This window comes from Anopheles gambiae, chromosome 3 (genome assembly GCF_943734735.2).
Source record: "Anopheles gambiae chromosome 3, idAnoGambNW_F1_1, whole genome shotgun sequence".
Lineage (NCBI taxonomy): Eukaryota > Metazoa > Arthropoda > Insecta > Diptera > Culicidae > Anopheles > Anopheles gambiae.
Window position 1 is genome coordinate 45,802,525 of NC_064602.1, and position 271,301 is coordinate 46,073,825.

The 271,301-nt window shown below is 40.4% G+C and overlaps 5 protein-coding genes and 2 long non-coding RNA genes across 14 annotated transcripts; 4 read left to right on the forward strand and 3 right to left on the reverse strand.

Annotated features, from left to right (window-relative positions):
- Positions 1 to 1,240: 1,240 nt before the first annotated feature.
- LOC1279372 (ankyrin repeat domain-containing protein 13C) lies at positions 1,241 to 7,733 on the forward strand. 6 transcript variants are annotated; one of them, XM_061660489.1, is made up of 7 exons: positions 1,241 to 1,334; positions 1,443 to 1,562; positions 2,149 to 2,190; positions 4,511 to 4,615; positions 4,692 to 5,494; positions 5,573 to 5,820; positions 6,221 to 7,733. In XM_061660489.1, exons 2-7 carry the CDS (start codon positions 1,460 to 1,462, stop codon positions 6,276 to 6,278), a joined length of 1,359 nt encoding a protein of 452 aa, XP_061516473.1. In that variant the 5' UTR covers positions 1,241 to 1,334; positions 1,443 to 1,459; the 3' UTR covers positions 6,279 to 7,733. The 6 variants fall into 6 exon arrangements, with proteins under 6 accessions (XP_061516473.1, XP_061516476.1, XP_061516474.1 ...); XM_061660492.1 differs by having other exon boundaries at positions 1,243 to 1,334; positions 6,241 to 7,733; XM_061660490.1 differs by having other exon boundaries at positions 1,256 to 1,348.
- Positions 7,734 to 8,234: 501 nt separating this feature from the next.
- On the reverse strand, positions 8,235 to 10,342 carry LOC133390948 (protein catecholamines up). The gene is made up of 3 exons (XM_061653647.1): positions 10,336 to 10,342; positions 10,070 to 10,166; positions 8,235 to 8,848 (listed from the first exon to the last, which is right to left on the reverse strand). Exons 1-3 carry the CDS (start codon positions 10,340 to 10,342, stop codon positions 8,443 to 8,445), a joined length of 510 nt encoding a protein of 169 aa, XP_061509631.1. The 3' UTR covers positions 8,235 to 8,442.
- LOC3292100 (uncharacterized) lies at positions 10,077 to 30,342 on the reverse strand. Its single transcript, XM_553846.3, has 2 exons — positions 29,275 to 30,342; positions 10,077 to 10,143 (listed from the first exon to the last, which is right to left on the reverse strand). The coding sequence occupies exon 1, from the start codon at positions 30,149 to 30,151 to the stop codon at positions 29,294 to 29,296; it is 858 nt and encodes a 285-aa protein (XP_553846.2). The 5' UTR covers positions 30,152 to 30,342; the 3' UTR covers positions 10,077 to 10,143; positions 29,275 to 29,293.
- A 568-nt stretch (positions 30,343 to 30,910) lies between these two features.
- On the reverse strand, positions 30,911 to 155,775 carry LOC1279373 (calcium-independent phospholipase A2-gamma). Of its 3 annotated transcripts, none has more exons than XM_061660488.1 (5): positions 155,524 to 155,775; positions 155,314 to 155,462; positions 32,339 to 32,750; positions 32,057 to 32,277; positions 30,911 to 31,966 (listed from the first exon to the last, which is right to left on the reverse strand). In XM_061660488.1, the coding sequence occupies exons 2-5, from the start codon at positions 155,314 to 155,316 to the stop codon at positions 31,298 to 31,300; spliced, it is 1,305 nt and encodes a 434-aa protein (XP_061516472.1). In that variant the 5' UTR covers positions 155,317 to 155,462; positions 155,524 to 155,775; the 3' UTR covers positions 30,911 to 31,297. The 3 variants fall into 3 exon arrangements, with proteins under 3 accessions (XP_061516472.1, XP_061516471.1, XP_319089.5); XM_061660487.1 differs by lacking the exons at positions 155,314 to 155,462; positions 155,524 to 155,775 and adding exons at positions 32,841 to 32,923; positions 32,989 to 33,609; XM_319089.5 differs by lacking the exons at positions 155,314 to 155,462; positions 155,524 to 155,775 and adding an exon at positions 32,928 to 33,062.
- Positions 120,408 to 121,636, forward strand: LOC133393662 (uncharacterized). Its single transcript, XR_009766314.1, has 2 exons — positions 120,408 to 120,491; positions 120,554 to 121,636. It is a non-coding gene; the product is annotated as an uncharacterized LOC133393662 (long non-coding RNA).
- A 226-nt stretch (positions 155,776 to 156,001) lies between the features above and the next one.
- LOC133393827 (transcription factor SOX-3-like) lies at positions 156,002 to 171,159 on the forward strand. Its single transcript, XM_061660495.1, has 3 exons — positions 156,002 to 156,153; positions 156,991 to 157,325; positions 166,155 to 171,159. The coding sequence occupies exons 2-3, from the start codon at positions 157,153 to 157,155 to the stop codon at positions 168,013 to 168,015; spliced, it is 2,034 nt and encodes a 677-aa protein (XP_061516479.1). The 5' UTR covers positions 156,002 to 156,153; positions 156,991 to 157,152; the 3' UTR covers positions 168,016 to 171,159.
- A 30,915-nt stretch (positions 171,160 to 202,074) lies between these two features.
- LOC133393828 (uncharacterized) lies at positions 202,075 to 203,281 on the forward strand. The gene is made up of 3 exons (XR_009766416.1): positions 202,075 to 202,716; positions 202,845 to 202,940; positions 203,010 to 203,281. It is a non-coding gene; the product is annotated as an uncharacterized LOC133393828 (long non-coding RNA).
- The last annotated feature ends 68,020 nt before the right edge of the window (positions 203,282 to 271,301 follow it).

Below are 271,301 nucleotides of genomic sequence, written 5' to 3' on the forward strand. Positions count from 1 at the left end.
CTGGCAGAAGCGCAAGTAAGGCAAGGCAGGGTGAGGGAGGGAGAAGAAGCGGACGAAAAAATGGGCGCCAATTTTTTGAAAATTTTTTGACCGTTTTTTTTGCTCCGCCGCCATAAATAGTTCGTCCATTTCGCCAGAAGATGGCGCTAAACTTGCTCGACCCAGCGCAGAAATCGCTGAAGAACAGCGCGGGAGACCAGGCCAAATCTGCGCTGGCCAGCGCAGATTTTGGTGCATTTTCTGCGCTGGAAACTGCTCGAATTTGCGCAGCGGGTTTCTTTTCGTCTCGAAAATGAAGCATTTTCATAGTTTAAATGAATATCCACCTACAGGGGGAAGATTCAACTCATAATTTACTAGTTATTCACATCTATAATAACATAGAAATCATTCAAATTTAATATTGAAAAATGTAAACAAACGTCCATGCCAAAACACATACAGTGCATACACATGGATTATGTACACACAATAGTTTAATACGTTTCAATCCTTTATATTTGATGTTATAATTGATTGAAAAGTTTAACAATAATTATTGATAGCTATTTTAAATATTTTGCACGCAATTTTAAGAAGAAAAAGAGACAAACTACGTAAACAAACTTAAAAATGTCCCAAATTGAATTCTATCTACTGTAGCTGTGAAGCGTTTGACAGCCAAGGTACTCACAGCACAGGTGGGTATCGAACATCACAGACAGAATCAACTGACATGTTCGACTCGACGTTTGTCTTGTTTGTTTGTTTGTGTCTGACAGTGCACCTCCATATGATTATATGGGTTTGTTCGTGTCGGATGTCGTGTTCGATTGCTGCTAGAGCGCCGGCTTATATGGGATTTAACAGATAACGTCGAAGGTGCGAATTCGTCGTCCGACGTTATCTGTCAAATCCTATATAAAAAATTACTAGTGCGTTCGGTATCATCGCATCTCATGAAGTACAGACACGGGCCTTTGTTGTCTCTATTGAACTTCTGGTTTTGGTTGCTAGTGATTTCCAAATAGATTTTAATACATTAAGTGATTTGGGAAATGGTTTTATGACTTTTTGGTCAGCATTACGAAACAAATTTGTGATTTTTGGTAGGATAAATGAAAAATCGGTAGTTTTAGGAGGCTCATCTGCGAGTCAGTAGGCATATCAAAAATCGGTTGGAATACAGATTAACGGGGTTTTCTGGTCACTCTGGTTATTTATGCCCTATAATTAGTGTAGATTTTGCACCGGGACTGCTGAACGACGGGGGAATGACAGCTCGCGGCAAACCCCCCGAAGTTTGACATTAGGTCAAAACAAATTCCGAAAGGTGAAAAATGCTGTTCGTGGAGGTAGGTGGCACTCGGTAGGGCAACAACGGAAGAAGTCGAGAAAAAATCGACTGCTGCGCGTCGCGAATAGTGCGTGTGGCTTAGTAAAATGTTTTCTCTCAATTGCAGCACAAGTCGGCGAAATAATGACGGACTCGTTTCCGCTGCATGAGTGCGTCTTTAACGGTGATACCCGTAAGCTATCGCTGCTGCTCCGGACTCACGAAATAGCCGAAAAGGACAAACATGGTAAGTGAAAACTGTACCAATTGCTTCACGTGGATCGGAACGAATCGCAAATTGCTTGTTCCGATGTGCTAGCGGAAGGCGACAAACGGGACGTGATAATCGTATTCATGCATCGATAAGTTTCCTCGCTGAGGGTATCCACGCAACCGCGAAATGGTGCGAGGCAGTGTTACCTGGATTTTATTTTCCTTTCATGTTCCTTTCCTTTGAGGCTACACTCGGGCTGTACACTTGGGGATGATTGAGCATTAGTCAAACCAAAGTGACTGACTTAATCAGTTAATGGAATTCAAGATTGTGCGTCAATTCGTCAATATAGAAACGAATAGCGTTAGTGTACATTTGCGGTAGACTTTAGTGTAGCTTTGCGCTGTAGCATGAGTGAGATAAAACATATTTCGGAAGGAAAATCCACTCACATCAAAAGAGGAAGAGTGAGAGAGTGAGAGAGAGAGAACGAAATCGCGACTCTCGAAATAGTTTTGTTTGTAAATAGTTTACCATGTAAACAGTGGTGCTCCTTTTGAACAATGTATGGTTATCTTACTCGAATGAATCATTCAATTTACTTTTCTTTTCATTTTAGGAAACACTCCACTCCATTTGGCTGTTATGCTGGGAAAGAAAGGTAATTATATCAGCAGGAGCATGTCGTCAACAAATCAGGCACCTCGCTAGTCAGCTCAAATGGCCACTCACATTCATTCGATTGCTTCTAATTTGGTCATTTTTGTGCATCGAAGCTTCCGATAAATTCAATATTACGAAATCAATGTTTAATGACTACAGTGTGTGTGTGTGTGTCTTATGAGGTCTCCAAATTTTGCACCGTTTGTTTAGAAAGTGTGGTGTATTCGAAAGGAGAGTTTACCGAAAGACATTATGCAAGCTACATAACGGCGAACTGCGGTGTAACGAGATGATCTGCACAGTGACACGCTTCAGTGCATTTTCTGCGTGCAGATGAGTGATAACAGTGTCATGTGTATGTGTGTGTGTGGTGTGTGTGTTTGCCCGCACGTTTAAACCGTGCATGGGAGCGACCTTAACAAACTTGATGGAACCATGTTGATCTGCGGCAGGTTTATTGCCAGTGTCTGTTACCGATGAAGCACACCTCATTGATAGTTATTTATCTTTAGTACAATGGCACATACATTCCCTCGAGTTCCTCAGCCTTGCCGGTGCTGATAAAACCATAAGTTTTACCAATACACTCCACCTCTCATCTCGTCTGACGCTTATCAGCCGAGTGTCGCATTCGGTGTCCACTTGAACAGGTGGCTGCTCTTTGCCAGTGGACGAAATCGAAAGAGAAAAACTTTATACTACTCTTTTGGAGAGTAATTTCATTGGAATCGGTTTCTAATTGACTTCCCCCCAGTCCCAGTTAGATAATCAACAATGGTGACAAAGTAATAGAGTAGAAGCACATCGGTTAGCAGAAGTTCGCATCAAACGTTGAGATAAGAAAAATTGGTTTGCCAATACCTACGAACTCCATGAGCCTATATGTTACTCATCCGGAAATTGCAACAAAATGATAGAAAGCCAATCCGTTTTGGGCAAAAGAATTAATTGTAATAGCTTTGAAATCTACTCACGGTGACTGTCGACTTATTTTATAGATATAGATAAAATAGAATCATGATTAAAACGTTTATTTTAATTCCCTCTGATTGTATTCAGATAAGTAATGCATTGAGCTTTTTTCAACATTTCAAACTAATGATTCATCTTTGCCGTAGGCAATTTGATTAGAAATAGAAATTTCTATCATTATTTCTGCACTTGCTATTATCCTAGACGTTCTCATTCCCGGTACACCGGATGACCTCAATGAACATTATTAGTTAGAAGGAAACGACACGAATACCGCCGTTTAATAGTAACCTTGATTTAGCCCTGTTACCTTCCTCGCCTTGCCCTCGGAATTATTGCCGAGTCGCGATACACTGCACTACGGCCGATGGAAAAGATACGGTGAAATAAATGGACGTGGAAGAAAGCCGAGGATTCTTGATTTCCGTTTTTCGCGGCAAACCTTCTTTTTACCCAATCTTTCCTCTTCACTCTAGCATCTTTATTGATTGCGCTCTCGCTGACCTCCATGGCTAGCGGCGGTTCGATGGCTCGTGTTGGTGTGGTCTTTTGAACCAAAGCTTCGCTGTGCGCTGTGGTGTCTTTCATTTGTTTATTTATAGTCACGCAACTGACTACATTCCTGGCTCGAAAGGAAGCAGTCCCTGTCCCTGTGCGGGTTGCGAAAGAAGCTTTCATTTTTGAAGCGACCTTTTTTTCACACTTTTTTCCAATATCGCTACCCAAGCGCATCCTTTTTTAATGTGTTTTTTCTCCCTTCACTGTAGCAGCGATCGTGTAGTAAAATTCGTGCGAAAATATTTATTTTTAAAATATTGATGAGCAGCATAACGAGAAAAGCATAATACTGAAATTCCTCTTATCCGTCTTTTAGACTGAAATACTTTTACGAAAAAAATGAAATGCTGAAAACGCATAATACTGAAATTACTCTTATCCCTCTATTCGATTGAAATGCTTTTTAAGCCGCAAATGGTAATAAAACAACGTTTCTATCGATTCTGGTAAAGTTCATAATAGATGTACATTGTTAAAATCAAATCAGATGAAAAAAATAATTTTATTTATTTTCTTCTTAGTCTTTTACCTTCTGTTTAAACATTTTTACTTTTTACTAGAACAATATATTGTTATCGCGTTTATCTTAGACCACTTTTCTTTTGGTCCTCTTATCATATTTCATTGTACTCGGATTACGCAAAAGAGCAATGAAATTTGGCATGAGAAATCATTGCCCGGCTTAGTTTTAGATAGTTTAACATTGTTTTATTAATTAGTTTTAGTGTATTTATCTACTTTGTTTGCTTATAATTATTAATGTTTTTATTTTATTGTACATCTTTCAGAATGTATCTTCTTATTGCTTGCACATGGCGCACCGGTTAAAGTGAAAAATTCTCAAGGATGGTCACCCCTAGCGGAAGCGATCTCATACGGAGATCGTCAAATAAGTACGTCGTGATTTGAACAGCCCCCCTCGTCTCGGCTTTATCAAAGTTGATGTTTTTAATTTTTTCCGCTTTTCAGTAAGTTCACTGTTGCGCAAATTGAAGCAACAGGCACGCGAACAAATGGAACAACGTCGCCCGAACCTGGTGAAAGCCCTAAAGCAGATGGGTGACTTCTACATGGAGCTCAAGTGGGACTTTCATTCCTGGGTGCCACTTATCTCCCGTATCCTTCCCTCTGACGTGTGCAAAATTCACAAATCCGGCTGTTCGATCCGGCTGGATACGACGCTGGTTGACTTTTCCGATATGCGCTGGGAGCGTGGCGACATCTCGTTCATTTTCAAAGGCGATAACCCTCCAAAGGACTCGTTGACGGCGCTCGACAACGAGTGTCGTTGTTACCAGCACGTGCGACACGAAGAGACCGAGATGGAGATTGAGGATGAGGTCGATATCTTGATGTCGAGCGACATCCTTGCGGCGCAGATGTCAACGAAGGGTATCAGTTTCACGAAAGCACAATCCGGCTGGATCTTTCGCGAGGATCGGCGGGAAACGGTGGCCGGACAGTACGACAGTGATCTCTACACAATAAACGGGCTGACGCTGGAGCAGCGTAAGCGCCGCGAACACTTATCTCGAGACGATCTGCAGAAAAACAAAGCGCTGATGGAGTCACTGACGAAGGGCGGCCAGGGTCAGCAGGGCGGCATCGATCAGAATGGCGAGATCTATCGAAGGGAATCGCTCCAGCCACCGCCGAACTGTGAAGTCACCTGGCAGGATTACGTTTCGGCTGAGCCAGGACAGTATCCAAACTTGGGTCGTGAATTAGTTTATAAGGAATCGAGTAAAAATTTTAAAGCAACAGTAGCTATGGTGAGTAAAACCGTCGGACACCGCTAGATACAGCATGAACGTGTTTTTTATGCGTCCGTATGTTTCTCCCCTTCGTAGAGCAAAGACTTCCCGCTGAGTGTCGACATGCTGCTAAACGTACTGGAAGTAATAGCACCGTTCAAGCACTTCAGCAAGCTGCGGGAATTTGTGACGCTGAAACTGCCCAGCGGCTTCCCGGTGAAGATCGACATCCCCATCCTACCGACGGTGTCGGCCAAGATCACATTTCAAAAGTTCGAGTTCCGGGACGACATTTCGCCCGATCTGTTCGTCATTCCGGAGGACTACAAAGAGGACACGATGAGGTAAACCCGCCAATATCCTTTCCCGCGTTCCATCTAATGCGTTGCTCTCGTTTGTTTTTTCTCTTTCTCGTTCTTCTTCTCGCTCTTTTTCTTGTTTTCTGTGTTTCGTTTTCTGTGTAATCTGTTGTATCACTCCGACTGTCGTCCCTTGCTGAATATTTGCTCTATTTCGATCCTATTTTGTTTTCCGTCCGCGTCCCGATTTTATTTCGCACCAACCTACATCAACGCACGATACACTTGATTTGTCACACACACCTGTGTCTCTCAAAATGCACAACAAACGTACGCCACCAACATTCAACTAAACGATTCACGCCTATATTCATGCCTTCTTGCTGCGAGAGCACACCGTCCACCTGGTAACGGCACCCATGATAACGATAATTAACGCGGCTAGGTTTCTTATTTACTTCATAGATTTCCTGATTTATGACCTTTCGATATCGACCGACTAAATGCGTGCTCGTTGCTGCTAGCTGCCAGCCAACCTGGACAAACCGTACCGCAGCCGCTGGCTCCGCTGCTGTCTGCCTTTGCAGCCGGTCGCGGTGTCCGGGGTGCGAACTATTCGTGTTCAACTCCTCCGCAGCCATTGGGCTCGTGCTTGTCGACGACGATAGGAATGTTGTTCATCACAGCAATGTAGACTCGCCAGGACGGATTGACATGTTGTTCTCTTTACTCTCTAAGCCGCCGGTTTCTGGGTATAATCTACGAATTGGTTTTGAATGATTTGTACCACTGAAGAGAGCAGAGGTTGTCTCCAATCAGGAAAACACTATACTGTGGTGAGGTTGTAAACGTGAAAAGATCGCGGAAAGCGTTCATAGCGTTATAAGAGGACAGTAGAGGAAACGGTATTAAAATTGTTAGAATAGTATTTTATTATCCTACACATGCTGTATTAAAGCGGCGATATGTAGACGTGTGAAGGGGGTACGGTCGTTTGAATGGAAGTTTGTCTTCTAGTAACATTTTCTACCTTTCAAGCCGCTGTTGGATCTCTTTTTATTTGTTAGAAGGAAAAAAAACAATGTAAAAGTCAACAAGACATAAGTAACGTACACATACAGGGCAAAGTTTCACAGGTTTTTTTATATTATGTTTATCTAAATAAATTCCAGCTGACCGATATCTGCAATAGCGAAAAGAGAAGAGATACTAACGATATCATTTGTTGGCAAATGCAGCGAAAACAGAGCAATCGATAAATACTATACTGGAGGATCATTTTGGATTGTTTGCCTACCAACAAGGCGTAAATTGGACGGAAGCAATTAAGAAACAGAAAAGAAGACAATTTTTTGGTGTACGTAGTGGGTAACGAATTTATAATAGCATTTGGCAAACATATAAACTAAACAAACTATACAGAAATGGAATGCAGAACCGCATCGCCCGAACGATACAAACACATTTTACCAAATTTCACTAAATCCAAATACCAATGTCGAAGGAAGGAAAGCAGATGTTTGATAATCGCAAACTTTTGCCGTGTATGGAATCTACCTGGCTCTACCAATCCCATCCATTTGTCTATTATATTATTTAATTCCTGCTAGTATGCGACTTGATGCTGCATGATGCTGCACTGTGTTCACTATTTGGACGCATGTGTGTGTATATGAGTCGGCCAGGATAATGTCGTTCAACCCCATTAGAAAGAGTGTAGATGTAAAACTCTGGTTCGTGGAAGTGTCGTGCATGTTCAATGGTCAAAGGAAACGAGGGAGGGTCGAGAAGGAGTCGAGAATACAAATCATGAACACTTGCTACCAAACGGATATACATACATATGATGTCTCTAAACCAAAATCGGCAATTTGTAAGATGTTTCTTAGATGGACAAACTGTGCGTCGAGTAAAGAAATGGAAAACATGAGGAAGAAGAAAACAAATATGACAAAGAACATTCATTTAAACCATGTTTGTATTGAAGTTGAAAGAAAAAAAAAGAAAATTAATCCCAATCAACCTAATAATCTTCTTTAACGCCATCTTTTTAGCTTTACAACTACGTAGCGATGTAGCGTAGTAGCGATGAACTAAGACGCAGTGCAATTTTTGCAATACGCCACCAAAGGATTGGATTTGCAAAGGCAACAAAGTGCCGGTTAATTAATCATCCTATAGAACGTACTGCTGCTGTACCCTTTTCCACATCTTTCCCAAAATCTTTCCTTCCATCGAGAACCTCTTCATTCGAGGCGAGGCATTAGCGCATACTGCTTGTAGAATTTATCTCATTACGGATCTTAATAGTTTCGGGATTGGTTTTGTTGGCACGGTTGCCAAGTAATGTTTCGCGCTCGAATGGAATGCAAGCAAACAAGTACCTGGCACCGGCAGCTCCGAGTATATGTGTTTGTCTAGGAATAAATTAGATCCATGGACCGAGGGACTCAATCTGCTGGTATGGAAATAGTTTCACGATGAAATCGATTTTTTTTAATTGTTTTTAATATCAAGCTTTTTCACAAATTATTGTACTTTACACAACAGTGAAATGGTGAATTTATTGTTTTACATCTAACCATACAGCAATGATTGACTTAGGAATAACGTTCGTGTATAGAACTACGGTATGCATTAACAGTACTATTTACGCCTTAGTGCTTTTCAGTGATGTTTGGTCCAGCCCGGCGGTGGTTTCGGAATTGGCACCCATTCAGTTACCTGCACCGGTCCCCAGACGCGCTTCCAGACACCGACGTACACCTTCTTCTCCTGCCAGCTCTTCACCCAGCGTGGCTTCCAGATAAACTTCTTCTTCCAGAATCCGGTCGGCTGCGGCGTAGCAGTCACGACGACATGATCATGGTGCACATGATGCACATCATGGTGGTGCACATCGTGATGCAGATCGTGGTGAAGGTCGTGATGCAGATCATGGTGCACGTCGTGATGTAAGAGCGAATGGTCAGCTTGTGCCGCCAGGCTGTGCAGCAGCGCCTCCGGATGATGGTGCACTAACTCATGGTCAGCATGAGCATGATGGTGGGCGAGTGCTTCGCTGGCAGCATAGCTAGATCCCGCGTAACCGGGTGAGAGAGAAAAAGGAAAATGAATCCAAAAGAACAGAACAAAATTAAATCTTATGTGGCCAGCACGGTAAAAGCATCGCTTTCCGCTTCTATAATATATCTTTCAAGCGCATTTAATCATGCGCAACGTCAAGCCTGCCACTTCATTAATGGAACAAATGGAAATGGATCGAAACTTGTAAGACCACGGCGGCCACGGTCCCGTCCATTGGTTGCTCCCATAATTCAGTCTCATTTGTGGCAAATTAAATGGGCAAAATCAATCTTCACTGGTCGACTCTCGTAAGATTAAATCGCAATAATTGGAAACTCTGGCCACTGCAAACATGGGCACGTTGCCAATTTCGATCCCACTCCCCACCACCCTAGAAGATCCCCCCACCACACAGGTATCTTCTAACGTGTCCATTAACGCCCGGGGCTAAAAAGTTCGTACGCGCTTGAGGTAAATTATGGCACATATATTCTATTTATTTTCTCCCTATCTTGCGTACCTTCTCGTTCTCTCTATTTTTGCTCTCTACAATTCTTTCTTTCATCATTTCAACCCACCAGAGATTTCATACGGCTCGTCGTAACGTATTTGTTCTTTGCCCGTTTGGTTGGTTTTCTTCGCCAGACCAATTTACAACCTAATTGCACACTAATCGATTTCCCCATACCACAGCAACTGTTTACTTAATTCACTGTGTGGTGTCTAAGGGGGTAAAACTCGGCGGCGGCCGCTTCGTACCCGCTGGGTTGGAGTTCGTATTGGTTTTCCACTTTGTTTTGGCAGATGGTTAACGTTTTGCACAGCTTTCCCATTCCGGCATGTTTTCCCATCGCGGCAGGGTTAAAGGTCGAACTTTGTTTAAAGACAAGAAAGAAGGTGGTAGCACTATGCAAGGCATTTTTTTATCGATACGAGGGTACTCGTTTTCGTATTAAGGGTTTTAGCACGTATCATGCTGCTCATGATGTTGCGTGTGTGTGGATGTATTTAACAGCCGCGAAAAAGAAAAAGCCAGGAACACTGAGGTATATTTATCGGTTGTATCGAGGTTACCACAAGAGCATACGAGTAGTAATCAAAACATGAAAGTATCAGATGACTGTCTAAAATTATGCGTACAGTAGAACCAGTTGTGTTATAAACATGCTTTTTATTACTGCTCATATCGCTTATATGTTGAAGTTTCTTTTTGTACGGTATAACTTACCTTTCTAAATCACTAGCCAGGGAGTACGGCAGAATCGATAATATGAGCGTCAATGATGCTGCAAGTAATACTGGCTGTAACGAACACAGAAAAGAACCTATAATTAGAGAACTGTGAAGTTTGTTTGCTCACACTAGGTCGTCAAGTCCAAATTTCGTTATGGTGGAGGCGCCTGGTCTGTATAATTACAGCATTTTTAAAGGATCAGATATTCTGTTCAAAAAATGTTTAAATGCAAAAGTTCTTGCGATCTTGGTTAAATTTACATCCCATATTATAGTATATTTACTGTACATCAACCTAAATCTCACACATCTGAGTTGATCTTTTCAGTATGTTACGTAAGTTTTTTTTACACAAAATTTCATTCAACTTTGAATAACATTTTTACAAACAAGGATAGAGCTGGCAAGATGGCAGAACACCAGACAAAGACGCGAGACCGTGAGATACTTCGGACACTGCTGCAGCATACCATGGCCACAAAGCGGTTATAGCACTAGATAGGTAAGTACGTATAAATCATTTCCTACTAGTATTGTTTGAACACTCTTAAACAATAGTTTCATAAACCATCACCTCGATTGACTCGGGATTTTTACTCACTTTCTTCGACATGTTTCCTTAACACTTCCCACACTTTATCTATACTAACTGATTACTCAAACTTCGATGATGTACCTCGTATTGGCGCCACACGACTGACCACTTCTTCCCATAAACGAACGGGTTTTAAACAATACGACACTTTACCACTGTTTGCGTTCCATACGAAATGGTCAATGCACCTGTATGTTAGACACACGGTGGGGAGGGTCATTGGTAAAAGACAGTTACTGTTCAAAATGGCAATTTGAGCGTTTCCCACTCCAAATCGCCAAATGATAAGGATGGCGGCGGAAGTAAACATAACACATGCGGTGCATTGGGCAGCACGCTTACAGTGAGGTGCATGGTGTTAGGTGAATTTGCTCACTTATGTTTTAAAATTGTTTCAAGAATAAGAATAATTAAAATGAACATAATTACATAGTTTAAACATGTATAAACATAAATAAACTAACAAAAAATCAATTTTAAATTTTACAGTGCTTATAACTGTAATGTGCTGAAAAAACAAAACATGTTAAATGGTTCAGCATATTAATATTTTTCTAAGCCTTTGAGCTAAATGTAGAACGAGTTGTCTATTTTCGAGAAATTGTGAAAAATCATAGTAAATTATTTTACTAAAAGATATCATTTTTTTATCAAAAGCTTATTTAATATTTGTTAACCATTGTACCTTTAAATGAATGCAAGACAAAACTTCGGTTTCACGTCTTATGGTTATAAAATAACCAAATAATTTCCGTATAACAGTGTGTATAACGACCCCTCCGAATAAATGAATTATTAAATATATAAAAAAGCAACAAAGAGTTATTTTACTCATAATTTTATAAAATTCAAAACAACTTGGTGTCCATGTTACCAATTTGGATAAGATCAAATGAGATTTTTTCGTGCTTCTAGTACAAGCGAATGGAAGGCCACCAGTTTAGCTTCGTATTCTTTTGGTATTTTCTGGGCTTTAGATTTTAACCTCATGATTAAGTGGTTCCTTTTTATACATTTGAATCACTAATTTAAAGAACTATTGAGTTGAATTGTTTCCTCAGTTTCCAAATCGTTTTCTTTTTCCCTAAGCATTTCCTTGGAAATATTCCTTCCCTTTTCTAGTTTTTTTTTGTGGATACCCATGTACCAGACTACCTTTCTATGGGGTCGAGTGTAATGTCTCAGGGGTATTCGAAAAGTTACTACCCTTGCATAACGACCCTTTTATCAGATTTTGGTCTCTTTCTACATAAAAAAGGGGGTCGTTATACACGCTTAAATACGGTACTTCTCAACATAATAAAATCATACTTAAACCTACCGCTTCAACTGTTTCCGAAGCTTATACGATGTGATAGTTGATGTGATAATGCTCGCCGTGTCTCTCCGTAGCTACCGAAATTGTCATCCACAATCACACTCCCGCATACTTCCAACCACCTCAAATCAACTGAAAGATCAGCACCACCAACACGCACCACCACCACCACGCGCTACATAATTCGCGTTCTATTTTGTATGCAACTCGGCTACACACTGCACACTGCACAATGGGCATTTGCCGGGATGAAATTCAAAAAATCAACTTTGTAATAGCGCAATTCCAAACAATAGGTTTTAATACTAAGGGTTAAACTAAGAAAAATACCAAATATGAGCTCTTTATCTGTTCTGGTTCTCTAGAAAAGACCTCTCAAAGTCGAGATTTGTTAAAAAAACGCAGAAAAATCTTCACTTTTTTGGAAAATTTTGAACCTTTGTAACTTTTTCAAATATGAACCGATTTTGATAAGTTTAGACATTTTATAAAGGATATTTAGTCAGCTTTATAAACACATGAAAAATTTTGAGTTTAGTTAATTTTATGCAAAAATATACGATAATAACTGAAAAAACTTCCTTAAAATTTTCATCATTTCGATTTTTGACATAATGTCATTATAAAAGTGGCGTAGAGTGGCGTTGTCTCATATATGTCACATAATAGTGTAATATATATACTATGAATCTGTGAAGAAATATTCTGCGAAAGTTTGCGAACGCGAATTTTATTGAAGTTTTTTCACATCAACTTTTTCTAAAAACAGACACATGCGTAACTAGGCGGCTCCATAGGTGCCTAGTGTAGCGTATTTCGTGTATTCTACAAAAATATATTCTACTAAAAATAAAAATGAAAATGCATTCAGAAGGACATTTTCTATAATGAGCTGTATTCCTCTGATTCGTTAACCAGTTCAATATCAGTAGGTACACGCACTAAAACAAAGACAGCGGTCAACTTTACAAATGAAGTAAATACTTAGTTTGTAACTATCGTTGAATTCTGATTTTTTTGGATAATTGTAAAACCAAGAACATCGGATTTTTAGTTTTATTACCCCTTCTGAAGGCAGTACAGGACTTGGAAAAGTATTGGATGAATATTCAAAGACAAACAAAATGCGCTGCTTTTCATTACGAATTTGGGAACTACTTTATTTCAATGTACCTGCTCTATCTAAATATTTAAATGCCTTTATTCATGTCTTTAGAAATGTGAACTAGACGTCAGGAGCTTGTAATAGCATCCACCTAAGTTGTGTATGTAAATTTTTAATATTTGTACTACCTGTGAGTAAAAGTGACGAGAATTAGCTACAATTGTCCTATACAAAGCAGAAATAATTATCTTATTCAAAATTATATTATATTATATTTTATTATAATTATTATTCATTAAATCTTCATTATGGAACATTACAGTATATTTTAAAATGATTTATACTATTAGCAACAAATAATACAAGAAAAAAAACACACAAAATTGATAAAACTAAGCAAAGATCCCTTAAAACACTATTTTATGTAGCGCCACCTGGTGGTATGGATGCGAACTTCAAATAAAATGTTATTTACTTTCATAATACTTTACTACAAACGATAAAAACTAACAATTTCTGCAAAAATAATTTTATCCCGCAATTTGTTCTAAACTGCCCATTGTGCACTGGCCACACTGTCATGCTCGGGCACGATCGTAACCAGTCGCGTAAAGCGTAAAACGACATAAACTGAATTTTTAACTTCCTCTTTCCCACACGCAACACCCCCTTTCTTCGCCCTTAGTGACACAATGCACCAAATTGTTGAGTGGGGAATAGTGGATGGGACTTGTATTTCACACGACGATCAATCGAAAGTGGAATTATAATAGTGGGGAGGAACTTTTTCCCGTATATTACAATATCGAGTGAGATTTTTTTCTTCGATTACACACACATCGGTGTGTAGGAAGTGGAACATGCATGAGGGCAGTTATTCCAATTGCAAATGGTTTTATTTTGAATGAGGTAAAGCTATCGCTTTCAAACCATAACGATCGGTAAATCCATCACCCGGCAGGTGGACGACGCATACCAAATCTGGTATTAAATCTATAGATTATGTCATTGATCGTAATGCGGCGATGTAGCGTAAAGCTAAAGATGGCCACGACGCGTGCAATAATAACCTAGTAAGTGTTCCCATTTTGTACTGGTGGTGCCGACCTACTGGCTCGAAATTAGGTGAGCGATATTGTAATTTTGCTCTAGTTAATAGGTATCTTTGGTAGAACCCGTTTTTTGTGAAGTTGTGAACAAAATACTTAGTATTTGATGAAGAAAATAGTGCACGCTCTACAGCCTTATAGAAGCATTAAAAAATCTAATAAACGTTCACAAAATTAACTATAATTCGTAAAATCATTCAATCTTTTTACTCTATCCCAAAAACGTGGATCATAGGTTTCAATCATTTACAAAAAAAGGAGCACGAGCAACAAAAACCATGCTAAAAACAAAACACGTTTAACGATGTGCCAAAAACTACACCTAAAAGCATCGATCCAAACACGTATCCCGACGAATTTCACCCGCGGGCCAATGTACTGTCATGCGACGACGAAAGTGGTGGGAAAAGAGCAAAACACAACCTCCTAACGTCGTCTTCGATGGCACGCTACGCGAATGTGGCTAAACGATTGGAAATGCGTCTCTCCGGACTATAAATAAAGCGTTTGGTCAGTCCTAACCACTGTGGGCAATGAGGGCTGGTGCAAGAGGTGAAGTAAAAACGAACAAATCAAATTAAACTGTAGCATCAAATCCCTGTTGGCAACTGCGCGGCACAAGCCAAACCCTTTAGTTGGTGTGCATTGCGGAGAGGCATAACATTATGGGCCACAATTTCCCGTGCCGAGATGTTGCTGGATATTTTTTTCCTATTTTTTTGGTGTGAATTGCGTACTCTAGAAAGGAGGCCAAGATCAATGGTACTTTTTTAAAGACAAATAATGGTGGTTTTCGTCCAAAACACCACAACCAGGAGATCAGTGTGGAATAAAGAAAACAAAACGTTTCCTGGAACACTGGATCTTATTTCCTTCCTTCTCGCCTTAATCCTCCTAGAAAGTGTTTATTTTACTTAGAAACACAGAAACACGCGGTGCAAGGTTAGGATGTTTCGACCTGCGCCATGATGGACGATTATGCTGTGCACGTTAACATCCGATCTCGTTCAACACTCCTGTTTGGGGCTGATGAAGTACGCAGCCGATCAGTTGGTTTGCACAGTTTATTTATCTTTACTTTACGGAGAGCATAGCTTTTTGCTGTGGTGCCAAAAAATGTTGTTTAAGTCGGTGCAGCTGTTCAAAGAAAGTAGTTTGAAACGTTATGAAGCCAAGTAATCGATTGGGGAAAGGTTGTAGTTCATTATTTTAAATGAAGGAAATTTGTATTACATATCATTTTAAACTCTCAATGTTAAATGTTAAATACTTTAGTTTCAGCATATACCAACGGTCTTTATTCGTTGTAGTCTTCTTTTTTGTAAGATTGTATTTCATAATCCGTTACCAGCGTGTAACTGTTGTAGTGTTGGGAGATTCAGGATTCGGAAGGTTCGAAGATTCAATCCCTAGAAAGATTCGATTGGATCGGATCCCGTTTGTATGATTTGAATCCCTAAAAGATTTCTTTGCGATTGGGATTTGATTACGAATCGATTGGGATTGGGATTCGTTTGGGAGTCGATTGAGATTCCGATTGGGATTGGGATTCGATTGGAATTCTGATTGGGATTACGAATGGAATTCTGATTGCGATTTCGTTTGGAATTGGGATTGTGATTGAAATTAGAGGCTGTACCCGAGATACGCTATTAATAGGGGTGGAGAGAAACCACGTATCTCTAATTTCGTAAGTCGAATCACGCTGTTTTCAGTCAAAATGTAGCAAATGTTCGTGTAAAATAGCATTTAATGAGAAGTTATAGTCACTTAATAAATTATTTGATTTGATATTGAATAAAGGTGCATGTCGGGGACCTGTACTAATTATGATGTAAGTACTGCAAAGTTAAATAATTTGGAGTAAAACAGAATGACCTCTTATTCAAGCTTCAACTAATTAATCCTCCCCCCCCCCCCCCCCCCCCCGTGTTGCAAACTAGAATAACACGCTATACCACATTGGAATTGGGATTGGTATTCAAAGATTCGAATCTCATACAGGATTGGGATTCGAAGATTAAAATCCCTTCTGAGATTCATTTTTCCCATCACTAATCTGTTGACTGTCGGAATCCATCCATTACCATGTTTGACAAAAAAGTTTTTAATTTTAGCCCTTCTGTGATGTTGTTAGCTATGAATCGTTTAATTTGTTTACGTGTCTCCACGTTTTGGTTTTCTTTCGTATCTTGCTGTGAAATTATGATTTATGGAATTAACAAACATGAATTAAGTACACATTTACATGTGCAGACTGATCAACATTCGCGTCACGGTTTGATACTCCGTATGGACTGCATATTATGATTGGAAATATTTCCGAAATAGAGTCTAGGGTAGACTTGTCAAACATACGGCCCGCGAAAAACTGAGGCAGTTATTTGAATGAAGCAGTAATCATATATGTTGCAGATTAAGACAATAACAACGGGTGTGCTAATTTTGATCCGCTTTGGAATAATGTTTCAACATTCAGTCTTTGCAGTTCGTTTAACTAAGAGTGGACTCTTGGAAGAGTGGAAGAGTGGAGTGGAATTTACTAATTTTGGTTTCTTTAACCGCAAATGAGGGATGTACCATGTGTTTTAGTAGTTGTTTAGTGGTGGCACTCTCTGAGGCCGTTTTTGATAGTTACGAAACCACGTATACCTCTTCTTCACTTTTTTCTCTTCATTGATGAGCGTATTATTTAGCTATTTCGCATTAGCTTTTGCAAAAAATCACGCCATTATCTTAATAAATCTTGGAAAACCAACACTTAAAAAAGGCGACAGGTTGGATAGTCTCTTTTCCTCAAGAAAATTACTACATGGCTAGCTAATTAACACCGATGTAGTGTTTGAATTATTAATTATCGTTATTATTCATTATCGTTATCAAAAGGCGTACTTCGTGTGCCTATAACCTATGATCTATGTCTATAACACTAGTTCCGAAAATTAAAATAATTATTATGCTTGGTTTTCCATGAGTAGTTTTAGTTACTGGTCTTATTTTTTGCACTTGCAAAGCAGAAGAGAACCTTCATCGATGTGTAAAGACGATATCCGAGGTTTAAAGAACTGGTCAGCAAGCCTCAATGTCTGCACCTGTCTCGAGTAATGCATAAGAATGTTTAAATGCCGTGAGTCAATATCATGAATTGCTTTGCTTTACTTACTTACTTACTATTACTTACTACTTATTTTAATAATATTATTTTATATTTTGATATAATATTATTTTTATACTCTTTTATTTCTACATAATTAATAATGTATAGTGAAGACTTTGATATGAATAGATTTGTTGGAGGCAACAAAACAATGTAGATTAGATTACATGTCCAAAGATAAGTTCTTAATTATTTGGTGAAGGAGATACCAACAATTGACCAAAAATGGATATTCTATGCTATTTAGAATATATTATTGATTAATGATATTTTAAATGCAAACACAAAAAAATAAAGAATCACCTTGCAGTAAAGTCTCGGATAAAATAGTCTCGTGTACTACCACCTGCCGGGATAGAAATATTAACAGATCTTTTTATTTTATTTAGCCTAACAACTATTGTCGGTCGCGGCCTGTACCATTAGTGGGCTTAGGTTTCAGTGACTTATTTCATTTCATTTCATTTAATTTCATTTCATTTATTAATACAAAATCCGCCTTACTTACTTACTTATCCGGCGCTACAACCGCTTTGCGGTCTTGGCCTGCCTCAGGAGTGTCTGAAACCGCTCACGGTCTCGCGCCTTGCTCTGTAATGGGATGGGATCCGAAGCCCTCCGAGGGATAACATAGGCTCTCCCATCCAACTCCTATTCCGACACGTCCTCGTCGTGCAGAGTGGTAACATGTGCCTCCATATATCCTAGCTTGGGTACACGGGCTAGATCCAACCCATTGGGCGGATGGTGGCATATGGCGAACCAGGAGGGGGGTGGGTATCCCGGGAAACTGGGTGCCTGAACGTCGGGGGGGCAACCCGACGCAAAATAAAACGGCCACGTGGGCGCAGGGCCAGGCACCCAGTCTCACGTAACAACTGACTACAGAAAGCATCAGAAGGATACGAAACGGACTTAACGATACCGACCCAACGCAATGCCCCCGGACAACGATAAAAATGGGCTCATGGAACGTACGCACTCTTAGCAAAGCCGGAGCCTTGAAACAACTTGATGACGCTCTAGCCACACAATATCCGCCATCAAGGCTAAATACAGGGTTTACCAGCATAATAAACAACTGTCCACTTGTTTATAACAATAGTCGTTTTGAATAGACACCGCTGTCTACCACTTGCTCACACGTCAGATGGTGTAAGCTACTCTGTCCAATTCAATAACACAATTTTCGCCTTCGATTAGCAACTGTCAGATTCGGCATTGTTTGTTTTGTTGGGACAAATTTTGCAAAAACAAAACATTTTCAAATACGTTTCTTTTATTCAAGCAATATGCAGTATAAACCATAAATTTCAATAAATCAAAACATTAATTTTGTTAATTATACAACAACCACAAGAAACCGTGCCGAATCCGACCGTTGTGCAATCGAAGGCGAAAATTGTGTTATTGAATTGGACAGAGTAGCTTACACCATCTGACGTGTGAGCAAGTGGTAGACAGCGGTGTATATTCAAAACGACTATTGTTATAAACAAGTGGACAGTTGTTTATTATGGTGGTAAACCCTATAAGGCAGACTTAAAACTAAATAAACCCTAACAAATAAACAAAGGGATGCCGTAGCATGGTCTCTAATTATCGTGGGATAACTCAAACATGTGCCACAGCCAAAACTTTTGAGCTATGTATCTTTCCAACCATACTTCATAGTTGTAGTTCCGCTATTAGCCCTAAACAGCATGGGTTTATGCCTGGTAGGTCTACTTCTACTAATCTCATGTCTTTTGTTACCAATATTTTCAGATCTTTTGAGGCAGGTACCCAACTTGATGCAATATACACTGACTTTCATGCTGCATTTGATAGTTTGCCCCACTCTTTACTATTAGCTAAACTATCTAAACTTGGTTTTGGTGATGGCATTATTAGCTGGCTGTCCTCATACTTAAGTAATCGATCTTGCAGGGTTAAAACCGGGTCGTACTTATCTGAGAAGTTTTTTTGTAAGTCAGGTGTCCCTCAGGGTTGTGTGCTAAGTCCACTTCTGTTTTCTTTGTTCATCAATGATGTCTGTAATGTTTTACCTCCTGATGGTCATCTCCTTTATGCGGATGATATCAAAATCTTTTTACCTGTGTCCTCTTCTTCTGATTGTATGAGTCTTCAGCATTACCTTAATGCATTTGTTCATTGGTGTTCATCCAACTTACTTCGCTTGTGCCCTGATAAATGTTCTGTTATTTCTTTCTCTCACTCTCTTTCTCCTATTTCATTTAACTATACTCTCTCTAACTCGTCTCTCTCTCGTGTTTTGTCCATCCGTGACCTTGGTATTATACTCGACAGTCGTCTTAACTTTAAACTGCAGCTTGATGAGGTTCTACTAAAAGCTAATCGAACTCTTGGGTTTATTTTACGTTTTACCTCTATTTTTAGAGATCAAAGCTTCTTAAGAAACCTTTATTGTGCTCTGGTAAGGCCTCTTCTTGAATATGCTAGCATCATCTGGAATCCTCCTACTATTGATGGCTGTTCGAGAATTGAAAGCATTCAGCGCCTTTTTACCAGGGTTGCTTTTCGTCGTTTGTTCGGTGCTGCCTCACTACCTCCCTATGAAACGCGATTGCAGTTATTCAATCTTCACTCTTTAAGCTTCCGCCGCCAAGTGTCTCAGGCATGTTTTATTGGTGGCTTATTACTTTCTGATACTGATGCTCCTGATTTACTCTCGTCCATCTCGTTGTATGTTCCCTCTCGTTCCCTTCGTCCTCGTGATCCTCTGTCAATTGAAACACGTCATACTCTTTATACTTTCAATGATCCTATTCTATCCTGTTTCAGGTTGTTTAACCACTTTTACTGTCTCTTTGATTTCGACTCCTCTCTCAACTCTTTCCGTAACCGTATTTTTTCTTCTAATTCTCTTTAATTATTCTTCTAAGTTTCATTAAGTTTTGATAGTCTTTACGCTCTACCTATGTTTTTTTCTTTAATTTTTTTGCTAGGTCTAGACTAGTTTAGTTAGGCTTAGTTTTTCATCAATTGTTTTGTTTATTTGTTAGGGTTTATTTAGTTTTAAGTCTGCCTTATTTAGCCTTGATGGCGGATATTGTATTAATAAATGAAATGAAATGAAATGAAATGAAATGAAATGAAAAAATAATTCATGAAAAACTAAGCCTAACTAAACTAGTCTAGACCTAGCAAAAAAATTAAAGAAAAAAAAACATAGGTAGAGCGTAAAGACTATCAAAACTTAATGAAACTTAGAAGAATAATTAAAGAGAATTAGAGGAAAAAATACGGTTACGGAAAGAGTTGAGAGAGGAGTCGAAATCAAAGAGATAGTAAAAGTGGTTAAACAACCTGAAACAGGATAGAATAGGATCATTGAAAGTATAAAGAGTATGACGTGTTTCAATTGACAGAGGATCACGAGGACGAAGGGAACGAGAGGGAACATACAACAAGATGGTCGAGAGTAAATCAGGAGCATCAGTATCAGAAAGTAATAAGCTGTAGAGACCGTGAACGGTTTGCGAGATTTAGAGACAGGGAACGGTTCTGGAACTTTCCTGAGGAACAAGGATGAGAACATTTCTTCTCTTTCACGCGAGGGTCAAGGAGGATATAAAAAGCCGCGATCGGCCGGAGCAGAGCAGAAGGTTCTGGCTCGGCTTACTGTGTGTATCGTCGCGGAATTGAAAGTGAAATAAAGGCTCACAGTTGTGTTACACTTTAAAGCCACCAATAAAACATGCCTGAGACACTTGGCGGCGGAAGCTTAAAGAGTGAAGATTGAATAACTATATTCTATATTCTATATTGGTTACTCTATGCAGGATAGTCAGGTTTACGCATCTTGAACCCAAGACGGGCATGCTGTTAAGTCGTACGAGTTGACGACTGTACCACGAAACCGAAAAAGCAGACCATATGACCAATGTTTTATCTATCACACCAAAGAACCATTGAAACAGTAGGGATCATTAGATTTGAATTGAATTTTACCCAATAGATTTAAGGAAATTTGATGAATCAATTCCTTTTCTTGTGCATGATTTGTAATTTATCGTTACATTACTTACAATTTACGGTTTTATTTGAATGAAAATGTTTTTTTCCTTACAGCTAAACAACTAAATCTTTAAATCACCAATATTATTATTTGGTGATTTAGGGATTACGTACTGAATAAAATTGTAATTTAAAAAAACACAAAAACCCGTTTGCAACATCGTTGCAGACCACATCAACGAGGACCCACATTCTATTTTTTTGGTGTTAAAAGCTTAAAATATATGAAACCAATTTGCATTTTTGTCCCGGACAGTTCACATGAGAAAAGATAAAGGACGGCATACCCTAATTTGTTAACCAAAGCATAGGTGAAACGGCTGTCCCATTCATTACCACGCCTAACGGCACGAGAGAAACATAAATTAGAACAAACGAACAGTGCCCGTGTCGTAAAAATATCTACCTGTCAGTATGACCGAACGCATTTTCTCTCAGTTTTTTTTACCATTTTTTTATATCGATTTGCATTTTTTCTTCCATATTTTCTATCTCTCTCAATTTCACGCATTCTGTTTTACTTTTTACGAACTCAAGAAAATCAACGCATGGGACCAGATTTTATGTTCAAGTATTTCCTTCCCATCAGTTTTCCGTCACGCTTAGTAAAAAATACGTACCCATGGGCTGAACGATCATTAGAACTTGGGAGTTAATGCACGCTCAAAACATTTTAAAACAACCACACGCAAACAAAATGACACCAACGAGAAACATTCAATAACAACGACCAAAAACGAATCGAAAAATGAGCGAGCCTCTTCTGCTTCGGACGGGTAAGCGATTAACATACAAAACGACGTAAATCGGCAGCGGGTGTAGGCAGATGAAAACACATAGAACGAACGAAAAAGCGGGAATAAATGGGAGCAGTAATGAAGGAGGAAAAAGAAGGAACCACTTTCTACAGCGCCGGCAGCGTGTAAGTCAATTTATCACCCCCGGAAAAGCGACAACTGTCACGCACGCTAGAGCTAGGACGACGACGCCTCACGCCGGTCGTGGTGTTAGCTGTTTGCGTTGCGTATTTGGGTTGAATGGTATTTATTCTGATGCTGTATGTTTTGGTGTTGTTGTTTACATTAACAAACAGTGCGTAGTGTTACTCGAGCGACACGAACAAAATCACTACCGATCGAGAGACATTTGATTCCGATTCATCAATTTCTCTGGCCATGGCTATGGTGTGCCTTTAGTTCTGTACAAACGACAAGCCGCCTCCATCACATCTGACTTTTTTTTGTAATGACGGTTGATTGCTATTCATTCAAACTGTCTATATTTTGACAGACAACCGTCAAAACACAGGCACATTTTAACTAAATCCTCAAGAACAAAAACAACGGCCTCTGGTGGGAGATGAAAAAAAAAAATTGGCAGAAAAAATAGGTTTGACGGTTGGGGTGTGTAGTATGTAAAAACGTCATTTGACCGGACACTAAACCGTATATAAATACAAACACCACATACATACATACATACAAACACACACACACGCATGTGAGATCATTCTCGCGACGAAGCAACCGGTAGTAGATCATATTTACCAAGTAGATCACCATCGATCACCACCACCACCACCATTTCATTTTAAGAGGGGAAAACTACATTTTGCTTTGGCTTCGTCGCATGAGACAGCAGCGGATCAAGACCGATGATTTGTTTGTCTAACGATCCGCAAGCAAAACTGAAGCTGACAGGTTGAGGTTGTTGTTTTTCCATCGTTGGTGGGGATTTGTTTGTGTTTGGCCCGTGCGGCGAACCGAACCGAAAACCCCGAAACGCCCAACGATTTGCGCCATTTGCGCGCGAAGCCGCTTGGTGTAATGGAACGGACGGAAAGTGTTTGCACCATTAGCTAACGATAGGGGATGCTATGGTGGTGATGACGGAAATATTTTTCGTCGGTGGAAATGAGCGGCGATCTGCAAATTGATGGAGTGGAAATGGAAGGGAGTAGAAACGTTGCCAGAAATGTTGCGTGATTGTCAGAATATAAGTTTCACATTACCTTAAATTAAAGTTTTGTAATACACTACTAGCCAAAAAAAATGTATCAACATAATACGATTTGTTTGCTTAAACGCTATCCCAGAATTTACTTATTACTTCATTCTAATCATGCTCAAAAATGTCCGTTTGTGTGAATACACAATATAGAACAGCAGTAAAAGGGATGTCGAAAGCGAGTCCCAGTTTCACAATCTTGACAAGCTCTGTCCCTAGATTTGTATTTCCCGACAACTTACATTGATGTATGGGGCACGCTTTCACCATTACATATTTCCACCCAGTACAGTATGCTTGCGAGAAATGCGGTTAACAATTTCCGGATAGTAACATTTTTTTTTTTATTCGTGAGGGAAGGCTTTGCTCGGTATTGCTTAAAATTAGTGAAGGCAAAATTAGACTTTGTAACAATTTACAAATGTTACATGTGCTTGTAAATCTGTAATGTCCAACTATCACAAAAGAAAAGAAAAAGAAGCTTACTTTTTCGATCAATTCTCGATGGAAGAGTGAAAAAACTGACACCAAACATAATGAACATTATTGTGAAGCCGTCAAAAACGCTTCGGAATAGGTAGATGCACAGTACCTACAATCGATAGAAGATAGAATGCCAATATAGACAGTCGAAAACGAGAGACCGTGAGCGGTTTCGGACACTCCTGAGGCAGGCCAAGACCGCAAAGCGGTTGTAGTGCCGGATAAGTAAGTAAGTGATACCGCCAAAAATCTTAAAATCCAAAGGGATGTATACTTACTTACTTATCCGGCGCTACAACCGCTTTACGGTCTTGGCCTGCCTCAGGAGTGTCCAAAACTGTTCACGGTCTCGTAGTACAGTCGTCAACTCGTACGACTTAACAACATGCCCGTCATGGGTTCGATCGCCAAACCGACCGTGCCGCCATACGTGTAGGACTGACTATCCTGCTATGGGGGGGAATCAATTAGTCACTGAAAGCCAAGCCCACAAGTGGGTACAGGCAGGCCTTGACCGACATCGGTTGTTGAGCCAAAGAAGAAGAAGAAGAAGAAAGTGTCAGGAAGGTAAATTTATGAATATTTTAACAGAAAGCAATGGGAATATGTTTTATCTTCGCAATCACAAGCATTTTAACCATCAAACACAACAAATTTACGAAAAATGTATATTTTTGTGACTGCTTCGTTGTACCTATAATGGTGGTATGGTTCCTATAGTCGTCGTATTGTGTTCCTATAGTGATGGTAAACAAAGATACCTCCAAAACAGTGTATAATATCAATGAAAATTAGTTTGAAGCTGTTTTCAAATGAATAGTAAGAATCACATCCATAATATTGTTTTCTTACATAATTTGATCGTAAAAATGTATTAAGTGTGATTAGTGATTGAAATATTAACTAAAAAACTTTATAACTGTAGTCTTTAAAAACCAGTAAGAGTAAGCTTGATTCGAAGTCGGTTATTCACTCAGTTGAAAATATGGTCAAAAGGCAATAAATATTAGTAAATCAATAACATTTCACTAAAGTTGTGTTAAAAAATAATAATTGCATTGTTATGTGGTCATTTAAAACGTTAGCAAAAATATGAGTTTTGAAATCCTAAGGATTTTGGAAGAATGTTGACCCATTTCACAAAATATGTTGTGTTTCTATCACTGCAATGGAATGGCCCAATTTAACTTTTATAGCCTTTTTTTAAAAGAACAGAGAACATTAAACAATGAAATAAATAAGTTAATTGTTCTTAATAATCTTATTATCACATTTTAGAGCCATACTACCACTATTGTTACTACACCACTATAGGTACGTTTACCCTATAGGGTCAAGATATTTTTCAGATCCGGTATGGGAATGGGATCAACTTCCCGACCGGAATGGATCAGGATCAGTAAAAAGGATCAGTAAGGGGTTAGGATCAGTAAGGGGTTAGGATCAGTTCCACGATCAGGTTCATGACTAATTATAATACCTATACGGGAATGGAATCAGTTCCAGCACCAGAATAAGTTCTATAAAATTTCAGGATTACATGGGTTCGGGATTAATGCATCACTTGGAATTAAAAACCACATGGAATTTGCGTTGTATTTTAAGAAATCCGTTGCCTGCAGGTTATTATATACCCCGAGAAATTATCTTGCATAACCCTGTAACCGGGCCAAATTAACTAGTATTTATAAATTTTATGAAATTAATTTTATTTTTTTACGTTATATTATGATCTGATAGCGATTTTTTTTTCAAAACTCCTGCTACGCAAAACATGCCATCTTTGTATTGAGTTGTTATTTCTGAACAGTGGGATATATGGACAATCGGAAAAGGTAACCTCATTAACGATCATCGGGCAGTCGGAAGTCAAAAAAATATGTATATCTTGGATTAAAAAATGTGTACAATTTACAAAGCTAAATAGTCAGTTACGAAAAATCTGTAATATTATAACTATCATTTCAACTTCAGAAGTTATGACTGGTCAAAGTTGAAAAATCTTTCCAAACTACGTTTTTTCAACTTTTGTCCTATTTTCACAGGATGAGTTTACTTGTGATTATTTGTAGTAGGTTGATGAATAATATATATTTGGAAAGGAAATTTTATTTTCTTTTTTAATGAAAAATAAAACAAAAAAATTCCTTTCTTGTTCTAGCACCTTTTTCTATTACAAACTGAAAAAATCGCACAAAAAACTACATTTTCCAATCACTTTTATTTTGCTTGTCACTGTGGTTGTAAAACTGGATTGAGCATTTTTTATTAACTACATGCTACATGGCTACAGCAGCGTTTAAGCTTCTCTTTCATTACAATAAAGGGTTTTAATAAGAATTGTTTTTGCCATGTGTAATTAACGAATAGGTAAAATGCACTATGCAAAGATATATTTTATCAAAATACTTGATGGCACAATATTAAAGAAAGTGTCCCATATTCCCACCGAGCAAGGTGGTGAGAATTCTTGCTGTAAAGAGATGAGGGCTCCCCGTGGCTCTAAAGCTCCTTACACAACAATAACTTTAATTGATGATGGATAACACTATTACTCAAGCAACAATCAAACCCGAAATGTTATCCAGCTGAGCCTGATTTGTTTCGAAACTCAATTAAATGATTCGCGATCATCCTCAATTCAGAAATGTTGTTAATGAAATTGAATGCTTATTTATTGTTCTATCAGCACCTTTCCAGTTCTAGTTTGATGTCATCCAAAGGACAATTTTCTAGAATTTTAATCTATGTTAACGCCTCTAGTTTCGAATCGTAGTTGTTAGTCCATGGGCAGTACACTCCGGCTCATGTAAAACCAGACAAATCAGTTAAATTCCCATTCGAGCTGTTACTCAGTTGTTTCGTTCTCTTGCACTTGCTTTGTACCTGCCAACTGCATTCGTCTTCAATGTGCTCGAATGTGTTCAAGTTTTAATTCATATATCTCTGAGGCTTCCTGGTAGTTTCTCAAACGAAGGGTTTTCTCGTATCAAACAGTTACTAAGCCGAGAGAATGGTTTTTAATAAATCTCGGGGAAGCTCACATAGGATGGTATGCCGGTCCTCTTATTTGGCACAACAACCGTTGCCTGTGAAGGCCTGCCTGTACCACTAGAGCGCTTGGTATTCAGCGACCCATTGATAATCCATAGCAGGATAGTCGGGGCTTCGTGGGTTATTTATTTATTATTATAAAGTATCGAGCCTCCATGGCCTACATACACAATTAAAACTAATGTCTTATAAACTATGTGTTTCTAAAATTAGACATAATGCATTCTCGTATGACACTAGAACATTTTGGTATACTAAAGGACAGGTCTATAACATTTGAAAATAAATTAAAATTCTTGGACATCAATAGCAACGGATCCCTAGCACAGAAAAGACGATAACGAAAATCAGTTATTAAAAATTGTCGAGTTCTTAAAGGTCTAGTAGGGACATAAAAATTTACTTGACTTAGCAATAGAGGTGCATCGATTCTTCCAGTTAATAGTTTAAAAATAAAAATTCCTTGGGCAACCATTCTTCTCTTTTCCAAAGTTTCAAGCCCTAACAACTGACACCTCATATGATAAGCTGGTAGTACGTCGTTATGTCTCCACGGAAGCCGCTTATTAGCTACCCGGGTAAATTTTCGCTGGATCCTCTCAAGCCTCTCAATTCTAGTAACTTGCTCCGGAAACCAAGCAACTGAAGCGTACTCAATCAAAGGACGAACAAGGCAACAGTAAAGTGATTTTAAACAGAGAGGGTCATGAAACATTTTGCTACTTCTAATTATTTGTCCAAGAGTCCTGTTGGCCCTAGCAATTACGTCGTCAAATTGTTTGTCTAAATAAAGTTTAGTGTCTAATATAATGCCTAAGTCCCTAACAGTTTCAGATCGAGGCAATGAAGTGTCAGAAAGAACATAATTAAAACATAAAGGAGCTCTCGCACGAGTAAACGAAATAACCGAGCACTTTGTGACGTTGAGTGACAAACAGTTTAAGGAACACCAATTATTAAAAATAGAAAGAAAGCCTTGCAATCGGAGACAGTCATTAGAACTACGCACAGGAAAGTACATTTTAAGGTCATCTGCGTATAGTAGAACCGGGCAGTCAGGTATAGCGTAGACAATGTCGTTAATAAAGAGATTAAATAATAGAGGCCCTAAAATGCTGCCTTGAGGAACACCAGATACCCTGCTAAATTCACTAGAGATGCAATCCCCAATCTTAACACGTACTGAACGACACGATAGGTAGGAATTCAGCCACTTAACTATACTGATATGAAAACCAAGCTTTAAAAGTTTGCTAGTCAAAGTATGGATATTGACGCTATCGAAAGCAGAGTGAAAATCAGTATAAACAGAATCTACTTGGAACCCTTTGTCTAGCTGCTTGTAAGTAAAATGCAAGAACTGCACTAAGTTTGTGACGGTGGAGCGTCCAGGTAGGAAGCCATGTTGCAAAGGAGTAAATACGTTAATAGCGCCATGCATTATATGTTTATGAACCAATAATTCGAACAGTTTACTGGGGGCACATAGCATGGAAATAGCTCGATAATTTGAGATAGACGTTCTGTCGCCTTTTTTGTAAACAGGAAATATCCATGACTTTTTTCATATTGATGTTGGGAGATTCGTGATTCGGACGATTCGAAAATTCAATATCTACAAAGATTCGATTTGATCGGTTCCCGTTTGTACGTTTTGAATACGGTTAAGATTCCATTGGGAATCGATAGCGATTACATGGGGATACGGTTGCAATTCCAATTGGGATAGTAATCTAATAAATATAATATAATATAAATTGACTCCCAATAGGATTATTGAGAAACGCCCAATTCGTAGAATCGCTAATGAAAACTAACGTTTTTGATAAAAAAAATTTATGGAGTAAAACGTGAATAATTTAAGAGAAATGAGGCTTTATGAGAAAGTTTAAGCAATCAATAAAAATCACATGGAACAAAAACGGCATAGTCATGCATTTATCGCAACCCAAAATGGGATTGGTATTGGGATTCGGAGATTCGAATCCCAAGTATTTCCCAAAACTACTATGCCTCCCAGAATCGGCGTTTCTCGAGCACATACTGTACCTTCGTGTAGGTGTCGCTTGGCCTTGTTTGATGTACTGTTTAGTCTTCCGGTCAAAACAGTTTACCATTTCGGCGGTATACCGCTGAAATTAATTTTGCTATTCCTGTGAAACGATCCAGACAATCTGATCAAGCATTGACGGCCGTGGGGCGTTGCTGATAGTTTGTTTATGCCAATACCTCTCCCATCAATAAACGCCTCATAATAATATTTAGAACATTCCGCATATATAGATCCACCCGTTGGCTTGTACAACTGTCCAAATGAATTCTGTTATTTACCTTTCGTTGCCCGGTTCCCTCAGACAAACGTGGAGTCTACGTCGTCATGCTGGCCAAGATGGCTGAGCCGAACTTGCAATTCTCGCAGTTTGCCACACTGCTCATCGTACCGCTGCTCCAGCTGTTCATACAGTGTGGTTTGGGCCGTCGACAACCGTTGCACCATTTCCACCTGTTTGGCTTCACTCTTAGCTAGCTTGCGCTGCAGCTCAACCACAAGATCGGTCAGATCCTGCAGCTTGCGCGTAAAATCTCGCTCGAGAGCATTCAGCCGTACCTCATAATCTACCGACGAACTGCCGCCCGTCTGCTCTAGCTGACCTACTTTCTGCTCCAGAGCACTTAACCGGTCAGTGTGCCCGGTTGTCAGCTGATCGATCTGTACCTCCGCGGCAATGATGCGACTTTCCAGACTCAAGGTCATGGCGTTACTGCCGGCTGGCGGTGGGTTGCCGTGCGAAGGCTTGCCACTACCTCCAAACACACCCTTTTTCTTGCTCTGCTCGCCAACCGACACCTTCAGGGCGGCGATCTGCTTGGACAGCTCATTCCGGCAGCTCGCAAGATCGCTCTTGAGACTTTTGATTTCATCGGCCTGTTCCTTCAGCCGCTTGTCGGTCGATTTCGAGCCTTTGCTGCCTGCCGCCCGTTGCTCGTACTCGTCCACCAAGCGCTGCTGCTCCTGGAGACTCTTGAGTGCCTTCAGCTCACTGCTCAGCTCGCCGTACGCGTACTGGGTGGCGGTCAGGTTCTTGCGCACATTGTTCAGCTCGTTGCTGATCTTGTGAATATCGGACGCAGTGTAGGTCGTCTTGTGCCGGCTAAAGTACGACAGCCAGCCCGTATTCTCGTACTCTTCTGGTTGCATATTGCTCATCCTGCCCTTTGTTCCTCTCGATTCACTTACCGTCGTTACAAAAATCGTATAAATTCTCGCTTATTTATCACGCACCAAGCTCACATTCACCCTACATTCCGTAAAGTCGTACACACATGCATATGCTTTCCTCCCTTGGGATCGAGATAATAAATTCACTACAAATTAACTTCGTCGAAAACTGTATCGAGGCCATGTAATTAGAAAAAATTCTAATTACAAAATTCTAATACTCTACCTTTCCGGTAGAGACACATTTTTTCCAAGCCGTTCCTGTTTATTTTTTCTTCTCGATTTCCCTACACAAAATCTCGAAAACGGTGGTTAACTTGTTTGACGAACTGCTCAGTCGAGCAAAGTGCTGGTGTGCAGTGCGTCACGAACAGTGCACGACTACGGAAGATCGTGACCGATCGGGATGAGTTCGTCGGTCGGTTTGCTTAAAAATAAAACCTGTCCTCTTTTGCCTGCGCGGGTCAATTTCGTACTGGCGCCAACCAGCAACCGAACCATACGGTCGTGAGGAAATCTCCCCGTTCTCTCATTTTCTCTCTCACATCAACAACGGACAGGTATCATCGCTTAAGCGTAGCAAGTGAGTTTGGAAATGGGAAGTTTTTCCAGCTCGTTTTCGTTCGTTTCTTTTGGGATTATTTGGATTTTTGGCCATTCTATCGAGTCGCATTGCTGTGATATTGGTGTGTGGACATATGCTGTGATCTTTGGATCGATCATCAGCTTATTGAATATGCATCAATATGTTGTGAATCATTCTAATTACGTTTAAGATCACTCTTACACGTCACAGAACTTTATTTGCAATTTACAAACATAAACCAAACATTTACACACAATCGCAAAACAAAATATATCCATGGACAGTCGTTATACGGGGATCCAAACAAGCTTAGCAATACTAAAATACTAAAAAGATGTAATACCGAAATAAAACCTGAATTGTTCACCTTCACTGAGAGGTATGTCAGTAGTGACTGTAGTACAGCAACTAAAAGATTCATACAAGCAAACGAGAAACACAAAATCTGTTGTTATCATGTTATAACAACATTCACCTTCTGCCCTGACGCTACCAATACTAGCAGAATCTCTTTGGCAATTAGCAGCAAAAACACTTTTCAAGAAACACTAGCGATAGAAAACGTAGCGTGCCACATCGTACGCTTTGCGTGCGATCGATCGCTTGCGCAGCAGCAGGTCAGCAACCTGCTCGAACTTGTCCTCATTGCGCGCATAGTACATTGCCGTATCCTTCTCCAGCTGGGCAATCTTTTCCGGCCGCACCTCAACCATCGACAGGAACTCGGTAAGGTACGGATTGAAACGGAAATAGTGACCGGCCGGTAGCAGATCGCTCAGCACCGTGTGCGCCGCTTCCGTGTCGGTGGCCGAATCGAGAATACGCAGGAACTTTGTCTTCCACGAGCTGGACAACGAAGCTTGGTCGAGTATTTTACGGCTTATAATTTTTTGACCATCGTTCGATTTGCCGCGCGTTCGTCCCGTACCGAACGACACCACACACTGGATGCGATCGTTCGGCCACAGACATTTGGCTTCGTGGATGGCCACGGCGGTAGGATTGTTGTACAGTATGCCACCGTCCTGATGCAGCTGACCGTTCAGCGGGAAGTCACCAAAGTACGCCGGAGCGGCGGATGACGCTCGCACTACCTCCCACAGTCGTGCGGTGTGTGACCCGGCGTACACCGACTGCACGTTCTGAGGGAATGTGTAGTTGCGGAATACATGCGCATCGATGTACTCGTCGCAAACGGTAGTCGATATACAGCAGAACTACGGAATAGAAGGAAGCGACAGCATTTCCTTAGTCGAGAACCGTTTGAACAATGGAGGTTTCGTTTTACCCATGCGTCTTTATCCCACCTTCGGCACATTTGGAAGCATCACCGTGTCGATTATGCGACGGTGGCCCACATGACGTTTCAGTAGCGATTCCCACAGCTCGATATCGTAGTAAGCGTGCGACGAAAACAGGCGCGACGCTCCGGAAAGTTTATCCAGCGTCGTCGGGCGATGGAAGACTTTGTAGGCTATCTTTTTGTAGAGGTGAATGCCTTCGGCAAGGGTTAACCCTTTCTCGGAGGCTAAAAGCAGACGACACAAAGGGGTTAGGCGCAAATCAATCTAAATCCCACACCAACTTACCCAACGCACAAACCAATATAGCTCCAGTCGAGACGCCGCATACTAGATCGAACAGATCGAATATTCTTCGATTCGTGAGTCGTTCCAGTTTGCGTAGCAGTTCCATCACGATTATACCGCGGATGCCTCCCCCGTCAATGCTCAGGATGCGTATCCCCTCGCTTGACAACGGTGGGACGTACCCGAGCAGCGCCAAACCGAGCTTCGCATGCTGCCTTATGGCAGGATCGGTGGAGTGTTCCAGCTCCTTCAGCAGCTCGATTGCGCCTTCCTCTATCGCGAACGCTTTCTCTTGTGGTAGCTTTTCAAACTTTTCCACCAGCTCGTACAGTACCTGCCGCTGCCGATCAACTGGTATTGCCTTGCGGCGCAAATCCAGCAGAGCATGTCGAGTTTGTGACTGATTTTGACGCTGCAATCGAAGGTAAGGTAAGAAAAATCCCTATGATTAGCTGTTGCCACCCTTGCTTTGCCAACCACACGAGAACGGGGATTTGGTTACATTTTGTTGGCGATTGTGATGCCATTGTTGTTGTGGTACGCATCGCGATACCTTTCCGCTGGCAAGTATTGGCGAGCAGATACCTACGGGCATAAACACGTTAGTTTTTATTTTCTTTGAACCGCAGTCCTATTCACGGATTATTTACCAACAGTCCTCCAGCTGGACATTACTTTTACTAAAATTGTTAAAAATTACGACACATTTTCCCAAAACAAATCCCAAACAATTGTTTACAACCAGAGTGACCAGAAATACCGATTTATCTGTCAGTCTGCTCTCGAGTTACGCGGTTCTCGACTTAGGGCTTGGTACTTGTTTCGACGCAGCGTATCGCAACGCATTGCGTGACGCACGCTGGTATCTGTTCGCTGCGTTCTGCATGGATATGTCAACACATTTTACAAAGAAAAACATCAACAAACAGCAATAATGCCTCTTATTTATAGGTTCTGATGTGATTATAATGTTAAATTACAACTGTAAAATCATTTCCAGTTCTGCTCAAAACAGTGCAAAGCATGTTTTCGCTTTATTATTGCACATTGCATACTGACCCGCACACACCTGTTTTGCAGCAATTACGAAATTACTTTCTCTACATTTATTTTGTTTTGTTAATAAAATTATTTAGTAGTCCAATTACACGTCCAATTGCGCTCGAAACAATTTAACGTGAAAAAATATCGATTTTCACCCGATATGATTGAACCATTTTGACAGACGCATCACGACGTGCGTCGAAATAGAAATTTTTCTACTTTGACGCTGCGTCGTGCGTCGTTAACGCATGCGTCTGTCAAATCCCATACATTTTGGTAAAATCGCAACGCATTGCGTCGGAACAAGTACCACTCTCTTACGCGGATTCGGAGATACGCGGTTATGTCAATTTGACAGATCAAATATCAAAACAGTACATTTTGCTTCAAGAAGAAATTTGCTTAAGCAGTCGATTTTGGTATGCTAAAGATCGCTGTTTGAATTCTCCTTTTGCAGTAGATAAATAGCATCAAAGTTGCAGGTGGTCCTACTAAATAGCGCCTTAGCAGCTTCCTTATGCCAGGGTGCTGGGGATTATTTTTCTTTATTTTCAAGCAAGCGTCATCGATGCAATAAACAAAATAATTTGTTTTGTTTGTGTTCATGTGTATATTTTAAAATCTTCAATATTCATAAATTACATGGAATGTATAACAATTTACTGTACAACCACAATCACTTCACTCAAAATTCCTTCTTCAAAGAACTGATCTAACTTATGCAGGAGCAATTAGATGATTGACGGCGTCAGTCTTTGACACTTTGACAAGAACCATCATGTAACGATGTTATGCATTAAAAAAAGCTATAAAGTTCCACCAAGTTCGGTGCGTTTTCTTAACAAGTCTTCAAATTCCATCATGAACCATACACATCAGGCTAACCAGCCACAAGGTTGCAAAGAATATCGAGTGCTTGTTAAAAAGCACGATACTTCCGCAAAGCACTTTTTATCTCTTAACCAGTCACAAAGTGCGACATCAGAACGATTTTTCGTTAAACAGCCTCAAATCAGCTATAGAGTTTGAGCTGGCTATTTGGGCATGGTTTCGCATTGGAGTTATGCATCGCTAGAATTAGAACGGCGATACGATTGTTTAAATACTAAACTCCAATGTTAACCACCAGCACTGAAGCAAGTGAGATTTGAGTAATGGTCGACCTACGTATCTGACCACACGACCATTCATATGGATTTTAGCTCCAAAAGTTAGAAGTATATAGGTCAAGATTAGATGAAACTTTTCGAAACACATTGCAAGAAAAGAACAGCAATGCAATGATGAGTTGTAATACGCCATCTATTGAGCAAACCAATGAAGCTATGGAGCTTTCGTTTCTTTTATTATATGGATATTAGATTTTCCAGTGGTTTAAGCTTAATCTGTGGCACTTATCATTATTGAAACGTATTTTTTATCATTATTTTCAACTTACCAATTTATCAAAATAATCTCAATATCAATCGAAGCACTCGAGTTAGCACTGCCACTGCGACTGGTCCTAAGCGGCTGTGTGGAACCTCGAGAAAAGGGAATCGCCACCACTGAGAAGAAAATGTGCATCTTAGTCCTCCCTTGGCTTAGAATACCTAGTACAATTTTCAGATCGTTACTTCAGAAAGGCCTCATTTGTGTGACCGCTATGAACCAAATCCGATGCATCTTCTTTTAATCTCGAATCTCGAATTTCCGCGTAAGTCAAGTCACGCAAATTTTCAGTCAACAAATTTTCAGTGGTTTTAGCTACTAAATTAATGATTCGATATGATTATGAATGGAGATTACAAATTTACACATTTTGCAATGAATTTTAAAATTCGACCAAAAGAGTCATGTTTTGCTTTTGACCATTTGCTTAAAGAACTGTTAAATTTAGCAAACAGCGTATCTCAGAATCCGCGTATAAGAGGGACTGCGTATCTCGGGGACTACCTGTACAGGTAAAATATTAGTGCTCCTACCGAAATCAGCCAAAATAATCTGGACACACTGACCCTCAGCAACCCTCGCTCAAAACGTCAAAAACCGTCACAATTAATTGTGACGGTTTTTGACGTTTCTAGCGTTGGTTTGGGGATGAACTTTTTTAGAACAAATGTACTAAAATTGCATAATTTCAGGAGACAAATTGTATACGCCACGGTAGCGCCATCTTTATGTGAGTTTTTGAATCTAAAGAAACTGTAGCGCCGTTTTGTATGCAATTTTTAGATAGTTGTTCAGTTTAAATAACGGTACATAATGGACAAAAAAGAAAACATTTAATTTAAGCTGATCTGGAATCATTTTGATTAGTTTTTAAATTAAAGCCTTATTTGTGGAATAAATGATGATTATGGTTGCAATTATTGTTTCAAGTGTAACGTAGTGTCATTAATATTATGTTGAATAGCGCATGCAATATCGCTCAGAAGGCAATGGAAACAGTTAAATTTCAATTTGTTCAAAATCCTGATTGCTAGTTGTAGTTTTTTTTTAATAGAATTTATTGGATTAAGATTCATCTATGTAAACCTATTCAGTAAATTAAAATTATTTTTAATTATTTACCTGTTCGAAACATAACTTATTTACAGGGTTTCCCACGATTTATTGGTTGGTTCCAATCAATTTTTGGTGGGTTCCCACATTTTTTTGGTGCGTTCCCACGATTTTTTAGTCATTTCCCAGAAGTTTTTGGTCCATTTGTATTGATATCCAATCGGAAAATAACAATAAATTATGGGAACGAAGCAAAAATCTATGGGATACGACCAAAAAATCGTGGGAACGCACCAAAAAATCGTGGGAACTGACCAATAAATCGTGCGAAACCCTGTAATTTTCTCAAACAAAGATAACATTATCTTGAAATTGCGCAACTTCAGTCTTATTCAAAGAAAATTTTGCGCCAAAATAACTACATAACACTAAAAGAGCATTACGAAAAATATTGATTTTGTTACATACGATTGCTACACTAGTATCATTAGCGTTGGGATTATCATTTAAATCTATCGACTCAACATCATAAGTATGTACGACCTTCACTTAAAGCCACTGCAATACTCTATCAAAAGTTTTGTTTCGAGTGCTAATATGAATTTAATTCGATTTTCCGTGGTCATCACGAGGGTATGATGGTATACCGAATGCACCGCCGGACACGCTTGGTGAAAATATGTCGCTTTTCTCACATAAATTTTATCCACTAACGATTAATGTTAAATGGACTCACCCCAGTGTGATTAAAGCGATGGTTTCGGTGCAGGGAAGGAAGCAAACGGGTGCCTACCCATCCATACCGGTCAGTGTGGGAGAAAGCGTGCAGTGTAGGTGCTAAGCACACCTCACACCCAGCAGCACGCCCCATGTCGTGAGTCCTTTCTAACGCAAGAACCATTTTCCTGGTTAGGGTATAGGTGAGCGCGTAATGATTGATGTAAATCAAAAGCAGATTATTTTCCGATTGGATCGTTTGACGAGATTAAAGAAGATTGATACACACACACATTCACAATCCGGGTCCGGCAGGACCGATGGTAGGGCAATGGGGCAGCAAACAGGAATTACGGATTGTAGTAAACTGCATCGCACCCAAGGACGATAACAATGCGGATTGTAATGGAATTTAATTTTAACAGTTCTATGTTGTTATGTTGATTGTAAGTTCTAAAACATATTTGTTTAAAATAGCAATTCTATCAGCCAAAGTATCCATTGTGTGTGATTTTCCTTTGTATGTTGTAATTATGATGTGCTACCCTAGAAATGCAATATGCTCACAGCTGTTTTATTAATTTTTTTTTCAGTTTGTTGAATTTCAATTTTGTAAAAAAGACTATTACGACATTTTGATTTTAAGGAGCAGTAGAACTACAATTATCCAGAAACGGATGAATCGGCGGACAGCTTAAACGTTCGCATGAATTTGACAGCTGTTTAATCGTGGCAAACATTAGCAGCGTTGGTCAGGTTGGTATAAAAAACAGTGTCTAATGATACTTTCGAACTTATTTTTTATTGATTAAGATAATTAAATAATCATTGGCATCAATAAACGTGTAGTTATTGATTGCATACTTATTCTACTAATGATGTATCGGTTGGTATCAACACTGATTTGATAATATGGAAAATTGTTAATATAACCAGTGATAGCCTTATTAGACGATGGAAAGTACTGTCATCCTTTGACACAAAAAATCCTGTGTGTGTAATAAGACATGATCATTTTTCTCAAATTTTTCGTCAAATTTATTGTGTTCCTGAGCTTTATCACAAGCAATCAAGAATTGTTTATCTTTCACGTAGATTTTATCAAACACCAACAATAAATTCAAATACTTATATCGACTTCGATTTAAAAATCCTCTTCGGAGCAAATTGGAATTGAGCACGTCGAATTCCGGTTCATAGACCAATAGTTATCTGTCAAATGCTCTCTCTCTCTCTCTTTCTCTCTCTCTCTCTCTCTCTCTCTCTCTCTCTCTCTCTCTCTCTCTCTCTCTCTCTTGTTGACATGCTCACAAAAGAGCACGTCAATGTGACATGGCCCGGTCAACAACAATTCCCTAGGATGCTCGAACCCTGGCTGCAGCCTCCCATCCATGCAGACACCCGATGTCCGTCAGGTCTCGCTTCACCTGGTCCAGCCATCGAGTTTGCTGTGCTCCCCTGCGACTTATGCCGAACTGGAGAACGCTGTCGAACTCCTTCTTGGTGGGTCCTCATGACATGCCCCAGCCATCGTATCCTGCCAGCCTTCGGCACCGTCAGGATGCTCGGTTCGCCGTGCGTTCGTGGTTCATCCTTCTCTTTCACGCTCCATGCTCGAACACACCGCCAAAGACGGTCCCGAGGATGTGTCGCTCAAAGCAGGATGCCTCGCCCAGAGCGTTGACATCCTCCGCTCAGATGGTCCAAGACTCGTGTCCATAGAGGATCAACGGTCAAATCAATGTACGATATATCTCACATTTTGTGAGGTCTCGAAGTCTTCTGGATCTCAACAGTTGGTTAAGCCCATAGTATGCATGATTTTCTTGCAAAATGCGTCTCCGGATTTTGCTGCTGATGACGTTGTCCAAAATAACGACAGCCTCGAGATTGTCGCCGTCATCTAATACACTGCTTCCTAGATGGTCTAAGTCACCGGTAAGCAGGTACTTCGTCTTCGTCGCATTGATTCTCAATCCAATTCTTGCTGCTTCGCGTTTGAGTTGGGTGTACGCCTCACACATCTTTGCTGTTGTCCTGCCAATGATGTCGATATCGATGGTAGAGGATCGTGCCACCGACGTCGTTGTCTAGCCCCGCGCTTCGAATGACATCTTCCAGGACGATTTTGAAGAGCAGACAGGAGAGTCCGTCACCTTTCCTCAGGCCCCTGTGATATTCGAACGATTGATGACCTCTAACAGTCGGATAAACTTCTCAGGGAAGTGGTACCGCTGCATGATGCTCCATAGCTCATTCCGGTCTATGGTGTCGTAGGCCACCTTGAAGTCGATGAACAGGTGGTGCGAAGAGAACTGGCGCTCTCGGCACTTCTGGAGGATCTGCAACAGAGTGAAAATTTGGTCGGTGGTGTTCGAGCAATCCAACCTGTCGCTCTTTTTGTAGACTGGGTGAATAACACCCAGCTTCCACTCCTCCGGTAGTTCCTCTCAGACTTTCGCGATCGCGCTCTCCGGCCCCATCTAGAAGAACTCGGCCGCCAGTCCATCGCTGCCGGCAGACTTATTGCTCTTAAGCTGCTTGATGGCGCTGGCAATCTCATCCAGAGATGCGGGGGGCATCTCGTCGGCCGCGCCGTGCCTCTTTCAAGCTCCTGTAGAACAAGCGGGTGTCCCCTGACTGGGCAAGCTGCTCCAACAGCTGTTCATCTGACCCTTTAACACGGCGCTGCTTGGCCAGGAAGAGCAGGGTTTGCTGTTTCCTCAGGCGTTTCTTCACTATTTCTCCTCGGATAGTGCTCGTCTGCATTCTTCGTCGAACCATTCCGTTTTCTCTCTACGTGGTATGCGGCCGATCTTGTGTTCGGCTGCAGTGCCGATGGCTCGTTCCACTATACGCCAGTGAACTGTGAGGGGCATCGCGGCGATGTTGTTGTCGGCCGGAAGCGCTTTCCTGAGCGCCCCCTCCGCCACATCAGCACACTTCAACCGGTCCAGGTTGAGCCTTAGGATGGGCTAACTCCGTTGGTTGTTAACCATGGAGAGTTCCTGGCGCAGCTTTACCATGACCAGGAAATGGTGCGAGTCGACGTTTGCACCTCTATACGTTTTAACGTCGATAATATCCGAGAAGTACCTGGTCGTGGTCATTTGGGTCAGAACGTGGTCGATTTGGGACTTTGAATCACCCCTCAGGTGTCTACAGGTGTAACTAAGGCGGTGTGCATGCTGGAAGAAGTTGCTGCGGATGCTCATGTGCTTGGAGGAGGTAAAGTTTATCAGCCTGAGGCCGTTGTCGTTTGTCAGCTGGTGGACGTTGAAACGCAATTGCTAAATGACAGAAAAATACCAAACCAAGGTGACAGTACTTTCCATCGTCTAATAAGCCTATGACTATTATCTGTAGAAATCGATTAGCTGGCAACGTTCCGGACCGGAGCACCCCGGATAATCGACGCTCTTTTGTATATGCTTATTCATTACGCTTTTCTTGAATGATTTGTTTGAATTAAATCGCGTTTCACTATTTGTAGGAGTCGGTTATTTGTAGGAGTTTCAAAAGCTAGGCTTTTTATAGCTATACAGTAGAACCTCTCATAACGAGCCAATCTAAATACTAAAAAATACCTCATTCGTTTTCTATAAACATTTTTGGGAGGTAATCTGACATCTAGATCACGATCACGAACATTGAGCCTTTATTTAATTTTGATTATCGCTTAGGCAAATAAGTTTCGATACTAAGAATCGATTAATATACAACTATTTCCTGGAGAAGAAGTACCGTATAATTGTGCACAAGTGTGTAGTATATTGACGAGTGTTTTTTGCGTTTGATTCTAAACTTTGATCAACGCATGATGTAAGGTAAAGCGGGGCAAAATGGGCATGTGGGGCAAAATGGGCAACTTCTATTTAAGCATTATTTCACTAAAAAGATACATTCCAATGCTCGAAAGTTTTATAGCCCTTTAATATCAAATAACTAAGAAAAATGCAAAATAAGATATAGTAGAATATTGAAGTCATTTTTGTCACTTCGAAAATAAGCTTAAACCAGTGTCACAGGGATGCGTGGAAGGTTTACAAGGTTTATTTTTGAAGGAATGACATTTCTATAGAATTTGTCTGAAGAAAGCAAGGAGATTGAATGCGTATTTTGTATGTATTGAATGCGTAGGAGATTGAATGACTAATATAACAAAAAATACAAAAATGCTTTACGTGGGGTAAAATGGGCAGTTACGCTTGGAGCAAAATGGGCAGATGCTTATGACATATGGCGCTTGGTGAAGGTATGGTGTTGTATTTGTCCCCACAATAATGGTAACAGGCACAGCTTCAAAAGATTCGATTTTGCAGTTTGAAACGTGTAAAAACTGTTTTAATATTGATAACATATTTTTGGAAGATTTTTAAGGGCTTTCCTGAACAGCGAAACAAAAGATAGGACGAGAATACATTTCAGCGAAACGTGCGCAAATGCATAGACCATTGCCTAAGCGCAGTTGTTGCACATATTGTTTACATATGCCATATTTGCCCCAGGGTTATGCCTATTTTGTCCCACATAGCTTCTCGTAAAACATAAACTTTTATTTCAAACTTTGTTCATGTGTTTAAGTTATTTTCAGGATATGTGGCAATTTTATGTTGCCTATGTGTAGGCATGTAATAATGTAAGAATAATTTGTGTTTTGTGACTTATTCAAAGGAATATTCAGTAAACTGCTTAACATGCCCATTTTGTCGCGATTTCCCCTACCAATGGCTATTATTATGAAGGGACCGGTTTGGTGATACATTCGTCAACTCGTATACAACTTAACAACATGCCCGTCGTGGGTTCAAGCCGCGAATGGACCGTGCTCCCTTACGTAAGACTATCCTGCTATGTGTACTCAGTAAGTAACTGAAAGCCACACTCACTAGTAGTACAGACAGGCCTTGACCGACAACGGTTGTGTTGTACCAAAGAAGAAGAATAAGACGTATTATGAAGACATTTTTCATATTTTTAGCTTCCTATATGCACTTTCTACCAGCATATTTTTGATTCTGGAATCAATTATTTTATTTCTACTTTACTTTTATTAATAGAAATTATATGGGCATGAAATAATTATTATAAGAGCAAAAGTCTCTCGCATAACGAGCATTTCGCATAACGAGTGAATCGCTGGAACGGATGAAACTCGTTATTCACTGTAAATTTACAATAAATAAAACCAAATATTAGTAAAACTACAACAACATGTAAACTAGAAACAAACACAAATAAAGAAAACTAACCAGTAATATAAAAACGATACAACTGTTGCAATGTAATCCATCTAAACCTGTGTCTGTTTCTCAACCTTTTCGTTCGTCAGCGACATCACTTAGCAATTATAAAGAATGTTGTTTTTTTATATACAAATACACGTGGAAAATCTATTCTCATATGTTGCATTTGTTCAAAACATCACATCAGTAGAGCCACCTTCTGTCGTTTCAGCTCAGTGATTTTCATTTAGCACTTTGTAAATAAAAGGGAAGCTAATTAGTTCGCGCATACAAGCGCACCCTAAGGCCTGCACCGTTGCATACGTCGTTGGTTAATTAGGATGCAATGCGTACGGGTTGCATGGTGTTTTTACAGGCACCTGTGGTTTCAATTAGCACATTATGCTGGTGGTTCAGATGGAAAGAAAATTGTTCTTGTTTGGAAGCATGGAGCATAAGATTCATCTCTGGCGCAAAAGTTGTATGTGTAATGTGTCACCGTGCAACCAGATACATCGAGACAATTTCACGCCGTGAAGCGTGAAAAGGGTAGCCAAAATCAACATGGCTGAAATATTTCACGCCTAAATGTATGTTCCCAGCTGTCATTCTGTATGGTGCGTTGACTTTCGATGAAATGCCAAAATTTGCACGCGCCCATACAATATCAAAATATTCACCGTGAAACTGATTGTTTTTGTGTGGACTTCTCATCAAATATATGTCATCAATTTTGGGTTCAGGCGTCACGGCGCGACACCATTTGGCGGAATGTCTAGTTGCACGGTAACAGAGAAAAAATATTTTAAAGATCCTAATGCGCACGTGTGCAGCAGTGCAGTGGAATGCAATGACAAATCCCAAGAAATTTCGTTCGCCCTATCTTCCACCTACCTTCAGTGCATTTCGATACTGTCCTATGATATTTATGCAACCTCATTTACTTATGGCGAGTAGCACGTTCTGCACGTTACTTTTAATATTAGCTCAAGGTGCATCCGCGCAGCAATTCGTAGTGGCATTTTCCTTTTGCCGTAAAAGAGGATAATGCATGTATGTTTGGGTTTATCATTGAACTAATGCGATAACGGAAAAAAACAAACAACACGACTATAGAAATGTATGCAGTGTAATGAAGTGCAGACTTGATCGATCAGCTGTAAATAACTGTTGTGATTATTAACGATTTCTTTCACATTTCATGACATTTTAGAAATGCAATGGATACACGGGAGAGTAGTACCCGTAGTACAGTCGTAAGCTCGAATGGCTAAACAATATGCCCGTCATTGATTCATGTCTAGAATGGATTATTTCTCCAGCAAGAAGCAAGGATTGACTATCCGGCTGTGTGGTACTGATTAAGTTTCGAAAGCCTGCAGCGACTGGCATGTCCGCATAGGACGTTACGCCAAAACGAAGAATCGATACGTTTACCAAATAATTGATTTAGTTGAAAGAAAAACATTACAATTCACGAGCATCAAAAATACAGGGTTTTCCAAGTCAGTTTCGAATGTAGACGTTGTTATTCACCGCGTGCGTGTTAATCCACATCAATCGGATATTTCATTTCCATAATCGTTTTTTTTCATCAGCATGATTTTCAACACATAACAAAGAACTGTAAAACCCTGTATTTCCCCCTAAAACTTACTGTTACCGATCATGCGAAGATAGCTTGTGCAGCTTGTGCCTGGAAACAATACCACCTATTTAATTTTCAATTACCTTTACAGGGTTTTCTAAGTCAATTTCTAATGTGCACATAATTGTTCACAACATTCAAGATGTTTTTCAACATCTCAAATGATGTATTTGCTTCATAATGAAAACTCAGTTTCAACACATGATTTTCAACACATAACAAAGAACTTTCAAACACAATCCAGCTTAAGTCGTGTTGAAAATCATTCTGAAGAAATTTAAAAATTATTATGACGGAAATGAAACATCAACCTGAATGTAGATTAACATCTTACACGCGATGAACACCAATGTTTACATTTGTAAGTGACTTGGAAAATCCTGTTAAAAATGGGAGGATTACAAAAATGCACCTCACGTTTGTGGTAATTAGCCAAAAACCACTTGAAATATACTAACATTGTAATGTATCTTTTATTCATTATGTTTTAATTGTAGACAATTTTTTTTCTTTTTTTTTTTTTTTTTTTTGGCTCAACAACCGATGTCGGTCAAGGCCTGCCTGTACCCACTAGTGGTCTTGGCTTTCAGTGACTAATTGATTCCCCCCCATAGCAGGATAGTCAGTCCTACGTATGGCGGCGCGGTCTATTTGGGGATTGAACCCATGACGGGCATGTTTTTAAGTCGTACGAGTTGACGACTGTACTACGAGACCGGCTAGTCGACGAGAGTAGACAAATAGGCACTTATAAAGAAGATAGCAAAACATTCATAATTTTTTCAATAATAGTATTTATAAGAGAGATGTGAGAGCATTGGCACGATCTCTTTGCCGTTATCGAGTCTGACTCTGTGAACGTTCACCATTCTGCTAGCATCCAGAAAAAATAATCGATGGTTCGCACGCCTTTGTACGGAAAATGGAGTAGAAAAAATCATATACATATTAAATGGTCTGTTATGCAAATATTGCGAGTTACTTCGTTTGAAATATGTTTGAATTAAATAGTTGAGACTCAATAATATTTATTAATAATATCACAATAATGTAAATTAAAATAGGCGAAGCAGAGAGACTTCATCAAAGCTGTGGTTCATGGAACACGGTTATAACATTACAATAATATAATGAAGTAAAATGAACCCGCTGGGATTGAGTGATATCTGAAGCCATCATGTGCTCGTACACACATTTTTTCCACATAAAAATTAATGTCACCGGATATAGCTTTTGCAGCCTGGAAACAATACAACCAATTCAATGTTCCATTACCTTTAAGCTAAACTACTTGCTATATCAGTAACAACGCTTTAATAGGGTTTGATTCAGACCCAATCCTTCGACTAGAGAATTCTTCTACCGAGGCTAAAAATGTGTTAATCTTTAATGTCGATAGAAATGTGATACAAATAATGTGTTATCACATATTTCCTACGTTTGAAACCTAATTCCAGCAAAAGAAAATATATAAAATGATGTCAATTGATATTAAAACAACCGTCGCGAACATCGCTGGGCAACACTTTTGCATTTCAATAATTCACTCCAAATTAAACCCCCGCATAGATGAAAAATTGTTCATAAAAACTCTAATCTGCTAACTCTAATCGGCTGAGATATGAAAACTTGTCTGAATTTAATTATTTTTCACTAGCCGAACAGTACGAATAATTAGGTTAGAGTATTGAAATTGAGCATACATCTAACAGATTGGGAAGTATGATACACATTTAATAATTTTTCATTTTTACGTACAGAACTGCTAACCCCTTTTTGATGTTAGAAGTTTTCCAATAATCAAATGTTTATTCTATAAATATTTTTTTTTAAATTGTCTCCTCATCTACGGTTTTTTTCTTCTATCAACGCTATAGCCGATCAATGTTATTGCGAGAAAGTTAGATAAAGCTCGCGATCCGCACTCGATATACGAGCCGAACTTTGCCAACCCCTGACTTAAAGCGATCGACGAATGGTGTCTACATCTATTTATTTTTCTGAATGTGTACATAGTGAAAGAAATATCGGAGCATTCCATCAACATTGGTCAAATTCTTCATCTTTGGCCGTGTAGAAATCGTTCAACAAACAAACCGTTTTCAGCGATCGTTATCACCATCTTACCACGTCTTCATTCGTAGAAGACGCGTTTTTTGTTGCTGTTGTAGATCGTACAATAATTGAATGATGAAGGTTACCCTAAGCCGCCCGTAACCATCTCCGATCCATATCTAAATTGATCGTTTGAGAGCTAAGCATTCCAGCTGAATCTGATTTTGATTACGTTCGTTTTTTCCTTCTGCTCTATCTTCAGGTAAGTAAAAACCAGCAACCATTGTAGCACGCGCACGACACACTAAGTGCGACATCTATTATCCTTGCGTTTTGGGCAATTGTTCATGATTTTTTTGTGATCATAGCTTGAGCAAATAGGCGCAAACTATGAAACATTTAATTTCAGCCATTTTTGAACACATTTTGTTTAATGCATCTACGTAACATTACATTAACAAACAAGACATAGAGCGGTACACATGGATCATCTTCTTTTTTATCAACATTAAAACTTGAGTAGCTTCTAAACAAGCACGTGCTTGCCTCATTTCTTTTCTTTCTTACCGCTTCGTGTCCTTTGCGTGGGTTCTTAAGATCTTTTTGAATCCTGCCGGGCGTTCATCGGCTACTTGCACAACGGATGGTCGACGATTAATGGGCCAGGTGCTACCGGTTGCCTACGCTGCCGCCACCCTGCTGACAAGCTAACAACAAAAGAACACCCCAAAGGATCGGGGCGAGGTTTAGATTGAACCGTACCGTTTGGTCGACGAAGCGTGCGCATACGCTACGGCCCAACACGTGAACGCTCTGCTGGTCCGATGTGGGAGGTAATAAAATCAATTGATTTATGCTGCTGAGCAGATGCTACTTCTAATATTAATGATGTTTTCGATTTGAGACGTGAAATGTTTGTCTGGGTTTGATTTAAATCAAATCGCACTAATAAACGATACAATAATTCGAGTGTAGTCAATTTTAAAAATCCGTTTTTTTAAATGAGCGTTAGCGTTAGAGTAAAATATTACAATATTACATCTAACGCTAACTTAAAGTTTTATTATTGCAATCATTATAATTTCTTCGAAAGCCTATTTTTTAAGTCAAGACCATGAAAGGACCCATGAAAAGTCAAAAATCGATTATTTTTAATTTATTAACTAACATTCATTCCTAACATTCACTATTTCCTACACTTTTCAAATTGTTACATTCAATTACACTTCTCCCGGTATCATTTCTGCAATACATAATTAAATAATAGCCAAAAAAAGTGTAAACAAAAGGTGTTTGGCTGCCACTGCACAGTGGGTAATTTGAACAAATGCCGGAATAAAACTGTAAGACACGAGTACTTGTTGCATGAAATATGAAACCGCGTAAACTAGTGATGAATGTTAACATTCAACATATTTGATTGGTATTATTGTTATATCGAAGAGATAGTGCTGCTGCTATTTATGTTTAAATATTGGACTAGACAGTATTTTTTAAAATAATTTTTAAGAAAAAAAAAACAATATTCCATAACTTTTGTGGCGAGCTCCGTCGCAGCGATTTATTTCGCCAAATGACAGTCAATGGTGTAGATTACAATATGTAGAACATATAACCTTGGGAGCTCTTGAGACTTATTTTGTTAGGTAGAGCATATGACAGAATTTCCATAATTGACATTGAATTATGCATATTAATATTAATTTATTAATATTAAAGATGTCAAACTTTGATGATTTTTAACTTCTATCCTTAGGTATCGAAACCGGTTTCATCCCAGCAAATGTCCGCTGTGTACTGAAATAAAAACAAGAACGATCTGGCACTCAAATGATAAGTACTTTCAATCGCTCAATTGATTTTTTCGTCGTAGCTTTTAAACAATCTTAAAATGCACAAAGCGCATGCGGTTTCGGCAGTAATTTCAGTACTCAACCGGAACATGTTTTAGATATAATAACTAGATATGAAAATAACCATTTGTATCAGAATGACCACTTCATCTTCTTTATGTACGCATTGAGATACTCCCAGTTTATTGGCCAATAAGTTGTTAATAGAATGCTTAACCTTACATAGAAAAGCCAAACGATGAAATAAACATCTGGTGCTGGTTCTCTCTTTGTTGGTAACCCTATCCTGTTCGATAAAAAAAATGCAAAAGTGTTGTCCATGGAGCAGCCAAGACATGCGAAAAGATTGACACATTGTTATCCTGAAGGAAGTCATAAGCTAACTATGCAGGAACTCCGGACTTACACAGGCCTCATAAAAAAATTCCGCGAAATTAGAGTCTTTTCTTTTCTAAACAGATTGGACAGTACGAATGGCGAACACCTGTTTTGCATTTTACATTGTAACAAACGTTCTTTTATTATTTGCAACTCTATGATAAAAAGTTGCGTAAGTTTATAGTAGCAGTTTTTATAGTTGCGTTACTATAGCCTAAGTTACCCCTCAAAATAGGCAAAAGTTAATAAATTATCCCGTGGGGGCGGTCCCGTGGCACAGTCGTCAACTCGTACGACTCAATAACATGCCCGTCATGGGTTCAAGCCCAGAATAGACCGTCCCCCCGTAGCAAGGATTCACTATCCGGCTGCATGGTAATGAATTAAGCCTTGAAAGCCTGTATAGACCGACATGTCCGCCGCGTAGGACGTTACGCCAAATAGAAAAGATAGAAGTAATAAATTATTTGATTTAAAAAATTAAGTACAAGACATTTAACAAAAGTGTACACAACTTTCAAATTAAGCAACAACAACAACAAAAAATAGACAACGTAAAACAACGCACTTTAAATGATTTCAAAGGGCTTCCCTAAATATTACCGCTTGGGGAGCCTCCTTGGCATATGTTCCGCACGTGACTGCAAGCAACACGGATCAACATGCACGGACCGCGATGACTACTTTGTCTAGAAAAAATGCTACTGCTAAATGAAACACAAACTATGGACTGTTTTGGTCGGAATATCTAAATACATTGTAAGTGTGTGCCATATTGTACCTATCTCAAGTTTTTTTGAACGATTTAATGTTCACGCTGGATTACAAATGTTTCAAGTTCAAACGATTTTTCAACTGACTTATACGTGTGCTCTGCTGTCCAGGAACAGTATGCGTTCTGAAGTGTATGTGGCTTAAATACTTCCTATACATACACACTCGCAAAGTCCGTACTTGCACTTCATTTGAAGTATTTGGGATAGAGAAAGCGCAACTCTTAACCCACCCACGATTACTTCCAGGATCCAAAATCCTTACCAAGGTGTGATTCTGCACATACTTTACCATTACGATAAACATCCGCCAAAACTCAACCTTTCGCTCACCCCCCTTTATCATATCCGGCATGAAAAAGTCAAAGCTAAAGTTCCCCAAGTTCACGCACACGAGCTTTTGTGTAGTGTATTGTGGTAGCGAAAGGAAAGCATTTTCATATTTACCGCTTCCTGTTCCTGTACTTACATTCCACAACTGGAATTGAGAAGGAAAAGGTAAAGCAAACCCGCCCCAGCCGCCAACTGCAATGAAGGTGCGAAAGAACGTATCCGTTTTATTTCGGTCGATTAAGGTGCGGAATGGCTGAGAATAAGGAGCTGAGGTTTGGAGGCAAGAAATACCTTGTGGACCCTTTAGCTATACATGTATCCCGTCCCGCCCAATCCCCATTCACCTTCCTATAGAAGCGTACACAACCGCAAGTAGTTCAAAAAGCGACCATTATTATCAACGCCTCGTTGCGATGGCCTCCAGTACGGATGCCGGTTGAGGTGATGAGGTCTGACTACTTTATTGCTGTTCTGGCTGTTAGCATGAGCGTGTGTTATGTGTGTGTGTACTGGTACCGGTGCTTTGATGGAAAGGGGGGGAAGTCGGGTCCATTTCTTGTGGAAGAGTGTGTGATGATAATATTTGACTCGGGAAGGAAAGTACGTAAATGTCGATTTTCCGCTCAAACCCAGGACCAGCGAAGTTCGGCTTCTTACCATTCGTCGTGTGCAAGCTAATATTCAAATATTTAGTTACAGTTGCGTATGCATCGTTGAAGTTTTAAATGAATTAGTAGACGGTCTTTCAGAAATGGTTGCTGCCATCCAATGATCAGTGGTTTCCCTATGCACTCTCACGTTCAGTGGATTAGACAAGCTTTTTTTGCATTTCATCTATTCCTTCAAAGTGATGATATGTGATAAAAATAGACACCAGGAATGGACATGCAGTTGACATATGTGATGATGTAAAGGTAATTAGGGATGAAATAGTATCCGGAAATGAAACGGTAACGAAGTAAACGGTAAGTATATCGTAAGCAATGATTTGCAAAATTGACTTGCAACAAACAACAAGTAGGAAATTGTGTTTTGGATATTGGCGCATGTCTGCACAGTTTTACCAAGAAAGGTTTTGAGTAGATTTACTAGGCAAATGGACACATTTCAAGCATAGTGTAATGAATAAAACTAGTTAAAATTGATTTAAAAAAAACACCAGTACCGTTTCTAACCTTCATTCTTGGTCAAATAATATTTCTAAATCAATGTATCGATAAATAAAAAATGCTCATAATATGATTTTAACCGTCGAGGTTAAGCGTCCGTGAGACATTAGTATTTGGAGAGCATTTAGCGAGAGAACCAAAATCCAAATACAGCTGGGTTTCAAGATACATGATAGTAATGCTTAGTAGTGATACATGTTTTATAAAAAGTTTTCGTCGGGAAAAATATTTATACTCAGGTTTGAGACAAAGTAGCTAAACATCAGAGTTGATTTTTGTTATGCAATGAAATTCTGAAAATAGCCTTTAACATGACTTCTTTACCCCATGTCCCTTTAAACACGGACTTCATTGGAAAAAAACGAAATCTAAAACGAGAATCAAATCGGTGGAATAATGAAGTCAAAATAAAAACGTGTCTGAATCGGGTTAAGATTGTGTTTTCTCGCTATTCTAATGAGAAATCCGTAGTTTTCGAACGAGATAATTGTCGCACTGTCACGCACTGCACCAGCTACATACTAGTGATGGGTAAATTCAGCAAAAATCTGGAATCGCTTCCGAATGACTCCGCCAAAATCGGAAATGGTTCCGGAAGGTAGGTGCAAAATTCCGATCTCAGAGTCGTCCAGAGCCTTCCGGAGCCGCTAGTCGGTAGCCGGTGCCGGTCGGAGCAGTCGGAACCGTTGGAACCGTTGGAGCAGTCGGAACCGTTGGAGCCGTCAGAGCCGGTTGGAGCCGACGAAGCCGGTTGGAACCGTCCGGAGCCACTAGTAGTCGTAGCCGACGGAGTCGGTTGGAGCCGTAGGAGTCGTTCAGGCTTGTAACGACTTCAGGCTGTTACAACGACTCCGACGGCTCCAACCGGCTTCGTCGGCTCCAACCGGCTTCGTCGGCTCCAACCGGCTCCGTCGGCTCCAACGGCTCCAACGGTTCCGACTGCTCCGACCGGCTCTGGACGGTTCCGACTGCTCCGACCGACTCTGGACAGGTCCGGACGTCACCGATGGCTCCGGACGGCTTTGACGGCTCCAGACGGCTCCGACGGCTCCGGACGGCTCTGACGGCACCGGATGGCTCCGAACGGCTCCGACGGCTCCAGGTGGAATCGACGGTTTGAATTTGTCGGAATCGGAGCCGGAGTAGTAATGCTCGGAAATGATTCCGAGCCGTGGGTGCGATTCCGATGACCCATCACTACTACACACCGTTCAAAATGACTGAGTGTATGCAAATGATTAGGATCACCATTTCTAAATCCAATATCAACATTCCTCGGTAGAAAATTGCAACATCAGGGGAAGTTTTGGAGTCAGTACTCTACTGTAAAAAATGCACCAGGCTAATTGTTTTGCATTAAAAACAGTTCCGCATGATTAATAACTGTTACAGTATGGTCACTTTAGATATAGCTCCTTACAATCGTTTTCCTGATCATATCATTGTACTTCTGCTTGCGACAAGAAACGATGTTCTTTGCTGGCTGTGTTGAAAGGCCGCATCGGTCACATAGTTGGCATACATTAAGGATATTTGTTTAGCTGTCTTATGTAGAGTATTTACGACTAAAAGCTATAGACATATTGCGCAAAAGAAGTTCAAAACGATTCAATTCGTGTTTTACTTGTTTACTTGTTTTACTCGACCACTTGCCAAAGGACAGACAGCTTTTAAGCTCACCCTAATAACGTTAAATCTCGAAAATAATAACACGATTACCGTTTAGCACGTATGCACATGTTGTGCATGTAGAGAGAGAGCATCAATGCCTGGCTTAAAAGCATTCGCTCAGAGTGTTCATTTACGCCGGCGTTCCTTTTATGTCAATTGCTGTGAAAGCATCTTGAATCCATTAGACAGTATAGAGTATTTCCTCGTTCTAAAGGTTTGGCTTTATTGCTTCGGCTGTTTGTATGAGTGTGTGCACGTTCTTTTTTTCTTCTCCTGTTTATCATATTAACAAATTCGTACAGCTCGCAAACGATCAAGATGGAATGTTGCCAATGTGTATGCATCGAGGTAGAACTAAACCGATTTCCCCCACACAGAAGCCGGTCGATGTTGCGATTCCGATAGACACAGCTTAGGCAGAGGCTGCTTTAGCCACATACTGGCCCTTAAGCATTTTCAGCTGCAATTTCGTACGATGAAACAGGTCCATCTATGGGTAAACAAATGGCAAAAAGTACGGTATGACCCTTTTCAAAAGGTACAATTACGCTCTTTCTAACCTAAATCACACCAATGTACGTACGGTTCTCTATGGCCCTTGTTCCCATCGAAAACATTGCATGAAAGTGCCTGAAGCATATGTGTTTTTCAGGCACAGTGGTGGTGTTTGCTTTCGTTCTAATCGTACCACTCGCAAGCTGCACCCTCTTGTTGTGCTACGGAAGCTGCATTTTGGAAGTGAAAGAAGAAAGGCGAAGGAGGGTACGCTTGTTTTCCAATAACCGAGGGGTCTCGGGGTACATAAATTCCACGGCTAGCTAGTGGATATAGATTTCATGTTGGTTTGCCTTTCGGCCATTAGAATTGTATCAAATCGAGCCATGGAGTTCTAAGTATTATACGATCAAATGTAAGTATCTGTGGGAATGTGATCGTGTAATTGTTTATGGCAAGGTGCCATTTTCGAATGGCAAAATTGGAAAAAAACCCTGTATGTTTGAAGATGTGATGTGTATTTTAAGTGCAATTTTTAAATTATGTACTGTTTAAAATAAGATACTTATATTCTTGTTACAAAATAAACGAATTCGATCGCTTGTCACATATCATGTTTGATTCAACATATCCATCAATTCAAAATTAATTACCGGACTTTCCCTAGGCTATGAAAACAAAGGATTAAGGGAACGTTTCATATAAAATCAAATGTATAATATGTATTCAGACTCTGTAAATTTTTTACCGTATATGACAAAACATCAGCATTGTAAAGCTTCGAGAAACTCCATCAAATTTTGGATGACATTTTGTACTTTAAATTTTTTTTCAGCTGGAATTCATTGTTTTGTGGTGATATTGTAGATTCATATTTAACAAAAAATAATATTTTGCTATTTTTGTTGAAATTTAATTCCACCTACGTCAATAAAATCTTTACAACAAGCATAAACCAACAAACTTTTACGAGTGATCTGTTGTTAAACCACGAACCAGTTACAAATAGTTCGATAGAAAATTGATAGCAGACAAGATTTACTGAACTGACAAACTAGTGGTACAGCGACCGATTATTTTTAGAACTTAATCTCTATTGTGCAATTTAATTACGAATATTCCAAAAGATACTTAGAAAAAACCTTTTTTTATTTTAACATGCTACTTATCGAAAGAGCAAAGTTTTCAATAATTATACTACAAAATGGGAGTTTCTTAATAAAAAAGCCCAGACATATATGTTTAGTACGGATTAAAATAATTAAATCCATAGTGATTCAATCTTTTGAAGGATTTGATTGAATTGAGTGAGAGAAGACTCAAGTTCGTGAACTGAAAAGGAGTTAAGGAGGAGGAGAGGTTAGATAAGGTCTGTCGAGAGGGCTCATGAACTTTGCCCTATCATACAGTACAACAGTCCGAGAACAGTCTAGCTCTTTTGTTTACTAAAATTTATCGTACGTTTGCCTAACCAACAATTACTTACAATTGACAATTGACAAACAGGTTTTTACATATTTCCATAGTTTTGTTTTTACAAGTCCAAGTTATTTCCAAGTTATGTAAATTCTTCATTCTACAACTTTCTTTACAAACAGACTTTTATAAGGTCTAGAATACCATATGTGAAGGTTGGGCTTGAATATTTTCCAAGAGTATTTTGATACTAGGAACTGTAGTTGATGTATGTGCCCATCGCAGGATGTCCAATATGTTGTGGTTCGAAGACATCAAGACAAACGGTTTCCAATAGTCACCCGTTTTATTCCAGCCAATAAGCAGAAATTTCAGCCCGTCAGTGGAACAATTAACATAATTAGGGTAACAATTTGACAGTTAAGGTTCGTTACATTGGATTTTAGCAATTGTGTACAAAAAATATTCATTTCAAACTCCTTTTATTCTCTTTTATTTCTCTTTGAAATGAGTTAAAGTACTTTTATTTAAAGTCGTTTTTTGAACCTGAAACAAGTCGATCAAAACGATTTTTAACCTTTCTTGACACGATATTTATCCTTCATAAAATAAATATCAATCCTCGAGGAGCTAACCTAATTACGACTGCGGCGAATCAGCGTTTGTTTAGATATTTTTCAGGCTGAAATACTGAGGCTAGTTTTGCCTGTGGTTTTGTGTGGAGTTTTGACATAATTTCAGTCACCAAGCTTCAAATTCCATACAATACAACTGGCTAGTACAGTAAAAGCCCCCATTTTGAAAATTCAAACTCACATAAAATGGAGGATGTGAATGGTAGTAAAGTTTGTAAAACCATTCTCGTTACATTGAGCAACGAATCGTTGATAGTCACGCGTTTTCTTCTATAAGCGTTTTGTTTTTCATAAGCAGTAGTTTTTTCGGAGCTTTTTATCTGCTATTTTCAGTTTCAAATGAAATTTGACCAAAAATCTTATTTTTGACTTTCGTTTTTTTTAATTCTTAAAATTTAATTATTGAACGAAGCATTATTCAATTTAAAAATTTAAAAACATATTTAAGAATCGTTTTGACGTATAGTGTTTTTTTTTAAAATTTATAACTATTTTTTAACTAAGTTGGAATTCGTTAGTGGTTGTAATTCGCTGTTCTAGAAAATCAAATTACTTTCTTCGCTTGTTTTGAAATGGCATCGTCATCAATTTTACCAATGATCAGCGCCATAACCATAGCGCGTAATGATGAACAATAATGTTTTTAATACGAGAATATAAACTAAATCCTTAATCTGATGTGTAAAAATTGCTAAAAAAAAAGATGATTTAAAGGTGTATTCAATTTTCTCCAATTTAAGTATTAATAATTATTCAAAAAACTCTTCGCCGTTCCAAACTGCAAAGGCAAGAAAACAACAATAATTAAAAAAAGAAACAATTTTCGTAAAAACGTAAAAACCCGGAAAGCTTAAAAAGGCACAAAAAACAAAAGTATAATCAAAAGCATTGGAGCGCAGTACGCAGGGTAAAATCCCGGATTCTCTACTTGGCATCGTACAACGCACGGTACAAGTGCACTCGTTCTTCTTTGAATGCGACTAGAAACAACAACCATATTTCTAGATTAAACACGAAAACGAAAAAAAAATCCTCTTTGTGGTTATATGCTTGATATTACACTGTTTGTTTTATAGAGCAGCCGGTGGAGGCCACGGATAGATTAACTTAAAACCAAAGATAATGGCACACTGAGATATGGTGTCTTGCATTTGGAACAAACCTGGCAGGTGACAGACCAGAACGTTACAGAAAACGGTTTAATTGAGTTTATGCTGGTTACGCCATCTTTGCCATGCCGACCGCGCAATTGGCCCGCCACCTGTGGGGGTGTGTGCCTCTGGTGCCTACCACCATATGCTGTGACATGGTCTATCTGGAGACCTCCCCCATTGATTATGCCTCGTGTAACATAGTCCATGCCTTTCATCTTCGCCTTCAAGTGCGTCAAGTGTGTGCGGAGGTGAGTAGGAGATGGATCCTGGCCTGGGTTTTGGTTCTGTTTCGCAGCGCACCCTGAAAGGCTCTCACCTATGTGCTTTGCGCGTTGCAGAGGCTCGTGCCAATTTGCAAACACAAATTATGAAGGAAAAGACCAGATGGGAAAAGTGCACATAATTAATGCTATTACATTCCCGCAAATTAGTGGTATCGGGCTCTGAACACACGACGAAGGCTCTAGTGCCAACGAATAGACGAGCAAAACAAAAAACGTTCCAGTGAAAGAACCTGTCTGAATCAGCTGGCCACGCGACAAACACACCTTTCCCTAGAGCGAATAATAAAGGCAGAGTACAACATACAAAGCGAAGTAAAAGAAACTCCACCACTCCCAGCTTCTGGTACACATTAATCGCCCAGCTACGCAGTACTCGTCGTGGCCTAGCTGCAATCGGAGTGTTTTAGGCGTTGAAGGGTCCAATTAGTAGTTCTACCTTAAGCCCGCGGGCTCTTGAAACTTCAAGTAGAACAACGCGCGCTGAGGAAAGCCGCATACGCTCCGGGACCGCCTTTGACCATCAACAGTAAAACAAGACCCGTTGAGAGCACCCGGGACGTGTCATATTAGTGCTAATATGACTAACTAGTGCTACTCGTACCGCATGGCATTAAGCATGGCCAGGTCAGTTGGTGCTGCATGTTTATATAATTACAAAATTGACATGAATAGCATCAAACGAGAAACGAGACTGAGTGCGCACAGGATTGGTTTACTTTGGGATAAAAGATTTCAAACAGTGATGATCGTCATCAAGTGAAGAACGTTGCTACGGTCGCGCAATGGGTTGCCACACAACATACTTGAGAGATTCGTTGCCTTATTGCTACGAGACAAGATTGCTACGCTTTAGTTCGTCTGCAAAAAAGAGGCAGTATAGAAAAGAAACACTTAAACACCTCCATATGTTGCATTTTGCTAATCTTGTTTTGTTGGTGGAGTTTTGTGCAGTCTCAATAATGATAAAAAGAAAAAGGATAGCAATGTCGCTAATTAGACACATGTAGCCTAATTATATGCCTAACGATAGTTTGAGTACTGCTTAAGAAAGAAAGTCGGATGCGCCAAAACCGACACACCAGGGGTTCAACAAGATTGTGGAGAACAACCTGAAGCTGGATGTGACAGAGGTGATTATGCTTCAGATATATAAGGTAGAACCAACGATGTACGTTAATACAAGCAGCCAACAAGTGAAGTGCTTTTTTTGTTTTCTTTATATTTATTGAGACTTTGAATCTCTTGGCCTCTTTCGCCTCTTTGAATTGGTAAATTAAATAGAATTTTAAAATCTAATATTCTTCTTTGTAAGCCATTTGTTCCTTGCAAATACTCTATCCCGAGTAGTCTCGGCAAATGTAATGATATTAGTTGATTTCATTATAAGTGGTTCGATTTAGTTTTAAAGGTTAGACATACGGAGAAATTTTTAAACTTTAAACGCTGGTATGTAATCGCTGTCTGGTGACGATGCTGGGGTCCAAACGTACATATCATAAGTGCATATGCACATCGATTACTGTGTATACTCCACGAAAGGGAGTTTCCTTTTATTCTCACAGACAAATTATTTTTTGCAATTGACCTTACAACAATTGACACCAATTGACCTTACCATGGTATCGGAAGACATCATGATCAAGAGTAAACGCAACGTATTAGATCATCACATGGATGGCCACTAACCATAGAACTATCGTAACTGAAATTCAATTACAAAACAAAGCGAAACAACAAACAACTGATGATCGACATAAATCAGTTCATACCAAAAAGAAGAGAGAAATTAAACTATGTCGTGACGGCGGCGATTCATAAAAGAAAAATAAACATTTTCTTGGAAAGACAATACTTCCACGAGTACAAAACATCACTTACTAAAATATATAAGCAGCGAAACAGTTTCTCGACACGAATTTTATGAAAACATAAAGAGGCAACAAAAGCCCTATCAAGACAAATAAATCTTATGAACACAAGTGAAAGGCATGGAAAATTATGAAAAATAAAAATAATACAGCACCCGGTAACGACAAAACATCTTATGAAATTTGAAAAGGTTTGAACAATGGAGTAGCCGAAAAATTCATAAAAGAAATAAATGACACGTAGAAAATTATAAAGGTAAAAAAACGCTACAAGCACCTCAAAATAATAGCGATTCTGAAGCATTTCAAGTTATAACTCATTAAAACGTGTTTTTCAAAAGCCGATTTAAATCTCATAACCATTTTACATCTATTTCCTCACTTATAAATGAGTTTCGCTTGAAAAAAGTGTAAACAAAACAGTTTTTGAAGCGTTTTAAAAAGGGTCCAAAAAGACGTTGTTTTTTGGGCTATGGGGCAAGAGTGCCACTCGTATGGGGCAAGACGGCCACCTGATTAAAATAACCGTATTTCTTAGATAATTGGAAATTATTACGTTTATACCACTAGTGTATGTATTCCTACATGTCTTGAGTCACCAATGAACACCTTTTCATCACAAACTGTATCGCAATATGGGTTGTTGCAGGTCTGTTTTTCCGGAGTAGAATCCGCTCGTAAAAGCGCACCATACCGCTGAACGCTACAACAATGTTTACATTTTTGACAGCTCGCGCCTATGAAAGATGGTGGCACACTTGACCCAAATAGAGATGGCTCTTTTGCCCCAAAAGTTGTAACTTTTTTGAAATTGAATTTTTCAGTGACAAAAAGAAAGTTTTTTTCAACTAACCCCACAAAAAATTTCACGTTTTCTCAGCTATACGGTGGTGTAAATATTTTCTCGGTTGATTGTTCGCATAATTTTTGAGAACTTATTTGGTTGGATTTAAAAATTATAATATTCTGCTCAATTTTGAAACTCAATATAAATAAGTTCAAAACAATGTGAAATATCGATTGATCTATATGAAATTCGGCTCATTGGAAAGCAACCAACTGTATACACAATTGATCATTAAGCTAAAGTTTTTAAGGAAAAATGCTAGGTGGCACTCTTGCCCCGTATGGCACACTTGCCCCAAATTCCGCTATAATAAAAGTAGCAAATTCTGCGACACTACAAAAACTAGATAAACAAAACGCTGATAAATATATTATTCCTGGAGCTTTCTTTGGGAAGCACCTTTAAGAAAAACTAGCCGCTAATGGATGTTTAAACTATAAAAAGTGATAAACGAGTGTAAAAAAGTGATCGTATTTATGGACCTTATAAATACGTAAAATAACGTCAAAACGGACTAGCTGATCCAAAATTTAGAAGAAACCAAAATAAGTATAACATAGATCCGATCGTATAACATAGATCTATCACAAGAAGATGTTTTATCTCCAACCCTATTTAACATTCATACACGGGCTTATCACAAGAACAGAAAAATAAAAGATGTAGAAATCATACAATATTCCGACGACATCCCTGTAGTGCAATCTGGTAGCTCACCTAGAGACTAAGAAAAAAAACTACAAGAAATATTGATTTCCTTCACAAAAATTGCAAACAAAACTAAATCGGCCTATAAACACACAAAAAACTAAAGCGTGGGTAATCAAATTCGATCAGAAACTATCAAAAAAGAACTCTAATGGCCTTAATACTCAACCAAAATTTAATCGGTTAAAAAACCCTTACAAAATAGTCTTGACAGGCGGCAGCAAAACTATTGTCGCAGCTGGCAAATAGGAATATTTGTTGCATCTCAGGACAGGAACTACGTATACAAATACCAATTAGAAAACGCTACATTCATAATATCGATGGAAATAACAGGAATAGAAAAAGCTGTCTAAATAACGAAAACAAATAAAATTAAAACCCAATCATACACACAACCAGTCAGGCAACAAATCATCAATAAAGCGCAAAAAGAGACACACACATTGAAAAGCCATTCGACAACATATTGAAAAAAATGTAGACAAATCAAAGCGGAAATTGGTGAGATCAAGAGGCTAGCAACGCGGAAATCCAAATTCAAAATAAATTAGGGCTAGACAACGCATTAATACTAGTAAAACATAAAATGATAGAAAGAGTATAAAAGGGGTTGTTGTTTATCAACAGCGGCTCTAAGTTAACAGATACTTAGTAAAAACGGGCGAAATAGTTAGAGTAGGAAAGATTCATCCCGACAGATCGTCGCGTGCACAGATGAACCTGCGAAATTTAAGTGGAATGATGGCAATCGGGTTTGCGCGAGGTATTAAAACGGAGACGGAGACTGAAATCGACCTATTTCTGCCATCACGACAAGAATAACCCAGTTCAGTGATTTTTTTTAATGCAAAGAAAGTTAAGCACAAATAAAGAGCTTTGTTACTGGATGCAACAGTGGCACAGCGACTAATATCAAAAGAAAGGCAAACCCATAAAGAAAGAGGAGTATTTTCTCCAAGTTTTTGAAACTAAGCCAAGGGAACAGAAAGACTGTTAGCAAGTGAAATCAGAATAATTAATCGAACATTAGCGGGACACGACCCAACACTAAAATACTGGCAGTATACAATGAAAATTGCGAATAACATTGTAGACAATGTGAACTAGCAGATAAAACAAGCCATATGCTATTTTAATGTAGCTAATACGATCCACCCCTTAGACTAGTCAAAGAGAATCTAAAAATACGTTTAGCAAGTAGTAAGTAAGTAAGTAAACCTCTGATTATGAGAGATAGTCACCATCTGTCTGGTGATGGTGATGGGAAAAAAGAAGAAGAAGAAGAAGAACGAGAAGAAGAAGAAGAAGAAGAAGAAGAAGAAGAAGAAGAAGAAGAAGAAGAAGAAGAAGGAGAAGAAGAAGAAGGGATGAAGTAGAGCCTAATATTTTAATAGCTTCTGAAAGATAATTAAAACTGTTATATGCTACAGACGTTTTGCAACGCTGGAGAGGATTGGGCCATGCGAGTTTTTCGACTGTATCATGAGACCAGCTGCATAGCTTCGGATATAACGGAGCTATAATTATAAAGTCATCGCGGGTCGTATTACAGGCTCTCGATGACCGAAGTCTAATACGTTAGAGAGCAAAGGTGTAGAAATATACAGCACAAGACGATTAAAATGTATGCCAACAATACAATGTCTTTTCTATGGATCGACTCGGCTCATTCGAAACGAATTACAAGTGATCAACGTTTGGCCATCTCGAAATTGGTGCATTTCTTGCCTGGGAAGCATATCACTATTTTCATAACCAGGCGCCTCCATGAATAAGCTACTGCTAAATGGAAGGCTTCAACAGACATGTTAAGCCGGTTAAGCCTGCTAAAAACAATAGATGCCATATAAATCTGCTGTCTTGATTCGTTTGCGCCAGTATGTTTTTTATACATGGTGGGTCTGACCTGGTGATAATTTGTTGACTTCATCTCCTTGGGATCATCACCTTACACTGAATCTTAGGTTCATCTCCTCACACTGAATGGTTAAACACATATCAACCAGAAAATTTAAAGCAAAACGATTTCTAGCTGTATAATACGATGATACATCTGAAAATTGGGTATGAAAAATATAACTCGGATTTAGGCCTCTTCTATAATTTAAATCAGAAAGCTGAAATTTCAACCAATCAGTAGAGCAATTTTCATGACAGGGTTTTCGATGATATTATTGACATGTTCAGCGAGTTGTTGATACGTTCGGGCATATAATTGACTCTTATTGAATTGTTCGGTAACAGGCGTTGACATATTCGGCGATACTATTGAGCTCTCGTTTGTTTTGTTTACATCCTGTGCCGAAGCGTGTAATTTTTCAATCTTAGATGTCCTAAAATTATCAAATAGCCATTCCCCAAGCTTTTAATATATATATAGTTATGGATAAAGCGATAGCAATTTTTATTGTTGTAATGATCCGAACACAAGTACCTCTGATTTGCAACTGACTCGCCGTTAGTGTATTAGGATCAGCCGCGCACGCATCTAATGATGTTCACATCCACTATCACAATCCTAATGTGTCACTCGACGAGGATGGTAACTGTGACTGTGCGGATAGCGTACATGTATGCGTGCAATCTTACAGTGCACCGACGTGAAGAACGTAGGCAATTCCCTAGCCAAGGGCAGGTGTGCCTCATTTACATATTTATATAAGTTAAAAACAGCATATTTTTTCGAAAACCGTTTGTTTACCTTCTGATGGGAAAGATCCAAGCTGCAGTCCAAGGGGTACGAAAGTGACAGCTCTATAATATCGCCGAACATGTCAACGCCTGCTTCCGAACAATTCAATAATTCGCTAAAAGAGTCAATTATATGCTCGAACGAATCAACAACTCGCTGAACATGTCAATAATATCATTGAAAACCCTGTATCTTGGTTGTGTCCATAGTTATAGTTGAGTTCCGCCATAATCCGCCGTTTTGTATACAAAAAGAATCATTTTAAAATCGGTTTGTTTTGTTATAATCTTTCATTCTTGTTTGAAGTGGGTTATGATATTTAAACAAAAAAATTAAATATTGAACCAAACAGTTTTCAACATTTCATGACAAAATATTTCTGCTTCAACCGAAAAAAAAATCAATCATTCATCCTGCTTGATCCTGCGACGAATCGGCGTTTCTTACACATGTTTTAGGTTGAAATAATCTAGGCTGAAAATCTGAGGCGTAGTTAGGCGTGTGGTTTTGTATGGACATGATTTCAGTCGCCAAGCGGCCAAATTCATATAAAAAAGCTGACTAGAACTAAAACCCCTCATGGACAGGTTGGATTCTAACTATTTAACTTAGAAAAGGACCACAGATATACTGTACATTGATTAAATCAAATAGGTGCATGGAATATAAATCAAAAGAAATTCCATAAGAAAGCTGTTAATGTATGTGACTTTAGAGATAACATACAGTCGTTGTCATCAAATTTTGGCTGTAAGGCATCAATTCTGTTCCTAGAATCGGACTCTTGTAGGAGTTATGATAATTTTACAAGGTATTTGAGCAATTTTTTACAATTTTAAATTAACATCACATAGACAATACAAAAACTATGCAATTTGATTGTTTGTTGAGAATAAATAAATAAATTTTATAAATTCTAAAGCCATTGTTTACACCTGAAAAACATGCCAATTTATTTCATTCCATTAAAACATTAAAACATTGCTAAAACAATTGTTTTATTTTAAATTCTATCAATGACATTATTTAATAATAAACTTAATTTCAATTATTTCAGAATACACAGTTTCAGAAGTTACGTTAAATTTTGTAAATAAAGCGATTGACTCACAAAATTGATGCCTTTGAGACAAAAATGTATGCGCACTGTTAAAAATTGATGCCTTCCAGGCAAAAATTGGCAACACGCTAACAAAAATTGGTGCCTTTGAGACAAACATAGGTCAGTCAGAGTTAACATTTAGCTGCAACGACTGTAATGCAAAAGATGCAGGATTATGTTAGGTTTATTTTCTTTTATTCTTACGATAATTTTGTGAAGCTGGCAATGAGCATGTAGTATGAAAAAAACATCAAACGGGTGTTCTGTTATGTCAATTCTATCTGATGAATTAGTTTAAAGTCAATTTATATTTTTTTATTTGATTTGATATTTGATTTGAGTGATTTGATATTTTATATTTTTTTATTAAATTCAACGGACCTTTTGTGGCCCTCTGGAAGCGGGGTTACAAATAAGGTATATAAAACTATAAACATGAACTTAAACGCCGTAAAAATAAATTAACACAGAGTAGCATTTCCAAATATATTTCTATAAATTATACAACATAGGTATGGAAACAGAACATTTTTACACCCATCCTAAACATCCTACTTAGCTTGCCTCATGTTCTGGAATCGTTTGGAAGGGTTTTGGTACAGACATTTGTTTAGCAGCACTCTTGAAGTTTTGTTGGCTTTGCAAACACCGAAAGAGGGTGCTCACGTTAGCGAATGTCGGTTTTGGTTCGTACGTAGCTGCGTGCACCGTACAGAAAAGCGCGTTCATTCGGTTCTCTTGATGGTTTTGCCGTTCCCGATTTTGCCGGGGTTTCACAGGCGGGATGTTTACTTTTCGCGTGCAAAACTAACATAAAAGCAATTTAGCAATTCGGCAAACGATGCCGATGCAGTGGAAAAGCCAGCAACGCCGTACATAAATTAGTGCGATGCCTACCAACGGTATTCGGAGGCCCGGGCAGGATAGCTGTCGCGGTGGCTGGGAGAGGTTGGCTCACAAGTCACCCAGCGAGAACCTTCGAACAATGTTGCTCATGTGTTATTACTAACGCTTGCGGGCAAAGTTGGAACACCGTTTCCAGAGCGAGAATAATGGTAACAACAGCATCAGCAGCCGGCAGCGCTGGCATTGGCTCTTGTAGTGTGCTTTTCGCCGTGCAACTTACAGGCCAAGTGCACCTTTCGCGTGCAGTTGCAATTGAGCGACGATCGTATTAATTTATTACATCGACCCGCGACCGAACCACGGCGGCATACAAATGGCCGTCGATTGGTGTAAACTGGATTCTTCCCCGAAACTGAAACAAGGAGGAGATCGTTTTGCGTTCTTAGTCTGCAGTATCCGTTCCAAGGCTGTACCAACACGATTGCGTTTGTAAGTGTGAGAGTGTGCGCAAACACACTCGTTCATGGCGTCCGACCAGCGAAAGAACATTTGACCAGAAGCATAGTGTGCACGGACATAATTGAGGCAATAAATTGTGTCGCATGCCATCGCCTATTCGGGCGCTCTGTTGCGATGGTTAATTTATGTATACAGTCTAAAGTGAATCATTGATTGGAGCGTAAGCCAGCCATCGTTATCGTGTTGGATGGGGAGCGCTTGGATATGTAGCGATACAGTATGAAGGGTACAATATGGTTGTGGGGAGTATGCGTGGGGATACTTTCTGAAGCGATTGAGGGCTTCTTTCTTATGCGTGCGGAAAAATGGCAAACATCGCTGTGAAAGTTCCAATCTCCAAGCATCCAATTAAATGTAAGAGCTTCCGTTAATTTATAGTTCTGTGCACTACACATCACTAGTAAAATGGAGATTTTATGTTTGAAACCGATTTGGTACCGATCGATCGTAGTAAAGGAATATACTATCAGAAGTTCTTTCCTTCGTATTAATAAATTTGTTATAGTCAAATATATAGTTACAAATTCACCTGCTGTTATACCTTTGATTGTTAATATTTAAATTCAATAATCATCAGACTTCATGATTTCCAACAGTATTCGTTTATAAACACAGTCATAAGTTAAAAGCGTGTGATGAAAATAATTAAATAAATTATTATTATTATTAACTTTTATTATCAATAACATAACAAATAACGTAACAAATAAATAAAATAAATAAAATAAAAGTAACATAAAAGAAATAAATGTAGTATAGCTAGTTAAGGTTCATTTGTATATTGTTTAATTTCAAATAATAACCAATTAACTTAATTGTACCATCTAGTCCTATAGTGTTAGTTTGTTCAGATAACGAAAAATAGAATAAATCAGACATAATAAATCATCTTTGAAGTAAGGATAATAATAAGGTTACAAAAGTATTCCAATAACATATCAAAAGCCAGATATCGTAATGCTTTGTGAGGAAAATAATCTTTTTAATTTCACTCAATAAGAACATAGAACCTCCCTAAACCATTAATGGGTTTGCTTATCTGTGACGTATTGGTTTACCCATAGGAGAGGATGCGTTTCTAATCATACCTTAGAATCCAAACAGTACTATCAAATCATACCAAACAGTACTAGAATCCATGACAGATTTAATAGACCAACATGACTATGTTTTTACGTACAAAAACCAGATGAACATGATAAATATAATTGAACTATAATTAAAGTGTTACGAAATACAAAAAATGTGAAACCTCAGACGAATATGTGTAACTTTCTGTCATATATGACTCAACTAGTTTACATTATACATTCAAAGAACGCACCTTGTGCACAGGTGAGTTATCTTATGAGCTAATAGGAAACCAACAAATCAAACAATGTATGTTACACAAACTGAAAATACTCTTAAGATGGATCTATTTGCTAAAAGGATGGTATCCAATGCAGCAATTATTTTGACAGAAAGACTTGTTTGTCTAAGATTTATGAAGTTAAATGTGTTTGATAATGGCGTTTAGAATGTTACAAAAATGTTCCTAACAATTCATATCCAAGACTTACCCCTTTTAGTATAAAGTATGAAAAAGTAAGCATCCCAACCCATCGCCAGATTGTTGGCCAGCGTACATAAAAACTCACATTGTCCCGTACGATACTGCGTACCACACACACGCAAGCACACGGCAAGCAATCTTCAGCTCAGCCTCGAAATGATGGCTCTTTTCCCTGGGTACCGCTTACGGTGATATCAGCTTTCCTTCCGTTTTCGGCAAGCTGTCCACGAAATATGACTGTCAATAAAGATAAGTTCAACAAATAAAGCCACACACAGACACACATACATTGGCGTGAAGCCCTTTCGCCAGTACCGCGCACTGTAAACTACAGACGGTGGTGGAAAATGGATTTCCAAGTTCGCCGCATTTTAAACTCCGTCTTCTCCGTCCGTCAGAAGCCAACACTCTCAACATTGCGGTACGGTCCATCGGAGCTGCTGCCGCTGCTGCTTGTGTGTGTGTGTGTGTGTTTATCCTTCCGTTTTCCCGACTGCCGCCTAACTATGGCACCCTTGGGAAATTGGCTAGGGACGACATTTCAAGGAAAATCACAGTCGTCCATACCTCCGGAGAGCCGCCACACGCGCGCGCGCTCGACTGGCGAAGCGGTGAAGAAGAAACATTTTAAAGTATTAGATAACAGCAAAGAGGTAAATATAAATCAGATTTAGACACAGCAGCTCCTACTCCCCCGGTGGTAGTGGTGGTAGCGAGGGCTCGCATTTGCACAGCGCGGTACATCGGATCCATTTGCTAACCCACCGTGGCCACCGGGGCGTTGTACCGTTTTGCGAGCGATCGTCTTTCCAATTTTTAACTGTCCAATTTTGACCGAGGGCTCCGGAAGTCCTATGCTGGCACGAGCTACGGCTAGGGTTTCGTGTGAACTGTAGATTGGTTTGATTGAGTGGGCAAATATTTAGATAAACGGAAACACGAGCAGCGAATTTAGCCAGCCAGTTTGGTTCAACGAAACCTTGTGTTACAAGGCATTGGCGTTTTGCCAGATTCCGAACTGGTGATATATTCTTCTTCTTCTTTATAAATACGGTGGGATGCAGTGGAATGGGTAAAATTCAATATGGATAGGTCGATGAATGTGTCACCAGTTTAAAGTTCTATTTCCGACTCGATTTTTTAAACACCATTATTTTGCACATAAGTAGTTCGAAAAGTAATAAATTTGGCTTGGATATGATCCATGTCGATAGTAATGCAATATAGCAGTCCATTCTAAAATGGCTTTAGAAATACACAATCCAATGTAGTTAAGAAATACACTTTAAGAAAAAAAATTTACCTAACAAACGGCAAGTATTATGTGTATTGGAAGGAAGGGCCTAACAAGACAATGGCAAGAAAGGACTCAGATATTGAGTTTGTTTAGTAAAACAATTTTTAGTGATAGGAGAATTAAGAATTGCTAACAATGGGGCCCTTCACGATTCTAGTCAACTTTTTTATATAAAGTTTGACAGTTGGAGGCTGAAATCATGGAAACACTCCAACCAAAACCACACATAAAACTAGCCTGCATTTTTCAGCCTAGATTATTCTAGCCTCAAAGCTATAATTAGATTCGAGTACCTCCTCGAAAACATGGCCAAACAAGGTGGTGTTTTCATTTATCAGAAGGTGCATAAAAGAAATCAGGTGATGGAATCTAGAATCAAAGTGTATGTAGTCCAGGTGGTATCATAGCATGCTTTTATTATCAAATTTGAATATCACTTTTTGATAGGACGGGCGATAACTTTAGCTCAAACTGGATTTCTGGTAACTTGACGATTACACAAAACACTCTTAAAATCTTCATTCAGAAACAGAAGGTATAAAAATCAGCCCTCTAAATACATACACCTTGGGATAAGCCCACCTGTATATTGTACCCATTTTGAAAGCTGCTCGAAAACTGCTACACAATGCAAACAGCTGACAGGCGGAAATTTCAGCCTACGAACTTAAAACGGAAAGGGCCTCAATAAACTAAAACTGAATGCCGTTCAACCATGATATTGGTTTTCTTTAACCAGTAAACTTTTATTTACTTAGACAAAGATCTCAACCGTAATGTTTGCAACATAAGGCCACATATTCTCCTTTTAACGAATTTCACTGCATACATCCTTTTAAACTATTAAACTGTAAGAGAAAAGCCTGGATAAGGCCTGTGTTTGGAGGTCCCTTGGGATTTATTTTAATACTTGTATTCGTATTTGTTTTACATTAGATTTTACACTAGATTTGTACGTTTTTGATAGTTGCAATATATGTAGTCAAACAAAATTTTATGCTTTACACACGTAGTTTGAGTTGTTCGAATAGGTTAAAAGAATCAACATTAAACAACTATTTAAAACTAATTTGATTCGATTTCAGATTTCTTTTGTTTCAATTGTTATTAATAACATCGGAGACGCTCCCGTGTTACAATCGTTAATATCAACTTAAAACATCCCCGTCGTGGGTTCAAGCCTCTTATGAACCAAACCAAACCTTGCTACCTCATTGTAAATCTCAAAAGTCTGTAGGCGTAGTTTGACCCCGTTAGTTACATACGCAAATAAGAAGGAAAATAGCATAAAAGTTAAGACTTTATTTTACATCCATATATACAAAACGCTAAAGCAAAGTAGGTTTCACCTTTAGCCAATCATTTCGTGACCATCGTGGTAGCAATATATTCTAAAATTTTCTACAATAAAACTCCTCCACCCCCAAAAGCTCTCATCAGCCCCTGCTGATGCCAACAGCAGTAGCAGCAGTGATAATTAATTATAACTTTTGCCATAACTATTTCCGGCCCGGTTTCCAGAAGCGCATGGCCAAACTTTGCCCATAATTTCAGCATGCTGCGGTTAGTTCGCACAATCGGTGCATCGGTGGTGAGAAGAAGTTTTGGTTGTTTCCTAATGATTGTTATTTACTTCTAATTATGGCTGATTTGCACAGCTTGCTCGCTTCCGGAGCGTGAAACGCTTCTGGGCCCAACATCATTTCTTGGGCTTTCTCGTGCATTTCAAAGAAAGAGGGTGTATTTCGGGAGATGTTCTTAGTACACATGCTTCGCCTATCCTGGCGTGCTGCGCATCGATTCACCGGTCCGAAAATCCGCTGCTCGTGCGTGCAAACCGTTCGTTCCCGTGCTTAAACCGTACTATGCTGATGTTCTTGGGCCTAATCTCTTTTTCCGGCCGATGGCAACCACCGTCGGTTAGGCCCCCTATTTGCTAAGCTCGTGCCCGTAAATCCTACCGTTTCAGATCGGAGCAGAAGCAGGGGTGGGTGTGTCGGCGCCAGTGGTTACAGTGGTGATGGTAAATTGAATTTCCACCAAACCCCTTTGCAGGGAAGATCCTGTCCTGCAGTAAAATCTCCCGAGCACGAGTCTCGAAGCGTGGAAAGGGGCCACCAAAAATCGACGTAGCAACAATCCAAGCATACCGGAAGGGAAGACATACACACACACGCACTCCCTTCGATCAATGTTCGGCTCGGTATGATGTCGTCGTAGGTGGCTTTTCCGGTGCTGTGCACTGGCGGTGTCGAAGCATAACACCTCGTCCTCCGATCGAGCAAACATATGCTCGCAACATGCCCGAGAACAACATAATAATGTAATAATATCTAATAAAGATTGTCGCTCGCTTGCTGCGCTACTAGCGATGTGGTGATGTGTTTTACGGCTCGGGCCACAGCGCCCTTCGCTTATTGACGGCTTTTCCGGAGCGGCTGATGGGAGCGTAGGCTGCGAAGGACAGAGAGAGACCTAGAGCCAGAGAAGTGAGGCTTATCGTGTGCAGGGATGCATGAATAAATTATTGCGAATTATGACGGTCGTTACCGGAGCGCCCTGTCCGGAGCCGTGGTATTAGGGGCTAATCAATCAAAAAACACACCGTACGCATTTGCCTACTCGCAGTAGCAGCCTTTGGTAGGTGGAGAGGAAGGAGGACTACCGTCACGTCACGGGTATCATAACACGGACGCGAGGCACGGGGGAGGAAGTCTTAGCACTAGATTTACGCGTGAACGGGAGAGTTATTTTTCTCCATTCAGTCCCATACACGGTTGTAGGGGAGGGTGAAATGCGAAGGATGGCGGAAAAATTAAATCACCTCCAAATTGATTTTAATGAGCTGATAAACCGCATCAAATTGTTGCCCCAGGTGCGTTAGTTAAAGGATGTGAAACGGCTCAATACTGCAAATTGTGTGTTTGGGTGTATTTTTTAGGTTTCCCTGTGAGGAGACCATTCGTGGGAAAAAAATTATAGGTAATGGGTCTGTGAATGTTGTAGGTTGAAAGAAGATAGCTTAACGGGTCAATACATTTCAGAAGCAGATAATGATATAATTCCGTAGTATTGAGCACCTATCGGGAGTGTTGTTTTTCTTACACAATGTAAATAAAAGACTAAGAGTAAATAAAGACGCGAAGACAAAAGAAAACAAGTAGAAATACTGTAAAATACAACAGACGTATTGTTAAAAAATTGTTTATTTTAATAACTTTTAAAAAATAGTTCTACTCAAAAAAATCACATCTACTAGAGTCAGCACGTATTCACGTCCCTCTTTTCCACACAATCATTAAAAAATTAAACCACACAATAATTTTTTAACAACACAATTGCTCAATAAGCTATTGGTACAGCTGCATAGACTTTTAATATTAAGATAACTTGTACTATCTTTAAAATTTAATTTGTTTTCCCGGTCATGTTCTTTTTGTGACAGTTATATCGTAATTGCTTTTTTAATAGATTTAATAATTCATTCAATTAACAATTTAAGTATTAATTTTGCTGTATTTTAATACAATAATTACATAACAAGTGATAATGCAGAATATTAGATTAAAATAATAAAAAAATAAATATATAAAATACAATGAATAAAATAAATAAAATAAATAAAATGAATAAAATAAATAAAATAAATAAAATGAATAAAATAAATAAAATAAATAAAATAAATAAAATAAATAAAATAAATAAAATAAATAAAATAAATAAAATAAATAAAATAAATAAAATAAATAAAATAAATAAAATAAATAAAATAAATAAAATAAATAAAATAAATAAAATAAATAAAATAAATAAAATAAATAAAATAAATAAAATAAATAAAATAAATAAAATAAATAAAATAAATAAAATAAATAAAATAAATAAAATAAATAAAATAAATAAAATAAATAAAATAAATAAAATATAAAAATCTCGTGTCACGGTGTTTGTCGCGAGCAAACTCCGAAACGGCTGGATCATTTTCAACGAAACTTTGCACACACCTTATGGTGGTATGAGAATAGGTTTTAAGACTCACATCATTTTCAGAAGTTGCACTAAACTTAATTTATTAGCAATTTTCTAACTCCCATACAAAGGACATCATTGTTGTTGTTGTATACAGCACTTTGACAGTCGGTGTGAAGCGCGGTTTACACTCGGTGTAAGGTGCGGTTTACACTCGCTGTGAAATGCCTAGCGGTTTACGATGCTGTCACAAATATCCAAAATGACAAAACAGAGATGGAGTACTTTAGTTTGGGAATAATGAATTAAAAAATACATGCTATTTCGCTTTGTCCTGTTTGCTGTTTAATGTTCCAAAACGAACAAATATGCTTGCTTTAATAATTGTAACATAAACATGTTTGGTTACTGATGTTAAACTCGCAAGTGTAAACAACATTTTTCGTTATGGTGTTTTTTTTCGGTCTGCCCGGCTGCGGTCTTACCCGAGGTCAAACGATGTCTGTTTGCGGTTTGGACTTACGAACATCGTGTTTTTCGCATGGACAATTATATGTGGCATGTTCTCGCGTGGGTAAACCTTCCAATCTATACATACTAGCTAAAGACAGATTAACCAAAAATATCGTCCATTCATTAGCGCTTCGAGATTTGCATTAGAGATTCATAGTAGTTATATGTGTGTGACAAGTATGTAATTATTTGCATGTAAATAAATCAATCTACGTAATTCTACACTGTTTTACTGTTCCAAATTATGTTCTTAAACATATTATTTGAGTAATTAACGACAATGACATCAATGAAAACAAATAAAATGAATAAAAAATTAAATGTGAATTTAAACACCTATATTTGCAACTTAACGGACTGGCAGACGAAGGCGCGAGACCGTGAGCGGTTTCGGACACTCCTGAGGCAGGCCAAGACCGCAAAGCGGTTGTAGTGCCGGATAAGTAATTTGCAACTTCAAATACTTAATCGGCAACTAATAAAATGTGGGGTAAAACTAGGTTTACCGGGCCAGCTAGTAAATAAATAAAATAATGATATGCTCAACAAAATGGTGTAATCCACAAATTGCTTAATCATGTATTTGATATATTGTTTGGCTTCAATTCATGGCGTTTTTTTTTTTAATTTTGACCAAAATTATTACAAATTATCTTCCAAATTACAAACTTAATTGATGCTCAAAAAAGTCTATCGAATGGCATAAATTTCGGTCTTGCTTAAAAACTGTTCAACATATTGGCAAATGATTGCTAAAAAGTTGAGTGTTCCATCAATTTGTTGAGCAACTGTATAAATGCGATATTGTTAGGCACACTGAAGGCATAAATTGCAATCAAATTTAAAAAGTAAGTTGAACAAAAGTTTGATGAGCACTATGTTTTTAACACAGAAATGTAATAAAAGTATTCAAATTGTTAAAATGAACATCTGTTTGGGTTTTGATAATTTAAAATAAGATAACCGCTTGCCGATAAAGTTTGTTATCGTTTCGAGGTTAATTTACATGGATTTATTAACCTTTGTTCGATAAGATTGTATGATCGACTTGAATTGGTGAACAAAACATTTTTTATAATGTTTTTTGATGGCCAGTGCTTGTAACGTAGGAACGAACGCAGAATTGTACTTATAATTTTATGTCATTAAATATAACAGAGATCGGAAATGTAAAACATCATGTTATGCTATAATAAGGGATAGTAGCACTAGTAGTAAGGATAGGATACCATACACATTATCAAATATTTAGCAACTAATGAATGCAATAAATAACTGTAAATAAATACTATTTTTATCACAAAAAGAAGTAACATTGTTTGTACAATTTTCCATTCAAACCATGCGCCCAGTCTTTCATCGGGTTGAAAGCGTTCATCTATCCATCGTGATTCGTATGTCAGTCCAGCCATACAAAGCAGTATTACGAGAATGTTATACCAATACCACTGGTGTCGGGTTTTTGTCATCGCGATCTAATGATGATGGCACAACCGTTCGTCATACCATGCCGGTCATTCGTCAAGGATTTGCACGAATGTGACTACTGCTACTACCTACACAGCCCGTACGCTCTGGGTCCCTTTTTTGGGGATTGGGCACCCTTGGAAACATGATCCGCACGATGCTGATGTGCAAAATGTGTAATGAGACGGAACATGGCGATAGTGTAATAACGATGACGGAAAATCGACGACCAGAAGACGCGGCTGACGAGATTTTCATGTCATTTTGGAATGGTTTTTGTGCTTCGTTCGTTTCCTGGCGTAAGCTTATGGCTAGTGGCAAACGTCCCTTTATGCAACCTTTCTGTGTTTTTTGTGTGTGCCGTCTTGTTTAGCACAGTATTTTATGTTCGCTCTTTTGGGTTAATTTCGTCATGTATGTGTTTTTTTTTTAATTCCTGCCAATTAGCAATCACTCGTAGTATTACAAATATTATAAAAAGCAGAAGATAAATTGATCGAGATTAAATAAAACATCAAAATATTTCCTATCTATTTCTATCAACAAGTTGTTAAAAATGCTGCTCACCTTGAATCAAGTTACTACTGTAAAGTAAGATCTCCAGCCAAGCCAAACCTTGAAAATGAAAAGACCATCCAAATAATTATCGTTGAGCTAAGTGGTTTACCTACGAGGACACCCTACGGGCCATTACATGCCATGGTCATTATCTACTGAAAAAAAACCATCAAAATGGTAATCATTTCCACCGACTAACAGAGATCCAGTCGTTCCGGTTCTCTCCCGTTTGGGTAAAGATCATACATCATTTTGCATGAACAAAACCGGAATGCGAAGCAGCAAAACACCGTACAGCAAAATAAAAACACCAGCAAAATCCTACTCCATCCGAACGCTCCCAAAAAACAGACTAGAGCGTATAAATAGGTTGTTGAAAAATTATGTTCTCATTTATCATGCTTTCTAGCCTTTTCCACCGGTAAGGATACCGTGTCAATGGTTCGTATGCTTCCCAACTGTATCGTCGATAGGTGAAATTTGCGGTTGTACCGCAGTAGGGGAGGAAGTGCTCAGCATCCAGCACTGACCAGGTTGGTGGGTGTGGTTGGTCCGGCAACGGTTTTCCCATTTCTATGCTACGACAACTCGACAGCCGCCACCGCCACTTGATTCAGCTGCATTACACGCTGGATGGTAATTTGAAAAGGGCTCCAAAAACTCCCCAGAGTATGCTGAGTGTTGGTGGTTCAGTTCGTTTGCGCACCGTACCGCACCCCTCGGCCGTTTGTGGAACGAACTTCTTGCACGGGGTGTGGGGGATCTCTAGCTACTACCTCTAGCGCGCTTCACTGGTCATTATGTAATTGAGTTTAAAGTTTTGAAGAGTCGTACTATGGTCATTCGACACGGACGCGGTCTGTGTGTTTTTGCCATTTTTTGCATTTTCATTCGGCAGAGCTACGGGAAACTTATGCTCGTCTGATTACGGCTAAAGGTTCACTTATAAAGTGTGCACGTTAAGGAAGCTGTAATGTGAAGGATGCGATCTTCGCTTCGAACGAAATATTTTCCAAGTGGCATGATGAAGTGCGCCGTTAGTAATTCGGTAAAAAAAAATTGCTTCTTACCATAACCTTACTACATTGTACCTGTACAAAAGTAACACTTATTTTCTTAAAGTTAAAATAAATGTGTTCATTAATAAACAGCCCAAGCGATATTGCTAATTTAATAACCACCAATCTCTCTGTTAAAGCTACCAGCTTCAATAGGCTTAATAAAATCCGATTGCAAAACGCTTCTCCACATCAAGAGCGGCGAGGCAAATGCATCTATAGACGATATTGAAACCGCCCCAGGTCCTAATTAATTTATTGCATTCATTAACCGCTTATCGACAGTTCATTTGCTAAAACCAACAATGAGCGCAAAACAGCTGGTGGTGCTGTGCTTCTCGTTCGGTCCACCTCGAATGCCCTCGGCTACGAGGAGTGTGGCATGAATGCGAGCGACAATTGAATGACGTTTCGATTCGACGTATTTCCAGTGACTTACGCTCACTAACGAGCGAAGGTAGACAATTGCACTGAGGGGTTGGGAGCAACAGGAAACGGAAACGGAATCCAGGAGAGATCGGATTCGGTTCGAGAATTCGAGCTCAAGGTTCGGGGATGATAATTTCAGACGCTCAGGTCGCTTGGCAACACCGGTAACAGACTGTAAGCAACGTAGTCAGCCAACCCAGCCAGCCTGCTACTAGTAAGCATCCTCAAGGGCGTTTAGCACCTCTGTATGTGTGTGTGTGCATGTGTTTGGGTGCAACCATGCGTTGCAACTGCACCATTCACCTCATCCGCGCTGATGACGCTGATGATTGCGCGTACGTCAAAGTAGCTCCCAGCGTTATGAAGGAAAAGAACATCAGTATTACACACACACACACTGACGAGTCTTGCGCAGGGAGATGGGATGGATCCAGAGCGGGTAAGAGAAGGGAAGAGATGTAAAATTTTCGCCACAATCCTGTCACGTGCCTGACGCACTTCAACGGTAACGCCCCGATGGTTAGGCGACGACGGTCCGTAGAACAAGGCCTCCGATAGACTTCATCGACTTCATCATCGCCGGCACACGTTCCCGAGGCCGAGCATATCTCGAAGCTGACGCAAAAACTGGGGAAAACTGACGGTGACGGATGGATGTGAACCCTGGTGATGCTGATTTCGGCACAACCCTTGGAACCCATGTCGGGGGAGGGAGAGGAAGCGGGCGGGCGCAAAATTGAATTTCATTATCCGCACATTTATCAGCCGGAGTCGCCAGGATGATGACGATGGTTTAGGGAGGTAAGGTGGCGTGGTGAGTGAAATCGGAGTGATTCTCGCTCCGAACCGGATGTCGGAGGAAGCACCAGAATGATGGTGACCGGTTTTCCGCGTCCGCTCTCCTTGCCGGAGCTCGTGATAGTCGTCCCAAGCCGCGCATTCGGACGGCGTTCGATGGCTTCCTAATGGTGATTATCATGCGCCCCCGGCCTCGTCACTTCTTGCGCACTCAGCGCTCGTCCGGAATCACACATCAATCTGACTACCGTGTTCGATGAGGGTTCTATAAGAGGAGCTTTCCTACTGTCACCGGGAGCAGCCCAGACCGTATTCGTCACTGCGATTGACGTTGCCGGACGTTTAATGTCGAACCGCACCAAACGAACGACCTTCGTTGCGTGTTCGCGTGTGTGTGCGTGTGGCTATCTGGCAGATGATAATGATAAGTAGCCACGCGATGCAGCAAAACATGTGTTATAGAAGATATTGGGGCTGTGTGAAGACGAAGGAAAAGTACGTTCGATTAAAGTTACCTTACAGTTTTGATAAATGAACCCAACATCGGTCGATTAGTGCAGGGAATTAATAGCCTAACAAACATTAATTCATACCACAGTCTCCTGCATATGAAAACTCTTTCTGGGCAGTTTGAACTGTGGCAGTTGTATTCTCATATTAAAGCAATAATGTTTTAACAGAAAAGCATCAAATAAATTCTACCAAAACCTACAGGAAACTGCAAACCATTAGACTCATCTCTTTCTTTTGCCCTCAAGGCTACTTCAAGTGTAACTCGATATTCATTGGGCTAATGTGCGTAAGCATTCTCGGCAGGACATCAGCTTTCCACACACCGACACAGGTGATGCCGAGCAAATAATCCTTCCCTCTGCTTGCTCTTACATCTCGTGTAATGAAATCGATAATCGTTGTAGTTAATAAGACACACGGGGCCCGAAGTTAATTCTAGTCGACCGTGCTTGGGCGGATTAGTTACCGTTCACGTTCGTGTGCACGGCTGTGGCTAGGCGAGTGACCCGGCGTGATGATGTGACGTGACAGAGGGGACACGCACAGAGCACGAGAAGTGCGATTTTGCGGCTGTCAGTTCACTCAATCAATAGCGAGAAAAGCCCCTAAAGGCCCAAAGTCCACCCTCGTGTTCTGTATTTGCCGCTCTGCCAGCCAAGTCAGAGGCGGAGAGGAAGACCGCCGTGTGCGGTGTGGCGTACGGTCGGCCACGTGACATTAATTTATTTAACCAAATGAAGCACTTTTTGCATTTTCGATATCGTTTTAAATCTGTTGTGACACATTTTGATTGACGTTGCACGCAGCTCGAAGCTCTTCGATGACGACCGTCGAATGTAACGTGGCCAAGGCGAAAGACACGGAAACCATAGGAAGAATCCCTGCCATCCTAATGATGATGATGATGATGATGATGTGGGTTCGCCCTGCAGAACACGCTTGCACCGGATGCTGTGAGGATTCTTACATGCTGAACACGCTTGCTGGAAAAGGATACGCAGACGCTCCTGGTCTAAGTGTCCTTGTATCGATTGTTCGACCGAACTCTGTCGTGGCGTTGTTACATGCGGCACTGCACACAGGAAATGGAAATTCAATTAACAGATAATCTTATATGAGGATTATTATAATTAAATTTGGTCCATCCGGCACAAACGCAGGTAGGGAAAGTTATGATGGTTATGGGTTGTAGAAAAAAACGAAGGTTTGATTGGTTTTTCTATACAGACACATGATAAACATTATCTTTTTGTGTTAGAACATCTTTGATGTCACAGAATATTAATTAAAAATCAAATAAAAAAAAAAGAATGTGATTGTTCACATGTCAGAAGGTATGAAAATGAGAAAAATTATGTAATTATATTACAGATTAAAAATGTGGCACAATTCATAGTACAGTGGTTACAGTCACCAAATCTGCTCAAATGCCATGAAAAATCATTATGATTCCTACAAAATTATGTGCAACTGTCAACATTTGATTCATTAGAACCAAAATTTGGCGGCAACGATTGTGAAGTGAATTAGCAATAGATTCAGACCGTATTCTACTTGATGAAGCTGAAATTCGTCGAGAAATAAATAGTTAATATCTGATAGCTATTCGTTGCGCGGTTCTTTTTATAGTGTCTTCTTCTTCATTTTCCTGACTCATGTTAGGGTCTGCACTTTTACAGCTTGCAGCATCCCAACAGGGGAGGGAGAGAGAATGGCAAGTAGAGTCGTGATGAAAATATCCAACAATTATCACCAATGTTACGTCATGCTAGAACACATTTTAGAGAGAAGGTACGTTTGTTTTTCATGTAAAGTAAAGTAAATCCTGTAATATATTGTAGGGAGGACTCCTCGACTACACATTACTAGAATTCTTAAATAAAAAATCATCAAATGATTAACAATGGCTTACTTCAAATCACATCACCGTTTGACAAATATAAGAGAAAAAGTGAAACTGTTCTGATTTGACATGATACATTGTTCAAAGCAGGTGTTTTCAACTCTTAACTCTGGCGTATTTTCTAGAATAGCTGTGCAGCATAAGTTGTCGAGTTGTGAACAACCAAAACATAGTGGTGGGCATAGGTCTGGCATCCTCATAATATGTCATCGTATCTTGGCACCCTTCGCCAACGTCAGGATGCTTGGTTCGCCGTACAGCTCAGCAAGCTCGTGGTTCATCCTTCTCCTCCACGCTTCATTCTCGAACACATCGCCAAGGCAAAGATGGTCCGGAGGATGCGTCGCTTAAACACGCCCAGACCGTTTGCATCTCCCGCTCGTATGGTCCAAGACTTGTGTTCATATAGGACCACCGGGCATATCATTGTGCGTTATATCTCACATTTCGTGCGGGATTGAAGTCTTCTGGATCTCAGCATGAGTCCCAAGATAGCAGAACTCCTTTATCACCTCGAGATTGTAACTGTTACGAACCGAGCTTCTCCGGCAGGCCACGCGAAGGTTTGGCCCTCAGCAAGTGTTGCAGGGTTGTAACGGAGGAGAAACGAACAGCAGCAGAGTGGACAGAGTATTTGATACTTCGCCTACTAACCAGTCCTTCCCGCTAGTTGCTTCTGATCCAAGGTTGGGAAGCCTATGCAGACGGAAGGGGGTGTTTGGCTCGGAAATCCAGGGGCTCTGTCCTATTTCGGATATTTAGAATTAAACCTCTTTACTCCAAGAGCTTCTGCGTTTGAATCCTGCTTTATTCAAAATATGGCCTACTTTTATACTAAAATTATCCTCCCAAGTTTACCCGAATATCCGTTCGGACGGGATAATTCGTGTTTCCAGAAACATCTTATTTTGACTTGGAAGGATAAACAATGGTTACTACGATTAGATTGGTAAAAAAAAGAAATTTAGAATCGCGTGCGTAACAGTAACCGTCAACTAAAACACTGCTTCTCAGTTGGTATGAACCTCCAGGCAAGCAGATACTTTGTCTTCGTCGCTGTGATTCACAATTCAATTTTTGCTGTTTCGTGTTTGAGTCGGGCCCAACCAAGAAATCGAAGAGACTGGTAGAATAACGTGCCACGAATTTCGTTGCCTATCCCGTCGGAAGTTGAGTCAAATTGGAAGTCAAGGCATTCAGCGATATATTTCCTAATGCATTCGCTATCCGCCTCTCGTTGGTGATATCCGGAAGGAAGGAGGTCGTAAAGCATGAGGCAAAAATATCGTAAACTGGGATAATCATAGGATTTCTATATATTGTTGGTTAAGCTCCAAATGATGCGACCGTGGCAGTGCAGAAGAATGTGCGATAGTGCCATAGTAAGCTAAACCTGTTACAGCGCCGATTAAGAGTGCGCTGCGTTTTAATTGCGTCGGGTCACCTTAGCCTTGCCTGTGTTAAGCCTATGTAGGTTCCTGTCACCCCAGGGGTCTCGACTGGGATGTCTCACTGCGTGCATGCACTCGCTAAGGGCTTGTGGTATGAATCGTGCAAAGTGATTCACAGTGATGTGAAGAGAGGCGTTACTAGAACATTTGAAAACAGCAGTGAATGCAGAAATCACCAGTGCGATCCTGTTAAAGCCCATCTGCGCGTAGTCAATTCAAGGTGCTAGTGCAGGAAAAGTTGAATCCACTCGCTGTACCGGGAGGGTCAACTTAAATGCAGGGTGTATTAGACTACTAGCAAAGACCAGGCGGAAGCAATAGCAATACACGCGAATTCAAGACCATTCCTCAGAACTGGACATCAGGACTCCAACGAACTTATAGTGGCTTTAAGGCGGAGTTGGTCTGACCGCTAGCGTATCTGATTGAGTAAGGATCAAAACAAGTTACATTTGTCAAAGATTCCCTCATTCTGAATAAAAAGTGACATCTCTGAGAGAAAGATAAAAAAAAACTCAATTAGAATTAAAAAGAATAATCATACCTCAATATTAGCATAAAGAATACAAATCTGATAAATTTTGGCATTATATTTTATATAATATTTATTGTTGTTTCTTTTTAGGAAACTTCTATCATTATTATTACACAAACATATACTAAGCAGTAGCCTAAAACGTGTAATACAGCAATAATTTATTAACTTATCGTAGCTATCATGTCCATCTTAATGATTATTCACTGTTGGCATAGTTCTATTGGCTCACTAACTATGCACTAATTCGCTGGCTATTTACTCAAATTGCTATCCATTCTATGGAAACGCATTACAGAATGCAATACCTAATCTCCAGCCCGTTGGACAACTGCAACTTGCGCTATTGACTTCCGCCTGATATTCTTTGATGATAAAAATCCATCCCGAGAATACCCGAGCCTGCATGCGTTGAGCACCCTCCACAGCACTTCAAGTGACTCACGTGATGTGTCCCTTGGCGAGTCATTTTTTTAATGGTCACTACTTTGCCCGTAGTTGTGGATATTTGTTTTTTATCGAGGTCTATCAGTACGGTATTAAACCAGATGGCAGCATATTTGGAAAACGAACTAACCGGTTTCACTTCGACTCAACTCATCGCCCCAAAAGGACCGTCGAGGGAAAAAAGGGAGAAAACTCAGACTGAATATACACAACCCTCTAGGTTTTCTTAAGCCAATGCGAATCGGAAGCCTCGTAGGAGCGATAAAAATCTAATCCTTCTGTTTCTCGCAATCATCGCAGCTTAGCGCACTGCTAATCCGGGTTCGTTTGCAGACGAGTTTGGACCGGTAACTGGGATGATATGGGTGCGACCGTAACTCGTCCTTGATATTTGTCTCATGGGGGAACATTGCGGCGAAAGAAATCAATAAAACTGTGAATCTCTAGGTTATTTGTGAAGTTCTAATTTTTAATGAAACTAAAGATTGTTACGCATAAAGTAGGATAGCATTTCTTTAGACGGATTTTTTTACCATGGGCCTGTTAATGTGTGCCATTTCCCTTGTGCCTCTGTTCGTATGCATGTTGGGTTTTTTTTCTTTCTCCATTGCCATTTTTTCCATTGCATTTGCCAATCCTCCATTTTTTCTTTCTCATGCTTCATGCCGCACTCGATGAATTTCTTTTCGGCACATTCCTACTGAAGGACCGTACCGTTCCTCGCCGTCCGGGGGCAAAGAACTTCACCGAGCGAGAAGTCGAGCGAACTTTCATCTCCACTCGAGCGTTGATGATCACTCCAGGGTATACACTTGCGAAGGACCGTCTTACGCTCAGCGCGCGGGACGCACTGTTTTTATCTCAGTACTTGCATTTTTCCTTCCCGTAGCAGACCATGTACCCTGCCGTTCGCAAATCAGCATTTGCTTGGGTGAGTGCGAGTATGTGTTCGAGTGTGCTTTACGCCGAAATAATACAGAAAACCACAAGTAGCCGAGGGTGCGGATTCTGGAGTGCGAACGTTATACTACGCCAAGGTATCGACCGTCCTCCCAGTCGACGATTGACAACCGGTGTAAATACGTGAGGGACAGACATCATGCACCCTACTGCCGCCTACCAAATATTTCCGGTCGGTTTCAAAAAAAAAAAAATCCTCATGCAAATACATACTACAGGGTCGTAAAGACAAAAATATAGACACACACACATACAAGCATCAACCCAAGAGGGATTTGGGGGTTGAGAAGCGCTTAAACCAGGAGGCTGCCAGTTCCAAAAAACCGCAATTCCATAAGTCCAACAACCGTTGTACATGTGCTTGTGTGCATGAGATGTTATGTGGGTGGTGATTGCTGCGCCTGGTGTGTGTGTGTGTGTGTGTGTGTGTGTGTGTGTATGTGTGTGTCCGAGCGCCCTTGATTCTTGCGTTATTCAGAAAATCACCACTCGCGCACTCAATCACGTAGCGGTCGAAAGTGATCCGTGATTCTTGCGGGCTGAAACATTGCTATAGGGTGCTGCAAACGGGCTTCCCGGATAGCAAAATCCCTCCCCGATTCCAAAGGATAATCGTCGGTGCAAATGATGATATTTGGGAGAGTATGTACCGTCGTGGGCCGAATGACTTCTTCCGCACACTGGCAAGGATCACATTGTTTGTCAGGGGGCTTGCTTTTTTGATTGAAGCAAGACCCATGTTTTTTACCCTAGTCTGCCGTTTCCAAGTCTTTCATCAGGTGAGGAGGGTTTGGCAGTGCTTCTCACTGTGAAGCACTACCGTTAAGCATCAATTGTGGTTTGGGTTATGCATCGCGCATCTTTTCACTGCTTGTTGAGAGGTTAGGCGGAGAAGAACAGAAGAAAACAACATTTGACACAGGGGAAAACATTTTTGCCATTACCTGTACCCTGAGAAGGATCCCACTGAAGTTGAATTTGTTTTAACAGCGTGAATCGAGGTGAGAAGAGGACATGTTTTACATCTTGAACAGGTGTTTTTTTTATGTTGCGTGTTTTATGGCTATATCATGCGCATTTCAGTAACAGTGGTACATTAATTATGCAAATTTAAGCTTAATATGTCGCGTGGCAACATTAACGACAGCCGACAGATAGGGAACACATAAGTGGCATTTTCAACCAATCCTAAACAGCTACATGAAGTAAAGTAAACCAGGTAATGAAGTGAGTAAGAAGTACTTTTGACGAGTAAATGAATTAACATATTAGTATGGTAAAATAATGCAAAATAAAGCATTGATTTATTCATTTATTCTTAATGGATCAAAACAATGCATATATGCAACAATGCAGTCGAATTTAAGACATACTTCAAATGGAATTTTCACTTGAAGAAATGTGATTGCTATTTTTACAAACGTAAATCCATCAGTTTAGCAAAGTAATGAATTCAATTAATGGCACGCAAAGTGTATTTATTGAAAAGTAAAATATCGTTAATTTCTTCTCCCACAATATTTTCTTTTCGTATTTTTTTCTTTGTACCTTTTATGACAAGTTTAATCTGTTTTAGCGAGTTGGTATGAAATGTAATATTATTGAATCCAAAAAATGCCAGCATTACTTTCCAACAAATTTTGCATCAATCTTAAAAAGTAAAACAAAAATACATACATTGTAAAAGAAAACACCTGAAGTAAAAAATGTATCACTTAAATTATGAATAATATGTCATATGTTATGGGAAACGACGGACATTGAGGGAGAGATGGACAATTTTCACTATTCAAGATGCATCATCAATTGGAATTTGATTACGTTGTCTATGCTCTGCGTTTCCATTGCATGTATTTCCAACGGATTTTCTATGTCAATCCATGATCCATGAGCTATGATCCTGGCACAAAAGTGGGACAGATGGACACTCTGTCTTGGAGAAAAATAGATACGGAAATATATGTGTTCTATCAACAAGAAGAAGAGATGACTTTGCTTTTGGTATGAAAAATGACCTGCAAAATATTTACTATTAACAGGCCTACCAAAAATTGTTTATGTTTAATGGTAGGTTCCTAAATTGCTATGCTGCTCGAGCGACTCTCCTCCAAACTCCAAATTTAAGGCAAGTCTTTATTGCAGATGGCCATTACATTGTTAATCAATGTACTAGGACAACACGTATTCCTTGACCGTCATGATTTATGTACTTCCAATTAGTTTAAATTTCTCTTAAGGCATCTGTATTTACTTATCTTCTCTTTCATAAATTCCTAGTTCAGAACATTCTATTCGTACCTCAATATGGCAGCAGCTATGGGTTAATCTAAGTTTCTCACTGCAACTTGTACCATTGCCGGTGAGGTGCAAGCATAGATGCATCAATTTGATTGTGATTCAACAAGTTTGTAACATGTAAACAAATTGTTCTAGGTTGACAAATCCAGCCGTGGATCGATACTCTCTTGTGTGCAAGCAGTAAAAATTCCGTTCCAATTTATAAAAGGCTTATTATTTTGAATATAAACAATTGCAAGATATTCCTGCACTTTATTGCGAATAATTACAACAATATAACATACAATATGCAAATGAGAAAAGATGCAGGCAGAAATGTTTTAATATTCCATCCATTTCAACTTATTGCTTTTGCAAGCATACATTTGAATAGTGTTTCTATATGTTTCACCATAATTGAATTTGTTCTTACCCGCATGAGGGTAACGTGACATTTTTAGATAAAGACCAATAAAAAAAGTTTATTCAAGAAAGGTTATAAAAAATAAAAGCACAACATATATTAATCAATTACAAATAAAAAAACCATCACCAAAATCAATAACAACTAAACACAGAAGAACCACCAAACATCGGCACATTATGTATATTGTCCGTACATCGACATACCGTGACATTCGATGATAGAGACCAACGCTACCTACCTACGAAGGTTAGCAAAAAGGAGGGAAAAAACAGCGATGGATATTATAAAAATTATGCTCACGTGACAATCAAGGCAGCTGCAACATTTTCTATGCTTAATCATCGTTCCACTCATCTCTCGGTGCCGTTGCGAATGGTGCTGAGGAATTAAGCGGGATGGTCTGATCATACCGATTGGAGAGAAAAAAAGGTATGGTCCCACCACCATCTTACTGTTAAAACGGGGAACCATCCTTGAATTGGATTTTGCACGCAAGAAGTATGAAATGAAACGAAAAAATATGGATTATCACTGCCTCAGAGTGCCCGCAGCATCGTACCAAGCATCGTTCGGGAGATTCAAAGTAGCAAGTAAGAATTCATTAGTAAAAAAAGAATATAAGTTTAAAATGTGGCAACACTTTTTTATAATTTAATAAAACAAAACATGCAATTTCCAAGCATTTGTCCTAAATGAATGCGGAAAATTAAATAACTGTTTTACCTATCTATCCAGCTCAGCTACAGGAAGCTTATCGTGACATGACTTGCATTGCTTTGCATTTGCTTCATTGGCGCAAATTTAGCTAAAATAATAGTATTAACAATGATACCAACAACAAACCATGACGAAATACCCCGACCCAGATTTGATGGACGGAATAATTTCAATGCGTTTTTTGTGCGATGTCATTGTGCGTGTATACGTTGTGTTCGATCGTCAAGGCCTAACAGAGAGCAAAGCTTATACGCACAACGTGGCATTACGCATGGTAAAGTAGGATGGAAAACACGCTTAAAACACGCAACCGAGACTAGTAGACGCCTGTAATGTACGTGCGAGAGGGGTTGGAAGAGAATCATTTTTTATCGGTTTTCCCCCTTCGAACGAGAGGACACTTGGTGTTGCAATTCCGACCCGATCGGGATGTGTGGAATGCGCTTCCGAGGTGTAGGGTAGTGAGCGAGTTCGAGAGCGAAGGGCTAGTTTAGGTGGATGAAGTATTGCTGGCAATCAAACCAACGGCAAAAAAACAGGACGCGTAACTAAACCGGCGACATGGTGCACTCTTCAATTTCTCAGCCACCCGTCCCTGAGTCCCTGAACCTGCGTCAACTCCGTCCATCCCCTGCTGTACGATGATTTCGGGCCGAACTCGGAGTAGTTTGATTTCGCAGTTCGGTTTCATGTGCTGGGTAATAAGTTCCACGCAGCGCAAGAGGGAAATATTGTTCGGTAATTGTAACGGATTCTAATCGGATGGGCTTGCCGTCTGTGGTTGAAATATGGCGGTGGTGGTAGTGATGGTGGTTGCGGGGTGCCATATTCAAGTGCCCGCTGAAGGACCGCATCGAAAGGCCTACGCAATACTATTCGAAGGGATCGGAACGCCTGTTGGAGGGCGCGCGGAAGTGATTAACGATCGTGGATGAACGAGTTTTTTTGTGTTCTGTGCCCTGTCTTTCCTATTTTTTACCAGAGATTCTCTGTTTTTTTCGAGGCAATAATCATGAGGTGGTGGTGGTGTTACCATTACTGAGTACACGACGAGGACGAGCGTTTTTGATGAGGATGCAGGACTTCGGCGGGTATGTCGTATACCCCATGTGAATATTTTTGATACGATACGCGACGTAAACGGTAATATGAAAATGAATGTCTAAACGATTGAGGAGGAACAAATTTGGGTGTTTTTGTGTGGTTAACCACAAGTTGCTGGTTTGCATGTTTAGTGTGTAGTGAAGTGTTTTTGTTTATGTTGATACGGTTGTGCAAATAACAATTTAAATGACACAAACACAGACACTATTTGAAAAAGTAATTGCGTTTGTTGAATTTAAAATATAAGACAAATACAGTTGTATGTGAATACTAGTAATTTCTATAAGCGGAAAACGAGTTATGACAGAATATTATCTAGGAGCGAAACATAAATGTGAGTGAGAGTACTGAATTAGAAAGAACTTAAAACAAATAAGTCATGTTTTTGAGAAGCATTTTTTTCTTTCACATTCTTTACATATAAAGTATAAACTATGTTTGAAAACTAAAAATGCATTTTTTGTAACTATGATAGCCAATTACTTCGATTTTAGATGGTTTGAAGCTGATATTATCTTCCACATTTATTGAAAAAAAAATTTAAATTAATTCAAGTTCAGTTCAATTTATTTCATTAATTCAATTAAATAATGCAAACTAGTGATGGGAAAAATTAAGATTTCGTCGGAATCGATTCCGGTTAGGTCTAAAGATTTCTGGAATCGGTATGCCCGGAATCAATTTCCGAAATCGATTCCAGAATCGGCTCTGAAATCGATTCCAGAATCGGTTCCGAAATCGGTTCCAGAATCGAAATTGGCTCCGAAATTGGCTTCGAAATCAGAATCGGCTGCGAAACGAAGTCGATTTAAGCATTTCTATTAGAATAGCCGTTTTGGTGCAATGATGTTAAGTACTGATATCTGCAAAGAATCAAAATTTACTTGTAAACGATCCATTCTCATGGAGAATCCCGGACTGAATTCGCTACCGATTTTTTTAATTTCAATTCAAGAACTGATTCTCGCTTCGGAGCTAATTCCATTTTTGGAGTCAATCCTGATTCCGTTACGGGTGTAAATTGCAATTCCCAGGTCGATTCTGATTCCGTAGCCAATTCCGATCCGGGAATCGATTCCAGAGCTGAATTCGGAATCGGCTTCGGAATCAACTCCGGAATTGGCTCCGAAATTGACTCCGCAATTGGCTCCGGAATGGATTCTGGATTCGGAATCGATTCCAGCATCGGAACTCGCTTCGGAATGTATCCGCAAACTAAAAGAATTTTCATATATTCATTAATTTATTTTAGGAACAGAGGGAAACCTCGATTTTTCTCTACCTAAATTTAATATGTTATGCAGTTACGTGACTAAACTTCCAAATATATTTAAAAAAAAAAGTCTTTTTGATCAACCCCAATAATTGTATTTAGTATAAATCAAGACTTTCATTACCATTCTTAATACTGCAAGTTTTTATGATATTTCAATTGCTTTGCTATTCCATGATAGCTTCATGCTCAATATCCTATTGTGGGTTGTCCACGGCCTTCGAAACATTGGCAAAGTACTATATCATCAGAACTTTTTTTGTGTGCCTTCACTGCTAGTGACTACACAAAGCGTGTGCGCGCGTGAGCAAATTCCTCCCTATGCCAAATTCCTACACACGCTATTTCGCAGCATGAAAACGGCACATTGATCCACGCGGGGTGGCCATCATTTCCGGTGACAGCATGATTAAAGTCCTTTATTGGATGAAATTATGCAATGTTTGTGCTCTAATGCTAATGGTGTCGATGAGTTCCGTGCAGATTCGGCTGACATTCTTCTCGCATCACAGCATCAATAGTCCCGATCCCGACGAGGTAGGAGCAGTACGGTTTGGTCAGCTGCAAGGTTGTGACACGTGGGGAGATAAATTCCTTGAGATGTGTGGGCAATTCGGACAGCACGGTCGCATAATTTGCATTCCCAATCTAGGAATGTTGCGTAGAACGCGTGGTATTCGCCACAAGCTGATCGATCGAGAAAAGGGTGAAACAACGAAGGTACGAATTCTAGCTTTGCAATATATTAATACTAACAAAGCATTCAAAGAAAGATAGGATAGTCGCGAAAGTGCTTTAATACGGCAAAGGACTAGAAACTTTAAGGTTCCCGTACTTGCAACCAATCGTTGAGTGTGTTGCCATCTAAATGTCTATGCCAAATACACTCAAATGGCGCGATGTTCCATCTTAAACCAAACCTACAGCTACGTATCTAATTTCCTTTTTCCCTACAGTGCGTAAGCGCTGAGGGCTCCTGACGGGGCGATGAATGACAGCTACTACTGTGCTATTCATCTTGTTCAGCACCTCAAGCTCGATTCGTCTACCCATCTGAAATCATACCCACAAAAACACAAGCATCCAAAAACCTTAAGAAGGGATGGCCATCCCTTGCCGACGATAAACCCTTCCCCAAGCATCGGCGATCCTTTTGATCCAAAGAACACTGCGGGTGTTCGAACTAGGTCGCCTTCGGTTTGCCCTTCCCTTGTTTCTAACCCTTGTTGATCCCTCCTTTCCCCTTCGCCCCAGCCGGGCAAAAGTTTCTTCAGGAGCAGTTCTCGCCCAAGACAAGTCCTGATTCCGGCACCAACTGGCGGCCGCGGCATTGTTAAAGCAGGAAAACTAATCACGCTAGACAACGGTGGGCCACCGCTGTTTGCTGCTGTACGTTTGGTTTTGTCAGTGGCCATCACGAGACGCGAGCACTCCTAGAACTCCCGCTGCGTACGGAAGCACGATTACGATGTGAGTGTATGGTGGGTATGTTTCCCGCGCGTGTGCAACGCTATTGTACTGATGTGCTAGCCTTCAAGCTGACGTTTGATGCGCACAGGGATGGTACGTGTTTTTCGCCCAACGCAAACGTTAGCAGCAAACGTGGGAGAGTGTTGTCTTCGATGCAAGAGACAAACCAGATGCTCACGATGATTAGCTGTATGATGAATGTTTATTTCTTGATGCCGTGCTGGATCTAATGGCGTATGCACGTGATAGCTTTTCTTTGGCAGTTCAAAATCAAAAAGCGACAGCAAATTGATATGGAAGCGAGTAAAGTTTTTTATGACAACTGAGTTTTTTAGAATTTTATATGAAAAGCAATGCATTGGAGGAGATAGCGACTGTGATTTTCCGAAAATTGTGTTTATAAAACATTAGTTTATTATCGTGAAATGAACAAATCTAGCTCTTGGGTTTAATTTTCTTACATTACTAATAATACTGTCATTGTTTGTACCAAAGAGAACCTCTTTACCAGACCGATGTTAAATTATCGTTAAGTAAATTCAACCCGAAAATTGCAGGATTCATCAGAAAGCATAAATTTCATAGGAAAACATATGCTCTTGCAAACTTGCACATAGCATAAGCTACCAGCTCTCAATCTGATTCAACCATTCAGCGCCGTGTTCCTGCTATGTACGGGTACAAAATATGAAGAAAATTTAAATTTATCGATTACTGGCATGAAAGTTTATCGCCCAACAAAAGGGCACTTGCTACGTGCGCACGGCCATGTCCTGCTATTATATTGTACTGAGGCAAAACGAATGAAAAAGGAAACGATTGCGAAAATTTGCAACAATCGTGCGCCCGTTTATCAGCCTTTTTTATCGCTTTCCATAAGCACCACTCTTTGCACCTCACGTCTCATCCTATCCCACTCTCCAGCGTTCCCCTCTCCACCAACTTCCTGTCCCATTCCATTCGACATCGATTTCATCCTGGACATGCTGTAGATGATGAAGGTGGCAGCAGCAGCAGCAGTAGTAGTAGTAGTGATGGTGGAGGTGCCAGTGATGCTTTGCAACTTTTCAGTTGAAAACTTTCACTTATGCCAGAGAGCACTTTGTCCAGTTGAAAGCCAGAGCAGCCAGCCGCATTCGGTCGGTCAGGCGGCCATTATTGTTGTTCCGATCCGTTCCGTCGGCACCCAGACACCCTCCCTTACTCTACGCCCCTTTCGATCCACCACCCCCCCCCACCCTCCCCCCCCTAATTGCCCACCATTTTGCCCGCCTTTTCGTTCAATGAACTCCGGCGTGTACGGTGGCCGGTGGTGGAACGGCAGCCGAAAGGATCCGACGCGTTGGTGGGTCAATAAACTGGCACTCGTCCTTGGCATCAATAGCGGAATGATGCAACAATGGAATTAGCGTCGATAAACCGCACCAACCCTCCTCCCGCACCCTTTCCGCTCTAGTGTGCGCATTGTTACCAGTCGTGTTGGGGGGGGGGCGGATTCTAGTGATAAGGACAGGACCGAAGGGCGGCGTAGTGGACGGGTTTGTTTTCCTCTTTCAAATGCAGCCACCATCACTGGCAGTGTGGTGGTGTGCATGTGTTTGAGTGAGACTCTTTCCTTGATTTTCGTTGTTGAGTCCCAATGTGCTTTTTTTCTTCTCTTCTCTTCGTGATGTACACACTGTGTGTGTGTGTTTGTGTTGGAATGTGCGGAGCAGCATGTTTCGTGCTCCCATTTCACGTCACTTAGGATAATTCACGTGCTTTTGCATCATTGCGCCCACTGTCTGGGCGAATGCGTAAATGTGTGAGTGTGTTTGAGGGTGTGGATCAAAACAATCCCCGAGAAGGAAGCGAAACAGCGCGAGAGCGTCGAGTGAGTAGGGCAGCGGCACCCAGCGCGCCGGCACCAAGCAATGTGGAAAAGGGGGCAGCAGTAATGAATAGTGTTTAAACTGAATTGCTGCTGCCAACGAGCCACTTAGCAGGACAATAAAAGCTTTGACTTTAAAACAACTTTCCATGCAGGGCTTAATGGCTGGTCGGTACCTCGGTCACCCGCGTCGCCTCGTCCGTTCGTGCCGATTTCAGGCGGCGTCAGACGACGATGCAGGATTACCCCGGGTTTGCCATTGTTCAATGCTCGTCTGGTGGCGCTGGTGACCTTGCCACACGAAAGCATAACACATTTTACGAGCGAATTGAAACTGAATTGGAGCAATGAAACATGAGCGCACACCATCACAGTAACAGGTTTTTATGTGTTTGTTTTCGTATGTACTTGAAAACGGTCTTGTGGTGCAATTATTAAACATTGTTTTTTTTAAGGAAAGACAGATTGCATACGGTGCATCAAGAAATGATAATTTAGATATATTTATCAAAAAACATATAATTTCAATAGCAGATGATCCCAAAAAATACTATTGATTGCCCTATGCATGTTAAAAGGCAAATCGAAGTAAAATATAACGAGTTTAAAGTCTTCACTCCTGTAAACCATTGATAAACAGAATAGTAAAATTTAAATGGAACAATGGCGCATAAAACTAAGGTACTCTACTACTGAAGCTGACGTTTACTACCAACCAACGGTAGAGAATTCCTCCCAACGGCAATGGCAGACATTACGTCACTCAGAAAGTAGAACCAAAGCAACGGTAACGTAATAAAGGAACGAATCCCTTCCAATTACGCACTTTTCGACGCAGTTCTCCCTCCGCAGGCTCGACGTGCAAAACCCCACTCCCCGTGCAAACCACTGCGAAGCAAGGGAAAAAGGTCGAAGGGTAAAATTATGGCAACTGAACTGCGCAATCGCTAAATTCCTCTGCTACCAGAGCTTCACTGGTTTTGCTTATTGGCACGATGCTACCTACCGAACGAAAAGAGAGAACAGCATCAACCTCATTTGCCTCACAGCCCAGAAGCAGGACAAAAGTGTATCGGAGTTTTTGCTAACAGGTTGGCTTCTGCGTGGAAAACCTTTCTGTCCCTTTCGATGCGCCCGAACATGCCCGAACGGTCGTGTCTACAGACAAACTCACACACACTGTCAAAGAAGTCTTCCCAAGGGAGGACTTGTCCAAAATGTCTCCCCATTTTGCGCGGGCCCACTGTACTGGTGTTGGTGGAAGCACAAGGATTCGATTTCATCCCGTCGTAGCAGTGTAGGTAAACGGCACGCCGTCCACTTGTCCAACAGCAACATGTTTTCCAGCACTCCTCTTTTGCGAGTGATGCATCGGCACACTACCTAGTGGTGGGACTGTATTGGGGGGAGAGGGAAGAGTAGAAGCAGAGGTGGGGTTATAGGTTGAAACAAAATGTCGTTTCATCATCATCAGTAGTGGAAATGTAATTTTCGACTACCGGGCGGATTTTCCAGCATGGGTAGAAAGTTTTCATGGACCTCAAACGCGGCGCTAGCCAAATCGCTGTCGTGGATTGTTTTCCAATCACAGCGCAGAGGCCGGACCCGGTGGGGTGGTGGCGTGGTGGTGGTAGCGTAAAAATGGTGCGATGGAAATTAAACTTCACTCACAGACTCGTTGAACTTGTGTGCGTGTTTGTATGTGTCTGTGTGTATGTGTATGTTGCAACACTGAGGGTGGACACTTTTACTCCCAGCCACAACAAAATAAAGAAATAAACGAAGAGTTTAGTGTGCAAATGTATCACCCAGGTTGCAGGCGGCAGCAGCTGTACGGGGAGTGATAGGTGCCGAGTAACGGGAACGGGAAAGGAAGGACTGATTGAAAATGTCAAATATTTTGAAGCGTACCCAACATGGGACGGACAACAGTGATAGGGGGGGAGGGACCGTTTTTAGTGATTATCGATTTTTTAGTAGAACGGAACCGTACGGAGTGGTGTGGTGGTGAGGAAACTCGTCCCGTAGAAAATTTCATCCGCCTTTGCTGTGCTGGTTTGCGTGGAGGCAGATAAGGATTAAAGCAGGAGCGAAGAACAGGGGGTCCGTTCTCGTTTTCGGGGAAAATAACGACCTGACTTTTAGTCAGCGTAGCTCGCAAAAAATCCGTCACTAAAACGCGTATATAATTAAACTTAAAGCGAACGAGCGAGAGAGGGTGCAATGGGAAGAAAAATAAAGAACGGCCTGTGGAAACTCCCCTGGCAAAAAACCCGGACCGGTACCTTCGAAGGACATCTTCGACGCGAGAGTGTGTAAGAATCAGCGCAGATGATGTGTACTGTGTTTCCCATTTTCGGGTGTCACCCTAGTTGGCGGTGTTTAGGCACAAGCCAAGGGTTTCTCTCCCTCTCTCTACTTAGCGATCATCTGTGCCTGGAGAATGGCACCGGAAGCTGGCGGAGGTCGGCCAGGATGCCGCAACAGGGGAAGAATCCCTTCAAGAGCTACGGGGAACAAAGACCTTCCACATCTTGCTGGTGGCGTTCCAGGTGTTCAAGTATTTTGTGCCGGACTGGTGCTAAGATACACCACACTGCCAAGCGATGGGACCTTTGCTCTAGAATTTCTATTCCCCGTCCTGGACAGTTCGCTTCAAACCCGTGACGCGATTTATTTCGCTTTGATATAAACGTTGTTGCTTCTTTTTTTTGCTGTAGCACCTCTCGTTGTTGATGTTGTTAGATGTGACTACTTCTTATTCAAGTGAGCGTGGCTGGCTCGTTGAAACAGGAGGATTTGTTGTCGCATGTTGTTGTTCTTGCGCATCGCCATCACTGCGGTGTTGTATGGCAGATTATTTTTCATTAAACGCAAGAGCGCACATGTGCTGTGTTTTGTTAAAGGACATAAACATCAGTTCCGGTGTAGGGTGGTGAGAAAGGAACGAATAATAATAAATAAATAAACATTTTAATATTTAGCATTGAGAAGAAAATTCGTAGTTTCTGCGAATCGTCGATCTATCACTGATACTATTACCTACAATTGTTATTGGATATTATAATTATTATCATTTGCCTTAAATTCATTCAATAAACATCATTGGTGTGCACGCTATTCTCCACGTACCAGATGCCACAGCTGATTTTTATGTCAGTTTTCCAAGAGCTCTTTTTCCACACCATCAAGCAACTACGATGCCCTGATAAATCCTATTTTACCATGAAAAAAGGAAAAAAATACTTCAGGCCAAAACCGGAACACTCGGAAGTTGGCAACCGAGACTGCGATGCCGGTGAGTGCCACTGCCGCCATCATTTGCGGATGCGTTCCGTTTCCTGCTTTTGCTTTCTTGGAACTGCGGGCAAGGAAATACGCGTCAAACCTCCAAAGCTCCACGATCCAGACCATCAGCATCGACTGGAACTGGATATTGTACCGAAGTTTCGTCGACTTCCTGTAGTCCTACCCTCCCGCATGACACCATCACAATCCCAAGCCAGAAAGGAACCCGTGCTCGATGTTTCCGCTTTTGCTTCGTCCCGGCCTGTGTCGAACGTTCGGCAGCGTCGTGGTGGTTTACTTTTCCTATCGATGGTTTGCTCTTGTCTCGATCGTAGTGTTCCGATTGACTGTTTATCTTCATCGTGGGGCTTTTATCTGATGCTATTTAAAGCACACAACAGACACAGATGCTGAGGGACCCGACACCAATCGGTGAAAGTTTTCCGCGTTAATAATAGAGAGGCATAACTCGGACGCTACCCGTATGACAGGGAGCGGTATAAGCAAAGGAAATATTTTAATAACAGTTACTTTTTGTTTTCGGAGCATTTTACACACATGGCTTCTAAATTAAAATGCTTCTGAAACAACCAATCTGGTGCTTTAACCAGTCGATTTCTAAGTTGGCTAACTTTAAACATGACTTTAAAGTTACTGTTACCTCGATTTTTAGACCGGCAAATGAGGGGTGCTGCCCTGTTGTCCTGGAGGCACTGTTAATTTCCAACAATGATTTAGCTTGCCGCATAGCTGTTTGCAAAGACTGTGTAAGAACGTTGCCGCAAATTACTGCCCACTACCACCATCTTATTCCCTTTGGGCAAACCGTGTCCCCAAAGATGAACCATGTCCCAAGCTGGTGCAGATGCGTCCAATGCTCGTTTATTACACGGCACAATGAAGCAGGTAGGTAGGTAGCTGTGGGAAAAGACTTTTTGCCGACGGCATTTTTCATTCTGCTTGCTAGGCGTATGTTTCAAACTGGACACGGCATGTTGAAACTGGTTGTTGAAAGGTTAAAGCAGGGTACAAATTAAACTAACCAATCTAATTAGATTATGTTGACCGGCGGGTCGAGAGAATAGCGTGTTCCACACCGTGTTGAAGGTGGAGGTGGATTTATGTTGGCAGTAAGCTGCACACTCCTTTGTTTCGATGTTGAGTTTTGTTGAGAGCAAAAAAAAACGCACTACATTACAAGACATCGCAACGTTATTCTGATTCGACCTTTACGAAACATTCATGGACGGAAGTTGTAGCAAAAAAATGCTCAAGGGTGATACTGTAAGAGAAATTGATTGTTTTTGTTTTTTGCAAATTATTTAAAATTTGTGTTCAAACACTAAATTTCCTTTTTAAATATGATTCAAAACTATTACATCAATTTACAGGTTTAATCATTTTCAAAAGACTTAATCTTACTTTACTGAAGAAATGCTTACCTAAAAAATCTAACAGTAAGTTGTAACAAATAACTAAAAAGTCATGATTAATAATAATTGTTCAAAAACAATAAACTGAACAAAATCGACAATACACGAAACACGAAAGAAAATATGAAAAGGAACAAGTTATAGCAACGCAAAACTATAACAATTACTTCCTTTTACTAGATGCTACAACCGCAAATATATAATAAACTGATAAAACGATGAGTAAACAAAGTAAACGAATAAATCAATAAATAGATGCAAATAAACCATTGCAATCAAAATGGAAGCCTGCAGTTCAAAATGTCAATTCTTTCATGAAATTGTACGTTTTCGCCCTATTGCATGGAAGTAGTTCCAATTGAAAACAAACAAACGCTCTAAAAAATCTGTTTGAAGTTCACTCGTGTGCACAGGATTTCACACTACCACCAGCACGACACTGGCTCGAAATTGGCCTTCAGTGGCCTCGTGCTTGGCAACGAGGCAAACAGCAGCTAATACTTTTGCTACACGCTTTTTTTATCATACCACTTCCCCCAGGGGCCCAGTTGTCTAGAAAACATTTGCTTTTGTGCTCCAACCAGTGGAAAGGTAGGTGTTGCAAGAACACTTCCTCTTACTGCACACATGTAGGCGCGGGCTACTGGCAAAACACTATCACCGGCAAACAAAAAGTGTTCTTGATGCACACCCAAACTTGTCCCCCCTGGGTTATTGCGGCTGCTTGCCTGCTTGCTTTCTGTTCAAGCAGTTTCCACAAATTCCGAAAGGGCGCACTGGAGGAACGTGGTGAAAGCGGTGCCACGCTCCTGCACAGGTAGAAGAGGAAGCAGAAGAAGACGAAGAAGAATAAGTAGTGTCGATGCAGCCGATAGCGATGAGTCGACGAAGACCGATGCTTTGTAGTTAGGCCAGTTGGGGTTTGCCAGTGCTGTCCTAGGGGTTAGAGTGTGTAGACTTGTGCCCCTAAATGGACCATTCACCAACGACTCAGACGAGTCGGGTTTATTCGCTTCTAAGTCGCACTTGGTGACTCTTTGCTGGGCAGCTGCGCACGGAAGGGCAAATAAGGGATGGTAAGTGTCCTCGGGCAAGGAGCGACCAGTACCGGAATAGTGTGTCTTCTAGAAGAATGTGGATTCCGGAAGGTAAGGAACAAAGCGTTCGCGTGCGTATATTTGTGTGACATATGTCAAGTGGAAAACTTAGCAGCATGGCTTTGTACGGGGTGATCATGAAAGGTGGCTGGTATTGCAGACGCTACCCATTGTTCTGTGCTGTTGCCCTGTTGCCCTTGTGCCATCGTTTGTTTTAAAATTGAATTTATATTTCTACGGTAGCAAACAGCAGCACACAATTGCTAGTAAGAATCGCATGCACCAACGTACATTGCTCTATATTTCCACTGTGGAATAACACCATACTAACCTAAATATTGCTTCGTTGCCGACTGACTTCGCATGAAACATTCAGCGGCAGGTATGGACAGCATTGATTTGTTAAACCTTTTCCAAACTCACATAGCTTTTTAACGTCATCATCACGGCGATTTAGTACGGTGGAAAGATCCCGATTTTCCTCCATAAAAGCGACGAGTGGAGTTCTATAACCTTGATCATTAAACGATTATTTCGACTCCCGTAATCAGCCCAGACGTGGTGGCGGTACCAGTGTTAATGGGTTAATTTATCCTTCAGCCAACACTCTAGGCGTTTTTCGAACAAATCAAACAAAAAAGAAAACGTATGAAGCTTCTTGGAAACATGAGCGATAGAGAGCGAAAATGGGATAAAGAAAAGAGAAGGTAGAGAGAAGACAAACAGACTGAAAGGTTTAAAAAGAATCTCCTTCCCCTAATCGCTCCTAAACGAGTTGGAGGCGAGACATCAACATGAAAAATTCGAACCCCAGCAGCACACAGCTACCTTTGCCCTCGCGGGAGTGGAACGGCATTTCATGAAATAATAAATAACGTAAATTAACCCATCAAATTTCCGCCTAATGCTCGCTCGCATCCATAAAATCCGTGTACCCGAGACAGCTCCATCGATAGCCCAACAACTGACCCAAAATCTGTGTTCCGACCTGGAAAACGAATACAAACGTAGGCGCGAAAACGGTGAGATGGGAAGCTTAACCGAACGAGCTGATTTGCTGAGGAATGTTTGAAGCTATTTTTTCACACTCTGAATCTGATCACAGTTTGAAGTTCAGCGCGATCGTTTATACTTCTCAAGTAGTAGGGTAGGTTCAACGCTTTTTGTTGAACACATAATATGTCTCAGCTTGAGATTAGGAGCTTATTTTGTACTGCATACACTGATTGATTCTATCATCTTAGACACGCTGTCTACAAAATATCAATTTTGCCAAACTCCAATCGTTTTGAATCGGGTACGATTCTTTCAGGTCCGGCGCGGTAATGTTTGGTATCATTTTCTCATCTATTTTGCGTGATTGACAGATAATTCACAATAATGTTGGTATGGAAGACGACCGGATATCCCAATATGAGTGAAGAGCAAAATGGTCTTAAAAACAACAACGTTGATAATAGCTCATGCTTTTTTTATATATCACTCGATATTCATATTTGCATGAAATGGTTTTAAAATGTTAAACAACATGTTATTCTCTTCAATATTCATTCAACTTCATTAAAATTGGCAATACTTTAAGCTGTACTTTGCGACTGATGAATTGTTGCAAAAAAAAAATATCGATCGATCATTTTGAAGCTTTTGATAATCCGTTATCCGTCGAACCGATGCGATGCGTATGCGGATTAGATAAGGTCGAGTTTTCGGGTTCATCAGATACCGTTCCAGGTCGGTCAACGATATAGCTTCAAATTGGGCAAAGCTCAATTTGTACTAAAATTGAAACGAGGTTTCCCTTATCAATCAAAACCGGTTCCGGGTGGCTCATTTGAATTGGACCAAAAGGGTCCCTCTCCTGGTCGATCGATAGCAAGGGTAAATCCAGAAAACCATCGGAACACGCTTGAACCGAAAAAATCAGCCCATGACCGATTGCGGTGCCGCCACAGGCCACAAGCCTCGAACCTCCGACCCCATGAAGCGGTGGCCGCTGATGGACTATACGATCGGTAATTTGTTCGAATTAGTTCTGGCGTATCTGATTAATCATCACAACCGCTTCGCACTGGCCGGATCTCGCGCGAATAGAAGAAGTGAAGTAAGAGAGATGCAAGAAAACGAAACACATTGAGGTGTTAAAGGAGCTTAGCGATTTAGCGCATTTTGAAGTTCGACGCGATCGTAGATCAAAACAAGCTGAGGAATGTATTCCACCCGACCTGTCGGAATCTTGTGAAGTGTACATGGTATGCATGACGAGGGCCCTAAGTGCGCACCACATTAAATGGACTCTTTCATCTCTCTCTATCTCTCTTCACACATTATTCGAAAATGATCACAGACAAGCGGATTTATCGTTAGGAGTGCAAGGGAAGTTTTGATATTTGCAAAGCGCTTGCAGTGAAATTTTGAAAAAGATATTTTTACAAGTGGATTTTTATCTTTTTTATTGTAGTATTTTATTTTTATTTATTTATTTTATGTATTTTGTCTGTAATATTTTTACCTTTTTTCATTTATCGCAAAACATCTCATTGATCTTACAATTGTTTAAATTGCAAAATAGAATACATATATTGATAAAAGGATAATACACTAAATATCAGCGACTAGTCATCAAGATCGATTTTTTACGCGCAGATTGTTCAACATTAATACACCCAGAATCCAAATCGGCTCATTCTAGTGCGATAGGGATGACGGCAGCATAAGTGAGCCCATGTCGTTACGGAATCTACTTCAATACTGCTCGATAGTTAATCTTCACCCATCGCTCATCGCTTGCGAACAACTGTATGGCAAAAGACGGATGGAATATGATTCATTCGAATAACATCAATAATACTTTCAACGCCTTTGGTAATAAAACGTGGATTTTTTCTTCTTTCCCATTCTGTTTTCTTGGGAGCTCGGGAACGCTCGGTGCAACACATAACGAAACGGAATTATTAATTCTAGATTATGGAGGATGTGGCTGTGCTTACCATTTGGAGCTTCTTCTTTTTCAAGCATACAACACCTCGTACGGTACGCACTGCAGCTGCACCGAGCGCTAGTGGTCGTTCACACCTGAAAGTATTAATTAATGATCCCCACCATCCTCGGGACGCTGATCGATTGCGGAGACGAAGGGAGCGAGCGGTAGAGCTGGGATGTGACTGGAACAAATCAACCACATCTTAACCGCTGGCCGCCCCGATATTGAGGACGCGTATCGGACTGGTGACACATTCTTCATTTGGCTGCATGGTAACGGGCAATGTTGGGGAAGCAGTTGCGGTGGGAAAGTAAATTTATCACTTTGACGGTAATTTATCATCTTCTGAGAGTGAATAACTAGTGGGTAACACATGCAAACAAGTAAGATTAAATTGTTGACCATGACAGGAATGCCAAGCCAGGATGTACAGTTTAAAAAAGTTTCAAAATACACCGATTTATTAAAGATGTGCATTTAAGGTTTAATATATACTGCACTACTACGAAAGTACTGTAAAAAATAAGACATTTATTGATCCTTTGAGTAAAGTATCAGTAGAACCATTAAATACATCGCAGAATACAACAATACTGTATTTAAAAGGGAAGTTTTAAAAGTGAAGTACGCTATTTAAGCAAATACATAAATCGATAGGATAAATAAAGAGGATTTATTGGGTAGTAACTGAAATACTTATCTAAAATGAAATTAAGTATACATGCAGTTTGAAAGGTAATTTTATTCTTTATGAATGTTTCCTTTCCATCCGGTCAAGTAATGTGATGCATCGATCTTTAGTCTACCCTAAGGAAACATACTCGTTGGAAATAGGCCTCATTTCCGGGAATGAGACACAAATCGACATCCGGTAAGGCTAATGGTATCGCTTACAAATAACTACCGGAAGTAGGAAAGGGACACATGCACTAAAATAAACCTGCAATACATTTCTTCCATAGTTTCGTTCCACTCGAATCAAACTCTGATATCAATATTTGTTGAACAGTGCTTATACATTATGGAAAGAAATGAAACAAAAAGCGAATTACAATTCATGAATACAAATTACACATTGTTGCTTTACTTTTTATCGACAATGTGCATCTGAAGCCTTACCAAATTAGCTGAACGAATTAATGGCCACTATTTTGTAATCATTTTAATGTCCTATGCAACCTATAAACAAACCGTAAATGTCGTACAGAATGATTTTTTCAAGAACCTTGAGTTTATGCGACTTATAATATTTTTGTTGTTGTAAACGATCGTTATTCTGCCAAGGGTGCATAGAAAGGGGGCAATTAATTTATTTCTACACTAGCGTCTTTTTAATCACATCATGAAGGCATTGCGTTGCAAGGATGTAATGTGTAAAAAAAGCAAAAAATCCCTTCTCTCTACCCCCTACAACTTCCTTATCCATTCTGCTTCGCTATCCCGTGCAGTTAGCACCTTAGAAGCTATTATTGTTTTTAGCGATCTACCCGTGGAAAGGGAGGACCCAATAGAAAAGTCATTTTCTTTCGCGTCGCGTGAGCCATCTTGGACAAAACTGGCACCCATAAATAAAAGACCCTTTTGCGCGAAAAACGCGATCGTGGTGTCGCGATGGGTTAAGGAGCAGAAGAAGCCAGAAAACACATGCACACACCATTCACCGGGACACGCAGCGCACGGGAAAAGATGAACTAAACAAACAAAGCCCTACGCCGTGTGCCCTCTTTCTCGCACTCTTTATGTGTGTGTGTGAGTAGTGAATTATGAGCGAAACTTACCCATCCATAAATCGTCTCCGGGGCCCATCCCCGGCAACTTTCGGTGGAAACTATCTTGAAAGTTTGAGTACGCTAGTACCGAAAACTTCGAGCGGGGGTCGTCCAAAAGGTGAACGTGTGAAGGACGACGCACTCGCAAACGAGCAGGATGAAGAAGCAAAAAAAAACACACGAAAGAATCGTAAACCATACAAGAAAAAAGGGGCGACTAACTGCACTAAATCTTTTCCTCTAACCAAGAAATCCCCTGCTTGCCACCAACGGATACTCTTCTTAACGATAAAGCAATCGATTTACATCCACGGAACGTAGTTATCGAGCTGCCGGAACCAAAGAAAACCAAAGTCTCCAAGTATGAGTGAAATTTAAATTTCAATTAGACCACTGATGGTACGTATCGTAGCTGTTGAATGTCCCTAGTATCTGCTTCCCATTATTATATGGGAACCACCAAGCGAATCCTTACAAAATCTGTCTTTCAACAGATGCCTAGGAAGTGGTGAAAGTGATAATTTATTAATAACCGTACCGTCCGCGTAACGACCCGCGTATGATATTGTTGATTATTTATTACGCGGCACGCATTGCGAGCTATTTACCCTTAAGAACGACCTCAAACACACGTAATGCAAGACTTGGGAAAATTTTGTATTGTCTAATAAAAAACGAAACAGACAAACAAACGCAACATTTTTTGCATTACCGTTGTATATTTTCAGTCATGCTTATAGGACGATAGTTTGAACTGTTTTCCCAATCGAATGGATTAAGTTTCCCATGCAAGTGCCTTTGCTTAACGTATTTGACCTAATATAGTTCAAACCGTTCATTCTCACCCAACCATCGACCTTACACGCCGTGAAAGTCGTATCGAACAGGCAGTGCAACGACTGCAAGCCACTTCCATTAAAAGAAAGCAGAGCGGGAAAGGAAAATTGTTTTGACATTTTGACCAGTTTCTGACATTTCAGTTCATTTCCCCCGCTCCGTACGGGGGAAAAAGGTTGCGTTACGTGAAACAACCGATGCTCGCCGGAAGCACCGGAATTCGAGCGGTTGAGGAGCAGGCGAGCGTGCATCAAAATGCAGCTGCTTCTCGTTTCTGCTGCACCCGCTCTCCCCTGCACATCAAACACTGCGAGTGAAACGGCGAACGTTTAATTGCATAATTTGGGTCCGGAAATCTAGGACGCGCCAATTAGCGTCACTGGCTGGCATTGTTCGTGTTTGACGGCCGGGAAGGAAGCTGCTGAGACTGTGACCGTGCGGTCCCTTCGTGTATTTTTTTTTTCTTCTTAGCGACATTCTTACGAAACCGGTGCACTTACTGCTGCGCCCAGTGAAAGGTCGTTCGCGGTTCGGTGGCCTCGCAGACGAGGACCACCGCGCGCACACCTGGAAGGGAGTAAGTAACTGGACACCCGACCCCGTGTAGACGCCCTCGGACGCCTGGTTTTGTGTGATTTATTTTTCCCCGAAGCTCGCGGTACCCGAAAGGATACGAGAACTGGTCGCGCAATCGTAACGCGCCCGGCAGGACAAACACGTCTCATGCGTTAGTCTTGCTTCGCTGATGCCGTAGAATATGATCCAAGGGTTTGAGATTCCATCACAGCGACGCTGCTGCGTAGATGCGTACAATTTTCCCCCTTTGCGCGAGCTCGCGAAGAAACGCGAAAATAAAGGGTCGTTTTATTCAAATATGCACGACCAGCAGCTCGTATATAATTTAGGCCTGGGTAACCGGATATCAGGTTACGCGGTTGTTGTTGTTTTTTTTTTGCTTCTTGCTTCTCAAAGTAGGAAGCTTAAGCTAACCTCATACGTAAGCGCGAGCAGACGAGGAAACCTATTGTGTTCACACGATCCTGCGTTTTGATAGAGGCGGAACAGTTCAAGGAAGAAGGTTGTGTAGCATCATCGCGGGGTCGCGAAAAGACTGGCAGCGAGATGAAAATCCACCGAATATCCTTTCTTAGTTTTTTTTTTGCTAAAGCAAAGGGATGCATGATTCGTTATGCCCAGTTTGCGAGTGAAATGATTTTAAACAGGGGTCCGCTGACCAGTGGAGCGCATCGTACACGCATAGACAACCTACTTAATTTCTGGAAAGAATGTCTTGCATTGATCGGGCCTGGTGGCATGCGCGAGTCGAACTTGTAGTATTTCAAACGATGGATGTTGTCGACTGGTAAGGCAATAGCAACCGTGGTCGAGGATCGTGTACATGAGCTCATTAATCTGGAGGAATCATGGTCCGGCCTTACTGGAAAGACCAGCTGATTTTAATTTGGTGATAAGAACACTGCACGTCGTGAGACATAAAAAGTGCAGCGATGCAAATGTGAAAACTTGACGGAAGGAACTTGTTTTTTAGATATGATCAGATACATTAGGGTGGACAGTTGTTTAAAATTATGTTTGTGTTTAAATGAAGAGTGTACTTTGAAGTGTGTGTTATCCTGTTTCTTAGTGAAAATTTTAATTGTTTTGCCAAACAAAAAATCTTTACAAAAAAACATTTTTTATCATCCCAAGTCATATGACCATTGTACGCGTACAATAATTATGGGTGGTATTATTGAATCCGTTCGTAGCGGCGGCGTACGTCCCGACACTCATTTTTTTAACGTACTAGATGGTTGCTACAGTTATTCACCGCGGCGTTTTAGGAGCGGGCTCAAGAAATGTGTTGCCAACCCTAAAATTTTATGTGAGCGCCGTACGTTCCCGCTACGAACGGATTCAATAATACCAGCCTATATTATTATTGGATAAAAAAAAAGTAAAACAATTAAGACGATAATGATCGCAAATTCCACCTCTTACCCAAATACAGATCACATAAGTTAAATGCTATGATAGTGAAATTCACCAGCCATAAAAAGTGCATTCCAAAATAAACCCCAATGCATCGTATTATTCATAACTATTCGCTCATATGGTTTGCATTTATACCATATCAGATGATGCAGCACAACAATTCCCCGTACTGCTGTAAAACGAAAAGAGAAAGCTAGAATAGAAAACACTTAAAATGTTTTTAAGTTAATGAGAAAAGCGATTTTTTTCTGACGAATGCATCTGTTGATACCAATGCAAATTTACATTCTCGGTAGTCCGACACGCGTCAGCACAAGCCATGTTATCGTACCTTCTCCGCACGGGATGAATTTTAATTTCTTGTTTTGTATTTCTGTTACATTTTGGTTTGTTTTCATGCCGTTTTGTTGCAGAAAAAGCAAAACATTTTTTTAGGATTTACACAGCTGGCACTTTTTTCCTGTTTACAATCGCGTGCCGTACAGAAGGTATGAGATCCTCAGTTTACTCAATGTTCGTGATGTTTTGTTTGTTGAATTTTTTGTGCGTGTGTTTGTTTGGTTTTTTTCGTCGTTGCATTATTGCAGTGATATTTTATCCCATTTCTTCTACCACCCACCCTCAATTTCCAGCCGGCTGGTCACATCATTTTCGACTCCGTTAGTGTCTGTTGTTGTTTTTCTTCCCCCCCCCCCTTTCCGCACTAAGCATTACATGCAGGACGTTTTGTTCGTGTCGCTTTAACACTCCTCGTTGATTAGTTCAACGTTTAAAAGGGGGGAAAGTCGCAAAGGCACGAGCGGAAGGTAGGCACAACAGCGCTACAAGCCGATGCAACTAGGTGAAAATTAAAATGCACCTGAGTGCAGTGAACGCAAGCGTGCTGTCAATTGAATGATTCTCCCGGGTAGGCCCGCCGGAGTCAGGGCTGGGGCGTTGTGTCACTCACAGGATATGGTGGGTTTTCCGATAGCACAACACCCGTCAGGATTCATTACCCCTAGGCATTAAGAGTAATGAGTTCGGCGCATGGCACGGAATTGCAACAGACGCCTTGGTGGTATTGAAATGAGAAGCGCAGAAAAAATAAACCCAGCACGAAGTGATGCTGCAGTTGAATGCAGCTTGGTGTCGGTGGTGCCACAATACCGGTGAGTGAGGTGCGCATAACGCCAGCTAATCTGCAGGATGGGAAATTTTCTGTGAAATTTGCCGAATAAGTCTAATCGCACAATGGCTACGTTGCTGGGTGAAAGCTACCAAACGAAAGAGGAGGAAACGCTATTGTTTGCTGTAGAGTTTTTTTTTTCATAGAATTGTTTGTTTCTTCAACGCACACCTTTGCTTTGCATTGTTTTGTAAATTCACGCACTTACATCACCGCACTGCATCCCGAGAAGAAAATATAAATAATTTGTCCTACACTTTTTTGTTCATGCACAAATGAATTCCATATTAATGGATATGTTCTAGATGATAAGACTAACTAGATCATTGCTCTGGGAACAAGTTTGTTAAATGTAGTACAATATTGAACAGATTGAATGAAAAAAAAACACATTATGATTGCAAAATCAGTTTTCATTTTAAATAAAAATTGGTTTGTTTGTTTGTTTGGTATTGTATTGTATATATGACATAAGTAGGTAATTCTGGACCAGATATAAAAAACATAAAATTTATTACTTTAATAATTAATTCGCAAGAAAAATCATTCATGTTTAAATATACCACATTCTGAAAAATTTTCTTTAGTAGCACTTTATAGTAAAGTGTCATGAAAACACATATTTTGTTTTCTAATTTCAGTTTCATATATAAAATACATGGTAGACTAAATGATAGTATGCAATACCTTGATGTTTAATGTTTAAGCTATTAATAAGAAAAAAGAGTTTAACATGAACCAATTTATATAACAACAATGTATTAAATTTTCATGTACAACATCAACAAACATCAAACAAAATTATCATCATCAACTTTTTTCACTTACCTTCCTCGCCCTTGGTACAACTGAAACCTACCTATTATCGATACCATTGAACACAAGTTTGTTTTGCGCATCGCAGCATATTTACGCATAATCATAAAGTGCCTTTCGACGTTCGGTACATCCGTCACTTCCGCTGCCAACGCGGAGAACAATGGTAAGGGATGAACACAGGGACAGGAAGCCCTGATATGGATCCGATGACGATGAAAATAAACGGTGCACTTATTTCTGCCACATTTCGCACCATTTCGCCTCTGCGCGTGCATATTTGGAAAAGAAATATTGCACCATTTTCTTGGTTGCTACCTTTCGCGACGCTCGTTGGCTTTGGTTTTCATTCCACATTGGCTGTAGGTTTGTGTTGTTTTTTTTTCATGATTGCCTATTGCTGAGTTCCAAAGGGACCGGGATCAATATGGGCGATATCGCTATAGCTGTGATTGGCAACGGGAATGGATGGCATAGAACGATGGTTGAAAACATAAAAATGAATAAATTTGATTGCTTATTTCCAATGGAAGGAAGTAATTTGCGGAGAAATGCAGTAATAAACATTTCTCGGCTCGTAAACAGTGTCGGAAAGGAAGGTTTTCGCGATTTTTCACGATCGATTGAGTAGGATTGAAATTCACAACAAAAAAAAAAAATAGATAGCAATATTGGGCAAGTTTTATTTCACTTTTTTGAAGTTGTAATCTGATATGGGTTTAGTTTGAAAGATTATTAGTTGCTTATTTTTTGTTCGCATTTGGATCGTGTTAGTACTAAGATGATGATGAAGACCTACCTCTAAATTTACCTTAAATTTAATTATCTTGAAAACAATCAGATTCGCAAAACATGTATAGTCATATTTCAATTTAAAAAAAACATTCTTATTAATTTCCTATTGAGATTTTTAATTCTTCCTATTGAGGTGGAATACCTGCCCATCTATGAATGTAGGTTTACGATATTTTTTTTGTGGTACACAACTGTTTTGAACAACTTTGTTTTTGGTTTTGCTAAAGCTGTGTGAATTAAATTTAATCGGAACTATCGGAACAAAGTTAACATGTTTTATCCTTGTAGGTTCGGTCGGAACGGTCGGAACTAGTATTGCTAACGGTAACGTACATTTGCCCTTACTTCAGAGCATCAGTTAAGAATCGGTAACAAATTGCGCAAATGTGTGATCAGTCAAAACAATAAAGCAAGAGCAATGTCGCTTCTTGATTAACCACCCGCAAACAATGTTGAGGATACTCTGGAGATGGTATACAACCCTTAAGAGGTAATTAATTTATTTTGCTTTCCTTCTGAATAAAAAAAAATCTAATAAGAAATGCCATAATACACAAATTTACAACTGAAAGTTGTAAGAGTTCGACATTAATTCAGATAAATCCATTCAGAGGAAGGATCAAATGTTGTGACAGACTGCATCTGGCCCGTGGGTTAGACTTTTTCGACCCTTGATATGGACCTTCAACCGAACCTACCAAGCCCATACTTTCCGTTCCGGTTCGTTTGGATAAACAACTAGTTCCGTAATGATCCTCTTTTTTCAAATTTCTATTCACATAATATGTGAAAACAGCTAAAGCAACGATTTACAAGGCAATAAGTGATATAAATGTAACAAATTTTAAGTATAAACTAAATCGTTCTACCATAGCTCTTCTTGTTTTTGGCGTAACGCGATCTACGCTGTCATGACGGCCTATAGGGGCTTCCGTGACTTACTAGTTCCATGCAGCCCCATACTCCGCTCCTACTATGGGGTAACGGTCTAGTCGGGAATCGATTCTGTCCGACTCTATAGGAGCCGACGTATCTATCGAATAAACCACCGTTCATCAAAGTATGTTAAATAATTATACGTAATAAAACTCATTGAATCGTTAACGCCCGCCCGTTTTATTATGTACGCATGAATCAATGTTAGGTACAGACATTGAAGAAAGGATAATTGGAAAACTTCGTCAGCTAATCCAACTTCATGAATATTGAATTAGTCTACCGTTCACTCTCCGGATCTGCAAGATCGAGTGTTGATGTTCATGTGTGCGATTTTTCATACTCATTTTTATTTCCACTTTTCCATGCACTTTCCGTTTAATTACTAACGAAACACGGGTTCACCACACGTTCCTCGTTACAATCAACGTATGGAGATGGGGATCCATCACTCTACCGTATTCTTTGGATGCGAAGGTAACTAAAATTTAACGGGTCGGGCAAAGTTAGGAAAATTATGTTTCCGTCCTTTTCTAATAACCTTACGTGGCATACGTGGAAAGAAATTTCTTTCCCAAATCGGAGTGAAGACAAGTGATTGCAATATATGTGAGCATGTTTACGTGGTTTGCAGGTCCCTGTGCCCTTGGCTTCATGGTATGATCCTTGTTTTTTTTTTATTAGGATTAAGTGCGATGCAGGAACTTGTGCCGAGTTCCTTGATACGCCCGCAACGCCAGCAAACACAGTCAGGACCGCGAAAGGTTGGTTTGTACTCGAAAAAGGAAGATTGTACTACGTGCCCGTGTGCCCATCATAACCGACGTCATCGAGACGACACGACACGACGCTGAACTCGACACTTGATCAAATATTTAATCGAAAAAGTCCTCTTCTATCCCTTGCCCAATGAGCCGTACCAGGGAGGTGATTGAATTCCTCCGTACGAGCGGAATGTCGCTCCGGGGAAAGGGAATCGAGATGCCTTGTGAAAAATGCAAGAACGAATCGCTTATGTTGGTTCTGGAATTTATGTACGTAGGTTTTATCGCCATCACCGTACGATGGTGAAGCGAGTATGGTGGCGATAGAGTAAAAAAAAAGCCGAGACCAATCTACACACACGAGAGAACGCGCGCACGCTAGTGCTGCCCACGTGGAACGTGGAAGTTCGGTTTGGTAGTAAAACGATTTTAAATTATAATGATGTTTTTTCAAGCATATTTTGTGTACACAAACGACGCTGTCCCTCGTCCTTCGGTACCAAGGCAGTCGAGAAAAGCAAGGCACACACACACTCCATTGTGTACACAAACCCACCCATCGATTCGCATTCGTCCACGTGCTCCGGCGCTCCGGCGGCGGGTTTGCCGGCAAATCAGCGCGCTTTCTGGCCGCTGCAAATCACTCTATGAGGCGTAACGAGGCGCGTACACTTGGTTTGCGTCTGCCAATATTGCTGCCATCAGAGGCGATGGTCCGTAAAATTTAATAAAACTTAGATTAGCTTTGTGGTTGATGCTTTTGGGCAGACGGGTATAGCTCACTACGCGTTCGGGTGGGTTCGTTCGTTTATTTGCTGTTTTTTTTTATTCTTCTTTTTCCATTTTTATTTTGCTTTCCGGGCGTCGTCTGGTCATGGCATATTTCATGGCGTGTGTAAAGTTGCCCGCTGTCGTAATGAATTTGGCGATGCAACTAAACGGAAAAACTAACCGATTGGTGTGTGGGCACAATGGCACGTGTTTGGAATTGAACCAAAGCATCAACCTATTTGTTGTTTAGCCCAATGTTTGTTTGTTTGTTTGTCTGTTTGCTTGTGTTTACCCTGCAAAGCGAAATCGCATAGCCATCTTATGAGAATATCTAACGACAAGTGGAAGCATAGTGATAAGTAAATATCAGTTTGATGACCTACTAAACACAAGTAACAGGAAAACACAGGAAATAAATATTATCGAGAAAATTAGTAGATTTAACACTTGTAGAGCATGTACTAAATGCCGAATCTATAGTTTAAAATACCAATTTTTAACTATTTAGCTTATTTATTTATTAAGGGTTTATTCTGTGGGAAAATCATGCTTACTTTCATTATTTTTTAATATTTTAGTTCTAGGTAATTTAGTAAGTATCTAGAGTAAGTATGAATAGTATATTTAGTTAGTAGATAATTATATTATATTTAGTTAGTAAATAATATAATAGCTATAGGTTGGTCAAGACCTAACATAAACCTCTTGTGAACTTGAATTTTTATGATTGGTATAAGCAAAGTCAGTCACGGGGGAGTTTAACATATTAGGTCCATTCAATATTTGACCCATACCCATGCTGATGATGGACAGACTGGTAGGTCGTACGGATTAATCTATATACCATGGAAGGATCTCACACATTTTAAATACACTTTATAATTGTTTGATATTAATTTTTGGATTTTGGTTGGCAAATGTTTTAATGCTAGTTCAAATGTCAAAGTCTAAGGCAGTGAGAATGTGATCCGTTGAGAAGAATCAATTTTGTGTTATTTATAAAGAATTTCTCATAGTTTAGTAAACTTACTTCGTCATAAAAAAACATCCGAGAAAAATTAAAAAGACTATATGTAAACCGAGCAAATTGAAACAAAAAAAAAGTAAATTACGTCAACTATCACGTTCACTATTCTCTACAGTCATCTTGAATGCTAGAGAATTTCATTTCATTCATTTCGAAATTATTCATTCCCGAACGACTGGACACCGTCGTGACCTGGCGAATGCTGGCGCATCCGCAAAATAAGCGTTGATTTCCCATTGCAACTCTCATCATCCTTCGTCGCCCACGTAATTAACAGAGACATCATGCCAAACGACAGGTCATACCATGCCTGCTACTGCCATGGACTGCTTCGGTACGTATCGAGTGAGCAAATATAATTTTCATGCTCATGCAATATGTATGAATCCGCGCAACGTGGCGAAAGCGCGTTGCATATTACGTCAATTGCCTGCGGGAAAACTCAGCCCCGTTTCAGGAAAAATCCAACCGCTTCGTGGCCTCTGGTCTGGTGACGGTAAACATGAAGAAGAGACGTTGGTGCACGTGTATGGTTGGAGGTTCAATATATTGCGCTGCCGAGTAGGCAGGGTTTGCATGATTGCGGTCAGAAGGTCTATGGATGTGGCAGCGCATGACAAAAATCATACAAACTCACGTACAAACTCACACAAAGAAGCACAAATCTCCACTAACCATCGTAAGTAACGTACGGCAGCACTAAGCTGGAATAACCTTTGGCAGAGGCGTCGATTTCCTTTAGCCGCTCCTCAGGCTCCGGCACATGAAACCTGCACCTCGAGTGACTGTGGCGGAAGTCCCATCGAATCTCATTCAAAATATCGTAAATATTAATTTTCTCCAAACATTCCATCATTCATTCTTCGAAATGAACGGTCGGAAGCGATGGCCTCCAGGAATTCTGATTCGTCGACACGGGATACAGAGCTACCACCCGTTGCGTTTTGGGGAGGTGAAATGGTAGCGTTGTCACAGTTCTAGCCTATACATTTTCTTCCGGTAAAAGGATCTAACTTCTGCGCTTCGTAGGAAGAAACAAATCTCTTCAAACCACAATGCTTGTCATTCAAGATCCGTGCCGATGAAGGCATCCAAAGGATGGCTCGTTTTTATTTTTATATTGTGACTTTTAGTTCAATGCACTGCGCTGTTCGTAAACTAAAATAGTCATCAATGCAATGCAACTAGTAACAAAAATTTGAAGGGAAAAATGTATGAATCAGCTATTAATATAATGATAACATAACACATATTCATGGTAGGGCAGCAAAAAATAATTGCTAATAATTTTAATAAAAAACCTAAAATTGATACATGTAGTTAATTACACATTTTCAAGAATGAGCGATATGAATATTGCTGAAATAACTAATTAAAAAGAGCTTCTCATTCCTGTAAGTATCAGTGGAATTTCGGATGAAACATTTGCACCTCAACGCAACAGTAAAGAGTGGTTCAATTGGCTTACTGCAATCCTAGACATTTGTAGTAATAGTAGCAGCCGTAGTACGGAAACGTTAAATCGAGAAGCGTTTTCAGTGGCAGACGAATAGTATTACGCATAAATTAAGAAGTGTATAACGAATACTGTTGCTTCCAAACAGATACTTTCTCCTTTGCTCCGGAGAAGGGTCCTTTGAAAAAGACACACCAAAATGAACATCGCAATAGCAAAGTCAACCCACAGAAGGCATGTGCACTTACAAAATGTGAATGAAACCGTGATCATAATGGATAGGTCATAAGATGGGTTTGGTGTGGGTGACAAAACATGGATGTTGATAAAAATACAGCTAAGTACGTTGTTTGAAATTCCATGAACGATACAAAGCTATGTATAGAATCGGTGTTCGCAGGCTTCGCAGGACGAGGTTCTGGAGGAAAAAGCTTGAGATAAAACTGTTGAATGAATCGTTGCTTTTTCGCCATACCGGCAAGATATTTGTATCATAGAAGGATAGAAGCTATTTTTAAGTGCAATATTCAATTATTCGCATTTGATATTATTAATTATTTGTGAAGTAAAGATAAAATAGAAAAGAAACATTAAGCTTAACGGTGCATTCTAAAAGCATACGTTAGTTGTAATGTCAAACAATGATTTAAATCGAATACAACATAACATTACGGTTTGTTATATAACTTATCTACAGCTGTTGAGACGTTATCAACATAATTCTTTCTTTCAAACGAATGTACAATAAATGTGAGCGTTTTTTAAGCAACTTATTTTATTGTACCTTAAAGTTCAGTCACTTGGTTTGGGAATCAATGAAAGAATGGCTAAAGATCGTAACTTTTGCCATGATCGGTAATATACGTGCTATCGGGACTGCTCGGCACGTTGTTTTCAGCAGATCGCCTCAAGACTCCACTTCGATAGTGTCTTCTATCTTTATTGAAGGAAAACACCATTGTGTCATCAAATTTACCATTAATATTTATATTAATACTGAACAACGGTTCTCTTATAAATAAACATGTTGACGAATGATCGTTGAGTAGTTTTGCATGGGCTGGGTGGGTGGTTTTAACCATTAAATCAATTATTTGATACGGTTCAGATTTTTTTTTATCGTTTTTAAAGATTACATTTAATAATTGATGTATCAAACCAGTATAATTTGCTAAAAAAACAGACAAATATAGAAGAACGCGTATCTACGAATCCACGTTTATCAAGTACCGCATATCTATAGGAATACCTGTATACTATACCTATCTATGGTGCTACATTGTGAGACAATTTCGAAAATATTTGAGAAACAATAAAGAAAAATCCAGTATATTTTTACTGTGTCTTAGTGAGCTAATTATTTTGCTTACTAAAAAAAACTCAATTGTTTTCTTGATGCATGTTTAATGCAGTATAAAGTTGATATATTTAACTAAACCGTGTAACAAAAAATAGCATTTCTTGCAAAATTATGATATTTTTCACATGTTGAAAACTTTGCATATATGCCTAGAACTTAGGATGAGCAAGAATAAGTAAGATTAAAAAATATTAATAGAAGTATTCATCAGAACATTTTTAAGTTAGAAGAAAATGTTCTATATTTGTTGATTCTGCCATTTTGTATCGATGATTCGGACTAATTTGATGATCCCTATTCTTCAAAATGTATCATAAGTTAAATTCACTTTTTCATGTTCCCGTAGAACTGCATTAAAGTCCATTTCAAACTATACCATTCAATGCTTCACTATTCTCATGATTATCCTTGCTCCTACTAAAAATTTCATTATCACAGTAAATAAAGCATTTTGTATTTAGGATGTTTAGTACACACACATATTAGCAAAACATTAAAAGAATTGTATGGTGTCAGTTAAACTATGAAACAAAATTACGAAAATTAGCGCACATTTCTTCTATTGAGAGTGGGTTCTAAGATGGGAATGAGGAACACAAGCAATTACCATTGGTGTCTACATTGGAAAACACGAATGTATACTGCGTATGCGCCGGAGGCATATTGGTAGGCGTATGGCGTGGTACAAATTTCATGTACAACTTTTTAGCTTGTAAACAGCTCTAACTCCCGGGTAGGCGAGACGAAAAAGGTTTTTAAGGTGCGTATCTTTTGTTATCTCCTAATGTGATTTCTTCCATTCTCAATTGGAAACAAGCATTTGACGTTGCTCTGACGTGCGAAGTACATAAATAATACGGCTTCCTTTTTTCCTTTCTTACTCTCAGAATGATTCCATAGCGATGCAACGAATCATGAAAAGGAGTAGCAGTAACTTTCTCTCTTTATAAAATCGATAAACGACGCGTAGGATAAAAGGATAAACATAATATACTATGTGGATTACACAGCTTTAAGCTTTGAATTAATCAAAGCAAATATTAAATTTTTGATGTTTTTTTTTCATTTCGTTACAAATAAAACACTTTATGTTATTCATAAATGTTACACTAACGAATGAACTATAATGGAACCCTTATTCACTAATTGAATGAAATTTCTGAGTGCTCGCTGAGAATTGTTTCTACTTTTTACATCTGTAGTGTATCGGATGATCACAGCGAGCTAGAAGAGCTCGTCTATGGACATAAACATCCGCAAAGAAGGTTATTCATAGCTCATTTCACGACGAAGAGTATGACGACTTCGAAGCAAACAGTAGCTAGAGGATGTGAGAAGGATTCGACATCAAAGCAATTCGCTGGAATAATGTTGATATTTGTGTACGTTTTTTACGCTGTTAGATAGCATTGCATTTTTGTTTTCTTTTTCCATATTCTGTTACACTCATTCGAATATGAAAAAGAATAATGAAACGAGCAGACTTTAGAGCACTTTGGTGTTAAGCACTTTTGTCAAGTAGCGTCAACAAGAGTGTGAAACAAAATTGGCCATTTTAATCTTGAGATAGTACTTCGAATGATTACAATTGACATTTTAACATTTGCGCAATGGTAGAACATACATAAAACAGATGAAATTTATTTTTTAAGGAACACAAGAATTAGAGCGACTTGAAATTAGTACGAATCCTGTGATGTAAAATTGAAATGAAAGGCAATTAACATTGTTGAGCATTAAATGCTCTTAGCGTATTGGATCTTAAAAAAAATGTATTTGCAAGTCTAAGCAGTTTGCGCCATTCTATTTGCAAACCATTTCTCATGCTTCTTAACATTTATTATCAATTTTTAAGCGTTTCAATACATCGTACAGGAGCAATTTAAATAAATTTAATCTAATTCAATTATTAGTGAGTTTTAATGACATGCTTCGTTGTATGATGCTGATTCCATCTCCTCTTTTTTAGTTTATAACCACAACTTGCTCGGATAAAAGAAAGGGCCGCATGCAGCTCAAACCACAGCGTATTCGCATATTTCTATACTAACGACGAGCAGCATCGTTCGTGAACCATATCACACGAGTACGAACCGTAGGAATTTACAGAGTGCCGAATGTTTGCGGAGGGTTTTCCGCATTGGGAGAAAAATAATAGCAAAAGATCCCACCTCCCATCCCGGATGCAGAGGATTGGGTTTTTGGGAAAAATGTGGGAAAACCGCGAAACCGCCAACCAGAAACTTCTTTTGGCAGGTTCCAGCCGCTCACTTTGCTGATTTCATCGTTTCTGCATAATATATTTTTAATGGCGATGATATTAAATGAGGAAATTATAGCTAAATTTAACTTAATGTGTCATTAATTTCATTTTTATTGTTATTCACACGGGGCATGAAATTTTATTCACGTAGCGCGTCGTAAGAATCGGTTGGTTTGGTACGCACTACAAGCAGTGATGTTAGCAGATTTTTCGGAAGCGCTGGAACAGCAGGATATTTAAGCATTAGCGCCACCACGGTTTCTCGACGATGGTTGGGTGAGCGTGTAGAGAGGGAAGCTAACAGATAATTTTTATAGCGTAGAGGAATTGTTAGATCATGGAACGATGTTTGGGTTTCAAAATAAGATGGATGGATTTGCTTTTATCTTTAACTATGAAATTATATCGCGAAATTATTTCCGTCAAATGTAAGCTTAGTGCCAAGCGACTCTTACGTTACTACGATTCAAAGTTGCAACATGTGATATTGCTGTAATAAGTTCGCATTTTTCTGTTTGATATCCGTTGCTTTGCCAGTTTTCAGTGCTACGGCCCATATTGAGCTGACATATGATCAAGCTCCAGGGTCGCTACAAGCCGACTAAAACCTTTCAAGCATTTTCTTTCGTAGCTTTCGAGTGACAGACGATGACAGGTTATCGAAGCGTGAAACCATAAACATTACAACTCTCTGTTACCCCGCAACAGATCGGGAATCATCGCATCATCATACAAGATGTAATGTTTGGGAATCACGTGTCTAGTTTGAGCAACCAACACCATATCCGGATGTTGGCTTACTTATTTTGCAATTGCGACCACTGACAGGTAAAGATGGCACGGTATCTTCGTGAAGCCGTCATGTCTTGGGAATCAATCTAGAGGTACGGGGACAGTTGCGCAAACATGCTCATGCAAATGTTCGCAAAAGGGAAGCGAGGTGGTGCTGAGAAATCCTTCAACCGCATCCAAAGTTGCTGCATGGGGGCACAGGCACGAGCGGCACACGTGGTACCGTTTAACATCGTTTAATGAACGAAAATTATCATATTCATGCTGTCACTATTGCTCACCGTCACGGACAACATCTTGTCAGGTGGAATTTCAATCGTTTTTTTAGCTTGAAGTCATATTTTTTGGTTTCACAAAGGGTATTAATATGCTCACACACATTCAGTAAAAAACACCACATTTCAATAGAAAAATATTATCAGGAAATCGATAACATACTCATTATGAAAAATGAAACAAAAATTCAGAAATATTAAATGACACATGGTATAAATACTTGAAAAATAATCAAACAAATTATAACAATCAATTTAAATCCCAAACAAACCAATTATATTATAAAGTCTGATAAACAACCATGTACCTCACAATAACAACACACAGCACATTATTGCCGAATTTATGTTCCCCCGAAATAGTGCTAATTTGGCAATTCCAAAAGCATACCTCAGGCGTATGTGCACTGGCGAGACACTGCCTAAGTACTGCCACCGGAATCCTGTTGTCAGTTGCTTTGTTTTCTAAGCTGCTGTCAAGTGATATATGGTTTTTTCGTCCTCGAAAAATGAAATCGAAGTACCGTCTGTAGGCTTTCTTATCCAGACCGTGCGGCGCGCCATGATGAATAAACAACTTGCAAAGAAGTTTCGCCTCTCACCCTGTATCTGTCCTACCGATGCCAGAAACACCTAATGGCAGTTGGCACAAGAATAAGGCGGATTATGAAATTAGGAAGTAGGAATTTCCTTATTTTTATTAATTATGATTAGTTGCAAGGGAAGAGGATGATTTACGATGCTGGGATTTTGGCGTTGTTTCATTCGTTCGGTAGTTCGTTCGTTCGTTCGTTGCGTTCCGTTCAGTCGTGCGCTCCACATGCACACACACACCTACAGACAGGCAGCGCGTGATCGAGGGTGAAGAAGGTGGGTTTCTTGTGACTAAAGTTTTATCCACAATTTGCCGGAAGTTGCGGTTGAGGTTCATGGCGTAAGGACTGAAATTGGATGAAAACGAATCTCGCTCTAACCTGTGGCACAAGCAGCACCACAGGGCGGCGGGCAACCTACACAGAGGAGTTTCTTCGACCAAACCTTGCGTGTGATCGTAGAAACGAGTGAGCGCAGTAGAGGTAAAAAAAGACATTTAAGGTGAACTAATGCTTGCTACGCTGCAAAGGAAGCAAAACGGAAAACCATTATGTGGGATCATGAACTTACCGTCGGCTTGACAGGGCACATGTACAGTGAAAATGGCACAACTAGATTGCGTTCCCCCCCCTCTCCCCATCAGAGTCAGCCCCAAAATCACTAGGTGGGTGAAACTGAAAAAGAAGACAAGCGTACGTAAGTGCGTTATGGTTACTGTGCACAGCAACAGTAGCATCAGTAGCAGCCGCAGTAGCAACGGCAGCGGCAGCCTTCTGAACCCGCGCATAATCTTGATAATACATGATTTTCATCTTTAGATCGGGCAGAATCATCTTTTAATACGCTTTCGCTTTTCAAAGACGTTCGCCTGATGCACGGTGAGTCCCACCCAGCAGTGAATAGCGGTAAATCTGTGTCCTGTTTTATTTCTCCGCCGCCAGGTTTGCTGCCGTTTGGCATCGAGGGGAGCAAAGCAATTGATCGTGCGGAGGGCATGAGTAAGCCATAGTTCAGGTGCATGCTTACGTAGAGCTGGGAAAATTGATTAAACCCCAATCCGAACCTCCGAGAGTAGCAAAGCAGTGTGGTGCGTGTGGGTTCGTATGGAAATGCGAAAGGAAATCCGAGAAGCTTACAAAAATAGAATATTAATACTTGATCGATTTAATGCGGTATCGTCGATGCTTGCTTTTGCCCCATTTTGCCATGCCCCCGCCTATAATCCGAAAACTCATCATCTCAGATATTGATGATAAAGAACGACCGACATTGTACGTCAAATCTAAAGACACAAATCGATCAAGGGTGCAGCTTCACGGGTTGAGCGTATCGCTTCAGATAAGTCCAGCATAGGATATTGTTGATTAAAACACGTATTAACATGAGAAGGATAATTGGTAGGATCGCTTTTGATCATCAATATCAATTTTGCGAAGTGGATTGACACAGATTCATTCATTTATTTGTAGATTTATTTAACATGCAGTTGAGCATGCTACTAACATGAACATTTTCTATATGGCATTTTTGCAAACATGAAGTATTTTTAAAACATAGCATAAATGCTTTGTTTGAATTAAATGAGTATCGCAATAAAATCCGAGAAATAATCTTGACGAATGGATCAAAAGGAAAGCCACGAAATCAATAGTGAGAGCATAACGCTTCAAAAGAAACGCATTTTGAGTAGCAGTTGTTCTTAATTAAATGGAAAAATATTCCATGTTTTTAAAACGCGCTTAAGATAAAAGTAATTTCTATTTTGTTTGTCTCTCTTTATTACTATCTTTCTTTACCACCTGGGCCGGTTCTGCATAAAGGTATGGAATTATTATTTTTACTCTCTCTCTCTCTCTCACTACCTGCAGTCCCTTTGCCCTACTCCGTCAACGTTATGCCATATATAAGGAATATAAAGAATTTTTTATCCTTTTACCATTTTTACCATTGCCTTCGTTGAAAGACCGCTCGCTGACCGCAGCTAGAACAGCAGCGGCAGTAGTAGCGGTAGACGGCACTGTTTTATGTAAATTAATTCGAAAAACTTACGATAAATTAATTCCGAACAGAAAAGAAGGAAATCGCAAATTTATGAGGAAATGTGCAAATTCTGCATGCAGCTCGTAGCTTTTTCCTTTTTCACATTTTTTGAACTGCTATCCTTTTTTTGTTGCATTTAGTGCGAGTTAGCCGGGAGGAGCTCTAGCGATATTGCCCACAAATCCTGTCCACCTGGGTTATTTTTAGTGCACGGTTTTAGCATCCAGCCGTGCGCCTGAGGTAAAGGAAGTTCGGGCTGCTCGGTAGTTATTTTATCTGCGTCCGTACGGTAGCCGTGTTTTTTTGGTATAGTTCACACGATCTACCATTCCGGCGCTGGGTACCATCATGGTAGTATGGCTTGCTCGTGCATTTGTAAGCGCGATCTTTCATAAACCGCTTCCGAAAGATGCATTTTCTTGATTTTTGACCACGTTTATTGCCCGTTCAAAAAATGGTTCAAAATATTTCATTCAATTCCAGCGGTTTAGGAACCGGTTTTAATGGAAAAATAGGAATTCGTAAATTTCAACTCGGGAAAAAAACACAAACGTGCACGACGCAAGCACACCGTATGACTCCGTGCCGAAAACGGTCACATGGGTCACATTTGTTTGCACATATCGTGCAGAGAGATTCATTGTATTAGAACCGCAGAAGAAATGGTGCGCATGTTCGAAGCATGGACATGTACGTTCAAGTGGCAGGAATTTATCGACATTCCCGAAACAAGGTAGGAAAAAGTGGTAATGGTTGTATAAAAACTTCAAAATGATGCAATACAATAAGTTGACTAATATCATTCACCAATAAACAATTTATGTGTAATAGTCTTTATCTAGTAATGCCAAAGAAAAATAAATATAAAATAGCTAACAATCATGTTTTGCAGCATCTTTAGAAAGAAAAATATTCGTCTAAATATTATGCACATTTCCGAACATGGGGTAAAAAGGATGATCACATTCACCCAAAATGCCAATTAAAATGTGTAAAGGTGAACAAACATAGTAACATTTTTACACACTTTCTTGCACAGCCTGTAAACGAAAAAACTGCCAACTTTTCAGAGAATCATTCTCAAAACCTACATAGAACTTTATTAGTAGCCTTCAGAGATTTACTCGACATATACATTTTTGTTATCTTTTTTTCCATCCCCAGGATCGTCCGGCTACCAGCGACAGGTATGCTAGAAGCTACCTCAACGGTGGATATACTGACCATTTTCTTTATTCATTCCCGCCAGGATCAACAACGTTCGGCGAGCGAAATGGCGACTCTAGCCAGCCTTGCAGAAGCAATCGCTTCGGGCACCGGGGTGATGGGAAACAGCCCGACCGGCAAGAAAAAAGTATAGCAAACTAAAAATCACCACCACCCTGCAAAACGATTCTACTGCTTCTGCGCATCGGTGCATCCGGAAGTTATCGCTCACTCGAACGCCGGCCAGTGCGCCGGAAGTCCGATTAATGCTTCCGCTTCGTTCGGTTGGCTGGATGCCTGGCGGATGCTCAGTAGGACTTGTCTGCTTTGTAATGGGTTTTTATTTGCAGTTTGTGTTTTTTTCCCTCCTGTTCATCTCCTTAGGGCGGGCGCGATTGCATCTCGCCCGTTCGTCCATGAAATTGCTCGGTTTATATTAGGCCACACAGATGGAACTAGTTCCATGCTGGACGAAGAAATATCTTAGCACCAGCCAAAGGAATAGTTTTATGTGAACTAGACAGGTTCATGGAAATGCAAGAAACTACACTTTAAAAAGAGTGCCTGCCTTCTTGTGCACAACATTTGTACTGGTTTACAGCTTTATTTTACGGTTCATTTATCTTGGATTTTTGTTTTTTTAGCTCATGTTTTACTGCATAAATAATCAATCGGTAATTGTTTCTTTCCTGCAAGCCTCCTGTTAGGATAGAATGCGTTAAATGCACCGAACTCTACATCAACACAGCAGCAGCCGCCCGGAAACTGGCTTGATGGAAATGGAAGGGAAAAAGTTCCTTCAATGACGTACGCCAAAACAGCGTAACGCCACGTCGGAAACGTCACCGTAGCTTGATGCCGGATGTGAGGGAAAAATCACATAAAATCCCTTTAGGGTAGTGTTTACTACAATCGGACATCGAAATGCGTCTGCATCCGACCGATCGAATGATTCGTTTCCGGATAGACGAACACAGCCGATATTGATGTGATGTAAAGTACCACACATCTACTTCATTCGAGAGAGAATATTAAACCACGATTTCGGCACTGTTGCCGAACATTAACATTAATATGCTAGTTCTAATTAATGAAAATTGTTCAATAAACTTGAAAATATCAATTATTCTGTTTTTTGTCACCTAATTCCAATGGCTAATATAATAGTAAATAGTAAAATAATCATTGTGGCAGATATTCGTAATATTTAGGCATATCTTTTATTTACAATTTCTTGCAAATGCAAGCTAAAATAAATAAACTAAAACGGCACATTTTAACATCACAGATACTTTCAATTTATTTATTATTTATCAATACAATGGAGATCATTGAACAAAAGCATATACCATTTTAGCTTAAATCGAAATGACAATCTCAGTAACACGTCCAGCAATCTTGTTTTAACATTTTACAGGTGGAATGCAAAATCTTACCAAATCAGTCATCGTCCAACTAGCTAGTTTACTAAAGTAGAGTTAATGTAAAAGCAAAACATTTGGATTGAACAGAGCCTGCTAGTTGGCGAGTAGGAGAGAGCGCGGGTGGTAACAATAATAATGGCCATAAGATACAGCTTTGAATGGAGAACACATTAAAACGATTTCGGCGAAAGGTTTTTTTATCCATTCCTTAGCATTTCTTCTTCCACTGCTGCTGGTTGGCAAGCAATATCCACAGTAAACATGTCTTAACCTCTCGAAAGAAAATGGTCACCGTGTGAAATTTCCGACGTGTTGCAAAAGCCAGTTTGCAATGGATGAAGCCGAAGAAGGATAAAACACTCTGGCGCTGGACTGGCCGGCGACAGACTGGAACCATTGGAAGGAGTTCATCGTGAGGAGAGAAGGGTTTGAACGAAAGTAAGTACACCAAAGGAAGATAGCAATATAAACAGACGAATGGAAGCGTAGGTTCAGCAAGCGTTAGTGGTCCCACAAACTACTCCAGCTAGCAAACAGCCGAGCGTAGAATGGAAATAGCCCAGCTGACTGGTGACCGGTGAAAGGAGGTTGACGAGGAAAAACCATCTTGCAAAGTGCCACCAGTCGCCACTGTCACCGGATATTGCAAACTGTCCATTCTCGAGCATATCTTACCGATATGCTGCCAAAAGATGCCATTAAATTCTACGTTTGTGTGTTTGTCGGAGCTTTTCGTTTATGTTGGCCTATTCATACTTTGAACGTTTGTTTTTTTCTGTAAGACGCTTAGGTTTTACTTTTTGCTGATGTAACAAGCTTGAAAAGAAAATGAACATCAAAAATTGCTACTTTCGATTTTTTACGTTATTTTACACATTGTACCATTTAATTTTTAGAAGAAGTATGTTTTTGTTTAAGTAAAACAGATAATCTCAAATAAAAACCCGGCAAAATACAGACAAAACATACTGAAAGCCCATTTACATCCTAAAAAAAGATGAACAGCAGCATGGCTAACTCCAGTTAATTCAAAAACTTCCTCAATGATTTTAACAAGTTTCTTCCCACGGTAAATACGACATATCCAAGGGATGAATTACCATTTTTCATTGATGGTACTTGTCATTGCTACCGCCCCGATGATGCGGTGGCGCGATCGTGTAATGTTACACACACGCGATCATGTAAACGATCAGCAACAACAATAATCCCATATCATCGATGGATTAACGGTTTCATACATTCAATTATGCACTGAATTACGTAGACAATTGATGGCTGCACAATGGTGGTCGGTCTTTGCGCCGAGCAGCAAAGACACGCAGCAGCAAAAAGACACAGAAAAATAGTGGCAGCACAAACAATAAGGTCACTCAGAAGGCGTTCGTTTGATGTGGCAGTGGATGTGGAGCAAAAAGTGAGAACTACGTTTAACTTTTTGTCATTGATTCTCGGCACTCGAAACAGTTCCGTTCGCCTGGCATGGGGATCGCCGCTACTTGACTCGTCGAGAGCGAATGTCATTAAATGGTTGTTCGTCGCTCGCAACCGCATCCGTTGCAGGGAATGCCGTGTTTGTCCCCCTCAAGTACCTTGATACTTGTTATTAATTTACAGTAATTATTTACGCCATTGTGTCACGATGCTACGGTAATGCGACCACAGCAAATCAAATCAAACGATGCTAATGATGTGGGCTTGTGGTTCCGGTTTTATCCAAGCACCGGAGCTGACGCAAAATGCATAAGGCGAACTTCCGCCGCTGCACTCTCGGCAAGCCGGATTTGTTTTACAACTTTGTCCAGCACCGTGTCTCTTGTCCATTTCTGTGCATACTTTCTTGTGCGCTCTCACGCGTGTGGTAAAGTTGCACTCGAAAGTTCAACAATGTATGGTAAGAGGCAGGGAGGATCCGACATACGACAGCATAAAGCTGACACTGACCTACCATGCTGTGGTCAGAAATGTTGAAACGAGAAAGAACGAGTGAGAAAAAGAGAGATAGAGAGAGAAAGAAAAAGAGACAATTATCAAGGGAACCTCTATTCTAGCAGGATAGACGAATGATGATGAACGAAAAGCAGTGGGCAAGATTGATGAGCTCTTTGGCTGATCGAAGGTTGAATGGGAAAATTTAGCGCATGATTAATGTACTCTTACCATAATTGACAAACAATAACAAGGAGAAAAGATCACGCTGGGACTTTGCATGATGAGCATTGATGAGAAAATGGAAAACAGTTCCATCTTGCTAGCTACATGGTGTGAAAATGCGTATGTATTAAGTAATTGTGTACGATAAGGTATGGATATGATTAGGAATGAATACAATTGTTTCGAAATATAAGACAGTAGCATGCTCTGATTTGGCTTATATAGGCTCTAGCCTTATTTAATCTTAAGTATTTACATTGATCGACATTAACACTATAGAAATATAGAATAAATGGTACATGTTACATACAAAAAAGCTTTGCGTCCTTACCGCAATCAAGCATTCGAAAATTCACTCAAAGATTAACACCTATCCAATCAAAGAGGGAAAAAAACGCTGACATCCCTTTTCATTCAAGCGTACCTACTTACGTTCACCACAATGAGAAAAGGGAGCAATAATCAAAGATGTCAAAAAACCTTTATGACTTGTCGCCTTCCAAGTGATCTTCCTTATTGTTTACTATTATTACAGCGGACATAGCCTGTCTTCCAATTAGAGAATAAAGAAAACGAGTGTTAGCAGACGATTTTTTCTTCTGCTTTCTGCAGTCGTAACCTTACTCGTTGAATGAAACATTCATTGCATCGGAGTCCTTCTCCTTAAATGTGTCACCAAACGTTGGTCCAGTCCGGCACACAAAAGAAACATCAAATAAGGCAGCTAAAACGTATTCGAGCAGTTCTCTCCTCCGTTGTAAAGCATGAGACGGAAGCTGGTCCAAAGAACGGGTCGGGGAATCTCAAAAGGACATATTGCATCTTAGCCACTACAATCCGATACCCTAAGCCCTGAAGCCAGCCAGTATAAAGAGATAACTTTTGAACCTATCCAAAATGAGGGCCACGCGAAGGATCAACCCTCGGGAAGCATGAATTTGTGGCGCGCATTCTCTCGCGTGTCAATCAGCCAACCCCGATGGTACGAAAGCAGACTCATCACATATGACATGAACTGCTGCTCCGTATGATGTATTCATGAAGCGCGTAAAACGAAACGCCAAGGAATGGTACCGGAAATCTGATTTCTTCTTTGATTTATTCATCCCAATGCGCTCCACCATTCGGTTGCTGCTGCTGCTGCTTGATCGCTTGATTTTGTGGTTACATCGGTTTACAGGCAATTGTAATTTGATGTAAGCGCTCGAATGTCGCTGAGAAAATCCGTACGACGCAGTCGTATCGAAGGTAAAGCCTTGCGTTCGGCAGTGCAAACGGATGCAGCTTGATTTAAGATAGCTATCCTGGAGTTTTTTTTTTGTTTAATAAATTCTACACATCTCACACACAGAGGTGATGCGCCATTCCGGAGCCGAGCGACACACCAAACACGTTGACATGAGAAAACGTAATTTACGTCGGCAGGACGGAGAAAAGATCAAGAACAAAAGAGCTTAAGGTCTTGGGTAAACCGAAGCTGTGGTAGGAAAATAATAGTTGTTGAAGAAGCAAGAGCTCCAATTACTGCGACCGACAGATCTAAGAAGCACAAAGGTCAATGCCCTCTAAATGGCACAGTTGATTAACATTTTTCAGATCAGAAGATGGCGAACGAATTTGAACTTGAACATCAATTCAAGAAATATACAAACCATGTTTGTTTTTTTTTTTAGAAAATTGCCTATTTAAACAATCTTTTATAATTACTTTTTCCAACCCCACATTAAACACGTTATTCGCATGTTCAACTACAAGGAAAATAAGAAGCATTATAAACTCAATACGCTTAACAATACAGGACACAATACATTTCTTTTGCCCATTCAACCCTAATGACGACATAAAGCAACAAGTGCTTGCGTTAACACGAATCGAAGTATAACAAAAACAAACATTAAAATTACTCCATACCTCATTTGGGGTTTCCTGAGAAATGTGCTTTTACCGATGCTAAATGCCATTTTTGTCGAATTATCATCGTTTGAGCTATGAAGAGTAATGAGATTTCCGGGAACAAGCATGTAACAATCAGCAGTGTTACCAACAAATGATTAGAAGTTCAATAAGGATCAACCACACTTTTGATTAAATGGTTATGCCTATGGGAGTGTCTTCGATTCGTTGCATTTCCACAACAATACATCCCGATTAAAAACACAACTTCTAAAGAAAACATTCGACATTCAGCGTTATCTTCCCACAACCAAAATCTCCCATTCGATCACACAAGTTCACACAGAACCTACCACGCAACTAGTCTCGCGCGTTCAAAGCCGACAAGCAATGGAGCTGCATTGCATATTTTAAATTTGTAAGGCATCTCCTCAGAACCTTCATTCGGTTCAAAATTTCAACATGCGACATGCAGCAGCAGCCCAGCCCTGCAAAGATCAAAGGGACCGGGACAAATATGCGCGCCCCGTTTGCTGCAACGGATCGTGAATTCGGTGTGCCCTAGGTGGCGTAGAATTGCTATATACGCGCGTTTGTTCTTTTCTTCCCGGCACAGAGCAGCGGTGGCTGATGATTGAAATCAGCGACCGCGATGTCACGCTACGACTGTTTGGCGTAAGTTTTTACCACAATCTCCGGGTTTTAGCATGATGCAGTCGGATGGAAACAAACAAAAAGAAGCTCCGTACATGCAGGGCTGAAATTATGACAGTTGTTTGATGATGGCTTTATGCTTCGAATATTACAACAGTAAATACGGCAGCCTTTCGACCTTAAGTACGGTGTCAACGCTAGTTTATAGATGTTCTCGGTTCACACTGCAGTTAAATTTGATTTAAAGATATCGAGGATATTTTACAGCTAGATTTTTCTTTCCTTTTAAAAGACACTAAGCACCTTTCTGTTTGTAAAAAAAAGGAATTATGTTTGGTCCTTTTTGCAATTAGAGACAGTTTTGCTACGTCCGGCAGATCGGATAACGAACGCGAAACCATTTTCATCAAATAAGGAAAGGTCTCGTCCCCGGTCTCAACCCACCACCATTAACTGACGCCCTATTCATCGCAATCCCCCGCCAAAATCGCCCACCAAAAGAAGGAAAGCAATTTGTTTCCCCCAGTTTAGCGCCGGTCCGCGCAGACAAGATTTATAATCCTGCAGCGTCAGGTTGCCGAAACCAATCCCACACACCATAGCTAGATTGCGCCATTGCGAGGATGCTCACCCGATTGGTCCAATCGGATTGGATGCCGCGTTCCATTGCATTAAAGTATCCCCCTGCTGAAGGAAGCTTCCGGTCTTGGACCGACCGTTGGCATTGCTTGGATTCAAATCATTGCTTAAGAGCATTTTCTTGCAGGCTGGCGGTAAGATAAATAGATGGCAAATTTGGAAAAGAAACGACAACAACCACGAACAAAAAAATAAATAAAGAAAAGTCCCGCACACCGGAATCGATAATAGCCAGGCACTGGTCGAGAATGCTGTCCTTTTTTCCCCACCCCATGTCTACCCAGGCCCATAGTCGGTATCGGGGCGTTAGCGTTTAAGGGGAACTGGTGGGTTTTTACCACAGCAACGTTACTCTTCCGACGACTAGCCCGCCTATCTGTCTCTCATTAGGGAAACAGATTTGGGGCACGCCGTAAAACGTTGGTCGGTGTCCATGTTTTCCGATGAGATTTTCTTTCGACAACAGTACACAGAGAAAAGGTTCGTTTCATTTTTTTTGTTTTGCTTCCCGCTTGCGCACTGGATAACTCCGACCAAAAGCTATCTATATGGACACTCAATCTCCGAAGAGCCCATCGTCAAGACAAATGAAGGGAAGTTGTAAACGGACAAGATAAAGGTGACATTAACGTTTCCTGTAACATTTTTTTATCGGGGGCGATCCGAGCAAATATATCGTTTTATTTTGGACGGTGCATAAAAAAATCAAATGAAAATAATAAAAAAAAAACCCAGATTGATTGATTTAACTGTCGTTATTTTTCACTATATATTTCACGACAGATTCGGTGTATTTTGAGCAGACATTAATGAGTGAAGCATACAAAAAAGTTTGAAATAAATAACGGAATGTATAAGTTTATAGCAGAATATAACAAAATTCTCGGAAAACACAGTACAATACAATTAAAGAAGCTTTTCCAATATCCAATGAATTTTAAAATATCACTCCAATACTTCAGAGTGTCAGCACGACACAAACAACATTGAATGTAAATTTAAATATTTAAACGAAAAGTAACTTACAACATCATCGTCGAATTACCAATAGATTTCAAACTCAGAGAGTGGTATGGAAACCGATCTGGTGAAAAATCTGTTACATACTTTATTTCCATTTTGGAGCAAGTAGTTGGAAGAGTACAGGGGAAGAGTTTGCAGTGCTCGGAAAAGCAAAAAAACTGTGTGCGGGCTTCTCGCACACAACACACCGCACCACCGAATTCGGAACTCATTTCGCTAATGATGTGGAAGGCGGCGGCTAGCAACGGACTAAATGTAGAAAATTATAATTATAATCATTTCACTGAGTGCATCATGGAGCACCATTTTCATTTCAGGCTGTTGTAGAGCAAGCAGCATCGACTATCAACGCCATCATGGCAAACATTCGACGAGTGAACGAGAGATGGAGGCGGCCGTTTCGCACTACGGAAAGCAGACAAGCAGGGAGAAAAGTCCTTTTAGATGGACTCGGCTTTATGTTCCTCCCCACGCGGCGAGGGTTTTGTTGGGCGTCAGAGTCAGATTTGAAAAATTTTCCCTCGTTACTCACTACGGAAAATCACTTCAACATGGTGGCGTGCGCGGGGGCGGCGTTTGCAACTGCTGGGAAATTCAAAAATCACGTGAACATGTGATGAAGTGTGTAATTAGTGGTCTATCAAAAATCACTCTTGCAACATCTGAAACGTTCTTAGTCGCATTTCGCATACCGCATGTGCAGAGGGAAGCGCACTGATCTGCGCGCCCGTGCACGTGCAGGGGCGTTCTGAGTGGTGGTTTGCGAGACCAAAGTGCGTTCGTCCGCAACCTGCACGCGGAGCGAAGGTAAATATGCGTCTAATCCGGCGTCTGCGGGCACAATGTTTTAGCCACTTTCGTAGGCAAACGGTTATACCCAAAATGCCAAATGCAGCACCATCAACTCGGGGTCCACTCGAGTGGTACACCCTACGGTGGTGGTGCACGAAGCTCGTTGAGAAGTTTTCAATTATTTCGATTGCAGCCGAAAAGAGGGAAGAAGCAATTGAATCGAAAGTGAGCGAGTGCAAAAGCTGGAAAGTGGTACCTTTCGGGGCGTGTGCAGAAGAGTGCTAACGAGATGCTAAATCCAAATGAATGAACGTTGAATACAGATACGGAAGTAAAGATACTGGATTTTAGGAGGGGTGTGGAAGGAAAGGGAAAATATGAGGTAATACTGAACGTGAAATGAAATCAAACCATCAAAACATTGAATAACTAGACAAAAAATAAACATTTTTTATTATGCTTTCCTTGATTTGTTACATTTAGAGGCTCTCAATTCCAGTTTTGGCATGTTGCGTACAAAAGAACTCAAAATGAATCGTTTACAAACTGCATTAAATAATAAGTTGCAGAAAAAACAACGATAAAAAACATGATTCTGTAGACAGTTCCTTTAAGTTTTTAGCTCAATATTGCAATATGAAGGTATTGCCTTTTAGGTTAAGTAATGATGTCTACTTTTCAAAACCTTACACATCTGTTATGATTCCGTTATCGCCAAAGGGTATCAACATAACATATCAAATTAACGAATCACAACATATCAAAGGAAAGGGTGTTCCTGCCAATGTTTAAAATACATTAATCGGATGAAAAAGTAAAATCCCGGAAAACAATACATACCTTTAACTGATGATTGATACGAACGAATCCATTACCAAATGCAGTTGATTGAAACTATTGCGTATGATCGCGCAGAACATGCTGGTTTGTTCCAAGTAATCCTCCCCATATCCTCATATTGTGGTAGACTTTTCTACTCAAAAAAAACAAAAACAATTTGTTCCCTGAAATTAGGACTTTAAATAACAATTTAAATAAAAATGTTACACGCAGAAACATCAATCAATAACACGGTTCCTCAGGTGTAATTGATCAATCTACTTTTTATCGCTATTATTCTAAGAACCACCCAATAAAACAATTACCCGAGTTCCACTTTAGATTGAAGGTACGAATATTGAACATATATTAAAATATTAAAAAAAAAATCCCTGTTGTTTATTTTAAAAGCGTCACTGAACACATAATCCAGTTGTTAAGATTTTTCGTATGATAATATAAACATCCAACTTTAATGTATTATAATGTTTTAATAACGATCTTTTGAGCGATTGTTGGCCTTGTAGTGTTTGCCAAACACGCGACACGCGAAATGAATGACTCACTCATGTTTTTTTCGACTACTATAACCGAACTGACAAGGCAATGTGTCAGTTATCTCATACGATTTGAGGTTTATTGTTGCTTGAAAAAAATCTCGTTCAAGCTTTCCTTTCGATTAACTAACACTTATAACACTATAATATTCCACATTAGCTGCTTCAGGAATAATCTAAACAAGAGTTACAGAATATGTCATTAAAACTAGGGCTTTCGTCAAAATATATTATCTTTGTCGTGTTTGACATTTATTGTAATCCCAAACTAATTTGTATGAAATTGTGCTACAGCGAGGGCTTACGGTGAGATCATGAACGATGCTGTGGATTATACTACGAAAATCTGTGTTAAATGATTAGACATTAATGGATGATTAAGCAAAATAATAATTATAGTTTAAACCTATAAAAGAGATACTACAACAAAAAAGTTTTGTCTGATCCCTGAAAATTACTTATATGATTGCATTTTATACTTAATTGAGTGAAGATGAGATAATGATAAATATTTTTTTTTTTTTGTGTAGCTCAATATATTTTAATTCAGCCCTTAAAACGTATGCCATTTTCGAAAATCTGCAGAAATTTTCAAAAATCCAAAAGCTACTGTTAAATACCGGATTAATACGCTTGTTAAGCAAAATATGATTTTATTATTTGAATCACATCAAAATTTAAAAAAAATCCACGTTTCTTATTTGATCAGTGAAGAACCCTTACGAGAGGGATGATTTATCTTGGATACTCGTTTTCTGCACCCAAAAAGCTGTTTTGTCCAACTCATCTTCTTAAATTGATGTTTGAGTGAAAGCAATGTTTCGTACGGTCTGGGAAACTGGCAACCAATCACCCTTCGCCTTCCTTCGCCTGCATGTCATCGTCATTATCGGTATAATGTACACACTTTTTACAGGTTTTATCAGCCTTTCGCTGGCGAACACGCACTCTCGCAGAAATTTTACCAAGTAGCACCCATCAAAAGAATGGTAACAATTGGATGCTAAAAAAAGATTGCGGTTCGATTAAACTCGCCCCTCTTGAACCGCGTCTTGGTGAGAAACAGGGAAACTCTTTTCAATGCACAGGAAAATATCAGCAAGCTATCCTTGCTTAAGTAAGGCTGTGTGCGTTTTTACTCACCGAATAATCCCTTGCTTCTACCAACAACAGTTTTGGGCTGAACCTCAGGATTGATAAAACATTTAATTGAAAACAAATAAAATCTCATTAAAAGTTTCCATCGTTTCGTTCGGAGGAAGTGACATTATTATTAATATTGAAAAACACACACAACACAAAGACAAACGAACATCTGCTGGTAAAACTCCCAAGAAAGAAGCTTCTCCAAAGCAAAGTGAAAGACAGGAGCAATGTCACAGGCGGATTGCAGCCTAAATATTGGTTTTAAGGTGAAGTCGATAGCAATAAGTATTGTTTTAATTTATTTTTTTTTTCATAAATTGTCACTTCTAATATTACTTATCTACAATAACGATAGCAAGTCTATATCTAAATACTTTTTTATTATTTATTTCTGTCTGAAGTGTTTTTCATGGCAGTCGTTATGCACAAGTACATAAAAAACATCACATGCATTTAGCTGTTATAAATTTGGAGAACATATTATAAATGGATTAATTATAATTCGTGCAAAATTCCTTTTGCAGTGAGTAATTAAACTAGATTTTGAATAGTTTTCGTTTTGCCCTTATTCAAACAATGTAAAAAGGCTATTGAAAGTTAAACTTTGTGTGAATACTTGATAATTGTGTACAAACTTTGCTCATTATAAATATAAAAATAAAACGACAGGCCCACATTTAGCGGCGGGAAGGAAAACAATTTCACTTATCATTTGGCGTGCATTAATTTTCGTAAATCAATAACGAACCCAGCATGACCATGACAGTGTGTCATCAACATTGATATGGAAGCAGTGCATCGAACACCGCAATCATCGGGATTTAAGCACTCCCAGGGGAGAGGAAAGAGGGAAGAGAATGTGGTGGGTCGCATCGCCCCTCAATCCTTCCGTGATGATTGCTCTCCCAGGATTTCCCCTGGTATTCGGAACGGTCGAAGATGATTATGGGAAATATGATTGATAGTGCGTCGTGGGCTTTTCTTGTGATGAATTAAGCCTAATATGGAAAATATTTTCACAAAATATATTTTAAGAGTCGATCCTCGTCATCATCAGCAGCCTCGTCGTTACTTCCATCTTCTTAGGGTGTTGATTCTTGTACTATCACGCATTTGTGCTGCCGTGTTTTTTTTATTATTTGCAAGCATTACAACACTTTGTCCCGAGGAGTGAACTCTCTCCGCACGATATATAGCCTCGGTCCGAGGCCAGTCGGAACGATGGCACATGTTCGCTAATAATGACGAGAACGCTGGAAAAGAACGGTACAAAACAGTGCCGATAAGAAAAGCATTCCTTCAAAAAAATACTGCACATCGGCACTAGAACGGTGGTGGTGGAGATGACATGCAGAATTAAAATTCATATCCATCAGTCAAGCGTGGAAAATTAGCTTATGAAAGAAATTTGAGGTGCAGAAAGCTGCAGCTAAAAACACAACAACAACCATAACCATGTGTTTACAGCAAAAAGCAAAATCGATGTTAAAAATGTATTGTTAAATTTAAATGATAAAAAAGGATGTGGTCAGTAAACATTACAGTTGTTGTACTTATGTCGTTCTAAACTACCACCAACGACGAAATAAAAAAAATAACCTGTTTAGAGAACTTTACATCGCTAATTATAAGAACTGTTTTAAAATATACTATGAATGGGTAGGAAGTTATTAAGAAGAAATATAAACTTTAAACCCATTCCTGTAAGGAAGAAGTTAGATTGCCCAGGAATGTGTTCAAATTTCAAAATAAAAATCTTTATGAAAAAATAAAAATAAAATATAATGAAATAAATAGTATAATATAAATAAAAATAAAAATCTTAAATAATAGAATATTTTATGGGCGAGAAATTTGTTTTGATACTGTAAAAGTTGCTAATGTCAACTTTACTTCCTAAGTGTTCGTTCGGTTAACTTACGATGTAAACCTAAAATCCATACTTTAAGCAACCTTGTATAAATATACAAATTTTCGACCAAATTTATCCGACATATGAAACCCATGGGTATCAACATCTGGTATGTTGAAAGTTGCCTAACTCATAGGTATGTTTATTTTTTTCTTTTCTTACAGTAGTTGTCACAACATTTTATTGCTAACTCACCTATATGTGTCTCTAAGGCTCCAATTTTTGACAGCGTATCACAATTTCCGCCTCTAAGGCATCATTTTCTTACAGTGCGCTTCATTTTTTGTTTCTAAAGTCCGGGTTACAGCTCTAGTGCAATTGAACGTGAAATTTTGTGTTTTTTTTGTTGCTATTTTTCATTCATATTGAAATAATGAATTAAATGCATTTCCTTGTGATTCCCCACTTTGTTCACGATGAAAAAATAATGTTCAGTAATGGTTGAAATAATTCATTATTTCAATATGGTTTAAATTCTCAATAGTTGGGGAATTGAAAATCCTTTCTTTTGGTGTACGGAAAGCCTGATTTTGATTAATATTAAAAAAAAGACCCTAAAATTTCACGTTCACTTCAACTCGAGCTGTAATGGACGTGCCAGACAGCCTTCTGTTAATGTTAAAAACGGTGTAATGTAAAAATCAGCCGAGAAAATACGTTTATTAGGGCTAATTGTTCAACACCTCCTCCGGGTGAAGCGGCTGTTCCAGTCGAGTTTGCTAAAAAAAATGTAATCGTTTGTATGACATAAAGAAAATGATCAATTATAACAATTAAACTATAATTTAATGCATTTCGCGTTATGTGTTAATTCTTTGAAAAAAAAAAACGAAATTAAATATAGGAAGGAAAAGGATAAGAGTAATCCCGGTAAAAATTACCGGTAATTTAGCGGTATCAATATTTGACTGTAAGTCAATAGCTTTATTTGCCAAATTTAACGTAAGATCTGAAACTGTGGGTTCCAAAATTATTGAATTTAAGTTAATTAGTTATTTAACACTTTGACCGCCGGCCTGGCGTCACAGTTTTTGAGTGAGCACGTAGCGCATGGCAAGAGAGCGATGAAAGCGACAGTTTCTCGTGCCATTGTTATCACTCTTTTGTTTCATTGCGATAAGCGGCGTAGCAGCGTATGTCGTTCTCGTTCTCTCTTTCCTATCTCATTCGTTCTCAAGAGAATCACTGAGCGTCAGATGCATAGCTGAACGGTGAGCAAACCTGTCATGCGAATTTATATGACACGGCGCTTAAAGTGTTAAGAGCAGGATAGTCCTATGTATGGGGACACGGTCTATTCAGGGCTTGAACCCATGACGGGCATGTTGTTAAGTCGTACGAGTTGACGACTGTACCACCAGATTGGCCCTATGGTAACATTAAGTCACTGAAAGCCAAGCTCACTTCACTAGTGGGTACAAAGGCAGACCTTGACCGACAACGGTTGTTGTGCCAAAGAAGAAGAAGAAGAAGAAGTTATTTAAGAAGTTATTTTTCATTGAAATAATTAAAAATATAGCAATATTTATGCAAATTTTGGAAGTTTTAATGGAGTGGAAAAAATGGAATGTATTGTTAGGTATAAACAATGGCTTCATTTTTTATAAAATTTTATTTTTAAACAAAAAACAATCAAATACACGGTTATTATATTGTTTTGTGATGTTAAATTACAATTGTTCTAAATCTGCTCAAATACCTTGTAAAATTATCATGCTTGCTAGAAGAGCAAAATGTTCATGTCTTACAGACAAAACTTCGCGGCTACGACTGTGTTTGTCACAACAACCGTAGTCGGTCTAGGTTTGCCTTTACCACTAAAGTGGGTTTTGCTTACCATTCACTTACGAATTACCCAAAGCAGAATACTCAGTCACATGAATGAAAGGAACAGTCCATACAAGGCCTGAACCTACGACGGGAATGATATTAATTCGTGCCAGTTGACGATTGTACCATTGAACCGCACTATATTTCTATAAACAACGAGCTTTCTATAAATTTTTGTCGTTAATAAACTTTAAGAAGTGATTTCTCGGTAAAATATCACAAAAGCATTTTTTTAATGATTTTAGAAACACGGAAAACTTTATGCACCTTCTCAATCTGCATGGGCTGCCACGTCAACTAATCACGCCACAATTAGCAATTGATTTCCTTTTCTGAACATTAGACACAATCGGGAAAAAAGGATTCTCTTCGTTCAGTAGCCTTTCCATTCTCTATTCTTCTCCCATTACATTATTATCACCCACTTAACAATCCTCCGACCCACCGACACCGATTGTCGTCGTCCGTCGGGTTCCGGTACGCGGGTGGAATGCTCTATCGGAATGCAACGAACTCCTCTCGAAAGTCGTCAGCATGACATGAAGTGGTGATTATGATAATTGCTCCGGCAATCGTAGCCAGGAGATTTGGAAGGAAAGCGGCAAACATTAATTCTACATAACACCTTTAACACAACACATTACGTTTGTACCTCAAGGAAACGTCCTTTGGGAACAGCTGGTTTGTTCCTTCTTTTACTGGCAGTCGACAACCCATCATGCAAAGCTCATTTAAAGGTGTGCAAAAAGTGGACACTTTTGTTAGGATCGTTCAGCCGTAGGGCAGGAAACTATTTGCACCTATTACAGAATAATCTTTTATAGCGTGAAGTGTAATGTAGTAATTGTGGAAAAATAGCTAAACTAACTATTGTTAACAACTGTTGCTGCTAATAATTAGTTTCCTATTTGTATTTAGACATTCGAACCTAAACGATCGCTGTATCTCGATAGCAATAAACTAATAAAACTGCAGCTGTTTCTGAATTCAGCTCAACTGAATTCCTCAAATGTATAATAAATATATTTTACATACCAAACCAGTTTCTATACGCTCACACGCAGCACTCAAAAAGTATTATACGATGCAATACGGAAGAATCAACAGCGACAATAGATGTATCGTAACCATTTTTCCCGCTTATCGTATCATCACTATAAGTATGTCACATTCAAAGTAACCTGCAACCGTGATCTTCTCAGCGATCGTAATTTCAGAGTGCTGCTTGTGGCGCAAGATAAAATGTGCTTCTTGTCACGGTGATACTTAGTAAGGCTTTGCAGTCGTTCTCGGGACAATAGACAAAAAGTACGGTTTCATTAATTTTGCTCTTCACTAAAATACTGAGAGCAGTAACATTTTGAAGAAACGTCACATTGCAGCGATGTTGGAAGCATCGCAGCATCAACATGCACTCATCTTGCACTATTGCTCCAAAACGGCACACAAGTGTATCTTGCAGAAAAATGCATCATTTCATTACTCGTTAAGAAGCTCGCTGTGTGATATTGCAGGTGCAGGTGCATGGAACAGCTGAAAGTATGTTTTATGATATGCGCGTTTTCTTTGTGCACAGTAAAGTGTAGCAATTTTTATTTAGCCCTCTAAAAGTTGGAACGGTTGCCTCATTACCCGTCGAAAACAAACAGAGCGTCTATTGGATGGATGGGTGGATGAGTGCTTCACTTTTGCTAACAATTGCGGAACACACGGGTCCAGGTGAAAGTTCATATACGGTACATAATTAAGAGTAATTTATGCGCATTTACAGCGTGGTGTGGAAAATTGATGAATACCTTTTTTTTGGAAGAGGAAAAACTGCTATCCGACAGTATCGCCAGAGAACGTTTTCCTCTTACTTTTGTTTTTGTTATGCATATCCCACTCACAAAAAGCACGACGCGCGCAAATGTGTGCACAACTAGCAAAGTTTGCCACTGCACATTTAATATTTTTATTTCATTATCCACGTATGACCCCCACGCATCCCGGAAGGACGGACGACACATTTGGTTGTGACGAAGTGCGCGCACAGTACGTCGCGCTAAGGCTCAAGTGGGGAGGTAGTAAACGGGAAAATGGAAATAGAATGTTTTGTGCATGTGAGTGGAGGATTTTTTGTTTTGTATCCTATTTATTTTCATTTTTCTCATTAAGTTTACCCATTCACGGCGGAGTCCTGGGCGCACACAGAACGACGTCCCTGAAACACCAGGTGGAGTAGGTAAAGTAATTAAATGCACTCATTCATCCCACATAATCATCGAAATGCTTACACACACCTACGAGAGAGCGCAACTGGGGCACGATAGGAGAGGCCAGAGGTTGCCAGAGATCATTTCGCTACATAAACAGCGGTGTGAGAGACGTCTCCTTCGGATGTGATGTTTATTTTGGAAAGCGTTTTAACCTTTCGGGGTCCAAAATCACAACAAATTGGTTTCTGCATTAGGATATATTTGAGTTGGAGTTACAGAACTTCAAAACAATCGCACTTGTGCGATACAATTGCCCATCACATTTGAACATAATAGGATTGAAAATGGATAACATTAAAATGAAATCGTCTATAATATGTCTACATAAAAAATCACAGTATGTGAGTTGAAATATAAGTAAGATTAGACTAACTATTTAGAGCAGATAACATTCCCTACACATAAGAGATTAACTTTCGTGAAAACATCAAACCAACCATAAATAAGCTCCTACCAAACACTTTTGATTGTTTTAACAAAACCAAGTGATGCGCATATTATGAGTAAACTACGTCCCCAAATGTACTTTATTTATAACATATATAATTTCTACATGGGTATACGAATTAGACAAGTTGACTTTAAAAAGGTAATATTATAAATAAGGCTTGTCATTTAAGAGTTAAGGAACGAAATGTGGTAATGGGAAGGATCTACACTCAACGCACTAACCGCGTGATGTGATGTAGTGTTTTGGTTTTAAAATGCACACGACAGTAAACGCCTGCCGTGGACAGGAGCGATCTTCCTCCACATAAATATATTGCATTGAGCAAATGTCGCACTGAATAAACGCAGTGCCTAACGTCCACGGTGCGCACCACACAACACACCACTGTCCTCGTTGCGGGTGGTATTCGAATCGACGAATCGTTTCCTTCACGCTGTATATGTATTTTTAAGGCTGCTGCAAGGGATAGTAGCCACCAGAGGAGAAGCAGACACTGGAAACTGATTATCCAACCAACGCAAAGCAGTGCGCACTGCATATGAGTGCAATTAATTTTTTCGCATAAATTCTACCTATTTTTGTTGGTGTGGTGGTGGGCCCACCACCGTGGAGAATGAGTTACAGGAGAGCAGTGGCAGAAGACGACCGCCGCTAGAATAGAAGGCAGCATATACTACACTAGCTCTTGCAGGGGGTCGGAGGATGGTGCGTATAAAATTTCGCCGTGGAAATAACGCAAAAGAAACCCGTCCTGCTGCCCAGACAAGCATAGACACACACACACTGTTGGCTTTTGTCTTCGGGCTTTTCAGAATGCTGTTAGCAGAGTGGTAGAGCGTCGTTCTGCCGACCCGCTCCTAAACATCATCATCAGCCTAACAGCAACATTATGCCAAACCGCCCGCTGTGCGCTGAAAGAGTCGTACGAATGGGCCACAGCATTTCTTCCACCCGTGGACGCAGGATTGTGTGTCGCTTGTTTAGAATTTTAAACGGAAGGCGGCTACCCCCGAGCAGCAAGCATAAAAGTGTCCAATGTCTGCCGTTGACGGTCAGAAAGCAATCTTAAAAAATGGATGATTTTTAATAGTTGCTTCCTGCCATTTATGGGCGACCGTGTTTGATGCCAAATGGGTAAATACAAACCCGATGATTGAGGTAATATGGCTATCAAATAAATGGTTCCGATATTCATGCACATAAACGAGGAAGACTTAAAAACATAAGCATGTTAAATTTTAGAATTAAAAAAAACAGCTTCTGAATAATTATCGTTCATGGGATTATATGATATACTTTATAATAGTGTTTCGAATTGCAATAGCCCAATACTTGCATGTCCTTAGCTAAGGAGCACTGTGGGCATGTTCCTGCTAGAAAAAAAAGAAGAAGCATGATTGAAATTGAAAAAGAACGACTGTAAATAAATATATTGAAATATTTACCATCAGGACAAATGGCTGTGTTCTTTTTCAGTTATGGATTAAAATGTTATTATTTCTTCTTATTAGGTATGTTCACTTACTAAATAATCGATCCGAGCGACTTGTCAACGCGTCACTCTGTAGATTGAAGGTAAGTGTTATTGATGGATTCCCTTGGTTACCTTTTTTGCGGTAAATACTAGTGTTGGATTTCATGAATCTTTCGTTGAGATTCATTCATATGAATCTTCCATGATGAGTAATTCGAATCTCGATTCGACTCTTCAAAGATTCATGATACTTCAAAGATTCATGAATCTTCAAGGATTAATAAATCACCAAAGATTCAAAGATCCCTCGTATCAAAACAAACTATCCGGCTGCGTGGTACTTGCCAAGAAGTTTGTTTTGCGTGGTAGAAAGCCTGTTGTTACTCCAAGAAGAAGACAAATGAAAAGCTCAAGCTCTATGAATCCATGGGGATTTATGAATCCCTTGAAATTCATGAATCCCTAAAGATTCGTGAATCTTTCGAGATATACACATCTTTCGAGATTCTTAAATCTTTGGAGATGCTTGAATCTTTGGTAATTCATGAATCGTTGAGTTTGACGATTCTTTTAAATACATGAATCTTTGAGTTTCATTAATCTTTGAAATCGATATTCAGAATCATTGAATCATTTCAAAGATTCATTCAGATTCATGAACCTGAATCAGATTTACCAAACACTAGTGAATACCTCAAAAAAGATTGTTATGGAATGCTCACTTAGTGTTCGTCAACTGGGAATCTCAATAGGGTATTACTTTGCTTATGAATAACAGCGGCATGTTCAAATCTAACTCCTTTTATTTGTTTTCAATGTTCAAAACAAAAGGAACACTTTTTAAATACTTTCCGAATACTTAAAGCACTAATAAAAGCACAATAATGCATTTAGCCATACAACCCACCTTTTAAATAATACCAAATGTAAGAAGCACATTTCATATAAATACATACAAATATTCAGTTTCTCACCTATTCACAAACGTAGTTCTGCCCAAACTTTTGCCACGATTAAGTTGCTCCTTTTTCTCGAGAAATAAAACAGTTTTGCTTCCATCACTTTTTTCTAGGCAAATGTGTGTACACGTGTGTATTTCAGGTCGACAGCCATCAATTGCAAACGGTCATGTGGGTTTGGCCGTAAAACTTAGGTCCATCGCTTAGGACCTTCTTTTCGGAAGCGAGCTGAAACCAGCTACCACCAGGACAGAGTTTCCAAGAAGACCAACTTTCTCCATTCACCATGGCTAAAGATGAACGATACGACGATGGTGCACACCCACACCACAATGCTGTGACTTTCTCTACCCATTTTGTACTAGTTCTGGCAGTTGTTGTGAAGTTTTCGAGAAAGCGAAAATTAAAAGATTTATGGCAATAAAGAGTTTTTCTGACTTTTCTGAACGCGCAAAAAATGGCGTATTTTCCACACTCGTGCGATTTGCTTTTGGCAGCGCGATGATAACCACAGAATAAGGACAGGTTAGTATGTTGTATCAACTTGCCTCAACACAAACTTCGGGTGAGAGAGATGTTTATTGTTTTGATTGAGCTTTCAACTTGAAAATAATAACTTTTTAAGGTACGGTGCAGAACACACACTCAAAGGAACTTAGCGCGCAAATTTTAAGCAAACCGATTCTGGTTTGAACAGTTGTTCTGTGTATTTCCAACCTTAGAAATAGCTTTTTTATACTTATAACAATATTGAAGCAGATACTACTTTTGCTTGCTAAGGAATGTCCTTGAATGTATACTTCTTCTTCTTTGGCTCAACAACCGATGTCGGTCAAGGCCTGCCTGTACCCATTTGTGGGCTTGGCTTTCAGTGACTAATTTCCATTAATTTCCCCCCCATAGCAGGATAGTCAGTCCTACTTATGGCGGCGCGGTCTATTTGGGGATTGAACCCATGACGGGCATGTTGTTAAGTCGTACGAGTTGACGACTGTACTACGAGACCGGCTAAATGTATACTAGGCAATACATAATTAATTCCCGAGTTTACACTTAATATCTAGCCTAACATAATCCTACCTTGCTTAAACATTGAATACTATACTACGGCACTCTCCTACAAAATGTACATAAATTTATTTTATTCATTTCTCCTGATAGTTACATTAGTTATCGTGATCTCTGGAACGCATCCTAGGCTCCGACCCGACTCCGATTATTGTTAGTCCGATTTCGATTTTGGCAAAATCGAAACCACTAGTTCCAGCTGGAGTCATACTCGTCCGGACTCGAAGTCATCCAAAATTGGAGTCGTCCAGAGTCGTAATTATCCGGTGTCAGAGTCAGTCGGAGTCGGAGTCGGAACGAAATCGGAGTCGATCAGTGTCGGCCTTTGTTTCTAAGCATAGCACTTAGTGACTACAACAATGCTTTGTGACAGCATCCGTACACCGGACGTCTCCGGTCACGGTCAGTCAACACGGCCGACTACGGCCGATGCCGATTCCAATCGTCTTCAGCCGACTCCAGCCGACACTGGCCAACTCCGGTAGTATCCGTTCGACTCCGACTCCGACTCAATTCGACTCTGACTTCATTCGATTAGGACGGATAATGCTGATTGGACCTATCTTCCGGAATCAGCTCCCAAATTTTCGGAATCGTACTGGAGTCTTTTCTGAAATTTAGCCCTTTACCCAACTTTACCCGTCACTAATTTACACAGTGCACATTAACTTTAAAAAAAAGCTTGTTTCAATCATTGATTAATATTTTTATTGAGGTTTCATAAATAATCCCAACTGTTAAAGAAATAGATGAACTTTTTTCATAATTTTTGTTAGTAATTTACCCTGATACGAATCTCTATCTTTAATCGAATCTTTCTTTTGTTTATCAGACGAATGGGCGGATACAAAATGTGTAAACTATACGATGTGTACTGTATATCAGTTGAAATCAAAACCTATGATTTAGATTATGGTCAATACAATAATGAATAAATGTTTCCTCTCGCCAGAAAGAAATTGTCACCGAAAACTTTAAAAATTCCTCCGTATAACTACCCTTTACAAAGAACTATTACCAAAACCACATGTAAACATTTTTAATAAAATCAACAAATAGCATTACGTTTACCGAGACTACTCGGTATAAGGTAATTGCAATTCACAAATGGCTTGCAAATAAACATGTTAGATTTTAAGATTAGAATTAATTTACTGATTTATACAGGCGAATGAGGCCAATTGGTTCAAAGTCTCTACATAAATATTGTGTTTTAAATATCTCTCTTTGAAGTATTAACTAGCATTTAAAAAGCAATAATTATAATAACACACGACCACGGAAAGGGAAGAATGCTTGAAAGGCTTATTAAAGATGCCAAAGAAAGGTATAGCATAAACAATATCCGTCCCTTGTGTTAAGACACTGACCAACTACCACTCGACACCTGTGTATTGCCGCATCGTGGTGCACTGTACAGCATATACGTTTCTTCGACAGGCAGGAACCAAAACATCCACCCATGTGCACTTCAATGTCCACCACTTATTGCGGAATTCTATCGACAGATACACACCGGTCACTTTGTGACGATGCATTCCATTCCAATGACACTCACGTACTCCAAACATACATCCTGTGTGCTGTTACGTGCATGTTGAATGGTCCCCATCTCAAGTCTACACAGGGTATCCTCTCCTCTGTGACACAGTGGTACAGTCAATATGGCAAAAATCCACCGAAGGATGAACCTATTGACAAGGAATAGGGGTAGCGGTGCACCGTTTCTCACTAGCCAGCAGCACACGGCTAAGAATTATCTGGCGCTGAGGGGCACCTTCCTTCGGCAAAAGGTGAATGGAGAAGCATGAGAAGCACGAGGCGCCAACATTCATCAACGGCAGTCATTTTGGGGATTTGGAAATTTCAGTTTGATTGGATGGGAAGTAATCCGTTTATCGAAGTTCGAACACGGATGGACTTAATTTTCAATCCTCAATTCACGGGAAAAGATTTGCTCCCAACAGGCAGGGCAACCCGGCGGCCCGGTAGCTGAGGAGGAGAAGAATGTGGCAAGCGGGCAGGGCAGGGAGAGTTCATACGATTTAACCAACCGTTGTCACTTTTCGACGAGGTTTTCCTTGCGGGCGATGGATGTGTGGTTGGAAATATTTCAAACGAGCTGCGCCGAATCCACAGGTGAGGCGAACAAGGCATGGGGAAAAACAGGTCCTCGGTGACGTCTATGGTGTTGTGAAACCGAGGGCTTTCCGAAAGGATGTAGTAGCTCTTTGCAGTATTAGTACACAAATACAAACACACACACATACACCTTTGGATACCTATGTTTGGGGTATGCATCGAATTCTATACATTCTAATCCTTCGGACCATTTGCGTGCAGATTTGACAGACTAACGCCTGCCTGTCTGACGATGGGTCCTGATCGATTATGAGGCGTTACGGCAATACAACACTATGGTCGAATCGACAGCAGGAGGTGGGAAAAGGATGTAAGATGTAAAGTTTACAACAAAAAAATGCAGTTAGCAAAATTACAATTCACTTAAAAAGAAGAATCAGTTTTATTTTGCGATTATTTTACATTGTCGATCGAGAGAAGATTCTTAAAAAAAGTTGTTTCAATTTATCGCCACAATCTCTGCTTCGAGTAAAGGTTATTCTACTTTTTTATTATTTATGGTTTATAGTAAAATTCGCATAACATACTTAATATTTAGAACTAATTTAAAGCGCCAGTTTCACTGTGAAATGTGAAAGGTTTTTCTTTACTAAAGTAAACCATTCATAGTGATTGAACAAATAGCTGTAAATACCTCTTCACCAAAAGAGGAATGCATTCAGATTAGTTGAACAGCTTAACAGGTGGACAAATCATCTAACCTATCCTTCAGTATTCACATTGATGCCGTAATCCCATTGATTCACGCATTACTACATGCAACGGTGTTAACTAAAGCAAAGGAATTAGTTACATTTTGACAACTAAGGTATAAATATCAGTAATCAAAGTTGTGAAGCAGCCTTTTGCTCGTGAATTATACATTTTTTACAACATGGTACAATTAGCGCAAATTTCATACCGTAAAATGGACATAGCTACACCTATTAAAAGCAAAAACGTTGTACCATTATGGACATTTGTTTTAGCACTGCCCATTGATTTGCAATTGGCCGCAAACGATAGTCAAGCTCCGTGTGTTTGACTACAATCTGCCAACATGCCATGTGCACGGTTGCATAAACATACCTTAAGTTACCCCGCGTGAAACGCACGTTGTTTGCAGATCTTTGATTTAATTAGGAAAATAAACACTCGAAAATCTTGAACAATCAGGGCAAAAACAACTCAATCAACATCCGGACATCGTCGAACTACTGTCTCACTCTCCCTCACACACACACGCAAATGCGATTTACCTACATGCCAATATCTCGAAAAAGGGAAGTCTCCCTAGAAACGTTTGAACCAGCCCTGTGCTGTCCAATGCATGTCCCCGCCGTGTTCGGCAGCGCGCGCTTCTCTCTGGTTGAAGATAATTCAATAAATAATTTATGCAATAAATTTTCACTTAAATCAGATCAAGTACAACTTTTAGCACCCTTCGGGTTGCGAGAATCGTTCGCCCTTCGCTAACATGCAACGATACTGTACGCGGGAGATTGAGAGTGCCGCAATGGGAAAGGGCAGTGGATGTTGTTGTTGACGACGACAACTACAACGCCGGCGACGAAGTTGACGGTGATGATGTCGATGATGTTGATGATGCTGCTGATGATGTGGTCCCTAGTGACTTTTTGATGACTCCCACAACAAAACCAGACACTGCACACAGTTTTCGAGGGGTAGTAAATATGCATTCGGTTCGCTCGACCCCTTCGTATTTTGATTTGCAACAGCGTGTTGGTAATGATGCCAGAAGGAATCACCATCGAACTCCGTAGAGTCCAGGGTTTCCCGTTTTCCCCTCGGGGGAAATTCACCACCCGATCAGGAGCTCATCCGCCCTCCGTGTGTTTAGTTCAGCTTGACGCTTACGCGTAAACTAAATCTCAGTGACGAACCAACGGGTTTTCCTGTTCTCACCGACTGGACTAACTAACTACGGTACGGTACGGCAAGGAAACTTCCGGCCCGGCGCAGCCACACGCAATTTTATCGCCGCGCCCGTGGCGTCGCGTGCTTGCGCGTGGTTGAAGACAACTCCACCCATCGCATCGCGGGATTGTTCTAATTTATTATTCAATTATCACAGCCGTGAGTGCTTGCCGGTACCGCGTACCCTCGTGCACCCTCCCAACGACGCCAAGGGCCATTTAGCACCATCATCAGCACTGGGTACACACTCACACACACTGTTAGCGACTGTAAAAATCGAAGAAAATATGCTTTCGGAAGTTAGATAGCGCGTGGATTCGATGACGCTAGCAAATGTTTCGCCAATGTGCCGCACCCTTGTCTGTGCGCAAATGGCAAAAGGGCTTCTTTTCCCAAACAGTACACGGATTGGGGTGGAAGCATCATTTTTTTTTTCGCATGTAACAACCAACAGAAATAAAATTTAAGATGATTGCCACAATATGGTTCACATTTTCAAAATTCAATTATCGGTCAGAAGGTTATTCCAGCAGGTTCGTGTGTTTGTTTTGCATGTTTTTATTAGTCTATCATTTACCAATCCCTCTTTTTGTGGATGTTTTGCTAGAGGGTTTAGAGTCGAACCGTGATTTATGAAAATTTAATGAAACTAATCATAAAAAATATAATATTTTGATTGCATTGTTTATATTTTAGTCGTTTGGCAAAGACATTATTCAAATACAGTAGAACGTCGATTATCCGGAGACGGATTAACCGGCAGGCGGTTTAACCGTTTGACAGTTGGCCAATCGTGGAGAACATTTTCTGCGATGGTCTGCTTTGCAAAAACATTTGTTGTGGAGCTATCTAGAGTCTAGTGATATTTTTTAATTTCATTTTTCATGAAGAACAATTGTTAAATCCATTGTTATTGATTCTAAAAATATTCTATCAGCGATTAATCGATTGGTTTAAGGTGAATTGTTAGTAAAACCAGTAAATTTTATATATTTTTTAATGAATTTGACATTTCTTGGGCGATTATCCGTGGAAATCGATTAACCGGCATCCGCCCGGGCCCGAGATGCCCGGATAATCGACGTTCTACTGTAGTTAAGTTAATCAAGTGGTCAACAACAAGCCCTTTACATTGCAAAATTGGAGCCCTGTACTAATAAAAAATAATAACAATAAATGTGAAAAAGCTAAACATACTTAATCCATCATTAAATCCAACCATCAAAGACTAGCCAAATTATGTTCAAAAATTATCTACCTTCCAAAAAAATCTATTTTGCATCTTTAACATTTACTAACATTTTGATGATCGCTAATGAATGGCTATCGCCTCCCGAAATTCGTTACAAAAAAAAACGATACAACATCAATAGTTTCATAGCGGCTAGGCAGAGGGTTCTAATTTATTTGATACTCAATTATCGAGTAGTATTGAGCGTTCGATCCAATAGGAAACCGATTTCGGTTGTTGTTTATGATTGACCATAAGCCAACTCCTCCCGTGACTAATTAAAATCAACACATGCAGCAGAATTCCTCTTCTGTCCGTCTATCGCCGCCGGTCCATTGAGCAAACTAGTTACCGCTCGGGGTCCCAGAAGATAACACCCTTCTATTCCGACGCCTATTGCACTCCTACCTTACAACTCCTCGTCCGTGTTCCTTTTATCATTAAATAAATCCTCTTAATGAAATAACCGACTACCTTCGACTACCATGCCGTCTGCACACGCTGGCTCAAAGGCCGGGTGAGTGGCGTACCACAAAACGGCACAAACGGCGGTGGTGTGGCGGAGGTGTAAAAACTCAATTCCACTTACGGCTTACGGAACCCTCTAAAAACCGTGCGCAAATCCGATAATCCGTAATGAGCCATATGGAAAAAAGAAACAGGAATTTGGGACCCAGCGGGTGAGAATTGGACCGACCGGTTGACAGGTTGCAGAATTTGTACCGTAACACACACACACACACACTCCTAAAGGTGTGGGTGATATGGTTCGACGAAGCTATTTCCATGTAAACGAAAAAATAACGGAAAATAATGGAAAAATCCACTAGAAAACTCATCATAAAGATTAACATATTTTTCCAAAATTGTGTGCACCACTGTCAGAGATAACCGGTGGTCTTGAGCAAATAAAGAGGGTTTTTCACAATTATTCGATGCTAAGTATAATGAATGTTTGGAAAAATTAAAAATCACATGCATGATAAAATTGTTCTTTTTCTCCGGGTGTCATTTTTTTTTTAATTTTCAAAGACGGATAAATTCCAAGCAGATGATAGCAGTATTCAATCAAAGCGGCACATAATGAAAAAAACCCTCCATGAAAGGTGTTCACCCTCCTAAGCTGATCCCCGGAACACATAGACGAAGCTAACTCCAACTGTGCTCACACATAGCTCCATATTGAAATCGAATCCCAACGGGAAAAGGAATTTACCATCTCTAATATTCGCAATCGCAATGAGCATTTTTGTTTTGTTCGTTTCATTGACTACATAGTTCACCCGGCAAAGTCACGAAGCGCTTGCTGCTGGCGTGAGAGTTCATGGCGTGACGCGGACTGTTTCACACCCCGGGTGTTCTACGGAGCGGAATTGGCAACAGGATAATAAGGTTTTATTACAACAGGCACATGCGATTAGATCGCTAGCCTGTCAGGTGTTAATTGAGGTGAGGAAGGCTTCAGTGGAGGGGAGAAATGCAATTAAATACTATCCAGAACCTGTAGCAATATAACTAATTTCAGACTGAAGCAATATTTCAGAAATTTCAGGAATCTCAACGAAACATAATTGCTATTCGACATAGGCGCGCGCGCGCGCACCTACACACCCCTAATAATATTCCATCAAGAAGTTGGACTAATATATCTCATCATCTTTTCCTCTCTTTTTTTGTTAGCTTATAGGGAGCAGCGATTTTCACGTAGCGATGCATTCGGATAAAGATAAATAGCTCATACATCATCAATGTTCGGTGCGCGGGAAGTTTACAGCCCCCGAACGATCCCATTACGTGTGCCGCAAACAAATGTAGAATTTTGAATTGAGACCACTTCCTTCAAGGACTGCAAGCGACGTGGACAAATGCGGACACCACATCACCACCACCACCATCATCATCATCAGCGGGCTGTCCGCAAAGGTTTGACACCATTGTTTGGGGGATGATTAATAGTTTGTCTTTGCCATCATCCACTGAATGATACATGGTAGAAAAACCACGGGGCAGTGCACTTTGCCATGGTACGCTGTCGCTCTACTGCTAAGTAACATGTTACCTGTCGGAGCACGCAGTTTAGAGGGCATAGAGACACACGAAAAAAAAACCCCTATGTGCACGAATAAGTACAACTTCAGCTCATTAATATGGATTAAGGAAGGTGCGCAAAGAGAACCCCCCAGAACCTAACAGGTTTCAAAGACTGCTAACCTACTAATATCTTATTTTTTTCATACCACGCGAACTGAAGCAGCACAGCGACAGCGAGGTGTGAAAATTCAAATTTAATGATAGCAAGTAACGCAAGGCCTTTGCGCATGGATCCCGTTCAAACGGATCAGACCACAACCTTCGTATATGTATCCCTCCCATGCCCTATACAGCCAAAGTACGAAATGCGTCACAGCCGAACCGGGGGAATTTTGCCTGACTTGAAGCTCTCAAAGCTAATCAAAGCTCGCCAACTTGCTGGGTGCCGTCGTTGTCGAGTCAGTTTTGACACTTTCAGCCATCATTAATGTAAGCGTAACGTTTTTGTGGCATGATTAATTTGCACCAGGATGTGTGTGTATGTGAGCGTGTCGGGCGGGTAAAGCAAGACAAAAATAAGCCCAAGAAAAGCCCCCTATCCGCCTTACCTCGTGTTACCTTTGCTCTCTCCCTCTCTCTCTATGGGTATGGGGAAAAGTTTTGAACCCGTCCTTCGTCAGATGGATGGGTCAGTCTCACGACTGAGAAGGAAGTAATAATTCATCTTTCATTCATCTAAGGCGAACCGATGTCCAACCGCATATCAGAACATACCCTTCGCGCGGGCAGGTCACTACTGCTGCCAAGCAGTCTAGGCGTTGTTCCTTTGGGTTTGTTGTAATTCCTTAAGTTTCCCGTTCAAAGGATTGTGTCATACAGATTTCTGATATCAAATTCAATCAATTCTGCCGGAGCTTATCGTATACAAAAATTAACGTCCTGTGAATTGATTAATAAATACAAAAAATTGAATATTGCTTCATTTGATAACCATTGTTTTAAGATATTTAAAACAAAACTAAGATATTTAAACAAAGAAGCACTAATTTTGAGAGATTTTATGCTGTTTTATCAAACCGAATCAACAACGATCGATATCTTTCTTTCTAAGCTTTTCCACAATTTGTTTGACAAACTAGTACAGAATTCCATTTTTTCCGTATCGATTTTCGTGTCCTCTTGTCATATCCATGTTTTTTTTTATTCTTCCTTCGCATACGGGCAGCAACGCTCCAAGCAAACCATCCCGCTGCCAGAAGTTTGGTAAGATGTGCGATAGAGACGAGTGCGAGAATGGGAAACGAAAGGGACGACCAAAAAAGGACCTTTAAAAAGGGTTCTCGGAAATCAAAGGCGCAAAAAACGCACCGGTGTGCACGCAGAAATCTTGCACAAAAGGAAGCCTACATTCTTGGAAATATTAGGTTTCAAATAATTGCTACCATCGTCACCACCCGCACAGCACCGGCCCCCACCACAACCACCGGGGCGCACAAACCCTGGTCGCTGGTGAAGCGTGTGAGAGGATGCGGACGGACAGTTTTCGGTGTGGAACATAACAAAAAAAAAAATACTCGACGATCATCGAGACAAGCGGAGAGAGACAAACACAAAATCAAGGTATCAAGGGATAGTTCACCGGGAATGGAATATACCGCCTTGTGCTGGAAACTAGAAAAACAATCTTTTCACAAGCCCGATGCAGAATGGAACTGGAGGACCTAAAAAATTGCTGCATATCCTGGGCAACGACAATGGCAAGAAGATGTAGGTGCATGAGAAGTGCGCAAGGAAAAGAAATAGAGGGAGAGAAAGAGAGAGGAGATAGAGAGAGAGAGAGAGAGAGAGAGAGAGAGAGAGAGAGAGAGAGAAAGATGCAGCAAGGATGCTGCTGATCCTGAAGGGCTTTCAGTGCGAAGCCGAGATATTCCTCGATAAACTTACGGCGGTCTGTAGGTAGAGAGGATTGTGTGATGTCCTCTTGCCCTGCCATATTCTCGGGAATTTCGGGGTGTATTCTACTCCATAAGGATGCTTGCTGCTTTCCAGATTTATATTACGTTCAACGATGCTAAACTTTTGCTACCGACAGCATAAGTGTATCCTTTTTCAGCTGCAGATCATTTTTCGTATAATTTGTATTTAAGGAGCAGCATTTTTAATTGAAGCCCACAGTTGTTTCTTTCTTGTTTATTGATACCATTTAGAGTAATCACACGAGTATAAAAAATGTACCATTTTTCTAATTAGAATTTATCCAGATCTCTCTGAACGATATGATTGATCGCCAACGTTAACTATGAAGAAGTTCAATCAAACATTCAAAAATCGATTATAAATGTGGCTCAAAACTATAGTAAAAACAAACATAATTTTCTGAAATCAATGTAACTCCAGCATACAACATAAACGATTAGAACAAGCATAGCACAAGAGCCAAGACATCTAACGATGTGAACCGTAAAACTGAAGCAAAATCGTTCCAGCCCTTCTTCTACTCGTAATGAACCATAAACCTTCCCCAAATCTAGCCAGCCTCCGTTCTAGGAAGCTGGCAAGAACCTTCGGAAGGGCTGAAGATATGAAAATTACACTCCTTCAATCCTGAGATCCATTTTCGGGGGGCGTAACGCGTCAATCAAGCGTGCATTGTGTACATTTTAATTTTTTTCCCCTCAATAAACATGATTACACAAAGATCGTTTGCAGGACACACAGGTCTTGTGCTTCTGCTGTTGTTATGTTTTTTGAAGGGTGAACACAACCGTATTGTGCGGTTGCACTAATGTCGGTTCGATGATAACATCAAGCATGAAAGAACTGTAGTAGTGCCGTGTGCAGCCATGATTTCATTACTGTTTTTCGATTTTGAACGCCATTTTCTAATCTCCTCTAAAAGCAACGGAGTAGCATATGGGCACGTTTTTCTTTTTCCGAATTACAAAGTCTTATTTTAAAGTTTCTTCTATCGGTACCCGGTACTGGGAGGCATGCATTCTAATTCTACAGCATGTAATGTTTGTTTGCTGTAACTCCCTTAAATTTCATCCCAAACTGAGACACAGAACCACATCTTCCATTCAAATTGATTTGAAAAAGCCCCGGGAGGACACATGGGACATTACTGCACGGAACGCCACACCCTTCGCTTCTAAAGACTTTTACTTGCACAGTTAGTTGGCCGACCTCCGCCGGGGCTAGATCGGCAGAGCGAGGGACAACACCACAATGCAATCAACCATAACAAGTTGTCAACTGATCGAAGGCAGCAGGACCGACCATCGCCAGGGTCCGGAACATGTAATTAAGCGTAGGGAAATTAATTGCGCCATGATTACGGTCCTTCGGCACAACCAATCAACCTACCAGTACCGACCGACATCAACACGAAGATTTTGCAGAACTACCACCATGCTTCGATCAGTTCTGCCTCCCTCTCCCATCAGTCCTGCAAGGATAGCGGAGGGCAGAGGGCGTTTTGATGGTGTTTCGCAAACAATTCATCCCGCAACAAGCAGAGGGAACTTAATGAAGGGCTGCGCGGTTAAGGCAGAAAGTGAATTGAGGCAATATTCAATGCGCACAGTGTGACGAGGAAATATGACGGTGTCAGTAAGTTGATCTTCAAAAAGGATATACATATGAGGGCTTAACACGCATGGTAAATATTTTCATTTTTACATATTTGGTCAGGGTCGCTCAGTACGATGGCAAGTCATGTATAAAACAAAAGCACGATTTTATTACATATATGGATACGTATGCATTGAGTAAACAAACGTATGCATCAATATATTAACTAATGAGTTTAAACGATCCATGTGTTAGAGCAATTAATGAAAATATTGCGAGGCTAGTCTATGCTATTATAGATCATCATTGCCCTTACAACGATTGAAGAGGTATGAAGTCTTAAGTCTTATTCCTGAAGTGATGAATGAATTCATTGAAAAATCTATTGCAATCTTCCGTCTTTCTCTCTATTTCATCTATCTAAATCTATTTCAATCTCTCTCTATTTTATTTATGAATGGCACCCCTGTAAGTGAGCTCATTTCGAGGAAGGCATTCAACGGTTAGCTTCAAATTGAACGAGCTAGAGAAAAAGTGTTTTTTTTTTAACTGAATTGTATTCTATTTCATCCTCAGAAAGACCACTGTAAAAGACCAGAGCGGTAAAGGAAGGTAAACACACACACACATCATTGATTGTCTCAGTTTTCGTCTCCTACCCACGGTAGGATGCCGTAATTTACCAGGAAAAAGTTCACAGAATGGTGGAATAATGCTTCAGACAAAGCAAAAAGGACTTGAATTATGTTCAAGGATTTTGTTAAATGTCACAAAATCTCCAAAACATAGAAAAGAAATCGATCGGCCCAAAAGGGGCCATTCCAATGCATTATTCACATTCCCACCGGATATATGGTATGATCGGTTTAAGTTGAGCAGCGCCGTTTTTTAAAGAAATGAACGAAGTGGACCGAACAGTAAAGTTTTTTTTTACTTTTTCAATCTGAAGCATAACATGTATGTAATGGCATTAAACAGCATTGAAATAATAGTTAATTTCAAATCGTATCGATGTTACTTTCCTCTTGAAGCTCAAATGGAGAGTGATTTTTTTTTGTCATTTATTTTAACCAAAGTAACGTACTTCAAATAAAATAAAAAGGATTTCAAAAAGTGAAACCCGTTCACCTGGATAAAGCTTACACTTTCCCAACATCCTGGAACTTCCCATACAGATATTATTCATCAACAATAGTTGAAGCAGAATTTTCCCATACGTTAAAGTGATTCCGTTTACGATCGGCAGTATACGTACCCAGGAGTGACTATAAAACCATAAAGTAATAAAGCATAAAATGGTTAAAAATTTATGACACAGAAAAACGGTTCAAAAATCAAAAAGCACCAGTCGTAAACCGGAGCATCGGATAAAACCATTCATTTTATGTACGCAGAAAATGAAGGGTGAACGATGTACGGTGGTAGTCGTAATGATAAAAGTGATATTAAACAACGAACCATCCGCGGGTGCTCGCTACAAGTAAGGACAAAGAAAAATTTAATGCTCTCCAAGAGTCAGCACACACTGCTCTAAAAGAAAGTGGATAGTTGCAAGATTATTTCAAACTGTCCAGTTTTGTTCCTCCTCCAGGGCGAATGTGAATGTAAGTAAAAGATCACAAATCAAAAGCTTTATCAGTGGTTTGCTTATTTTTGGCGAGTCATTGAAATTAAAAAGGATTTATAGTTGAGTTCATTTGTTGATGTATTACTAACATTTTAAAATGAGATTGATTAGAACGGAATGATATTTCCAGTAGGTAGCTAGTAATAAATAAAAAATGCGTATACGTAGTTTACGACCAATTTGTTAAATAAATAAATAAAAAAAACAATACAAACAAGTGAATCCTTGTTTTAAATTTATATTAAGAGAGACCCTAAGAGTGACCGAGAAAATGAAATTTCTTCGCGAGATAAAGAAAACGAAAGAAATACGCAGCTACAGCAAATTACTCAAAAGAAGGCACAGTAAATAAAGCGTGCACCACTTGCCATCGCATAATTGCTGCATTCCCATCCGAAACCAGCAGTAGCAAAGATTTGCTTCCCCGGACCACTAATTCATTCACTTTACCCAATCCACATCAATCTTGATTGGGATGGGCTATAGTTTCTTCTTCCCCTGGAAAGAATTGTGTCGGCGCGGCACAAGCATAAGGAAATGTGCAAACATTGCAAAATCTTCTCACCATTCACTTCTCAAGCCGATGATTGACCAGCCAATTCGGAACCGTCGTGAGATGGCTGTTTTATTCGCCGATTCGCCAGCACATCTTCGCATCCTGTCTGCATTCGCATCAATTCAGCCCGATCTTGGCGAGGAAGAAGTGAACGTGACAAATAATTGGAAAATTGGTATCGCTTACGCTATTCTCCAGCGCAAACACCCAAACCACAGCGTCATTCTGTAGATTTCATTTGCTCTACCTTTTTTTCAACTAGCTTTGTTTGCTGGTGCAACGGTTTGCTTGTAGGGGGGGGTAGACCGTTTCGCATCGGTCAGCTTCTTGCAACAATGGGAAAATTGTTTCATCCTCGTTGATTATATTAACGCTGACTAGGTTTTACGATATTTTGCGGCACCCGGGCATGTTTCAATCAATCCCTTCTCAGGACTATGTGTTTCATTTCTGCAGCGGTTTGGCAATTCCTATCACATAGTTTCAAGTTGTGCAGACTCTTACTGAGCATTACCTCTGTAAATACATGCCTCAAACAGAACTCCAATAAAAATCCATTCATCTAATTCTAAAAAAACAATATTTTACCTTCTGTATGAACGCATGGCCAAAAAGTGAAAATAAAACTGCTGCACGCACGATATTACCAAAAATAATGCTTTTACTCACTTACCATGCAATGAAGGAAGCTTTCCGATAAAGGCCATTTTCATCGTTTTCAACATTATCCATAAACGATCTGCGAATGAGTGTATCAGCCATCTGTAAAGCTCCATCACACACCGTTGAAATATTGGCACAGGAAAAGAGGAACCATTTTTGCTGAAAAACAATAAAACTAGTCAATACGTGCAAATAGGTTACGGTTACGAAAGCCACTCACATCACTTGTAATCATCGTGTGTGTGTCCCTGTGTTTCTAGCTTTACTCCAATACAGATTTGCTAATTAGAGACCGTTTTTCAGCGGCACTGTCCATTCTTGTAGCTTCAAACATTATAAAACTCTTTTTATCACAGCAATGCAACAAGATTTGGTATGAATCAATGAACCGGCACCGCACAATTGTAGGCCATTTTCTACGATCGCGTATTGAAAACAAAAGCCGTTTGTTATCATCACAAAGCGCATTCGCAACTGACAGCTACAGTGACCTTCAACGGAAAGATCGATCGCAACGATTTTTTGTTTCGTTTTTAACGCATGTTATTCCTTCGTTACTGTCCAAAATTTTAAACAAAATTTCGGAAGAGAATAAAGTACTTAAACATTATACTTAATATTGTCGGGATGTTTTTTTTCGCTATTTTACGATAGTCAAATTTCCCAAACACCTGCATGTATTGATCTTGGTCAATCAAGGTGCCGGATCTGTTGGCCACCATGCGATGCCGAGCAAAGAAGTGTCAATCAAAGCACACACCGAACAGTTTTAGCAGGAAGTGCCACATTGTTTCGGAAGGATTGAAGAAAGGTCAAGTTTCTTTTGTTAAGAGCGGATTGATTGAAGCAGGTAAGCATGCGTTCTGAATTGCCAGGCCATATTTAATACCGAAAACAATATGAAAGTGTGCATTTAAATCGGTTTCTTCTAAGACAAACTAATGCAAGGGATTAATGTGCCTAGTTTGTTTGTTTTCTTTTGCGTGGAGTGCTGCTTACCACGCAATTACGTTCATGGCATAATTGTAGGTTATATATTAATTCCTTTACCATGTGCACTTTATTCGCTATTATGTATACAACTTTATACAACTCCATATCATGAATCGATTGGCGTTATGAACGATTGTAGTCAATGTTATTGTTGAAATTAAAAATGCAATGAAGGTTTTGTTATTACGTAACATTTTTCCCGGTCTGATACACATTCAAGGTCATTCATTAGCACGCGGCCGGGTCTGATCGTAGAAATGACGACACAATCGAGCATGTCACAATACCAGCTATGACAAACTTTCATCCAGCTCCGGAAGGGAAGACGAAGATATTTTCAGAACTTTCTTTTGAGGAGGAAAATGCCATTTTTTTTTAAACTAATAATCCTTAAACTTCAGCATCGTGTTCGAACCATATCAAAGTGTGAGTTTGATGTATGTATATTAAAAACATTGCTTTGATTTACCTTCTTGTACGTAACATTGTAATTCGTAAATTCATTTAAAGAGCACGTGCCCATCCATCTATAAACAAAATCTTTGTCTTTCGCATTCGTATTTAATTGTCTTGTATATAAAAATTGTAAAAAAAAATTGTATGGGAAATTATGTTTATATCAAATACGTGTGAACAATAATTGCTACACCTTATACCCTTATTTTTCTCCATCTATTCCTTTTCTCTTTTTCAGGCCTTGGATAAATCCATATCTTTTTTTGCTTGGCCACGTACAGTGTACATCTTTAGACCAAAACAATATTTTTTTTTATTTTCACTAAAATACACCCCTGCTTTCAACCGAAGCTTGTTCCGTAGATTACTAGGCAGCCTGTAAGAAGCCCAAGAAAGGAAGATGTTTGAATCAGAAGACGAGGATGTTCTGGAAACGGTGCTGCGCTATCAGCTTCAGCAGCCTGCATTGTCACCCATAACTACTACGATGGCTAGCGTCGCTGAAAACAACATCTTTAGCAATGATAACGCATTTTTCTCCAATATCTTGCTTCAAAAGTTGGCCCTGTTAAGGTATGTAGACTCAATAATCGATAAATTAGCTGGACTAAAGCACATTGCAAACGGTATGTGTTGTTGCTTGCCATTGTGGGAAATATGTGTCAAACAGATGTAACGTTTGCTCTGCTCCTGCTGCTCATCTCAATCCCCACGTGTTCTATACTTGAGTATCAAATCGTCCCACGCCCGGGAAACAAGGAATCACGAGTAGTCCGAGCGCCTGTGACAGTACTAGCAATAGGCAACACAAGTCGATTTGTTGACTTTATCGATCATTTCATTGGCATGCCGAATGGATTTTACCAATGAATACGAACATTTGGCAAAGGGTAGGGAATGGAAAAAGAAGGGCGAGAAGAAGGGACTCTTCAATTGCTCTTGTAAAGTTAGAGCTACTGCTGCTGCTGGTGATGATGATCTGCCGCGAACGTTGTCGATGATGAGCCGTTTTTGAAATGCGCAAACATTACACCACTGGTAGATGGCGGTGCCCTTCTATGGCTGCCAGCCGCCAGAGAATGGCCGCCTGTATGAATGAATGGATGAACCGGGGGCCCCCTTCGGAACATTGAACCTATAAACACGGCTTTGAATGACTATCACACCTGCGGAACAAAAAGCTTTAGATCGGACACTGGCGGATTACACCAGCCTTTCGATGAATGAATTCTGGGTCTTTCTGTTGTGTTATTGTGGGTGAATGGGTCTGGATACTCGAGCCAGACATCTTTACGGTTAGCAATTTGCCAGCATAAAATCAATGCTAAACCAGGCAGTATGTAAAGAAACGTGCCGCCGTTTCCATGTATTGGCAACACAACGATAGGAGAGCGTTGTGTTCCGCATGTGTGAAACGAAACAAAACAATAACAAAGCTGTATGCATTTCAGTCGCGCTTGTGGCTTTTTGCCGCAAAACAGACGACCTTTCCCATTCAAAAGAACTAAGGCACACAAGAGTAGGTTAGTGTTATTGTATGAAAATTGTTCTGTTGTTTGAGACAAGCAAACCGGGGCTTGCTTCAATTTTGTAATGCATAGTATAGGGCGTGGTGCTTTCTAGGCGTTCCATTGCTATGCAATATTTGAACATCAATAGTATTGTATTGGTATAGGTCATAAAACTGCAAAGTGCTGTAAATATAAAATAACGGCGAGAAGGTGAAAGTGGTTAACAGGACGTTCGGCTCCTTACGGTAGATACTGTGCATATGTGCGCGAAATACGGCTTTTTAATGAATTTAAATGGTTGAACTTAATCTATACTCACTGGTTTATTGCACTTTTTAAGAAAGTACATCAGGAGGACGAGTTGTTATTTTGCATTGCTACAATACGTAGAGAAGGGATTAAATTTTGTTACATCAAATCGACCAGGACAAATGAAAGATGATAAATTAATGGATAACCTTGAACATCATACTGATTAGAATTTAAAAAAAAAATGTCAACAATACATGCCTGATCACTGTTGTAGTGTGCTTAAAAGAACGTTTTTTATGTTCATTTGAGTAGGAGAAATCGATACGGCCACTTGTCTTTGATCTTTACGAAAGGTGTGGTCATTTATTAACGTTTAGACGTCACCAAGGCATACTCTAGTGGCCTATGTATATTTGTGTACATGATGTTAGTTAGTTTTTCTCATAATCATGTGCTAATGGAGTAAGGTTTTGCTATCCTTAGCCGGGCATTCAACTGTAAGCTCTTTGCAATATTAACCTTTCACCGTTTGTGGCAAGAGAAGAAGGAGCTCAAAGCATGAGAACATGTTGCTTGCTTTAGAAGCTTAGTGCCGTTGGAAACGTGGAAGCAATTTAAAATACTAATTAATCAATCAACTTAATTAACCGAACATGATAATTTTTCATTCTTGCTTCGAAGGTTCCAACTTCCTTCTCCTCTTCCGCATGGGAAGGTGGTGGTACTACATGGCTACCCTAAGGCCCGTACTTATTTTACCCCGCTAACAAAGAAAAAAGATGTTTTTTACTGACCTATTAGAAAGCCCACAGTGTGCACGGGTTAGCATGAGACGTATGGGTCTCTGAAGAAGTTCGCATGGTAAGCGAGAGGGAAAAAAGTCGAGGCAATTTTTCATCGCTCTCTTCATACATCAGCGCTGTGCAGTAGTGTTACAATTGTACGTAGGATAGTTGATTAATTATTCTTACGGGAGATTTTTTTTTCTTCTTATAGCAACAACCTTTATCCTACTTCTAGTGGTCATCAAGCAGCACCACGAAATGTTATCAATTTAATCATTGAATAGTCGAATCGAAGATTCTTTTTACCGGAGATTGAAAAGTTCACCATTTTCTTGTACCCAAAATCCCTTTCCGTTAATTACTTTTGCTAATTACCAATATATTTCATTTCTTCATTCGAACCAAACAGATTAAGATTCATTACAATACCTGCCCTGCCGGGTGTACACCGTCAGCTTTTCGTTCAACCCAGGACGTAACCTAAGTTTGTGTTTGTCTTGCAGAAGACGTTTAGTCGTGTGGGCTAACCATTTCCGTCTTAACTGCGCTGTCCACGTGCATGGTTGTGTTTTTATTCAACACACCTTCCTATTTAACTTTTTGCGCATGAGCTCTTAGTGTTGGATGGATGGCTGGATGGATTATTTTCTTCATCATTTTTATATATATTTTTTTTTATTGTTTTTTTAGCTCGCATTCCTTTTCGTCTCGAGTCTTAGGTTTGCTCTTGTTATGAAAATTATGCTACTGGCTGTGCTACGATGCTGCTTCATAGCGGTTTCTTCCCTTAATATCTGGTACAAGACGCTTTCAGCTGAGAAGTTTTCGGTGTGTCGCTTCTTTTATTTTATTCACTAGCTCTTTTTTTTCATTTTCATTACAACGAGCTTTCTTTATTTTATAAAGACATTGTACCAGCGGTGAGGAAGAAGGTATCAGGAGAGGAATAAAAAAAACTAAATCATAAGGGTATGGAGAGCAACTGGCAGAAAGCTCAGGCAGGCATTTGATGGTAGAAAGCAAAACGAAGGACGAACTAAAAAACAAAACCATATAAAGAAACGTTTACGGTTTACTTGTGGCTTGAAGCCATCGTCAACGTCGTGGCTGCGCTGCGCCCGCCGGTAATGGTCGGTTCGGTTAATGACTATGGTTAATTTTTTTTCTTGGCTAGGGTTCCCGTTTTGCCAGTCTACCACTACTCCCCCTTACCCATAGCGTTGTTTCTTTGTGGTACATCTGTTAAAGTCCAGTGGCTTGCGTTTGTTTGCCGGAGGTCTATTTTATAATGATTTGTTTCGGTAAAGGTAAGCTTGTAACAGCGAAAAGCTACCGGAGTGAGCGGAGGTTCCTTTTTTTTAAGCAGTGACTAATGGGGACGCTTGGAGTATTGGGAAAGATTGGAAGAAATAAAGGGGAAAATGTCGGTGGTGGTTCGTTCCGGGTTTGGCACTAATAGCTAGTTAGCGTGGCTTAAAGGAGGAGAGGGCCGATTAGGGAACGCGTCGAACGAGCTTCAGAAAGATTGAGTACTAAAGAGGAGGGTGTACGCTCGTGGGCAGCTACAAATATTGCTTTGTCCTCAAGTTGAACAAACGTGCAGTTAGTTTTATTAATGTGCGTATGAGATGAGCGTGAGAAATCGCCGTTCGGCAGGACATATAACGCACCATATCATATTGCACTGAAGGTTTAGACGTGTGGTATTTTGTGTGTTTTGTCCTTAGTTGAAAAACTTTTTTTTTCAATGAGCTTTGCTTTGATGCTTAGTATAATGATTTAAATTAGCATATTACTTATTATGATATATTATTGACAGATTTATTGGAACGTGTATTCTCATTTTATAATGTTTTATGTAATAGCGATCATCAACTAAAAATAGTATCAGACCTTAAACTATTTATTAGCATTTCTTCTTTTTCTTCTTCTTCTTTGGTTCAACAATCGTTGTCGGTCTAGGCCTGCCTGTACCACTTGTGGGGTTGGCTTTCAATGACTTATTGATTACACCACCCCCCCCCTCCCCCCTAGGCGGGATAGTAACAGTCCCACGTATGGCGGCATGGTCCATTTGGGACTTGAACCCATGACGGGCATGTTGCTAAGTCGTACGAGTTGATGACCAAGTGACCAGCTATTTTTATTATCAGCCTTTGCGCTTACCGAATTATTATTAGCTTTTTTAACTTAGCGTTTGCAACATCAATAAACAGGTAACGAGGTACAAACTTTACCATTTCGATCGCTTTTCACATCTATCAAATATTCATGTACGTAGTACGGTAATGTTTCTTACTACTTACTGCTTAACACTACTTATTGTTATGTATATTTTTCATTAAAGTGACCCCTTAAGTTATAAACAACGCTTATATTTTACCTATCCATCGATACACGAAAAATAACGCCACGAATCTGTATGAAAAAGGTCTGTCGTTTAGAGGAATAGGAGCTGTGTTTTTTTATAGTATTTGTAGTGCAACGTGTTACGATTGAGATTTTTTTTTTAACTTGTAGATATTCTATCCTTTTTAGGTTAGTGCATCACTGCAAACATTGTGTCGTTCAATTATCAGTGTTGATATCCGTATGGAAAGAGGATTAACATGCTAACATTTTCCTGCGATACATGCATTTTTGCATTTTTAAGCTATACCCTAGGCCGAAGAAAACATGTGAGATGGTGTTTCTATATCCACCAAAAAAGTACAAGGGTTCTTTCTGTATTGTTTTTCGAGTTGCCCTTGTACACAGACCCCGTCTATTTGCTCTTTCTTTAGGGCATACGGTGACTTACACAAATGCAGGAAGCGAGATGTAAACATGTTTCTAGTGCTTTATTGAAATGTATTAGAAGCATTGAATGAATGATAATTACGTGAATCTAATCGTGTACAAAGCGAAGAAGCACATTATAATTCATTGTTAAACCTCACAAGCAAGTTTTGTGCTAATTGTCATTATTGCTATGAGAGCCAGCTATTTTGTGAAGTCAAAACTCTAACCACAATAGCTACCAAAAAGATTATGCGATAGTGGTTTTAATTATACAAACACGTGACGATGATAGAAAGACTTTCTTAAAATAAAGTAAACAACACTCGCAAGCGATTGAATAACGAATTTGTATTTTGGCAATAGATACAACTGCAGGCTAACGAGTTAAAGACAGTGTCAACCTTCACGGGCTTTGTAGTGCTTCTGGATACAGAAGCTGTAGTGTCACTAAGGAAAAGTTGAGTGAAAGTGTTTTTGTCTGCTGCTTTGTTTCATATGTGCGCCTGTTGATTCTCCATTCATCGTCCTATAGAAGGACATTTTCGGGTACACAATCAACAATAAACACCGAACTCTGCTCCGCTGTGTAGTACGTACGTGGTCCGACCACGAGCGAAGGGGACGTAAGAAGTGTTTATTTGCTTGTACGGAGCGAAGCCATACTTCACTTCGCTACTGTTGTCGACACTACACTACTCGCTCCGTCACATTCGATCTTTTTACTTCTATTGCACGAGATCCTTTGCCTCTCTTCCCGCTTCTTTCTATTTTGGATGGGTGGGTATTTGGGTAAACAGGATTACATGATCAGTTGCACTGCTTGCAGTGCGCCGGTTTGCAAACACACCATCATCTCACCGTGGCCCCTGTTTGGTTGTCGCATTTTACGGTTTGTTATAGTTGTACCATGCATACAGTTGTTGCAGGATAACGCACGCAATAGGATACGGTGGTGTGTCTTTGATGAAGCCCTATTAAAGTTTTGATGTTGTTGTCAATTCGTTATTGTAATGTGTGACGTCATGCATCCACCGTCCATAGACGGTCATCGGTTTAAACATTGGAATTTACATGCTGCTCTATTTAAATATCAATTTATTTATGTTTTTTCTATATTAAAGAATATCTTAGTGTAATGTAAAATATAATAACATTCATTTTTTTTTAAATAATTTTTTTTTATCATCTCGTTTTTGAGTGCAAATTAAAAAAAAAAACAATTCAATGAACGATTACTTAGCAAATGAAAGATAAAAATGTCCATGAATGATTCATATTATGATTGTTATTGTTATTGCTATTATTTAAATTGTTATCATCATTTCATCATCAACGTCGCTACGCGCTCATCGTAATTGTGGCAAAACGTGGAAATGCTGTGTTGCAATAAGTAGATTGATTTTTATTTCCACTCCCTACTAAGGTTGCTCTCGTGGTCTTGTTTTTTTTTCGCCTCTTCAATGCAAGTTCAAACCTATCATCAAATCCTCTTGTGTTGTTTTTTTTATGTAAGGAATAAGAAATCAATGAACGAACCAGAGGGTGGCTGTCACGCTCTAAAGGCGAATGTGAAGGCGAAGAGAGTGGTCGAGGGGAAGCAAAAGGAATGTGGCGTTTTGGAAACGATTGGAAAATTCCTCTCGATCGATCAATACAATACCGTCGGTGATGTTCAACTGGAACACTACGGCATAAAGTATATGCCTTTTGCGTACATGTGCGATACGCTCTCAAAATATTGTCCCGCTGCACGTTAGAAGATTGTGGTGAAATGTTTCTATCACCAAAACTCTGCTGTACGTTGAACCAAGGACATCGAATGCACGGAACAGAAAAGGTATGATGAATGGTGGATTGGTATGGTCTGCGCTCGAATGAATGATGCTATTTTATAGCACACAGCACAGCCAAAGATCCTGCGTAACGCAATTGTGAAAGTGAGTTTACGGTGCACTGTTTCATTCGCACCGCCATGTTTGCATAACGTTGTCATCTCAGTCGCTGATTTTTATAGCAACATCATTGCTAAGGGTGTAAAACTTGGCAACGTTGTTTGCAACCCCTAACGTACCATAAAACATGTCTTGCTGCATGTAGCCACGCCTCTTGCCAAAGCTGGTTCTTTTTTTTTGTTCATAGTATGAACGCGTGTTTGCTTTCCAGGCAGAGCGGTATACTGCGCTACCCCGTTGCAGCCAGATTGTCTGGCATGGCTTGGGTCGGGTCGCGGTCAGTAGTGAGTGGAAGCGAGAGCAAATGATACCCTGACGCTTTGTCGGAACTTACCTGTGCCGATTCGTGCAGCTGTCTTGCCAGTGCGCACCCTTAGCGAGACCGAGAGGTTTGGTGGTGTGATGATTATGCTACTTCTCACAACTTTACGCACACTCTCAGCAGTTTCATATTTATGCTGTGAGAGCATCGCGCTCTGTTAAGAGTGTGTTGGTGGGGTAGCGGTGTAGGCCGCCGAAGATCTCTCACTCTGATTGGTCCCGTATCGTCCCTAGAATTGTTGGAGGGGATGCCTGCACGGGTTACACGGCACTCGGACAGACCCGATGCTCTCGGTTCGGTGCTCCGCTCGCTCTTCTCCGCTCATCCGCGTCACACCGAACGTGATGCAGAGTACGCAGCAACATACTCCAATAGTGCGGAGGCTTATCCTACTCGCAACCTGAAGAACCCTTGTGACCTGGCTGGCCTGTCGCGCGCTACCTTCCCCGTGTCTTCTCTGTGTGTGGATAGATGTGTTCGGCCCGGTTCCGTTCCGTGAGTTTGTATGTGTGGGTTCTAGCGTGACAGCACTCCTCGGTTGGTTGGGTTGTGCCGGGAGAAACGACCACAGAAGCACACGCTTTTGCTACGATTTTTGAAAACGCTCGGGGTTCGGTACAAGCTTCGCCACGAACGAGCCCTCATAGTAAAACGGAAAGGTGCTGCGTTCGCAAGTGTGTCGTAATTCTCTCGCGTTTCGGTCCCCGGTGGTTAGGCATCGCGTCCGCTCCGCACGTTACTGATTCCGCGGCGGTATATTGACGTATTTTTGCTAAAGGGTCAGAGCTGCAACACTTCAGCCCGCGTGTTATTTATCGCTTAAGGCATAAAGAAAGGCACCGATGTTGTTGCCTTCTCAGTGAGCCGTGTGTAAAAGTGGATCATGAGTTAATGTTAAGACGAAATTTGATTCGTTGAAAAAGCATCACTCGAGTTTTTGGAAGACTAACATATGCCATGTGGACGTGATCATCGTAAACATTAAGCTCATTAGGGTGTTGCATCCAGTACGCCTCAGTGCAGAGAGTAATCAGTGCAATCAGTGAACTGTTGTTGTCTGGAATTTCATAACCTTGTGGTAAATGTGTCAGTTTATGCGTCAATTCTAGTGGTGCGATGAAGACCAAGACACAAGAAACAGGAAGGGATTCATACATTTTTACACCGAATCCTGTAAACACAAATAATTAATTCAATAATTATTGTAATCATCCAAGGCAATCCCCACGAATAACAAGTACAACCTCTCCCCGTGCCTAGTGTCTATTTAAATGTATGTATGTGTGTGAGTGTATGCTCGAATACTGCTTCTGATGCAGTCAGGAATCTGGCACTCCTGAAGGCTTAAGTTGAGCGAGTGCAAACGGTGAAATGTTTGAGTGATTGAAGAGCTTTAGAGAGTTTCGTCCTTTGCTGGGAAAGATACTGAATAGTGTCTGCGTTAACTAATCCAATATCCGTAGATCGAGGAAGCATTGGATGTCTGCTTGAAAGGATGTTTGACTCCAGTGCATGCGCTAAAGGGTAAATTGCCTGCCTGTAAGGTGATGTCTGTAACTGAAAGATAGTGTTTGCATTGTATGATCGATCGAAAATGTGTTGACGAATGCCGTGTGTTATCAAAACAATAGGAGCATTGCAAAAGAGCACAATGTCTGTTATGCTAGTACGTGGCTCGCGCTTTTTGTAATTGATCTCATGTTTGTGTGTGAATGTGTTACTTTTCGGTGTTGGATTTTTAATGAGCCTGGAGTATTATAATATAATTCGCGGTATATTTTAAAACTGTTCGTCTACAGACACAGTGGACTCTTCAACCACGTTAGTGAAACGGGGCAGGCGGCTGCAAGCACCTCAGGTGGCACTGCCACTGTTGTGGAGAATTACAACGACGACGACGGCGACAACGACAACGGCTGCGGCGGCGGCGACTACAACGACGACGACGACAACGACCAGCAAAATAACATGTTGACCATGGAATCTGATATGAAAGGGGGTGGCATTCTACATGCCACAATGCCCCCGCACCACCCATCGTCTCTGCATGGCCACAGTACCTCGCCGTATGGGGCGCTGGGATCGCTAAGCATGATGAACACCGGTCTGTCGCAGCTTTCCTCTCATCAGACGTCTGCCGCACAGCAACATCACCTGCTCGGGGGCGGAGGTGGTGGACATCAGCAACACCATATGAGCCACGGTTTGAGCAGCAACAACAGCAGCAGCAGCAGTAACAACAACAACAGCAGTGGCTACGGAAGCCCCCTGCAACAGCCGGTGTCCGGTCTGAGTCCGACCGGTCTCGTCTCAGGGCAAGGACACTCGCAGCACAGTTCGCCGACGGGAATGACTACTACTGGCCAGCATCACATTACCGCTGGCGGTGGCCACCATCACCATCATCACGGTACCGGTGGACTGTTGGGTGTGAATCACAACAACAACAACACGAGCAAAGCAGCCCAGCAAAACGCCGATCGCGTAAAGCGACCCATGAACGCATTCATGGTTTGGTCCCGAGGTCAACGGCGAAAGATGGCCTCCGACAACCCGAAGATGCACAACTCGGAGATCTCAAAGCGACTTGGGGCGCAATGGAAAGACCTGTCCGAGACGGAAAAGCGCCCATTTATCGACGAGGCGAAGCGGCTCCGTGCGGTACACATGAAAGAGCATCCGGACTACAAGTACCGGCCGCGCCGGAAGACGAAGACGTTGACGAAAGCCAAGGAAAAGTATCCGCTCGGTGTGGGCTCGTTGCTGGGCGCTGGACAAACGAACGAGGGCAGCGGGATGCGCGGAAGTGGATCGTCGACCACATTGGCCGCGCAGCAGGCGGCAGCAGCAGCGGCTGCGGCGGCAGCAGCCGCAGCGAATCGTGATATGTACCACCAGATGCCTCCAAATGGCTATATGCCAAATGGATACACGATGATGCACGATCCGTCATCGGCGGCAGCTTACCAGTCTCAGCAGCACTACATGAGCAATTACCATCACCACCACCGGTACGAAATGGGGCAGATGGCGGCTGCGGCAGCAGCTTCCGGCACTACGGCTGGATCCCTGAACAGTTACATGAACGCCGGTTACGGTGGAATGTACGGTGGAGGAAGCGGTGGAGGCGGAGGAGGTACCGTATCTGGTGGTCAAACCTCTCCCTACGGTGGCAGCGGAGGTGGACTGCAGCAGCCCGGTTCGCCGTACAGTACGACAATCCAGCAGCAGCCCGGATCCCCGTACGGACTAAACCACCAGCCCGGAAGTGCGTTGTCCTGCCAAAGCCACAGTCCCAGTGATTCGAGCGTGAAATCGGAACCAGTGTCACCCAGTCCGATCGCGTCCGCCACCAACAACAACTTAACCATGAAGCGAGAATATATAGTTGGCGGAGGCCACCAGCAGCAATCGACGGCAGCCGATTTGAGTCATTTGATCAACATGTACCACGTTCCGGATATGCAGCAGACGGGTGGTTCAGATTTGCAGCAACATCATCGCAATCATCTAATGCAACACTACCATCAGCATAATAGCAGTGTGTCGCCCGATCTTCAATCGCAGCATCAGCACCTTCAGCAGCACCAGCAGGTCCAGCAACAGCAACAACAACAGCAGCAGGTTCTGCGATCTATGGCACCGATCTCACACATGTGAGAGTTGGCCGCAACCGCGACGGACCTCTTGGTGCACCATCATCACCAACAGCAACAGCTTCGTGTGTCGAAAGCACTGGTATCAACATCGCCATCCGCTTCGATCACTTCGACGGCGTCCACCAACCATCATGCGACTGCGACAGTTGCTGCAGCAACGCCACCATGCAACTCCAGGAACAATAGTAATGACAGCAGTACTGCCGCTGCACTAGCAGGAGGTAATGCCGCCGACCATCATGGAGGTAGTGCTGCCTCTCCAACGGAGGAATCGGTTGCTGCGGTAGCCGCCGTTTCAGGTGGTTCAATTTTCACCAGCAGTAGTAACCTTCATCAACATTCCTTTGACCGATTGCCGCCACTATGTGCATCTCCATTATCCGCATACCGACACCACTCAGGCACATCGTCGTCGGCTGCAGCTATTGGCAATAGCAATAATTGTAGCAACATGATCCTCGCGGGACCTGCTACATCAAATGCAACAACTGCCTCCGCTTCGCTTGGTAGTGCTGGCCTTGGAGCTGGTGGACTCATGTCGTCGACTCCTCATTCCCATGCGGCACTAATCAGCGCCGTAACTCCTGCCCTCGGATTTTCAATAACCAATGGAAACGATGTGCAACCACCGTTGCTTGCTGTGGATCCCGATGATGATGCTCACCATTCTTATCATCACGGCATGCACATGGCACCCTCTCCCCATCATCATCATCATCATCTATATCATCATCATCACCATCACGACTATCATCATCATGCGGCTGCTGCTGCTGCTTTGCTTGGTGGCTTCACGAGTGGAAGTGGTGTTGGTTTGGTCGATTGTGTCAGTGATGGTACCAACTGTGCCGATCGCGAGGACTCTACCGGATTTCTTTCGGTGGCAAGTACATCCGCAAGCAGTGCTGTTGGGAATTACTGTCTTAGTGCAGGGGTGGACAGTGCGACAGGGTTGGTACAAGCTGTAACGGTGCCCACAGCACTATCGGCGACGCATGATAGCGATGAACCCGGAACAGCTGCTGAGGGTAGATCAATGAATATTGGTAGTGAAATCGGTGTTCTGCGATCGCATGATCGGCCGGCCTCATCGTCTTCGGCTATTTCGATGGCTGCTAGGACGGCTGCTGCAGCAGCAGCGGCCGTTGTTGCTGCCTCGAACCATCACCACCACATTCAACAGCATCCTCCGCCGGATTCGCCATACCATCATCACCATCATCACCATCGTACTTTGCCAATGGATATTTCGGCATTGTAGGGTATGAAGCTTTTACCATTGAACGCTTTTTATTGATTTCCGGTGTAGCTATTGATGGTGGAACTAGTATCCAACCTACGCATGATGAAAAATAGCACAGGAAAAGGTGTTGAAATGAAAAGAAAATGAGCAATTTTAGTGATGAGGATTATTCAGGGAGCAGTTAATCTGTTGCATCAAAGAAATCTCTTGAACAATTGAATCATACGTGTAAATATTGAACGCAATCCATCAGTTTTGTCTACTGCTGTAGAATTGAGCTGAGCTCTTTAAAAGACATGCACTAGAGCACTCCGTGTTTTATCACTTCCTGTTGGATGGCACAGAAGCGAACTACTCTCGATACAAGTTGTTTAACGTTAATTCCATCTCGACGTAAATATGAGGTCCAAATGTTGTCCAACGGTTCAGCTACGAAGAGAGGGACTTTTCAAAGTAAGAAAATCGATGAAAGAAGCTCGTCGTCGATCGCAGGGTCGATCGCAAACATAGACAAGCATTGGAGCGCGCAAAGTACGACGTTTTTACGTGTAATGTGTGATATTATTATTTTTTCTTTATTTTGTTTACTTTTCATATATTTTTTTTGTTTAAACGTGGAATATAATGTACAGACTGTACCGAGGAAATCTTATGGCAAATCAGATCTAATATTAATATTACTGTCGATAAATTATCGATGATGTTAGTGAGAGTAGACAAAACTGAACACGAAAGCTTACCTTTTGTTCGGGTAAGTGAAATGTAACATACGAACAAGAACACTTGTGAATAGGTTTTAGTTGTTAGGCTACGTTTCTCTATTCTATCCTGAGCTGCTGTTAGTATAACTTTAAAAAAGATGGACTCGAAGATATGAATTATTTGTAATGGAGAGGCAAATTAGGAACCCAGCACTTTAACTTTTTAGTTCGTTCTATAAAGTCTCTCTTACTCGCTGGGAATGTATTTCTGTAAAAAGCAAGCAAGCAATGTTTATTACGTATCTGCGTACCCAATATTATTATCATTTTCATATAGTAAAGCTTATACAGAATAAGTACAGCGGTGAATTCAAATTCATTGAATATAGATCATTGGTTTGTGGGAGTAGGACAGTCATACGCCTTGATGGCAAATTTCCTTCGCAACTTTTTGCAACTAAAACGAAAAAGAAATGATTCACTTTAACAAATATTCTATTGTTTTCATTAATTTGTTTCGTCTGTTCACAAACATCATTGCCCAGTAAAATCAAAAGTGAGAATTATTTTAGCTGTGTAATACAATATTTTCAATATATTTACCTTTTGAAATTCTCAAATAGAACTGTTTCTCTTTTCGGAAGTAAATCCTTTCTTATTCATGGAGAGATTATTAGAATACAAATTTGTAATGCGTGAATGCGAGCGAGGCGTTGCAAAAAAGAAAGAAAGTTAGTCATGTTTGTATGTACAGATGCAGCACAAACCAGGAAAAGAAGTACTGAAAAATACACACAACAAATGAACTATAAATAAAATAGATGAAATGAAATCACACAAACCAATGATAACAATATATTGCACTGTAAAAAAGCGAATTCGAACATGAGCGACATCATCTTTCTCTATAGCTGCCGGGTCCCGATAATAAATAAAAGATCGCTAAAATAAACCGTCGGAATATAAACTGCGCTAGACATGATGTATGTGTACACAAAATATAAACAAAGTACAGATTAGCGAGGCATAGAAGGAAGAAGACAGGTATACAAATTCGGAACAAATGTAATAATACTGTGAACGAAACGACAAAACAAAACAGCCCGAACAAGAAACATGTACGATCTGCAAAATTCCAATGTTAACAGAAAACAATGCTACTAAAAAGGATGAAAAATTAGACAAAACCTGTTTTATTTTATATTGTGCTTAGATATTTTGCTTTTATGGGAGGTATGATCGTTGAGAACTTATGGATTTGTTATTGTTTTATGTAGGCATAATTTACAGTTGTATTGGTTTTTTGCAGTTGCTGTTGAAATATGGTAAGACTTTTTCCCACCGTTTTGTGTCTTGAATGCAGTTCTGATTGATGGTGTCTATTTCAGCCATAGGAAAAGCAATCGCTGATAATCGGTAAAAGATCCTGTTGTTGAATGGTGTGTCATACCCTTCTTAAGTGTCGTTCGAGAGTTATCCAGGATTTGGTGGCGTTTTAGGAGTTCACGGCGAATGAAATGATCCAAATTCGTCCTGCAGCTTAGAATAGTGACTATATGTGCATATTTTTATTCCTTGTTTCTATCGGTTTGTGGTGCGTTTTAAATTTCATCTATTTTGCAAGTGTTCTGAATTTATTATACTCTGAGTAATTTGGTTGATGGATGATTGTGATATAGTGCTTAATTTGTGCAAGAAATGAACTGAACGTGAACCGAATCGAAAGAATACTAATTTCGCAGCTGCTGTGTTGGGTAAAAATGCGACTGATGGTTAGGGCATTAACCATTACCTTCTCCGTTCTGTACCCAGCGGCTCAACACGCACCGGTGGCAAGCGGCTGAGGAAGTAAAAAGCAAAAAAAAAAACAAAAACATATGTCCTAAAGATTCCGCATCCCTTTAGGGACCTGAAAAGCAACATCTTGATAGTCAAAAAAAAGTCAGCATCATGCTTTCGTTTTCTGTGAAATCATCCAAAATAATTCCTGTCGAAAAGTCTACCTCTTATCCACATTTCTATCCGTCGAAAAAGATGAACCAGGGTCCAGCCGTTTCCATCCTACACCTTCTGGGAATTGGCGGAAAATCGCTCGCCATCCGACGGTGAAAAGTGTCCGCACACAAGTACCTCGGAATGCGAGCAAAGCAGCATGTTTGTGAGCAGTAAATGAAACGCAGTGTGTAGGCCACACAATTTGAAATCTTCCTCTAATAATAATCATGACCAACAGTTTTTGGTACATGCCGGTGCAGGGCAGAGTGTGCAGGTAAACATTGGGAATCGTGGACAGCAATTAATTATTGGCTGCTTCCAGTGCATCTGGGAACGTACAACGGCAGAAAAAAAGGAACAGAAAATGAAGCCGTAAAATGCCGTCGGTACCCAAAACCAACCATCACCATCAGTGTCGTGGCATCGGGGGTCGCGGTCGTAGAAAACAGCATGATTGTGCGTTCAGGTGCGAGAGTGATCGCCTGATAGTGATAATAATAATCATGAGGTGTGAGGTTTTTCCTACCCTACGTCCTACTTTTTTCCTTCTCTTCAATGCTGGGTACTACTACTAGTTTTAGATTTTTTGTAACGATTATTTAACACCGTTTTTCACGTGCTTATGCTTAATAATTGCTATGATAAAAAAGATAAAGTGTTAAACGCCTGGTATATGTTTGCTTTTTGTAGGAGGGCGTGCTTGATTTTGTCCCGTACAGTTGGAAACACTTCATCTTATTGGAGCAACGCTATGGAATTAGAGTAGGTTAATGCACCGTAAGCAGAATGTTTATTTTAGTTTGTATTGTTTGTTATATCGAACAGATGTGTCGCAATATTAAAACACTTAAATTCATAATCAATTAATGTATTCGTTTTACAAACACAAGAAATTATGAGTATGTTATTGGTTGCACATAAAAGAAACTTTTTTTACAAGCGACGAACCTAATAACACATGACGTGATGTATCTTTAGCAAAGAGAGTAGCAAATGGGGCATTTTACATACCAATTAAAATACTTTGTAACGGAACTTGTCGTAAAATTCCGATCTACTTTCGTTACCATTTCAAAACGGGAACACGCGTATCCATTTTGGGAACTATATCGTTTATTTTTTTTTGTGTTCGTTCCATTTTATTAACCAATACACTTGGGTTTACCTTCGCCCAAGCGAATGTGTGAAGATTGGGTTAGCATTGCTTATTAATGTTAAACCGTTTTAAATGAGCGTCGACTGCTTCGCTTCGCCGCTGGTTATGAACGACGACCGCATCATCGTCATCATCAGCTGCCTGTGGATCTAGGGAGCTTTATACGTATACATATATTCTTTTTCACTCTTTTCGTGATGCTCAGAAAGCGCTCGTAAAATTAAACAAAAATTATGATAATCATCGAGTTAGCGTTCGGGCGACCAGTTGTTCCATGTCCCCATCTGGGCCTCCAGAACTGAAGAACTCTGAAATTGCAGGTTCTGATTTCCATTCGAGAGCCATAAACGTAATCAAATCAAAGGCAGCGGGGCAGACAGGGTGCGTCCTGTTTTCCGTTACCGCTTCTCTGTCCCGGCCGGGAGATGGAGAAGCCCTCCTCCCCCTCCCCCTCGGTTAGGCAAACAGCGTTCCACCGCCTGAATCCGACATCCTCGACAAGCGAGAAGAAAGCACGAAAAGTGGAGCAATGTCGGTAATATTGTGATGCACGGGAGAAAGAAAGGCAGCAACACCTTATCCCCCATCTCGTCGACCGATCGACACACGTCGATGAGTCGCGATCGTGCGATGATGGTGCACGCGATAATCTTCATGCCGTTTTTGCCGCATGATCGAGGATCGTCATCACTTCATTAGAGGAAGAAACAAAAAGCGTAAAAGAAAGACAGTGTAAATCGTCGATTCCGGATCGGGTGACTTCTGATGATGATTGTGTCGATAAAATGAGCTCCCAATCGTGCAGGAGCTGTGTGATGCGCGCGGTACCGTTTTGGGAGAAAATGTCTTCATTTCGTTAACTCCATTGCTGCCTGGAGCATGGGTGTGTATGGGAACTGGTTGTCTGGTCTGGATCTGATTTCTATTAGCCAGCTTGCTAGCTAGCTGTTGACCATGTCACCTGTTTCGGTTACACATCTGTATTCAAAATTTGTCGCGGACTAAAATCATGTTTAATCTGCGTGTGTATAACCCTTTCACAATCATCGGGGTTTATATATGTGTGTTTGTGTGTGTGTGCGTTACAAAAGGGAAAAGCCTTACCTGGGGTGGACCACTTATTCGTGAATAAATATAGGGAAGCTGGTAGTTGGGCGCCAACAAAATGAACTCATCTCTCTGTTTCACGTGCTTTGCATAGTTTAAGCTAGACACGATTTGATTTGCTTTTGAGTGCTTTGTACCTGCGTGTATGTGGATAGCTTTCGGATACCGTAGGTATTTTTCCTCATTTGTAGAAAATTAAAAATGATAAATGGTGCGATACAACGCAAGATTTTCTGAGTGAATTGAGTGCAACATTGTTATTTATATAACTCATCGCGAGAAAAATCTCCAAATCAACATCACCATTTGTAGAATCCGAAGCGAGTGTTAAAATGCACCGATTTAACCGGCTGAAAACGTTTGTTTTCATTATTTCCTCTCCGAGCGGCAACTGCTACGCTGAGGATTTTACTTTGTTTGCTTGGTGTGAAGCAGCAGCGTTAAATGGACTCGTGTGCCGAATGTGTATGCAAGCCGAAAGGCCGAAGAAAAAGCCGCTTAGTTGGATGGATGTTAATAGGGGTGTAATTTGTTGCTACGACTAATTTGGGTGAATTATGATAATATCTGTACACTTTTTTTGTCTGGTAGAGGGAATAAAAACAAATGTACGGAGAAACATGGCCCGAAAGCGGAGACGACCTAAATGTGAAATTCGAAAAATGTGGCTCTAACTAACTGGTATCACTCAACAGTTTAGTATTCGTTAGGATTAGATAGGTTTTTTATGATAAAAATATTTGACGTTTCATGTGCGGAAAACATGAAATGAGTTATGATATGTAATTGTAATGATATAAATGATGTTAATTTTATCACATTTTAAGCAACAAAAAAAAATTTGTTTGAGTGTTTCTAAAGAAATCATCCTATCGGAGCAGCTATTCGATGGTGCAACAATTTCGTTACGGCGAAGGAAACTCCTGGAACTGGACCAAGAACGTATGAGAGCATTCTTCTTGTTGTAACTATACTCACCGCAAATTTCGTTGTCACATACTAACACCCCACCTGTGTGGATCTACCAGTAGAAAAAAGGCACGATTGGTGGTTGGTCGGTGGAATGCTGCACATGCGCTGAACTGAAGTTTTCCCAGATTTCGTCCCGTGTGTTTTCTTTCCTCTTGGTTGCAATGCTAAGGGTGTGAGCTGATGTGTTGATGGTTTTCTGTCCATTTTCTTTAAGAATGGCTTTAAATTTCCAAGCTTGTGTTCATGCTGAAGATGGCGGAATTGAAGAAAACTAGGCATTTAAGTTCCAATGGACAGTTGAATTGTGGCTGTAAGCATTACGAAAGGTTTCTAAAGAAATGTTATGACACTATTAGCAACATTTCGTAAATCATTTGAATTGTACTTAATATCATTCCTAATGTCCTATTACTTTCAACTCCTATAGCATTTCCTGAAAGAAAGGATTTGTCCAAACAAAGTATTATTTTAAATAACTCTTTTACTGCCACTCATCGAGCATAATGAGGCGTAGTAAGTTGTAATAAAGCAATCAAATGAGTAAACATAAAAACCTAGTACCTGCCCTAGTGACGCGAGACACTTGCTTTGCACGTATCACTTTGTGAAGCTTAGTTCAATTGTTTTTTTACATCGTTTATTTATTTGTTTGATTACTTGTTTTTAACAGTTTTATTAATGCTTTCTTTGGCTGATCATTACCCTGTAACAGTCGGCTGAATTCCTATTTTCCCAACATACGGGTTAACTGGAGAAAGTTTGTAATTCCAATTTGGATATGTCGTATTAGATGAATCGAGTACCATCAAATGACGGGTCCTTCCGTGAAGGTAACTCTTTGTATGGGTTGCAAGTTTTTATAATACGTTTGTATAATATTTCGCTGTAGAATGAGAGGAAATCAAACCAAGCTTTTTGACATCTTAAGTTTTTTTAATAATGCTCTTATATTCTTACATAATTTTGTTTCAGAAGTGTTTGTTTAAAAGTTTATAACTGGGAAAAAGAATAAAAGACAATAAGACAAGAATAGATTAGATTATCCGGCGCTACAACCGCTTTGCGGTCTTGGCCTGCCTCAGGAGTGTCCGAAACCGCTCACGGTCTCGCGCCTTCGTCTGCCAGTCCGTTATCCCGGCCTTAATGGCGGACGCCTCCACGCCATCTTGCCACCTCAATTTGGGCCTACCACGCCTCCTCTGTCCTTGTGGACGGCCTAAAAAGACTTTACGGGCTGGGTCGTCCGTTTCCATGCGTACAACATGGCCAGCCCACCGGAGCCTGGCGAGCTTAATACGCTGTACGACAGTGAGGTCGCCGTACATCTCGTATAGCTCGTCATTATAGCGGCTCCTCCATTGTCCTTCCACACATACGGGGCCAAGTATCCTTCTGAGCATCTTCCTCTCGAACGCGGCTAAGAGGGCTTCGTCAGATTTGGACAGTGTCCATGTCTCAGAGGCGTATGTGAGTACTGGTACTATATAGGTACTATATAGTCCCAGCTTCGTCCGTCGCGACAGGTTCTTTGAGGTGAACTGCTTTTTCAGGCTGTAGAATGACCGGTTGGCAGCCAGCATCCTTGCGCGCAACTCAACTTCCATACTGTTGTCGTTGCTGACCTTTGACCCAAGATAGGTGAATTCTGGGACGACTTCAAAAGTGCGTTCACCTATCTGTACATCACGCCTACGTAGATTTGGATTATTTATTGGTAGGTCCGCTGATGTTGCCACCATCAGTTTGGTCTTTGCCTCGTTTATCTGCAATCCGAGGTTCTCTGCCGCCTGCTCAATCCCTTGGTAGGCTTCTGCTACATAGGAGAGCCGCAGACCAATGATGTCTATATCATCAGCGTATGCCAGGATCTGGGTTGACTTATAGAAGATGGTTCCCGTAGTCTCCACCCTCGAGTCGCGGATGGCCCTCTCTAGCGCCAAGTTGAATAGGAGACAGGCAAGCCCGTCCCCCTGGCGCAGACCCTTGGTGGTAGCAAAAGGTCCTGAGAGTTTTCCATCCACCCTCACCTGGCATGTGACGTTGGTCATAGTCATTCTAACTAGCCTTATCAGTTTGGCCGGGATTCCAAATGAGCTCATAGCGTCGTACAGTTTTACCCTGGCTATGCTATCGTATGCGGCTTTGAAATCTATGAAGAGATGGTATGTGTCGTTTCTGTATTCAGCCATCTTCTCCAAGATCTGCCGCATGGTGAAGATCTGATCAGTGGTTGATTTTCCGTTTCGGAATCCTCTTTGATAGTTTCCTACTATCTCTTCGACGTGCGGGACAAGGCGATCCTGAAGGATCAGGGAGAATATTTTATAGGCAGTATTCAACACCGTAATACCCCTGTAGTTGTTGCAGTCCAACCTATCTCCCTTCTTGTATATGGGGTAGATGATGCCGAGATTCCAATCACAAGGCATCGATTCGCTATCCCACACCTCAGTAACAATTTGATGAATCTCGTTTTCTAGTCGTGCACCTCCATTCTTGACCAGTTCGGCTGCAATTCCGTCGGTTCCGGGTGCCTTGTTATTTTTCAGCCGACGGATAGCCTTTCGTGTTTCTTCTATGCTAGGTGGCAGTAGCATGACATTATCTGCTAGTGGCGCTTCTAGCTGTTCGCTAAACTGGTCATTGAGTAATTCATCAAAGTACTGAGCCCACCGCGAGAGGACCTCTGGCTGGTTACTGACCAGATCTCCATCCTTGTTGCGACAGCAGGTTACCTTAGGTACAACGTTGTTTCGGTGACCTGCTATCGCTTGGTAAAACTTTCGTGTCGGTCCGTACGCCTCTCTGGTTTGCTCGAGTTCCCGCATGTTTTGCTCTTCCAAAGCATGCTTCTTGGAGCGGTGAACTCGTTTCTCTTCGCGTCTGAGCCGTGAATATTCCTCTGCGCATGCCCGCGTTCTATGCCGTTGCTGCATTGCTCGGTATGCAGTATTCTTACGTTCGGTCACTAGTCTGCATTCATCGTCGAACCAGCCAGATTTGGTGTTGCCACGACGTGGTGGGAGTATATTTCTTGCACAGTTTATTATTTTTGTTTTTAGAGCGTTCCACCTCTCGCTCGTAGTTTCATATCTGTTTTCTGGTAGTAGAGACTCGTCTAAAGCGGCTTTGAGTTCCTGTTGGACAGTAATGTCCCTTAGAGAGTCCGTGTTGAGCCGAGGCTGCGTGTTTTCTCCGCCCCCATTGGCGCGGGGGCGGGCGATTCTACAACGTATCACTAAGCCAACCAAGTAGTGATCGGAATCGATATTGGCTCCTCGATAAGTTCTGACGTTTAACAGGCTCGACTGTCGTCGGCGGCTTATTAACACGTGGTCGATCTGGTTGAAGGATTCGCCATCCGGGTGCGCCCACGTCATTTTGTGGATGTCCCTCCGCGCAAATTTGGTACTTCCTACAACCAGATTGTTCGCTGCGGCGAACTGGACCAATCTACTACCATTATCGTTACTGTGCTCATGCAGACTGTGACAGCCAGTGTATTGGCGGTACATTGGCTCCCTACCGACTTTTGCGTTGAAGTCCCCCAGGATGATTTTGAGGTCATGCCTGGGGCACGCATCTATAGTTCTAGCGAGGCGGCCGTAAAAAAGGTCCTTCTCCTCTTCCTCTTTATCTTCGGTAGGGGCGTGAACGTTTATGAGGCTTATATTAAAAAATTTGCCTCGCATGCGCAGGGTGCATAGCCTATCGTTTATAGCCTTGAAATCTATGATTACGGATTTCAGCCGGGGACCTACGGCGAAACCCGTTCCGAGCACGTGGTGGCGGTCGTGGCAGCTGTAGTAAATGTCGTAGCATTGCTTACCACGCCTGTTGTGCACACCGTTCCCTAGCCACCGAATCTCTTGTAGAGCTACGAGGTCCATGCTCAGTGTGGCTAGGGCGTCATCAAGTTGTTTCAAGGCTCCGGCTTTGCTAAGAGTGCGTACGTTCCATGAGCCCATTTTTATCGTTGTCCGGGGGCATTGCGTTGGGTCGGTATCGTTAAGTCCGTTTCGTATCCTTCTGATGCTTTCTGTAGTCAGTTGTTACGTGAGACTGGGTGACTGGCCCTGCGCCCACGTGGCCGTTTTATTTTGCGTCGGGTTGCCCCCCCGACGTTCAGGCACCCAGTTTCCCGGGATACCCACCCCCCTCCTGGTTCGCCATATGCCACCAACCGCCCAAGGGGTTGGATCTAGCCCGTGTACCCAAGCTAGGATATATGGAGGCACATGTTACCACTCTGCACGACGAGGACGTGTCGGAATAGGAGTTGGATGGGAGAGCCTATGTTATCCCTCGGAGGGCTTCGGATCCCATCCCATTACAGAGACAAGAATACAATGATTTATTTTGGATGAACGGACGAATTAAACACGACGAAGTATTACACCTTCTTCATTCTTTCACTTTTATATAGTTGTCTTACTACCCCATGTACGGCAAAAAACAACTCCTGCAAATCTTGGAAGCGGACGTCCCTGTTAGGTTGATTGGAAGATGGACAAGCTTCTTGTCAAGACCGCTTCATCCCCAATGTCAAACTCATGAAGCTATGGCCGGGTGCGACATCGAAATTTAGCCAGGCATGTGGGATTGACTCGTCTGGGAGGAGGAGTTAGAATGAATAACGTAATAAAAATCCACCTCTTGTGCCAAGCGGGCACCACAACTGAGCTGGTATGGAAGGCTGCTGGAGACGGAAGGTGGAGATGAACATAATTTAATTAAATTGTCCAACCTTTTCCTTTTGTCCTTCCCCTCCGTTGCAGATCCTCCGTTCCTGTATGATCACGAAACAGGCAAAGCGTCTTTGGGTTTTCTCGACGAAACGAAAAGTTTCAAGGAATTCATTTTACAGAAGACACTTTACACTCTTAGTTATCATTCCATGGAGTGTTTTGTTGCTTTGATACCTGGGTAGAATATTCTGGAAATTGTATAATAGTATTCGTGTTGCTGTGTTTTGCTTCAAGATTTGAAAGTACAGTTACATTGAAATATGGTTTCAACTATGCGTAATGCAGATGGTTAGACAATAATATTGAGCATTTTTTGAGAGACAAATTTTCGTACATTTAATTTATATTTAATTTTACGAACGATACTCCTGTTACTCTTCGATATCATATAATATAATGAAACAAAAACTCATTTTGTGGAGACATCTAATCTAGAAAGGCTAATTATTCATATGGAGGTGCTGTTTCCTTTTCAATAATTGATAGTATGGTGCTAAACGTGTGTCATGTTGAATAGTACTGAAAATAATGTATTGATTCCCTTCAGCATATTGCTCCACACACTTAATAACTCCTCTCGTTTTTAGCGAAGGTAAAACCGAGTAAAACTCCCGAGCAACATTTGCTTTGCGTTCGCCAAGGTTGCTTCCGCAGGGACCGCAGAGTTTCCAGATTTTCACACCACCGTCGCTTTCAACCCGTCCGGGATGATGACGATGATGGGAGCAAAGTTTTAATTGCATTGCGCTTCACCTTCACCAACAACTTCAACAAACAGCTGGTCCCCGTTATACGTAACTAGCTGACATCCTGGATTCTGCTGTGCAGGCACACTGGGCCGAAAGTGGAAACCGCAGGACGAAGCTTGGAGAACGCCTTTGGGTGAATTATTTGTGTTAGAGCCTTTTTGCGTTTTGCACAATTTTGCCAGCATATTCCGGAAGTTATGGTGTGAAGTGCAGTAGTCGACACTGCCACAATGTCTCATTTTGAGGTTCGACTTTTACTGCTCCCGTGCATGTGTTTCCTTCGTTTTGTGCTGCTTGTTGTTGATTTGTATGTTTTTGTGGGAAGCCTAATGCTGGTGAAACTTTATATTTTGTTTCTGTCTGAATGTCAGCAGTGCATGCTTTGGACCGTAAGGAAAACTTTAATTTGAAGTGTTGGGTTGACTGTACTAAAAAAACGTTTTCAGGATCGACAACCCACAAACACATCAGCTCCATTTGAGTCAACATACAAACAAACGTACATACAAACCTTCAAACTTTTTGCTGAGATTCATACATTGTCATAGAATATATGTGACTTTAAATACTACATTTGTACTAAATGATGTACTTATATAATATATTAATTTACATACTATTTTATTAAAATAAAGATAATGTTAACTAATATTATTCTGCATTCGTTCATCATAGAATAGTAACATACATCTCTGCTACAACTTAACTTTTCAACGTTACAAGTTTTTGCTATACATAGTGTTGAATTCATTTTCTGAAAACGGACTGAACACACAAGTTAGAAACAGCCTTAATCCATACCAACCATACACCGCTTTATCAAGTACCTCACTTTGTTAGTCTGCGTTGAAAAGTTTTATAAAAGTAATTATTTCGACGTACTTCGACACATCCACCAGGTGTGCATGTGATAAGAGAATTTAAAAAAAACTCGTTTCGTCCCTGCAGCTGAAATGTTATAAAACTAGCAATTCGTTGCTGCAGCGCTGATTCTCGATTTATTCATATAATGAACATGGTGCTTTTTTGTACCATCATGTCACATTGCTTTCAGGAGCTTTTTGAAAGTACAAATAATGACTTTTGACTTGGCAAAATATGTTTCCGTTCTTTTTTTGCGATTAAAGTTTCCATTTTCTCTGCCACTATGAATGCTGCTGAAATTGTGATTCAGTGCGGTGAGGCGTACTAATGAACTGTTGCTACGATACTGCATATAATAATCAAATGTCATAATATTCTGCACTGTTTCTACGCTGTTTCGTGCTTCTGCTTGGAACATTTTAAGCTGCTGTTACAGTTTATTCACTAATTGACACTCACTAGCGTTTATGATAGACGAAAGAAATGTTTACATTTCGAGAAATGTCAATGATGTTGCCACTGTCAACCGTTCAGGAACAACTGTTTTATTTAATTTACCTTGCCTTTTGTAAAAGCATATTCTAATCAAATGGCATCGTATATCATCAACTGTCGATCGTAATAGAAAACGAGCACAAAGAGATTCCGCACAACGTGATTGAAATTTAAAAGCGCAAACGTTTTCATGTTGCAGTACATGATGGTGCGTACATATTAAATGTATTGAATATGATAGAATGCAAAACAAATGCTTATCAAAGAACAGTTATCAGATGGTTTATGTGTGTTTGTGGGTGTGTTGTGTTTGGTTGGGAATGTATCAAAGCATATTGGCTTACGCATGCATTGGCTTTAAAGTTCTTGCGCATGAAGTTGGAGCTATAATGTTTGTACTCTGTATGCAATTATTTGAGAGTTTGGTTGAGTGTTTAAAGGGATGAGTAATACAAAAAACTTGTACATATGATAACTGTACACCAAGTAAAAAGAAGATTTTTATTTATAAAGGTGTCTTTTACTAAAAAATACCTACTAGTTTCAAACCGAGGTACAATCAAATCGGTTTAGTTTTTTTTTTTGGTTTAATTTGCAAAAGAGTCTCACATAGATTAGAAAATTCATACTCACATCGATGGATTGGGGGGAAACGACGATTTCTAGAATAGCATGCAAAACCATTCACTCTTAACTCTATATGCGCCTTTTTTATACGTTTCTTTATCATTTTTTTATAATTATCTATTTGAACTGATTGTTGGATGAAATATCGTTATCGATATTTACTTTTCAATACAATAAATATCATATGATATGTATAGTTTTTTTGATATTTTGCTTTTAAACACAACACTCTCCATTCAACTAATCTGCTTTTCTTTCAACACACATATCGGATACCGATATCGGACGGTCAAAGATGTCAAACGGACGGACCAAACAGCTTGGGCACAGTCGGATTGCCAACACAGGCTGGACCATTCGCTTGCCGAGGGTTGTAAAATTAACTGACCAAAGAATCAGATCAAAGTGCGTGCAGTGAATGCAAATCAGTGGCAATCGATGCGGCGCCAATGGGCGATGAGCGAAGCGGGCTGAGTGCTGTTAGGAAGTGGAAAATGGAAAATGCAAAACAAAAATCTGGCTGAGCAACATTTGCATGATGACGCTGCCGCGTTGCTTGGTCTTTGAGGATAGCGGGGGATCAGGGAGAAGGGTAGAGCCCATGAACCCGTGAAGGTGGTCAAGGACTGTTTCATGATCGGCGGGGTACGATGTGTGTGTGAGACTGGCGAGCAGGCAGAAAGGGAGTAGCCAGTATGCAAAACGTGATTTCGTTGAATACGAAATGTTTGCTACTGCGCACAAGAGCACAATTATGGAATTTCAGTTAAAGGGAAGGGAAAAGAGAGAAGGGTGAGGAGAAAAGAGGATGGTTCGACCGTCCTGGTGCTCCCCGGTAGTGGTAGAACACATGTCTGTCGCGCTGTGTATTGATAGTGGTGGTGTGCGCTACTCTTGCTCTCCCATGTGTATGTTCACTTACGGTCGAGTAGGTGAAAATTTCGCCCATAACGGGAGTGGCGCGTTCGGTGGGTGTTGAGTAGCAAGTCAGGCGAAAATAGCCCCACCAGAAACGGAGTACGAGTATGGTACGGAGTGTGGTTGGTAAACAAAATGGACGGTCTGCTCTACTGTGTAGCAATAAGTGCAACCGGATGACCCTCGAACCGGTCGGCCGGGTCGCCGGACGGTTGGTTTGGGAGCCAGTCTTGCGCTTATTTGCACATTTTCGGTACGGTTCGATGCGAACGAACGAATCTGTGAAGGCTTAGAGGAGAGTGTGGGTGTGTGTGTGTTTTCGAGCGTTGACTCGGATAGGGTCGACGCAGAGGTTTTTCGTGTCCGCATTAAGTACTGGGCCGGTTGGCGAAAATGCTCCATACGGTAAGAGACGTCGTAACGGTAAAGTTATGCGTTGCATTACGATATGATGGTGCTGCCGTTGACCACTGTGTGCGTCTTTTTGAAGCGATAGCAGACAAACATCCCTCAAAACATTCTTGTGTTGATGCTATAATTCAGATTCTAGTACAGTGGTGTACGTTTTATTTGCATTGTAATCCTTGTTCATATTAGTTAAATTTCAAAAATTATTTACTCATGAACTAATCGATCAACAGCGAATTTCAGCAACCGTTTAAAATAATCATTTTTATCATAATAAAAATGTGTTTGTAACAAAAACTTGTTTAAAGATTAAAATACCAAACCAATATATATGTTGATCACATTCAACCCCATCATTATATTTTAATTCTCGTTTACAAAAGATTGCAACAGCTTTTGTAGCTGAAGATTTTTCTATATTTTTAAGTGCAACACGGATTCTATATGGGCTCAGATCACAGTACTGTGCATCACAGAACATTCCCGTTCAATTCGTGCTCTGAATTGTCAACCACACCGTGTAAAGTATTTGAAGGTCGTGCTACCACGCAAACGCATATGTTAATGAATTTAGGGAGAGCGTATCGGCAATCAGTGCATGTAAACTGTAACGTATCGTGGTGATTGTGTTCAAAGCTGATAATTTGCGATGTCTTGGTTGGTCGGTCCCTGAAATGAGTCGTAGATTGAGTTTAATAACTCAGAACTACGATATGTGGACATTTGCGGTGAGATATATGAAATTAAAATATATTGCAGCTACAGTAAACAAAAAATTACCGTGGTTTTTGCTTAAATGCTTTTCAAATGACATTAAAATTAGGCTTAACTAGAAATAAATAAGTTTGTTTTCTCATCCAAATCGTATAATGGAGACGCCTAGTATCTTTTAGTGAAACCGCATATTTTTACGTTTCTTATCATTCGTTGATTGGATATTGATTGTTTCTTTGTGGTATAAAACTATTGAGGTGGCATGTGAAGTTGCTATTGTTGTACAATATTTACCCTTTCCAACAACTCTACCTCGTTCGCTGCACCATACAACAGATATTATTTAGTCCTTTCAAACGAGTTGAAACTCTTCCACCAGAAAGCAAACAAATTGAGCCTACCGATGTATGAAGATGAAATAGCTCAGTCGTTCGTTAACGATTCTGTCGCTTCCGGGGGCAGGAAGTGCCTGGAGAGACGAACGGTGTGTCATAATCAAGAAAAGGACGAAGCGGCTAGGATTTCCTTCTGCGCCTGCAGTTGTTCACTTCCCTACGCCTTCCAGATGCTCGGTGCATCATAATTGGCTGATTAAAATTCAAACTAGTGACAGAAGACTTTTCCATCCCCGACGAAACATTGCACAGAATTGCGAGCAAGAGGGGACATCTTGGAAATTTTCTTCATCGTATGAATTTTTGATACGTCCTTCGGGCTCGCATTCGAGCGGCCGTTTAAAATATCGTCATACATTCGCCCGTCCGCTGGTAAGCGTTTTGTGTCTGGCAAACAGTCAGCTATTGGCTGTAGAGAAACCTGACCACGCTTGCATCAAATACATGCACACATATACACACTCACCCTTCTGATCCAGCCATAACAGACTGGCATTCATTTCCGTTCCAACGACCGTCCGTTTGCCGATATATGACAAATATGTCCGGAATTATTCATGCTTTGCAAATCGGCCCAACTTGCTGGCGGCGGTACAATGTTGACGATGACGATGATGATGATGATGATGGTGGTAGTGGTGAAATATTTCGTTCTTCATCATCATCGCATAATTTGCTTTCCTTCTGAGTTCCGGATTCACGATCAATACGGATTCGATTGTAGAGTTTAGAAGCGGCAACGAGTGACTGTGACGATATTGATTTCTGATGTGCCCGAAACTCAAATAATCATTCAATCGAACGAGATGACGAGCAGGAAATGGCGAGGTAAAGCAATGTAATGTGCAGCGCTGGTGATACGTACGACGTATGTTGAATCTGTTGAATTTCAAGTCTTGAAATGAAAGCAGTGTGTGTCGACAGCAGTTTAGCTTGCTTTTTCGATAAAAGTGGGTTTAAAGTAGAATTAAAGTTACTCACGACACTGTTAGATAAATATAAATTATTATGTAGAATTATGGATTGGTTGGTCCGTACAGTCTGCCTGTCTTCGTTGCTTGTAGTTATTACAGTTGCGGAATGTTTCAACGTTCGCGCATCAATACGATTGCTAAAACCAGTATCTGAATCACTTGTGGACTTGGCTTTCAGTGACTTATTGATTACCCATACCAGCTAGCATTGATTGTCCATAGGATCTTGAACCCGTGACGGGCATGTTGTTGACTCGTGCAAGTAGACAACTGTCTCACGAGACATATTTATAATAAATTGTCTGCCAAAACCGATTTCCCACTAAATTAACTTTATTTTATTTAGAAGAAAAAAATAACATAACGAATTGTCAAGCTTCTATTTAATTTGTATTTCTAGTAAACATAAACACATTCAAAAGTGAATGGTGGCTGTAAATAAAGTGGAATTTTGATTTTCTTAACATTATCGTTATATGACTTTCGTTGTTCATGTCAAAATGTATTTTTATACAACATCTCATTTTAAAACAATGACTGATGTGATTATTTCATTGTATTCTGATTTGCTTGCAAAGGTATTTACAGTACCTGTTCTTTTTGAATGTAGTAAAACAAAAATCAAAAACAAGAAAAAAATACTTGAACTCATTGTCAGTATACCAGCATAGCATAAATTTATGATAGTTTTAGGAGGCCCAAAACCTGCTTCAGAGAAACAATAATAACATTCAATGGCAGACATAAGGTCACTGTAATTCCAAACGCACCCATGTTTACCTTTTTTCCGAGCAACACACCAAGCTTGTAAATGTGCAAGTGTTCGTAAAAAGGACTGCTATTTTGCACCGGATGTCCTACTGTGCCGTCGAAGGCTAGTCATCCTTGCACCACATTATGACGGCTTGCTTTTCCACTACTCTACCTGTATTTGTCTTCGTACGGCATGACTTTCCACAGGGAGAGGTCGTACGATTTAACGCTACATAAACGATCCAAGGTTCAGGTAGGGGTCCATGCATCGTCGCGACATTCCGTCTAACTTAACCTAAGCGAGCTTTCGTTACATTCCAGCATCCCAGAGCGTTCAAAGTTTCCTTTCGAACGGGGTCAAAGTTAATAAATTAGAATTGTGCTCCGTTGGATCAAGGACAGAGAAAAAAAAAAGAAAAACCGACGACCATCTGCGTTTGAACTATGAGGGAGAGACACACTGGGTGGGAGGATGACTTGTTGGCACTAGGTATCTACCGCCGGGACCAACAAAGTAGGAACGTCGAATGAGCCAGCCCGTTTCTGGGAACAACGGATGAGAAAATACGAGAATGCATCAATGCAAGTTAGTGTCGAACCATTCTTACCTTCCCTTTTTCCCGAGGGTTGTGTTGTCAAATTTTGGCATTAATCGGAAGGAAACATAATTTTAATTGCTGGATCAATCCATTTCTCCTATAGTGCTGTTACAGTGGGCCTTTTTATTATGTTTTTTGTTTGTATTTCTATGAACAGCAACTGCACCCTCCACAAATTATCGAAAAGGCTTGCCGAGGGCTTTTCTTCTACGGCCTCCTACCGTTCGATGGGGATGGTCAACCGATGGCTATTCGACCAACCTACCGCTGAGTATTGTAGCTTAGACTGCATACACTTCCCCGTTGTAGATGTTGCTCTGTTAGAGGCAATTAGCATAAAACCCACACGAATGGTCGACGGTTGCGCACTTGTGCTGCGCCAGCTGTACATCAGTCGACGCTCGTAGACCTGAGGGGAACATAATTTAAATTTGTTTATTTATGTTTATTATATGTTTATTTACACATAAATTTCAATTTTATCTTTCACACCTTTCCCGCTCATAGTGTGGCATAAAAAGGAGGAACGGAGCGGGAAAGGGAATCGGATCATTCCCAATTCATACCACCGTACGGGTGGTGGTTGCTGCTGGAAGGTTTCATTGAAGAAATCGCTTAAAGAGCCTAATGTGTTTCCCCCTTGCTTTTGGGTCGGGGAGTTACAATTATGATGCTGCGGGTCATCACGGGTGTAGTTTGAGTGACCAGTTTTGGATTAATTTACTTTCACACCGGCTTCTCCGGTGGCAGAATTCACACCTATATAATTGTACGCAAGCACATATCGGCAAGCTGTAAGGGCTAACCGAAGAGAAAAGTGTGGAGCCCAGTGTGTGTTCGTTGGAGTCGAAATTATTTTTCTAAATGATGCTGCATAAACGTAACTTATGGGCATGGGGCGGGTACTGGTAAAGAAGACAATGTTTTCAGCCACCGTTTGAAGGGAAGTTTTCATTTATTCTTGTTAGGAGCTGCTGGCTCGAGGGCTTTCGAAACTGGTTTCTATCGATTTCCGGGCTCAGAGTCACGATGTGTGGTCGCCACCAACTGCAGGTTTTGGGTGGTAAACTTCGGTTGGGCAATATTTGATGAATGATGTTGCGTATTTAAGAGCACTTTTGTTATGATTGTTGTTGTTGGTGCGCTGTTTGCTTAGCGCTCAAATCGAAGATATGTTTTTTCTAAGTATTAGAAGGGCAATTTGAACGATTTGTAGCATGTTTTTTAATGTTCGTGGGAAAAATTATTGTGTGGTAAAAAAAAATTAGTCATACGATTTGGCTTTATCAACAATATTACGAATCGTACAATAATGAATTATTGTAATTAAAATTGAAGCTCTGTTAGAAAACGAAGCGGAAAAATAATTTAATGCCGAACACTTCGATAGTTTTAGTTTTACTCGTAAGATGTTGCCAAAAAATTGGTCTCTTTATTCCGCTGGTTATTTGGTAATACTCCCGCGGTTTGTCTTTCGAACCCTTTTTATGCTATTTTGTTGCATATTCTCTCTCTTTTTCTCCTCTTTTTCTCCTCTGTTTTCCTCTTTTTTCCTCTTTTTCTCTCTTCCTAGCGATAATATTGACAGGTCGTTGGAACCATCCTAAGCCGCTGTTATAAGGTCCAACAAGCTCAGAATCGTTTCCTTTTCATGTATGTAAAACAAAATTTCGTTCTGAATTCATACATGAATTCGATTTTATTGAATTCTTTTCTGCAAACCATATGTTGCTCTTAGCTAGTTTCACGAATATCTTCCAAAAGTCAACACACACACAAAACCTAAAAATCGACCACTGAAGCTTTTCGATACGATGTCCGCCGTCCCGTGCACACTTTTTATGCTTTTTTTTTTCTTTGCATGCAACAGAAGGCAGCCAAAGAAAAAAATCCAAATCCCCCCCACTGTTTCGATTTCGATCATAAATTCTTCTTGATCAGCACACAGCACACCGAGCACGCGGCGGCACCTTGGGGGGAACCGTGGAAAATACGAGCGGACTGGTTCAATGGGTCATATTTATTAATCACCGCGATACTCTCGTTAAGTGTTAGGAAGAGTTTACACCTTCATCCCTTGATGGTTGATCGTTTATTTTTCTCTTTCCATGTTTTCTTCTTTCTTTTCCTATCTTTCACTTTCTGTTAGTTTCTGCGTATTTGCTTTAATTTTTGCATGAGTGTGGCAAGGCGCGAAATAATTTATACCAAAACCGACTACCGCAGAAGCTGCTAAGCGGTGGCTACAATTCAGAATCCGTGTTGATTCATTGTTGCTTTGTATACCACTGCAAGCTATACAAAAAAATACAAAGTTTGCCAACAGTAAGTGGCGAATTTGGGGACTCACAGCCGCTGGCAGCAAAAGGGATAATTTGATTTTACACAACACCGTGCAACGCAAGCCGACGACACAGAGGACGATATATTTTTGTTAAGATTGAAATGGAACATCGTGTTGCATAAATTGATATGAATATATGAATATACTTAAATAATTCATTTTTTAATGTGGAAGTGGAGCTTTCACTAAGGTTTGGGTTGCATCATGGAAGAGTTTTATATGATTCATGCATTATTGTGAATTAGTAAAGATTTCTTTACTTAGGGCGTACACCGAAATATTGTTGCTGCAGGATTTTTTCTAAAAAAATCCTAAAATTTAAAATTAAGCTTAAAAATAAACAATCCCTTTAAGGAATATTGTTTCAAAAATGTCAAGTGACATGTTCAAATATTATAAAAATTATTTTAAAAAAAGCTGGGAAATTTCATTCCACTTTACATTCACCTTATAACCACACGTTTTATTCCTGTTGGTTCAATCAAATGCCAAAGATTCATAAGCATACTTTGCATCTTAATAATTGAACTACCCTGGAAGCCTTTTCCCCTTCTGCAGCTCTACTGTGTCAAGCGCCGGAGAATGTAATAATATTCATACGTAAAATTCACGCAAATCGCTCGTAAAGTATTTCCGGGCGCGAAGTGTGCCCCACGAAATGGAAATGGAAGTTCCTCTCGTGCCACTAGCGCTATCTTCGTGCGACAGACAAAATAAGCAGTGCCAAATGCAACAGTTCGTAGCGTGAAATACGAGTTTTACGGACCGAGAGTAATGAGTTTGAGACCACGGGGAAAATGAGCTGACTGTAAAATTGAAATGATGCTGTAGGTCAGTCGACATAGCACGCTGGTTGATTTGTTTGATTGTGTTTCGAGAAGGGCATACGGTGCCAGTGACGAATGTGCAACAATTGGAAAGCTATACGCTGAATTGTAGAACAAACGCAACTGTTGAAATTTAACGACAATTATGCAATACGATGGAGACGTACGACTGGGAGACAAAATTGAATGGTTAAAATTATATGTTATGGTAAGCGTAGGAAATGTCGAGCATTCTATGAGCAGAATTCGTTATATTGTTGCAGGCAGAATACATAAAAGTCTTACAGCCAATGTATCAAAGAATATAACTATTTCTTGTCACCTACTCATATTTTTTTATTTGAAATAAATCCATTACGAACACAACATGGCTTATAAGTGATAACATGTTTCAAAATGATAACCATCCAAAATGTACTTAAATAAATGTTTATTTTAAATTCATTTTTGGGCTGGTTCATGGTGTGTACATCTTGAAAATACCTAAATAATAAATAATAAATAATATTCTTCTTCTTCTTCTTTTGGCTCAACAACCGTTGTCGGTCAAGGCCCGCCTGTACCCACTTGTGGGCTAGGCTTTCAGTGACTTATTGATCCCCCCATAGCAGGATAGTCAGTCCTATGTATGGCAGCACGGTCTATTTGGGGCTTGAACCCATGACGGGCATGTTGTTAAGTCGTACGAGTTGACGACTGTACCATGAGACCGGCTAACCGGCTAATAAATAATATACCTAAGAATATACCTAAGCATAAATAATGAAACATTTATACTAACTATTGACTTGGTCTGATCGAGCTTATATGCAGTATTAAACATAAAGCCCACTTGACATGTTGTCATGCCAATAACAGTAGTAGATGAAATGCCAAACCAAGATACGATACGTTAAGTATATTTCGCGTTTAGCATTTAAAACAATGTCAAAAAAAGCCTCTTCAACGATTTTAGTAGAACTACCTTACAGATGGCTTTTTTTATCTAATGTTTCAGGTAGACACATACCTGAGTAAACGGTAATGGAAGAGGAACGAGCAAGCTTTTTAAGAAATCTTTCAATCCATCAATACATTTTGATCGATTGCGTTGTTATAGATTAATTTTGGTCCTTCTTTGCCTCACCCTTCACACGTCTTCGATCGTTGGCGGTCCAAATATCTTCGGGCTCCCGTTAGTCTACCATTTACGTGTCCTTTTACATACGAGCCCAGTAAATCGACGTACGTATCTGGGTTAGCAACCGATCCATCTTGACCAAATGGTCCAACAAGCCGAGAAGAGATAAATACGAAAATCCGTCCCATCACAGCCGACAGTGGTGGGCCTTTGCCGACCATCAACACTGCCGGGGTACTGTTTGCTAGACAGCACCGGCTGCAGGCATCTTGCCACGGGAGGGCACAGCTGAAGAATCCCAAAAACGATAAATTATCACACCTTGCTTACGCTTTTTTTTCATGCCAGTTCCGTCGGATCAGAAACCTTTTGCGGTCCTCGGCTTCTCGGTGCAACCGGACCAACTCGCTGCTACGCTTTGCGACGCTATGTCTGTACCGAAAATCACATTCCGGGCGATTTCCGACTCCACCTTGTCTCTCTCTTTTTACACGCCACGACCGGCGGCGGTACGGTGCCGGTGAATGAACGCCTCTGCAGCACCGTTCCTGCCCTTCTCAGCTTGTGGGCATATCGTTGGGAATGTACCATAAACCAAATACCCAGCAGGCGTACCGTCCTCTGCCTAGGATGCCGCCGGGAGGGTTGCTATAGGAACCGGTGGGCAGTGTGTAGTAACTCCGTGCACCTTCTTCGAACTGTAAGCCTGGCAGGAGATTCGTTGCCTTGTTTCGGCACCTTTCTGTTCTCACCGGGAGCATCCCGGATGGGTCAGGGACGAAGGTTTCCAGGGTGCTTTTGACTTTGGTGGCGGATACCTTGACTCATTGCCTGATGCTCAAATCTGCCAAACGGCAATGATGGAACGACTTGCCAGTTCTTGATTATGGAGAATGAGTCAGTTGGACTAGTAAATGTATTGTCTCTTTCAAGAAACCTACCAACATCGGAATTGGCAAATCGGTGTCAGGTGTCAAAGGAAATTGTTTATTATATTACTATTACGGTGAAATTAAGTGAAATTACTGAAAATAGATTATTCCTTTAAGAGTTACAATGAACACTACCCAATAGTTGTACTGCAATCGTAAAAACTTTGAATATAAATAATACGAACGTTTATGGTGATACCTGTGTGAACATTTACGCTCGGTTGGCTAGATTTTCATTCCCATTTCGTTACGGATGCGGATTTGGTTAGCAGTTAATCGAAATTGCGAGAGAGAAAAAAAACACACATCGAATGGTAAAAGCGGCACCTTTCTGTCGATAATTAAATAACCGTGAAATGTAGAGGCAGAGGGAATGCCGCTTATGCATGGATTCCTTCCGGATGGTTTACCAAGGTAGGATACGGGCACTAGCGTAATCGAATATTTCTTGCCACCGCTTGATGCATAAGCGGGGGACGAAGGTTGGTTGAAACAAAGCTGGTAGAAGGAAATAATTCTCGACTGTAATTGATATTTTCGAAATGTAATGTTAGCCTGTTGATAGACCGATTCTGGAATTGTAAAAAACTCCGGATAAAGGTTTCCATCAAATCCATACTGTTGATGCTTATCGTCTAGAATTATCAATAACAGTTTGTTATAGTAGTTGTAGTACTATTGCAAACATTTTGTTAGCATTTTATTTTGTGGAGTTTAAACAAATATCTTAGAAAGTCCATGTTAGAAAGACTGCAAACGAATAGAAATTGAAAGAAAAATAATATGAATGAATTAAATTCTCCAATAAAAATAGTCATCTTTATGTGATTTGTATTCACATTAGTCATGTCTAAACCACATGACCATTACATTAAAAAAAAAATAAAACGAAAATGGTAAAATAATAAGAATAGAAGCATACACACATACAAACGCCGTCCAGCAGTAATAACAATCACAAACCAATTAATTACTCATTGATAGTTTATTAAACACATATAATCGAATTCCCCCTTGTTGAGCTGAAGCAAAGACCAAACTGTGGTATTTTAGGCTCATGTTAATTCTATTGTCGACATATGTTCTCCGTACGTTACAGAACAGGATGAGGAAGAAGTGGACATCAATGAGCGACATTCAATCCCAAACATAGCGGGTCTTTGAAAAAGTTTTATGCAATATATATTTCTTCTAGGCGGGAGTACTTAGGGTGTGTGATTGATTTGAGTGAAACAATATTTATTATTTTGGTAATACTTTTATCAATTTTTATTTCGCGTAGCGACCTATGCGGTCATATCAGCCTATACAAACTTTTGAGACTTCGTGAGAGTACTTCGCAGCCGGATAGTCAGTCCTTGGTACGGGGGTGACTTCATCTATACGAGGCTTTACCTCACGACGGGCATGTTGTTAAGTCACGCGAGTTGACGACTTTAGCACGGGACCATTTCGAATATGTTTGCTTAAATTTAATTTTCACACTATACAACAAGTAATTATTCCGTTTTCATGTTATTCAGAAGGAAGTGTTATCGTTTCAATGTTAAATGAAATTTCAAAAGTAGATGTGTGCACTTTTAATACTAATAGTTGGTCATAAACATAGAATATAATACCAATTGATAAAATAGTTCGAAATTCTGTCTTACACATGACATGAAAACATAAATCGTTTGGCGCTTATTTTATTTGCCATTTTAAGAAGAATTTTGATGACAATTATTTAAAAAAAATACTAGATTGATATTTATTAAGCATTTTGGTCACTGCAAAACTTTTGAGGATTTTTGAGGACGACATTTAAGGATTTTTCAAATAATCGTAATTAAAAAAACTAAATTAAATATGGAACGTAATTATCGAAATATTGCTAAAACACAAGACATTGACTCTTCCTCATTGAGTGTAATTGGATGGATGATCTTAAACCAGAGACGAAAAGAAGGTCAAAGTAATAAGTTTCACCCGTATCAATTCTTTTACTTCAAGCTCGCACTTATGTATCATCGTTTTCTCAGTAACGTCTATCGCGGTGGCCCCCACACTTGTGGCGCATACTTTGGTAGAAGAAGCAATAGAAGTAGCCACTTGTGTGAACGGGCGCATCCGATGAAATCCAACGCACTTCAATTCGTTCGAAAGCGCTGAAGTGTTGTTTAAATTTCGCGTAATTTAAATACGCAAACCGAAATGATGTACCGTGTGAAGCGGCAGAGCTCGCACATCTCCAGGAGTGTCCAGTAGATTCCGGTAGCTAACATAGGCCACTTCTGTCACGAGTGTTGAAAATTTCATGAATGATATATTTTGCTCACACTGCACAGTATAGCTCAATACCAGGCAGACCCTAGGGTGCTAGGTACGATGAGGTCTCTTTTTCTCTTATGTGATGAGTAGAGTTTCATCGTGGCTAGATGACTGCGTCGTGTCAATTCTTCAAATCATGAGCAATCATCGCGCTATCCATAAAAAAGGTAGACAGAAGGTGTGTTAGACAGAGAGCCTACCGATCCGAAATCTAGGAGTAGGCGCATGATAAATTCAAATGAAAATCAATTAACATAATTTATGGCATGCGTTCGATGGTGGTGGTGCTGTTGGTGGATACTTGTGGTGTCTTGCCATGGGAGATTATTATTCGTCCGTCTCCACTTCTTCAGTCCGTAAAATATTGAAGCAAAGATGGTGTACCTGAAGCATTTGGTGTGGTAAAACCTCCCACCGATTCGTGGCTGAAATCATCGGCTTGGAAAAATCTTCGCTTCGGGGACCTATCTCCAAACCAAGCCACGCCACCTTACGGATGGGACCCGAAGCTCTTGGCAATTCACGGTAAGTGGCGAGTAAGGACTAGAGCTCTTGTCGACCCTTTCTTATTATTGGAGTGTTCATATGCATACCTCAGCTACCTCTACTATCAATGCGAACGGTGAAACTGATGAGCCACCCGATCACACCTCGAGGGAGCGTAGAGCGCGGAATGTACGGAATTCCGCTGGGAATACGTCCGCCCTGAAGGGTGTTCGCATTCCCTTGCCGTACCAGACAGTGCGGCACTGGATGTGGTTACGGTGGTTTTCGTATCAAGCGCCCCAGACATAGTGTCGGAGGGCTTCGAACGGTGCCCATGGGTCTGTTGGCGACCATATCCCTAAGCCCGAGATGGCCGGGCACAGCATGGTAACGATTCTACTAGGCAGGTGTGGTGGTCGGTCGAAAGCAAAGTATCACTCACTCTGCGCACTTTTCATACCTGCGCCTGACCTGATTGATGGTTCTTTTAAGACATATTTTCTGTCGAAACCTCACTGTCATTTCGATGCGTAGAGAGGATTGTTTCGCATTAGGGAAGGGAGTAAGAATTCTACCACCGACGAATGGCTCGAAGCTTTGGATTCTAAGACGTCCTAAGCCGCTCGTCGGTAACAGTAGAAAGTTAGAAAAAGCACATCATCGCCTTGAATTGTTGTGATGGCCGAAAGGTCGATCGTTTGAAATACTTCAATCCTAATGGAGCAACATTCATCTGTGGTGACTGGTTTGGAACATAAATTTCGATCCTTGCTTTAGTGGGAAATAAGACTGTTTTTAGCACAATATATTGTCACCAATTTGATTCACACTTTAAAACTTTACAGGCTTCACCTGTACCTTAAAATACTATTGAAATGATCATTGTAGACCGATCTTTCTATATGCTGACCAGTCTACGAAGGGTCGACCCAATCCTAGACCATTCGAATCCTAATCATCTTAGGGTGTTATGTGTTTGCTAAATCTGAATAATCATAATTATGAGGTCAATTGTGCATTGCTGGATTATGGAGCTTTTTCGGTGTCTACAGCGTTGGTCTTTCCGTTTTCCATTTCGTTCATTATTAGCCGGCTTTGTTGTTGTTGCCGTTGTGAGCCACTAGGGACGGCTGTAACAGCTCTCAATTTATATCAGCAATTCTCGGTCTCTACCTTCAGGTGGACTGTGCCGGGAAGCGTTCATCACAGCTAATCTTTCGGGTAGAATCAGCTGAACCTTTTCGGCGTAGGCGTACACCGAATGCTTTGCAGCCGATTTCGATTTCGTGGTTAACACCTTGACTGAGCCCGGATTTGGTGTCGAGAAATAGTGCGACCACTAAGTACCGGTAAACACACTCGATGAAGGCACCCGGGGTGATATGTGCTTCACCTTTCGACTGTCATACAGGGTACACATTCTTTGCAGGCTTAAAGGTAGTACCATCCGCTCGGTGCTCACGAAACAGGTGCCAAAAGCACTTGTAATGAGGTTTTCTGTCTTTCTCTTACGAACGTTTGCGCCACTTTTATGACCCGTGTAAAGCAATTGCTTTACTCAAACTGCTGACCCGAGGTAGTGTCCTGGCGCACACGGGTAGTCGGGTCGTTTGAGTGGCACGGGTTGGGGTGTTTATAAACTTTATTTCAACCATCTTTGGCTGGTTCGCAAAAGGAGGCGTTCGTTTCTCACCATAAAGTTTGCCTTACTGTACGGACCGTCCTCTTCGCCGGGGTGCTTAAAGTGGGTTGGGTTCTGATGAATGTAGCAGAAAGTGTGTACAGTGTAGGGTATGGGATGTTTACATAAGCAACCAATGTTATCGATAGCAATCCTTTAATTGCACCCTTTTATGATCCCCGAAACTCGTTACTGTTACTGCTATTGTCAATAGCTGCTGGCAATGTATGCTAAGTACCAATGTGTGAAAAATAAATGTTTAAATAGCTGTGAAAATGAAACGGCCAGAAACTGTCAATAAAAACTCTCGCAGTCCCAATTTGAATACCCAATATTCTAGACCGTCGTACTGGTGAATCAAAATAACTAACTCTAGCTAACAAACGTCAAATGTAGTTGGAATACTCTGTTTGGTAAAATTAAAAAGCAAATTACTGTCCAGTTCTAGTATCGTATTTTTTTATTACAATTTTAATATTGTTTAACTTGGTGGTTAAACTTTCAACACAGTCATGCAAAAAGCTTAGTTGTATACTTTGGCCTATCCTGTAACAATCACTGTTTAAATAGAAAATAATATTATCCTTCGCGAAACGCTCACCCATCAGCATCGTCGTAACACGTCCATCAAATGTGTTGTTTTTCTTCTGTCACTCAACCTTTACGTTCGCAAGATAGAAACAGAAAGGAGCTATATATGCGCGCGTCTGTACGTTTTGCTGTGTCTAAAGATTTGTGCGAAGCAACGGCAGGAATTCACGTATACGTTGCAATGATTGTCCTCTGCCTGTCAACCCGATCCGGATTGCCCGGATCCGGAGGGGTTTGTATTTAACCAGTCGAGTGGAAAATTACAGTAGCAATGTTTTCTTTTTATCCTTTAAATCGCTAAGGTTGCTGTTGCTAAGGTATTCCTTAAGGACCGGTTGCAATCTGCTAGCCCAAGTAGAATGCCACCCTATTACGTTGGAACTTAGAGAAAAAAAAAACAAAAAATAAATAACACAAAAAATAACACAAGCAAAAGTAGATAGACCGGAGGCTTGGGAAAGCACAACAACTCCCGAGTGATTATTTTCCAGCGAAATTGTACTAGCAGTGTTCAGAGGATCGTACAAAACTGCGCACAAAACTGCCTTTGAAGGAGCAGACCCAAATGTGTTCAAATCAGCGTTCTAGATTGGAAGAGAAGGTTTCGAGAGAATAAAAACAAATATAAAGCGTATTTTTGCAAGTTTGCGAAATAGATTTTCCCTTCTTCCAGTAATGAAATGTGGTGTATGTTCGATTTATTTCCAAAATATACCACAAAACACAAACGTTCTAACGAAAAGGCTAATACATTGCATGCTGAATTGAGTTTTGCTCATTTTTCGATCTCCGAGCGAAAAGACCGAAAAGAAAACAATACACTTTTGGTTTCCCTACCAGGGAGTCCTACGTTAGACCTTCAGGCGTTAGGGATTAGAGTCAGGTGATGTTGTCTTTCGTTGCACCCTTCAAAGCCATCCTTTAGTAACGAGGGCTCGGTGGGGATGTTTGGAAATGGAAATTAGTTTAGGTAAACGTACCTTCAAATGAAGTATCTTTTGACGAATTTTTACGACCACAAGTCCAGGTGGCTTTGTGATTTGTGATACACCGAAGTCACTAACACATCTTTCACACCTGTGTTTGTGAAGAAAATAAAGCGCAGTTGCACGGTCATTTGTTAGGACCACCGAAACTCTTCCCTTGTACACGTGCTGTTGTTACCACGCGTTACGGAAGCCAGGCGAATAGGGCTCATTTCCTGCCTTACACATTCTGGCACTCTATCCACGCGAGACAACGAACAAAACAACGGTCGCTGTTACCAGCACGAGGTATTTATCATGTTTTAATATCGCAATAATTTAATGGTCACAATTACGAGCGTAATGGGAATTGATTGTGCTGCCGTGGTCGTTTATTTGTTTGCTGCAAATTTATAATCTTTCACGATAAGAATCGTCAAATTGCTGCTGGTACTGCTTCCCGTTCAGCAAGGTAATGGGAACGTCGAGTAAGAGATTGGGGGCGGTGCGTGGTTGTAAGGTGTGGTCTTTTTCACTGACCTTTCGTGCGTGGTCGGTTTCAAATCGAGTCGTTACTAGTGCATCACAACGGCTAGGATCCGTAGCTACTGGATATTCAAAATGTTTGAGCTTTTTCTTGCTGTGTACGCACATGATCCAGATTGGAGCAGGAGGAAACAAGGGTCAGACCGGTTCATGTGGTGGCCATTTATAACTTCAATGTTTACTCCGTTTTAGCTACCTACGTCCAATAGGAAATTACCCATTTGGTACAGTGAACCTAGAGCATATATGCACGGTGGACACTTTTGGGTTTTGCATTATAATTAGTCAGCAGTCATTGATCGGTATACATACTTCAACGAGATAGTGGAATGAAGTCAGTTAGTGTACGTCGGCAACATATTTTTCATTTAACATGTTTTGCAAAGTATAATTAAAATTATTTTTAATATTTTATGTCGAATTAAATTATTGACATCGTTATGTCACACTGTGCTACGCAGCATTCAAAACCTTCACTGTATGTTCGTATTTGGTCCATATTCGTACGCTAGGCAACCATCTTCATTCCACATACGGTCGTTCTCTAGCATTTGTTGGATGCCCGGTGGTGCGTACCACCATCCATATTGTCGATTGGCAGATTTATTTTATTGCCATTGTTTTGTGTTTAATTCGGTCGATAAATTAGACGCAAGATACGACGAAGAGCTAGTGCATCCGCGCCATATTCCGGTCCCGATACACTGGGCCACTGGTACCGGTATAAGGGCTCTGTAATAACGCACACGATGTTTGATGAATCGTTGATGGTGGGCTGATTTGTGGGGAGTTCGTGGGAGGAAATGGGAGGAAATTTACCACGCACGCCCGACAATCTGGGCCGCGTGCCACCGCCAAAGCGCAGAACTGATTCTGCCGATTAGTTCTAACGATGGCTAATGGTAATTTACTTAATTGAATCGATTTCCAATAGCCATTTGGTTGTCATTATTTTGGAATTATGCTAATAGATGATGGATGCAATCAACGCAGTTATCAGTGCTCTTGATCAATGTACTGATTGCACCTGGGAGAGATATTGAGCTTGTGATGATAATCATATAAATAGTTCATATAGCTCTAGTGCAAATAAATCTATGTATATTTTATTGAGTCACTGTTTAACAATCCTCTGGATCACGAATAAAACTGAATTGAAGAATGTTTCAAGCTGAAATAGGTGTGTTTTTATGTTTTTGTTGTTGTTATATTTATGTTTATTTATACATTCCCGATCTTACAAAATATCATCTTATATTATATCATATAATCTATTATGTTATATGATTTCATTTTGTTTTTAAAATGTTATTTTATTCATCATGCTCAGGGGTTGATTTTCTCCGCAATTAGGTTAAAATATTGTGTGAATCGAACATCTCTCTCAAATATATAGCTAACTTAACTTTTATGGTACTTGGTATTTGGATGGTAAAAAAAGATGATTTATTCGATATTGACTGATCACTGGATCACATGTATATTTTGTTTTCAAGGTTACAGTGTGTCAATTAACCATTTTTATGTTTATGGTTAGTTATCATATAACGATTTAGATTTCTCGTTTGATCCTTCTCTATGCTAACGGAAAAATCGGGTTGCTACTTGAACCTTAAGATTAGCCTTTGGCGATGTACTGGTTGCTGTCGAATATGTTGCCACTTTTCTCATGCATTTCCATCCAGCGAACGAACCAGCAGTGCACGCTAGAGTGCAAATCTTCTCTACTGTTGTCAGCTCCCTGTGGATGCGCCTGCAGTGGATATGTTTGCCGTAATAAATATTAATAGCTTGTCAAAGACGTGGGGCTTTGGCTTATGGACCCTTTATCTGAGTATGGCTAGATGCGGAAGGTGTTGAGTAGATGTCTTGGGTTGTACTTCACCTTTCCTGCAATAAGATTGCGTTGGGTGACGTGCTCACGTGAAGTGGCTTCCAAGCTGCTTGATGGTTTGTCACCTCTATGAACTTTGGAGGATTTGAGTAAATAAAAATGTTGTCATCATCAACGTCAATGCGGAGGCTTGCGCACTTTGGGCAAATGATATGCATTTTGAGCAGCACAAAAGATCATGCAATAAACGTGATAACAAATAATATTTCTTATATGTAAGAAAGAATTTTTGATCGGAATTTTCTTGAATGTGCATGAATAAATTGTCACATTTAATTTAATTTATATTGATATAAAACAAAAATTGTACAATTTCTATAAACAATATTTTATTTTTTGTTGCCAAAAATATGATATTTTTTTAATATTTGCCCTTTTAACTCTCAAACAATCAACTGTGCCAAATGCGAAAATTGAAGACATTCTGAGTCCTGAAGGCACAACACAGGTGGCGTAGCATACCTCTCATTCACACTCATATGTATGTACCAAAATCCTCTCGGGCGATGTACGCCGATGTAGCAGCTCTGACCGTCACTCCTTCTCGAACGAAAATCCGACCACCCGGGTGTGTGTCCTTCAACGATGTTTGCAGATTTGCTGTCACTAATACCACGCGCTATCGTCTCCCTAGTGCTGTGCAAGAAGATGCATTTTCATCCAAACTGACACCCTGGATGTCACATGGTTGAGCAAGAAAACTGATTGCTGTTTGTATGCAGCTCTTCAGACGGCCATCGTATCGCTAGGAAATGCAAGGGATACCGTTGATTGAAGGATACCGTGCTAAACTGATGTCACAGAACGGGTAAGCAATATTTGAAGATGTGCCGGTGTGTGGTCTCATGTTGGGCAAAGAGCGCAAACTGACACGCGGACAGGTTCCGGGTCCGCATCGTGCCTGCACTTTGCATCTGTTTAGCGAGGTTAGCAACGAAACTTGGAAACCGTGTAGAAAAGCGGCTTATAAGAAACCTTCGTGTGCGAGTGAACCGATAGCCTAAGCTCACATGAGCCTGGACTGTTTACATATTTCCCCTCAGGGATCGTCCGGTAGCCGATTTAGTTTGAAGCTGCATCCATTTACGTTGTTGCCATCGGGTGGAAACCGTGCCGCCTGTTGATGGATTCCAGTTCCATTCGATGCACATCATCGGTCTTTCCAGGTTGTGAATATTTCATATCGTTATTTTGCTTCTGTAAACAATTTTCCTTTCGGTGTGTGCGTTGTGTGATGGATTCCCGCAGTGAGGAGCTATTTTGATCCGTTGTGGATAAGCACTGTACAATGATTTGGAGATATTTTTGTGAGGGTCCTATCGATATTGCACTCAGGCTTCTTATAGGTTGAAAATCGATCTGTTGGTATTGGAATCTATCTCCAAAGAAATTCTTTCATAAAAACGATCCCAGTTAACGATTCCATGCATTCGATGCTTTATGTTTTATTTTTGTTAGACAGTAATAGAAACCAAGCTGTTCTTAAAAATAACCCGTTTGCTTTAGGTTTTTTTATTATACAATCACAAAATTCGTTCGCAAACTTCATGTTAACTACTTCATCCAATTATTTAATCATGATGATTTGGTGAGTTATGTATTATATGAACAATTGTATAGACTTCAAAAGAGTTGTCATTATATAAACGTCGATTATTAAACGCAACTTTTAATTTCATAATCGTGTTCCGAAAATCTCAACCAACGAATGCGAAGGATGTTCCTAGCCCATTGGCAATTACCACGTAAGCGGTAGCAACTGGCCAATATCTACAATCCTCATCATCAAACTGTGGTTTTAATGTCTGATGGGTGAGAGTAGATAAAAAATGCTGTCCTAAAATTATTGACAATAATTCAACCATAACCGCTCACTTGCAGTTATTCCCGAAACGTACCGCAACCAAGCCGAGCCAGATTCCTGCCAAAGGATGTTTGCATACGCGGCTGTAAAATAACGTTCCCATCCATATGCTGGGTGCACGAGGTGAAATCTAGCGCAATAAAAGATTCAAGATGTACCATCGATGTCATCTGTTGTACAAAACGGACGCCTAGGCTAGGAAACTTCACAGGATATCCTGCCCTTGGAATTAACGCATTATGCGGCTGAGGCTGGGGTCGGAAAACTTCAATAAAATTTGTCTCCACGATACTGTAGTGTCTGTGGTTTGTACCAATGCAGCCTAACAATTTCGTCGATCGGTAAGTGCGGAAGATGACGGTCTAGATAAAGTATGACATTGCTTTGCCTGATCCTTGCCCGAGTCGTAGGGTTGGCCAACATAATTGGAGTGAAGGGTGAACTCATAAAGGTTTATCATATCTAGCATAGAAATAATAGTTGGGAATCTATCATTTCCCAACCATCTCTGCGGTTCGCTTGATTGTTGAAATAATTGTAATGCGTTGTGACCGCCAAAGTATGTGTTGTTGTTATTTGTCGGTTTATCTTTCATCAAATGATCATTCGTATCCGTGAAAAGTTTTATCCCAAAAAAAGGGTTTATTCTAATTCAACACGGATGCCACACGAACAAGGTTATTGAGATAATTCGCGATTCTGCGGTACAATCGTCAGCTCGTACGACTTAACAGCATGTCCGTTGTGGGTTCAAGCCAACAATACTTAATTAGTCTCGAAAGTTTGTAAAGGCCGGGATGTCCGCGTATAAGACGATACACCAAATATTAGAAAAAGACATTTCTATACAAGATAAATGCGTTACATTTAATGTCAAAATTACCTTCCAGAAAGATTTATTGTAAATAAATTATTTTACTAAAGTATTTCTAGTTCTACCTTCGATATTTTCTTAAACTAATGTATAGATTGACATCAAAATTATGAATAATAAATAGCGGCAATCAACTAAATATTGTAAAGATCATTGCTTAGCAACGCTGTTAAACTATGCAACAATTGACGTCACGATCTACGCGGTCATACTTATGTTTCATAGACTTATGCGCACTCCGCAACTAGATATTAAGTTCTAATATCGAACGATATGGATGAGAATCGAACTCGTCCAGTCTTATATAAGTTGGTATAACTATTAATTATGTAACAGCGTCGCCCAAATTGTTGAAATGACTTAAATATATACAATCCCAGGATTTCATGTCCAAAGATTTTCACCAGCGTAGCTATGGGCCCTACACTTATTGAGCACGTCATTTTTGGCCAATGCGTTGGCGGTGACCCTTGGGTGATATATTGCCCTTGGTGAAGTAAGGTTGGGTCGCTATCACGCGTCCTTACCGGTGCGTGGTGGCATTCATTCGTTGGCATGCACATTGAACTGATCCGCACAGCGGGATGTGCATCCGCTTTGGGTTGGGTTTTCCTTCGCTGCTTTCGATCTCGAAACATGAAACTATCGATGGCAGGATATGGGCGAAATATCGCTGATCTCTGGGACAAAGCATGGATGTTCGGATGAGAAAAAGGTGAAATACGAAAGCAAAAAAAAAGCCCCGAATCGTGCACGACGGTGATTGAAGTATCGCTCTGGGGTCTTGGAGAGTCCTTTGGCTAACCGGAGCGCAAAAGAGGTCTCGGAAGACTAACGCGCGTGGAGGGAGGTTAAGAGTAGAAGATGAAAAGAAAAAGAAATCCGGGATAGAGATTCCAAAGCTGCGTCAAGCACCGCTGTAGAGGCAAAGGTGTGCACCAGATTGTGCTTCACAGTTTCGTTGAAAATCCTTGGCATCGTTCACTCGATAGCGCCTGCTAGCTGGGCTGGTTGCAGGACGTGACGAAGGCCACGCTACGTTTATGAGGATGGCTGAAAAAAGGAGAGAAAAACATCTAACCGTGACACCTGGTATGGAAAGTGACAGAACTGTCAGGAGTTTTCCGGTCCCTGTTTCACGCTACCCTCCCAATCAGACGTAGGACACGTGCAGTTGTCCCTATTCTACGAAACCCATCGGTACCGGGGTGATTAACGATGAAATACCGTGTGCTGATGAAAATAAATATAAAAAACACACACACCCGGCTGCTGGTCGCAAATGGCCGGATACCTAAACGATGGCAGAAACTTAACATGGAAGATGGAAGAGCAAGAGAGTAAACGAGGACGAGCAATCAAGAATCTTTTTGCTCGATTCAAATAAATGGTCACCGAAACTTGTTTTGGTTTGATTGCAGCGTGAAGCTGCAGTTTAAGTAGTGCACTAGCGCAGTGTTCGCAGTTTTCTGGGTCATTAGAATGTGCGAAATAGGGAAAAGAACTTTGAAGAGAATTGTACGATTCGATGCGAAAAAAACGTTGGGAGTCAATAAAGGATGTGCAGAGATGTAGGGTAGCATGGAAAGAAATGCTGGCTCCAACATTTCATATTCAAGGAACAGAATAGATTTTCTCGCACACAAATGGTTTAATAAAAAAAAAATCTCTTTATTTTGTAATAACGAATACCTGTCCTTCTTAAAAGGGTATCATTCAAAAGATAATCGAATCGTTTGGCTTTAATAAATAAATCATTATTTTATTTACTGCAAAACCATTGTACATCTTATGGTTTGGTACGATGGTGAAAAATATAGACTTTAGCTCAAATTTTCTTGTGAAACCAAGCCGGTGTATCGACGTCGAACAGGAATCGAACGCGAAACCATAGAACTGCAACTACTAGACGCTACATCCCTCTCGGTGTTACAAGCATCATCATCGACAGGCTGGTCCAATCGGTAGGTCGAGCCAGGGGTTCCATATCTGCACCATCGGCTCTCGAGTAGCTCTCGCCGCGTATGTAGTTCGGTGTGAGTATGCGTTCACTATAAATCAAATTCAATTTCCAGTTACACTCTCTATTCCTCCCGTCAGAATGGCCTGTCGGAATCGACTCGAGAAGGGATTTAATTTTTTTTAAATTTCTTTCGGAAGGGCAAGGGGTGGTTTTACGGTATTCAGGGTACTTTTTTACTCCACACCAATACACGCCAATACTCTCACCCATACGCACGCATATGCTCGGTCTATCTATCACTATTCCCATTCCCGTGCTGTCATTCTTTGCGGGACGTTGAAATGTGACAATGCCCGCCAAAGGCCACGCACCCTCCCTTCCCTGCTCTGTCTGTCGTCGCAAGCGTCGGCAGCGGCGGCTTTTCCATGTTTCCGCGTAGATTAATCGGAAGGACACTGGCAACGAGACGACCTCCGCACCGTTTCGTTTCCGACACGGGTTGTTGCCAGCGACGCGTCGCCCCGGTTACGATGCGCAATTGGTGGTGGCGTGCGGTATGGTGACGGTGCGCAAATGTTTTGCGCGACCGGGTAGATGAACTGTGATGATGTGCGCACGTCTCACGGCACCGGGCGGAAGCGCAATGCTTCATTAGAAGATTTATGAACAAACGGTCGAACGCTGTTGGCTAGGACAATGTCGATGATGTACGGTAACGGGTGGGAAGGGCAAGGTAGGCTCGGAGGGCACCATGTCGTAAATTATTTCGGCACAAGCTCGCGCGGATGCCATCGCGGTGCAACATGCAACCAGAGATGAAAAAAATGGCTTGTTGCGAGGAATTGCGGGGTGGTGAATGCTAACAAAAAATAACGTGTTGTCGAATAGTAGTAGTCCTACCGAAAACCAATTCTGGTGATGAAGCCCGGCACATGAACGTGGTGCGATTTTATTGTTTGCCTTGTGTACGTACTTTTTCGATGATTAATTAGTGCAGTATCCTCGGTACGTGACATCGCTCGTGGTTCGCGGTCTTTACCCGTCACTTGTCGCCGATATTCGAAGCTAATGAACCTCCGTGAGACGTGCATATGGTCATATTTCATCTAGCACCAGTGTAGTAGGGTTTCGTGGTGTTAATGGTGTTGGTAATTTGTAGAAGAAAACGTGTAGCATTTTAACTAAAATAATACGAATACATTTTGCCAGAATTATTGCACTAACGATCGTTAAAACAAGAATTGAGCAGATGAAGTGATTTGAAACGGACAGAAATAAAGAAAGTGTGGATGTATTATGATGGAGCTATGTGCTGTTTCATTTTATCATTCGCTGTGTTGCTTTCTACTTTTCAACCCACTCTGCCTTCCTGCGCATTGCATCCCTCCTGGTGCAATGTCGCTATTGTGCTGGCAAAAGTCTTTCTGAGGGCAAGGTCCGAGCGCGAAGTTGATGAAGCTGATGACTTGATTGACTTTCGCAATCGCAATGATAACCGTAGGAAAATAAAATTGTGCACAAACCTGTTTCAGTCTTTCAGTCGGAGGTTTGCGGCATGGTGGCATCATTGACCAAGCACGCTGTATGACAGTTCCACCAAACGTGAACGAAAAATGTAATTTTAAGTAATTAAATCAGCAAATGCATTACTTAGATGTTCTAAATTTGATGTAAAGTTGATTTTATTTTGCATGGATTATTATTATTTGAGCAACATTTGATATTCATTTTGCTGGGGGAAATTTCTGTTCTGTTCTTCCCAGCATCAAAAGAACGCACTTTATGCCTTTACACAGTCCCTTATTTCCTGTACCGCGCGTAGGACACACACACAAACCGTCGCAATCACATCGAGACAACCAGAACACCCTCTACCATACTCGGTCGGTTTCGAAACTCACTCACAGCTTCCATTCCAGGTGTTTTGCTGATTAAATGTACGCTCCACACTCCCCACGCTTCGCTCTCCTGCCAGACTTTCATGGTTGATTAATCGTGAGCATAATGGTCGTCCTTGCTTGCGGCATCACGTCACCATTCTCGGAAAACAGTCAATCATGTGCAAAACCCAGGCGCACCACGCCATGAAAGCCCACGCCGCGAAAAACTGTAATTTGCCACCGGATTGCACAGTGTGCCCGCCTCATTTGGGTCGATCTAATAATGAAGTTCGCCGAAACAATCCCGAAAAGTTAATTTTCCAACCATCTGCTGCAGCGCACGGGCGCACGGGCGTCTAACGAGCGGATTGATTTTCAAGGTATTATTTGGACGGGCTACAAGGAAGGACAATATGTGCAACCAGGAGCGCTCTGCTGTTTAATGCATCACTAGCACAGGGGATAGCCGGTGGTAGTAACTGGTGGAATCAAAAGTCATTCCAGATTGTCGGAGGTTGTGTTGTTGTTGTTGTTGGTTGCATAATTGAAGTGTTTAATTAGTGGTGCTTTGTTGCGTCGAGAGCATGCTGATACGATTACGATCAGATTTTAATCAAAATGCGTTTAATGGGTGGGTGAGTACTGCAATAGGCGAGTTATTAATTAGACTTCTTTAGCAATATTAGCTATTTTAAGCCATTACTTTAGGATATTTAATTAAATTAGGGTTTCCTTCGAGACTACTATGAAAATCTAAATAATTAAAGCAATCATTTAAGATACTTATAAATACTTCAGACCACAAAAGTATATATTGTTGCTAAAATCAGTCACTAGTTGTCTTATGATGTAAGGTATTACAAGACACTTTTTTCCTCAGTTTTATATGATCATAAAAAATAGAAGATATCCTTCCTGGTTTCAAGTTCCATTGCATTATTTTCTCACGTTTGTGGTTGACTGGATTGATACAATGCCGCTTTCTTTTTTACCGAGGATCGCTCATCAATGCCCCCTCTCTCGCTATGGATGGCGTATCACATTACTTTAATTTCCGATCGTACGGGAAAGAGATCTCGTCGCTATCTAGTATTCGTAAGCATTCTCACACCCTATTCAGCTGCTTTTCAAGCATTCTCATTGTACTGTTAAAATCACAAACATTCCTATATTGCCCTTGGTAAGAAGGTCGGTAGCTTAATTGATCCGATAAATCCCACCATTCTGAAATATAATTATCGCTAAAACTGTTTCACGCAGTGGGAAGAAAAACTCAAGCAACCATGAAACAGTGAAGAATTCGGACGGCTCGTATCATTTACAAAAGAAAATATTAAAAAAAAATCAAGCCGTGATATATATTCGGGTTAAGTAATATCTCACCCTTTTGAAATCGAAAAAAACACACACAAACACACACATACAGCTTATGAATGTTTGTTATGAATATATTTAATCTCTTTCTAGATTTGTAGCACGATATCGATATCTTAATCAGGGATGACTTTAATCCTTTTCCCATTGCAGCAAAACTGCATCACTGTTGTACCCCTTCATTTCTTTGACACTAAATACGAAAGTTCACCATTTTTGTTATTGTTCCTGTTGAAATTGATGGATCTCTAGCTAGGGTGCTACAAAACGGCGTCTCAATTGCTTGCGATCGTTATGACTTTACGTCGATATGGTTAATAACTTGTTGCAGTATTTAGAATGGGTTTGAAAGTATTCTCTAACATTCCCCTGCTCATCGTTCCGGGCGATTATTATGAACGATCTTTAAAGTAGCGTGCTCGCTGATGCGGTCTTGCAAGGGCTTGAATGCTACAATACGGTTGCACACGGTCGTTTTCATTTGTGTGTGTGTTTTTTTTTCTTCAACTGACCCTCGCACCACAAATGTGTAGCAGCTTCGGAATTGTGTCCATGAAGCCGACAATAGGACACAATAAGCAAGTATGTACAAACAATTCACACGCCATGAAATTGCTGAGGGGTAAAAGCTATACCCCAAAGGTAAACACGCGTACGCTTTGGTTCCGGATTGCCTAATGCTTCCGGGCTTCTGTGACTACCAGCAATGCATTTTTTATTTCACCTTCTTCTTCTTTTTCTTTTCTTTTTTCGCTACCTTTCCTGTCGTACAGTAGTCGGAACGAGCGTTTCGGGCTTTATCAAGATGCATGCATAATGTATTTGCTTATCGATATCCCGAAGCGAAATATGTACTCACGAGCGAGCTGTCCGTTCTAACGTTGTTATGTCCAAAAGGTGCTTTACTGTTGCTGGAGGGGGGCACCATTTGTTAGGGGTGGAGTAAAATTCCCACGGGTACTAGCCCCATCAACTTCTTTCTTGCTACAAACAGCACGTAAAGGTAATGCTTGTCTCAACATCGACACACGAAATGTGAGGAAAACAATTGACTTCTAAATTTGATTGATTTAATAAGTTTATTTACAATGTGTTTCAGACGACACGGCTAGTAATGGTATGAGTGCCTTCGATGCCTTTAATTTCTTCCAACCTCTGAACCGTTCCTTTCACCAAACGAGCGGCTTTAACGGATAATTCGGCTGGAATGGTGGCAGCCTGAACCCTTCAAAATTGACACATCGCTGTATGCGCTTGATTAATTGGACGAAATTTCTACAAACTGTGCCCCTCGCCGGATGAGACAATCATGAAGTGGCATACAATAAAAAAACACACTACCCTATAAAAGTTTCGATCGACGGCTGTTACTTTGCTTTTTAACAAACTTAATATTGCCTTACCAGGGCGAAAGTGTCACAGATTTGGCTCGCTAAATTAATCGAAATTGGATTACAAGACAATGCTCGGCGGTATGTCGTACTGCGTCCGTCGTTAATTTGGTCTATCTGCCCTTTCACCGTGCATCCAATGGGAGCAATCGGGGTTGGAAGAAACAAAAACACTCTTCGAACAAAAAAAAAAACAATACAAGACCTAGCACACCGATAGAAGGACACACAACAAACAGCTTGATCGGGGAAGTGAGAAAAAAATAGTATAGTATTTATACCCAAACGGGATTGACCTGAACCCGAACCAATGCCTTTCGTACCACCTTTTTTACAATCACATCCCATTGTTTCACCGTGAGCGAATTAACCATGTTTTGAGGCTTGGGTGAAATGGTAAGGATAAGTATGTATGTGACCCTTTTTGTATCGCGACTCTTTTTTTATCTCCGCGCAACGGAGCAGAAATGATCTTTTTAAAGTGCTTCCAAATTTATCGAGATACCAGTTGCAGCATCAACTGATTGATTTGGCTGATGCAATGATGCACTTAGACATTAGACAGGATGCGTTGCGATTGAATGCAATTTGAACTTCATTTTGTACGTACTTTGTTTTCCAGTTGTATTCGTACCTTGCACTTAAAATCAATTAGCAATATTATGTTACATGAACATGTTACAAAACAACCAGCAAACAGTCACACCTTTCAATCTCGGGTGCAATCGGTCGGTGGAATTCAAAATATCTATTTTGTAAATGAGATTGTAGCTACACCTTTCCGATATGGAAACAGCAATTTCAATCAACCGGCCCAATGGCCCTGGTCTGGCCATAAAAATGAACATCATTTCGAACGTATCAATCACCTTACGTGTGCACGGCACGTTTCCATCGCAGAAAAGCTTTTACTGCTGATTACTTTCGATCCGATTCTGCCACGCTTTGTGACCAATCGTAGAACCATATTCATCCACCTAGCCGTAGGAAAATGTTGTTTGGCACCTGATGGAAAGCTGTGTATCCTTTTTGCCCGGGGCATAAGTTACGGCACCTTCCATTCCACGCCTCATCGGTGTCTGTATTGCTGTTCCAGTAATTTTAGTTAACGCACCGCGGTCCGCAACCGGTGATGCTAATTTCGGATGGTTCTGCTTTGAAGCCAGGCGAGACTTTCAGTTCAATTACTGGTCGCCCACGTCAGGTGTGTGTGTGTGTTTGTGTGTATATGCCTAGGGCTTGGGTGGACAAAATTTTCATTTCATCATGGGTAATTTTTCTTTTTTTCATTCTCATTTACCGCGAATGGAACGCACCGCGCCGAGCACACATACCCATTGGACACGAAGATCCCACAGCACCGAGAGCGTGGGCGCCGCCGCGCCCGACCCGGCTGTCGGTGTCTTCGTAAATGGGCATTTAACTGATGGAACCTTCCGGTTCCGTGTTGCGGAAACATTAGCGGAGTGTGACCGGCGTATGACTTGCGCGATCACCGCAACAGTTCCGTTCTAAATCTGTACCTGACGTGCGTTGAGTTTGTTTGGGGCGGTTACCTTCTTGCAGGGATCCAATTTTGGGGTGACATTAGCAAGCGTCATGGAAATAGTGCGTCACGGGAGGGTGTCATTATGGAATGGTTTAGTTTCTAAGGTTGCGTTTAACAATATAATTTTGTACAGAGGTTGTATTGAGAGTACTTCTAGCTTTGTTTTTGTAATTGAATTGTGAAAATTTTGGTGTGATTAATATATATTTCGTTCATCATTCAATCATCATATCAATGCATAAATTTTATCTTAATAGTACGAGTATAAAAATATGTTAAATATGATAAATCTATCGAATAATTGGTATTATTCGTTATACAATACCGAATGGTAATGCGCATATGTTAAACGAATGAAACCAAATGATGACTCTACTTAGACTCATTCAATTTGAAAAAAATATATAAGCTTCGTATAAAACAACATGGATTTGCTAGATTCATATCTTTCTTTTTCTTTCTTCAATCTTAACATTTCAATCTTACGGACCCTGCTTCACAGTTTTAGTTGTGCTATTGAATGATGTTTTTTTCTCTTTAAACTATACGTTAAAAATTGTATATACTACATATAGTTCATGTAAGCACGCATTGCCAGCCAGCACGCCAAATACTTCCTAACAAGCGATCTTAAATCTACAGACAAACCTGTAATACATAAACATTTCTCTTGCTAATTCTTCTGACTGATGACGCATTCTGAAAAGGGAACCGTTATGGTGTTTTGTGTGAAAATTGCAGTATATACCGCCCCCTCTCTCAAATGTTCTGATCCAATGCAAATGACCAGCTCTATCAACCTGTTTGTGTGTGTGTGAATGGAAAGAGACGACCGGATTTCGGGACAACTGATCACATCAGTACTCGAAATGCATTCCGCACACGGTCACATTCGACTATACATGTTTTCCCTCGGCGGGATGGATTTCGGTGGTCGCGTTTGATGGTAATTCCGGTGTTCCGGTTGTGCGAGACTCCTATGCTTCAGTTCCGATGGGTGGATGAGTTTTTTTTACCCCAGCCGTTGCGCTTGGATGCTCCGCAAGGTGGCTGGACGGTATGGGCTTGTGACAAAATATTCAGTTGCGTGTTGCGCGGGTACAGACAAATGGTGATGTAAAGGTAACGACCGGAAGTATTGAAATTTTTGATGATACCGTTAGCTAATGCTGCACCTGCTGAGTATATTCTGTGCATTAAAATTATAGTATTTTAAGTATTACAAAAACAAATTTATGAAATATTACCATCTATGTGTTGTGGTCTGCCTGCTGCTCAAACAGAATTATTCTGCTAATCTTGACACACGCGTAACGCGCATGGAACTAAGTGGCCTTAAATTGAGTATAATCATTTTATCTCACCCATCAATACATTTCTTTAAATGATGCTATTAGTACTCTATGTTATCTACACTGCCAACACTATCCACCACCAAATGATGCTGCTTAGGATACTCCAGCGATATAATGTGCAGGGTTAGTTTGCCGTCGACTCTATCGCATGTATCATAATTGGAACTGTATTAAGTGCGCCATGTTGTATAATTTCCATCCGGCGATTATCACACAAAATTGCATTGGTTTTCCGGAAAGCAAAACAAAGCAGTGGTATAAAAATGGTACAAAAGCTACCCTCCAGCGTACAAAAAAAAAAATGCCACAGCAAAAACACTAAGCGTCATGCCACTCGGTAATGCTGTTTAATTAGCATCTGATTTGCAACTGAGTGGGACACAAAAGCGGTAGAACTGTTATTTGTGTGAACGTTAATTAAAACCCCAACTCGATCTCTCGTCCAAGCACGTTCCATTACAGCAAATTCGGTAGAGGTCGTTTGAGTGATGTGATGCTTCCGAAACGGAAGTACGGTACACGTACTGCGAAAGAAATTATGAAAAAAGCATACAGTCATGGTTAGAAAATAAAATTTGACGCTACAGTTAACTTGCCGGGGCTTAGGTACGTTTTAAGGTAAATCCAAACATAAACGAAAACATGCTTTAAAAGACGAAACAAACTCTGTATTGGCAAAAATCTTTCACTTTACCATTTAGGCGAATGAATTTGACATTCATGAAAATCGAGCAAGGTTCGATAAAGCACGACGCGGCATAAGTTAGACAGTAGGGCGGTAAACCAGTGCGGTGCAACGCATCGATGCTGACCCTTCACTTCCGGTGCATTTACCGGAAGAATGCTATCGGGGTGCATGCTAATTAGGTTTTGAACGAAACCTTCTCAAACCGATTTTCTACTTCCATATGGTTTTAGAAACGGAATTTTATTGTGTTTTAGCCTTTTGATTAGGATACTTATAATGCATTCGCTACTAAGTAAAAATTTAATAATAATGTAAAAATACATCTTCCGTTTAAGATAAATAATGTTTAAGATATTTTCAATAGGTACAAATAATATAATATTGTACTGAACCATTTCATGGTTTATCGTATTGATGAATGAAGATTTCATGCTTAAACCAACTGCGTCATCCTACAAACGGACGAAGAATAGTGCGTCCAAACTGTTGAATGCCGAGAATCCGCAGCATGTGAGCGACGTGTTAGATAAAATCTCTTCGGCACTCTTAATGGAATGAATTGACAGCGTGTGTAAGGGGGAAAGAATGATCATGCATTATGTTTCTGTATTTGCACAGGTGCAGTGTTCCGGTTGATGTGTTGTTGCGGTGACATTAAATACGATAACTACGAGAGTAGCTCTTTCGGGTGTGGTAAATACAACGAAATAAAATTGGTAACAGCTTATTCAAACATAAAATACATTTTACATTCAAGTGGTTGAAAATATATAATGATATTATAATTCAAGAAAAATACTGCTTACATGTGGATAAAAAAGATGGTAGCATACCTTGTACAAGATGTATCTCACATACGTAGTGGAAAATTCCAATTGAACGTATAATTAAAACCCTAAACCACCCGCTCTGTACTCGACGCTGTGCATTAAACGGTGTCTCGAGCTTTAACTCTCAGGAATTGACCATTCCCAGAACTTCAAAGCAGAGACGGGAAGGTGTGATCGTTCGCGCCCTAGTTACAATCGGCCGCCCGGGACTCACGCCGAGATAGCTTTGATGACGGGATTGACGAACCGCTATGAACCGATTGTAAGATTTAGATGATGAGTCAGCACTTATTCATCAAGACGGGGTAGGCGGACGCAGCGAGCCTAGGAGGATGCTGTCAAAAACGCTGCCGCCTGGGCGTGTTGGATGGGTGATAATCTAAAAATAATAAGATCCGACGTATTTTTTATTTGACTTTGCCGTCACAGGATGAGAACTGCATTTTGGTTCGACAGTCGGAATTACGAAACGATGCGATCGTTTGCGAACGTGAACATATTTTCGACTTAAGCATAGTTTTTGAGAAGCTTTTAAATGATTTGCTTACGTACAGAACCAATAATTTCCTCTGTAGTACAATGTTTATCATTTGACAAAGTGCAAAGGTGGTACAGGTACTTGTTTTTTAAGTGTTTTGTATGAAAATGTTTAAAGAAGATAAAAATTAACCCGCGAAAGCAAACATACTGCAACTCGTGGGAGACTAATGCATGTTCACATGGAGTAAAACAGTCCTGCAGAAACGCGGAACAGCATTTCGATTCACCTCAAACTCAGCTCGCAGTCTGCATGATACCGGTAATGATGACGCGGCATGGCAAAATGTACAAGATACTGACCACGACCATCAGCAAATGAAGAATCCGGGCGGATAGTTGAACGCTGGACCGTGATTTCATTCGGAGCAGTTCAGGCCCAGCCCCGACTTACATACGGCCTTTTCATGGTCCTTTCGGTGCAGAGCAATCGAATAGAGGAAGAGGTGTCAGAAAGGGGAGTTTTCTGACGAACGTGAAAATTAAGAAATGATCTTGGAAGAAATGGAAGAAAACGTCCGTGTACGGCCAGCGACGATCAACTACCCTCTCACGAGTGCGGCTAACTAGCGATGGAAGGGGTGAGAGAAAGACGCGACGGCGCAGGGCACGGAGGGAAGTTGCACGGTTCGATAAATGAATCGGGGCTTGAGTCACGTCGGAGAAAAAGCGACAAGTCATTTCCAATAATTATTTCACGTGTAATCATTATTTAATCAATATTACACACCGTATAAAACAGGCCCAACATAAACCATCAAAGCGCTTCGCGTTCGATGTTTGATTTGTTCACCATAGCACCGCTGCATGGCGTCGTGGATGGCGTCGTGCCACTCGGAGCAGCTGGGAAGGGGAAGAGCGGGCAGCAGCATGTGTGTTACCCTTTGCTTTCTGCTCTTATCGTGCCCTACACCAGTAACATAGAGGCCTACGTAGCCGGTGCAGAAATCGGTTTTCCACGTCGCACAATCATTCCGGCATTTCGTTGCGCTCTCCCCGCCCTTTCCGAACTGGTTTTGTTGGAGTTTGGAGGGCCGCACCGGGTGTGTGTGTGTTTGTGGGTTGTGGCTGCTTCGTTCGCTTTGGTCTGGCTTGGGATACGTCTCCATGATTGGACATTCTCAAACCGTAACCTATCAAAAGTGGAATACGTCGGAGGCCTAGCGTATGAGAGTGTCCGAAGAGACCGTACTGGCCGTACAGGCGAAGAAACGGGATCCTTTTGGTACGAAATGGCACGACAAACAAAAAAAAAAACAACCAGTTTTACGGGTTTTGCTATTGCTTTGGCTCCCCAGTCTCGTAACCAAGCACGCCATCTTTACCATCGCCTTGTGGAAGATCATACCTGTGAAGCGTATACAAGATGCCGCACGGTAGATTGCACGTAATTAGTTGAAGAGACTAGATTAAAGAAAACAGTTCAAAGGCAACGCACGCCTAAACCATCCCGGCACACATGCTAAAATTGCATCCTGCTTCACAGATGGTAAAGTTGCATCCCTGTCTGGTGCAACATTTTATGCATCATTCGTTTCTTGCTCCTATGCATACGGCTTGCAGTCATCAGCATTTGATCAATTTGCAGATCATTTTTCATGGAAAGCAATTCATTTTTATTAATGACTCATACTGACGTTTGTACATTCTTTCGCCAAGTTTCGGAACGTAATTAAAATGAGTGTGTTTTTTTGTTCTACATACTTACTTTGTTACATTGCATTGCAAACCGAGGGTTGGAATTTAATTAAAACTCTGTTAGGTTCAGTTTTGCCACGTACAATAAATAATTAATATTCATCCAATATGACTTGTTCCAAAGCCTGTCTGAAACTTATTCTCATCGCGAAAGCATTTCTACATATAAAATATCAATTGAATAAAGCTCATCGCAATCAACGTGATTTCGATTGTAAAATTTCATCGTATGTAAAGTTTGCGACACATCATAAAATGTCATAAACAATTTGTGCAGGCCTGGCGAAGAAATACTCGCTTCCAATGAACATGTACTGAGGGGAGAGGGATATGTTTCGAGACGAGCTGACATTTTATCATCATTCCTCACATCCCGCTTCTTAGCGGTTCCAGTCGTGCTTTTCTCCGTCTGGATACCTCCAGCGGGACAGACTTATTAGTTTATTTAAGCGTGACAAAATTAATGGTATTTCTCATTTTAATTTGTGATGTTGATTGAGAGAAAATTACTTTTTCATGGTGGTGGCAGCTTTTTTTTCGCCTTCATGCCGGCGTTGCCATTTTTCTCCCTCCTTTTCCTTCTCGGACATGTCCAACGATCGCGATGGTGCATGTTTTGCTTACGCTTGTGCTTTGATTGACTATTTCTTGTCCGCGTGGACAGCCGCTCGCGCAGAGTGCGGTGATATGTGCCATGGCTTTTCCCTTTTCGCCATGTTGGTGTTGATGATGTTGACCTCTGCCGGTGTGGATTGTTTGGGACCACAGAGAAGATTTTTTATGCTATAGGATGCTGGACGTTACTTAATTTTTTGTAAAAATTTATTACTTTTAAATAAGTTCACTGGTTGCTGTCAGGCATGCTGGATTTAGAATGTTTTCAATCTCATGCTGGGTGTAGACTGGACCCTATTCCGACCCGATCTTGTAGATTGTAAAGTCAAAAACGGGCAACACACCTAGCTTTACCTGATGCTGGTATAATTACAAATTTTTGGGCAATTTTGATAGTAATTAGTATTTCCATGTTGCCAACAGCAAACCTGGCAATTATATCAATCAAAATTTGAAAATGAAATACTGTTTTCTACGTTTATCCATGTAATTATTATTTTTCTTCCTGGTTGTTAGAGACAAACATCGAGAGCTACCGTTCATCGTGGTCCCATCGTTCCGATCTTCCAAGGGTATATTTTCGATGCCAAACCGTGTCAAAACATTGTAACTTTCCTTGGACAATCCCATAATTACTAGCCGTTATCCCGATCCAGCAGCAGCAGCAGCAGCAGCCGGATAGCTGCTCTAATTTAATTTCTTACATGATTTTACAGTACCTAAGCCGCCGCCTGTCTACCATATGGAATGGCCAAATCGATGGCCAATTACACGGCAGCTTATCGGAAGTGCATACGCATCGTTTACGGTCGGCCAACTGGCGGTTCATTCCCGGCAGCAGCAATCACACTCAAGGTGGGATCAACATTTGTTTGATATCCGTTGCATTTTCATTCGGCGAAGAAAATTGCACCTATTCTTCGAAAGCCGACCTTGCGTGTGTTGTGCCATCGAAGAAGGTCTCAAGGCAAAGGTCAAATAATCTTCCTCATAGCACCGTTCCCTAAAAGAACAGGTTGAAAGAAGGTTTTTTGGGCTATTGTTATTTGGAATCGCACGTGAACTGGCACAAGAGCAACCTGTAGATTCGTTCGATACTATATGGCAATGAATTCTTGAAAAGAATTTCCATTCTCCCCATGATAGCATTAATTAAAGAAACATGTAGCTCAATCTGTGTTTACCGTCATGCAGAAATATTAGCAATCACAGTGCCTTAGCGTGGTCCCTCTTCAATTGGCTGATATTTTTCGTGGAACTTTATCGTCATCATACGTGCTGGAAATAAACTTAGCTGAGAAAGTCCTATCTAACTGTGCATGGTTTTATTTTTCTTGTAGAAAGAGTAGGAATACGTTGTCACTGTCCTTATGCTTGACAAACAAATGACCCTAATGCACACCGTAGCTCTTTGCCCTCTCGAAGACTCTTCCGGGTAGTCACGGCGGTATGATCACGCTAAGCTTTGATATCTTCGTGTAGGCTTTAATATGCTGGCGGAAAGCCGTGATGGACAGCTAGATAATGAAAGGAAGCCATAATTGATTGCGTTGCGGTTGCAATGTGGTCTCGAGTGCGGCCAACGCCTCTACCAATTTCTTCCGTGCCGTTGAACGCGCGCGGTATTCGCCTAACTGCTGCAGCAGTCGATGCAACAGTGGTAGAATAGTGTTTTGTGTTTGGTTGGTTGTGTTGCTGGTGGCTGGCAGCAGGAAACCGCCGATGAGCCATCCGCCACGATCTTTCCAAAGCACTTAATTAGCTAAATCAATTTAATTGATGCGATTTTTGTAATCTTCGATGCGTTTTGAACAATAGATGCATGGTGGGAAGCAACGAATGATTGAAACGGGACATCTTTTGCCTGGGTGTAGCAATCAGTCGTTCGGTGCTTCGTTGTGTGGTTTGCGGTTGTGTCTCGTGTGGGATTTGAAAAATGGTGATAAGAAACAAAATAATGTGATATTGTCAAGGTCGATGGAAAATTTGTGTTTTTTATTTTAGACATTGATTTTGACCACATATTCATATTTATTTCGGTTTTGACAACATACACCTACCATGTCAATAAATTTGGAGTAGCTTGCTGTGAGTTTTTTTCATTTAGTTGGACAGGATTTTCAGGAGCTGAACCGCACTTTCGCATTTTCGCAGAAATATAAACTTTGGCATCAGTTTTTTCACTCTTCCACCGCAAATATTCTGTAAAAAGTGCTGTTAATCCAAAGCAAAACTCAAAAACCTTTTTTAAGCTTTCTATTCATTTCGCAAATACCCTTCGTTCGGCCAGGTTCCGTCTCCCGTGTGCGCGCTAAATCGCTCAGAACCACTTCTCAAGAAAATCCACCCATGCGCACTTTTTGCGATGCCAACCGATGCCATACACGGGAAGCGTATGTTGAGATAAAAATAAATTACAATAATCCATAAACCCACATTAGAAAATCATCCTTCAACGTCCCATTCATGGATTACGGTAATCACACCGCGCTAATGACGACGAGGGCATCGGATCGGAGCGAACGACTGAAAGCCGGCAGGAAAGACGACGAGCTACCGAACCTTCCACATGCGGCTGGACAACGGGCACACACACGTGAGGTCTGCCTGCGGCGGCACCTCATTAGGATTTTATGGGTTATTTAAGCAACCCGAAACGGAGCAACTTGAAGATGAAAAATGTGAGCCCGCGCCGGTAAGCAGCAAACAATTGAATCTTTGAGCCGGGGAAACAAAGGACTTCCCCATGGCAGAATGCTACTTCAGGGAAGATACGTGATGCTGTGCGGTGCGATTGTGTACGTGCGTTGCGCGCTGCTGCACTGTTCAGATGCATTGCAGAAAGATCATCGTGCGGTTGATCTTGCCCAAAGCTTTGGAATAATCAACCACGTGGAGATGTGTGGATTTAGTTTGATAAGTCACGTACAGAAAAAAAGTCGTAGAATTTACCGGTGTTTGACTAAAACTTTCTTACATTAAATATTAAAGGATCCCAGCACATAATTAACCAAACAAACTGTTAGTACATTCCATTCGTACCAAGCTACCGAGTATCAGAAAAGTAAGAGCCCCCGTGTGAATGTTCAAACTCTCTGAACTCTTCCTTGTTGTGACGAAGTGTGTGGAATCACGACACCACCTTCCCGAGCAGCGCGGGTTTAGTCGCGAGATAAATCACAAATAATTCTCAATCATCGTAATTAATAACACTTTAGGTAAAATTCCGACGTAAAACCCCGCAGCGAAACGGGGCCCAAAAGGGCGGAAAGCATTTTGGGACGTGCCGCGAAGATGAAGATCTTCGGTGGAGGTACAGTTCTTGTACCGCTTCCCTTCCCCATTCCCTCGTAACCACTCGGGCATATGATCCACGGCGTGGAGATCAAGTGCCGAGGTCAAGCGAGAAGATGTTCCTAGAGCAAAATGATGGGTAAAAGTACGCACTGGAGAGCGCAAACTCCCATTCCCGAAAGTCATCCTCCACGGTGTCTCGACTACGCGCTACCATGAAGGAAGGATTCGTATTGGAACACGGGCGATTTATTTTACGATCGCCAGTACCAAGAGCATCATGTGCTCGTCATAAAAAAAGTCATTTGAGTCGGATTGATCGTCTCGACGGAGCTTGCGCGGGACAAGCTTTAGAACGCGGCTCGGCCGGGTCGAGAAACGGCCAGGCGACAACACCGTTTCAGTTCCCTTGCTCAGACTCGCCATCAGGGTGTGCGGGAGCGAAGGTATGTTGGTGGTGGCGCTGGTGCTGCTGTTGGAGGGTTGTAAAAGCGAGGTGTTGTTTCGCCAGCCCCGAGATGCCTCACCTTCTTCACCTTTTTGTGGGGCTTCTTGTGCTGACTGCGACGTCGTTCAAAAAGCTGGTGTGAGTTGTGTAGTTTTTTTTTTGTTCCACAGCAAAGAATCTTGCCGGTCAGCGCTGGGTGTACTCCTCTTTTTTCCCCCATTCCTTAAGCTGATCACTCTGTCGAATGCCGAAGATGACAGTGACGATGAAGATTTTTCGATTTCCATTTTTTCCGTTTTGGTAATACTTTTGGGCCGGCAATTGTTGGTGTGTAAAAGAGGAGAGGCCACAGAGAGCTGCGGGAATGTAAAACCCGAACATGAATTATGCGTTTGCTGACGAGGCTGCAAAGTCGGACAAGGGTTTATGATGTGCAAGGGGCAGAGAGAAAAAAGTGTTTACTTATGCGTAAAACGACCATAAGCAGCGTCCTGGTGAACTGGTAGCGCAGAGGAGGAGGGTGGTGGTTACGCGGTGGTCGAGGTGTCGGAAATGGTGTGAAGATAAACGAAGATCTGAACCATAAGATAGATCACTCAGTCCAATCGTTTGTAGAACGATGGTTTGCTTCTTCACTTTTTTCTGTTAATGTTGCCGGGTCTATCGGCCACACTTTCGACTGTCGATCGTCGGAAACGGTTCGTTGCTCTAGCAGCGTCGAGCAGTCTAGAGCTTTGCGCCGCATTTGGTGCACGATGTTAGCCGGGGGGCGGGTTAGTACGACGTGGTGGCCTGGGGGAGCCTCAGAAAACTCTTCTGTAAGAGCCGACCAAAAGATTTCATTTCGTTTTCGAGCCGACTGGCAAACTAATCATGGCACCGCAATCACATCGTCGCCCGCAGAAGATCTTCATCTCGGCTGCGAGGTAAACGATTTATTTACGAGATGCGAAATTGGTACACGAGGAATTGGAAAAACTCGTGGAACGAAATGTTGTGTTTTATTACGTGTTGTCGCGCATCGAGCGATGTTTGCCAAGCGTTTTTTTTTGTAAATGCTCATGATTGCAGCAAGCAAATTACTGCGAACATTCTAATTAGTTACGATACCAAGAGAGGGTATGTGCTGAATTGGATATTAAGTTTAATGAGCTACAATCATTCATGATTTTCAAACAGCTTCATCGTGATTAAGTGTTGGCGTATTTAGTTTTGGCAAGTTTGTCCATGTTTTGATATAAAAAATTGACTCTATAGCTCGGAACTTTAGCTGTAGGTCAAGTTGCGCGGTAAGTGAATGGTATATAACTGAGACGCTATTGGAGTCCGTTAAGCTTCCAGCAACAATTCTTAATCACAAATTTGCAAATTTTTGTACAATGCTTCATCTTAATTTTTTGTAATGTTAGTTTAGTCAACGATCATTAATAGTCCACCTGATCAGAGCATAAATACAGCATTTAAAACTAGGATAAATAAAATATGTTTCGTTCACTCGATCTTGTTGCAATCTTAAAAAAAATAATTCTTGAATCCAACAATATGCATCCTTACTTCATTATGTCTGCGTAATACAATGAAAGTCTCATTAATTGTATAATTACTGCTATTCAAATAAAAATCATAAGTATTCTCTCGTGAAATCTCTCGCCTGCAATTCAGCAAGTGTATTTTCATCAACCACTCTACGAGAAGCTAACCCCTTCCCTGCTCTCTGCTTGCTTCTCATAGCACCGAGCACTCACACGCCCTAATGCACACTTGTGAGTGCAGTGACAATCACAGCTCGTATGTAATGGTCTGACGTCACGCAACGGTGACATTGGTGTGTGTAATCCGACACCGACGTAAACATTGTTCCCCGCCTAACTATATGGACTGTGCTTCCATCTCTTCCATCCGGGCACCACCGCAATGTGGATGAGTTGCAATTGAGCCTACCGTCATCTCGCCCCCGGGCATACCTTTTTCTACCCTGTCCACTGCGCTGGTGTGACAACATTCAACTGAAGGACCAAACAACGAGCACACAGGGTCAGTAGGCGGTAAGGGGGAAGGATGGGTGGGTGGTGTATGGATGATCCAACCCCGGGCTGTCCGACCACCAATTGGTTACTTCGTATCACGTTCCACGCGGGATTCGCAACGAAAGGAAAGCAACAACAACAACAACAAAAAACGAATATGAGTATGGCACCAGTATGGGAGGGAAAAATAATATCGAAACAATGTTTACAAATCACTTCGGGTCATTTTGACAAATTATATTTTCGATACGAACAACATTACGCACAGTGCTGGCCGCTCCGGGGGCAGCCTGCGCGAATCTTTGCGCGATGACGAATGGTTTGATGTTGCAGGTTACGAGGGCAAGCTGCTGTGACACGGGGGTGGCGGTTCTTTCACCCACTTTGTTGCGGTGCCTAGCCCCGCACATCTCGAGAAGGCTTGTTGTTAACATGGTGTATTAATTTAATTGACAAGCACGGCCTGCTGCTGATGGTGCGATGGTTGGTCGTTGGTGTAGTAGTGTCGTTATGGCGGTGAGTGTGTTGTTGTCGCCATCGCTGTAAGGCAGGGGTTTGCATGAGGCAACCCCTACCCAGCAGCAAAACGACCAGGTTTTGTGCACGATACTATGTACAGCCATTGGTAAGTGATGCTGTATGTCCTTTGCTGTTTACTTCGTTACTTTTTTCCCCAGACAGTAAGCAAGATAACGAAACAATACAAAAGTCCTGCTAGGAGTTCAACCCATCTATCCTGTAATAGACGTGTTGATTAGCAGACCGCAAATGCTGATGATATCTTTAACGATGCGTTGCATACACTGAGTGTAAGCAATATAAGAAATTTGACTAGTACAAATGCTTCTTTCTACTGAAGCAAGTAAGAAGTAATAACTACAGCTACTACAATAAGCTACTCTAAATATAACAATGTATCTACATTAAATGTTTTATACTACAAAAGAGTAATTGCATGCCATTGGCACATCAAGAAGATTGAAATAAAAATAATGATGAATAAATTCATAAACCGTCTTCATAGCTGACGATACATTTTCAGCAGAGCTGTACCACATCTTGTTCCGGGCAAAGTCAAAATGTCACCGGATACATTTCGCCGTGAATGAAGGCCGTAAAAGTGCTCGTCTCAAACCAAGTGTCTCGAATCTCCGCTGCCGAGTTTGGGAGACCATGTGTTTTACCCCGTCCGCAGGGAGCGAGACATCATCAACACTGCACATATAGTACGTGCTAATTGAGGTATACTGTTTCTTATTTATATTACACTCACAGCTAGACATCACAACACCGTCTGACAGTCGCTGCCGGCAAGTGGGTCTAGGTGGTGGGGTTTATGAAATCGTAAACTGTGCAGGATACTGGAGATGGGTATGATAGGTCCGGTCCTGCAAAAGAGTACATTTGAGGCGCGTAAAGTTTTCATTTCTGTATGAATATCAATGTTATGAACTAATGAAATATGCAACTATAGTACCACGGTTTAAGACGATCACATTTAAAGACTTTTTGTATTTTCGAAAAAATGTTTTCTTTTTTAATTGTAGCATTGCAAACACACATGAACATTTTTTGGAACGACAAAAAATGCATCATTGTACGTGTCAATCCGTATTTAGCTATGGATGACCAATGTACAATGAAAAAAAAATCATCAGGACATTAAAAACGCAGGACATAAACTGCTTCGTCACCCTCACAGAAATCTTCGAAAAACTGTACTAAAAGACTTGTCTCGTATTGACACTAGGGATAGAATAAAATGTACATTTCCAAAGAAATTATTGGAACTCATGTATACAGTTGAAAGAGGAAATTTTAGGACAGACATAAATTTTGTCATAAAATTAAGTATTTATAGCTATGCGTGTTATAGCTGAATTGTTGAGAAGTTCTGCCACATAATACCGCACAGGGAGCGTATGACACACGAACATAGAGAGAAGCAGAACAACACTTTAAACACCCTTTGCGCATAATTCTGTCCAAAATCGGTGACTCTTCCAGTTCGGTCATATTGATGGATCTTCACGATTTTTACTTTTCTCTTTCCGTGCGGAACATCGGACAAGAGGCGATGCAAAGCATCAACCAAATCAAGGAAACCAACGACGAAAAAAAAGTCCATCCGAAGAAAACAGCCAAAACATCATCAATACTAGCCAGCAGCATCACGGTCCAGTGATTAATGACGGCCTGGCATCGTAACTTGTAATAAATGATGGAACTTATTAGCTTTCAAAGGTGTACGATTTAGATTATTTTGCCTTTGCCGAAGGTTCCACCGTTGGTCGGGTTTCGGGTCTGTTTGATGATCCCCGGACCCGGAATGTGTCCGGGCGGCCACAAAATCCCGGTAGTGTGTGAAGTTGCATGTCAGCGAAGATCATGCTGGGCGATAATGTTGTTCGTTGATGTTTTTTTTTTTTTCGTGTGTTTGTGTCGTGACGTGTATATCCTGTGCGTTCGTTCGGAGGACATTTTATTCGATAACCGTACAAGATGACCGACGCACCACAACGAAACGACTTCTGTAGATCAATTAATTTTAAAATGTCCGTAAAAGATGCGCTGAGGTTTTGCCGTCATGCTATCCTTTTTCAGATTTAAGGTTACAATTGATTCCTGAACGCAAAGACGTCCTTTGGGGAGTTCGATGCATAGAGAGTAAATACACTTGCTAGGAAGAAAAATACACTTTTATATTCATATACGACGCGGAATGAATGAGTATTCCAGTAAATCATTCTACGCAGTACAAGAAATACGTTTCATCAATCAGTATTAGAGATTTAAGGATGGACCCGCCTGATTGTACCGCATATAAACATTGCTCGCTATATGCGGCAACTAAGTAAGACGCGATATTCCTGTAATGGTGGAATTTTATTAAATCTCTTACTCGATCATGCCAACGACTAATCAAACCTATGGAACTAATCTTTGGCTAGGTTAAGGCAATATAAAAAAAATAATAATATAATAAGAAGACTGATGTGAACCTGTAGGTGAATGTGTACTGAGATTCATGAGATTCCATACCAAAAAGATTAACCAAAGGATGAATTAGTTGTGTTGCACATAAAAATTAGAGATGGACAAGGGACGAATTTTACATTTAAATTTATTTTAGAAACTGAATGTAAACGATGCAGCAATGCAGACGAAACCTGTTGATTTCATTTGATTTGAAAGGAAGGCGGCATTCATAAAACAAGATAATTGATCACTATTCCAACATACTAAATGGGCCCTAAAAAGCACCTATTTGTCCTGTTTGCTGCGCGTTAAAATCAGTTTTGAAGACATCTTCCGATTTTATCTTCTTGGATGTTAATAGTTACCCAGCAAACAACGATCGTGTGCTCATGACGCACGATCGCGTGGCACATGATTGGAATTTAGACGCAAAATCCAAACAAATCAAAGCGTGAGCCAGGCGAGCATACAGCATTCCAAGGATAACATCAGCTACACCACACGTCAACGCCGAGACAGCCCGCTGTAGCAGATTCCGTCGATCGTTGAAATCGATCCGAAAATGTGAACCTGATCAACGACGGTGTGGTGGTACATTGCGCGACCCTATCGCGGACTATCGACGTGATCACGATGAATAGGCATAATGTCATATCAAAGTTCGTAATAATATGGCGGCAAATAAGCTCGCTTATGCGCTCGGTTGCGCTAGGAACTGAACTAGCAAACCACGCACGAAATATCGGCATAAACAGTGCAACAGGAACGAAAGACTTAAACGAGCGAAATGCTGGGAACACACCGTACCCACTGGAAACAGATTTATACGGTAGGGAATGAGGAAGGGGGTGAATTACTTTCCTCCCACAATGCCTGTTGGGTGGGAGGTGGCATTCAGTGAAGTAGTTTAAAACGTTTGTAAAAGAGAGGGTAAGAAAAATGAAGTGCTCTTGGCCAGCAGTGAAGGGAGATTAAAAGAAAGGGTGATCGTGAACCAAGCAGCCTTTTATGTAATTATTATGATTATGTTGTCAATAATATGAGCATGATATTTAGATTTGTGAGGGAATTTGCTCGTCTTAACGATAAGAACAAAGTTTGATTCTTTTGTACATTTTTTAATCATATAACATGTGGAAATATGATAAAAATTTATTGTCATTTTGAAGAGGTCTAATCAACGCAAACAACAACAACAACAACAATAATTTCTTTATAATTAACACTTGTGCCATTAGATTGCGATATTCTATTAAAGCAACCGCCAGAGCATGTCAACACTAATGTCAAAACAGGGGTGATTTCATTCAAGAATTAAATGAATAATGCTTCATAATATTTTCCAATTACAGGGCTTTCAATGAATTCTAAATTGAACCCAATTTTCTACGTCTGAGCAAAAACAAAACACCTTTTCAATTGTGAAATTTGTCTGTGTATGATATTCCTATAGAAAGGTAAACATGCTCGTTAGACACAAATGGATGGGCAAATAAATTGATCCAGCTCGCTCATCCCAACGCTCGTCCAATTTTGTCTCATCAAATGTCCCGGGCAAGTGTCATTTGCCTCCATCTTATCGGTATCGAAAACATGGTTGTTAATGTTTTTTTTTCACCTTTTCCTTTCATCCACCTCCCCCTTCTCCTCCTTTTCCACTTGCTTGTCTGGGCGAGCTTTTATCGCTCTCTTTATTTCCGCCGCTCTCAGCGATACGATCATTAAACGTAGATTAGCATCAAATGGTCCCACGCTGTATGGGAGATTTACGCCGCATCCGACGCAACAGCCCCGCGGTCGCACAGCACGAGAAAAAAAAATCAGCAATGTGATTTATGGCAGCGGCACTAACGGGCACTAGCGGCCGGCGTTTGGGGTTTGGCACCGTCGACAACCAAACTTAGCTACGACGATCATTAAAATTCGATATCTTCATCGGAGACCGATTGCCAAGCTGCAAATCGATTAATCTAAGCATTAGTAAGATCGTTTTATTTGGCGGGGTGAGCAGGAATAAATTAAGCAATCAGCATCAGAGGGGGGTATATATTGGCGGAGACGGGCGGTCTCACAAATCGAACTCATTCGTGGGTAAGCTTTTGCGAATGGTGCGATAAAGCTTGGTGTGTCGTACGGACTAACTACTCGTTAACGGTGTAACACCCAATATAAACTCGAATGCTTGTTTTTTTTAAAATAAAGCTCTCATAATCCATCGTCAGCGACCACGCACTTTTGATGATTGAATGCTAGGCATATTCTGTAAACAGGCAACAGCTCACACAATAGCCGGTACGATTTATGATTTCATCATGTTGGTTTTGTTGTTATTTATTTTTGAACAGAAAATAAAAAGTATTTTTGAATGTGCGATTGCTTTTTTATTACTTCATTTTAGTACTGTGTGATTGAAGTGAAGCGTTACTCCTTTAAAATATATTTATTTGTTTGAGTGTATGAACGGCCAGTAGTGTTACGTTAAACGCGTAATGTAACAACCAACCCAGCTAAATCCGCCTTATTAAGTAATGCTTTTGATACTTTAATTAAAGTAATGCTAATTATTTAATTTTAATTGATATCTTACCATATCACTTATTCTTACATCTTTAAAATGTTAATCCTATGACGGGAGAGCAATGTCAATGAGTAATGTAACCAACGGATCGTTTAGGTTTTTGTATTAATACTCTACTTTAAAGAACATAAAGTGAAACCAATATAATATCGAGTAGTTGATTGCGATTAGGAAGTTTGAAAGGTTCCTCCGGAATAAAAAAAAGTTGTTTTATTGGAATAATTCCTTTGGGATGATGAGATGATATGTTCTTACATGAGGTTTAAAAATCTCTATATTCTAGGTTTTATCGATTATAAATCCTGGGATCCTTTTTAAAATGAAACTTAATCTCAATGATATCATATCTTCTCCCTTACAGGAAATATTAGCATTCTGCTTTGATTGTATGAGATATTGATCCTTGAACGACTTCTTATTTCATCTTTTTCATAACGACATACGTCGTGGTTATATCGGGCTATACAGGCTTGCTGGATTTATATGTTCCACTCAATCCAATATCCAGTCCTTGCTACAGATGAACGAATTGGATAGGAGTCAAACCCATCCGGCTTTTTGAATAGATCACCGCCTGAGATGCTAGCACTTAATGTTATCAACCTTCTCTATAAACAATTCGGCAGATCCCGCGATACTGTTGTCAAGACTTAGATCTTAACAACATGCCTGTCAGCAGTATATCAAGTCTCGTATGTACCTATACGCACTTTTAACTATCCCGCGACAAGCATGCCAGAAACCTACAGATAACTAAGCATATTTGCGGCAGAGACAGACCTTGACCGGTTACGGTGATGCACCAAATGATAAAATATAAACAGTGTTTTATTGTATGACACTTTGCTAACGATTGTGTTTGTCATCTAAATCGCGTGTGCGATTGCGATCACATGTTGTCTTTCAAACGGGACGAAAATTTTATATAATGCATTGTTTTTTAGCTTTCAGTGAATTTAAATGTCCTGTTCCTGCTTCGCCCTTTTCGAACCAATCGAGAAAGGTTTTTTATTCGCTCCCTTCTTGAGCTGCTATAAAACAAGGAAACACGCCCTCGCCAGCTTCCTTCTTCAAACCATTGTACCTTTCCATCCTAAGCTCTCGGATGGCATCGTTTCAAGCATCTCCTCATCCGCTGGCTTGAACAGCATCAGCATCCGAACTTCGGCACGAAAGGGCAGTATGGTTTCCCGTTTCAACCTTTCTCCAAGCTTGGCCCGTAGCGAATTAACCGAAATTCACTCCGGTGCGTAAGAGCGGTGCTGAATTTAGATATCCAAATTAGTTCAGTTTGCGTTTGGGAATAACTTAAGCGGCTTTGGCCTATTTTTTATGTATGGCTCATGTGTAGTTTTCTCTTTTTTTCCACACTGCCTCAAAAACGCATCGTCTGCGCAGGTATGCTCACTCCGGATGCGGAGATCTCTTTTTTCGGGAATTATTCCACCTCGTTCTGTATGGTGCGGCTTACGCGTATCCTGCAGGCATATACGTGAGGGCGCACATGCACATGCACCACACATCAGAAAACTCATGCTCAGTCATGTATGTGCGATGGGCATCGGGCATGATGCTTTGCCGTGATCCCGGCCGTTGCTGATGATGATGAATGAGATTTTCTAAGATGAAGATACGTCTGTGAGAGTGTGTGTGGGTCGGGCATTGGGGACCGGCCGAGCAGTGACAAGGATATGTGTGGAAGGGATTTATGCACCTCGACGTGTATCCTGTGCACATGTTTTTCCAGTGCGCGACGTGAAGTCTGCAGCGAAGTGGTTTTGTTGTTGCTGTTCATCTTCCTCTTGATGGTTCCTTCTCGGCGTTTGTTCAATGCCGCCGCCATTCAGTCTCGATCATGAGGAACGTCCCGAAAAATCTAAACAATCCTTCCATTGTTCTAGGATTCGACCGATTTTGGGTTTCTTTGGAAAAGCGAAAAAAACGGCACGGGAGGAGCACTAATCGATTTTGGCGTAGGATAAGGATTACACTTAATTTTTGGAACAAAATAGTCCGCCATAAGACGGATGTTTGAACGCTGGTGGGCTCAAATGATGGTGAAAAGAAAAATTAAAACTAATTAAAATAAAATGGATTTAACTAGTATTTAGCATTGATTTTTATTGGCTACAACACAAGCAAAAATGTGCCTATTTCTGTTGTCTAGCTTTGTCTAGCCTGTGCAATTCTTTGATTTATTCACAAGCCAATGCACCTCTTTTAGCACGGAATTCTGAAAGGTTATAAAAAATGCTATATAAAACTGTATTCATCCACATTTTACAAGTCAGTGCTCCTACCACCACAATTTCTATCATTTCCCGTTCATTGCGCTATCAACCGTTAGACGTTTGACACAGCTGCTAAATCCAAACGTCTTCGGGCAGATTAGACGAATCAAGGAGCAATAAAAACAATTTGTTACAGCGACTAACTTTACTAAGCATTCTACTAGTTTGTTGTCTAAAACTTGGAAAACCAAGATTAGTTTTATGATGCACTAAGTGAAAGGCAACATTTGCATGGTGAACGTTAGCGGAAATTATTTACGATCGAAGATGCTACGGTGTCAGCGGAACCAAATTATTAATTTGATTGTATTGCATTTGCCTACTTCTTAGAATTGCTATGCAATCGATTGCCACATGCAAAGCGTGATGAGTTTATTTTATGAGATAGATGGATTGCAAATGTACATGTTACGGATTTAATGTTTGTGTGCGGATATCATTCAAAGCCATAAGCCATAACATTAGTAGCAACGTACTCTAGACAATACGTCGATACAAATAATACGACAAAACTGGCCAAATATATGCGCGTACAAAGCAAACGCAAAATCTATCCAAACTTTCTGATTCTATGAAAATGTGAAAAGAATGAAGGACTTACCATACAGTCGAAAATAATACAATTCGGTGCGCAATTTAGTACAAAATATGAAGCCTTTTATGTATTTTAAAATATATGAGGATGTGAGTGTTCGATATAACATTCAAACAACCTTTGTTTTAAATAATGTTTCCAACTGTTTACATATTTGAAGAGACAACCTTATACTTCATAATATATTGCTGTAGTAAGTAAGGTGGAAATTATCAGTATTTTTTTACGAGCATTACGCTTTTTATGAATTGTTGTTTAATTTTGAATCGAACCCAGAAATAAAACTAGATGACACTTTTTTGATCTTTTTTTTAATTGCGAGGATAGAAAATCTATAAAATATAAGGACGAACATAAATGATTGGAAACATTTTAGTGCCGATTATGTGACTCAATCGTTTGAGAAAAAGTATCAAAAAATGCTCATTTTCTATTATGATCCGTGTTAGAGCACTCAATTTGTCTCTGGTTTGATATATCGTACTGAACGAAGGTCATTTGCATTACCTGGCTCAAACGTAGACCGTTTTTTGACCAACAGCTTTCCGTCAGGTTAAAGCTACGGAAATCGTTTTGTTTTACGGTTTAACTACTAAATACATGCAATACGTTTGGTTTAAAAATATGTAATTACATTCAAAAGGGATTTTTTGTAATTATTTACTTAAAAAGGATGGAAATATCAAAATGCACACAAAAATGGGAAACGTATAAAAAACACTACTTTGCATGACATTGCCAAAAATATTTTAAGAACAATGATACGCCACACGTATAAATAATTATAAATTGGTACGATACTTTCTGCGTTCCGCGATGCAGTTTGTTTCAACTAACAAAGCCATTTGAGATCAATTTGGCAGCAATGTCTCGAGTCAACGAAAGAAGTCTATAACAAGCTTGTATAATACCGATTTTGTTTCAGTTCGTATAGCGCGGTTTTGTTTGATACTTTTCCGTTTGAATTAGATAATCGACACTTTTATCTTGAGTTCCTATGATTGAGATATACAGACCGATAATGCTTTTGAAACATTAAGTAATATTTTACTTTTGCATCAACTATAGCATGTCGATGATGACGAATATAACATACAGCAAATAGGTTCCTTTAATGTGGGTATCGTTCATTGAATTACGTTTGGAATAGTAAGAGCATTTATAATGAAACATGTTAAATATGATGTTCTTATGTATCTTTTGATTTGAAGATTACAAAGCAATAAATGTTTAGTTTTTCTATAAAATGTATTTTTATTACGGACAAAAGATAATTGTAGCAGACATTAACGCATTACATTGCCACCTTTGTTTCATATACTCATTAAGCAATGTTGCAATAATGTTTGTATAAATTAAGCCTCTTTGCTTTCTGGGTTATGCTTATGATAATTCCCACCCAATCGGGTATAGCACATGAACAACACAGCCACACTGAAAGCAACGCACCGCACCAATCAGTGCGACATAATTGCTCCTAATACCATCCCTCGCGAAAAACACTGCCAACAAAACGACGGGCTGCTGTACCGCGCAGTGGGCGCGAGCTGGGTGTACGAGGAATCGTTTCGCTTTGACCGAATTAAGCCAACAATTTGGGCATTTTTGCGTCGTTCCGCACATTTCGTTCAATGATAACTGCTTAAAAAGAGCCGAGCGCTGAAAATTGAAAACAGGTAAGCGGCTGCACAGCACTAATAACGATTGAGTGACTTAGAAACCCTAAGCCCTGCTTTGTGGTTCCGCTGAGTGTCGCGGGCGGGTGAAACAAGCGAAGCATAAACTGTTTATGCTCGGTTACCGTTGCGACCGATACCGATGATGTACCGCTTGGGTAGAAGATCATTTTGTTACGCCAACGCATATGACGAAGTATGACATTCCTCCCCCCCCTCTCCCCCTCCCTCAACCCGCCCATAGATGGCGTGCTCCGGGAAGCGGCAAATCCGTGGTTGCGAGTATTCTGACAGGGCCAATTATTTCACTCCGCATTCTAATAAACTAATTAACCTGATTGGATTCACGGTTGTGCACGTGCCCGTCTCCAGGATCGAAGGTATTTGCGGTAGGCAAATTCTGAAGAAGGCATAAGCTTTTTTCCCCTTCTTTCCTACGCACTCACTCGGTTGGTGATAGTGCTAAATGTGTGCCTGGTGGGGTCTGTATGTCAAATATTTCTTTGCAACACATCTACACTAACTGATTAATAGGTTGTTGCTCTATGTGCGCAGCTTCAAAGGGCAGTGATCATGACATTCGTCATGGTATTAGCTTTTCTTTTCAGCACCAAACAATCATGCAATGGTTGTATGGCGTTTCACCCGCACGTTACAGTGATTACACATTATTGTAACAGCTAAGAAATATAAGACACACGACATCCGTTGGTGAAATCGTTCGGCATGCGTACACGCACCATGTCCTGTTTGTTCTATAAGGCTTAGCCATCCGACTTAATATGTAAATGATGACGTTCTCTTGAGTTGTAGCTGAAAGGAAAATATATTTAAAAAAAAATACAAATCTCAGAGCTAAGACAACTGTTTCGTATAAAAACAAGGCTTTGCATTTTTAAATCACATTTTTTGATTTACTACGCTAACAAAATGATTGTGAATCATATTTTTATTGTTTAATTTAATGATCCTCTAAGCTACTTGTGAAATGAATATGTATACATTAGGATTAGTTTTCAAATTTACAACCGCATAGTTGCTTTTCGTATCTAGAAGGTATAAACTTTTGCAAATTATTTTTTATTTTATTTCTAGCCAGTGATTTATGAAAAACCCAGCAACTATAAACACTACTCGTCCAAACAGGTTTCCCCCGGTGCGCTGCTTTCAAACTCTACCCATTTGACTGAAATCATTGAGTTGAGGCCCTTCAAACATCGTGCCATGAGAGCATACACATTTTTGCCGGACTTTTGCTTACTGAAAGAATGTGTGGCTTATTAAAAAAAGAGAGGAAAAGAAGAATAAGATAAAACTACACGCGTTGAAGCGCCCTCGCTGGCTGGCAAGTGATTTTGATTTTTACGACATGTAAATGACTCCTGGCTGCACCCGGATTGGGACAGGATCGAGTCATCGGCGATCGTTGCCTCGCCGTCGCCGGTCAGTAACGTCGGGGCTTTGGGTTACCGTTAGGGGGTAAACTACCGTTTGTCGTATTTTATCGATTTTATCGATGGAGTGCGATCATCAAAACATCCTAATATCTCAATCAATAAGCTTTCGGTGAAAACGGTTTCAGCTGTGAAGAGCAGGGAGCCAACAAAGCAACGAAAAAAGCACACACATTTGATGTCTCGAAATGGCTCATGTTTATAAATGTGTTCATCTCCCGACCATCGATAGAATGTTCGCAAAACAAATTAAAACCACCCGAAACCACCGTTTACGCAGTGGCCGGCCGCCATTGGCGTTTGTGCTGGTGTACTGTGCTGATGGCGCTTGATCTGGGCAAGGTCGTTGTCGGGACATTATTGTACAAATCTTTCGCTATCTCTTAGCTTGTCGAGGAAAATAAAAACGGGAATCGTTCGTTCGGACTGGGCAAAAAAAAATGTAGAAAAAAACCTAGCCAAACTGTTTGTCCAACGTGCCAGGCTTTCACCCAAACGAATTAATAACCTGTCAACCCAAAACTAGCCGTCTTAATAAGCGGCTCTCCGGGTTGTTCGATTAATTATTCATAGCCTTTTGCGGTGTTTTACCACTTTTTCTCATATCTTTGGGGTGGAGTGTATCTCTTTACCCTTTCTTAGGATTAATTTCGATCATACTAAACGTGTATCTCTTCGGTCGGACTACCCGTCCATGTTTTCGAGTGTAGCTTGATATAATTTCTCAATTTTTCACCTTCGGCTTTGAAGGTATAAAGTAGATAACTAAAAAGTAGTAGATAAAAAAAATATGTTTGCTCCACACCAAATGCTCTCCAAAAGGACCCATTTTTGTGCGTCATAGCGTCAAAAAGGGAACCTCTAGAGAGCGAGAACGACAGAGAGAGAGAGAGAGATGAAAAGAAAATTCGATCAAAACTACCGTTTGGAACGCAAAACCAATCCAACTGCCCTGCCGTGTTGCAGACTCATGCACGGGGTGTGGTTTTTTGTATGCGAAAACTAAAACACCAGACAGAATAGTAAAAACAAACTGCTTGTCAGCCAACAGCTGCGCAATAAAGAATGCTATTTTTGCTGAATGCTGAATGATGTGGGACAAATTTCTGAAATATTTAACATAAGCTTATGCTTTTTTTGTTCAAAACAGAGTCCACCGATGAGGGACAGGATCTGGGGGGAAGAGTTTAATAAAATAGTGTAAGAACTTGTTGTGATTGTTTGCTGGCGAGCAAAAAACAAAGTTGTTCCTGGGAGTTGTTTATGCGAATGCACCATTAAAATATTCCGTTAATCCAATGCTATTAAAACGCGATCCATTGTATCAATAGTTGGTTGTTTGAGCGATTTTTTGCGTCGCTCTTTATGTTGTTTTTTATGCTATTTTTTGCGCTTTGATTGTTATGCCCAGCCCAGCGTATCAGGTGTTTTGATCGGTTTTATTTTGTTGTGCTGCTGATTTTACCAATTAAAACATATCTCTTGCTTTGCATGTTTTCTACTATTTTGACACTGATTTACATTCCACAACAAAGCGGGGTGCATATCTATAGTGCTATTTTCCATTTTTCATTCCACCATATGTATATTTTTTCTACTATTGAAATCATGAAAGAATTGCTCCTATAATTTTTTTAAACAAATTCGTAGAATAGAAAAAAAAACCTTGCAAATAGTCAGCGTGATGACATATCGCTGCAAACGAAAGGATACGAGTGAATAGTGAAATGAAATGGGTCGCCTGAAACCTGGCGGTATGGTTCAAAGCGAATCTTCACCCGATGATGAACAGTAGTTGAACAGCATTGCCTTGCGGGTGAAAAAAAAAACCTTCACCGAAGCCAACCCGCAGCCCGTAATTGATGATCACGTTAATTAGATGCAATTTATTATCACCAGCGCGCGCTCGCGTACCTCTTCGGTCGGTCGGTCGGTCGGACGCTGGAATGATACGGACCTCTACGACCAGGTTTTCGAGTGAAAGGGTCAATAAGGTGTGCAATGGACTCGGTGCCGACTAGGAAGCGGAAAAATTAAGTTATTTATAATTTAGAACGAGAAAACATGCTTTAATGAGAGAAGGAGAGAGTGAGAGCGATAAAGCCCTTTGAGTTTCTTGGACAGATTCTGGTGGGGGCGGGTAGAAGAAACGTGGAGTAGGAGAGAACTACAAAAAAGGCAAGCTTGGTTGATGGAAGTGCTGTAATGATTAAGTGATGAAGATTAATTTTCATTTGGTACTGTTGACGTTGTTTGATGGGTTCGGTACCGGGTTGTACCGATGGCTTAGAAGTAATTCGCAACTTTAGCATTTATGGAAAACAGACGCATAATTACACTACTGTAGTACAGGTGAAGCGTCGAATATTAATTTTTGAAAAATGATGTAGTGGGAAAAAGAAAACAAACTTTTCATGAAACTAGTTTATCATCGCCTTAATTTGTTAATTTTGCCAACACTTTTGGAATTCAAATCAAACTTGTTTTTGTTCTTACTTTATGAAAACAATGTATGAAACAACATTACCATTAAATCAGCCACTGCTTATATGTATATGTAAATGTTGTCATCCTCGTTATTACCAATATCTTTATAAATTACATCATTATTAGTGCCATCAAGGATGTTACCGATTTCACTCGTGTATAACTACCCCGTAAACTTTACATTAGTAAGTTTTCAACGAAAGGGATTTATACATTTTTTAAATAAGTTTTTCGTTCATCTGAACAAGCTATAAGTGTTTAATATATAACTTTGGATTGTAATGCTTCAGTTATTCCTGGAAACACATTATGAAAGTTTAACATCTTTCATCACGAATATTCAGTTATTATATTTTAAGGTACAACTAGGGTAAATGTACCAATAGTGGTGCAATTTGTAGTGGTACCGATGTGTTGGATGAATGGATTTAAAGTGTCAGAAAGGACATTTTCTGAATATTTTAACAAATAGCAATTGTAATATGTTTTATCTTCGCAATCACAACCATTTTTACCATGAAATACATCAAATTTTCGAAAAAATACAAATTTTTGTGGCTGCTTCGTTGTACCTATAATGGTGGTATGGTTCCTATAGTCGTCTTATTATGTTCCTATAGTGGTGGTAAACAAAGATGCATCAAAAACGGTGTATAATATCAATGAAACTTAGTTTAGAAGCTGTTTTCGTATGAATAGCAAGGATTATTGCCATAATATTGGTTTCTTCCGTAATTTGATCGTAAAAAAATGTATAATGTTAATCGATGAAACTATTGACGAAAGTACTGCATCACACCTGTCGTCAACCTACACCCGGAAGAGTGTGCTTGATTTGAAGTCAATTTTTCATTCAGCCATATAAGCGAATTTTGGCCTGTTTTTGGTAGATTACCTACATAAAACTCATTTATGTTGCTTATTTTAGTGAAAACAGCACGACATGTCGAAAATATCCTCGAATAAACAGAAAATGACCTGTTTTTATTGATTTTATAACTATAACCACTATAGGAACATGCCTGTTTTGTGTACCTATAATGGTACTATGGTAAAAAACACTTAAAAATGCATAAATATGGTCAAAAGGCAAATAATTTTAGTAAAACAATAACATTTCATAACAGTTATGTTGAAAAACTAGTAATTGCGTAGTTATATGGTCATTTAGAACGTTAACAGAAATATGAGTTTCGTTATGAAATCCTAAGGATTTTGGAAAAATGTTGACACATTTCACAAAATAATGGATTTTTCGGTCACAAAGTAACGGAATGGCCCCATTTAACTTTTAAGCCCTTTGTAAAAGGCTAAAGAACATTTCACACTAACGTAAATAACTTAATTGCTTTTAATTTGCCGTATGAACCGCATTTTAGTGCAATACCACCACTATTGGTACTACCACCACTATAGGTACATTTACCCTAGTATTGGATTTTTTTTAAATTAAAAAAAAATCTAATTGAATGACAGTCATTTTTTTAAATCTTGTACGTAGTTCACAAGATTTCCGTTATATATTGCCCTTACTTATCCACTGTTAATTTTAGGACCATCCATCAAAGAAAGACGCTCGCCTATTTCTTAGAAACACGCTGTGTAAATACGGATAAAAATAATAAAGACTTACTGCGATCTTAAAGCTCTGAGACAAGGTTTAATATAAATACTCCAACTACATTATCTTTATGATATTTTTAAACGTTAGAAAGTGACTGTACATACGGTTTTAACCAAATTATGTTGTCTGTAATGAAGTATATGAAACACTACTACTTATATAGTTCGATAAATTAGTTTGAGTCCTAGGTATCGAATTAGGTGTAGCAGTGTTCTCCACCCTTTTTAGGATCGTGGGCCACTTTGCTTTGAACTTTACATGTTACACGACCCACATCTATTGAGGGCATAAATATTGTAGACATAGTCCAAAACTTTTGATTAAAAATTTGTTTATATCTTATTGTAAACATGCCTGATGTAAATTTATTCATGAATTTGTAAAAAAGGAACGTTATGTATAGTCATAAGCTTTTCTCTTTCAAAAATAAACAAGTTCACTAATAGATTTGGCCAAAATTACTTTAACCTACTCAGTAGATTCTTTAATTGCTTCAAACTAGCTCTATGTCCGAAAAGCTCTATCTCATAGCGACTTAGATTGTTGACGATATTAACATCACTGTCAATTATTCCTGCCTTCTTTTTCTATTTTTAGTGCAACGATCTTCCCTGCCTTGCTGGGATTGTAAATATGAACTAGACTTATTTGTCGCACTTACGTGTGCTGCGATTGGTTATGGTGTGAATAATAATTGAGCCATATCTTCTATGTTTTTAGCCATATGTTTTGAGCCATATCTTCTATCGTCTAACAATTTTACAATATGTTACATCCTCCTTTAAAATTATCGTCTATTATAAAAGCGTACGTAAAGCCTATCGCGATGGTAATGCCTCCTCTAACATGTAAACATTGTAAACGAATGCACTGAAAATTAAACAATTCAAACATTGAATATTGATGACATCTAATCTGCCCATCAAGCATAAATATATCTCTCTAATTCGCATTTCCATCGAAAATTTCGGGTGATTTTATTCCTTCTCATAATTGCAATACTGCTGCTTTGCATCATACATTCCTCATCAATCATACTGATGTCAATCGGTCTATTGCATCTTAGTACCGTATCGTGATGGGTTCCCCTCCCGTAAGGGTAGGTGAAAACGTTTAACGAGTCGTGTTTGAAAAATCCTTGCAACCTACGCCACTAAAACGCCTTAATCCTCTTGCAATGCAAACAGATTACTCTCATTCGGCCCTTACGCCCTTACTCCTCTAATGTCGTACTTCGTCGTTAAAGAACAGTCCCCACAAACACATCTACCGTCACCCTACACCACAGAGTCAACCACTGCTGCTCGAATCGAAAACATTCGGCAACAAATACACAGCACCTCGTCGGATCGCTTGTTTGCTGTGTCGCACCTCCACAGTCTGCAATGACGTAGGGAATAGAATCGGTCAGAACCGGGAGCCTGTCGTTAGGAATGACACAAATTCAAACACTTCTTTGGTTTTGCCGTGTTAAATTGCCACATCCAATGTTATCGAGACCATTTGCGCCGAGCCGCCGTAATCGAAAGGACAACTATATTTTATCGTACGTATTTTTGAGTTTGGGGGAGAGAAAAAACGAGGTCCCTGTTATTAATGAATGTGTGAAAGTGTTTTAAATTTATGCACCCTTCGAAGTTGTTCCGGTCCCGACTCGACAACCAACGGTAATGGCAACTACGACGACATTATCATCGAGGTGGATCATCGGCCAAAGGTAACCCCTTTTTAGCTGGCGGTTTTTCATCCCCCGTCCCAATGCCATTCCACCCCTTTCGAGCCCAATTCGAGCTTCGTCGTGTAATTGTGTAGGAGGTTTTTGCGGTGTTTTTCCGCCCAGCCTCGAAAAAAAACGCACCCCGGGTGCGGCGGATAGTGTTTGCAGCACGGAAAGGTTCAAACGCAGGGGAACCTTCATTTGAACCGAAACATTTTCCTTCCCCGCTGAAGCACTTCAAAGTGTGGGATAGTGCCTTTTTTTGCTTTGCTCTGCTTTCTGCGGTGGTAGGCTTACGTTTTCCCATGGGTTTGACGAAACCAAATCTACGATTCCGCCTCATCGGAAATCTGCACGGTAAGTTCCCTATTTCGGTCGGCACGGAGCCGACCCAACGCCCTAGCAAAAACCGAATAGGATTTTCTGCCTCGTGGTAATTTAATTCGATTCGCCAGATTTATGGGAGTTGTTAAAAGTGATTTTTGGTTTTAAATATTTATTACGCACGAAACATAAGTCACCGGATGTTGGGTGTGTGCGTTGCGTGGGTTAGGGCGAATGGGCGGAAGCTGGAGTTGTGCTGTGGGTGCCACGGTTCGCCACACACTGGACCGTGGGGCTTCGGTGACACACCACGGAAAGCAGGGGGCCTTGATCGATGGGACACATACACACACAAACACGCACACACACACACCGGTATGGGATGTGATCGAAATTCTATCAGTCTCAGTGGGGGTCAGTGGCCAACTGCTGATTGACCTTTATTTGTTGTTCCTACGATCATTTTATTTCTCATGCTGCCAATGCTTATAATCCAAACGCACCTCATTTTTGGTGGCGTTTGTATGCTGCAATACTGTTCATTTCAGTTTCTCGCGCAGACATTTGAATTTATGTGTTTTAGTTTTGTTTCATTTAATTTTATTTAATTATTAGATATAACTTAATTATGCCTTGTTCGTAGTTCACTAGATTTCCGTTATATGTTGCCCTTACTTATCTAATTAATTTAATTATGCTAAAAAAACCCTTTTTTAAATAAATTGTGTTATAACAGATATGATGTGTTAGAAGACATTCCAGTTCCTACACGAAAGAACGAGGACTATATTCAACTCAGATTGTCCAAGATCAAACAACCTGTTTTTAAGGTTATTATCTTGTTGACCCAGCAACCGTGATCTTTTACTCATATCATCTTGCCTCTACTAAAGTTCACGCATGGCATGATCCGTTCACGCGCATACTCTGTCCTGTACTTAACTTAACGGAAAAAATGAACTAGAGATTTGAACTCAAGATGGACATGTTGTTAATTCGTACTCTTTACCGCTGTTTTACGGAATAGTAGTTAATATAATAAGTAGAGCAAATTAGAGTACTATCCTAGCATTTTCATAAGAGTTCAATCATCTTTGCTGGTTGGTGTTGTCTTCGATCTGTGTGCAATCCAGACTATTCTCCTCCACTACTGCTGTGATGACTAGATTAGTTGACGTAATCGGATCTGATTCGAAAAATACCTCAGGGTGAAACATGGATTTATTGTGTCGTTATCACGTCCGTTTATGATTGAGCGTGTTGCATCAAATCGTTTCTTGTGAGTGTTGTATGTATAGTCAATGGCGTCTATGGAATTCTTTAATTCTTTTGGAAAAAAATGAATCTATTAGAATCGATGGTATAATCTTGAAAGAAGTCTCGAAAGCCTGTATAGGCCGGCATGTCCGCGTAGGACGTTACGCCAAATAGAATAAGAAGAAGAATCTTGAAAGTTTTTGAAACGCAAGAAGATTTTTCTGTTGGATGATCAATTAAAGTAAATATTGTAATCTAACTAGCAGCTGTTTCTAAGTTATGTACCGTTATGATTCAAATTACGGACTGCTTCAAATTCCGGACATTCGGTTTATTTTTATTGAATTGCTGCCGCATCTGACGTGTGTTTTCGAATACGACAATTGTGAAATTGAAATGGACAGTGTACCAAAAACGGCTTGACTTGATTGTAAGTGGTAGACAATTGTGTTTTTCAAATCGAGGATTGCTAGTAGACTGTGGACAGTTGTTAATTGGAATGGAAAACCCTGTAATTCTGTCCGGAACTCAGAGCACGATTTTTTATCTGGTTTTTAATTCCGGACAGACTAAGTAAATTGTGATTTATTGGATAAAAATATTTTTTTTGACAGTAATGACAAAAAGAATCGACAATATTTGAATATGTATGTGACAAATGGATTGATGGTCTACGGGAGAGTCCGTCAATTTGCGTAGCAGTTCTTCGGTTCTATGTATTGTATTGTATTGTATTGTTTATTGTATTAAGTGATTGGCCAAACAAGCGGCCTTATCACTGAATTAAAACTAAAACTTAAATAACTAACGCAGTGTACAATGACAAAACGGATCAACAAAATCTAGTAGGTAGGTGCCAGTCAAATGAAATGTAACGCTGATTAAATTTACGGGCCATCGCAGTCATTGGGTCGTTCTCGCTGTATGCACGTCTTGTAAGGTCAGTTCTTATTAGTCTGTAGTTACGGAACACTCTAGGAGGGACATTTATGTTGACTCTAGCCAGTAGTTCTGGCGAATCTATCTCACCGACAATAAGTTTGGACAAAAACGTACATTGGGCATTATCACGTCTCCTAGCAAGTGTGTCCAGACCAAACAACAAACAACGAGTATGATACGATGGACGAGGGGTTACATTACGCCACGGAGTGAAGTGTAGGACAATACGAGTAACTCTCTTTTGGACAGCTTCTATTCTATTGGACCAAACACTAGAGAATGGACACCAAACTGTAGAACTAAACTCGAGGATGGAACGAACATAGGACTTATACAGAGTTAACAGGCAGTGTGGGTCATTGAGTTCTCTCGAATGTCGACGAATAAATCCTAGCATTTTGTTAGCTTTGTCTAAAATATCACAGTAATGTTGTCGGAAATCTAGTTTGCGATCCAGGGTGACTCCTAAATCCCTGACCGTATTGCACCGCGGTAGTTGTGTCCCTGATATGCTATAGATATACCTAATCGGACTAGCTATTCTAAAGAAAGACATTGACGTACACTTATCAACAGAAATTAGCAGGTCGTTATTGATACACCAGTCAGAGAAAACATCAATCGATCTTTGCAGAGAAAGAGAGTCGGAAGTGTTACGTACGATACGAAACAGCCTAACATCATCCGCATAAAGCAGACAATCTGCTTCCGTAATGGCCAGTGTGATGTCGTTAATAAAAAGCGAGAACAGCAGTGGTCCCAAGTTGCTGCCCTGAGGGACGCCAGATGAACTCTCGAAAACGTTAGAGGAGACATCATCGATTTGTACGTAGTAGCTACGTTCAGAGATATAGGACCTGAACCAATTCACCAGCGGAGTAGAGAGACCGATCCGGGCGAGCTTAGCCAACAGCAAGCGATGGTTCACACGATCAAACGCAGCCTTAAGATCAGTGTAATATCTATGTATCTACGAGTACAAGAGAAAAACAGCACCTAAACCCCGTTGTATTTAAGAACGTCGTTCTATTGGTCTAGGAGGACTCCAACATACAGAATCAAGTGTTCAGACCTTAAAACAAGTTAAAATCTAAAAAGGTGTAGTGTATGTGTGTAAATTTGAAGGTTATAAAAGGTATTTTAATGCTGTCCGGAATGTGAATCAAATCGTCCGTAATTTGAAACATGAGCTCGAAACGGTCCGGAATATGAATCAAAATATCGTTGTCAAATGTAGAAGGTTTGCTTTAATTAAGTGAGTAATACAGATGTTTACCCGTTTAAAAAGGAAAATTGTATAGCCATTCTGTTATGGATAGTTTTTTTTATTAGTATTGTTGATATTGTTGTTTATACAGTTGACACCATCTCTCTTTGGGAGTGTTGTATTGTTGGTAGTCAGTCTTATTTTGGCTTTGTTGGCTAAGCAATCGACAATATATTCGCCTTTGATTTAAGTATGGTCTACTGTATACCGTAGACATAGTAAATGGCTGGACGGGATTCAAGTGCGAGCAAGTAGAGTTTCTGGATAACTTTAAATCTAAATCTAGAGCTATCTATAAAGATCACAATTTCCCGATTCAAACACAGGAAATCTCCTACATCGTGGATCAATGCTATTGTTTTTTTTTCTTGAAAAATAGAGGTGTAACATGGTAGTTCAAACTATATTATGTCTATTTGAGAAAATATTTTAAATACTTCTGCTGGATCCGTGGAGACGTTGTGGTTGGGAACCGTTGGAGCCAAAGCCTCTATAAACTATTCCAACAACAATTGTGGTTGAAATAACTCGGGGTCCTATCCGTCACGAGACCCCAATCAACAACGGAGCTAAGCTCAACTGTCATATGGAATGCGCCTCGGGCATCTATTTCTACTAGTCTTGGGTCATACGATTCATTTCACGACCCGACCCGGAGTCGGGTGCGAGCCAGCCGGAATCGATTCCGACCCGTGGGTGCAGCGGGTGCGCTAGGTCGGAGTCGGAATCAAAACCGACCCGCGGGTGCAATGAGTTCGGGTCGACCCGATAGATCAGTAGGTGCGAGAAAGCATAAGCGACTCCGTCCCGTTGGTGCAGCGAGTTCGGGTCGGGTCGGGCCACGGTAGGTTCAGTATGACCCGAGGGTGCAGCGAGTTCGGGTCGACCCGATAGATCAGTAGGTGCGAGAAAGCATAAGCGACTCCGACCCGTTGGTGCAGCGAGTTCGGGTCGGGTATTGAACCTACCTTGACTCGACCCGACCCGAACTCGCTGCACCAACGGGTCGGAGTCGCTTATGCTTTCTCGCACCTACTGATCTATCGGGTCGACCCGAACTCGCTGCACCCTCGGGTCAAACTGAACCTACCGTGGCCCGACCCGACCCGAACTCGCTGCACCAACGGGTCGGAGTCGCTTATGCTTTCTCGCACCTACCGGAGTCGTTGCACCCACTGAACCTACTTGTACCTTTCGGGTCGACTCGAACGACTCCGGGTCGCTTACGGATGGCTCCGACCCGATAGGTTCGGGTCGACCCGCCCATCACTAATTTCTACACATTCCCACTAAAACATATACTGTACTTAAAATGCTCAGAGCCCCAAGATCAACGAAGTCTTTAACGAAGGTCTATTCTGCTTACAATTAAAGCCGAATATACTTACAGTCCCGAATTTCTTGTTCATTTACACAAGATTGGCTTCGGGTTAATCCAGATTACAATTATATTAGGGTTTAGATTTTATGTGAACGTTTAACCCAACGATTGTATCTGAATGAAATATTATAAATTGCAGTATCGATCTAAATTTTAAAGAGCTCTAAATACAAGATATTGTTCAAAACTGTGTGGGTTATTGGTTAATGAACTTTTAATGGAATTATATGTAATTGATTTTATTTTAAATTGTTATAATTTTAATAGTTGATTAAAATTCAAAAATTAATTTCATTCTCTGATTCGCATGGATATCAAATCTTGTGTGTAGTAAACATGGCTTTTCAAGTAAAATATTACTTATCAAGGATAACAATTATGTGTAATGTATTCGGATGATAGCTACGGTCGCCATGTAATGTATTCGGATGATAGCTACGGTCGCCATGTAATGCGATGATCGTACAACTGTACTTCGAGTACCGTCGCGGTAGGTCAGTGTTTCGCTGACATGAGCCGAGGTAGATTAAAACTTCGAAGCGGACGTTCGACACTTGATCGTCCAGGCGATCATAGAAACCTTTAGGAGGTTTCCCTTACTGGAAACGTTGGAGTTTAGAGGCCTTACCTTGGGTAGGGGGACATAACTAAACTCTTTAAATGAGAAGTCGATAGATGTAGGATGGGCATAGTCCTATCCTGACAGTCCGAACGAATCTGACCTGCCACGGTTGGAATTGGTTTTATTTATACTCAAATGAAGTTAAGGGTTTCGCACATTTGGTTCCGGGTTTTATGTTGGAAAGTTATTGTTTTCACTCAGCTAGTTACGTTTGTCTTTTGTTGACAAGAACGATGCTTCTTGTCACTAAGTTCCTGTTTTGGGTTTAACGCATATACTGTTCCTGCTTTGGGTTACATACTGTTCCTGCTTATGTTGTGCGTTTCGGTTGTTTTTGATAAGTGTGTCACATCTGTTATTTGTTTGAATGGACGGCCTGAACTCTTCCGGTTGCGGTGCTATGATATGATCTGATTTACTGAATGTGTTATAATGAATGTGTTACAATGGTGTGGTTTGGCTTTCCAAAGTGTGTTACAATGTGTCTATAGCTGATAGTGTGTATTATAATAAGTTTTGTATAGCAGATATGCTACATATGCACAGCTGCCTATTTTCCTTATTTTAACGCTATTTTGTAAAAGCTGTACAAACACCTGATTTTAAGTGATTTGATTGTTATAAAATAGTTATAAAATAAACACGGTTACGATCATCATATTTATTATTACTACTGCACCATGGTTCAATTCATGGGCGAAACCGTCATTAGTCAACAGCTACAACAAAAATGTACGTAAACACTCTCGCACATAAACTCGAAATATTAACAACGGCTTCGGCTCGCTTGCTCGTTCGCTCGCTCATGCGATGGAATTCAATTAACACCTCATCAATGCTCAGCAGTGAAAATTTGCGAATGCAATCGGAAGGCGCACTGCTACTGCCGGGGCTCCCCCCTGGAACTTTGCCGGAACAGGGCAAACGGCGGAAATGTTAGCATGGCCATCATTAGCCGTCAGATCGGGTCAATTCTTCGATCTGGAAAGGTGGTTTCGGAGTATTGGGCCCGGTTTCGGTGTAATTAAATTTAAATCAAACGTTCAATGGAACCAAAAAATAATGACCCAATATTAGCGTTCGTTGCCGACATTTGGGACTGATAGACGGTAGAGGGAGATACAAGTGTACAGGACACAGCGCCGCCGCAACCGTACGAATGCAGACATCGAGGGTTTCGTGAATCCTTTTCCCCCTCCTGCCCAGGACACCTTTTACCCGGTGGAGTGAAGCAAATGGGACGGTGGTGGAACCTATTGTTGGCCGCATGGATTGGTTCTCGCGCGGTTGATTGGCGTAACTGCAACGGATGTTCGATTGATGATGTATAAAACGCTGCAATCACAATCACCCGCGATTAACAGTGCAGTGCGATGGTGCCCCGGTGCTGCAGCTAATGAGTGCAGCACATTAATGCCACCACCATCGCTTGGCCACTGCCCCGCGCCGATCCCCCGTTGCGTCGTGCACACGCTGACCGCAAGAATCCGCAAACGTAGACGTTTATCTCTCTTGCGGTGACTGCCGCTGACTGGCTAGACTGGCTTCTTGTTCTTGTTGGATCGACTTGCGTCTTCGGGCGTGCGGTTTGTGGTTATTGAAGGCACGAAATCGATGATGTTGATTGATGGCTGCCACCGTGGCCACCGAGCCGAGGACGCATTTCGCAACAATTTCGTACACCAAGTTCACCTTCATTCGGTTCTGCGGACTGAACGTTGTAACAACCAGCTTTTAGTGTTGGTGAATTTTCTGCGACATTAAATTAAAATATATTGAAGTAATGAATAATTGTTTATAAATATTATTGGTTAACATAGAAGCTCATTCACACACAAAAGTAACTCCAATTTACAAGAATTATGATCGTTAACAATCTATTTATTTCAAATCAAACCCTATGTTTTGTTGTTTTTAAATTTGTCTTTTCTTAAACTTTAGAATCAAAAGCAGTTTGCTAGGCTCCCATCATAATCCCACTGTGCCACATGGACCTTGAAGAAAGGAATGCTTAATAATTATTAATTCATTTTCATAATTCATCAGAACGAATGAATTGGCAGAAAAAAATAAATCTTTTGCGTAGATTTACCATTCCAACAAGATTTGTGGTGTAACGAGAAGACGAAAAAACAACAAAAACCCGTTCGTTATGGATGCATTTCATTTTTGGCATACACTTAAATCGATTGCTCAAGCTGCCGCGCAAAAGCGTAGCATCAAGTCGGCGGTGCGTGGCGGTGTAATTGGCGCACTTATCTCGCCAACCGTTTCATTTCGATTGCTTCCGGTCCATTATTGCACTTTTCGGTGACTCGGAATCTCGGCTTAGAACCTGGTGGAGGTAGATGAAACTAAAGGACCAGCTACACTTTGCATGCCCATTAGGGTCGTATGTTTGGCTTTCCGGATTCCAATTATATGCTCACCATGCGCGAAAGGGGAGAGGGGGGAGGGCGATCTTTGGTTCCTTTTTTTAGCTACATTCCTACAAAATCTCGCCAGATCAAACACGACCCATTAGATCGTTTAATTATAATATTTTTATGCAGCAATTTAATGACTGTTAGATGAGTGACTGTGTGAGCAGATTGGCAAAGATGCAACATACTAAGTAAACCCCTTAAAAAATGCCTCGCAAAAAATGCCTTGATTGTGGGAAGGTTAACCGTGAAGTAATTAGGGAAGGAACAAAGCAGCACCTTCCCTGCCGTTCGGCGTAAGCGCACGAATCTCACCGTTCGCACATTAATGATTGATCGATATCGAACGAACGAAAGATGCTAGCAAGATTTACCTTTTAGCAGCACGGTTGCATGCGTGCCACGGAAGTTACGTCCTGATCGAGAATCAATCACTCGAAAGAATGTTAAACTAAACGATAGAATGAATCACAACCGATGAAACAACTTTGAAGGCGTTGAGCCATTTATTGTTTTATTTTTCATTTACCACATGTTTGATGTTCAGTGTGTAAACCAAATTGGACGGTAAACAGTTTAGATTGCAGATATTGATTGTCTAGTGAATATTATACGTCTTTTGCTTTTTCATATGCTTCATCATACAAACAATCTAGTGATTTTCATACGCATATAGTAAACAAATATGATTTAAAAACCTTCTCACCTCATCTAGTGTTGTTTCACAACAATAAATGTACTAGACCTATGAGGTGAAGTGTGATATAGGGTAGTCAGTCAGTCTTGTATGCTCATTAAACACATAAACATTTGGTATTGTACTTTATTCGTTTAGTTACTACTTTTGTTGTGACGGCTTTTTTTGCTAACGATCTACGTGGTCATACTGACTTTTACAGACTCTCGACTTAAGTACCAAGCAGCTGAAAAGTCATTTCATACGTGAGACGTTCCTCACAGGACTTGAACCCTCGATACTCCGGTTACTGTTTGTTCGATTCCGATTCCTGTGAAATCGGAACGGCTAGTTCCACCCGAACAGTCCCGTGTTTCCCGGGCATAGATCCCGGGCACAATCTTCAACAAGAAAAATAAGTTCCGCACAGGATCGTAGACTTCCGGAGTTGGAGTCGTCCGGAGTCGGAGTCGTCCGGAATCAAAGTCGTTCGGAGTCCTAATCATCCGTAATCGGCCGTAATCGGGGTTGACCAGAATCGGAATATAGCTGGATTTGGAGTTCACCTGTGTCGACCGATAGCGGGCCCGGAAAAGGCATTTCTTTTCACATACTTTTTTTCATCTTTCGCGCGTGCACTTTCTTAACACATAATTGTTTCTAAGGAAAGCGCAGACAACATCCATGCACCTACCGTCTCCAGTGCCGACAGTGACCTACTTCGGTCGATTCCGACTCCGGTTAAATCCGGACGACTCTGGACGACTCCGGATAATGCTGGACGAACCTTCCGAAAGTGGTCAGTTCCGAAATTTATCGGAGTCGACCCCGATCTACTTTACCCATCTCGGGACCGCCCCGACTTAAAGTTCCCATAACTACAACTATGTACTAAAAAACTCCCAAAATTGGCCCAAAAACAGGCTCCACATGAATGAGGTGAAAGGTGTGTTAAAGTGTCTAACATTATTAAAAGAACTTTTATCTGTTTGTTTAGCTACTGGATAGGATGATTGCAAACACAAAGTAAAACAAAACAAACAAATAGTCCGTAAAACGGACGATAAATTCAAAAATGTGTTAAAAAATCGTAGTACACCCTGTAGTATATCCTGTACTTCCTAGCCAATCTTCATATCCTGCCACACTTTTCATGTTTGCACACCTTCATCATCTATGCATAAGAAAACGATTAGATTTTTTGCTCTCGCTACTACTGGCGCGCCACTCAAAGCGCAAAACTGACACAATTCATCCTGCGGTACAGTGCCTCATGCTAGTACAGTGCAAGGTGCCATGTAATTTCACATGCTTAAATGTGTACACATGATTTCGTCTCAATTTTTTATTCACTACCATACCAGAACAATGCCTTTCGACGGTGAATTATTGATTTCCACGTGCCCACCAGCGTTCAAGTCTTTCGTTACGATCGTGGTGCGCCAAAAATCTTTCAGCAGTTTGTTCTTAGACAAAAAAGAGGAAGAAAAATCAAACAAATTCTCCCCGGTTGGTTTTGGCTCGCGTAGCTTACGTGGCTCGTGGCTTACGAACGAGAATAAGAAAACCAAACAAAAACCTCACCGCCACAGAACTTTTGCTTTATTTTTCAAACGCTCCCTTACATTGTGCCTCGCTGTGTGTGTGTGTTTGGTACAACAGCAACGTTGTACCAACGCAAGAAAGGTCGCCCTCGTGTCGTCGATTCTTGCCGACGACCAAGGGTTTTTTTTCGAAGGTTGCTGAAGAACTTAATAATTTTGTATACTTTATGGTGTGCCCTGAGGCTTGATCAAACTCAACGCTTTGTGGTTATCATCTTTTGCGTTCTACACGTAAAACAAAACGAAAGACATAAAACCTACACGCTCGCTTCGTCTGAGTAGAGAAAAGAAAAGATGACAAAACGAAACAACCGACCAAAAACGGTTCGTCAACATGCAACACAAAAAGAGATTCTCCCCCCAATATGCTACCAGCTAAGTGTGCGTTTAGTCAAATTAAGCCTAATGATCGAGACACAAGGGCCGGGAATTTCCCCTTTCCGCGGTGAGTAAGGTGAGATGAAACTGGATACCTCAACTGCTCTCGATTTCTCATCGCCTAAGGATTATCACCTAAGCCAGCACGAGTTAGCTTTCCCTATGTGAAGGTTCAATCGACAGGGAAACACAAAAAAAAACAACTTTATTAAAACAGGTGTAAAGCCTCATTTGCCGGTCGATTAATATTAATGCTCAGCCGTTGCCCCGCTTCCCCATTCTACCAGTCCATCGTGTCGGGCTGGAGCATGCCATCGCTTGGGAACCGGAAAGGATCGATGGCTTCGATAGAGCAAGAGCGACGGTGCACTAAAGGCATGCGACAAATTTCTCACATTTGTCATCCCCGATCGCGCGATCGAGGTTTAAATGTGGAGCCTTTTGCCTTGCTGGCTTACTGGAGGCATGCTGTGCCGTTTGCAGATGGGTTAAAGGCTCGATGAGTAACGGCAGTAGTTGAGGGGCTTTATTTATGAAGACATTCGCTCTAAACAAGTTCGGACGTTAAATGATTTACAAGACGACCCGTTACGTACGTGAAGGGGATACAAATAATGCATATCTATTTTTGGTTTAAAGGGTTGAAAGAGCTTATACCTCCGTCCCATTGTAGGAAGTAGAAATTTCACACATAATTGTATTGATTTTTTTTTTTTGAAAACAAAAATGAAAGACATCTGGTTTTTAAATACACTATAAACTTTCAATACAATAAAGCCCTTAGTCTTATGTGGCCATATAGCTATACACTATTGCATCGTAAACACTTCTCATTAAATGCGGTGCAATGTTTTATGGTCAATGGTGGTATTTATCCTTTACAGAACCCCATTTCGTTCTCCATTGGTAGTTTAAATAGAATCAATTCAAATGCTTTTTATGTTATTGCTTTCATAGAAAATCACCGCTCAAACGAAGAAAACATTTACATTTTAAATGTATAAACATTGCTTACAACACTGTAAGCGAAACTTTTCTGCCAGTTTTAACCGCAATACCAGCAAGATCCATTCTAAGAAGAGCGCATAAAAAGCTCTTCACTGTAAGAATCGCGTCAACGGTCGCAATGAAATGTTAATTGCAATTAACGTTTACGTTTGCTTAATTGCTGCCATCATTAGAGCGTAACGATTCGGATTTTGTTTCGCCTATCTGGCTATCTGCGCCTAGGCTGTGGCTGCTGCTGTTGCTACTGTATCGCCACTGTCGTTATAATGGTTACAACCGCTACCAAAAAGGCGTCAACATGATGCTCCCGGTGCGTTTTTCAACACTCTACACCCTAGCCGCCGCCAAGGGGGGAAACCGTTCTCAATCGATTTTTGAGCATAGTTGGATTTTTTTCCCGCTCGTTTTCTTTCGTTCATCAGTCAGCCAGCCAGTCTGTGGCTCATCAACATACCGCGCGAAACGCTAATGAAGACATCAGCTCGAAGCAGGCGCTCAAGATTTTGATGATCCCATCTTCCAGGGCTTGATGGCAAACGAAGTATAATGCTGCGGTCAACAGTGTCGGGGAGAGTGTAATTTTCCCGAAACAAGGTTTTTTTCGGCTTTAATATAATTGTGCTGGTAATTAAAGCAAAAAAAAAGTGTGTTGATATGCATTCAAAAAACATTTTATGTCCTAAAACTAAAGTACTATTATATATTGAAAGAATTAAAAGTGTATCATTTGAATCTTTAGTAGAGAAAAATTCTGGTATTCCCCTAATTCAGTGGTCGACAAACTTTGCTACTGAATGAGCCAAATTCTGCCAAAAATGCTCGTAGAGTTTCATGAGAAGAGCCAAATTGTTAAAACAAGAGCAAAAATGTGTGAAAGTTCTATGAAATATATAAACTGTTAAAAGCCACATGCAGCTCGCGAGCCATATTTTGCCGATCGCTGCTCTAATTGATAGATATACTTGAATAACATTTGAACCACTCTTTAGAAAGTGTTCGTTTGCATAAGCGTATACATAATCTTCAATGATTTGGTAGTTCGAATGAAATAAATTAAATAGCTTTTCTGGAACCTCATATAGATTAAACTTAACGGTTAATGTTCTCATTGTTTCGTGTGCTTCATAATTGTTATTGCCCAAATATTGTACTTACTGTATTTGTTATTTAATTAATCTTATCGGTTAATAGAAATCAGGCTAACGTGGCTTATTAAAGAAGATAAAATTAAATAAAGCTAGAAAAAACAAAGGATAAGTTTAGTTACAATATTAAGTGCGCGGTGTCTGAAAATTGGAAATTCATTTCGATGCATATTCGTTTATGCTAAAACACATATGTAGACGATTTACAATTTTTCCACACAAATCCTTTCTTTACATTTTCTAGTTTATTTGCTAAATAGAAACATATTACTTATTTTACTTATAATATCTTTTTGATATTTATCTTTAATAATATATTTTATCAACCTAGCTTCATTTTAAGGAAAAAAATAATTTATCTTATTGTTGTCTATTCGTGTTATTTCTTTATCTAGAGAATCTTTATTCTTTTAATTCTACAAATTTGATTTTTTAAACTGACTTACTCTTGTATTAACTTCTGTATACAAAGAAAATACTTGTTTGATATCACCTGCTAGTTTGCAATACTTGGAATTTTCACTGGTCGTTTGAATGTATCATTGCTTAAATTCATTGCTTAAAATTTTCTCACGAAAGAGATGATGTAATATGCGCTTTTTAGTTATATTTTTGTGTTATGTTCGTTTTCCTTTTTATTTGGGGTTTTATTCGATTATGTTTGTATTTTTTTGTGGATTACTCATTATGACATAGATTTTTTACGTATGTTCAAAATTGCTTTCGGGGAAATTAATCCTTTTTTCTATAATAAGTAATGCTTCGCTCTTTAACGAGGGCAGATATCGTTCTAACACACCTTGATTTATTAAAGAGCCATTGTTTCAAACGTTTTTAACTTTCCTGTAAACAAAAAAAAAGTAAAAACGAACTGATGTGAATTAAATCATTTCTGAATTTAGGGAAATAAATGGAATTTATAGTGTCATGAAATGTAGAATATGTGCTATAATCATACAGTTCCTTTTCAGATTCGTTCAAATTCAAACATGGATCGATTCTCTCTAAACTGGATTGTTGTGCTAACTATTCTCGAAAGTCTAAGTATAGGTAATAAATCTGTGAGTGTCGTTCATTTTAGTACTTTAAGCACCTTGATGTTGTCCAAAGTCCTGTGTCTGTATAGTTATTTTTTCTCGTTTAAAGGAACTCGTTTCATTCAAGTCTCCCAGGATAGTTGCCTTTTTTACAGCATATTGAAGGATGTGTGTGAAATATTGGACTGACATTGTTTACATGTCATTAGTTTCCTTTTGAACTCTAATATAGCAGATGGTTCGCCGAAAAGCGTTTAAAATTATTGTACTTTGTCGCGTTGGGTGCGTTTTCACGACTTTTGAATAGTTTATTACTCTTTAGTATGTACCATACGCAACGAGTGCGTTATTAATGTTCATTTTATTTTCTCATGTTCTATCTAATCACTCGTCATCGTACCTGTGCTTTTTCAGAAACACATGAAACGCACCAAGAATTGTTGTACAAATGTCTATCATTGTGCAGTCACGAAGCTGGTTGAAATTAAATCAATCATACAGTACGGTTTGGACTGCGCTTAAAATCAGTCCCATATACCGCCCATAAGCTAATAGTGCATAATGCACATGCAATATGAGGTTGTGCAGGATATGTTGCTTGCCTACAAGTGCAGCTGATTATGCCGCGACGCCGTACGCGTTTTCTTTCGCAGCTAATGAGTGTGATTCTCATCATTACCTCAAACGCCAGATGAGTGCATCCCAAAAACTAGCCTGGATGGACCGAGCCTAAGGAAACGCACACGCGTTCATTTCCACGAACTGCATCACAGATGGTCCCGACTCGCGAGCTCTCCTGCACTTGCCCAAACGAAGTCGAAACGTGTGCGGTACGTCAGAGAATGGGTTTCTTATTCTTGGGTGCGGTTTACAGGCGCTCACACACAGCTGACTGTCTGCTTATGCTGCAGGGGATACCACAGATGCTGATGCTCCAGTTCCCCGGGCCAAAGGCAGTGATGCTGACGGCCGTGGTACGAATTGCGCTCAATATTGTAGCTTCTGTTTTTTGGAGCGTACATCCGGTAGCATGCCACTGAAACCATGCGATCGAATCTTCATATTTCACATTAATTTGCCGCCTGCCTGCTGCACGTAAGCTAAGCACGCAACCGCTAAACTGCCAGAATCACGTTCAACCGCAGCCTGCTTCCCTGTATCCTTCCTTCCATTCCCTTTTGCTGCAGGCCGGCGGTATCGTTCGCTACAGCAAATTCACCGACAGTAGCAAAGCTTTGATCATTTCAATCGACTAAAGATCATAAAATGGTTCAGTTTATTGATGTCGCTGGTAATCTTCCCGGGCGGTTGAGGTTAGAGGCTTCATTGCTTGAAACAGGCGTTGGTCCAACGTTACCAAAATTGCAACATTGTTGATAATGCACTTCTATCCCTCTCACAGACACACACACATTTTAACATAATACATAATTGCTGCAAGAAGCGCCGTTTAAAATGTGAGAAAATTCACTCCCGTAGCATGTTTGGGGGTTGTTTAGTGATTTTGCACGATTTCTTTTTTGTATGCGAACTCATTTGTAAAAAAAGCAAGAGAGCACACTTTTTTGTGTAAAACCGTTTTGCTAAATTGTTTTCAGCACACCAAAGGGGGAAGATGTACAGATGAAGTCAAAAGCAGTTTGGTTTTGAAAATTTGGAAGGTTAATTTCAAACGATTCTAGGCAACCAGAGAGAGATCGACTGTCAAACCGAGTGGTTGTGCCTTCCTTGTGCTCCTGATTTTTGATGCTGTTTTGCCGTGTTACTGCCTGATTTTCAACACTTGCAACATTGGTGCTGCTGAGTTGCTTGTACTGGCTAGTGCGTGCCTTCGTTTGTTATCAAGTTGCACCTGAATTCCTGCACCTAGTCTCCTGTTATTTCGTCAGTTTTGCCGAGATATTGTTTGGCTTCGTTCCTGCTCCTGTCACTCGTCAGTTTGTGCTGTGTCATTCGTTATGCAGTGCTCAACCTGCAATGCACCCACCGATAGTGCAAATTCGGTGTCCTGCGCCGGTGTGTGTGGCTCCAAGCATCATACCCATTGCACGGGTTTGTCCCGTGATTCTACTCGTGAGCTTGGGCGGAATAATCAATTGTTGTGGTTGTGCAAAAATTGTAACGAGTTTCGCAATGGCACAAACTCACTTCTCACAAGTGAGATAGCAGCCCTACTCGAGTTGGTGAAAGCAGAAATTCTCACCACGATTGACTCATCTCTCTCTTCTCTTAGATCGGCTATCAAGAGCGATTTGCTTGCTGAGATCCTCGCTCTCGCTGATAAGCTAACACCCGTATTAGCTAAGCCGTCTGTTTCTCACGCATCGCGAACGCACACGTCCACTAATGCATCGTCACTCAACGCCACTAATACCAGAACGACTAAAACAGCATCCACTCGCCGTACATTTACCAACTCAATGGAGCTCACTGCAGATATCCAACAAGCAGCCAACGATACCAACACTGTGGAAGCTTCTCATAGCTGCAACCACTACACTCATCGTACTAAGGTGACTAGTGATATTAGTGCTGGGCACTGCCGAACAAATACAAAATCATCTTCTGATCCTGTTTTGAACCATGATACCACGAACACTGGCATAGCAGAAAAAGTATGGTTATACTTCACGAACATCAAATCGCATGTCTCCGCTGATGATATGCGTGTGTGGCTTAAAGCTGTGCTGCCAACCGACAACATAGATGTTTACCGTCTCACGAAAAAGGGCGCAAACCTTGATTTGATGTCCTTTATATCGTTTAAAGTGAGTATTCCCAAATCACTCAAGGATCTGGCGCTTCAATCTACTATTTGGCCAGTTTCACTTACTGTTCGTGAGTTTGTTGATCGTGGCCTACCAAAGCAACGTATACATGAAAGGGCCCGATTTGACCCTTCTGCGCTTACTTCGCATCGTTCAAGCAGTGCAAATTGCTCTTCTGCTGCGCCAAAAAGCACCGCTCATCCGGATCATTTTTTGGATCATCGATCGCCATCCCCACAGCGCGGGAATCAATCACTATCCCAGATGACCGAGATCCTAGAGGCTATCCAACCGGAGTTTCCTCCCACACCCCCTCAGTTATCACCGGGGGTGGGGCTTCAATCGCAGAACAATCTCAGCAACACGAATCGCTCACCACAGATCAGCCCGTTTGCCAAACGGATAGCTCACAATTAATAGACCCCTTCGTGATCTATTACCAAAATGTTCGAGGCCTTCGCACCAAATATAATGAATTGCGCCTTTCTGCGAATGAATCAGGGTTTGAAATGCTTGCCCTTACTGAAACCTGGTTAAATGAATCGATTCCATCCAATATGGTCCTGGATAGTGATTCTTACAATATATACCGTTGCGATCGCAGCAGGTTAAACAATGAACGATCGCGTGGGGGTGGTGTGCTGCTTGCATGTTCCAGTCGTTATCCGTCTGTGGCACTTAACATGAATCAACCTACGCTTGAAGCTTTATGTATTCGTGTTTCTTTTCCTAAGTTTCGTCTTTATGTGGGGATTGTTTATGTGCCACCGTATTTGAGCAGCGACCGCAACTATTTCGAATCCCTTTCTGCTTTCATCAGCGATGCATACATGCATATGAAACCGAATGATCATCTTATCCTTCTTGGCGACTTCAATCAACCGGCGTTAGGGTGGTCGCCTGCAGCCGCAGTAAGGTCAGATTCATCTTTACCTATGAGACATTATGTGCCTCATATCTCTTTGAATTCATCCAGTTCCTGCTTTTTGGATGTGTTAAATTTGCATGAACTCTATCAGCTGAACGGGGTGCATAACCATTCAAATCATTATCTGGACCTGGTGCTCTCTAACTCTGCTGCTGCTGCTTGTTCTTCTGTGTATCCTGCTTCGTCACTGCTCCTGCCCCAGGATGCCCATCATCCTGCTCTGGAAATTGCGTTACCGTCTTCTTTATTTAGGGCTAGTAGGGTTAGGAATGAATTGCCTTCTGCTCCTAATTCATTGAGTGTTCGTTATAATTTTCGTCTTACAGACTATCGTAAACTTAATTCTATGCTATCTCGTGCCGACTGGTCTTTTTTTTATCAATGTACATCGGTCGACGAGGCTGTCCAATCGTTTAATGCTTTGTTAACCTCTGCACTCCTTTCATGTACACCTATTTTTCGTTCCCCTCCTAATCCTCCCTGGTCCAATCGTACTCTTCGCAACCTGAAAAAGGATAGAATGAAATATCTTAGGAGGTATCGTCTGAACCGATCTGCTTTCAACTTTCGTTTATTTAAGTACGCTGCCTCTGCGCATCGACTATACAACAGGGCTTGTTTTGAGGCCTATTCGAGTAGACTGCAATCGCGTTTCCGTTCTGATCCATCATCCTTCTGGCAATTTGTTAGGATTCGAAGAGGGTGCAATACGTTACCTAATGAAATGGTACTTGATTCTCGAACTGCCTCTACGCCTGTTGAGATCTGTGAGCTATTCTCTGCACATTTTTCCCAAATGTTTGAGCCACCGGTTAGTGACCCTAACCTTATTGAGGGTGGGCTACTCTACACGCCAGAGAACTTAATTAATCTCTCCGATATTTCGGTTAGCTCTGAAACAGTTGTACAGGTGTTATTTGGGTTGAAACGTTCTTTTACTCCTGGTCCAGATGGCATTCCTGCCTCAGTTTTAATAAACTGTAAGGACGTGCTTGCTCCACACCTTGCTAAAATTTTCAACCTTTCACTTTCTCTCGGGGTCTTTCCTGCTCTTTGGAAATCCTGTTGGCTTTTTCCGGTACACAAAAAGGGATGCCGTAGCATTGTCTCTAATTATCGTGGGATAACTCAAACATGTGCCACAGCCAAAACTTTTGAGCTATGTATCTTTCCAACCATACTTCATAGTTGTAGTTCCGCTATTAGCCCTAAACAGCATGGGTTTATGCCTGGTAGGTCTACTTCTACTAATCTCATGTCTTTTGTTACCAATATTTTCAGATCTTTTGAGGCAGGTACCCAACTTGATGCAATATACACTGACTTTCATGCTGCATTTGATAGTTTGCCCCACTCTTTACTATTAGCTAAACTATCTAAACTTGGTTTTGGTGATGGCATTATTAGCTGGCTGTCCTCATACTTAAGTAATCGATCTTGCAGGGTTAAAACCGGGTCGTACTTATCTGAGGAGTTTTTTTGTACGTCAGGTGTCCCTCAGGGTTGTGTGCTAAGTCCACTTCTGTTTTCTTTGTTCATCAATGATGTCTGTAATGTTTTACCTCCTGATGGTCATCTCCTTTATGCGGATGATATCAAAATCTTTTTACCTGTGTCCTCTTCTTCTGATTGTATGAGTCTTCAGCATTACCTTAATGCATTTGTTCATTGGTGTTCATCCAACTTACTTCGCTTGTGCCCTGATAAATGTTCTGTTATTTCTTTCTCTCACTCTCTTTCTCCTATTTCATTTAACTATACTCTCTCTAACTCGTCTCTCTCTCGTGTTTTGTCCATCCGTGACCTTGGTATTATACTCGACAGTCGTCTTAACTTTAAACTGCAGCTTGATGAGGTTCTACTAAAAGCTAATCGAACTCTTGGGTTTATTTTACGTTTTACCTCTATTTTTAGAGATCAAAGCTTCTTAAGAAACCTTTATTGTGCTCTGGTAAGGCCTCTTCTTGAATATGCTAGCATCATCTGGAATCCTCCTACTATTGATGGCTGTTCGAGAATTGAAAGCATTCAGCGCCTTTTTACCAGGGTTGCTTTTCGTCGTTTGTTCGGTGCTGCCTCACTACCTCCCTATGAAACGCGATTGCAGTTACTCAATCTTCACTCTTTAAGCTTCCGCCGCCAAGTGTCTCAGGCATGTTTTATTGGTGGCTTATTACTTTCTGATACTGATGCTCCTGATTTACTCTCGTCCATCTCGTTGTATGTTCCCTCTCGTTCCCTTCGTCCTCGTGATCCTCTGTCAATTGAAACACGTCATACTCTCTATACTTTCAATGATCCTATTCTATCCTGTTTCAGGTTGTTTAACCACTTTTACTATCTCTTTGATTTCGACTCCTCTCTCAACTCTTTCCGTAACCGTATTTTTTCTTCTAATTCTCTTTAATTATTCTTCTAAGTTTCATTAAGTTTTGATAGTCTCTACGCTCTACCTTTGTTTTTTTTCTTTAATTTTTTTGCTAGGTCTAGACTAGTTTAGTTAGGCTTAGTTTTTCATGAATTATTTTGTTTATTTGTTAGGGTTTATTTAGTTTTAAGTCTGCCTTATTTAGCCTTGATGGCGGATATTGTATTAATAAATGAAATGAAATGAAATGAAATGAAATGAATGTTATTCTCTTATCAGTTGAAAATGATTCTGGTTAACAGGCGTCCAGTAGCATATGGAGCATCTAGAGACGCATAAAGCTCTCATAAATATGATAAAGTGTGTTTTATTTATTGATTTATTTATTTAAGTGTAATATCCAACGTTTCACAGTGACCCAAGAGGGTTTTTTACCCCATACCCAACTTTTACAATTGAATCATCTCCTTTACTTTGTGGTGCACGTCGAATGGTCTAGAAATTTGCACGCAAAAATGCTTTCTTATATCTTTTGGGCGTCCTAATGTTCGCAGAATGTATACATCATATTCACTGGTTAACTCTCCTATACAAGGTGTGTCGCTTGTTAAAGACCTCGGTGTGTGGTTTGATGAGTCATTATCATTTAAAGAGCATTTAAATATAACGGTAGCCAAAGGGCGTAAACTTTTGAGCATTATTTGTCGTATGTCTACTGGCATTCGAGACCCTCTATATTTGAAGGCTCTTTACTGCTGTTTGGTTGGACCTATACTTGAATATGCCTGTGAAATCTGGGCACCGGTTAGTGTAACCGCTATGCAAAGATTGGTAAATATTGAAACAAAAGTTCTCTCGCACTGCAATTAGAGCTTTTAATCGAAACTCTAGTGTCCCGATCTCATCCTAAGCAATTCGTTGCCGTATGCTTGGGTTGGTTAGGTCAGAGCGCTTCGCACATGCGTGAGCAATTTTTGTTGTGAAGATTCTGTCCAACAAAATCGACGCACCTTCCCGTTTCTCATCCATAAATTTGTATTTGTATGTATAGAATTTGTATAAATTTTTCCCTAGTCGTAGCCTCCGTTAGTGTATAAGATACGTTTTTAAAATTTTATTTGTTAAGCCCTGGAAGCGGAAATCTTAATGAAATACAAATACAATTACAAATAAATAAACCTACAAAAACCAAACCGGAGGCAATAGCAATTGAGCCAATTCTGTTTTATAACAATCGACACAAAATTGAACTTCAAAAAGCTGATAGTATTTTTTAAAGCTTCAACTCATATCTTTAAACGGTTCGTACACAGCATAACAAGATCTAGATCGCAGTAAACGAATGATATGGCCAGATCAAATAATTCTTTCAGTTGCTTTGATGTGAAGAACAAAGTTGCAGCATCAATCTTTAATCGTATTTTTGGCGACTCGCATTTGTTTTGTTATTTTGCTATTTTGTGTCTTGTATCGAAAGAAGAAGAAAGAAGAAGAAGAGTCCCAATAACAAATATTTTGCATGATAGGAACGAAGAAATTGTCTTCGAACTGATTTAAGTCTGTCCATACAGACAAAGGAGCTATTACTTTGTGTAGGTTGAAATAGTTATTATTTAGAATAATTTATAATTTATTTTAACTTTTTAAACATCAAGCATCAATAAAAGAAATCTGAAGTATTTCAATTAATTGAGTTACTTTTTTTTGTGATAACGAGATTTAAACGTTCATGGCATTAAATGCAAGCGTTACTTGTTGCACTCTCTAAACCATTAGATTGGGGTGTGAAAGCGTATTACTGCTTATTAGATCCTTGTCCAGCTCAAATATAGCAATTACCCTAAGCACTGAGTTGTCGGTGCATTTGGAAGAACTCCCGGATTCATTGGTTTATATTAACAATATTCTTTTTTTTTTCTTCTGCTTATTCCTTAATTCTTCATGTGATTGGGACCTTTTGGGGGATGTGTCTAATTTTCAGTACATCGTAAAACCAGGCATCGTCGTCCTTTTTCATCCATACGACCAACAATAATGATGGGTTACGTACGAACATTCAGGCGACCGGATCCATCAGGTCGTTCAGGTTGCCCCTTACGGGCACTCCGACAGAAGGTACCAATTTCCCAACAGCAACTGTTGCACGGTGAACGCATGTCACGCAATCCAGCACGTGCCCTGTTGCTTATGTTAGCTGACCACTTGCCAATCGACAGGCATGGGGTCAGAAGCTTTTTATCCCTGGAGTTTTTTTTTTTTGCCTTTACGGTTCCAGCAATTCTATATTGAAGCGCACTTAGTATAAAGAGTTGTCTTCAGCAAAAACTTTCCAACTCCATTGAGTCAGTTGTGATTGAAACAAAATACTCACCGCGTAATGAAATACATTCTGCGATCGTTCGATATGTCGTGGCCACACTGCAGTGGCATATTACATTTTTCGAACATCTTCTCCCTTTGTTAGCTGTCTGTGGGAAGAAGGGTTTTTTTCATATATTTGCCTACCAGTTACTATCAGAAGGTGAAAATCAGAAATTGAAAATAAATATCGCTCATAAAACACACACTACTGGTCCGGGGGCATCCACAGTGGAGAGATATGAGGACAAAATAACCCTTAAAAAGATTTTTCTTTTTTTTTCTTTTTTTTCTTCTTCTTTTATGTCAAATTATTTACTTTCAACGTTATAGACAATATCGCAGAATACTGTTCTATGACCAATTTCTAATAAATAATATATAACGATGTACCACAAAAATAGCAAAAATGTTCGATTGCGTTAAAGATGCTTTAGCTTTTTTTCAAACACTATTATCCACCAATATTTTTACAAATTTTAATACCTAACGTGTTGTATACCCAACATAATACCATCATCCAAAATCAGCGTGTACACATAATCTGCAGTGCCCGCCACACCACACCAAATGCTGCTGGGGAAGGAAGAGAAGCTGAGAAAAAAAAGAAACCCATCACGATCATGCTACTGAATTTAGCTCATTCATAATAAAACGGACACCATTAATATAGCGGATGCTATCGGTTTTATTACATCTTTATATGATTTGTTTTTCGCACCGTGGAAAACAAAGGACCACTGGAACGCGACAACAACAAAAAAAACCCATCCACCGTCCACGTTGGTGAATATAAATATAAAATAAACATAAACCATGTGCACACATACAAACAGTGCATTTTATTAGTACGGTTCGCACAACCAACGATCCTTTGAGAAGGTGCGTAAATAGCTGAGGTAACAAAAAAAGAACAGACGCTGTAAAAAATAAACAATCTTTGCCACATATTTGGCTGTTCCATTTTTCTCCGTTCACGCGGACACCGAACGTACTTTTTCGTCAGCAAATTGGCGCACGATACTTTTTTAGCTGTTTTTGGCAATGAACTAGGGATGTAATATTGGTTCGGGATGAGCTCAATATATGTGTGTGTGTGTTTTTTTTTTCTTTCTTTGGCTGCACGCCCATACTCATTACTTAAAAATCGAAGGGCGTTACCAATACGCCGGTTTTTCTGTGTTCTTAATTCTTTTTATGCAATATGTTTTTCCGATTAATATTTCGTGGGGTTTGGGTTTTTCTGCTATTGTCTAGCTTGTTAATTTGAAAAGCAGATAACCAGCTGAAAATAATGAATGCGTTACGTATAATGGAAACACTCTACGTATAATGGAAACACGTATAATGGAAACACTATAAATAGTAATAAATAATTTAATATTATTGTTTTCTTTGAATTACTCTAAATTTTGAGGCCCTTTTTACTTGATTTAGATGTTTTATTTCTCCAATACAATACAATACAATAATACAATACAATACAATAACCTTGATCAGAAATCACCGTGTAATTCGGATTGCTTGATTCTTTAACATTCTTTGTTTAACTCTCAAATCGCCATACATTTCTACGTTTAGTATCTATAATCTTTTTCCCATCAATTGTTTCTGCCAAATTTTACCAGCCTTTTTACGTCTGGCTCCTATTAAAGACAGGCGATTTATTTTCTACGCAAAGTATTCAATTACACAGATTATATGAGTGATCTTCGCTGATTCGCTTTTATTTTTTGCTACTCCGTAACGGCGTAAGATCATCGCGCAAAATTTAAAAGCCGTGACGTGGTAACGAATGCTTGCATATCTCACACCCTCGCCGCCGTCAACGGGCCCAGAAGGGAAGGGGTGCGCGGAAGGAGAAAACCTGAACAGAGCCACCGTAACCTCACTATTGTGTTTACATTCACACCGGATCGTAGCAGATCGGTTAATTCCAAGGGTGGCATATCGCATCTTACACCGACCACCCACCCAAACAGCTCACGCCGTCGGGCAACGATCATTGGCACGGTGGTGGTGGTTCTGAAATGATGCATCGCTTTACGGCAGCCAACCGCAGTGCCAGGGAAGAAAACCATCAGCGATCAGCAAAAACGGCAGCAGCAGCAGCAGCAGCAGTAAAAGTGTAAGGTTTCAAATTTATAACCCACCATGCTACCACAAAACGATGCACGATGCATCCTGGAAGGCGCCCCGGATCTATTCACTAGCAAAGAAGCTTTAGAATCGACGAATTTGTTCCTTGGCCAAGTGAACTACAACAGTGTGGGAAAAAGTTATAAGCTCATTGTACTGAAAGCTGATTAAAAGCACTGGTAGCTGATTGAAAGCACTGAAAGCACTAAACGACCTTTTTTGAATCTGACTTTGAGCTTATCGGGATAGTAGCACCTTTGTTACGTCAGCTGTTCGTCGTGTTAATTTTTTTGAAATTGCATTGTACAGTGGACAACATATTTTTAGAATTCCAACTGCACAAAGACAGTCAATGTTTGATAGGACAAAGCAAAGGAAGTTATCCTTGTTTTTGGATCAAAACTTTGCTTTTTAAAAGTGCTGGCTTGGAAAGTTCTATTTTTTTTTAAGGAATAAACGTGCAATTTAACCTTCATTTCTATAACCACCTTCTCGAGTATGTTTTGCACATTCTTTTTATAATAACTCGAATCGATCCCAAATTTTCAGGATGTCTAGAAAAACTATCATTCAATACAGAATATTGGTTAACAATTCAGATTCAGATTAACATAGGGAACAATTCAGTTAATTTTTTATGTCTTTTAAAAAATAAAACCAACTACACCTTACTTCTATACGGTTTTATCAGTCTTTTCAGCTATTTATGAATCTTCAAAATAACAATCCGAGTGACTGGAGTAACGCGAATTTTTAAAATGTTTACAAATATTTACACTTCATTTGTTAAATTGCTACAATTTGCTTCAAGAATTATCAAATGCAAAACAAATTGCTTTTTTTACTAAAATTTAAAAATCGTTTAAAAGAAAGACAAAGAAATTTTAAGCATCTAAAATGAAAAAGTACTCATTTAATAAATGGATATGTTAAAAGTCTAATATTAATTTCAATTTATTAAATACATTTTGGCTGAAATCACAGATATAACAGTTAGACAGGGGACGGTCCCGTGGTACAGTCGTCAACTCGAACGACTCAATATAATGTCCGTCATGGGTTCAAGCCTAGAATCGACCGTTCCCCCGTAACAAGGATTGATTTATCCGGCTGCGTGGTAATGAATTAAGTCTCGAAAGCCTGTATCGGCCGGCATGTCCGCGTAGGACGTTACGAAGAAGAAGAAGTTACGATAGAAGAAGAAGAAGAGTTAGACAGATGTGTTCGGGATGCATTAAACGTCTAACTCGATAACACAGTGTACAAGACCACCTTGCGTGAATAGCTGTCCTGTGAGAAAAGAGATCTTAGAAAATAAGTACTCTGGAAACTGTACTTCTTCTACAGCGCACATCCCGATCTATACAGGTTGTCTCTGTTACGACGTAATACAGACATATTAGTTACAACGCCGAATAGTCAGTCCTTCGAGGGGAACGTCCATGCTACAATTAAAACCCACGATGATCGTGTTGTTTATAAGATATTCCTGGATTTTTTATGAAATCCAAACAACCAACAAGGATATATAGTAATCGTAAAACACATGTTTCTTATCAAACAAGCAATTCTACTTTTAACTAAAAACAATTACATGCATATTTTCTCTAATAAGTTATGGTAATTTTTATGTTTTGTATTTTACTTATATAAATTAAAATAACACCCTCTCCATTATAACTTTATCCTGACCTGTATACGCTCCTTCTCTCTCTTTCTTTCTCTCTCTATGGTGCACATGAGAGAAAGTTGCTTTGTTTCCTGATGCACACAATATCCCACATTTCTTTGCGCAAAACCAAAAACCGCCCTCATATCATCACCCAGTTCCCGTTCCCGGATGATGAGGCGTACACGCTGCACCATCCCTCATTTCCGGTTGCATGATGGATCCATACCGGAAGATGTATTCGCGCAAGGTTAGTCTACAAATTGTCCCTCGGTTTATGGGTACGTTTCCCCACCTCACGGGTGTCATAGGGTGACCCATGTTACCAAACATCATCCGGCATCTTACGAGAGTTTTCTACCTTTCTTGTACGCTTTCTTCGGGATTATCAGAGCCGTTTCCCCCTGTACCCTGTAGTTCCGGTAGTGATGTTTGAAAGTTTAGAGCACTTTTGACGATTTTGTAGTACGTCGAATGGTAGTTGATGTTTGGTTGCTTGTATCTCTTTCGCCTGGCTAAGATGCGTACCATCACGTGGTTGGCCACTTCAGCCCCCATCCCCCTCCCTTTCCCCCAAACAAAACGCTCTCCTGCAGCAACATTCGGATGATGATGGAAACAAACCTCACGTCGAGTTTCGGGGCATAATTTATCACCTTCGCCGTGGGTATTAATTCAACGTGACAAACAGTTGGATGTCTGTGCTGTCTGCCGGCTGAAGCGCGTTCCCCCGGGGTGGTTTACTTACTTTGTCACGATCTCTCTCTCACTCTCTCTTCCACTTCCCCTTTTCACCTGCAAGTATTCAAGGATTTTGCACGAAGCTTTTCGTTCATCATCCCGCCCGGGGTGTTTGGTGTGTGTGCTTCCCGCTGGCCAAAGACGTCGAGCTGCTGCTGCTGCTGCTGCAGGCAGTCCTATACCTTTGCTCTGCAACCGTGCGAGTCGAGATTCCGGTTCGACCTCGGCCAAGTGATGTGTCCGGTCGCTGGCTGGGTCGAAAACGAAGTCCCCGAGCAGGTGGATTGATTCGAGACGCATCGAGACACTGCGCCGCTGCATGTAAAATAAAAACAAATCTGAAGGTTATAGTCCCCTGTCTTCGCGCACCGGTGGGTCGCTGCTGGAAGCTAACAGGAAGATGACAATGATGATGATGATGATGTGATGCGGTAAGTAAAATGCACCCAAACGCTGCAAAAGCAAATGGTTGCTCGGATCGGACTGTTTCGGCTGTCCGAAGATATTAACGCCCGTTTTCTCCTGTTGTCAATCGATTTTATTTTGTTTACATAAAAGGAACTGTTTCTTGTGTTGCTTTCATTGTTATTTAAATAAGTTATTATTTTTTACAAAATTTATTCGTGCCAACTCTCGTTAAACTTATGCAAGCAAGGCAACAATACAAAAAAAAACAAATATGTAATGTTTAATGTTTTTATTATGCGATTTTAGTGGGCCACAGACATTATCTCTTCAGATTGTTGTAATGGAAGCTTTTTCATGTTTTTGAGACTTATTTTTACCACATAAATAACTATTATCGTTATGCAAAGACGATCCAGATAGGAAGTGATCCACATCCGGGTTTGTAAATTGTTTCCTTTTGACTGTAATTTTGTTTTTCGGTGCATCCATCATTATACCACAATGAAAAGTTAACTTGGTTATTAAGATATACAAATAATTTATAAAGGTGTTCAATATTATTAAATACACCGACCAACTTAATTCTTTCAAAACACATTAAATTGCAAGTTTTTAGCAACCACATCGCTAATCTAGCCAGTAGCTGCTAGCATGTTTCTTCTTCGGCGTTCCAATACGTGCGAAGAAACGTGTTGAACATCACACCTTCCAATTAATTCCTCGCCTTTTTGGGGCCGCGGCCCGGCCAGTGACTTCGCTCGGTTGGCGGCCCATTGCTAAGCATCAGTTTTCTCCACCTATATACAATCGGTTTGCGGTACCGACAAATTGAAATTATCGCATCAAAAACCCCACAGGCTCATAGCCCGTCGATCGATGATCGACGATCGCGATATGTGATCGCGGCAAGACCGCCAAAGCGCAAAGTTCCAAAATCCGTTTACACGGCGGAAGAAGCACACAGCGCGCGGACACACGCCCCGCGCCACGTTTTCCACTTCGCCCGTTTTCGGGGCTGGCGCGGTAGAGAGCAAGGAAAAGGGAATTAGATGTGGCAAATGATAAAAGGGAAACACAGCTTGTCTATCGGACAGAGGGGGATGGCTGCAAGAAAATTGACAGCGGGATTTGGGCAGAAAAGCACTACCTCATCTATTAATTACTGCCAGCCACAACCTCAAACTGTTGCGCACACCGGACCTTTGTGGCGGCCGGTCGAAGCCGCAAGGACGCCCGCGAGCAGGCGGCCGCTGCTCGGGCGCGGGGCGTGTGGCATTTGATTGGTTGGAAATTTCACTAGATCGATATCCAGCCGCGCGCGCCCGTAGCGGCCTCCCGCCATCGGCCGTGGGGGTGGGCCATTCGATCATTGATTCAAATTAGAAACTATCCAGCACCGACGACTGATGATAGTGATTTGGAAAATCATTCGGCGCTGTTGTGTTTCGGTGCTTTTATTTCAATTCTCGCCAGTGGTTCCGATTTCCGCTTCGCCACGGATGTGTTGCATATTTTGGTTAAAAGTTGTTTGGATGACTTTGCTGCGGAAGGTAAGAATTTGTGATTTATGATTGATGCTTGTGCAGAATGCTAATGATTATGATCTATTACGAGAAAAATAATAAAAAAAGCTCATTGTACAGAATTGGATTGTACAGAACCTTTCTTTATGTCAAATACATCGATTTGTTATGTAATCGATTTGTAACTAGCTTTCGTTATTCTGATCGTATTTCTATAATCTAAATAGAATAATGAACAAATGATACATTTTGTTTTAATGTCTTGTCCTTTTTCTTTTTTTTCTTGTTTCTTTCAAATATCGTACAAATATCGTAGATCGTACAAGATCGTACAAGTCCAATGCCAATCATGGATTCAAGCCCAGTATGTTTTGGCTGTAACACGTGATATTCGACTTACGCGAAAATCCGAGTTACACGAACGTCTCCGGAAAGCATTATATGCGTAACTCGGCTAAAGACCGTACTAAATTAATTTAATATTACACAAAGATACTTTAAGGACCAACTAAGCTAAGAATTACCAGGATTACTATGGGCAGAAAAAATACAATAATTTGCATTTAACTTTAATTTTAAATTGGTTTGAACTAAAGCCATAAGACTAAAGCGTTTACTGCTTGTTGGTTTCATTATGAAAGAAACTTTAAATTTACGTTTGAAAATTACATTTTTTTTTATTAATTCAAATCACTAGTTTTTTCCGTTAGACATGCAGTTTTATTCACACAATTTTGCTATAATAATAAAAAAGTGGTACGTAAATATGAGCAGTAAAACATGAAAATCAAACACCAACTTCATACCAACGTTATAACACGGAAGAAATGTTCAAATTTAACGGTCAAATCGAATGTCGAAAGCAGCCAAACTGTGCGCAAACGTTTTCTCCCGCTAGAGGGCCTATTTTCAATGGATTGCATGTTTGTCGGATGTGTTGGAGAATATATTTAAAAATAATACGGTTATCAAAGATGAAAATGTATTTATCAAATATTTCTTCATTTTTTAACATAAAAATGTACCGATGATCATGATTAGCTTAAAAATGTTATATATTTATTTGAGAAGCCTGATGTGCTGAAGAAGTTAATAAAACATTTTCACACGATGTATCGATTTAGAGAAGAAACATTTCATTTAAAAAAAATCCCAAGTGCCACAAATCCTCTAAACGACCACTAAACGGCTTCTAAACGACTCAAGTTCTCTACCTAAACGGAATATAGAAAGACTTCGTTTAGCAGACGGCAAACGACTCATGCATTCTAAAAATAGCAAAAAAGCTGGTGGCGCTCTCTGTTGGTGGGATACCCCAACTAGTTGAGCTTCATCGCTTGGAGGAGAGCTTTCTCATTTCCTCTGTACTGTTGTATGGTTTCGCATTGAAGTTATGCATCGCTAGAACTAGAACGGCGA

Excerpts from the sequence above, each read along its gene's own strand:
- LOC1279372 (XM_061660489.1), top strand. The coding sequence starts at position 1,460 with ATGACGGACTCGTTTCCGCTGCATGAGTGCGTCTTTAACGGTGATACC. Across the intron at positions 2,191-4,510 it reads TGTTATGCTGGGAAAGAAAG|AATGTATCTTCTTATTGCTT; the intron begins GTAATTATATCA and ends TACATCTTTCAG. Across the intron at positions 5,821-6,220 it reads TACAAAGAGGACACGATGAG|GTTTCTTATTTACTTCATAG; the intron begins GTAAACCCGCCA and ends TAACGCGGCTAG.
- LOC133390948 (XM_061653647.1), bottom strand. Across the intron at positions 8,849-10,069 it reads CTGGCTAGTGATTTAGAAAG|CTATGCTGCCAGCGAAGCAC; the intron begins GTAAGTTATACC and ends CGCGGGATCTAG.
- LOC3292100 (XM_553846.3), bottom strand. The coding sequence starts at position 30,151 with ATGAGCAATATGCAACCAGAAGAGTACGAGAATACGGGCTGGCTGTCG.
- LOC1279373 (XM_061660487.1), bottom strand. The coding sequence starts at position 33,010 with ATGTCCAGCTGGAGGACTGTTG. Across the intron at positions 32,751-32,840 it reads ATCACAATCGCCAACAAAAT|CGTCAAAATCAGTCACAAAC; the intron begins GTAACCAAATCC and ends CTTCGATTGCAG. Across the intron at positions 32,278-32,338 it reads TATATTGGTTTGTGCGTTGG|CCTCCGAGAAAGGGTTAACC; the intron begins GTAAGTTGGTGT and ends GTCTGCTTTTAG.
- LOC133393827 (XM_061660495.1), top strand. The coding sequence starts at position 157,153 with ATGTTTGAATCAGAAGACGAGGATGTTCTGGAAACGGTGCTGCGCTAT. Across the intron at positions 157,326-166,154 it reads CAAAAGTTGGCCCTGTTAAG|ACACAGTGGACTCTTCAACC; the intron begins GTATGTAGACTC and ends GTTCGTCTACAG.